Consider the following 248194-nt stretch of genomic DNA (forward strand, 5'->3'; position numbering starts at 1 on the left):
ACAGCGAGTGGTAACGGATGGAAAGTATTCCACCTGGCGCTCGGTGACCAGTGGTGTGCCGCAGGTATCTGTTCTGGGACCTCTGCTCTTTGTGGTTTTTATAAATGACTTGGATGAGGAAGTGGAAGGGTGGGTGAGTAAGTTTGCTGATGACACGAAGGTTGGTGGAGTTGTAGATAGTGTAGAGGGCTGTTGCAGGTTACAACAAGACATTGACAGGATCGGAGCTGGGCTGAGAAGTGGCAGATGGAGTTCAACCTAGATAAATGTGAAGTGATTCATTTTGGAAGGTCAAATTTGAATGCTGAATACAGGGTTAAAGGCAGGATTCTTGGAAGTGTAGAGGAACAGAGGGATCTTGGGGTCCATGTACATAGATCCCTCAAAGTTGCCACCCAGGTTGATAGGGTTGTTAAGGTGCATGGTGTGTTGGCTTTCGTTAACAGGGGGATTGAGTTTAAGAGCCGCGAGGTTTTGTTGCAGCTTTATAAAACCCTGGTTAGACCACACTTGGAATATTGTGTCCAGTTCTGGTCGCCTCATTATAGGATGTGGCTGCTTTGGAGAGTGTGCAGAGTGATGCACTATCAATTATGACAAGAGAGAGTAGAGTGTAATCGAGGCTTTATTACGCAGAGATATGTAGCCTCCCGCAGCTGCTGCTGAAATGGCTGCAGCTCGGAGAGCCCACACATTTATACTCCGCCTACTGGGCGGAGCCAGCAGGCAGGGATCAACCCCCATACCTGTAGTACAGGGGCCTTACCGTAATACACCTCACATGCGGTACATACAATACAACAGTAGTGACTACCACATTCACCCCCTGTTAAAAAAGAGTCCGGCGGGGGTGGTGGAAGGCTATTTACATATAGGCGTTTAGCATTTTAGGAAAAGTTTATAAATTCAGACGATCGGGCGCCTTGATCCGTCGTTGCGAGCGTCGCAGTCTCGGTGGTGATTCGGTTCGGTCGCCGGTGACTCCGGGAGTGTGTCGACCTCATCTTAATCCCCGGGTGAGACCAAAGGGAGGACGGATCTTCCTGGAGCAGGGGCTGTGGTGCGGTGCACAGAGGGAAGGGAGGGTGGTGCCGGGGCAGCAGGGGGGTGGGGGGTGGGGGTGGAGACCCTGCTGGCACCAGGTCCCTTAGGGAGACTGTGTCTTGGCGGCCGTCGGGGTACGCTACGTAGGCGTACTGCGGGTTCACGTGAAGTAGCTGTACCCTCTCAACCAACGGGTCGGCCTTGTGGAGCCGCACGTGCTTGCGGAGGAGAACTGGTCCTGGAGCTGCCAGCCACGTTGGGAGCGAAACCCCGGAGGTGGACCTCCTGGAGAAGGCAAAGAGACGTTCATGGGGAGTTTCGTTAGTCGCAGTGCAAAGGAGCGACCGAATGGTGTGGAAGGCATCAGACAGGACCTCCTGCCAGCGGGAGGCTGGGAGGTTTCTGGACTGTAGGGCCAGCTGGACGGCCTTCTTGACCATCCCATTCTCCCGCTCCACCTGCCCGTTTCCCCGGGGGTTGTAGCTGGTCGTCCTGCTCGAGGCAATGCCCTTGCTGAGCAGGTACTGACGCAGCTCCTCGCTCATAAATGTCGCTGTGGACGTAGGCGGGGAAACTGAACAGAGCGAAGATGGTGTTGAGGGCTTTGACGACGGTGGCAGACGTCATATCGGGGCATGGGACAGCGAAGGGGAATCTGGAATATTCGTCGACAACGCTAAGAAAGTACGTGTTTCGGTCGGTGGAGGGGAGGGGCCCTTTGAAATCCACGCTGAGGCATTCAAAAGGCAGGAGGCCTTCACTAGGTGCGCTCGGTCTGGCCGGCAGAAGTGTGGTTTGCACTCCGCGCAGACCTGGCAGTCTCTGGTGATAGCCCTGACTTCCTCGATGCAGTAGGGCAGATTGCGGGCCTTTATGTGGTGACTACCACACAGAGCAGATTTACCAGGATGCTGCCTAGACTGGTGGGCATGTCTTATGAAGAAAGGTTGAGTGAGCTAGGGTTTTTCTCAGTGGAGTGATGAAAGAAGAGAGGTGACTTGATAGAGGTGTACAAGGTGATGAGAGGTATGGATTAGAGTGGATAGCCAGAGACTTTTGCCCAGGCGGAAATGGCTGTCACGAGGGGACATAATTTTAAGGTGATTGGAGGAAGGTATAGGGGAGATGTCAGAGGTAGGTTCTTTACACAGAGAGTGGTGGGTGTGTGGAATGCACTGCCAGCAGAGGTGGTGGAGTCAGAGTCATTAGGGGCATTTAAGTAACTCTTGGACAGGCACATGGACAGCAGTAAATTGAAGGGGTGTAGGTTAGGTTGACCTTAGATTAGGATAAACGTGGTGCCATGGTAGCTCATGCTGCATTCTTGAGAAATCACCTCAACAACGGTTTCCAAAGTGGGAAACCTGTTCGAGGGAGATGGAACCAGGGGACTCCTGCATTACCTGCCTAGTGGTTTTGCTGTCTGGTGGATACCATTCCCTTTCTGCCTGTGCACTTTACCTGCTGTGTGACATCACTGTACTTTCCATCCACGAAGATCTCATCCTTGTGGACGCTCCACAATGACTCAGTAGCAGTTCCAGCTCTGAAATGCAGATTTTGAGTTGAGAAAATGTTAGAAGCTATTAATAAATATATTACAGAAAAAAATCAAGGCGAGCAGGCAGAGTTTTGCAAGAGGGAAATGAGGTCTAACCAAATTATTGGAGTTCTTCAAAGAAGTAACATGTGCTGTGGATAATAGAAGTACTGTACTTAGATTTCCAGAGGACATTTGATAAGGTGCCACATAAAAGGTTATGGCAGAAAATAGGGGGTAACATATTGGCAGTGATAAAATATTGGCTAGCTAACAGAAAATATAGAATACTAATGTAACAAGGGGTGTATCTCAGGAATCACTGCTGGGACTTCAATCTTTTACAATTTATACAAATGACTTGAATGAAGGGACCAAAGGTATAGTTGCTAAATATGTGATGATGCAAAGATAGTTACGAAAGTAAGATGTGAAAAGGAAATAAGGATGCTACAAAATAGATATTGACAGGTTAAGTGAGTGGGCAAAGATCTGGCAAATGGAGTATAATGTGGGAAAATGCAAAATTGTCCATTCCAGCAGAAAAAATAAGCATATTATCTAAATGGTGAGATATTGCTTAAAAATAAGAGGTTGCCCATTTAAGATAGAGTCTTTGGACCTCTCTTCCTCAGGAGATAGTGGAAGCAGAGTCTTTGAACATTTTTAAAGCAGAGGTAGATGGATTCTTGATAAGCAAGGGGGTGAAAAGTCATCATAGGTAGTCAAGAATGTGGAGTTGAGGTTACGATCAGATCAGCCATAATCTTAATGAATGGTGGAGCAGGCTCAAAGGGAGATTTTATTGAACTTACAGGATACTGCGAGGCCTGGATAGAGTGGACGTGGAGAGGATGTTTCCACTTGTAGGAAAAACTAGAACCAGAGGACACCATCTCAGACTAAAACTGAGATGGTAAGGAATTTCTTCAGCCAGATGGCGATGAATCTGTGGAACTCTTTACCGCAGAATGTTGGGGAGGCCAAATCACTGAGTTTCTTTAAGACAGAGATAGATAGGTTCTTGATTAATAAGGGGATCAGGGGTTATGGGGAGAAGGCAGGAGAATGGGGATGAGAAAATATCAGCCATGATTGAATGGCGGAGCAGACTCGATGGTCCGAGTGGCCTAATTCTGCTCCAATGTCTTATGGTCTTTTGAATAGCCGACTCCTGCTTCTAATTCATATGTTCATATGGATAAACTTGCTGAATCTTTAGCAACAGTGGAGAAATCAGGGAGGTAGTAATGTGATAGAACTGGATGTTATCAGCACACGTGAAAACTAATGTTGTGCCTTTTGACGATATTGCCGAAGGGAAGTGTATAGATGCGTGATGGGGTGGAGTGAGTGAGGATAGATCCTTGGAGTACACCAATGGTAACAATGTGAGAGCAGAAAGAGAAGTCAAATAATTCCGGGATACAATTAATTAGATAAGAATGGAATCAGGCAAGAACATGCCATCCACCTGAATGACATTAGATAGATAGGTAGATCATCTGATCCTCTGAAGGGTAGGTCCTCTGATCATCTTGTATGCCTCAATTAAGTCACCTCTTAACCTTCTTCTCTCTAGCAAAAACAGCCTCAAGTCCCTCAGCCTTTCCTCATAAGATCTTCCCTCCATACCAGGCAACATTCTGGTAAATCTCCTCTGCACCCTTCCCAATGCTTCCACATCCTTCCTATAATGCGGCGACCAGAATTGCACGCAATACTCCAAATACGGCCGCACCAGAGTTTTGTACAGCTGTAGCATGACCTCATGGCTCCGAAACTCAATCCCTCTACCAATAAAAGCTAACACACCGTAAGCCTTCTTAACAACCCTTTCAACCTGGTGGCAACTTTCAGGGATCTATGTACATGGACACCAAGATCTCTCTGCTCATCCACACTGCCAGAATCTTACCATTAACCCAGTACTCTGTCTTCCTGTTATTCCTTCCAAAATGAATCACCTCACACTTTTCTGCATTAAACTCCATTTGCCACCTCTCAGCCCAGCGCTGCAGCTTATCTATGTCCCTCTGTAACTTGTAACATCCTTCCGCACTGTCCACAACTCCACCGACTTTAGTGTCATCTGCAAATTTACTCACCCACCCTTCTACTCCCTCCTCCAGGTCATTTATAAAAATGACAAACAGCAGTAGCCCCAAAACAGATCCTTGTGGTACACCACTAGTAACTGGACTCCAGTCTGAATATTTCCCATCAACCACCACCCTTTGACTTCTTCCAGCTAGCCAATTTCTGATCCAAACTGCTAAATCACCCTGAATCCCATGCCTCCGTATTTTCTGCAGTAGCCTACCGTGGGAAACCTTATCAAATGCTTTACTGAAATCCATATACACACATCAACTGCTTTACCCTCATCCACGTGTTTGGTCACCTTCTCAAAGAACTCAATAAGGTTTGTGAGGCACGACCTACCCTTCACAAAACCGTGTTGACTATCTCTAATAAAATTATTCCTTTCCAGATGATTATACATCCTAACTCTTATAAACCTTTCCAAGACTTTCCTCACAACAGAAGTAAGGCTCACTGGTCTACAGTTACCGGGGTTGTCTCTACTCCCCTTCTTGAACAAGGTGACAACATTTGCTATCCTCCAGTCTTCTGGCACTATTCCTGTAGACAAAGATGACTTAAAGATCAAAGCCAAAGGCTCAGCAATCTCCTCCCTAGCTTCCCAGAGAATCCTAGGATAAATCCCATCCGGCCCAGGGGACTTATCTATTTTCACACTTTCCAGAATTGCTAACACCTCCTCCTTATGAACCTCAAGCCCTTCTAGTCTAGTAGTCTGAATCTCAGTATTCTCCTCGACAAAATTGTCTTTTTCCTGTGTGAATACCGATGAAAAATATTCATTTAACACCTCTCCCATCTCCTCGGACTCCACGCACAACTTCCCACTACTGTCCTTGACTGGCCCTACTCTTACCCTAGTCATTCTTTTATTCCTGACATATCTATAGAAAGCTTTAGGGTTATCCTTGATCCTACCTGCCAAAGACTTCTCATGTCCCCTCCTGGCTCTTCTTAGCTCTCTCTTTAAGTCCTTCCTAGCTAACTTGTAACTCTCGAGCACCCTAACTGAACCTTCATGTCTCATCTTTACATAAGCCTCCTTCTTCCTCTTGACAAGTGTTTCGACTGCTTTAGTAAACCACGGTTCCCTCGCTCAACCACTTCCTCCCTGCCTGACAGGTACATACTTATCAAGGACACACAGTAGCTGTTCCTTGACAAGCTCCACATTTCCATTGTGCCAATCCCCTGCAGTTTTCCTCTCCATCCGATGCATCCCAAGTCTTGCCTCATCGCATCATAATTGCCTTTCCCCCAGATATAACTCTTGCCCTGCGGTATATACCTATCCCTTCCATCACTAAAGTAAATGTAATAAAATTGTGGTCACCATCACCAAAGTGCTCACCTACCTCCAAATCTAACATAACACCTGTCCTGGTTCATTACCCAGTACCCAAGCCAATATGGCCTCGCCTCTCGTTGGCCTATCTTCATACTGTGTCAGGAAACCCTCCTGTACACATTGGACAAAAACGGACCGATCTAAAGTACTCGAACTATAGTGTTTCCAGTCAATATTTGGAAAATTAAAGTCCCCCATAACAACTGCCCTGTTGCTTTCGCTCCTATCCAGAATCATCTTTGCAATCCTTTCCTCTACATCTCTGGAACTTTTCAGAGGCCTATAGAAAACCCTCTCCTTTCCTGTTTCTAACCTCAGCCCATACTACCTCAATAGACGAGTCCTCATCAAACGTCCTTTCTGCCACTGTAATACTGTCCTTGACGAACAATGCCACCCATCCCACTCTTTTACCACCTTCCCTGAGCTTACTGAAATATCTAAACCCCAGCAGTTCAAGAAGACAGCACATCAAAACTTTCTCAAGGGCAATTTAGGAATGAATAATAACTGCTGGCCTAGCTAGGGATGCCCACGCTCCATGAACATGCATTGAACAAATTCCGTCGGATAGCGCAACAGCATTAACTTTTTAATGGAATTGTGTTGATCAAGAAAAACTCAAAAGAGGTATTAGCACTGGGACATATTCTATTTTTAATGCCTAGCAGCAACAGTGGGATTAGATCTATCAAAAAATATCTCCTCAAAAAATATCTCAGCTCAATTTCAGAAAAGCACCAATAAGAGACATTTTTACATCAGTTATTCCATGTCACATTGGGTAAGAGTGCCAAGTGAGAGAAAGTTTAGCTATACAGCCATGTCAACTTAAAAACAGCATTGAAGCCACCTGAACTCATTTAACAAAGGGCCCTTCAGGGTTTTATAAATTTTAACCATGTTCAGACAGCAGTACCTGGAATTTCCTGTAGGGGTGTTCCAATGAAAAACTGAAGAAACCTCCATTTACACTATTCCTCAATTTCCATCATATGTAAGGAAGGACATGGAGTTAACACTGACAGAATTTCTGTGCCCCAATGTCCAACCCAATGTATCAAAGTCCCCTCTCAAAGACACTTGGATTGGATTGGATTTGTTTATTGTCACGTGTACCGAAGTACAGTGAAAAGTATTTTCCTGCATGCAGCTCAAATAGATCATTTAGTAGATGAAAAGAAAATACGTAATAGGGCAACACAAGGTACAAAATGTAAATACATTGACACAGGCATCGGGTGAAGCAAACAGGAGTGCAGTATTAATCAGATCAGTCCATAAGAAGGTCGTTTAGGAGTTTGGTAACAGCGGGGAAGAAGCTGTTTTTGAATCTGTTGGTGCGTGTTCTCAAACTTTTTTTATCTCCTGCCGATGGAAGAAATTGGAAGAGTGAGTAAGCCGGGTGGGAGGGGTCTTTGATTATGCTGCCTGCTTTCCCAAGGCAGCGGGAGGCGTAGACAGAGTCAATGGATGGGAGGCGGGTTTGTGTGATGGACTGGGCTGTGTTCACAACTCTCTGTAGGTTTTTATGGTCTTGGACCGAGCAGTTGCCATACCAGGCTGTGATGCAGCCAGATAGGATGCTTTCTATGGTGCACCTGTAAAAGTTGGTAAGAGTCAATGTGGACATGCCAAATTCCCTTAGTTTCCTGAGGAAGTATAGGCGATGTTGTGCTTTTTTGGTCGTAGCGTTGACGTGGGTGGACCAGGACAGATTGTTGGTGATGTGCTGTCAACCATCTCCACCTCGGCCCCGTTGATGCAGACAGGGGTGTGAATGATATTTTGCTTCCTGAAGTTACTGACCTGTTTTGCTGGCATTGAAGAATTGTTGTCTCCACTAGGTTCTCTATATCCCTCCTGTATTCTGACTCATGACACGTGAGTCTCACTCTTGACACGCGATTGAACACGTGCTCTAAAAAATGAAAATATTGTTGTGGAACGTTTCTAACTGTCGCTTGTCCAATCCATTGCAATAACAAAAATTGGCTTTATTGTGTGAACACAGTAAGAAGTCTTACAACACCAGGTTTAAGTTCAACAGGTTTGTTTCGATATAACTAGCTTTCAGAGCGCTGCTCACCTGAGGAAGGAGCAGCGCTCCAAAAGCTTTATATTGAAACAAACCTGTTGGACTTTAACCTGGTGTTGTAAGACTTCTTACTGTGCTCACCCCAGTCCAACGCCGGCATCTCCATATCATGGCTTTTATTGTGTGAAGTTCTGCCTCTGGTTGGGAAAAGTTAATTGAGGTGGTATTTGCAGCGCAACTGCTCCACCTTGTGCCAATTCACAGCAGATACAGGCAGCAAAACTGACACATCTGAGCATGCAAAACTTCCCCAAAGTTCCCTTTCCAATCTTCTCCCGACAGATAATACTTTCATCCAATATCAATACATTTTCCAACTGGGGACATGAGTATCAATCAGAGTATAAACCGATTCATTCTCTCCCTGGGGATTTTGAAGCAATTGTAGAGTTCTGAAATAGTCTTGCCTCAAATAACATTAGCTAACTGAACACAGAGATTGAATTTAGCGAATCAGTCCAAGAAGATTCCAAGTTCTACACGAGTAAAAGCATCTCCAAATGTACCACAAAATATAAAGATATTCTACGTCTCTGATTATGAAAACTCCAAATGCTCCTGGCTTATCATAAATCACAAGAAACTTAGCCAGGGTTACTGACATTTTGTCAAGAGTTACAATCACAGGCAGAACCAGAGGTGGGGAGGAGAAATTATGTGATATGTTTCTCACCATTTTTTTTATCATTTCACTTCAGTACAGAATGATCTCCCACTCTCAAATCACTCCTCCCAGCAACTCCTTCCATGTGTTTACACCTTTGGGTCACAATCCGAGCTCTAACCAAATTTGGGAATGAATTGACAGGACAGACTTTCTTATGATTGACTGGAATAAAAGTGCAAACACAGCATAGGATCCTTGTCCTGTTAATATTTTAGAGTGAGACTGACCACGGTTAGAGACCAAGAAGAAAGAAGTGAAGTTGAGTAGTGCCAGGAAGTGAACTACAAACTGACCCTAAAGTATGATGCCTACAGTTAAGCTTGGGAGCAGCAAATTCATAAGTCAGATTGAAGGAACTGTGCTCCTTCAATCGGGTCTATTACATTCGCTGCTCCCAATACTGTCTACTCTACATTCATAGAATCACTACAGTGCATAAGTTGGCCATGCAGCCCATCAAATCTACACCAACCCTCTGAAAGAGCAACCTACCTAGGCCCACTCTCCACCTCTTCCGGACTTAACATTGAGTTCAACAACTTCAGACTGTGAACTCTCTCCTCCACCTTCACTTCATTTTTACTTCTATCAATTTATTTTCATTTCTTCCATCGATTCGTTTCTCCCTCACCATTGTCCCGCTCCCCCATCCCTATTGAGCCATCTTTTCATTGTTCCTAGTTGTCTGTTGATGCACTGTTTACCTTTGTTCTGCCATTAAACATTCTGATCTCTTAATGGGCAACTATCAGCACCCTTCCTAGCCTTGATCGCCACTATTTACATTCCCATTGTCTTTCTTTGTCCATGTCATCTTTGTCAATCTCCACCCATCATGGCCCTCGATCCAGCCCTCTGCTCCACAACACACCTCTTCCCCCCTCCCTCCCAACACACAACAGTATAAATCTGATCCTATTTCCAGTTCTCTCTAGCTTCTTTAGCTTTGACAAAGAATCATCCCTACTGGAAATATTAGCTCACTTCTCTCTCCATAGATGCTGTCAGATCTGCTGAGATTGCCCAGTATTTTCTGTTTTTATTTGGTCCTTACCACTTTAATCCCAGATAACCGCCTGTCCACTTTTCACATCTATTCCTTAGTACTGTAGGTCCCAGGTGAAAAGACCAGTATCTCACCCCTGTCCTCCGTCTCATGAATATTTCAGAGATCCAATCGCCCTTTGGCCACAGACCTATATCTCCCACTTCTGAACACTTCGATTTTGCAATTCTTATTTTTGTTTTCAAATCTCCCAATTGCCTCGACCCTATCTCTGTCAACGTTGCAAGCCCCACAATCCTCCAAAAATATCTGCACACCTCTAATTCCAGGATATGAACCATATCTGATTTCAATCGCATCACCATTGATGGCCATGTCTTCAGCTGTCTAGGTGTGAAGCACTTCCTAAACCTCTCCACCTCTTTCATCCTTTAAGATGCTACTTAAGTTGAGCTGGTTTAGCTCAGTGGACTAGACAGCTGGTTTGTAATGCAGAACATAAGACCTGCAGCGCGGGTTCAATTCCTGTACCGGCTTACCCGAACAGGTGCCGGAATGTGGTGACTGGGGGCTTTTCACAGTAACTTCATACTTGTGACAATAAAAGATTATTATTATTAAAACTTAACTCTTTGCCCAAACATTTAGTCATCTGCCCTAATAGAAATATAGAAGATAGGAGCAGGGGAAGGCCATTTGGCCCTTCGAGCCTGCTCCGCCATTCGTCACAATCACTGATCGTCCAAATCAATAGGCTAATCCTGTTTTCTCCCCATAACCCTTGATATGTGGCTTGGTGCCAAATTGTGTTTGATTATGGTCCTGTGATGTGTCTTGGGTCATTTGTACAACATTAAAGGTGCTAAATAAATACAAGTGAGGCAGCGGATAGCACCTGTCAAGTGGAGCTACTTTAGGGAGTGTCAACCCTGCCTTCGCAAGACCCAGGCTCAGCTGGTTCTAGCTGACAGCAACCAGTCAGTGTGCCTGCTGAGGGATACAAGCCTCACTAATTTGTGGGCGTATCAGGAAGGGCTAAAACTAAAGGAGTACAGCTGAACTGAAAACAGGACTGGAGCCCCTTAAGGCAGTCATGTGTTATTTTTGGCATGTTCCGGCAGCTCCTGCAGCCAAACTGATGATAAACATTGGGCTGGATTCGCCACAGTCCTGCGCCGAAATCGCGTTTAGCGCATGGACAGAGAATCCACTTTCCCGACAGAATCGGGCTCGGCGCCACTCCTGCGATTCTCCGGTCCCTGGAGAATCACTCGCGCGCTAATTACGTGGAGCGGCTGGGGGGCCATTGCCAGAGGCCCTCCCAGCGATGCTCCGGTCCTGACTGGCCAAATTCCCGACAGCGTGGTTCTAACCACATTTGTCGGGACCCTCATGCGGCAGCTGCGGACGCCCTGGTGGGGGGCGGTGGGATCAAGTTCCAGGGTGGACCTTATGGGCGGCCGGGTGGCGATCGGGCAGGTTAGATCCGCCGGCTGAGTCCGCCATCGTGTTTGGCGCGGCCGCTGCAGGCCGTCGCCGTGAGCATGCGCGGACTCACAACCGGAAGTGCGGGGGCCCATATCCGCAGCTGAAGCTGCGAGAAGCAATCCGGGTCCCTGCCAGCCCCTTCAAGGTAGGTGAATAGCTGTAAATTGTTTTAAGGAAAGTACAGTAGGCAATAGTAGTGAGCGGCACGGGAGCACAGTGGCTAGCACTGTTGCTTCACAGCTCCAGGGTCCCAGGTCTGATTCCCGGTTTAGGTCACTGTCTGTGTGGAGTCTGCACGTTCTCCCCATGTCTGCGTGGGTTCCTTCTAGGTGCTTTGGTTTCCTCCCACGGTCCAAAGATGTGCAGGTTTGGTGGATTGGCAATGCTAAATTGCCTTTAGTGTTCAAAAAGGTTAGTTGAGGTTATTGGGTTACAGGGACAGGAGGGAGGTGTGGGTTTAAGTGGGGTGCTCTTTCCAAAGGTTTGTGCAGACCCGATGGGCTGAATGGCCTCCATTTGCACTGTAAATTCTATGATTCTGTGATTCTATGAGATGAGAAGAGATCAGGAGCTGGCAAGGCATGAGACAAAGTTAGCAGTTTATTAGAAGCAAAGAGAGCCTGTCGCTGCCAAACCAATCAGTGATCTATTGGCGCATACCTATTGTCTCTCGAGGCACGGAGGCCAAGAAGAAGATAAATAAGTTGTGCATCTAACAGCAGTTAAGATAATACTGTAACTTATTGAATCAATTAAATACACTGCAAAAATGTTCTCTTTTCTGGTTGTAACATTCATAAATTTATTTATTATTTTAAAAAGTCATCCTAGACTATTTCCGAGTTGGTTTATGTAGTGAAGGTGCACCACCTTGTGTCTGTCTGTAGGAGGTGAAGGGAACGCAAGATTTTCTGGACAATTCAAGATGTTTAATTTCCCTTGCAGTTCTTCACATCACCTCTCACTTCCTTCTCCTGAAGAGCACTCTGGTTCTGCAAACCCTCAGCCCCAATCCAAATAACTCATCCTATGACAAATTTTGATATGCAAAGCTAGGTGATGAATAGTTTTTTATCACTTGGGGTGTCACAGACAAGCCTAATTGTGTCTTTACTTAAAGATCTTCAAGATAGATTGCAGCTACTGGGCAGCTGGCCAGCACAGTCAGATAGGAACTCAAATCCAAGGTGAGACAAGACCAGTCCAACTGTGGCCCATGGTATAAACATGAAACCATAGGAGCACTCTGAATATTAGACTCACAATTGATTTTTAAAAATTTAAACATTTGAAGCACGCACTCACAAATGTAAAAAAACCTATTACGTAAATATACCACATGTGAAAATGTTCCATGGAACTAACAGAGAATTAGAAATAGAGCTGAAAGATCTATTGGAAATTAGCTGGATAATTAATGTTAAGTTATCAGTTTATAAGAAGCAGTTTCAGATGACTTGAGTGTGGCTCCTGCTTCTTATCTACATGCTGTCATTCAGGGACACACCAGGTTCCACTTGATGACACTAAGCTCTACCTCATCACCACCTCGCTTGATCAGTCTGCCAACCATTTTGTCACTCTGCTTGTCTAACATCAGCATTGCGGAAGCAGAACTATTCTCCAAATAAATATTCGGGAAGCGGAAGTCTTTCTCCCCACCACAAACTGTTTCTGACCATCATCCCTCTTCCTGGAAACTGTGGTGCATTTGATCCCTCTGCAGGTTCCCTCCACACAACAGTTTCATCATCAAAACTTCAACCTCTACAGCATTGCCCAATTCCAGCTAATCTGCTGCTAAAATTCTCAGCTCGGTCTTTGTTCCCTCTAAACTTGACTATTCAAATGTTGTCCTGGTCAGCCTTCCATATTCCACCCGGCATAAACTTTTGCTCATCCAAATTCTGCTGCCATACCTTAAGTTGCATCAAGACTCATTCACTCATCACTTCTGACCTTACTGAGCTAAACTGGCTCCTAATCTGACAGGGTCTCAGTTATAAAATCCTCATCCCTTGTTTTCTCCATGAGCTCACTCCTCCTCTGTAATCTTCTCCAGCTCTACAAGCCTTCAAGATAGCTATGAATTTCCATCTTGCAAGTCTCCTATTTTAACCATTCCATCATTAGCATCCATGCTTCCAGTTGCGTTGGCCCCAAACTCTGGAATGATCTCCATAAACCTTTCAATCTCTCTACCGTTCTCCCAATAAGAAGTTATTTAACCTACCTCTGTTGTCAAGCTTTTGGTCATCTGTTTTGATACCTCCTGTGGCTCAGTATTTTATTATTCTGAACAATCTTGCTGAGCATCCAAGGACATAATTCTATGTTAAAGGCACTATAAAAATAAGAGTTGTTGACGTTGTCATAATATCTATCCATGTATATACTGAAGTGCAGACAGGCAGTGATTGACATACAGGACAACCAATAAGCACACAACACAGTGCAGCCAATCACCAGGCAGGACACTACCACTATAAAGCCAGAGGGCACTAGGTTTCCCGCTCTCTCTGGACCCAGCCACTGAGACAGTCAGAGTCCACGAGCTAGCCAGTACAAACACCCTGCGGTAGCTAGTAAGCCTGGTCAGGCTAATACAAGGTCTCCAGTCAGTTCAGTATAGTGTCGACCCACAGCTGAACATGTATATCAGTTTGATCGTTAAATAAAACAGTGTTGGATTTTCTCCAGTGTTAGACGTCTGCTTCTAGCTTCCCTGCATCAAGTGCAGTCCACATCGAACCTACCTGCCTAACACATCAGACGTTTGATCAAAATCCAAAAACTCAAGTAGTCAGGCAACCGGATCATTCAATTTGTAGCCTTATGAGCACTCAAATCAGATACCATGTACTGTTAGAAGAACACACAATTCAGAGAGACTTTGTATCAGAAGCATTTGCTGACACATGTGGGCAGCGAACAGATGAGGAAGTAATGACATTTCCTGCCCTCCCACCGCTGATTTTCTGGCGTAATTTGAAAGAGCAATGACAGAAAATGCCTCTGGCTCCAGTGTTTACACCCATTGTCCTTTGATTTTCCATTATGCATGTTTACCCATTTTCGATGTAAATATTAATATATGAAAACGACAAAAGGAAAGGGCTATTAAGTCTGTCCCATACAGTCAAGAACACTATCCACATGAGATATTCATGTCAAAGGCACACCAGTAAGAACTGTTCAGACATTAACTTGCAATTGAACTAGTAATTTATTCCTGTGCTTCGTTAGTTCTTTTATTCGTTTAAGGAGTGTGGGTGCCACTGGCTGGGCCAGCATTTATTGCCCATCTCTAACTGCCCTCCATTTCAGAGAGTATTTGAAAGTCAACCACATTTCTGGGGATCATGTAGGACAGACCAGCCATGAATGGCAGATGTTCTTCCCTGAGGACATTAGTTTACAACAATGGTTTCATGGTCATCATTGGACTTTTGATTCCAGGGCTGCGATTCTCCGCTCCGGCGACAGAGTGCGAGCGGCAGCTGGAAAATGGGCGCTCGTTCCAAGACGGCATTCTCCGGCCAACAAGGGAGCTAGTAGGGGCGTGGCGGGAAGCACGGGGGCGCTGCCTCAGAGATCCGGCGCCGCGAACAGGTGATGCGAGCGCACAGGCCGCCGACGGGGGACCATGGCGTCACGCCGAGCAGTGCCCAGGTTCACACACCATGACCTGGAGACGCTGCTAGGTGCCCTCGAGGAGAGGAGGGGGTGCCTGTATCCCGGACCCTGCCAGAGGGTGCCAGCCAACGTGGCCCAGCATCTGTGGAGAGGTGGGCACGGCCGTGAATGCCACCGCAGTGACACCCAGGACTGGCGAGCAGTGCCGCAAAAATCTCCATGACCTACTGAGGGCAGCCAGGGTGAGTACCCAGCAGTGTGCCCACGGCACCAACGCCCCTACCCCCCACATGTGTGACACCCATCCCCTCCCCAGGGGGATGGTACAACCACAGCCGTGAGGCACATGGCTGCAGCCACCCATACAAGCCGCGTTGGCCCTGTGCCCCATGCCAACATAGACCCAACTGCATGCAGTGGACCACCTAACAATGCTGCTATTCCTCCCCCCCCCAGGAAAAGAGCGCCCATAACCAACGGGAGGGAGCCCGAACCGGAGGGGGTGAACCTGACCTGCGCCAGCTCATAGTGCACGAGCAGAGGGCACTGGACATAGCCAGTGCACCCAAGGACCGGGAGATTGCCCATGCCGAGGACGGGGGCGCGCCACCAAGTGAGATCCCTCCCCTGCCTGGCCCCCTTCCCCTCAGCCCTCCCCCTCAGCCGTCTCCCCTCAGCCCTCTACCCTCAGCCCTCTACCCTCAGCTCACCCCCCTCAGCCCTCTCCCCTCAGCCCTCTCCCCTTTGGACTTTCCCCTCAGCCCTCCCCCTCAGCCCTTCCCTCCTCAGCCTTCCCTCCTCAGCCCTCTCCCCTCAGCCCTCTCCCCTCACCCCGTACCGCAAACCACACCCCCCTGCACCCGCCTAACCATGATGGTATACTGTGTGTTGCAGGGCCACGCGGTGACCGACCTGGAGCACCCGGCGGACACCGCCCACATCCAGCACCTGAACGGCCAGCCGACGCAGACCAACCGGGCACACCTGGCAGACACCGCCCGCATCCAGCGCCTGAACGGCCAGCCGTTGCAGACCAACCGGGCACATCAGGCTTACACCGCCCCCGGCCAGTGCCTAGGCAGCCAGCCCACAGGGTCTCTAGCAGTGACGGGGAGGGCAGCTCCAACAACAGCCCCACGGCCCAGTCCAGTGGCGACACGACGACACAGGACACCAGCATGCAGGGGACAGACAGACACGACACAACGACACAAGCACACAGGGGATAGACGGACACGACACGACCACACAGGACACCAGCAGAGGACAGACGGACACAACACGACCACACAGGATACCAGCACACAGGGGATAGATGGACATGAAAGGACACGAAAGGACACAACACGACACCAACACGGAGGGGACGGACAGACACGGCACCCAGGGGACCTCCGACCGCACGTCCGATGAAGACACTGAGGTTGCGTCACAGCTATCTCCTCCACCCCCCGCCATCGCAGAGACACTCACCTCAGTTGGCCATGTTAGTAGTGAGGCTTCTGGGACACTAACTGGTGCGCACCACACTGTTGCTCCGGTACAGCAGGTGGAGATAGGAGCAGCCGGAGGGCAGCCCAGCCCCGGCAAACACCTGTCGCCGGGACGGGTCCTGGGTCCCTGGGGTTCCCTCACCCAACCATAGACCCAATGCAGTTGGGGACCCAAGGGCATGAGAAGGTGACGGCCAGCTTCAAGCACCTGCAGACACAAGTGCAGGAGTGCATCCGCATTTAGGAGCAGGAAATGGTGCTGGTCATGAGTGCCACACAGGCCAACATCGCCCGGGTGGCGTCCGCGGTGGAGACAATGGTGGCGATGGTGTCGGGCATATGTCTGAGCCGGCAAGGCCTGGGGCTATCCAGTCACGCGGCCTCCGTGTGAGGCTTTATTGCTCCAAGATGTATGGCCTCCCACAGCAGCTGGCAAAATGGCTGCTCAATGGAGGACACGCATATTTATACTCTGCCTCTTTGGCATAGCCAGCAGGCAGGGACTACCGGCGAACCTGTAGTACAGGTCCTACCTTACATCACCTAATACAGGTGCAACAGTGGTTTACCACATTCACCCCATTAAAATTGAGTCCGGCGGGGGTGGTGGAGAACTATATACAACAATGAATTTATATTTACAGTATTTGATCAGAAGAAAAAATGTCTTTCGAAGTCCGGTGCCAGTTAGAGATTTAACCGGTCTGGTGCCTTGATGTTCCGCTGGGAGCGACGTAGCGGTGGAGGCAACGTCGATGCTGGCCTGATATTCGGTGACTCCGGGAGCCTGCCAAAATCCTCTTCATCCTCGGGCGTGGGCAGGGGAAGGACGGATGGTCCTGGATGCTGGGAGCGCCGGTGGAGGGAGGCTGGCGCCGGGCCGGAGAGGTGTGTGTGTGGGGAACCTGCTGGTGCCAGGTCCCTGAGGGAGACAGTATTGTGGTGCCCATCTGGGTACGAAGGCATATTGGGGGTTGGCATGGAGCAATTGCACCCTTTCCACCAACGGGTCCATCTTGTGGAGGCAGACGTGCCTACGGAGCAGGACTGGTCCTGGAGCTGCGAGCCAAGTCGGGAGTGACACCCCGGATGTGGACATCTTGGGGAAGGCAAAAAGACATTCATGGGGTGTGTTGTTAGTAGCGGTGCACAGCAGTGACCGAATGGAGTGGAGTGCATCAGGCAGGACCTCCTGCCAGCGAGAGGCTGGGATTCCTGGACCGTAGGGCCAGTTGGACGGCCCTCCATACCGTCCCGTTCTCCCTCTCTACCTGCCCGTTTCCTCGGGGGTTATAGCTGGTCGTCCTGCTGGAGGCGATACCCCTGCTGAGCAGGAACTGGCGCAGCTCATCGCTCATGAATGAAGGATCCCCTGTTACTGTGGATATAGGCGGGGAAACAGAACAGAGCGAAGCTAGTGTTTAGGCCTTTGATGGCGGTGGTGGACGTCATGTCGGGGCATGGGATGGCAAAGGCGAACCTGGAGTACTCATCGACCACACTGAGAATATACGTGTTTCGGTCGGTGGAGGGGAGGGGTCCTTTGAAATCCACGCTGAGGCGTTCAAAAGGGCGGGAGGCCTTCACCGAGCATGCGCGGTCCGGCCGGTAGAAGTGCGGCTTGCACTCCGCACAGACCTGGCAGTCCCTGGTGATTGTCCGTACTTCCTCGACGGAGCAGAGCAGGTTGAGGGCCTTTATGAAATGGTACAACCGTGTGACTCCCGGGTGACAAAGGCTGTTGTGCAGGGTTCGGAGTTGGTCTACTTGTGCGCTGGCACATGTACCTCGGGATAGGGCGTCTGGGGGCTTGTTGAGTTTGCCGGGACAATACAAAATCTTGTAATTATAGGTGGAGAGCACGATCCTCCACCGCAAGATTTTATCGTTTTTGATCTTGCCCCGCTGTGTGTTATTGAACATGAAGGCTACCGACCGTTGGTCAGTGAGGAGAGTGAATCTCCTGCTGGCCAGGTAATGCCTCCAATGCCGCACAGCTTCAACGATAGCTTGGACCTCTTTTTCGACGGATGAGTGCCGAATTTCTGAGGCGTGAAGGGTGCGGGAAAAGAATGCCACGGGTCTGCCTGCCTGATTGAGGGTGGCGGCTCGGGCGACGTCCGATGCGTCGCTCTCCACTTGAAAGGGCAGTGTCTCGTCTACTGCGTGCATCCTGGCCTTGGCGATATCGGCTCTGATATGGGCGAAGGCCTGCTGTGCCTCGGCCGTCAGGGGAAAATGGGTGGACTGAATGAGTGGGCGGGCCTTGACCGCATAGTTTGGGACCCACAGGGCGTAGTACGAGAAGAACCCCAGGAAGCGTTTGAGGGCCTTGGGGCAGTGGGGAAGGGGAAGCTCCACGAGAGGGTGCATGCGGTCGGGCTCAGGCCCCAGAACTCCATTCTGGACCACATAGCCAAGTGTGGCTAAGCGGGTTGTTCTAAACACGCACTTCTCCTTGTTGTAGGTGAGGTTGAGGTGAGTGGTGGTGTGGAGAAATTTGGCACGGTTGGCATCGTGGTCCTGCTGGTCATGGCCGCAGATGGTGACGTTGTCTAAGTACGGGAAGGTGGCCGCAAACCGTACCGGTCAACCATTCGGTCCATCTCCCTTTGGAACACCGAGACCCCGTTAGTGACGCCGAAGGGAACCCTGAGGAAGTGATAGAGATGATCGTCTGCCTCGAAAGCCGTGTATGAACGGTCTGATTTACGAATGGGGAGCTGGTTTTGAGGTCTACAGTTGAGAAGACCCGGTACTGTGCAATCTGATGGACCATATCAGATATGCGTGGGAGGGTGTACGTATCGAGCTGCGTGTACCGATTGATGGTCTGGCTGTAGTCCACGACCATCCTGTGTTTCTCCCCAGTTTTAACTACTACCACTTGGGCTCTCCCGGGGCTGTTGCTGGCCTCGATAATGCCCTCCCGAAGCAGCCGCTGGACCTCGGACCTGATTAAGGTACTGTCCTCGGTGCTGTACCATCTGCTTCTGGTGGCAATGGGTTTGCAATTCGGGGTTAGATTGGCAAAGAGGGAAGGCGGATCGACCTTTAGGGTCGCAAGGCCGCACACATCGAGGGGTGGTAGGTTCCCGCCGAATGAGGGTTAGGCTCTGGAGGTTACACTGGAAGTCCAGGCCGAGTAGTAGGGCAGCGCAGAGGTTAGGGAGGACGTAGAGGCGGAAGCCGCTGAATTCTATCCCTGGACCGTGAGTGTGACCGTGCAGAACCCCCGGATCGTGACGGAATGGGATCCGGAGGCCAGCGAAATTCTTTGGTTGGCGGGGTGTACCGCGAGGGAGCAGCGCCTTACCGTATCCGGGTGTATGAAGCTTTCGGTGCTCCCGGAGTCCAGCAGGCAAGAGATCACGTGGCCGTTGATTTTCACACTGGTCGATGCGGTGGCCAGGTTGTGCGGACGAGACTGGTCAATCATCACTGAGGCGAGTCGTGATCGATCGTTGCTGACATCGGATGAAGGGGAGCCTGGGGGGCCCAGGTCCTGGAATGCTGTCGGTGTCCATGTCCCATGGGGGAAGACAAGTTGGCGGCACTTGAAGATCCTGCGGGTGACAAAATGGCGGCGCCCATGGGCCGCACGTGGACTGAGGGGGAGAAGATGGCGGCGCACACTGGCCGCCTGTGGCCCCGGGAGGTGAAGATGGCGAAGCCCATTGGCCGCGCGTGGTCTGGGGAGGTGAAGGTGGCGGCGCCCACTGGCCACACGTGGTCCGGGGAGATGAAGATGGCAGCACCCATGTGTGTAGGCTAGGGGGCTGGGGGCGATAGCGGCGACTGTGCGGGCCTGTTACACCGCGGCGAAGTGCCCCTTTTGCCGCAAGTCTTGCAAAGGGCAGCGCGGGCCGGGCAGCGTTAGCGAGGGTGCTTCTGCTGGCCGCAGAAGTAACATCGGGGACCCCCGGGGTGCGCGGGCTGGCGTGTGGCGCAGGCGGACTGGCTGGGTAAGGCCCCCGCTGGGGCGGCCGTCTGTGGGGTCCACGAGGGGTAGGAGGGGTGGGGCGCGCGGCTGGTGGGGTAGGCGTGAATGTTACGTCAGGCAACCATCATGGAGAACGCTAGCTTCTTTGTTTCAGCTAGGTCGAACGTGGCCCCTTCTAACAGTCTTTGGCGTATGAGACCCGGCCCAATCCCCGTTACGAACGCGTCCTGCATAAGAAGGTTGGAATGTTCGGTGGCCTGACAGTCACAGTCCCGGACGAGTGGGATTAGGGCCTGCCAGAAGTCTTCTATGGACTCACCAGGGAGTTGAGAGCGAGTGGCGAGAATGTGCCTGGCGAGGAGCGTGTTCGTTTTCTGTGCGTAGTTTTCTTTGAGATGCGCCAATGCGTCGGCGTAATTCGGGGCGTCCTGGATCAGCGGAAACACGTTGGAGCTCAACCTTGAGTACAGGATCTGTATCTTCTGAGACTCCGGAACAGGGACGGTCACTGAGTTGATGTACGCCTCGAAGCAAGCTAGCCAGTGATTAAAGTCCTTTTTGGCGTCGTTGATTGAGGATCCAGCTGCAGGCGATCTGATTTGATTCGGAGGTGCATCTTTAAGAAAATCTTAGAGCAAGCAGGCAGGGACTACCGGCGAACCTGTAGTACAGGTCCTACCTTACATCACCTAATACAGGTGCAACAGTGGTTTACCACAACGGCCCAGTGCAAGCTGGCCACGGCCCAGTCCCAGCAGGCCATGGCTGACAGCATCAGTACCATTGGCCGGGCGATGGACGGCGTTGTACAGAGCCAGACACAGATGGCGCACTCCCTGAGCTCCATGGCAGTGAACGTCCAGACCCTGGTCGATACCAGCGCGGGCCTCCAGGTGCTGGAAACGCCTGCATCCCCATCCCATGGAGAGCCCCGGGGGCCGCTGGGCATCCGGGGGGGTGGGGGGGGGGGGGGGTTGCTGGGACCCATCCCAGGACTCCCTGCAGGGATGGGCTAGAGCAGGACGTCTGTTATTAAACACATTCCACACCTTTGCGAACTGCCTCTGTACTCTGTCTGATGCGTGCTGGGGTAAGGTGGGGACTGTGTGCCAGTGTGTGTGAGGGGCGCTGCGATAGAGGTTGGGCTCCAGTGCGTGTGCTCATCCGCAGTCTCCTCCTCCACGCCCTGTCCGGGAGGTCCTCAAAGGACATGCGGGGCCGGTACACACAGTGTTGCATCGGACGCCTCCGTGACCAATGCACACCCTCCTCCCTCTCGGCATCCCCGTGCTGTGGTTCTCACATGGCGTGGTGCCCTTCCCGCGCCACTCGGGCATGCGGCACTGCGGCCTGGGTGCCTTGCACATGCCCCACTGCGGCCCGCTGTACTACTGGCTCCACCACCTCCCTCTCCCGTGCCTGTGCTCCAGCTCCCACTGGGCCTCATGCAGGGCAGCAGCCCCCGCCACAGCGGCCAACAATGCTGGAAGATGGCTGAACATTGTACGGTCTGTGGGGGGTGGGAGTAGACAGGGTTTCATCATTGGTATACCCCCCTCAATGACCAGGTGCCACAGGCAGCATGGCAGGCCCGGTTGCCAGCAGGCGCCCCATCCCCTGGCACCTGTCGGCCGTCCCCCCTGCCAGGACCACTGTCCACTGGCACTGCCCTCATGGGGGGGGGGGGGGGGGAGGCTGCCATGTGTACCAACGATCGGTGCCCCGGGCTGGTGGGGGTGGAGGTCTGGCACACGTCAGGACGGCCGGGCCCCGTGGGTCGCGACGGCGGACGGGCTGGGGGGACGACTGCGTGTCCGCCGTCATGGTGGGCCATGGTCCCCACTGCCCCCACCCCCACATCCCCCACCCCACCCCAACCCCCACCAGCGGATGTGTGGTGCCTCCCCTCACCCCCACCCCCGGCAACAGATGTGTGGGGACACCCCCCAGCAGCGGATGTGTGGGGCCACCACCACCCCCACGCCCACACCCAACAGCGGATGGGGCCACCCCCACTCCCACCAGCGGATGTGTGGGTGACGGCGTGGGGGGGCCTTTCCACGCCGTCACCCACTTCCTCCTGCAGGGTCAGCCAGCACGACTGGCTGACGCTGTTTTATAGCATGTTGGAACAGCGGGAATTCGGCCCATCCGGCCCGGAGAATCGCCACTACGGCTGTTTGCGGTGATTCTCCGTGCGGCCCGGCGCCATTCGCGCGTGGCCGTTTTCTCAGGGGTGGGGGAATCGCGTCCCGGCGTGGCACGATTCGCGTGGCGATTCTCCCACCCGGCGGGGGGTTGGAGAATCCAGCCCCAGATTTTTATTGAATTCTAATTTCACCATCTGCCCTGGTGGGATTTGAACCAGATTTCCAGATCTGGATTACTAGTTCAGTGACATTACCACTACATCACTGCCTCCTTTATTGGAACTGTTTATTCTCTTGATATAATGTAATATTCTATTCGTTCTTCCTAACCTTTGGAAATGTGATCCAAATAATTGAAGGCAAGGTGCCAGATCTCTGTTGTTGGAGAGTTTCAAATTAGAGCCTTAGTATAATGGTGGGCTTCATGGCAAATTGTCTATATCATGAGGCACAGTGGTTAGCACGGCTGCCTCACAGCTCCAGGGACCAGGGTTCAATTCCGGCCTCGGGTGACTGGCTGTGTAGAGTTTGCACTTTCTCCCCATGCCTGCGTAGGTTTCCTCCGGATGCTCTGGTTTCCTCCCACAGTCCAAAGATGTGCAGGTTAGGTGGATTGGCCATGAAAAATTGCTCCTTGGTGTCCAAAGGTTTAGGTAGGATTACTGAGTTACAGGGGTGGGGTAGAGCCGTGGGTTTGGGTATGGTATGGACTTGATAGGCCAAATGGCCTCCTTCTGCACTGTAGGGATTCTATGATTTTATGAGAACCAGCTGCAGCCGACCCTTAAAGTCATGTTGCCAGCTTTAGCAGACCAACTTTCTTCACAACCTATTCATATGGATCCGCTGGGTTCATTTGATTTAGGAGACAACAATATAATTTAAACACTGTCCTGTCAGTTTTCAGAGCATAAAAGCATGGCAACAATTGTTGCGAAAGCTGTGGCATAACAGATAACACACCTGAAGGTGGAGTATGCAGACAAAATTGAGGGAAGATCCATTTTCAATGCTGGGTAGGAGGCCAACGGTACTTTGCTTATACTGGTATATATATGGCTGGGACTACAAAAACCATGACTGATGGAAGCAGCACATTGTGCTGTATAGCAAGGTTGGAAACTGAAGTTAAATGTGAATGTTTTCTTTTCCTTTTGTCTTAGTCTCAAAACCATTAAACTGTTTCCAGTATTGGATAGTTATCTAGGGAGCTGTAGAATCAGCAATAGACGTTAATATCATCTCCCTTCAAAGGGATGCAGCCACCAACTTCATAATAATAATAATCGCTTATTGTCACAAGTAGGCTTCAATGAAGTTACTGTGAAAAGCCCCTAGTCGTCCCATTCCAGCATCTGTTCGGGAGGCCGGTACAGGAATTGAACCCACGCTGCTGCCTTGTTTTGCATTACAAGCCAGATGTTTAGCCCACTGTGCTAAACCAGCCCAATGGATTCTGTTGTATGCAAAGTACCATGCCTCCTTTGCCCAGTATCCTTGCAACAGCATCTCCATACCAACAGCATGGATAGAATTAGCAATGGAGGACCTGTGCACCTGAAATGATGGTGCTGGGCAAAAAGAGCTGATTATACGTAAACAGTGCAACATTATAGAACATGAAGAATGCACACAAGATGTGCACAAAAATACAAGGTAGAAGGCTATGTAAATAGGAAGCAGTGCATTAGTAATAATAAGTAGAATGCAAAAAAGTATTATCTGACGTAGCAGTACCTAATTTTGCCCATTGAGACAAATCATAGAGTTTATTACTATATGCACATCTGCCTCTTTTGGCAGAGTACGTACGAAGTAGGTGGGGTAGGCTACTTGGCCACTCGCGCCTGTTCCACCATTCAATACGATTATGGCTGATCTGAACTTCAAAGAACAAAGAAAAGTACAGCACAGGAATAGGCCCTTTGGCCCTCCAAGCCTGTGCCGACCATGCTGCCCGTCGAAACTAAAATCTTCTACACTTCCTGGGTCCGTATCCCTCTATTCCCATCGTATTCATGTATTTGTCAAGATGCCCCCTAAATGTCACTATCGTCCCTGCTTCCACCACCTCCTCCGGCAGCGAGTTCCAGGCACCCACTACCCTCTGTGTTAAAAACTTGCCTCGTAATTCTCCTCTCAACCTTGCCCCTCGCACCTTAAACCTCTGCCCCCAAGTAATTGACTCCTCTACCCTGGGAAAAAGCCTCTGACTATCCACTCTGTCTATGCCCCTCATAATTTTGTAGACCTCTATCAGGTCGCCCCTCAACTTCCGTCGTTCCAGTGAGAACAAACCGAGTTTATTCAACCGCTCCTCATAGCTAATGCCCTCCAAACCAGGCAACATCCTGGTAAATCTCTTCTGCACCCTCTCTAAAGCCTCCACGTCCTTCTGGTAGTGCGGTGACCAGAATTGAACACTATACTCCAAGTGTGGCCTAACTTAGGTTCTAGACAGCTGCACCATGGCTTGCCAATTCTGATACTCAATGCCCCGGCCAATGAAGGCAATCATGCCGTATGCCTTCTTGACTACCTTCTCCACCTGTGTTGCCCCTTTCAGTGACCAGTGGACCTGTACATCTAGATCTCTCTGTCAATATTCTTGAGGGTTCTACCATTCACTGTATATTCCCTACCTGTATTAGACCTTCCAAAAAGCATTACCTCACATTTGTTCGGATTAAACTCCATCTGCCATCTCTCCGCCCAAGTCTCCAAACAATCTAAATCCTGCTGTATCCTCTGACAGTCCTCATCACTATCCGCAATTCCACCAACCTTTGTGTCATCTGCAAACTTACTAATCAGACCAATTACATTTTCCTCCAAATCATTTATATATACCACGAACAGCAAAGGTCCCAGCACTGATCCCTGCGGAACACCACTAGTCAATGCCCTCCAACCAGAAAAGCTGTCCCTCTGGATGGAGTATACGAGAAATGGGTGGAGAAGCTAGGCTCTGTGCTTACTGAGGTTTAGAGAAAAGCCCGCTACAGGGTGAATGCTACTTCACCTGGTGCCAGATTGAGTTTGGTTCAGTTCAAAGTGTGACACAGAATGCACTGGACAAAGGCAAGAATGAGTGGATTACATAGGACATAGAACATACGGTGCAGAAGGAGGACATTCGGCCCATCGAGTCTGCACCGATCCACTTAAGCCCTCACTTCCACCCTATCCCCGTAACCCAATAACCCCTCTTAACCTTTTTTTGGTCACTAAGGGCAATTTATCATGGCCAATCCACCTAACCTGCACGTCTTTGGACTGTGGGAGGAAACCGGAGCACCCGGAGAAAACCCACGCAGACACGGGGAGAACGTGCAGACTCCGCACAGACACTAACCCAGTGGGGAATCAAACCTGGGACTCTGGCACTGTGAAGCCACAGTGCTATCCACTTGTGCTACCATGATGCCCATGGGAAGTGGAGGACAAGTGTGACCGCTGTTCACTTACACCGGCTAACCACACACATGCACTTTGGTTTGGTCCTAGCTTACTGGATACTGTGCCTCCTTTTTCAACGCAATATTCAAGATCTTGCAGTTAACCCTAGCCTGCTAGTTGCAATATATGGGGTTCCAGCGGGATTCTCCATTTCTGGGACTAAGGGCTGGATTCTCTGATTCTGCGGCTTTGTCCGGAGAATGCAACTGGACTTAGGACCAAAAAGTCGGCACCGCCCCCGCACGATGCTCCATCTGGTGGGGGGCTAGCAGCCACACCATGCAAAGTCACCGGCTTTACCTGCCGATATGAACGCAGAATGGCCGGATCCGTGGCCGCACATGTGCACGGCGGCGGCCTGCATCGTCCGCAGTGTACAACATGGCGCCAACCACGCACAGACACGGCCTGCCAAAACCTGCCCTCCTGTAACCCATCCTCACCACCCGCCACCAGTTCCCTGCCGGAGCCCCCCCAGCCAGCGGAATGCCCCCCCGCCCCCCGACTGGCGCTGCTGGACACAGTCCGCAGCCGGCACGCAAGGTTACGAAAATTGAGAGGACACGCAACCGATGCTGTCGGGAAGTCGGCCCATTGGGGGTGGGCCTCAGGTGACATCCTGAGGCCATCCGAATGGCACATGGCCCGGGAAGGAGGCTGCTAGCCTCCACCGTTCTTCGTGAATGGGCACAGGTGGCAGGGTCGGTCAGTGCCTTGGGCAATGTCTGGACCGGCCAGCAGTGCCGAAAAGAACTGCACGACCTCCTAAGGGCAGCCAGGGTGAGCAGGCAGCATGAGCAATTAGCCCATGGCACCAACCGCCGTCTCAAACACCCATAACACTACCCCCCTCAAACCAGAGGGTGGGCAGCACGGTCACACAATGGGTTAGCACTGTGGCTTCACAGTGCCAGGGTCCCACGTTCGATTCCCCGCTGGGTCACTGGCTGTGCGGAGTCTGCACATTCTCCCCGTGTCTGCGTGGGTTTCCTCCGGGTGCTCCGTTTTCCTCCCACAGTCCAAAGACGTGCAGGTAGGTGGATTGACAATGACAAATTGCCCTTCGTGACGAAAAAGGTTAGGAAGGGTTATTGGGTTATAGGGATAGGGTGGAAGTGAGGGCTTAAGTGGGTCGGTGCAGACTCGATGTGCCGAATGGCCTCCTCCTGCACTGTATGTTCTGTGTGTCCAAACCCCAACCAGATCCACATGCCGATACTCATACTGGCTGCCATGGCCGGGAGCCTTGGTCACCGAGGCCACCAGCTACCCACCCAGAGCTGCATGCGTCGGACTGTCTAACACTGTGCCCAAAGGAGAAGGCCGTGCACAACCACCAGGAGTGGGAGAAGATGGGGGTGGGGTGGGGGGGGCTGGACCTGCAGCCCCTCACTGTGGTAGAGCAGAGGGTCTTGGAAGAAGTCGGCGGCCCGGAGGAAAGAGAGGTCGCCGAGGTGGAGTTCGGCCCCGGGCGAAGAAGTGAGACCCCACGTAGTTGTGGCTCCCCATGACACCCTCATCTCCACGCCCACATGACCCCCACAGCACCCTCACACGACCAAACCCACCCCCACATCCCGCAGCTTAATCATGCGTCTTGTCTTGTCTTACAGGATCTGCAGGGGATTGGGCGGGTGAAACCATCGTTGGATCACTCGCCATTCTTGGAGTAAGAGACTTCCACTTCATCAGCATCAAGAAAGCAGCCAATCACATCATTCTCACCAAACTTTTTGCAGCCGGCTTTTAACAATGCTGTTAAAAATTAAATTGAATTGGGTACTCTAAATTTATATAAAAAAACAATCAGGCTGCGAACGGCCTTCCAAAAGGCTGCGACCAGATGTTTTAAAATGTGGCCGCACTGCGCATGCATGCCCGCTCATCGGTGCGCATGCACAAAACGCATCGATGAGCGGGCACACATGCTCAGTGCGGACGCATTTTGTTTATATATTCATGGCCATTTTGAAGGCCGCTTGCCTTCATTATTAAAAGCCGGCATTATTAAAAGCCGGCTGTTGCACGCGGATTTGCACAATCGGGAGTGCCATGACGGATGGCTCCGCAACCCTCCTCACACCCGTCCGCGACCCACCCGCGGGTCGTGCCCCCGACTTTGACAATGCCAGGTGAAGATGTCCAGGGCAACCGTCATCTCGATGGCCACCTGGAGCGTGCGTCTTCCCCCATATTCCCATGGTACTAGGTGTCCCATCATCTGGCAGGTATGTCGCACTGTCTCTCTGCTCAGCCGGAGTCTTCGATGGCATGCCCGGTCCGAAAGGTCCTCGAATGACAGGCGGTGCCAGTGTACAGGAGGCCTCATGCGGCACCACCTTGGCACCTCCTCCTCCCTGGCCTTCTGGGCGGCTCCCTCCCCATCCTGGGCAGCCACCACCTGACTCTCTGCAGCACGCTCCACTGCGGCACACTCCATTCCTGCAGTTTCCTTCTCCTCCTTGAGCAGCGCCAGCTCGTATAGCCGTAGGGCAACCCCCAGGGCTGTGGCAACTAGCAGAAAGGCCATCATTGCTAGTTTAATTCCAATATCCATTGTCTGCAGGGGTTGAAATGTTGACATTTTAGCATGGTGTGTACCCCGTGCCCAACCAGGTCGAACGGGCTACATGGTGGCCCCTTTGGCACCACAGGCTCTGTCCCCGCAAGTCCCTCCCTGTACGTCTTGTCCCATTGGTGGCCGGCACCATGGGGACCTTTAGCCCTGGCACCCATCCCTGATGCAGGGGTACCGTCAGTTGCCACTGCCCCACCAGGGTTATGCACCACGGCCCCTGTAGGTGCTACTGTGGGTGTTGCCCTGATTGGGCTGCCAGTTGGGTGACGGCCTATTGGGTGCATGTGGTGGAGGGTGGGGTGCGGGAGTTGAGGAGCAGGGGCACCATTACGGCCAGTGTCACTCTGCAGAACCAGGGGGTAATGTGGATGGTCATGGGTGCGCAGCAAGATGTCACCAGTCCGGTCACCCCGGCCACTCGGCCTGTTTCCCCCGTCACCCCATCCTTCCCCTGGCCCTGGCAAAGCAATCAGTCCCACCTCAGCCAGTATTATCGGGCCCACCCGCGATGCTTCACATGAGATCCCGGCGGCGTGGGCCACGTGTGGTCTCAACGGTCGTGAGGCTGGCAATGTAGCTGCGGAGAGAGAGAGAGGGCATGCGGACAGTGTCCAGCACCACCATCCTCCGGCGAGAGCCGTGCCGCTGGCCGGGGGGCTTCTATCAGGGCTGGGGGGAGTCGTGGGTCATGGACAGGTGGGCTGTGGGGTCGGGGTGGACGGGTATGAGATCCAGCACATGGGTCGCGTGTGGTGGGTGGAGTACAAGGTGGCGTCAAAGATGGCGTCCCCCATGGGTCACGCATGCCGGGCGAAAACGAAGATGGTCCAGCTCCAGGCGATCAGGCTTGAGCGATGAATTCATCTTAGAAGTTTAGTTTATTAAATTGATGTGCCATAATGAACACGAGACGAGTAGTGAACGTAACTGAGGCTTTAATAAACAAAACCGAAAGCCTCCTGGCCTCTGATCCCGAACTGAGACAGAGGTGGAGACCAGCCACCTTCATACGAGCCCGAGGGGAGGCGGAGCCATCAGGCAGTGGTTTACCACATTCCATGTAATACAGTGGCAGTTTACCACAATACACATATAATATATATATATACACAGTGGTTCGGAGCCAGCAGGACAAGCCCAGGCATGTAACAATAAAACAGTACAATACAATACAGTGGTTTACCACAATACCCGTCCAACCCATTCCTTCCTCAACCTAACCTGGTCCTTCACTCAGGTGTGCGTCCTCTGTAAGAACATCACCTCCACCTTCAAACTCCTCAGGTGTGCAAAAAGCCCCAAACCTGTTAAGAGGCCCATGTAACCTCCGGATGTCTCATGTTACAATTCTTCTCCAGTCTACCATCTGCCATCACCCCCCTTCCCCTCACCATCACCCCCCCCTCCGGCTCTGCCTCTTCTAATACCACCCTAAATTGGGCCTTTCCAAGATAGTACTCGCTTCGTCCATGACCATGCTCAGTCTCCAACTGTGCCACGTTAGAATCCCCCCCCCCCCCCCACTCCCTCTCCTCTCCCGGCCTCCTCCCCCACCTCACGTCTGTTCACCAGCATTACCTGCCAGCAAGGCAGCTCCCGCTCAAAGACCTCCCCCTGCACACTCCCCAACCCCACCCCTCACCCATAGATGAAAAACAACCAAAGTCACAAACCACCCCCTTCAAAGGAAAAACACCACGGGGGGAGGGGGGTGGTTGGGAGGGGGGGGGGGGGGGGGGGGGCAACTCCCCAAAGTACAATAACATAAACAAACAAAAGGAAAAAAAACCTCCGGCAATATACAACCATAACGTCCAACCTTTTCAGATGCAGCTCCTCCATCTCACACCAACTCTCAGTTCTCCCCCAGTTATGATCCTTTAAAAAGTCATTAGCCTCTTTTGCCTTTTCAATATAGTACCCCCAGCATTCAAAAGTTACCCACAGTTTCGCCGGGTACAACACTCTGGATCTGCCTTCGGCACAATGCTGCCTTGGCCCTGTTGAAGCCTGCACCAATATCCTGATATATTCTGACACGGCTTCCCTCCCAGTCACAGTCTTGCTTCTGCCTGGCCCATGGTAGGATCTTTTCCTTCTCCATGAATTTGTGCATCCGTACAATCACCACCCATGGCAGCGCCTCCGCTCTTGGCCTCTGCCTTAAAGACCTGTGGGCCCTGTCCAGCTCTGGGGCCTTGTCCAGCACTCCCTGCTCCACTAGCCCGGCCAGCATCCTTGACATATTTTGTGGCGCTTGTTCCTTCCACACCTACTAGCAACCCCACAATCCATAGGTTCCGCTGCCTGGACCTGTTTTCTTGCTCCTCCACCGTCATCCTCAGCGACTTGCATAAGTCCCCCAGGGTCCCCACCTCCTCTTCCCACGACACGATCCGGTCGCTCTGGTTAGACTCCACCATCACCACCTCTCATATCTTCGGCCCTTGTGCGTCAACGTACTTCTCTACTCGATCCATCGAACCTCGCAGAGATGCAACTGCTCCCTTGATGGCCTTCGACCAGTCCCCATGCATCTCCTTCCTTTGCTATCAAAATCCATCTTTGATGAAGACCATCAACTGTTCCATCTGGATCTTTCCCATTGGTGTCGACCCTTCTTCCGCCACCATTTTTCAATTGTTGCTGTGCCACAGGTCCCCTCCAGTTCCTTAGCCAGGTCTTTGACTGTTTTTTTTGTTACGTATAGACAAAAATATACATGTAATATAAATTTCATAAACAAAACAAAATAAATTTAAAAAAAAACAAATCCAAAGTAGGAAGATAGTTAACTAATGCAATAGAACAAGGAACCCCTATTACTAAACTACCCGACTAACTCAACCCCCCAAACTACCCCTGACTAACTCAACCCCCCCCCCCATCCCTCTAACATGTCCAGATCCTTAAATAAAGAAATGAATGACCGCCATCTCTGGTAGAACCTCCCCACTGATCGTATACTTAACCTTTTTCCAGATGCAAGACTGAGATCATGGGCTGGATTCTCCGTTCCTGCGGCTAAGTGCTGATGCCAACGGAGGATTCGTGGTGTCCCATGACGAAAGTATCAGCGCCACACCCGCACCAATACTGCTACCAGGAAGGGGCTAGCACCGGCCCTAAATAGAACAACCACGGAACCCGTGAAAAATGGTGGGAGAAACGCCAGGTTCATGCTGGACATGCACAGGGCTGACAAGCTGCAGCCACGTGTACGCCTACAACCCCCACACAAGCACTGAAGACTTCACCGACCTCCAAAAGCAGCATATCCTCAACGCACGGGTGAGCCCGCAAGTTTTCCTTCTCATCAGGAACGCCACCTCGAATACGGAGGCGATAATGCTGCTGAAGGGACAATATGTAAAGTCTGTAAACGAGGTGTATGCTCGGCACCTTCTTGCCACGAGGCGACAACACCCTGGGGAATCACTAGCCAAATTCCTGCGTGCCTTGCGGGTGCTCGGCCGGAACGGTGCTTGCCAGGCGGTATCGGCTACCCAACACGCGGAGCTGTTGATCAGGGACGCCTATGTCGCAGGCATGAAAGCAAACTACATCCGCCAGCGATTGCTAGAAGGGGGTACACTCGGCCTCCCAGAGAGAATGCAACTCTCAAACTCGCTGGAGGTGGCCTTCCAGTACATGGAGGCCTACACCTCCGACCACGCGGCATCATCGTGGAGCTCATGGGCGCCATCATCCAACTCGAGTGTGGCGCAACCAGCCCACCAACGCCGGAAGCCCGAAGTGCTACTTTTGAGGCCAGGGTAAGCATCCCAGATAACGCTGCCCTGCACGCAACGCAACTTGCAACAGGTGTGAGAGGAAGGGTCACTTTGCGAAAGCCTGCCAGGCCCGATCTCTCCCTAAAAGTTTTTGGGATGTGTAAAGGAACAGTTTGCAGGATTGGGTAGTGTTGTATTATTTTCGGGGTTATCTTTGAAGTAAGGGGTGTTAAGAGATCCAATGTTTATTTAAAACGTTATTTTGAGTTCATGGAATAAACATTGTTTTGTTTTAAAAAACGTGTGCATAATTGTAATACTACACCTGGGGAACAAGCCGTGTGCTTGAAAAGCAACAATCCATTAAAGGGGGGGGTTGGTTGAACTCCATGATACATTTTGGGGTTCAGAAAACACCTCTACCATAACAATTGGGGGCTCAAGGGGGATAAAAGTCTATCTATTGGATTGGCTTTTGTGAACTTAAAGACAGTGAAAGATTATTGCTTTTCCAGTGTGGTATTTTAGTTTAAGTGGGGAGTGTGTTGTGAACAATAGCTCTTTCGGAGGCTCAGAAGTTTTTGGGGGTGGACACGGTAACACGTGATACCTTACTGACAGAGACTAAAAACAGACTGTTAAGTTTGGCAAAAGCATTGCAGTTAACACTGCCTAGCAAAATACGAAAAGGTGAGGTACTTAACGCGGTATCTGCGCATTTACGTTTGCCTGTGGTGCATTCTGACTCATTAGATATGGCAAAGCTCCAGTTACAGATTAAGCAATTTGAACATGAAAAAGAATTAAAGCAACTTGAACATGAAAAAGAATTAAAGCAGCTTGCATATGCAATGAAAGAAAAAAAAAGAGATAGAGATAGAGAGGAAAAAGAAAAGGAGAGAGAAGAAACAAAGAAAGAGATAGAGAGGAAAGGGAAAAAGAGAGAGATTGAACTTCGGAAAGTGGCTCTGAAACATGAAAATCAGTTAAAATTGGTAGACGCAAAGGGACACATACAGTTGGAGAAGATGGATGAGGATAATGTGACAGAGCGTCATAGTCGAAGACATGGTGGGGATCTATTTAAATAAGTCCAAGCATTGCCAAGGTTTGACAAGGAGGTAGAAGCCTTTTTCATTTCATTTGAGTAGGTAGCTAAACAAATGCAATGGCCACAGAACATGTGGGTGTTACTGATTCAAACAAAGTTGGTAGGTAGAGCGAGTGAAGTGTTACATCACTACCGGAGTAGGTATCTGGAACGTATGAGGAGGTGAAGAAATCCATCTTGAGTGCATATGAGCTAGTGCCTGAAGCTTACAAAGGTTTAGAAATTTAAGGAAAGAATTTGGTCAAACATACATGGAGTTTGAAAGGCACAGAGTAATTTTGATAGGTGGATAAGGGCTTTGAAAATAGACCAAACATATGAAGCTCTCAGAGAAATTATACTTTTGGAGGAGTTTAAAAATTCAATTCCTGATGTAGTGAGAACTCATGGGGAAGAACAGATGGTTAAAACTGCGAGATTAGCAGCAGAAATGGCGGATGATTATGAATTAGTTCATAAATCAAAGATTGGTTTCCGACATCAGTTTCAGCCGGTGAGGGATAGAAACTGGGGACTGTGGTAAAGGTAAAGATGATCTGATGGGAGACAATAAAGAGAGTGTACCTCAGATTAAAAAAGAAATCCAGGAGGGTGTAAAAGAGATGAAAAGTTTCAAATGTTTTCACTGTAATAAACTAGGCCATGTAAAGTCACAGTGTTGGTGGTTGAAGAAAAGCACTGGAAAGGCTGATGTGGTAAAACTGGATAAGACAGTGGGATTTGTTAAGAGTGGTAAAGGAAAGCCCAGGGGAAGCGAAGGAGGTGCAAACGATTGTACAGCCTGTTCAAGAAGTAATTGTTAAGAGGGTGCCAGATGTCTTTAAAGAATTTACTTGTGTGGGTAAAGTTTACTCATGTGTATCAGGAGGAGCAGGTAAAGAAGTCACAATTTTAAGAGATACAGCGGCTAGTCAATCTTTAATGGTAAGATATGAGGAATTATGTAGTTTGGGAAGAATGTTGCCAGAAAAGGTGGTGATATGTGGAATTCAGGGTGAGAGGAGTAGCGTTCCATTATATAAGGTAAGGTTGGAAAGTCCAGTGAAGAGTGGTGAAGTGGTAGTAGGATTAATAGATAAACTATCTTGTCCAGGAATAGTTTATCTTGGGTAATGATGTAGCTGGATCGCAAGTGGGAGTGATGCCTACTGTGGTTGATAAGCCAGTGGAAAATCAGACACCTGAAGGGTTGAAGGACGAATATACTGGGATTTTTCCGGATTGTGTAGTAACAAGGTCGCAAAGTCACAGGTTAAGACAAGAGGAGAAATCAAAGAGTGAAGATGAAGTTAAAGTGCAATTATCAGAAACGATTTTTGATCAGATGGTTGAAAAAGAACAAGAACAGGTGGAGGATGAGGCGGATATTTTTAGTTCAGGAAAATTGGCGGAGTTACAACAGAAAGATGTAGAAATAAAACGGATATATCAGAAAGCATATACGGGGGACTTCCGGGTGCGGCGATGACCAGCTGAGTCGCACGTTTCGGCAGCTCCCTGTGAAACGGACTTTTGGGCTCTTGATAGGAGCCCCAACGGCAATTTTAACGGCTGAAAACACCGTGCGGTAAACCAGAAGGGTGTTCCCCCTGGACACGGATGGAAAAAGGAGAGGAAAGTGGCCGGATTGCAGCGGATCCTTTGGAACAACGGCAAGGAAGGCAAGCAAAAACCAAGATGGCGTCGGAAGGTGGCAGTTTCATATGGGGCCCTGAACAACAAGAGTTTTTGAAACGCTGCGTGGAGGAGATAAAAAAGGAAATGAAGAAAGAGTTGTTGGCCCCGATATTACAGGCGATTGAAGGGCTGAAAGAGGAACAAAAGACCCAGGAGCAGGAGCTTCGGGTCGTGAAGGCGAAAGCAGCAGAGAATGAAAACGACATACAGGGCCTGGTGGTGAAGTCAGAGATACAGGAGGCACACCAGAAACGATCTGTGGAGAGGTTGGAGGCACTGGAAAATAACGCAAGGAGGAACAACTTGAGGATTCTTGGCCTTCCTGAAGGTGTGGAGGGGGCGGACGTCGGGGCATATGTGAGCACGATGCTGCACTCGTTAATGGGAGTGGAGGCCCCGACGGGTCCGTTGGAGGTGGAGGGAGCATACCGAGTTATGGTGCGAGGACCGAGAGCAGGAGAAGCTCCCAGAGCCATAGTGGTGAGATTTCTCCGTTTTAAGGATAGAGAAATGGTCCTTAGATGGGCGAAGAAAACTCGGTGTAGTAAATGGGAGAACGCGGTGATCCGCGTCTATCAAGATTGGAGTGCGGAGGTGGCGAGAAGGAGGGCGAGCTTTAATCGGGCCAAAGCGGTACTTCACAAAAAAAAGATAAAGTTTGGAATGCTGCAACCGGCAAGACTGTGGGTCACATATCAAGGGAGGCACCACTACTTTGAGACGGCGGATGAAGCGTGGACTTTTATTGTAGAAGAAAAATTGGAATGATTGGACTACGAAAATGAACGTTTGGACAAAGTGGTGGGACGAGTGGGGGGGGGGGGGGGGGGGGCGAAGAGGGATTGTATGATTAATCCTGCGGTATGGTAACTTTTCTTTCTCCCACGGGTGGTGATGGGGGGAGGTGGGGAGAGGAGATGGGGCGTTGGCCATGGGAGGCGGGGCCGAGGGAGAGGCGCGGGCTTGGTTCCCGCGCTATGATAATTATGGCGGGAATAGAGAAGCAGGAAGGAGGGGGCGCCGCACGGGGCGAGCCGTGATCACGGGGGGAAGCCGAGGTCAGCCAGAGTTTGCTGACTTCTGGGAGCAACATGGGGGGAGTAATTACGCTAGCGGGGGGTCTAGCGGGGGGGGGGGGGGGGGGAATTACTGGGTTGCTGCTGCTGGGGAAAGGGGGGAGTGGGTGCGGGAAAGGATGGGCGGGGGGGCACCGTCTGGGAGAAATACAGCCGCGAGGGAACTGGGCGAGAAGCTGGAAAAAGATGATGGCTAACCGGCAAGGGGGGGGGGTGGGAAGCCCCCCAACTCGGCTGATCACGTGGAACGTGAGGGGGCTTAACGGGCCGATAAAGAGGGCACGAGTACTCGCACACCTTAAGAAACTTAAAGCAGATGTGGTCATGTTACAGGAAACGCACCTGAAACTGATAGATCAGGTTAGGTTGCGCAAAGGATGGGTAGGGCAGGTGTTCCATTCGGGGCTGGATGCGAAAAACAGGGGGGTGGCTATATTAGTGGGGAAGCGGGTAATGTTCGAGGCAAAGACTATAGTGGCGGATAACGGGGGCAGATACGTGATGGTGAGTGGCAAATTACAGGGAGAGATGGTGGTGTTGGTAAACGTGTATGCCCCGAATTGGGACGATGCCAATTTTATGAGGCGAATGCTAGGACGCATCCCAGACCTGGAGACCGGAAAGCTGATAATGGGGGGAGACTTTAACACGGTGTTGGAACCAAGGCTGGATAGGTCGAAGTCCAGGACTGGTAGGAGGCCGGCAGCAGCCAAGGTGCTTAAGGATTTTATGGAGCAGATGGGAGGGGTGGACCCGTGGAGATTCAGTAGACCTAGGAGTAAGGAGTTCTCGTTTTTCTCCTATGTCCATAAAGTCTATTCACGCATAGACTTTTTTGTGTTGGGTAGGGCATTGATCCCGAGGGTGAGGGGAACGGAATATACGGCTATAGCCATTTCGGATCATGCCCCACACTGGGTAGACTTGGAGATAGGGGAGGAAACAAGAGGGCGTCCACCCTGGAGAATGGATATGGGACTAATGGCGGATGAGGGGGTGTGCTTAAGGGTGAGGGGATGCATTGAAAAGTACTTGGAACTCAATGACAATGGGGAGGTTCAGGTGGGAGTGGTCTGGGAGGCGTTGAAGGCGGTGGTTAGGGGGGAGCTGATATCAATAAGGACACATAAAGGGAAGCAGGAGAGTAAGGAACGGGAGCGGTTGTTGCAAGAACTTTTGAGGGTGGACAGACAGTATGCGGAAGCACCGGAGGAGGGACTGTATAGGGAAAGGCAAAGGCTGCATGTGGAATTTGACTTGCTGACCACAGGCACTGCAGAGACACAATGGAGGAAGGCGCAGGGTGTACAGTATGAATATGGAGAGAAGGCGAGCAGATTGCTGGCACACCAATTGAGGAAAAGGGGAGCAGCGAGGGAAATAGGGGGGGTGAGAGACGAAGATGGAGAGACGGAGCGGGGAGCGGAGAGAGTGAATGAAGTGTTTAAGACATTTTATAAAAAATTGTATGAAGCTCAACCCCCGGATGGGAGGGAGGGAATGATGGAGTTTTTGGATCGGCTGGAAATTCCCAAGGTGGAAGAGCAGGAAAGGATGGGATTGGGAGCACAGATCACGGTAGAAGGAGTGGTGAAAGGAATTAGGAACATGCAGACGGGAAAGGCCCCGGGACCGGACGGATTCCCAGTTGAATTTTACAGAAAATATTTGGACTTGCTCGCCCCGCTACTGACGAGGACCTTCAACGAGGCAAAGGAAAGGGGACAACTGCCCCCGACTATGTCAGAAGCAACGATATCGCTTCTTTTAAAGAAGGAAAAGGATCCGCTACAATGCGGGTCCTACAGACCAATCTCCCTCCTCAATGTAGATGCCAAGGTCTTGGCCAAGGTAATGGCAATGAGAATAGAGGAATGTGTCCCGGGGGTGGTTCATGAGGACCAAACTGGGTTTGTGAAGGGGAGACAGCTGAACACGAACATACGGAGGTTGTTAGGGGTGAAACGGAGATAGTAGTGGCGATGGATGCCGAGAAAGCATTTGATAGAGTGGAGTGGGATTATCTGTGGGAGGTGTTGAGGAGATTTGGGCTCGGAGAGGGGTATGTTAGATGGGTGCAGCTGTTGTATAGGGCCCCAGTGGCGAGTGTGGTCACGAATGGACGGGGATCGGCATATTTTCGGCTCCATAGAGGGACAAGGCAGGGATGTCCTCTGTCCCCATTACTGTTTGCACTGGCGATTGAGCCCCTGGCGATAGCGCTGAGAGGTTCCAAGGGATGGAGGGGAATACTTAGGGGAGGAGAAGAACACCGGGTATCTTTATATGCGGATGATCTGCTACTATATGTGGCGGATCCAGCGGAGGGGATGCCAGAAATAATGCGGATACTTGGGGAGTTTGGGGATTTTTCAGGGTATAAATTGAACATGGGAAAGAGTGAGCTGTTTGTGGTGCATCCAGGGGAGCAGAGTAGAGAAATAGAAGACCTACCGTTGAGGAAGGTAACAAGAGACTTTCGTTACCTGGGGATCCAGATAGCTAAGAATTGGGGCACATTGCACAGGCTAAATTTGACGCGGTTGGTGGAACAGATGGAGGAAGATTTCAAGAGATGGGATATGGTAGCATTGTCAATGGCAGGGAGGGTGCAGGCAGTTAAGATGGTGGTCCTCCCGAGATTCCTTTTTGTGTTTCAGTGTCTCCCGGTGGTGATCACGAAGGCTTTTTTCAAAAGGATAGAAAAGAGTATCATGGGTTTTGTTTGGGCCGGGAAGACTCCGAGAGTGAGGAAGGGATTCTTACAGCGTAGTAGGGATAGGGGGGGGCTGGCACTACCGAGCCTAAGTGAGTATTATTGGGCCGCTAATATTTCAATGGTGAGTAAGTGGATGGGAGAGGAGGAAGGAGCGGCGTGGAAGAGATTAGAGAGGGCGTCCTGTAGGGGGACCAGCCTGCAGGCTATGGTGACAGCCCCATTGCCGTTCTCACCAAGGAACTATACCACGAGTCCGGTGGTGGTAGCTACACTGAAGATTTGGGGACAGTGGAGACGACATAGGGGAAAGACCGGAGCACTGGGGGGGTCCCCGATAAGAAACAACCATAGGTTTGCCCCGGGGGGAATGGATGGGGGATATGGAATGTGGCAAAGAGCAGGTATAACGCAATTGAAAGATCTATTTGTGGACGGGAAGTTTGCGAGTCTGGGAGCGCTGACCGAGAAATATGGGTTGCCCCAAGGGAATGCATTCAGGTACATGCAATTGAGGGCTTTTGCGAGGCAGCAGGTCAGGGAATTCCCGCAGCTCCCGACACAAGAGGTGCAGGACAGAGTCATCTCAAAGAAATGGGTGGGGGACGGTAAGGTGTCGGATATATATAGGGAAATGAGAGACGAAGGGGAGACTATGATGGACGAACTAAAAGGGAAATGGGAAGAAGAGCTAGGGGAGGAGATTGAGGAGGGGATGTGGGCAGATGCCCTAAACAGGGTAAACTCGTCGTCCTCGTGCGCCAGGCTAAGCCTGATTCAGTTTAAGGTATTACACAGGGCACATATGACTGGAACACGGCTCAGTAAATTTTTTGGGGTGGAGGATAGGTGTGCGAGGTGCTCGAGAAGCCCAGCGAATCATACCCATATGTTTTGGTCATGCCCGGCACTACAGGGGTTTTGGATGGGGGTGACAAAGGTGCTTTCGAAAGTAGTAGGAGTCCGGGTCGAACCAAGCTGGGGGTTGGCTATATTTGGAGTTGCACAAGAGCCGGGAGTGCAGGAGGCGAAAGAGGCCGATGTTTTGGCCTTTGCGTCCCTAGTAGCCCGGCGCAGAATATTGCTAATGTGGAAAGAAGCCAAGCCCCCGGGGGTGGAGACCTGGATAAATGATATGGCGGGGTTCATAAAGTTAGAGCGGATTAAGTTCGTCCTAAGGGGGTCGGCTCAAGGGTTTACTAGGCGGTGGCAACCGTTCGTCGAATATCTTGCGGAAAGATAGATAGGGGAGAACAAAGAAGGCAGCAGCAGCGGCCCAGGACTTGGGGGGGGGGGGGGGGGGGGGAGGGATGGGGGGGGTGTGGCCTGAGACAAGGCAGTTGCCAATTAGGGCTAGTTTTTATTTTTTGTTATTTAATATTTATTTATTTGTTGTTGTTTTTGTTTAAATTTAAAAAAGGTCATTACTATCTGTATTGTTACAATGTTGTGTAAAGGATGCACAATGTACTGTGTTGGTTGACCAAAAATTTTCAATAAAATATTATTTTAAAAAAAAGAAAGCATATACGGAAGAGGAATCTAAGAGTATACCAGAGTGTTATTACCGTAAAAGTGATGTCTTGATGAGAAAATGGAGACCTGTACATATGCAGGCGGATGAAAAGTGGTCAGAAGTTCATCAAGTAGGGTATAGAAAGGAGGTGTTGCGAATTGCACATGAGGCACCAGTGGGAGGTCATTTGGGAATAAGGAAAACTCAAGCTAAAATGCAGAAACATTTTTATTGGCCTGGACTACATATAGATGTAGTAAAATTTTGGCACTCATGTCACACATGTCAAGTGATAGGGAAACATCAAGCAGTGATAAAACCAGAACCCTTACTACCCATTCCAGCATTTGAGGAACCTTTTACGAGGGTCTTAATTGATTGTGTAGGACCGCTTCCTAAAACAAAAAGTGGGAATCAATTTCTTTTGACTATAATGGATGTGTCCATTAGGTTTCCAGAGGTCATTCCAGTACGTAATATTACAGCTAAAAGGATTGTGGAGGAGTTACTTAAATTCTTTACTAGATATGGACTACCCATAGAAATTCAATCGGATCAAGGATCAACTTTTACTTCAAAGTTATTCAAAGAAGTTATGGATAGCTTAGGAATAAAACAATTTAAATCAACTGCGTACCATCCAGAATCGCAGGGAGCATTAGAAAGGTGGCATCAGACATTAAAGACAATGTTGAGGGCGTATTGTCAAGATTATCCAGAGGATTGGGATAAAGGAATCCCATTCGTATTGTTTGCAATTAGGGATGCACCTAATGAGTCTATCAAATTTAGCCCTTTTGAACTAATTTTTGGTCATGAGGTAAGAGGACCAAACTTCAATTGATTAAGGAAAAATTGGTGGGTGAGAAATCAGAAATTACACTGTTGGATTACGTGTCAAATTTTAGGGAACAATTAAATAGAGGTGAATTGGCTAGACAACATTTGAAAGTTGCACAAAATGTGATGAAACGGGTCATGGACAAGAAATCCAAAGTTTGTCGTTTTGCCAGTGGAGATAAAGTTTTAGTGTTGTTACCACTGGTAGGTGAGCCTTTAAAAGCTAGGTTTTGTGGAATGTATCAGATTGAAAGGAAATTAAGTGAGGTGAATTATGTGGTAAAAACACCAGATCGAAGGAAGTCTCACCGAGTGTGTCATGTGACTATGCTTAAAAGGTACTTTGAAAGGGAAGGAGAGAAAAAGGAGGTTTTAATGATTCTAACTCAAAGTGACAAACCAAATCCAGATGACTGTGAATTTGACATACCTCAAATTAAATTGGAAAATGAGGATGTTCTTAAAAATTGGGATGAATTGTTAAGTTACCTTCCAGAGGAAAAACAAACTGACCTGAAAGAGTTATTGATATCACATGGGCAAGTTTGTAGAGATAAATTGGGAAGTACTAAAATGGCTATACATTATGTAGATGTGGGAAATGCTGTTCCTATCAAACAACATCCATATAGACTTAATCCTTTAAAATTGGCACAGGTTAACAGAGATTGAGAGTATGCTTAACAAAGAACAAAGAACAAAGAAATGTACAGCACAGGAACAGGCCCTTCGGCCCTCCAAGCCCGTGCCGACCATACTGCCCGACTAAACTACAATCTTCTACACTTCCTGGGTCCGTATCCTTCTATTCCCATCCTATTCATATATTTGTCAAGATGCCCCTTAAATGTCCCTATCGTCCCTGCCTCCACTACCTCCTCCGGTAGTGAGTTCCAGGCACCCACTACCCTCTGCGTAAAAAACTTGCCTCGTACATCTACTCTAAACTTTGCCCCTCTCACCTTAAACCTATGCCCCCTAGTAATTGACCCCTCTACCCTGGGGAAAAGCCTCTGACTATCCACTCTGTCTATGCCCCTCATAATTTTGTATACCTCTATCAGGTCGCCCCTCAACCTCCTTCGTTCCAGTGAGAACAAACCGAGTTTATTCAATCGCTCCTCATAGCTTATGCCCTCCATACCAGGCAACATTCTGGTAAATCTCTTCTGCACCCTCTCTAAAGCCTCCACATCCTTCTGGTAGTGTGGCGACCAGAATTGAACACTATACTCCAAGTGTGGCCTAACTAAGGTTCTATACAGCTGCAACATGACTTGCCAATTCTTATACTCAATGCCCCGGCCAATGAAGGCAAGCATGCCGTATGCCTTCTTGACTACCTTCTCCACCTGTGTAGCCCCTTTCAGTGATCTGTGGACCTGTACTCCTAGATCTCTTTGACTTTCAATACTCTTGAGGGTTCTACCATTCACTGTATATTCCCTACCTGCATTAGCCCTTCCAAAATGCATTACCTCACATTTGTCCAGGTTAAACTCCATCTGCCATCTCTCCGCCCAAGTCTCCAGACAATCTAAATCCTGCTGTATCCTCAGACAGTCCTCATCGCTATCCGCAATTCCACCAACCTTTGTGTCGTCTGCAAACTTACTAATCAGACCAGTTACATTTTCCTCCAAATCATTTATATATACTACAAAGAGCAAAGGTCCCAGCACTGATCCCTGTGGAACACCACTGGTCACAGCCCTCCAATTAGAAAAGCATCCCTCCATTGCTACCCTCTGCCTTCTATGGCCTAGCCAGTTCTGTATCCACCTTGCCAGTTCACCCCTGATCCCGTGTGACTTCACCTTTTGTACTAGTCTACCATGAGGGACCTTGTCAAAGGCCTTACTGAAGTCCATATAGACAACATCTACTGCCCTACCTGCATCAATCATCTTAGTGACCTCCTCGAAAAACTCTATCAAGTTAGTGAGACACGACCTCCCCTTCACAAAACCGTGCTGCCTCTCACTAATACGTCCATTTGCTTCCAAATGGGAGTAGATCCTGTCTCGAAGAATTCTCTCCAGTAATTTCCCTACCACTGAAGTAAGGCTCACCGGCCTGTAGTTCCCGGGATTATCCCTGCCACCCTTCTTAAACAGAGGAACAACATTGGCTATTCTCCAGTCCTCCGGGACATCCCCTGAAGACAGCGAGGATCCAAAGATTTCTGTCAAGGCCTCAGCAATTTCCTCTCCAGCCTCCTTCAGTATTCTGGGGTAGATCCCATCCGGCCCTGGGGACTTATCTACCTTAATATTTTTTAAGACACCCAACACCTCGTCTTTTTGGATCACAATGTGACCCAGGCTATCTACACCCCCTTCTCCAGACTCAACATCTACCAATTCCTTCTCTTTGGTGAATACTGATGCAAAGTATTCATTTAGTACCTCGCCCATTTCCTCTGGCTCCACACATAGATTCCCTTGCCTATCCTTCAGTGGGCCAACCCTTTCCCTGGCTACCCTCTTGCTTTTTATGTAAGTGTAAAAAGCCTTGGGATTTTCCTTAACCCTATTTGCCAATGACTTTTCATGACCCCTTCTAGCCCTCCTGACTCCTTGCTTAAGTTCCTTCCTACTTTCCTTATATGCCACACAGGCTTCGTCTGTTCCCAGCCTTTTAGCCCTGACAAATGCCTCCTTTTTCTTTTTGACGAGGCCTACAATATCACTCGTCATCCAAGGTTCCCGAAAATTGCCGTATTTATCTTTCTTCCTCACAGGAACATGCCTGTCCTGTATTCCTTTCAACTGACACTTGAAAGCCTCCCACATGTCAGATGTTGATTTGCCCTCAAACATCCGCCCCCAATCTATGTTCTTCAGTTCCCGCCTAATATTGTTATAATTAGCCTTCCCCCAGTTTAGCACATTCATCCTCGGACCACTCTTATCCTTGTCCACCAGTACTTTAAAACTTACTGAATTGTGGTCACTGTTACCGAAATGCTCCCCTACTGAAACATCTACCACCTGGCCGGGCTCATTCCCCAATACCAGGTCCAGTACCGCCCCTTCCCTAGTTGGACTGTTTACATATTGTTTTAAGAAGCCCTCCTGGATGCTCCTTACAAACTCTGCCCCGTCTAAGCCCCTGGCACTAAGTGGCATAATTGACTGGGTTGCAGCCAATGGAGCTCACCCATAGTGATGGTACCTAAACCAACATTTGTGTGTGGACTATAGAAAGGTGAATGTAGTTACAAGAACGGACTCTTACCCTATCCCACATTTGAAGGATTGCATTGAGAAAGTGGAACAATCTGTTTTTATTTCCAACTTCCAGACATGGAAAGAATATTTAAAACATCGTATGGAGTTCTTCGATCGACTTCAGGCAGCAGGTTTGGTGATGAACCTAGCCGAAAGTGAATTTGGAGAAGCCCGAATTACTTTCCTTGAGGAGTTTCCGATACCCTCAAGACGAAGGGAAATAATGCGATCTCTTAGCATGAATGAATTTGATCGAACCTTTGTGCAAGAGATGTGTAGCCTGGTTGCTCCACTGGTGGAATTGCTGAAGAAACGTTAAAAATTTCAATGGACAGGGGACTTTCAACAGGCATTTGACTGCCTGAAAGCTGTGATCACCAGTGCTCCTGTATTGGAGATTTGCAAGGGGCTCTGTGGTCAGATTGAACTAAAGCATCTGATTCTAAAGGGAAATGCCGAGTAGAGGAATGGATGGATCGAGCAGAGACTTTCTTGTTCAAAGAGACTGTCAATCGAGAAGGTTTTCGGTTGGAGGAAGAAGAACGGGAAAAATGGACTATATTATTATGCCTGTTTGCGTGTTTTTTTAAAATGAAAAAGTATTTTTACTGTGTGCATTTCTTAATTGATGGTGCAAGGGTAAAAATGAAATCATCTTGAAGTTGATGGTTTATTTTTATTTTTCTTGGGGGGAGGTGTCATGTGAGAGTACCTTTAAGAAATGGATGTTTAAGCAATGTACCTTTAAGAAACTAGTGATGTCAGAGTGGGTGGAGCTGAGCTCAGTTCGGCCATTTTGAGGTTAGTTCTGGGTTTTTCGTTTCAGTTTGAGACAGAGCTTGGGTGTGACTGTGTTTTTGGTGGTGAGCTGCATGAAGAAAAAGCAAGGTGCTGGAGCTGAAGTCAACCAAGCTGATATCTCTCTGCCATCCAACAGATAATATTTATTAACTGTAACCTGGTGTTACTGTTTTTGTGAAGGTGAAGTCTTTTGGATGTGTAAAGGAACAGTTTGCAGGATTGGGTAGTGCTGTATTATTTTCGGGGTTATCTTTGAACTAAGGGGTGTTAAGAGATCCAATGTTTATTTAAATGGTTAATTTGAGTTCATGGAATAAACATTGTTTTGTTTTTTAAAAAACTACGTGTCCATAATTGTAATACTACACCTGGGGAACAAGCCGTGTGCTTCAAAAGCAACAATCCATTAAAGGTGGGGGTTGGTTGAACTCCATGATACATTTTGGGGTTCTGAAAACACCTCTCCCATAACAGACGCCATTGCCGATGCCACCTGCCACACACAACCCATGTGGGCCGCCATCTTGGGACCACTCCGCAGCCTCCTGGGAGCCCTGCTCACCCGGTCGTACGCTGGCCGCCACTACCTCTGACCGGCCTACCCATCACCTTCCGAAGCTCGCCTCCATCACGCTCGACCAGTCCCGGCCTCATCACCTCGCAAAATCTACAATGACCGGGCGGATCAACGAGCACGAGACAGCCTGCCTTTTCGACTCCAGGAGCACAGACAGCTTCATACACCCAGATACGAATATGCAAGGCGCTGCTCCCTCCCAATTTTACCCGCGACCCAGAAAATCTCCCTGGCTTCCGGATCACATTCAGTAAAAATCCGTGGGTACTGTGTCGCGACCCTTACTGTACAAGGCGTAGAGTACACTAACTTTAAGCTCTACGTCCTTCCCCATCTCTGCGCTGCCCTATTACTGGGGCTTGACTTCCAGTGCCACCTCCAAAGCCTTACTTTAAAGTTCGGTGGACTCCTGTCCCCACTCACCGTCTGTAGCCTCGCGACACTTAAGGTCGCCCCACCCCCACTCTTCGCTAACCTCACCCCGGACTGCAAGCCTGTCGCCACTAGGAGCAGACGATACAGTGCCCGGGACAGGGCCTTTATCAGGTCGGAGGTCCAGCGACTCCAAAGAGAGGGGATCATTGAGGCAAGTACCAGTCACTGGAGAGCCCAAGTGGTGGTCGTCAAGACTGGGGAGAAGCACCGGATGGTCATCGACGACAGTCAGACCATCAACCAGTACACACAGCTCTCCCGCATACCCCCTCTCCCGCATATCTGACATGGTCAACCAGATTGCGCAGTATCGAGTCTTCTCCACAGTTGACTTGAAGTCCGCGTACCACCAACTCCCTATCCGCCCGGAGGACGGCCAATACACTGCCTTCAAGGCAGATGGCCGCCTCTACCATTCCTCAGGGTTCCCTTCGGTGTCACCAATGTCCAACAAAAAATGGACCGAATGGTTGACCAGTACGGGCTGCGGGCCACGTTCCCGTAATTAGATAATGTCACCATCTGCTGCCATGACCAGCGGGACCATGACGAAAACCTCCGGCACTTCCTCCACACCGCTAAACTCCTGAACCTCACCTACAATAAGGAAAAATGCGTTTTTCGCACAACCCGCCTAGCCATCCTTGGCTACGTTGTGGAAAATAGAGTCCTAGGGCCCAACCCCGATCGCATGCGCCCCCCTCCTGGAACTCCCCCTCCCTCACTGCCCCAAGGCCCTGAAGCGATGCCTGGGGCTCTTCTCTTACTATGCCCAGTGGGTTCCCAATTTTGCAGACAAGGCCCGTCCATTTATTAAATCCACCATTTTTCCCCTAATGGCTGAGGCCCGCCTAGCCTTCAACCGCATCAAGGCAGATATTGCCAAAGCCGCGATGCACGCTGTGGACGAGTCCATTCTGTTCCAGGTGGAAAGCGATGCGTCGGACTTTGCTCTGGCCGCTACCCTCAACCAGGCGGGCAGGCCCGTGGCTTTCTTCTCCCGTACTCTCCATGCCTCCGAAATTCGACACTCCTGCATCGAAAAGGAAGCCCAAGCCATTGTAGAAGCTGTGCGACATTGGAGGCATTACCTGGCCGGCAGGCGATTCACTCTCTTCAATGACCAACGGTCGGTTGCCTTCATGTTTAACACACAGCGGGGCAAAATCAAAAACGACAGGATTCTGAGGTGGAGGATCAAGGTCTCCACCTACAACTAAGATATTTTGCACCGACCGGGGAAGCTCAATGAGCCCCCAGATGCCCTATCCCGCGGTACCTGTGCCAGCGCACAAGTAGACCGACTTCAGGCCCTCCACAATGACCTCTGTCATCCGTTTTTTTCATTTTGTCAAGGCTCGTAACCTGCCTTACTCCATCGAGGTCAGGACCGTGACCAGGGACTGCCAGGTCTGCGCGGAGTGCAAACCGCACTTCCATCAGCCAGACAGAGCGCACCTGGTAAAGGCCTCTCTCCCCTTTAGCGCCTCAGCATCGACTTCAAAGGGTCCCACCCCTCCACTGACCGTAACGTGTACTTCCTCAACGTTGTTGACGAGTACTCAAGATTCCCCTTTGCCATCCCATGCCCTGACATGACCTCTGCCACCGTCATCAAGGCCCTGCAGTCTCTTCACCTTGTTCGAGTTCCCCGACTACATCCAAAGCGATCGGGGTTCCTCCTTCATGAGCGACGAGTTGCATCAGTTCCTGCTTAGCAAGGGCATCGCCTCCAGCAGGACGACCAGCTACAACCCCCGGGGCAACGGACAGGTGGTGGGAGAACGCGACGGTCTGGAAAGCCGTACTCCTGGCCCTACGGTCTAGAGGTCTCCCAGTCTCTCGCTGGCAGGAGGTCCTCCCCAATGCGCTCCACTCCATCCGGTCGCTCCTGTGCACTGCCACTAACGAGACCCCTCAGGAACGTATGTTTGCCTTCCCCAGGAAGTCCACCTCCGGAGTCTCGCTCCCGTCCTGGCTGACAGTCCCAGGGCCCGTCCTCCTCCGGAAAAATGCGAGGAGTCATAAATCAGATCTCCTCGTGGAGAAGGTCCTGCTCCTCCATGCCAATCCACAATATGCCTACGTGGCACATCATGACGGGCGACAGGACACAGTCTCCCTCCGGGATTTGGCACCTGCAGGTTCCCCAGCAACCATCACCACCTCCACCACCCCCGATCCTACACCGTCCCTCCACAACTACCCAGCTACTTCAAGATCTGGCACCCGCAGGCCCACCGGCGACGATCACCACCACCCCCGCCCACACACCGCGACCCCCCCCCCCCCCCCCCTCCCCCCCTCCACCGACTCAACTACTGGGTGAAAAAGAGGCCAACAGCATAACAACCAGACAGACAAGTTCCAGACCAACGATCGCTACCAGACAGATGAGCCCTGCAGAAACAGAGATACCCAGCCACGCAAGATCCGGACAAAGGTCTTGCCCATCTGCATAGAGCCGGTTGCCCTGAAGTTAAGTATAGGTTATTGTAGTTGTTAGGTGTAGTTTAACTTATAGTGTTTTGTGTTGCATGTCGAAGTAATCCTAGTGTGCAAATAAACCATCTTTGAACTTGAACTGACTAACTGGTTGTGTGGTCCTTTGATCAATATCCGGTAAAGCCTTGTGGTGGTATCATTTGATACCTGGCGACTCTAAAGAACATCATTAATTATTGGCGACATTACTCCTGTGCCAATTCGCAACATTATTGGTGACGCTGGTGGGATAGTATTCCATTAAATTGGCAACAAATGTAACATCACCAAATTTGCAGATGACACAAAGTTGGGTGGGAAGGTGAGCTGTGAGGATGCGGAGATCCCTCAGTGTGATTTGGACAAGTTGAGTGAATGGGCAAATGAGTGGCAGATGCAGTCTAACCTGGATAAATCTGAAGTTATCCACTTTGGTAGCAAAAACGGGAAGGCAGACTATTATCTGAATAGCCATAAATTAGGAGAGGGGAATGTGCAACGAGACCTGGGTGTCCTTATAACCAGTCCTGAAGATAAGCATCCAAAACGTTTTCACGTATGGAACGATCTGTCTGGACTGTACACAGAACAATACTTACCTGAGGAAAGATGTTCTTCATATAAAGTGCAGAGGTTTTCCAAACTGATTCCTAGGGTGAGCACACCCCAGTCCAACGCCGGCATCTCCACATCATGATTCCTAGGGTGGCAGGACTTAGGTACAAGGAGGGATTGAGTCTGGTGGATTGTATTAGGTGAAGTTCAGAAAGGAGGAGGGGGCGGTGGAAATTCATAGTAACCAATACAATTCAAACAGGGCTAGACAGAGTAGATGCAAGGATGTTACTGATGGTGGCGGTGTTCAGAACCAGGGGTCACAGTCTGAGGATATTGGGTAGACCAGTATTTTTCAAACCTTTTTTCCGGGGACCCATTTTTTACCAACCGGCCGACCTTCGGGACCCACGCCGGCCGACCTTCGCGACCTCCGCCAGCCGACGTTCGCGACCCCGGTCCTACCATTGTCTCTTACCTTGTTTGCTGCTGACAAAATATAGGAAACACAATCACGTCCAAAACACGTGACGTCAACTTTGGGGGCGTGACCTGCTCTCTGCCTCCTTTCAGATTTTTTTTTTAATCGTCTGCTGCGTCTCCAACTGTGCAAATTTGCGTGCAACAGCCGGCTTTTAACAATGCCGCCTGCGAGCGGCCTTCAAAATGACGACCCGACCATATTTTAAAAATGGTGCCGCACTGCGCACGCGTGCCCGCTCATTGGTGCACGTGCACAGTGCGGTCGCATTATTTTATGTGGTCGGGGTCATCATTTTGAAGAGCGCTCGCAGCCGGCAATGTAAAAAGCTGGCGGCAGCAGCTGTTGGGCACGAATTTGCGCAATCGGGAGCACCACGGCAGACGGCTCCCCGACCCTCCCGACACCCACGCGTGATCCGACCCCAACTTTGTAAATGCCTAGGGTAGACCATTTAGGACACAGATGAGGAGAAATTTCTTCACCCAGAGTGGTTGGCCTGTGGAATTCTCCACCACAGAAAACAGTTGAAGTCGAAACAAGTAACTATAGCACTTGAGGGAAAGACTATCAAAGGATATGGGGGAGGGAAAGCGAGATTTGACTACTGGGTTGGATGATCAGCCATGACCATTATGAGTGGTGGAGCGGGCTCGAAGGGCCCAGTGGCCTCCTCCTATTTTCTGTTTTTTATGTAAAAGGTAGAAGGCAAACAGAGGCGAGGATAAACTTTTTCATCCAGGTAATGGTGGGAGTCTGGAGGTGGGCCAAGCGGTGTAAAATTCGTGTGGTAAGATCTCTGTTGACCAACAGACGTGGACAGGATGGCCCAAACGGCCTCTTTCGGTGCTGTAAACGTTAACGAATCCCCGTTGTTAGATTTGGTGGTGGCGGGGTTGACCCAAACAGAAAAAGAAATCCCGCTGAATACTGTAAAGCCTCACCGACGGAGCCGGCTCCAAACAGGGTAGAATGATGGCAGGGTTGTTAAACAACAAAACGCCCCGCTCCTAAATGGGCGCGGCACGGACACGATATCCCTCCGTCTGAGGCGCGGCTTCCAGAATGTTCCAGGCACCCGCGCGGGGGGCCAGCCAATCAGATTCGAAAGGGCAGCCCAACGGCTCAACATCCGGGCGCCTGGCAGGCTGCCGGCATCGCCCCCCCCCCCCGCGGCCTGCCTCCAGGGTATGATTGGTAGACGTCGGTCGGCAACAGAGATCTGATTGGTCTGCTCTGGAGCTCCGCCCCTCCTTCCCTGTCCGAGCGCGTTGAGGGGGTGGAGGTTTGTTGGGTTCGTTGTGAAGTGGAGCCATGGGGGTGTATGTGGAGACGATCGTTCCTGGGGACGGTATGGGTTTGCCAAGGGTCTTCCAGGCAAGGGGGGGTGGCGGCCGGTTGGCCGCTCGGTACTCGGACTTGACGTTTGGGAGGCCTCGGGTCTGTGTGCCGAATCTAACCCGTGTCCGCTTGTGTCTTTACAGGGCGAACCTTCCCCAAGGCCGGGCAGCTCTGCGTGGTTCACTATACGGGTGAGTAAAGGGACCCGAGCGGGGCAGGCTCAAATGGATCCCCCGTGGCTATGATTGCCTGCCCTGGGGTACATGGAGGCTGAGCCCAAGTGTGCACGCATACACTCTAGTGTCGGGGAATGGACTGGCCGGCCGGCGCCTGTCGCTGTTTGGATCCTTGGGTTTTACTGTGCAGAAAGTGGGGAGGCTGAACATTTGCCCTGACCAAGTTTTCAGGTGGGATTCAGTCTTCGGCAAATAGGGTCACTTTGAAGGAGAATGGATTTTTGAAGGGTCCCTTGCAGAGTCCCAGCCTCTGTCCGCAGTTGCTAGCAACCACTAATAGATTTGATGTAAGAACATAAAGTCGCAGGAGTGAACTCCTTGGGCTTGCTCTGCCATTCAGAGACATAGAATTTACAGTGCAGAAGGAGGCCGTCGAGTCTGCAGGGCCCTTGGAAATAGCACTCCATGTAAGCCCTGGATAAAAGCAAATTACTGGAATCTGAAACCAAAATGGATATGCAGGAAAATCTCAGGTCTGGCAGCATCTGTAAGGAGAAAAAAGAGCAGATGTTTCGAGTCTAGATGACCCTTTGTCAAAGCCCTGACAAACCCCACTTAAGCCCATGCCTCCACCCCATCCCTGTAACCCCACTTGTCCTTTTTGGACACTAAGGGCAATTTAGCATGGTCAACCCACCTAACCTGCACATCTTTAGACAGTGGGAGTAAACGGGAGCACCCGGAGGAATCCCACACTGACACTGAGAGAATGTGCAGACTCCACACAGACAGTGACCCAAGCTGGGAATCGACCCTGGAGCTATGAAGCAACTGTGCCAAACACCATACTACCATGCATATCAAACAATCTGACTCAACTCTACTTTCTCATCTGCTTCCCATATCCCATGATTTCCAGAGAGACCAAAATGTTTATTTCAATTTTGAATATACTCTACGCTGGGGCATCCACAACGCTCTGCATTAGAGAATTACCAAGATTCACAGCCCGGTTCAAAGAAATTGCTCATCTCAATGCTAAATAATTAGACCCTTATTCTGAGACTCTTCTGGTTTTCCTGGGTTGGAGAATCAACTTCTCAAAAGTCTACCCTGTCCAGCGTGTTTGTTACAATGAGATAGCCTCTGATACTTTGCAGAGGATATAGGCCCAATTTACTCAACCGCATCATCGGACAATCCTTTCAGTCCAGAATCTAATCTGGTGAGCCTTTGCTGTGCCTCCAATATAAGTTAGATATGGAGACTGAAATTTGCACAGTACTCCAATTCTGCTCTCACCAATTGTAGCTTTAAAAATTCTTCAGACTATCTAACTTGGGTTCTGAGGGAACACCATATTTTGTGAAATTATTTTTTTGTTGAACTTAAACCTAAAAGCTGAAATGTTCTAGCCAACCGACAACTTGGTTCCCAGGATATGCGTGGAAGAGAAACAATGATTAGTTAAAAAATATGTGACAAGTTTATTTCACAATGGATGGGGAAGGTTGGAGCAATTGGTAGCAGGTTATATGAGAGAAAATCACTGCAAGATGAGGGTTTGGCCCAACAAACCTGTTAGCTTGGCATTCTTCCAACTCTGGTCTAGTACATCTCCAATCTTTGGTAGCTATGCCTTCAACTGCCTAGTTCTGGGATTCCCTCCCTAAACCTCTTTGTTCTACCACCTCTCTTCGCATAAGATGTTTTTGGTCACCCATCGTAATACATTCATCTTTGGTGGTAAGTTGTCTGATTATACGATCATGTTAAAGGTACTGTAGTTCTTGTCGAAGGGCATACATTTAATATAATTATCAAGAGATTAAAGGGAAAGGTTCGAGATTATTTTGTATAGTGCTGTGACTTGTACCTGGTCTACTAGAATCCATAATATCTCTGAAGGCAATTAAGTGGAAAATTTGAATAGATATAGGAAACCAGACCGAGTGGCTATCTTTTGAGATCCAGCACAAACACGCTAGACTGAACGACCACCACTATAGTTTATATACTAATTGTAAATTCTCACTAACAAAAAGAATCTGAGTGCAGTAAGTTAGCATGTGAAAGGCAAAAGACAGATCAATAAGTGAAACCTTTCATCAGAACTTAATCAATTGTGAGGCTTGGGTTTGCTTAAAACTGTTCCATTCAAGCAGATTTGTGAATTGACAGCTGACCTTGGTGTCAACTGGGGCGAGTACTAGAAACTGACCAGCTTGGAGATGGGCAGGATATCTACGGATCCTGATTACGCACAAATTAAATGTTGGTGTGTTTCCTGCACTTGAGGTGTCAACTGTTTGAATGCTGGCATTGTTTCAGTTATTGATTAAAGCAGCTTACTACTTGTTTCTCCTTTGAGTAGTGTTAGTAGATTGCCTTTTTGTTGGAATAGACTTTGAACAAAAGTTCCCCCAGATCAAAATGCCATTTCACATGCGTTTTAAACATTACCGTTGAAAAATAACACTGACATTTAATATGTTTGATATGTTTTGCAATAAGTTAATTGGTCAGTTTATGATCCTGCAAAACCAAATGTTACTTAAACTGTTCTAAATTTGACTGCCATTTTACAGTCAGAAGACCAAGTGACATGATTCAATCTCTGATCATGTGGTATTATGAGAGGGCCATATTGTTTTTTCCTGAAACCAGGGCTTGATTTCCTTTCTACCACAGGATTAGTATTAGCTTTGTTGTGTCCTGAAGGAGTGGATGGCAAAAGCTGCTTATTTTGTACTTTGTTCCCGTGAAACTTAACTCTTCCTTCTGTATCGACTGTTTTCGGCTCTCGCTATGTAGTTTGTCTCTTTATTTTCTAATTAATTCCACTACATCATAGAAAATGGTTCACACACCATGAATCCTTTTGAACTGAACCACCTCACACTTTTGCAATGTGTATGGAGGTGATTTGTGTTTGGCTCAAATAAACTTGGAATCCACAACAAATTGGTTGTAAACTGAATGATGCTCAACAGTGAATAACTAACAATTTGTGTAAAATATTTAACGTTGAAAAATTACCTGGGCACTTCACAAGTTACATAATCAGACAAAAAGCCAAAGGAAATGTTAGGAAGAGCCCTAAAAAAACAAGCATCCCAAAACCAGAAGTTGCATGCAGCAATTGCCTGAAAGAAATTGGGGATTTCAGCATTAATTTGAAAAATAACAAGCAAAAAACAGTTTATTCGCAATCTCTCTTTGAAAAAGCTGAGCATTTTCCGATTCCTGCAGTTTGCATTATTTTGCTTTAGGAACGGCCCAGGACCTACCTATGCAATTGGGAGTGATGGGAATTGGAACCTGTTTTATTTCAGATGTTGGGAGTTTTTTTTATTTCAACGTTGTTCCCTATTGCTTTTTCCATTTAAAACATGGAACTTCAACATGTTTTTGGGCCCTGCAACTTTGTTCTAGACAATATTTCTGTTGCAAGATTATTATAATTTCTTTTTATTGTAGTTTGCTGTTTATTTTCTTGTGCACGATATGATGGTTCTGTTAGAAGCAAATGTATCCTCCAATTTATTTTCAGCAGTGTCATACGGATTTGTTATCTCTCCCACTGAAGTGGGGTTGGGGAAATGGTTTCACCCGTTTGTTAATCTGTTTGCCTGTAAACAATACCTCAAACTAATGGATGGATTTCAACGAAACCTGGGTACAGATGGCCCAAGGAAGAAAAGATCAGTTTTTGGTGGAATTATGGCTCTGAATCCTAGAATTATTTTAAGGGATCTATCTGTTAATGTGTGGAGATGTGGTGAATTGACTTTTTCTTTTAGAATTTGTGGGTTCTATGTAAAATGTTGTGGATTGCCTCAGCTGCTGTGGTGCAGTTTGTCACCGCTGTCAAAGTGTGAACAGAGTTTTCAGAATAGATTGTTGGATGCAGATTGGCTTGAAGCCTCTTCAGTCAGATGGAAGCTCATAATAAAAATATTTTTTCTGCTTAGTCACAGAGCATCAACCAGGCAGGGAAAAGCCTCATGGAAGAGCTGAATAATTAAAATAACATTGAATTAACACAGCGCCCTATTATGTCCTCTCCACTTGTTAGTTTTGCCATATTAAAGTGTTTTTTCAAATTGGCCCCTAAAGTTGGAACTGCTTTGTAAAACTGAAATGTTCTTTGAACAGAATTTTTGACAATTTTGCGAAGGCACCATTTGTGCGTTCCTTGTGTATGCAGTTGATTAAGAAATTGCTCAGTCGTATATCCCTAAATATGCAGCATAAGGGTTGGTTTCTCATTTCCTCCCCTACGATCCTTATGCTCTTTCCTTTCCGTCCTGATTTAATTATTTCTGCTCCTGCATCCTCTTCCCTCCCCCCAATCCTCAAAGGACATAAAGTTGCCAGAGACGGAAAACATGGCAGGTTTTAGATGGATCAAGGCCCCTTCTGGGTAACTGGCCATTACAAGAACTCAGTCTGGAATTGCTTGTGTGACATTGATTTAGCAGTTGAGATTGGATGTGGGGAAGGGCTGGTTAGAAAAAGGAGTGACTTCATGTACTAGCTGAGTACAGAGACTGATGAATTGGTTCAGGTAGCAGTAAGAAGGGATGAATTCCAAGATACAATTGAAAGTAGAAATTTCTTTTTTTTTTTAAAGTATTTTACATAGAATTTTTTTTCATTTCATGTCCCCATTTTTGTGTAACTATGCTACTATTACTGCACTTTAGACGATTAGTTATTGTCGTGCAGGGTGTGGTGGGAGGTTTGTCTCTCGTAGCTAAGATAGTGGCCACTGTTGGCAGCTGTTCCCTTTATACTTCATGAGGTAATTTCCTCCTTGTTTTTCCACCATTCTCAGCCCCTCCTCTTCCCATCCCGCAGAAGAAAATAACCTGGGATTATATGGTTATTTCCTGAACTGGTTTCTAAAACTGTCTTAGCCAGATCACACCAGTAATGTTCCTTGTTACTGGAGGGCGGAGAGTTTACATTTAATGTCTTGAATCAAGTGTAAAAACCCAAAAATTCAGATATTCAATGTGGCAATATTACCTAGATGTACTGTCGTCTTAACCTTAACTGAGAAGGGAAAGGACTATCAGTCCATCTATCAGCTTCTGAAAACTGCCAAAATCTGACTGGCAAGTTACCCTGTTAAACTATTTTCCCGATGGAATAGAGTGGACCTTCATCCAGCAATTTACACATTTCCAGCAGCATTTCCCATTTCATTAAAGAACTTGCTCCAGGTGGGTACTGAGTTACAGCCTGCATAGTGTTTGGGAAATCCGTTGTTCGCTTTCAAAGACGCTTTTATAAATCGAGTCTCATCGTAACATTACTGGATGTTATTCATGGGAGATGGTCATTTGAGATCTACTCGCAAATAACCAGATACTTGGTGATTGGAAATCATATCCTGAGAAGAACCATACCAGTTCTCCTTCAGAGATAACCATAGTCATTTGTCTAAAATGCAGCTTCCTTGTACATAATTATACACTTGGTCAAAATCTTATGTGAGCTCAATACTTCAGTGCTCTAGGGTGTAAATCGAGCAGAGTTTGCTATTACCTCATTCTGGATTCAGTCAGACAGATTAGAAATTTAATTATAAAGTCTAATTTTGACTTGTATCTTTTTGACCTCATCTGTGACAGCATTCACCAGCTAATTGTGTGAATAGCAATGATGCGTTCTACTTCAGCAACAAAACTAGAGCTATAGCTGAACTAAAGGAGAAATGTGAAATAGGGCAGTCTTCTGAACTGAACCAGTTTGTATTCAATTACTGTGATGTTTTGATTGACCAATTTACTGACGGGCCTCACATTTTGCTGGTTACCATTCCCAACAGGGTCACTGAAGGATGGAACGAAGTTTGATTCTTCCCGGGACCGAGCTCAGCCATTTAAGTTTAAAATCGGTGAAAATCAGGTCATCAAGGGCTGGGAAGAAGGATTAGCTCAGGTAAAAATAAACTTGAATTTTGTCTTTTCTCCACCGTACCTTGAAGAGCTGACTTACTGGGTTATAATCCCAGAGTTGTTAGCCGCCTTCCCATGGATTGCGCAAATGACAATTCATGTGAGAATATACACACTGATTGCCACAGCAAGGTCTCTTGAGGTCTTCACTGAATACGCGCATGTACTCTTTTCCAGCAGTAGTTACTGGTTAATTATGGGTTTCCTCCGGGTGCTCCTGTTTCCTCCCACAAGTCCCGAAAGACGTGCTTGTTAGGTGAATTGTACATTCCGAATTCTCTCTCCTGTGTACCCGAACTGGCGCCGGAGTGTGGCAACTAGGGGATTTTCACAGTAACTTCATTGCATCATTAATGCGAGCCTACTTGTGTCACTAATAAAGATATTTTTCAACTCACGCCAAGCCCCATTTCCCCTAGGTGCTTACTGACTCATGTCAGCTCCCTGTCAAAGCAACATCTTTATTTTAAAATTCTCATCCTTGTTTTCAAATCCCTTCTTGGGTCTTAGCCCCACTCTATTTTTGTCAACTTCAAGCTCTCAACCAACTGAGGTTGCTGCATTCATAATTCTGATCTCTTGTGCATTCCCAATCATAATTGCTCCACCATTGGTGTCTATGCCTTTCGTTTTCTAGGCTTCAAGCGACATAATTCCCTCCTTGAACCTCTCTGTCTCTCCACTTCGCTTTCACCTTTAAGACACTAAAAAACATATAACTTTGACCAAAGTTTTGGTCCCCTGACCTTGTATCTCAATATCATGTATTGTTTTGTAATTCTCCTGTGAAGTGTCTTGGTATGTTTAATCACGTTAAAGGTGCTATATAAATGTAAGTTGACGTGGGGGAAAAAGTTGATGCTGTTATCTTTCTTCCTGTTGAACTCCCAAGCTAAGTTTCTAACTTCTCCAGTTTATAGAGGAAGCTTAATGTAGCCAAATTGGGCTTGACTTGTATATATAAGTTTTTCACATTTTAGTCATCCTATAGCTCTTAATTATCTTTTGAAAGTCTTTATTGCGTAGGCAAATAGAATACACAAGATGCGAAAGGTTGTTTTTTGAGGTGCTTTTACTCTCCTGGGAAGCACTTTATGCAGTTATGTGGCATAAATTCTTGAATAGCAAAATTGGAACATGACCCAACGCTCCATTACATTGTCAAATTGGGGCACTTAAAATGTCTGCCTCCATGCTGTGTCTAACTGAAATTTTAAAGCATACAGGAGATGATTAGCAGTACAATCCACTTACCCCTTTAACTCTAACTGCATTTGCAGTTTTTGAAGAAGCTGAGAGAAGATGCTGATGTTCTATGTGTTGCCTGTTTAACCAAAGTACAATGTGGGCATTGAATGAGGTCAGAATCTGGTTGTACAATGGTTTGCCTACCGTTCTCCCACCCACAATAACCTTCTGATACCAATGCCTTTGCTGGAGCTATAGTCTGGTTACTTGAATGAGGTGCTGGAGAGCTGCTTTTTGTCTGTGGAACTGTTAGCATGGTACATAATCTGTCCCCAGGATTTGATCTTGGGAACTTGAACAACATTGGGGGCTAGGATATGCATGAATTCTTGATTTCCCTGCATATGGAGAGTGCTGACATCGTCTTCAAAATACCCTGCATTTGGGGGGGTGTTCTCATGACTATTGTACATAAGAGGGATAAACTAATTAACCTTTAGCACCAGAACCTTTTTGATGTATTAATGCACTTGGCTTCAACTGTCCCCGAAGACATACTTTTCAATAACGTGTATTTTTGCACTTTGTCCCTGTACAAGGGCAGCACGGTAGCACAAGTGGATAGCACTGTGGCTTCACAGTGCCAGGGTCCCAGGTTCGAGTCCCTGCTGGGTCACTGTCTGTGCGGAGTCTGCACGTTCTCCCCGTGTCTGAGTGGGTTTTCTCCGGGTGCTCTGGTTTCCTCCCAGTCCAAAGACGTGCAGGTTAGGTGGATTGGCCATGATAAATTGCCCTTAATAACCAAAAAGGTTAGGAGAGGGTTATTGAGTTATGGGGATAGGATGGAAGTGAGGGCTTAAGTGGGTCTGTGCAGACTCGATGGGCCGAATGGCCTCCTTCTGCACCGTATGTTCTATATTTTAATTAAATTCTCTTAAGTTGGGACATGATTGGCTATCAGTCTGAATTTACAATATTGACTTTCTTAACACAATGTACAATTAATTTCCCCCACCATTTCCTATTTAAACAGACAATGTCTATAAAATGGCCCATGCAATCTCAGATCTGTTTTGTAGAGGTGGCATAGCCTGGGTCTGATAATTAGACTTCATCTTTTGTGTGAAATTCTCTTAGATTCCTGAAGCGCTGAATACAAAACAAGTTTCCTGCAAGCTAAAATGGTTCATGAAAGTTATTCTTTAATATTTACAGCAACAAAGTTTTAGGCTGTACACTTTATTAATATTCATATAGGCATGTTTGAATACAAGATACATCCCAAACCCTGTTTTGAAACCATGTAAAGGAACTAACTTACACTCAACTTCAGGTTTCTCCACACCTCAATTTTGAGGCATGTCAGAATTAGAACTTCGCCATTTTAGAAGTGAAATCAGGAAATGCTTTTCACACGGGAGTGGATATCTAGAATGTTCTCCCCAAAAGGCTGTGAATCTTGGGTTATTTGAAATGTTCTTGATTGTGTGATATATTTGTAATCAGGTATAAAGGGATCTGGAACAAAGACGGGTAAATGGAGTTAAAGTACAGATCAGCCATCCATCTAGAACATAGAACATACAGAGCAGAAAGAGGCCATTCAGCCCATCGAGTCTGCACCAACCGACTTAATCCCTCACTTCCACCCTATCCCCGTAACCCAATAACCCCTCCTAACCTTTTTGGACCCGAAGGGCAATTTATCATGGCCAATCCACTAACCTGCACGTCTTTGGACTGTGGGAGGAAACCGGAGCACCTGGAGGAAACCCACGCACACACGGGGAGAACGTGCAAACTCCGCACAGACAGTGGCACAGCGGGGAATCGAACCTGGGACCCTGGCGCTGTGAAGCCACTGCTATCCACTTGTGCTACCGTGCTAATTGAATTCTGATAAGTAATGCCAGTCAGTGATTACAAAATCGCTCGTTCAGAACCATCTCGGAAGTTGAGAATGTGCAAACTCCACACTGAAGCACTGTTGCTTCACAACGCCAGGGTCCCAGGTTCAATTCCCGGCTTGGGTCATTGTGTGGAGTCTGCACGTTTTCCCTGTGTCTACGTGTGTTTCCTCCAGGTGCTCTGTTTTCATCCAACAAGTCCCGAAAGACGTGCTGTTGGGTGAATTGGACATTCTGAATTGTCACTCTGTGTACCCAAACAGGTGCTGGAGTGTGGTGACTAGGGGCTTTTCATAGTAACTTCATTGCAATGTTAATGTAAGCCTACTTCTGACAATCAAGATTATTATTATTATTAGACCGTGACCCGGGGCTGGGACCGAACCCGGGTCCTCTGCGCCATGCTATGAGGCAACAATGCGAACCACTGCGTCACCGCGCTGCCTCATTTTTGACATTGTTCTATGTTTTCTTTTAAATAGTGTCGCTTCTTTGTTTTTGAACTTGATTCGAATGCTAGTCTGATTAATTAGATCTTATATTTGGGAAAGAAATTCCAAATTGACCAGGTGGTGGCATTTTGCTTTGTCGTATTCCCATTGTTCACTATTATATTGTAGGGGCCACACATTATTCAGAAATTCTTCCTGGATTTGTTGTTTAAATGTTTTTTTTTAAAAAGCTGTGTCACTTTATGCTCAAATGTGTTAATCTTGTATTTTAGATGAGTATTGGGCAGAGAGCAAGACTAACCTGCACCCCTGACTATGCTTATGGAGCTGCTGGCCACCCTGGTGTCATTCCACCTAATGCTACTTTGATTTTTGATGTAGAGCTCTTGAAACTCGAGTGAAAGCATTATTCGGTAGGTGGCATTGCAATCAAGTTGAAAGGACACAAAGAAAATCAGTTTCTCAGGTCTGATGTTGCTATCTTTAAAACAGAAAATTGGAGTTCAGAGTAATCAGTTTGTCTTTTTTTTGACAGGTTTGTCTCCTGCTTTTGGCACATAAACATGAGCGAGCTTGAAGATTGTGTATTGAATAAGCAGGGCTTGACTATAGTCACACTACATTTCCTTCTCCATCTACTGTACAACCTGCTGTGTCAGCAACAAACCTGCTTCTCTCATGTTCATTTTGGGCTGTAACTTAAAAACCTGATCTTAATCCTGAACGTTATTTTTTTAATTTTAAATAAAATCATGCTTTGCTTTCAGATAACTTTAAGTTGCGCATGATCAAGTATTAACATCAAGGTGCCTGTCAAGTAAAAAGGAAAGTTGATCATTTATGACATACTACTTAACATTAAATTGTTAAACATAAGATAATCATTTTGAATTGACTTTATGCCATTAACTGAATGAAACCCAATGACAATGTGGTATACAGATTGCAGTCTTTTTAAACATGTCCATCTTTATAGAGTAATTATTCACTATTGTGGCCTGCTTGTGTTGTCTAAACGTACACTCATCCCAGATAGTATCAACACAAATTTATTGGCGATTATCCAAAACTGGGGGGGTTCAATTGATCCATGGTCAAATACAAGGTTTATTTTGGAGGTGGGATCAGTTTATTTTCTGCCAATACTTGCTTGAAATTTTACATAGTACTTTTTTAAAAATCTGCTAGTGCAAAGAGCAAATCATCAAGTAATTTTTAACTTTGCATGTAGTGATTTCACCAACACCTCGTTCATACTTTCTGATTCCACGTGTGCTGGTACCTCAGAATATGTTTTTTTATTCTGTTTAACTTGGGACAAAGTGGTGCATTCTGAAGTTTAAAATTCGGCACTGGGTAGAAATCAGGATTTTTTTTTTATTGGGGAGAGGGCACTAATACCTTGTACATTTCCAAAAAGTCGTCATTCCCTAATACAAATGGATGATTCATACATTGTTGAAGACATCCAGTGATAGCATAGGTTATGAATCATAGGAAAGGCATCAAAATCATGGGGGCTGGGCTGGCAAACTTTAACAGTACTGATTTAATGATGATGGGACTGTGGAAGTGTAAATTTTCCAGTTATGAAGCTAGACCTCTCAGTGCTGTCAATGGGAAATAAATACTGCACCTGTTCCAAAGTTATTACAGATTTCACATTAGGCTAGTGGCTTCTCTCTCTGAAATTGCCCTTGCCTCAATCCTTTTCCTTTCGTGAAATGGCCAGTGTTACTTTGTATCTAGTTAAGTAGGTGCTGGCAACATATTTGTAAGCAAGAGATGCTGGTCATCACCGCTGCCATCCCACCTCCGTTCCTCCATTGTGGCTTATGATCTTTTCATTGCACCCTGTGATCAGTAATTCACTTTGGAATTCATTGCTTTTACAATAAAACGCTTTCTTCCAGTATTTGGTGTGATATTTGTGTGTTTGAAAATTGATTTGGGTCTGTTATCAGACACTAGAGGAACAGAATCCCCTCCAACTGGACTTTAAATATAAAAACCCCAAAACCTCATGGACATAAACACTGGAAACAAATGGGCCAAACCTTAATCTTCAAAACATGTTGATACTGAAACCAAGATCCTGGAAAATTACCATCTCAAAGACAAAACTGGGAGACCATCAGAGCTGATGGACTGAGACAACAGCCATTATACAAACATGAACAGCGAAGAAGAAATGGACTTTGTCACATACATATCAACTTGAATGCCAGAGACATCACATCTGAATGGGGTCCATTGTTTTGGTTGTGGAAACATGATGAATGGTTAGTCTGGATCAAGGCTAAGACCATAAGACAGGAGCAGAATTATTTCACTCGGCCCATCAAGTCTGCTTTGCCATTCAATCATGGCGGATATTTTTCTCATCCCCATTCTCCTGCCTTCTCCCCATAACCCCTGATTCCCTTATTGATCAAAAACCTATCTGTCCCTGTCTTAAAGACACTTTGTGATTTGGCCTTCTGCAGCAGAGTTCCATAGATTCACCCCCCCCCTCTGGCTGAAGAAATTCCTCCTCTGTTTTAAAGGATCTTCCGTTTAGTCTGAGATTGTGTCCTCTGCTTCTAGTTTTTCCGACAAGTGGAAACAACCTCTCCACGTCCACTCTATCCAGGCCACGCAGTATCCTGTAAGTTTCAAGACCCCTCATCCTCCTAAACTCCCCAACGAGTACAGACCCAGAGATTTAAAGTGACTATCCAAACAGGATGTCTTTATTAAAAATATCAGTGCATATTTCCTAAAGTTTTGTAATAAAAAGGCCATGACAATTGAGTCTTGCAATGCAGGCACCGAGGAGGGTCAGGAATATCACCATGACCTACAGGTTGCACCAGAATGACTAACCATGTGAAAGTTGTAGACTTCAGCCAGATCCAACAGATATTGGAGCTGGGGTTTAAAGATAGTTATGAGGTAATAACTAAATCCTTGGGGGTGGGTAGGTTTGGGCAGAAATGTGGGCTTTGCCTGTGGCTTTTCGTGGAGGCTATTAAGTCGTTTTGAGTTGTGCGTGTCATACAGCAGTTTAGAGATGTTAGAAATTAGAAAGTTTTTTTCACTAATAAAAATGTTTGTGGTTGAGCCTAAAAGCCTGTGTCTGTAAGTTTGTTCTTTATAAAATTTTAAAGTTGAGAGAATTAAAAGAGTAAATGGGACCAATCACCTCTCATATCGGAATGTTCCCATAACTGGTTGGGCCTTAAGCTTTTGTTAGTACCCCTGTACAAGAATCCCAACAATTGGTAAGACTGAGGGAAGACTACTGAACCACAGAAGTGATAACACTGACCAGTATATATCTTTTATGTTAAAACTTTAAACACAGAATCAATCACAACAGCAACACAGTAACAATTTTCCAATTAACAATTCTAAAATAAAAGAAAAATCCTTTAACTCCCTATCTACACCTACCATATATATTCCAATTAAGCAACCCAAACAGTTCAAATGTCACTTTAAAGTTAATAATCGGGTTTCCTTGCGTCTCTGCAGAACTTTGGAGGGAGACACATTCAAGAATAACCTAAAAGTCCTGTCTTCATTTATTTTTATAAATTTAGAGTACCCAAGTATTTTTTTCAAATTGAGGGTCAATTTAGTAAGGCAAATCTACCTAACCTGCACACCTTTGGGGTTGTGAGAATGGAATCCATGCAGCCACGGGGAGAACATGCAAACTCCACACAGACCAGGGGCTGGGATTGAACCCGGGTCCTCAGCGCCATAGGCAGCAGTGCTAATCACTGTGCCGCCACGCTTCTGTCTTTTCAGACTAAAATCCTATGCAAAACTGCAGACCGACCTGAATCCTCCCATTAATTACATAATCTATTGCAAGTATAAGGCATTCTCCAGTCTCCTCCCACTAAGATGTTTCATGACCTGCTTAATTACACCTCAGGGGACCTCCTAAATCAAACAATGTTCCATTAGCCATCTCTCTGTAAACAAGTAAATGGTTAAAATCAATTATTACCTCACCTTTATAATATCTTTTATTGTCACAAGTATGAAGTTACTGTGAAAAGCCCCTAGTCGCCACATTCCGGCACCTGTTCGGGTAAGTTGGTACAGGAATTGAGCCCGCGCTGCTGGCCTTGTTCTGCATTACAAACCAGCTGTCTAGCCCACTGAACTAAACCAGCCCATATGGTCCCTTAATTGTAGCTTTAGAAGACATTCTGCCTGTATGTATTTGAACCCAGAGTCTTTAATAACATTATTACATTAAAATTTTAACTTTATAACAATTTCCTACATTCATCACACTTTAGAACATTCAGGTGACTAGCAGCTTCTGTATTTCACATAGAGTAATAACCTGCTTCTTGCCAGCAGGGCTTCTCGGGTTCCAGAAGGGAGTAGAGCATGAGCTGAATGGATGTATAGTAATGCTGGGAGAACATTCCTGGTATGACTCCACAGCCTATACAATTATTTAGATCACAGTGACCACTGAAGATTCCTGAGCAGCTGCTCTGCTAGTTGGAATCCAATATTTGTGAGGTGGTCCTTTGTTTCCATGTGTAAAAGGACTGTTTTCTACCAGTGTTCTTCAAACCTTTTTTATGGGGACCCATTTTTACCAATCGGCCAACCTTCAGGACCCATCCCAGCGGACCTTTGCGACCCACCATTTTCACTTACCTTGTTTGCTGCTGACAAAAATAGAGGAAATGGTTTGGGGTCCCTTTGGCCCTCATACACGCTCCACCAATGGAACCTGTTGGATGAATGTGAAGCCTTCCGGTGTCAAAGTATGGAGTTTCCATCTGTCCAAAGTTCTGCATTTTTTTCCTGTAAAATTTGATCAATTAAAACTCCCCCGAACTTGTAAAATAGAAATAAAATAAATGAAAAAAAAATTAAATGAATAAAAAAACCCCGAACTTGCAAAACAAAAAGCTGCAACCGTTTAAAAAAAAAAAAGCGGCCGCACTGCGCATGCGCGCCGATGATCTGGCACACATGTGCAGTGCGGCTGCATTTGTTTTACATGTTCGCGGCCATTTTTAAGGCCGCTTGCAGCCGTCGTTATTAACAGCCAGCTGTTGCGCACAGATTTGCGTGATCGGGATCGCCGCAACGGATGGCTCCGTGACCCACCGCGGGTCGCGCCCCCGAGTTTGACAATGCCTGTTTTAGACAATCACCAGGGCTAGCTGAGAAATAGCCCACTAAATATCCTTACAGCATAGACTGTGAGGAAGGAAAATACAGACCAATAATTCCGAGACTTACTGATCCTGTTCTAACACTGCTAACTGCAAAGAAACTTCATTGATGCACATTTTGTTCAGTGATAGTACATTTACCTTTTAGGTTTCAAGGTTGTAGATCCAAGCCTTATTTTCGGAGTTGAGCGCATAATCTAGGCTAACATTTCATTGCAGTACTGAGGGCATGCTGTGTTGTTGGAGGTACGAGACGGGAAACCCCTGGGTGCATTGGTATAAAATATACCTTCCCCATTTTTAAAAGAACTGGAAATAATGGTACCCTGGTCAATATTCACCCTATATCCACTTTACAGAGATATGTTCTGGGTCCTCTGTTTGTCATTTATGTAAACAAAATAGATGACTGTGTGGGAGGTAGGATCAGTAAGTTTGCGGATAACACAAAGATTGGCCGGGTGATTAACAGTGCGGTTGAGAGTCTTGGGTTACAGGAAGATATAGACGGGATGGTCAAATGGGCAGAAAAGTGGTAGATGGAATTTAACCCTGAAAAGTGTGAGGTGATACACTGGAAGGAGTAATGTGACAAGGAAATATTCAATGGATGGTCTGACACTGGGAAGTTCCAAGGAACAAAGGGACCTCGGCATGTTTTTCCATAGATCTCGGAAGGCGGAAGTGCAGATTAGTAGTAGCGTGGTGAAAAAGGCATATGGGACACTTGCCTTTATCAATCAAGGCATAGATTACAAAAGCAGGGAGGTCATGTTGGAGTTGTATAGAACTTTGGTGAGGCCACAGCTGGAGTACTGTTGCAATGCTGGTCGCCACATTATAGGAAGGATGTGATTGCACTGGAGGGGGTGCAGAGGAGATTCACCAGGACATTGCCTGGAATGGAATATGTAAGTTATAAAAAGATAGGCTTGGGCTGTTTTCGTTGGAGCAGAGAAGACTGGGGTGACCTGATCGAGGTGTACAAGGTTATAAGGGGTGTGGATAGGGAGCAGCTGTTTCTCTTAGTTGAAAGATCAATAACGAGGGACACAAGGTTGTGAGGGGCAGGAGACTTAAGGGAGGATATGAGGGAAAATGTTTTTACCCAGAGGGTGGTGACAGTCTGGAACGCACTGCCTGGGAGGGTGGTAGACGCAGGTTGCCTCACATCCTTTAAAACGTACCTGGATGAGCGCTTGGCATGACTTGTCATTCAAGGCTATGGACGAAGTGCTCGCAAATGGGATTAGGTAGGCAGGTCAGGTGTTTTTCATGCGTCGGTACAGACTCGATGGGCCGAAGGGCCTCTTCTGCGCTATAATTTTGGTGATCTGTGATCTCAAACATGTGCTGTGTACAACAGTGTGTGCATGTCCAGAGTAATTCATTGGTTGCAAAGCTTTTACAATGCCTTGTCATGAAAGGTAGACACTCTAAGCGTTCATTTTATATGTTGAAAATCATGACTCTTCCAACTTTATATAGAATAAATGAATTAGTGTAACACCAGATAAACCAACCTTTTTATTGTGGGTTGCACATAAAGAGTTCACTTGGACCATCCCCAGCTCCCAACTCTACCAGGATAAGCCTTGACTCAATGGTTGCAGATTTCATGTGCCACTCCAGAAGCTTGAGTACTTAATCTAGGCTGACACTCCCAGTGCAGTACTGTGAACCAGCGACAATGTTAGAGGTACCATCACAGGTGGATGTTAAAGATCCCACAGCACTAAGAAGAGCAGGCTAGTTCTCTCTGCTGTCCTGGCCAGTCTAATTCCCTCAAACAGCTAAAGACAGATATGGGGCCATTTAACTTACTGATCTTTGGGGGAACTTGCTTTGCACAAATTGGCTACTGCACTTCCTACATTACAACAGTGATCCCTTTGTTAAGTACTGTATAAAAGAGTAAGTGTAAAACTCCACCAGCTGTGATGCACTTTATAGCATCCTAACCTGAAGATATATAAATTTTAAATCTAAATCTTTATTAGTTTCACAAGTAGGCTTACATTAACACTGCGATGAAAATCCCCTAGTCGCCCCACGCCTGTTCGGGTACACAGAGGGAGAATTCAGAATGTCCAATTCACCTAACAAGCTCGTCTTTCCGGACTTGTGGGAGGAAATTGGAGCACCCCGGAGGAAACCCACGCAGACACAGGGAGAACGTGCAGACTCCGCGCTTACAGTGACCCATGTGGGAATTGAACCCGGGACCCTGCCGCTGTGAAGCAACAGTGCTAACCACTGTAATGCAAGTTCTGCCACCACTGGCATCAATGGTGTATGCCTGTCGGCCAGAGCCAGTACCGGTTTGTGTTTACAAGTGGTGGTGTCACTCGCTCAGATGCTCTCTCTGGTGTATCCTGTCCGTCATTGGTTCGTTCCCTCCGCCATGCCACGTTCTCACCTATTTTCTCCCAAGTTCATGTGTGCATGGTTCCTGTATTCAGCCATTGTGAACCATAGTCTAATCTGGCAGTAGTAATGGTCACAGTGGTTACCACTGCTGCCTCACAACCCCAGGAACCCTGGTTCAATTCCGGCCTCGGATAACTGTCTGTGTGGAGGTTGTACGTTCTCCTTGTGTCTGCGTGGGTTTCCTCCGGGTGCTCCGGTTTCCTCTCACAGTCCAAAGTGGTGCAGGTTAGGTGGATTGACCATGTTAAATTGCCCCTTAGTTTCCAAAAGGTTAGGTAGTGTTACTGGGTTACGGGGATAGGGTGGAGGTACGGGCTTGGGTAGGATGCTCTTTTCAAGGGCTGAAGCAGACTCGATGGGCTGAATGGCCTGCTCTGCACTGTAAAATCTATGATTTCAGGGTGCCATGGCAATCTTTATCTTTCACATTACAATCGCTTTTGCAAAATTCTAATGCAGAAAATTATAGAGCATAGGCCCACGTGTAAGATGTTTGTAGTCTGAAAGAATATGCAAAGTGTAACCTTGTTGGAGATTTACCGACTGCCATTTGGGTTGTTTCTACTTAAGCTCACATGGCACTTTAATCCAGACAGAATTTCACAAAAATGCTTCAGCTTTTCTACAGATTTACTGTATTTTAATAATCAGAGCTCTTTAGTTGCTTCCTTTGAATCATAGGCAGTGCAAATACATTTGTGGGAAATGTGTGGCGTCACCAAACTCAGCCTTCTTTCTTTAACTCCTTAAAGGTACAGAAAATCTCAACCTACAATGAGTGCAAAAGAAAACAACTACCTGAGTTTATATAGCGCAGATAAAAGATTTTGAAAAAACCTGACAGTGCTAAACATTATTCCTACTCCGGGCCAACCAACCTAACCAACAATTAATTGATTGTGAAACTCAGGAGGAAAAACTGAATCTCAGATCTCAAGTTATATGTGTACACTTCTTCAGTTGACTATAGTTTAAGAATCAATGATTGTACCAGTAAGAACATACGCTATAAAGTTGTTGACACATGCAAGCACAAATAAATCACATTGTGTTCAGAAGTGTCTGCATGGCTAAATGTTCTCAGCAAGGAGCAGTTTCTGGATCTTGCGTTTAATTTGCTAAATTCATCATCTGTTTCAAATTGTCACAGATAAGTTTTCAAATGTAAGATTAGTCATGTATAAACCACTGAATAATAACTATGGGATTTAGCAGTTAATTATGAAGTCTATTAAAAATAATTACAGTACATTGAATTTAGAATGACAATTATTTCATGAAAAATCACTGTGCCTGAAAAGAAAAATAGTTTATATAATAAAATAATCTTTATTGTCACAAGTAGGCTTACATTAACACTGCAATGAAGTAAATGTGAAAAGCCCCTAGTCACCACACTCCGGCGCCTGTTCGGATACATAGTGGGAGAATTCAGAATGTTCAAACTACTTAACAGCATGTATTTTGGGATTTGTGGGAGGAAACCGGAGCACCCGGAGGAAATCCACACAGACATGGGGAGAATGTGCAGACTCCACTCAGACAGTGACCCAAGCTGGGAATCAAACCTGGGGCCCTGGAGCTGTGAAGCAACAATGCTAACCACTGTGCGCCTGTAAGATATAGCAACTTTCACATCCACAGGACATCCAAAAATATTTTTTTCCACGCTAATTAAGTACTTTAGAAATGGAGATACTTATTTTATAGGTGAACATAATAGTCATTCTATGCACAGCAGGGTGCTGAGGTAAATGTGCAGATAATTTGTTGTAGTGGGTGTTAGTTCATCCAGCTTCCATCACCTCACTATCGGTGGCTCAGGCTTAAGCTAGTTTATATAGGTAGCACAGTGGTTAGCACTGTTGCTTCACAGCTTGGGCAAATGCAATGTTTTTCTTGACTAGGGGGCATCTCTAGGCAGTTTATGTGCTTTAAGCCTGGGGGTTAATTTGTTTACAGCTTGGGGAAATTATGTCGTTGCTGGGTGGAGCTAAGATATTCAGTCATTTTTGTGAAAGCTTTTGATTTGAGGTCTGATCTGGCTAATGCCAAGTCCACAAGTAAGGGAGTTGTCTCTCACAGTAGGATAGTTTATAAAAAATAGTACTTAAAGCAGTGCAGACTTGTCTGAGGCCAAGTGGAAGCTGAAACAAACCAGTTGAAAAGCTTTTTCATGATTTTCCAGCCAGAGCCTGCAGGGGTTCTAACAGAAGCCAAATCTGTTCTGGAAAGCAAGGATTAATCTGTCCCATTGGGATGTGGGTTGGATTGTGAGCTGTATGTTTTTCATTTCTTGTTGTTTAATTGGGAATAGAGATAGTAATTAAGGGATATTATTTACCGTATTGATTAGTATTAATTAAGGGATAATTGGAAGTTATTTTCAGGTGTAAGGTTAAAGAGGTTGATATTGTATTAATAACAACATTTTGATTTAAAATACCAAATCCCAATTTCTTCCTGCAAACACTCCTGAGCAAAATAGTCCTTCCACACAGTTTCACAAAATAAAGTAAAATATTGCAGTTTTGATCCAGTATCCCAGCCACTGTTAGGATCTGGTATTGGATCACTGTCTGTACGGAGTCTCCGTGTCTGCGTGGGTTTCCTCCGGGTGCTCCGATTTCATAGATTATCATAGAATTTACGGTGCAGAAGGAGGCCATTCGGCCCATCGAGTCTGCACCGGCTCTTGGAAAGAGCACCCTACCCAAGGTCAACAACTCCACCCAACACTAAGGGCAATTATGGACACTAAGGGCAATTTATTATGGCCAATCCACCTAACCTGCACATCTTTGGACTGTGGGAGGAAACCGGAACACCCAGAGGAAACCCACGCACAGACAGTGACCCAAGCCGGAATCGAACCTGGGACCCTGGAGCTGTGAAGCAATTGTGCTATCCACAATGCTACTGTGCTGCCCACGTTCCTCCCACAAGTCCCGAAAGATGTGCTGTTAGGTGAAATAGACATTCTGAATTCTCCCTCAGTGTACCCGAACAGGCTCCGGAGTGTGGCAACTAGGGGGTTTTCACAGTAACTTAATTGCAGTGTTATTGTGATTATTATTATTATGAAATTGGAGCTCTTTACCGGGATTTTAAGAATAATTCCTTGTTTGGCTTGGGTTATTGAGCTAAAAGGCAATGAGTGTGTGTGGAACGATTGCTTTTTTCTGGTTTTGAAAATAGGGAAGACTGGAGATGACTCTCAGTTGCAAAGGTTTTGCAGGGTGTGGAAGTGATTATTCGGAATGGTTTACAATGGCAGACTAAAACAAAGCCTTTGGGCTTGGTGGAGAAGCTGCTGTTAACCTTATCTAAAGGGGTGAGGAAGAGATAATACAAGCAATAGCTCAACATTTAAATTTGCTAGAGGCACAGTCTGAATCATTGGAATTAGCTGGAATTCAATTGCAAATGAAACAATTAGAAATGCAGGAAATAAGTAAACAGAAAAAAATAGAACTGTTTAAAATTGGAAATGAAAGAAAAGGGGAGATTGGTAATGGCAGAAGAAAAGGAAAAGGTGAGGGCTTCTCAAAAGAAAATGGAAAGAAGGAAGATTGAGGTAGAAATGGAATGACTAGCAGAGGAAGACAGGGATAAGGAAAAAGAGAGCATTTTACCTTCGGAAACTGGATCTGCAAGAAGAACTTCAACCTAAAAGGTTGGAGTTAAAGGCAGAAGCTGAGAAAGTTCTAAAAGAAGAAGAAATACCACCTAGTCAAAAGATTAGTAGGGACATGTTTAAATATATTCAAGCATTGCCAAGATTTGATGAGAAAGATCTGGAAGTCTTTTTCATCTCATTTGAGCAAGTGGCTAAACAATTGAATTGGCCCCATGAGGGTAGTGTTTGTTCAAACAAAGTTGGTAGGTAGAGCTGGTGAAACTGGATAAGCCAGTGGGGTTTATTAAAGTGGGAGACTTTAATAAACTGAAGCAAAAATACAAAAATATTTTTATTGGCCTGGACTGCATAAGGATGTAGTTGAATTTTGCCGTACAGGGCACACATGTCACGTGGTAGGGAAACCTGAGGTGATAATTAAACCAGCATCTTTAATACCCATTCCAGCACTTGAGGAATGTTTAACTAGGGCCCTAATTGATTGTGTGGGACCCCTGTCTGAAAGAAAAAGTGGAAATCAATATCTGTTGACCATAATGTATGTGTCTACTAGATTTCCAGAGGCCATTTCATTAAGAAACATTACATCTAAGAGGGTTGTAGTGGAGTTAACCACATTTTTGACTAGATATGGACTAGAACAAATAACAAAGAAAAGTACAGCACAAGAACAGGCCCTTCGGCCCTCCAAGCCTGCGCCGACCATGCTGCCCTTCTAAACTAAAAGCTTCTACACTTCTGGGATCCGTATCCCTCTATTCCCATCCTATTCATGTATTTGTCAAGATGCTAGCATCCCTGTTTCCATATCTCTTCTTGCAGCGAGTTCCAGGCACCCACTACCCTCTGTGTAAGAAACTTGCCTCGTACATCTCCTCTAAACCTTGCCTCTCGCACCTTAAACCTATGCTCCCTAGTAATTGACCCCTCTACCCTGGGAAAATGTCTCTGACTATTCACCCTGTCTATGCCCCTCATAATTTTGAAGACCTCTATCAGGTTGCCCCTCAACCTCCGTCGTTCCAGTGAGAACAAACCGAGTTTATTCAACCTCTCCTCATAGCTAATGCCCTCCATACCAGGCAACATCCTGGTAAATCTCTTCTGCACCCTCTCTAAAGCCTCCACATCCTTCTAGTAGTGTGGCGACCAGAATTGAAAACTATACTCCAAGTGTGGCCTAACTAAGGTTCGATGCAGCTGCAATATGACTTGCCAATTCTTATACTCAATGCCCCGGCCAATGAAGGCAAGCATGCCGTATGGCTTCTTGACTACCTTCTCCACCTGTGTTGCCCTTTTCAGTGACCTGTGGACCTGTACACCTAGATCGCTCTGAATGTCAATACTCGTGAACGTTCTACCATTCACTGCCTACCAAAAGAAATTCAGTCAGATCAAGGATCCAATTTTATGTCGGAGTTATTCAAGGAAGTTATGGATAGTTTAAGACTAAAGCAATTTAACTGAACTGCATATCACTCTGAATCACATGGGGCATTAGAAAGATAGCATCAAACTTTAAAGACCATGTTGACGGCCCATAGTCAGGATTATCCAGAGGTTTGGGATAAAGGAATCCTATTTATACTATTTGCAATTAAAGATGCACCGAATGAATCAACTGAATTCAGCCCATTCAAATTGATTTTTGATCATGAGATGAGAGGACCACTTAAATTGATCAAAGAGAAATTGGTTAGTCAGTGTTCGGAGATTATGTTGTTGGACTGTGTGTCAAACTTTAAGGAGAGATTAACTAGGGCTGGTAAATTGGCTAGGAAATATCTAAAATTGTCACAACATGTGATGGAAAAGAGAGGTGGATAAGAAATCAAAATTCATAGTTTTATTAGTGGGGAGAAAGTGCCAGTATTGTTGCCAGTGGGAGGTGAACCATTAAAAGCATGATTTGTGGGCCTTATCAAATTAAAAAGAAATTGAGTGACGTGAATTATTTGATAAGAATGCCAGATAGAACAAAAACTTTCAGTGTATCATGTTAATATGTTCAAAAGGTATTTTGACAGAAAAGGAAGGAAGGAGGAGGTATTAGCCATTGTACTCAGGGAGAAGAGATAAATCCAGATGATTCTGAATTTGACATTCCTCAAATTAAATTGGATAATGAGGAAGTATTAAGAAATTGGGATAAATTATTGAGTTACCTTATGGAGAAAAATCAAAATGACCTGAAAGTGTTATTACAGTCACATACAGCTATATGTGGGAATAAATTGGGAAGTACGAAAATAATCATGCATGATAAGACCATAAGACATGGGAGCAGAATTAGGCCATTCGGCCCATTGAGTCTGCTCTGCCATTCAATCATCGCTGACATGTTTCTCATTCCCATTTTCCTGCCTTCTCCCCATAACCCCTGATCCCCTTATTAATCAAGAACCTATCTATCTCTATCTTAAAGACACTCAGTGATTTGGCCTCCACAGCCTCCTGCGGCAAAGAGTTCCACAGATTCACCATCCTTTGGCTGAAGAAATTCCTCCTCATCTCAATTTTAACAGATCGGCCCTTCAGTCTGAGGCTGTGACCTCGGAGTTTCCTACTAATGGAAACATCCTCGCCACATCCACTCGAAAAGGGGCTTTTCACAGTAACCTCATTTGAAGCCTACTTGTGATAATAAGCAATTTTTTCTTTCTTTCTATCTAGGCCTCTCAATATCCTGTAAGTTTTAATAAGATCCCCACTCATCCTTCTAAACTCCAATGAGTACAGACCCAGAGTCCTCAACGATTCCTCATATGGCAAGCCCTTCATTCCAGGGATCATTCTTGTGAACCTCCTCTGGACCCTTTCCAAGGCCAGCACATCATTACTTAGATACGGGGCCCAAAACTGCTCACGTCTTTGCGCTTCTGATTTCCTAAGCCTTTTCCCATTTAGAAACTAATCTATGCCTCCATTCTTCCTACCATGATGTAGATGTAGGAAATACTGTTTCAATTAATCAACATCCATACAGACTCAATCCACTAAGAATAGCATTGGTACAACAGAGAGCTGCAGTGATTGGAGCTCATCAATTGTGATGGTACCAAAACCGGATGGAACACAAAAATAGTGTGCGGACCATGGAAAGGTCAATGCAGTTACAGAATCAGATTTGTATCCTATTCCTTGTTTGCAAGACCGTGGTGAAAAGGTTGACAAGAAAATTTTATTACCAAACTTGACTTACATAAAGCATATTGGCAAGTACCTTGATCAGACAGGGCGAAGGAAGTTTCGGCTTTTGTGGCGCCAAATGGTCCATATCAATTTAAAGTCATGCCATTTGGAATGAAGAATGCGGCAGCAACATTTCAAAAATTAACCAACAAGGTCATTTCTGGACTAAACAATTGTGCCGTGTACACTGACGGTTTGATAGTGTTCAGTCAAACGTGGAAGGAGTGTTTGGTACAGTTTAAAAAATTATTTGATTGACTCCAGGAAGCTGGATTAGTAGTGAATTTTACTAAATATGAATTTGCAATAGCTCAAGTCACATTCTTAGGCCATATAATTGGACGTGGTGAGATGGCCCCATGGAATGTGAAAACAAAAGCTTTTGGAGAGTTTCCAATACCACCAACGAGGAGAGAACTTCTGAGATTTCTGGTTCCTACCGGACATTTGTGCCAAATTTCAGCAGCGTGGTTACTTTTGAAAAAGCACAAGAAATTTCAGTGGGCATCGGAATGTCAAGAAGCATTCGATAATCTGAAGACTGTGTGAACCACTGCACCAGATGATGACACCTAATTATGCCAAGCCATTTAAGGTGGCAATTGATGTGAGTGATGTGGGGGTTGGTGTTGTACTGATGCAGGAAGACGACGAGTGAATCAAAAGGCCTCAGAAACTAAATATTCATCAAAAGGTTATTCGACCATCGAGAAGGAGACATTGAAAACGATCTTCTAGCCACGCTGCGCCGGAAAAGCAGCTCGCCACGGCACTGGTTGGCGGGTGAAAGCGGGCAGCCCCCGCTCCCAGGATCCACCCAGCTCGCAACGCCTGGCGAGATTCTACGCAATCTCGCGAGACGTTGCAAGGGGAATCCCGCCCACAATGGGCGGGGTCAGTTTTTGGCAAATCTGCATATTAGAACAAGGCCTTACTCTAATATCTAGATTCCCAAGCTGCATGAGGTTTTGGGATTCAATCCCTTCGTCTTGGGGATCTCGGGCGAGCGCCATTTGGTACTGATCCCGACAAACGGGGACCAGATGGAGCGGCAATGTAGGGGTCTCCAAGGGGATCGGAGGCCCACAGCAGCATGTCCTTTGGGCAGAGTGGTGCCCTGGCACTGCTGGTGCCACCTGAGTACCCTGGCAATGCCGGCCTGGCACCTTGGCAGTGCCACCTGGGTGCCAGCCTGACACTGCCAAAGTGCCCTCTGACACAGCCAGCTGTCAGGGGCACTGCCAGGGTGCCATGTTGGCACTGCCAAGGTGTGAAGCTGGCATTTTTTGTGCGCATGCGATTGGGCCGGGGCTGCCCACCGTGGGTGTTGGGGGATGTGGGGGACCGTCCCATGTTGCGCTCGGGCTGGGAACCGGTTAGGGTGTTTTGGGGGGCCTCGGCATCGGAAAACTGGCATCTCGATCTCTTGCTGCAACGGGGAGTTCCAGTGAACAGAGCTTTCCGTTGTAGAAAACGGGGCTATGTGCAACAGCGGCCGCGCAAATCCCAAAACCTCATGTAGCTTGGGAGTCTAGACATTAGAGTAAGGCCTTGCTCTAATATGCAGATTGAGGTACCTTATTCAACGCAAGTGCCGTTGAATAGCCATGTGTTTCTCGGCACTGCGTGTGCTGGGGAAACACGCGGCTAAACGCACTCGCTAGGGCACTTTGTTCTCTTGTGGGAAGATCACGCCCATTGAGTTTGGTTTTGGCATTACAGCATTTTGACATTTATGTTGGTAACAATTCATCGGAGACAATTGTAGATACATACCATAATCCATTAAAGATTTTGGATAAGCTTAAAAATCAAAATGCAAGACTGTTCAGATGGAGTTCATTGTTACAACTGTTTAAATAAAAAATTCTACATATGGCACGAAGAAAATTGTGATTGCAAATGCTTTATCACAACTTTAAAGTATGAGAAGACTGAAATGGACTATACTCATGTTTACGTTTGCATATTTGAATGCAAAATTATCTATAAAAATATCGTACAGAGTGTAAGTTGCATTTAATTATGAGAATGTTTACAGTTAAAAGGCTTTGTAAAAATGAAGCCATCTGTTTAAACTGAGTTCATACTGACTGTCCACTAGTATCCATTACAAACCCACTGTCTCCCACAGCTACCTTGACTACAACTCTTCACACCCCACATCCTGGAAGGACTCCATCCCATTCTCCCAGTTCCTTCTCCTCCGTTGTATGTGTTCCGATGATGCCACTTTCCAAAACAGTGCTGATGACATGTCTTCATTGTTCCTTAATCGTTGCTCCACCCACTCTGGCCGACAGGACTCTTAACCGAGTCCGACCCATCTCCTGCACCTCTGTCCTCACCCCCTCCCCTCCCTCCCAGAACCAGGAGAGAGTCTCCCTGTCCTCAGTTTTCACCCCTAACAACCCCTGCATTCAAAGAATCATCCTCTGGCAGTTCCACCAATTCCAGCATTATTCCACCACCAAACACATCTTCCCCTCACTCACCCATCAGCATTTCGCAGGGACCGTTCCAAACGGGATATCCTGGTCCACTCCCCAACACACCCTACACCTCACCCTCTTCCCACAGCACCTTCCCATGCAATCGCAGAAGGTGTAACACCTGCCCCATTACCTCCTCCTTGCTCACCATCTCAGGCCCGAAACACTCTTTCCAAGTGAGGCAGAGCTTCACGTGCACATCCTTCAATCTGGTCTATTGCGTTCGCTGCTTTCAGTGCGATCTACTCTAAATTGGAGAGACTAAATGCAGACTGGGTGACTGCTTTGCAGAACACCTCTGGTCCGTCCACAAGCAGGACCCAGACCTTGTCGCTGCCATTACAACTCACCGTCCTGTTCTCTTGTCCACATGTCCGTCCTTGGCCTGCTGCAATGTTCCAGTGAAGCCCGGCGCAAACTGGAGGAACAGCACCTCATCCTCCAATTAGGCAGATTACAGTCTTCCAGACTTAACATTGAGTTCAACAACTTCAGACTGTGAACTCTCTCCTCCACCTTCACCCAATTTTTATTTCCATCCATTTATTTTTATTTTCATTTTTTCCATTGATCTGTTTTCCCCTCACCATCGTTCCCTTCTCCTCCCCCCACTGTATTTGGGCCAACTGTTCCTAGTTCCCCTTTACACACTGCTCACCTATGTTCTGCCATTCACACATTCAAATCTCTTTACATGCCACAATCAATATTATTCTTAGCCTTAAACACCCCCATTTACGTTCCTTTTATCTTCTGTCCTTTACATCTTTGTCTATCTCCACCTATCCCTGGCCTCCGATCCAGCCCCACTGCTCCTCCCCCACTACTCTGTAAATCTGATCCCATTTCCATTTCTCTTCAAGTAATACTCTATGTTCTGTGAATTTTAAGCGCAGGGCATGGAGATTAAGAGCTGTATGTTTCTTTTGTTGTTTAATGGGAAATTGTATCGCTGTGTTAAGGGGTAAGCTGTTCTTTTCAGATGTGAAGTTAAAAGTTTAATATTATATTCATAATAAAGTTTTGTTTTAGAAATACAAAATCCCTAATTCCCGCCTGGAGAGAATCATTCTTTCCGCACAGTCTTAAAATAAACTAAAATATTGGGGTTTTGGCCCAGTATCCTAGCCACTGTTGGGATCTGAGTTGAGGTCGTAACACTGGTCTGGGATCGTAACACAAACAGCATTGTGGATGTACCAACACCACATGTACTGCAGCGGTTTAAGAAGGCAACTCACCATCACTTTCCAGCTGGATTCTGGAAAAGTACCAGCGGATTGGAAAACCTCAAATGTAACACCTCCTCCATTCCAGAAAGGAGGGAGAAAGAAAGCAAGAAATTAATGGCCAGATCGCCTTACATCTACCTTTGGAAAAATGCTGGAATGCATTATTAAGTATTTATTAGCAGGACTTTAGAAAATCATTATATAAATTAAGCAGAGTCAGCATAGTTTTATGAAAGGGAAATTATGTTTGAAAATTCTATTTGAGTTGTTTGATGGTTTAACAAGCAAGATGGATAAATGGGCACGAGTAGATGTAGTGTATTTGGATTTTTGAAATGCATTCAATAAAGTGCCACATGAAAGGTTACTGGAGAGTGGCTTGCCTCACTTAGAGAAAACAGAGAGTTGGGATAATGGGAGCATTTAGGTGGGCAAATTGTAACTAGCGGTGTGCCACTGGGATCAGTGCTGGGGCCCTATATTAATAACTTGGATCAAGGGATCGAGTGTCGTGTAGTCAAATTTGCTGAGACAAAGACAGGGAGCAAAACAGGCTGTGAGGAGGATACAGAGTCTGCAAACGGGAAAAGATAGGTTAAGTGAGTGGAGAGAAATTTGAGAGATGGAGTATAATGTGGGAAATTGGGAGTTTGTCCGTGTTGGCAGGGAGAATAGAAATACAGAATAGCATTTAAATTGAGAGAGACTGCAGAATGCTGGGATTCAGAGAGTTTGGGGTGTTCCTCTACCTAAATCAGAAAAGATTAGCAATAATTAGGAAAGCAAATGCTTGCCTTCATTTCAGAGGAATGGAGTATAAAAGTAGAGAGGTTTTTGCTTTTGCTGTAAAAAGTACTGGGGATACTGTGCTGAGAATACTGCACACAGTTTGTTTGCTGATTTACGGAGGGACATTTTGTAGCCACCTAAAATGGCTGATTCCCGATTAATTTGGCCAAAACCCGATATAAAATGGCTAACCGGAAAGGCTGATGGGAAAAGCAGCCAACAGGACACAAACGGACAACTGCAGACAGAATAGCGTATTCGGCTCTGGGGAAGTCGGCCCAGATCGATACCTGCGACTATTAGCAGCACACCAACACAGACATTTGCAGTCAGTTTAATCGGCTATCCCCGGGAACAATTGCAACATATTAGCAATTGAATGCCGGGCCAGACCTCTCGGCGCCTGCAGTGGCCGAAACAAAGACAGGTGAACGATCACCCCCTGATCGAGGAATCGCCCCATCATTGGAGCATATCGAACCCAGTGATTGGGAACAAGTCCAATCACTTGGGACTCAGGGTCAAGGGCCGCCCCGAGAGGCGGGAAGCCCCTGGGCCCTATAAATTGAGGGGCCAAGTTCAGATCTCGCTCTCTCTCCCTTCTTCTCCTGCTCGCAACCTTCGCAAGAACATCGACCAGAAACTGTAAGTTTGACTCCAGCGATTGCTACCCGATAGAGACTCCTAGCCATCGACCCGGATCAGCCTTTTGAATCCCGCAGGCCAGACCCAATTCGATAAACCATTCGTTTCCCTGACCTGGTGGGCCATCCCCAAAAGTTAAGTATTGGCCAGTAGTGGTAGGTTTCGATATAGATAGTAGGATTATTGTGCAAGTATTGATTGCTGTACATAATAAATGAACGTTGATTTCAATCTTACTAAGCGGTGTGCTGACTTATTAATCATAACTCGAGCTTGAACCATGTGGCGGTATCCAAAAGATACCTGGTGACTCATGAGCAAAGGTGACATAATCAGAGCTAATAAAACCAAGGCTAAAAAGAGCAACAATTTATATCAGAGGAAGCTCAGAGAAGGTTCACTTAATGATTCATTTGGGGGAAGGCGTTGACTTAGGAGGGAAAATGAGCAGGTTGGTCCTGTGCTCATTGGAGTTTGTAGTAATGAGAAGTGACCTTATTGAGACATGGGATTCTGAGGGTGCTCAACAAGGTGGATACTGAGAGAATGTTTCCCCCCATGCAGGAATCCAGAACGAGCGATAAAGTTTCAGAATAAAGGCTCTCCCATTTAAGATGAAGATGAGGAGCAATTTATTCTCCCAGAGGGTCATTAACCCTTGTAATTCCCCCTGTAGACTGCGGAAGTTGATTCATTGAATATATTCAAATTGGATTTTTGCTATCCCAGGGTTATGGGGGTTTGCACAGGAAAGTGGAGTTAAGTATCAGGTCAGCCCTGATCTTATTGAATGATGCTCAGCTCCAGGGGCCGAATAGCCTCCTCCTGTTCCCTTTCCCCATGCAATTTGGAGAACAGATGCTGGCTTTGTCAAAAACGCTCACGTCCTGGGAAAGAGTAAAAGAAACAGCAGCAAATATCACAAGCATTTAAATGCTTATTTTTCATTTTCTTACACTTTTTAGTTTAAAAAACACACCGTGGGAATTGTGGGGGCAGACATGATCAAAGCTCCAGGTGTACAGGTAAACTCAGATGGAGTTTAATCCGGACAAATGTGAGGTAATGCATTTTGGAGGGTCTAATGCAGGTAGGGAATATACAGTGAATGGTAGAACCCTCAAGAGTATTGACCGTCAGAGAGATCTAGCTGTACAGGTCCACAGGTCACTGAAAGGGGCAACACAGGTGGAGAAGGTAGTCAAGAAGGCATACGTCATGCTTGCCTTCATTGGCCGGGGCATTGAGTATAAGAATTGGCAAGTCATGTTGCAGCTGTATAGAACCTTAGTTAGGCCACACTTGGAGTATAGTGTTCAATTCTTGTCACCACACGACCAGAAGGATGTGGAGGCTTTAGAGAGGGTGCAGAAGAGATTTACCAGAATGTTGCCTGGTATGGAGGGCATTAGCTATGAGGAGCGGTTGAATAAACTCGGTTTGTTCTCACTGGAACGACGGAGGTTGAGGGGCGACCTGATAGAGGTCTACAAAATTATGAGGGGCATAGACAGAGTGGATAGTCAGAGGCTTTTCCCCAGGATAGAGGGGCCAATTACTAGGGGGCATAGGTTTAAGGTGAGAGGGGCAAAGTTTAGAGTAGATGTACGAGGCAAGTTTTTTACGCAGAGGGTAGTGGGTGCCTGGAACTCGCTGCCGGAGGAGGTGGTGGAAAAAGGGACGATAGTGACATTTAAGGGGCATCTTGACAAATACATGAATAGGATGATGTGGAGATGCCGGCGTTGGACTGGGGTGAGCACAGTACGAAGTCTTACGACACCAGGTTAAAGTCCAACAGGTTTGTTTCGATGTCTCTAGCTTTCAGAGCGCTGCTCCTTCCTCAGGTGAATGAAGAGGTATGTCCCAGAAACACATATATAGACAAATTCAAAGATGCCAAACAATGCTTGGAATGCGACCATTAGCAGGTGATTAAATCTTTACAGATCCAGAGATGGGGTAACCCCAGGTTAAAGAGGTGTGAATTACATCAAGCCAGGACAGTTGGTAGGATTTCGCAGGCCAGATGGTGGGGGATGAATGTAATGTGACATGAATCCCAGGTCCCGGTTGAGGCCGCACTCATGTGTGCGGAACTTGGCTATAAGTTTCTGCTCGGCGATTCTGCGTTGTCGCGCGTCCTGAAGGCCGCCTTGGAGAACGCTTACCCGGAGATCAGAGGCTGAATGCCCTTGACTGCTGAAGTGTTCCCCGACTGGAAGGGAACATTCCTGCCTGGTGATTGTTGCGCGATGTCCATTCATTCGTTGTCGCAGCGTCTGCATGGTCTCGCCAATGTACCACGCTTCGGGACATCCTTTCCTGCAGCGTATGAGGTAGACAACGTTGGCCGAGTCGCACGAGTACGTACCGCGTACCTGGTGGGTGGTGTTCTCACGTGTAATAGTGGTATCCATGTCAATGATCGGGCACATCTTGCAGAGATTGCCATGGCAGGGTTGTGTGGTGTCGTGGTCACTGTTCTGAAGACTGGGTAGTTTGCTGCAAACAATGGTTCGTTTGAGGTTGCGCGGTTGTTTGAAGACAAGTAGTGGGGGTGTGGGGATGACCTTGGCAAGATGTTCATCGTCATCAATGACGTGTTGAAGGCTGTGAAGAAGATGACGCAGTTTCTCCGCTCCGGGGAAGTACTGGACGACGAAGGGTACTCTGACGGCTGTGTCCCGTGTTTGTCTTCTGAGGAGGTCGGTCCGGTTTTTCGCTGTGGCGCGTTGGAACTGTCGATCGATGAGTCGAGTGCCATATCCCGTTCGTACGAGGGCATCTTTCAACGTCTGTAGATATCTGTTACGCTCCTCCTCGTCTGAGCAGATCCTGTGTATACGGAGCGCTTGTCCATAGGGGATGGCTTCTTTAATGTGTTTAGGGTGGAAGCTGGAGAAGTGGAGCATCATGAGGTTGTCCGTGGGTTTGCGGTAAAGCGAAGTGCTGAGGTGACCATCCTTGATGGAGACGAGTGTGTCCAAGAATGCAACTGATTTTGGAGAGTAGTCCATGGTGAGTGATGGTGGGATGGAACTTATTAATGTCATTGTGTAGTCGTTTCAGTGATTCTTCGCCGTGGGTCCAAAGGAAAAAAATGTCATCAATGTATCTGGTGTATAACGTCGGTTGAAGGTCCTGTGCGGTGACAGAAAGGCAGTGACATCGAAACAAACCTGTTGGACTTTAACCTGGTGTTGTAAGACTTCGTACTATGAATAGGATGGGAATAGAGGGATACGGACCCAGGAAGTGTAGAAGATTGTAGTTTAGTCGGGCAGCATGGTCGGCACGGGCTTGGAGGGCCGAAGGGCCTGTTCCTGTGCTGTACATTTCTTTGTTCTTTTGTTCTTTGTGTACCTCCAAAGTGAGTTGGCTCTCCTAGTTTGCAACTGCCAGGTAAAACACACCCAATTGCAGCGTAAAATGCTTGTTTTTTACCCCTGAGGGAATGTGGCTCACTCACCCAGAGCTGGTACAGGGTGAGAATGGTTTCTGTAATTCACACTGGGGGTTTAAATGGACACCCCTCGCCCTGTTTGACTGAGGATTGGAGCTTCCTGGGCTCTCACACACACATTCCGAACGCATGAGTGGCCGGGGATCCACCCCAACCAATCCCAGGATCTGTTTCTCGGTCGATCTCTTCCTGCTTCCTCCTTCAGGGGATCCGCCTGCCCCTTTCCAAGTGCTGGCTTCGCTGCCTCAGTCAGGAAGGAGCTGGTGGGTGAGTTGCAGTTTTTCCATCTCTTTGATCAAAGTTTTAAATCAATTTGTTTCGTTCTGGCTGAGATTTTCGTTTCCTTCTCGTCACGAATTCCTTTCTGGATCTCCATTTCCTCCCTGTTTTTCTTTAAATATAGAGTAATATTCAAACCAATAAGAGCATTGAACAACAAGTTTGTTTTCCCGTCATAATACAAGGGACCTGGCTGTAAAATTCTCCCAAAGTTCGAACTCGGAAACGCAGTGAATTAAATTGACATTTACGAAGGGTGTGTGCTGTCTGTCAGAGCCTCACGTCACTCGCTTTACAGGTAGTATTGTCGATGCTCCACTTCTGGCTTAACAAACTGTTCCCTCCTTAAACAACACCAACCTTGAAACTTGACCCCCTTTAACATCCTTTCAGGCCTGTGAAAATCTAACGAACTCATCGAAATTAAGAGCAGCAGCAAATCTGAATTCTTACCCTGGTCCCATCAAAGGTGTCTAACACACGCAAGCAGAGGCATTTCAAAGATGGCATCAGGAAGCCAGTCTGAGCTATTTCTCTTCAGAGAGTCACAGAGGTCTGCAGTAGTGTTTTTCAAACTGTTTTTCCAGGGACCCACTTTTACCAACCCCTCCGGGACCCACTTTTACCAACCCCTCCGGGACCCACTTTTACCAACGTCTCCGGGACCCACTTTTACCGACCCCTCCGAGACCCACTTTTACCAACGTCTCCGAGACCCACCCACGGGTCACGATGAGTTTGATAATGATTGGTCTACAGCATGGAAAAGGCCGTTCGGCCCATCCGTCTGTGCCAGTCCAAAACCACCACCAGAATATTTTAATCCCATTTTCCAGCACTTGCCCATATCCTTGCCTGCCTTGGCATCGCAAATGTATACCTAAATACTTCTTAAATGTTATGAGGATTTCTGTCACCCTTTCAGGCAGTGAGTTCCAGACTCGCTGTGGGTGGTGAGGCCAATCCTCTTTGCTATCATGAGGGCAGTTAGTCCGCTCAGCACGATGGTCAAACATGGATACTCCTGGTTTGAAATGCAATGAAAATCGTTTATTGTCACAAATAGGCTTCAAATGAAGTTACTGTGAAAAGCCCCTAGTCGCCACATTCCGGCACCTGTTCGGGGAGGCTGGTACGGGAATTGAACCGTGCTGCTGGCCTGCCTTGGTCAAGCCTGTACATAGAACATACAGTGCTGAAGGAGGCCATTCGGCCCATCGACCCACTTAAGCCCTCACTTCCACCCTATCCCCATAACCCAATAACCCTTCCTAACCTTTTTTTGACACTAAGGGCTATTTATCACGGCCAATCCACCTAACCTGCATGTCTTTGGACTGTGGGAGGAAACTGGAGCACCCGGAGGAAACCCACGTGGACACACGGGGAGAACGTGCAGACTCCGCACAGACAGTGACCCAGCGGGGAATCGAACCTGGGACCCTGGCACTGTGAAGCCACAGTGCTAGCCATGTGTGCTACCGTGCTGCCGTGCCTGCTTTAAAAGCCAGTGATTTAGCCCTGTGCTAAACCAGCCCCTTGGGCATGGAAATCACAAGCAAGCTATTGTGTGGGAGGTTATAAATTCTATTATTTCTAATAGAAATATAGGAACAGAAGTAGCATGTGCCTCCCCCAGTGACATCCTGGCTACCTGTATCATAAGTCTAGAAAACTATAGCCCGGGCAGTATGACTTCGATGGTGGGCAAATTATTGGAGGGAAATATCTTGGAGAATTGATGAGGGTGGTGCAGTGGATGTTGGTCAGTATGGTGGAAGCTCATAGGATACACGGGAAGGAGGTGTGCTGGATTAGCAACAGGAAACAAAGGGTAATGGTCGGTGGATGTTTCTGTGAATAGAAAATGAGTTCCAGCGGTGTTCCATAGGGCTCAGTGTTGGGGCCCTGGCTTTTTTGTATATCTTAATGATTTGGACTTAAATGTGGGAGGCATGATCAGTAAATTTGCAGTTGACAAAGTATTGGCACAGTAATTGATAGTGATAAGGATCGCTGTTGTCTCCAGAACGATACCAATGGTTTGGATGAGTGGGCGGAGAAGTGGCAAATGGAATTTAATCCAGGAAATTGAGGTAATGCATTTGGGGACTGCAAATAGAGCAAGGGAATATTCAATAAATGGGAGAATAGTCCGAAGGGTTGAAAAAGGGAGCAACCTCATAGAATCATACACCACAGGAAGGACAGGCGGACAAGGTGCTAAAGAAAGCATAAGAAATGCTTCCCTTTATTGGGCGAGGTACTGAACACTACAGCAGGGATGGAATGCTGGAACTGTATAAAATGCTGGTCAGGCAACAGCTGGGGTTTTGTGAACAGTTCTGGTCACCACATTACAGCAAGGACAGAATTGCTCTGGAGAAAGTGCAGAGGAGATTTACAAGAATGTTGCCAGGACTTGAACATTGCAGTTATGAGGAGCGAGTAGATAGGCTAGGGTTGTCTTCCTTAGAACAGTGAAGGCTAAGGAGTGACCTAATTGAGGTGAACAAAATTATGTGGGCCTGGAGAGAGTAGACAGGAAAGATTTGTTTCCCTCTCGCTGACGAGTCAATTACCGGGGGGGGGGGGGGGGGCAAAGATTTAAGGTGATTGGTTAACGGGGATACCGGGGACATGAAGGAAAACCTATTAACCCAGAGGGTCGGTGGGTGTTTGGGATTCACTGCCCGAGTTGGTGGTTGAGGCTGAAAGGCAAAACCCGTTTAAAAGGTACCAGGATCTGCATCTGAAGTGCTGGAACCTGCAAGACTCTGGACCTGATGCTGGAAAGTAGGATTGAAATGAATGGCTATTTTTCTTTCTCTTTTATTTTGGCTGGCACATACATGATGGGCTGAATGGCCTCGTTCTGCATCGTAACTTTTCTATGGTTCTATAACACCATTCACCCATCTGGCTCCATGTCCTGTTTTTCCCCTTGCCCAGCACAAATCTATTCATCTCAAATTTAAAATGATTAATTGAGCTAGAGTGTGCGCATTTTATGAGCGAGAGTGCCACCCTCTACCACTGAACGTCCTTCCTGAATAGCCTGAGCCTGATTTTAAAGCTATGTCCCCAAGCAGCAGAAAATGTTTCTTTCTATTTACTCTTTAAAATCCCAAAGCTCCCTATCAAATCATTCTTTAATGTTCTATATTGCAGAGAATATTCAAGCCTAGTTGATGCAAGCTCTATTCATAATCTCAAATTCTGGGGACTCTGCAGCGCTCCAAATATAAAGTTCTAATTCCCTGAAGAACAATCTTGTGACCATTATTTGTAATTATTTTTAAATTGAGTTTTAAAGTCATAGAATCATACAGCGCAGGAGACCACCTGGCCCTTTTATTGGACAATGTTGGCTCTTTGATGGAACTCTCTGTAATCCGGCTCTCCGGCTGTTTCCCCACGGCCCTGCAAATGTTGCCTTTTCAAAGCATATGGAAACTCCCCCTCGGAAGTTGCTTTTGAAACTCACTTTAATTCACACTTTGAGGCAGTGAGTCCCTGATTAAAGTTACTGTGTGATGCATTTTCTCCTTGTCATTAATGTTTACCCAGGTAGAGAAGGGCAATTGGATTCTTTCTCTGTCTCTAGGTACCATGTCCGAAGAGGGAAGTGGTAACCATTGACTTGGTCCATGATTAAGCTTGGAAAGGTACAGCAATGTTTGTCATTGCCTTCTGCAGTGTGACTAACCAGGAGACTCTCCCACTCTTTTCACCGACCATCAGGCATATTGGAAGGATTCACCAGTTGATAATTGACCTGATTGGCCACATTATGAACCCAGCTATCTTGGTCATCGCCTCCTGGATTGGGACCGAAACGTGGAGTTTCTGGCTCCGAGGCAGGGACCTGACCCACTGCGCCACAGGACCTGCTTTGCAAGTGTCTCCTTTCTCGAAATCTAATATTGAGTTTCATGCAGAGAAAAGAATGCCCAAATTTGATTTTCAATAGTAAATCTTTTCGCAGTCGATGAATTATTTAAGTGTAAATGCTACTGTTATACAGGCAGACTGATCCAGAAGCAAATTACACACACAAGGGTAATGTAGACTGCACATGTGGCTTTAGTATTATTTACTGAGGGATGAATGGGATCACCTTCAGGAGGCAGACAAAGCTTCAAGTCATTGCAAAATAGCACTTCCAACAGACAATCGTCAAGTGCTCTAACCTCTTGTTCACCCCTCCCCAACTTCCTTTTTCCAACCATTACGGCTATTATTGTCTAAGCCCTGATCTCTGAAATGTCCTCCTTACCTTTCTCTCCCTCCCTCTCTCCCCCTTTAAGCTGCTCCTTAAACCTACCCCCCTGGTCAAGTCTTTAGTCACCTGTCCCAACATCTCCTTCTTTGGTTTTGTTAATTTTAGTCAGACCGCACTTTTGTGAAGTGCCTTGGGATGTTTTCCCGCTTGAAAGTGCTGGAAAATGGGAATATATAGGTGCTTGATGACCAGCATAGACACGTTTTGCCAAAGGGCTTCTTGCTGTGCAGTTAAACTCAATGACTCTCCATAAATATAAGTTGTTGATAGTGAAAATAGAGATGAGGAGGGAAAGAGAAGTTAATTTTAAAAGTTTAATTGAATTGGGTATTTGATGATCCAGCATTAAAGTGACTTTATCTGGCTTTTATCAGGAAAGAATCTGAAGTTTCATGTTTCCTGAATCTTGTGAAGTTCAGAGAATTTAATCCTGAATTAGCTGTTTTAAAAAAAAAAAGAGTTTTTTGTGTAGTTAGTGAGGTGCTGTAGCCCTGGGCATTAAGCGGAGGATGTTTGTATCTCAAGAGACAGCATTGACGCAATGCAGAATGTGTCAATCCCCACCCCCCTAGGAATAAACCTTGTCTTTGTTGTTGCAAGAGGTTTTGGAAGGTGGAGTTTAAATGGAATGAAAGTCCCCAAAGTCCCTGAAGACCATTGACTGCTCTCCCCTTTTGAGAGAGAGCTGATTGGTGGTGGTTTAACCTGAGGATCACTATACCTCAGGCAAGGGCAAGGTTGAGAAGGCGGGTTGAGAATAACCTCAGCCGGTATGGGGATTGAACCCAGGTTGTGGCATCACTCCGTATTCAGAACCAGCCGTCCAGCCAACTGACCTAACCGACCCCATGTTGCATTATGAAGATGTGGTTTAGTTTGTGGGATGGGCGGCATGGTAGCACAGTGGTTAGCACTGCTGCTTCACAGTGCCAGGGTCCCAGGTTCGATTCCCGGCTTGGGTCATTGTCCGTGTGGAGTCTGCACGTTCTCCCCATGCCTGCGTGGGTTTCCTCCGGGTGCTCCGGTTTCCTCCCACAAGTCCCAAAAGACGTGCTGTTAGGTGAATTGGACACTCTGAATTCTCCCTCCGTGTACCTGAACAGGTGCTGGAGTGTGGCGACTAGGGGCTTTTCACAGTAACTTCATTGCAGTGTTAATGTAAGCCTACTTGTGACAATAATAAAGATTATAGAATATTCTTTGAGTTATCTGACAGGAGCTCCTCATGGATTAGACCCCAGAGGCAGAGGCAGGAGGAGATGGTGGTGATGGAGTTGAATTCTAACCTGTTCTGTTGTTCTGCAGACCATCTGGAAAGATCAGCTGTACCATCTAGCTCACCACATACTCCTGATCACTAAAGCAGCCTAACCATATCCAGCCATCCTCTTTTACCCCTCGCCCTCCCCAAGGATTATGTCATCCTCTGGGAAAGGCAAACATCCAAGAAAAACCCCAGGGCCAAGAAGGGAAAGTTTGGAAAATTCCTGTGTAATATTATCACCTGATGAAGCTGAGGCAGGAGTGGAACCAATTGGAAAAATGTTGTGTAACTTGTCTTAAGTGACTACAACCACTGCCCACAAGGATGGTGGAAGGCATCAATGATTTTGAAACAAAATTGATGAGCACTTGAGAGAAATAAACCTGAGACAAGGGGTATAGGGGGGGGAGTGGGACTGACTGGATTTCTCTAATGGACCCCATTGGCTGACTGGCCTCCTTCTGGAAACGACTCGATGGTGACTCAGGCGAGCAGAACCAGTCAGGCAATCACATGGGCCAAGTGTTACCCGTAACGATACTCATCTTCTATAATACCATCCCTGTCCCAGTCAAGGGGATGCCAAGCTTCCAAATGACTGCATCCAAAGTCAGCACCCACCGTGGCAACCAATAATTCATACCATTGGTTAGGTGGATTGGCCATGGTAAATTGCCCTTAGTGTCCAAAATTGCCCTGAGTGGGGTTACTGGGTTATGGGGATAGGGTGGAGGTGTGGACTTGGGTAGGGTGCTCTTTCCAAGAGCCGGTGCAGACTCGATGGGCCGAATGGCCTCCTTCTGCGCTGTACATTCTGTGATTCTGTGATACCAGAGAACATGCTCCCCACCCTCACCAGCAACCATGGCCTTACCACTGTGTCCTGAGTCCCAGATGCCATACATGAATAAACTGGGGAGGGAGTTGACGGAGAGAGACTGCCATCACAGGCTGTGATGGACCCGCACCAGAAACAGGAAGCCAATTAAAACGCACGTCAGATTGGATGATCATGATGTATCATTTGCATTAATAAAACATTATTTGAATACATACCAGCGCTTCACAGGGTAAAAATAGAATCAAATTCAAATTGCTTTATTATTTTCCGAGAGAAGAATTGGCTGGTATTGTTCTCCGTTGGAAACACAGGAACTTTAGGAACAGGAGGAGACCAGTCAGCTATTCATTCTGCCCTTCAGTTACATCACAATTAATCTTTGATTCAAATGATTTACCTTTCCCTTGCTACCCTTACCTAACAGCAGTGCTAACCACTGAGCCACTGTGGGCGGCACGGTAGCACAGTGCTTAGCACTGCTGCCTCACAGCACCAGGAACCCGGGATCAATTCCAGCTTGGGTCGCTGAGGACATACCAGAGGACATAATTTCTCTCCACCTAACCTATCAAACCCTCCTAGCATTTTAAACAGCTCGATCAGATCATCCCTCAATACTCTGTTCCCAAACTACCAAATCTTTCCCCATCTAACTGTCTGATGCTGAACCAAGCAATTTGCAGCTTTGGCATCATATTTGGCCATGAGAAGAGTTTCGACTACATTCCTGCATCATTACTAAGATGGCCAATTTTCACCTCCCTAACATTGCTCAGCTCTCACCTTGGGGTGGTTCATTATTTGTTAAAGATGCTGTAATAATCAGCTCATAATCTTTATTGTCACAAGTAGGCTTACATTAAAATTGCAATGAAGTTACTTTTAAAAGCCCCTAGTTGCCACACTCTGGCGCCTGTTCGGGTACACACAGAGAGAATTCAGAATGTCCAATTCACCTAACAATCACGTCTTTCGGGACTTGTGGGAGGAAACTGGAGCACCTGGACATGGGGAGAACGTGTAGACTGCACAGACAGCGACCCAAGCAGGGAATCGAACCCGGGACCCTGGAGCTGTGAAGCAACAGTGCTAACCACTGTGCTACCGTGCCGCCTAGCATAAGTATGAATTGTTGTTGTTGTTGAAATACAAACCAGGTTTATGGAACCTGTTCGCCTAATTTATCCCACAGTGCCCCGCTATTTAGTTATTTTCCACCAGTTTCATCCCCATCGTCTCCTGAAGGCATTGACTCCTGCAGGGCAGCTGTACATTTCCGTGAGCACAGGCAAGACCTCACCGCTCAATGTTAGCCAGACCAGAGGGCCAATTTTCTTTCTATCACCGAGAGAAACCTTTTGTGGAGGGATTATGTACCTGTAGGGTGACCAAACTGATTCTCCTTCCGTTGAGTTGGACATGACTATCTCTGAGTTGTCTCTCTGAACTTGATACCGCACATGCATTCTGGAGAATCCACCACACAAGTTCTCAACCTGAAGCGTGTCCCGCGTTGGGCCACAAGGGAGATTAGGAGTTTGTTTTTCCAAATCACTTAAAAACAAGCTGGAGCAGGACCAGAACCACCTTTTAAAGCAAGGTTTGGCAAGAAAAGTATTTTCAAGGAATTTTGTTTCCGGGACAACAGTCAAGTCAGAGAGAGGGGATGATTTCAAGATGTGCTTTTTATTTGTACTGTGAATTCATATTGTTCCCTTAAATATTTATTAGATAAGACTTATTTCTTTATTATTAGTATCTCACCTTGATCAATTCAAAACACAATACCAAAGGGGCCTCAAATATTCCTCAAATAGGTCACTGGACGTGAACCCGCTTTATCCTCAGACTGACTGACCCACCAAATCTTTTCATTTAGGATGCCCGGAGGATGGGTTTTCATGGGTCAAATGGCCTTTTCTCATTGCTGATGCCATACGGGGCTGGGCAATGCCTTCCTGGAATGCTTCAAGTGTAGTAATCCATGATTGAAATTAAATAAATAATTTCTATATGTGTAATTGGTAACTGTCCATTTCAGTGCAAAGATTGGACTAAAGAATGTCTCTGTATCCATCACTGGAGGATCTGAAGGTCTCCAAAGAAATTCAGGTCAGTTCTGATGGTTTTTAATGCGGTTTCTATATTGGTTCAGCGGTCGATGATTGATTGAGGAAAGTCTTTTAAATTTTGGCGAATTCAGACCAGTCTGATAGAATAGAAGCATTTTTTCCTCAACTGGTTGCATATAAAATAATCTTTGGCCAGTTGCAACCTGATTCTTAAGGGGACACAGCGCAGGATGTTTTAAAACTAAGCCATCAGTCTCAATCTTAAAGTCCACCAGAAGGCTATCTATCACATTGGCCCACCAGAGCAGAGAGTTTTATTCTTTATCCAACCCGTGGAATGTTTGAGCAGTAACACACTGAAGAGTTATGTATGTAAGTTGTAACTTTTAAAGTAACAAAGAGGAGGGGTGGCACTTGAGGAGGTGCAATGACAACTTGCCAAATGCAAACACAGGGAACCACTCGAGTATCTGAAGCTAAAGGCAAAGGTTAAAAAACTGGAACATGTGAAGAAATATCATGAATTACTGACAGATTTGAGTTAACAGTTAAATTCCAGTTAAATTGATGAGCAAATCATCCAGAGTTAACAAAGAATCATTTTTGGCATTGGAATCTTGTGTTAATGATAGAGGGGTAGTATCAATTTGGATTATGTTAGTCACTGTCTGAAATGAAGGGATTGCGAATGATAAATAGATAGGTTCAGACTAGGAAAGCCATGGAGAAAGGTAGAATGTAGTTATTTTTGTTTTCTCCAATTAAGGGGCAATTTAGCGTGGACAATCCACCTAACCTGCACATCTTTGGATTGTGGGGGTGAAACCCACGCAGAGAATATGCAAACTCCACACGGACAGTGACCCAGGGCTGGGATTCGAACCCGGGTCCTCGGCGCCGCAATCCCAGTGCTAACCACTGCGTCACATGCCGCCCGAGAATGTAGTTATGATAAGTAATTCAATAGGGAAATTTGTAGACAATGGTTTATACAAAGGGAATAATATAAATAGATTTAACTATTCCTGGATAAGAATAGATATGGAAATGAGGGCTTACGAAGGGAGGGGTTGGACTACCTGTTGGGACGATATTAAGAATAGAAGATTGAACGAACTAAAGGAATACAAACTAATGGCTAAAGAAACATAGCAAAGCCGAGTGAATAATTTCAAAACAAAATTGAGACAGGAACCAGTTGATGAATGGGGTGATTCCAATATTCCCTAATCAGAATAATTTATTCTAAGTGCATGAGTTGATTTTAATGTTTGTTTTTAGGCTCAGGCCACCCTTGTAGCCAACCAGGCCGCGCCAGCAATTGAAGCCATTGCCGCGCCAGCAATTGAAGGCGATGCCTCAGATGGCGGAAGTGGTGAGTTATTGCAGTTTACCCACATACTTTATCATTATTTTAATGTCTACATCCCAACTAATCTCAAAATCACAAACTTAGACCCCCTCCTTGGTATTGGTGTCTTCACTTTCATCCATGCCCTCTCCTCCCTACCTTCCGGCTACCTCCTCGGACCTCTCAACCCCCAGAAGGCACAGTCCCAGTACAATGTTACGTCCCAAGCCTGGTGCGAAGGAGACACCGACACTAGGAGACCATTTATTGCAGAGCTTACTTCACCACTTTATAGTCATAGAATTTACAGTGCAGAAGGAAGCCATTCAGCCCATCGAGTCTACACCGGCCCCTGAAAGAGCACCCTACCTAAACCCACATCTCTACCCTATCCCCATAACCCAGCAACCCCACCTAAATTTTGGACATTATGGAGCAATGTAGCGCGAACAATTCATCTAACTTGCACATCTTTGGACTGTGGGAGGAAACCGGAGCACCCAGAAAAAACCCACGCAGACACAGGAAGAATGTGCAGACTCCTCACAGACAGTGACCCAAACCGGGATTCGAACCTGGGTCCTGGGAGCTGTGAAGCAACAGTGCTAACCACTGTGTTACCGTGCTGCTCCACTTTAACACAATCTGCACAGTGCTTGCTGATTCTTTTTATATACACATGTACGTATAATTAACTAATCAATATGCAACAAATGTTAATCCCTTGTTACCTTAAACAATGAGGTATTTAACATCCGTCAACATAACCAATAGATACAACATGCAAGTGCCAAGGTCATAATCTGCAAAATATCTGACATTATGTTCTGAAAATATGTCAATCCCAAAGTTCCCTCATCTGTATATTTTGATTTCAAGTAGAAGTGAGCTGGGAAAGAGGCAGTATCCTTCTTCAAATTGTTGTGTGTGTTGGGTCTCAGAGGAACAGGGAATATCTTTACAAATTGGGCATTATTCTAATTCTGGTCTCTTGTGCATCTCAACTACCTTCAGTCCATCATTGGGGCTGTGCCTTCAGCATCCAAGGCCCTAAACTCTGGAATTCCTTCCCTAAACCTCAGTTTCTACAGATCTCCTCTCTGACCCCTGTCACCATTCCCTGGCTCTAACATGTCGACCAGAAAACATGTAGAAACAGTGCGGTTTCAGCAGAATGATAAATGATTTACTTATGAGGGCAGCTTTCTGAACCAGGATTGTAGTCCCTTGTGTTCAGAAAGTTGAGGTGAGGTCTAATCAAGTTTAAAAACTAAATATATTTTTATTCTCTTCCTTTCTCATATTTTCTCCCAAATTTACACCCACCAACAATAATCAGTAACGAATATAATGTCAATCCCCATATCAATAACAACAATCTCATCCTCCCACCAAACCCCCAAACAGCAACCCGCATGTTAACATAAACAAATGACAAAAAGGAATCAGGAATCACCCATAGTCATCATTAACACACACAGCCCCCCTCCCCCCAACCCTCACAACCACTCCCCCGCCTAATGTTTGATGTTATCCAATTCTTGAAAGTGCAGAATGAAAAATACCCATGACTTGTAGAACCCCTCCATCCTTCCCCTCAGTTCAAACTTAACCTTCTCAAGAGACAAGAATTCCAACAGGTCCCCCCGCCACGCCAGGGCACAGGGTGGAGAGGTTGCTCTCCATCCCAACAGGATCCGCCTTCGGGCAATCAACGAGGCGAAGGCTACAACATCTGCCTCCGTACCTGTTTCCAGCCCCGGCCGGTCCGACACCCCGAATATGGCCTCCCGAGGGCCCGGGTCCAGTTTCACGTGCACCACTTTAGAGATTACCCTAAAAACCTCCTTCCAGTAATCCTCCAGCTTTGGACAGGACCAAAACATATGAACATGATTTGCCCCCTCCCCCCGGCAACGTTCACACACGTCTTCTACCCCCTAGATCTAATCAAGTTTAAGATGTTTAAAGGAGTGAGTTGCGCAGATGCAGAAAATTTATTTCCTCTGTGGATGAATCAAGGTAAAGGGACATATTCTTACAGCCGAGTATTCAGGAGAGAAATCAGTATAACCAACAATAAGGTGAATCAATCACAGAATTCGTAGCTACTTCGAAGAAATTAGCTGAATACTGCCAAATTGGAGATGTTCTGAATGACACCAGAAGAGACCGACTAGTGTGTGATTAAGAAGTGAAGCCATTCAGAAAAGGCTGTTAACAGAAAACAACATAAACCTAAAGAATGCCTTTGGATAAGCGAAGGTGGCATTACTAAAATCAGAAGTCCTGACACACTTTGATCCAAAATTATCATTGCAACTGGCTTGTGACGCATCATCATATGGAGTGGTTTCTCGCATTAAGCTCAAAAGTGAAGGGAAGCCATTGGAATTTGGATGAAGATCCTTGAGCAAAGCAGAAATGAATTATGCACAGATACAGAAGGAAACTCGAGGCATCATTTTCGAAATCAAACATTTTTACCAGTATCTATATGGATGGAAATTGACTTTGCTAACTGATCATCAACTACTGACAATGATACTGGGCCGCAGACCAGTATTCCATCTCTAACAGCGAGCTGGATGCAGAGATGGACCCTCCTGTTGTCCGCACATATATATGCGATAAAATATCGTAAATCAAATCTCCATGGAAACTCTAGATTACCTTTATCTCACGAGTCGTCAATGAATATTTCGAGTGGCAATATTTTCTACTTCGCAGTAGCCAATAACATCCTGTAACCAGGATAAGTTAAGAAAAGTACCTGAGACTTCTGGTTGCGGCGATGCGGAGCTAAGCCGCACGTTTCGGCAGCTCCCACGACAACGGACTTTCGGGCTCTCCAGAGGAGACCCAACGGAGCTTTTTCCGATTTAATCCCGGTGGGAAGGTGCAGTGAGGTCCCCCCTCATAATATATGGCAGAGATCAGCGGTGGAACGACGAGGAAAGAGGCCCTGGAGCAGAGACCAAAACGAGGGGCAAGATGGCGGAGGGCGGAGAGCGAGCAGCGTGGGGGCCAGACCAGCAGGAGTTCCTCAAACGATGTGTGGAGGAGCTGAAAAAGGAGGTGCTGGCGCCAATGCTGTTGGCAATCGAGGGGCTGAAGGAGACCCAGAAGACCCAGGCGGTGGAGCTTTGTGAGGTGAATGATAAAGTGAATACCAACGAGGACGAGATCCTGGGCCTGGCGGTAAAAATGGAGGCGCACGAGGCGGTGCACAGGAGGTGGGCCGAGAGAATTGAAGTCCCGGAGAACAGGTCGAGGAGGAAAAATCTCCGGATTCTGGGTCTTCCCGAAGGAGTGGAGGGAGCTGATGCCGGGACGTACGTGAGTACGATGTTCCATTCGCTGATGGGTGCGGAGGCCTCTCCGACCCCCCTGGAGCTGGAAGGGGCTCACCGGGTCCTGGCGAGGAGACCCAAGGCTGATGAGCCGCCAAGGGCGATAGTTGCAAGGTTCCATCGCTTCGCGGACAAAGAAAGTGTGCTGAGATGGGCCAAGAAGGTGCGGAGCAGTAGATGGGAGAACGCGGTGATCCGAGTATACCAGGATTGGAGCGCAGAGGTGGCAAAGAGGAGAGCTGGCTTCAACCGGGCCAAGGCGGTGCTGCATAAAAAAAGTCAGGTTCGGCATGCTGCAGCCTGCGCGACTGTGGGTCACTTATCAGGACCGACACCATTATTTTGAAACGCCAGAAGAGGCTTGGACCTTTATTCAGACGGGAAAAACTGGACTCGAACTGAGGGAATGTGGTTGTATATGGGGTTGTAAATATGGGTAAAGAATATTTCATGGGAGGGATGATGGATGGGGATGTGGGTAGAGTTCTGGTTAAAATTCCTAAAATTTCCTTTTTTCTTTTCTGTAGACAAAATGATGATGATGGGGAATGTGGGCGTCGGTGCTGGAGGGAGGTGAGACTCGGGGATGAGGGAGCTGGGATAATGGCCGCTACAGGAGCTGCACCATAGGGGGCGGGGCTGGTTCAGGAAAGCGCAGGCTTTTTCCCGCGCCAAAAGGGGGGGGGGGGGGGGTGGAGGAAGGTAAGGAGGAGGAGAGACTCCCACACGGGGGAGATCAACGGGAAGGCGGGGGAAGCCGGGGTCAGCAGAAGTCAGCTGACTCACGGAAGTAATATGGGGGGAGCAAAAGAGCTAGATGTGGATCTAGCGAGTGGGGGGGGGGGGGGGATTCTAGGGTTGCTGCTGCACTGTCCGAGGGGGAACTGAAAATGGAAGAGGTGGTCGGGGCGGGGGTTCCCCGCCTGGGGGACTGGAGGGTGCGGGAGGCGCGAGCACGGGACTGGCCTAAGATAGGAGATGAGATGGCTAGTCGGCGGTGGGGTGGGGTGGGGTGGGGGGGGGGGGGGGGGGGTAGGTAACCCCACAATCCAGCTGATTACGTGGAATGTGAGAGGCCTAAATGGGCCGGTTAAGAGGGCCCGAGTGTTCGCGCACCTAAAGGGACTGAAGGCAGACGTGGTCATGCTTCAGGAGACACATCTGAAGGTGGCAGATCAGGTCAGGTTAAGGAAGGGATGGGTGGGACAGGTGTTCCATTCGGGACTGGATGCGAAGAATAGAGGGGTGGCAATACTGGTGGGAAAGGGGGTGTCGTTTGAGGCCAAGAAGATAGTAGCGGACAAGGGAGGCCGATACGTGATGGTGAGCGGTAGGTTGCAGGGGACGGAGGTGGTACTGGTGAATGTATATGCCCCAAACTGGGACGATGCTGGATTCATGAAACGGATGTTGGGGCGTATCCCGGACCTGGAGGTAGGGAGTTTGATAATGGGTGGGGATTTTAACACGGTGCTGGACCCAGCATTAGATCGTTCCAGATCTAGGACGGGGAAGAGGCCGGCTGCGGCCAAGGTGCTTAGGGGGTTTATGGATCAGATAGGGGAGTAGATCCGTGGAGATTTGCCAGGCCTTTGGCCAGAGAATTTTCTTCTTTCTCACACGTACATAAGTCCTACTCCCGGATAGATTTTCTTGTTCTGGGCAGGGCATTGATCCCGAAAGTGGGATCAATTTCAGACCATGCCCCGCACTGGGTGGAGTTGGAGCTGGGGGAGGAGAGGGACCAACGGCCGTTGTGGAGGTTGGATGTGGGACTGCTGGCAGACGAGGAAGTGTGCGGGAGGGTGCGGGGATATATTGAAAGGTATCTGGAGGCTAACTACAACAGGGAGGTGCAGGTGGGAGTAGTATGGGAGGCGCTGAAGGCGGTGGTCAGGGGAGAGTTCATCTCCATCAGGGCTCACAGGGTGAAGAGAGAGGGCAGGGAAAGGGAGAGGTTAGTGGGGGAGATTTTAAGGGTGGACAGGAGCTATGCAGAGGCTCCGGATGAGGGACTACTCAGGGAGAGACGAAGTCTCCAGACGGAGTTCGACCTGTTGACCACAGGGAAGGCAGAGGCACAGTGGAGGAAGGCACAGGGGGCGATATATGAATATGGGGAGAAGGCGAGCCGGATGTTGGCACACTAGCTCCGTAAGAGGATGGCAGTGAGGGAAATAGGTGGAGTCAAAGATGGCAGGGGAACTACTGTGCGGAGTGCAGGGAAAGTGAATGAGGCTTTTAAGGCCTTTTACGAGGAACTGTATAGGTCCCAGCCCCCAGGGGGAAAAGAGGGATGTGGCGATTCTTGGATCAGTTGAGGTTCCCAAGGGTGGAGATACAGGAGGTGGCTGGTTTGGGGGTGCCAATTGGGGTGGAGGAGCTGGTTAAAGGACTGGGGAGCATGCAGGCAGGGAAGGCCCCGGGGCCGGATGGGTTCCCGGTGGAGTTCTACAGGAAGTATGTAGTCCTGTTAGCCCCGTTGCTGGTAAGGATCTTCAATGAATCAAGGGAGGGGAGGGAACCTGCCCCTGACAATGTCGGAGGCGAGGATCTCTTTGATCTTGAAGCGGGATAAGGACCCACTGCAATGTGGGTTGTATAGACCAATCTCGCTCCTTAATGTAGATGCTAAGTTGCTGGCAAAAATGTTGGCCATGAGGATTGAGGACTGTGTCCCGGGGATGATTCACGAGGACCAGACGGGATTCGTAAAGGGTAGGCAGTTAAATACTAATGTGCGAAGGCTCCTAAATGTGATAATGATGCCATCGGTGGAGGGAGAAGCGGAGATAGTGACAGCCATTGACGCAGAGAAGGCCTTCAATCGGGTAGAGTGGGAGTATCTCTGGGAAGTGTTGAGGAGGTTTGGGTTCGGGGGAGGGTTTATCAGTTGGGTTAAGCTCCTGTATAAAGCCCCGGTGGCGAGTGTGGTCACGAACCGGCGGAGGTCGGAGTATTTCCGGCTGTCGAGACTCTCAGAAGATGATAGTGATTTTTACTCATTTTTACTTTTATTACCTTTTCAAATTGTGTGTGTGTGGGGGGGGGGGGGAAACTGAAGTGACATCACAGAAAAGCTGTGACCTGAGTGGCTGGTTGGGAATCTACACTAAATTAAAAAAATTAAGCATTGGTAATTAATTAAACATAATTATTTAATTATAATTTAGAGGGGTATCTAAGCCAGAGATCAGAGAGTACTATATTTAGCTTTCACATTTATAGTAGAAATCTAGTGCTAGGAAACAGATAGTTAACAGTAACTTAAAATTTTAAAAAAAAAAACTTTTAATTTTAATTTACTAATTAATTGACGCAATTTCAGTTAGAGGGGTGCAGTGCTCTGACTGTGAGATGTGGCAGGTCCGGGAGGCTTCCAGCGTCCCGGATGGCTTCATCTGCAGAAAGTGCACCCAACTGGAGCTCCTCACAGACCGCATGGTTCGGTTGGAGCAGCAATTGGATGCACTTAAAGCATGCAGGTGGCGGAAAACGTCATAGATCGCAGTTATATAAATGTGACCACCAGAAAGGGCAGGCAGTCAGTGCAGGAATCCCCTGTGGTTGTCGCCCTCTCGAACTGGTATACCCCTTTGGATACTGTCAGGGGGGATAGCCTATCAGGGGAAAACAGCAGCAGCCAGAGCAGTGGCACCACGGCTGGCTCTGATGTTCAGAAGGGAGGGTCAAAGCGCAGAAGAGCAATAGTAATAGGGGACTCTATAGTCAGGGGCACAGATAGGCGCTTCTGTGGACGTGAAAGAGACTCCAGGATGGTATGTTGCCTCCCTGGTGCCAGGGTCCAGGATGTCTCCGAACGGGTAGAGGGCATCCTGAAGGGAGAGGGCAAATAGGCAGAGGTCGTTGTACATATTGGTACTAACGATATAGGCAGGAAGGGGCATGAGGTCCTGCAGCAGGAGTTCAGGGAGCTAGGCAGAAAGTTAAAAGACAGGACCTCTGGGGTTGTAATCTCAGGATTACTCCCTGTGCCACGTGCCAGTGAGGCTAGAAATAGGAAGATAGAGCAACTAAACACATGGCTAAACAGCTGGTGTAGGAGGAAGGGTTTCCGTTATCTGGACCACTGGGAACTCTTCCGGGGCAGGTGTGACCTATATAAGAAGGACGGGTTGCATCTAAACTGGAGAGGCATAAATATCCTGGATGCGAGGTTTGCTAGTGTCACACGGGAGGGTTTAAACTAGTATGGCAGGGGGGTGGGCACGGGAGCAATAGGTCAGAAGGTGAGAGCATTGAGGGAGAACTAGGGAATAGGGACAGTGGGGCTCTGAGGCACAGCAGCCAGGGAGAAGTTGCTGAACACAGCGGGTCTGGTGGCCTGAAGTGCATATGTTTTAATGCAAGAAGTATTACGGGTAAGGCAGATGAACTTAGAGCTTGGATTAGTACTTGGAACTATGATGTTGTTGCCATTACAGAGACCTGGTTGAGGGAAGGGCAGGATTGGCAGCTAAACGTTCCAGGATTTAGATGTTTCAGGCGGGATAGAGGGGGATGTAAAAGGGGTGGCGGAGTTGCGCTACTGGTTAGGGAGGATATCACAGCTGTACTACGGGAGGACACCTCAGAGGGCAGTGTGGCTATATGGGTAGAGATCAGGAATAAGAAGGGTGCAGTCACAATGTTGGGGGTTTACTACAGGCCTCCCAACAGCCAGCGGGAGGTAGAGGAGCAGATAGGTAGACAGATTTTGGAAAAGAGTAAAAACAACAGGGTTGTGGTGATGGAAGACTTCAACTTCCCCAATATTGACTGGGACTCACTTAGTGCCAGGGGCTTAGACGGGGCAGAGTTTGTAAGGAGCATCCAGGAGGGCTTCTTAAAACAATATGTAGACAGTCCAACTAGGGAAGGGGCGGTACTGGACCTGGTATTGGGGAATGATCCCGGCCAGGTGGTAGAATTTCAGTAGGAGAGCATTTCGGGAACAGTGACCACAATTCAGTAAGTTTTAAAGTGCTGGTGGACAAGGATAAGAGTGGTCCTAGGTGGAATATGCTAAATTGGGGGAAGGCTAATTATAACAATATTAGGTGAGAACTGAAGAACATAGATTGGGGGCGGATGTTTGAGGGCAAATCAACATCTGACATGTGGGAGCCTTTCAAGTGTCAGTTGAAAGGAATTCAGGATCGGCATGTTCCTGTGAGGAAGAAGGATAAATACGGCAATTTTCGGGAACCTTGGATAACGAGAGATATTGTAGGCCTCGTCAAAAAAAAAAAGGAGGCATTTACAGGGCTAAAAGGCTGGGAACAGACGAAGCCTGTGTGGAATATAAGGAAAGTAGGAAGGAACTTAAGCAAGGAGTCAGGAGGGCTAAAAGGGGTCACGAAAAGCCATTGGCAAATAGGGTTAGGGAAAATCCCAAGGCTTTTTACACGTACGTAAAAAGCAAGAGGGTAGCCAGGGAAAGGGTTGGCCCACTGAAGGATAGGCAAGGGAATCTATGTGTGGAGCCAGAGGAAATGGGCGAGGTATTAAATGAATACTTTGCATCAGTATTTACCAAAGAGAAGGAATCGGTAGACGTTGAGTCTGGAGAAGGATGTGTAGATAGCCTGGGTCACATTGAGATCCAAAAAGACGAGGTGTTGGGCGTCTTAAAAAATATTAAGGTAGATAAGTCCCCAGGGCCTGATGGGATCTACCCCAGAATACTGAAGGAGGCTGGAGAGGAAATTGCTGAGGCCTTGACAGAAATCTTTGGATCCTCACTGTCTTCAGGTGATGTCCTGGAGCACTGGAGAATAGCCAATGTTGTTCCTCTGTTTAAGAAGGGTAGCAAGGATAATCCAGGGAACTACAGGCTGGTGGGCTTTACTTCAGTGGTAGGGAAATTACTGGAGAGAATTCTTCGAGACAGGATCTGCTCCCATTTGGAAGCAAATGGACGTATTAGTGAGAGGCAGCATGGTTTTGCGAAGGGGAGGTCGTGTCTCACTAACTTGATAGAGTTTTTCGAGGAAGTCACAAAGATGATTGATGCCGGTAGGGCAGTGGATGTTGTCTATATGGACTTCAGTAAGGCCTTTGACAAGGTCCCTCATGGTAGACTAGTACAAAAGGTGAAGTCCCACGGGATCAGGGGTGAGCTGGCAAGGTGGATACAGAACTGGCTAGGTCATTGCATGGCAGAGAGTAGCAATGGAAGGATGCTTTTCTAATTGGAGGGCTGTGACCAGTGGTGTTCCGCTGGGACCTTTGCTGTTTGTAGTATATATAAATGATTTGGAGGAAAATGTAACTGGTCTGATTAGTAAGTTTGCAGACGACACAAAGGTTGGTGGAATTGCGGATAGCGATGAGGACTGTCAGAGGATACAGCAGGATTTAGATTGTTTGGAGACTTGGGCGGAGAGATGGCAGATGGAGTTTAATCCGGACAAATGTGAGGTAATGCATTTTGGAAGGTCTAATGCAGGTAGGGAATATACAGTGAATGGTAGAACTCTCAAGAGTATTGAAAGTCAGAGAGATCTAGGAGCACAGGTCACTTAAATTTAGTGTACTGTTTTAGTGTACTGTGAGCAATTTAGAATACTGTGAGCAATTTTGGGCCCCACACCTCAGGAAGGACATACTGGCACTGGAGCGGGTCCAGCGGAGATTCACACGGATGATCCCAGGAATGGTAGGCCTAACATACGATGAACGTCTGAGGATCCTGGGATTATATTCATTGGAGTTTAGGAGGTTGAGGGGAGATCTAATAGAAACTTACAAGATAATGAATGGCTTAGATAGGGTGGATGTAGGGAAGTTGTTTCCATTAACAGGGGAGACTAGGACCCGGGGGCACAGCCTTAGAATAAAAGGGAGTCACTTTAGAACAGAGATGAGGAGAAATTTCTTCAGCCAGAGAGTGGTGGGTCTGTGGAATTCATTGCCACAGAGGGCGGTGGAGGCCGGGACGTTGAGTGTCTTTAAGACAGAAGTTGATAAATTCTTGATTTCTCGAGGAATTAAGGGCTATGGAGAGAGAGCGGGTAAATGGAGTTGAAATCAGCCATGATTGAATGGTGGAGTGGACTCGATGGGCCGAATGGCCTTACTTCCACTCCTATGTCTTATGGTCTTATGGAAAGGGGCAACACAGGTGGAGAAGGTAGTCAAGAAGGCATACCGCATGCTTGCCTTCCTTGGCCGGGGCATTGAGTTTAAGAATTGGCAAGTCATGTTGCAGCTGTATAGAACCTTAGTTAGGCCACACTTGGAGTATAGTGTTCAATTCTGGTCGCCACACTACCAGAAGGATGTGGAGGCTTTAGAGAGGGTGCAGAAGAGATTTACCAGAATGTTGCCTGGTATGGAGGGCATTAGCTATGAGGAGCGGTTGAATAAACTCTGTTTGTTCTCACTGGAACGACGGAGGTTGAGGGGCGACCTGATAGAGGTCTACAAAATTATGAGGGGCATAGACATAGTGGATAGTCAGAGGCTTTTCCCCAGGGTAGAGGAGTCAATTACTAGGGGGCATAGGTTTAAGGTGAGAGGGGCAAGGTTTAGAGTAGATGTACGAGGCATGTTTTTTTACACAGAGGGTAGTGGGTGCCTGGAACTCGTTACCAGAGGAGGTGGTGAAAGCAGGGACGATAGTGACATTTAAGGGGCATCTTGACAAATACATGAATAGGATGGGAATAGAGGGATACGGACCCAGGAAGTGTAGAAGATTGTAGTTTAGTCGGGCAACATGGTCGGCACGGGCTTGGAGGGCCGAAGGGCCTGTTCCTGTGCTGTACATTTCTTTGTGCTTTGTATCGAGGGATGAGGCAGGGGTGCCCCCTGTCCCCTCTGCTGTTCGCATTAGCAATTGAACCTTTGGCCATGGCGTTAAGGGAGTCGGGGAAATGGAAGGGGGTGGTTCGAGGGGGAGAGGAACATCGAGTGTCGCTGTACGCAGACGACCTGTTGTTGTATGTGACGGATCCAGTGGAGGGGATGGTTGAGGTAATGCAGATCCTACGCGAGTTTGGAGACTTTTCGGGCTATAAGCTCAATGTGGGAAAGAGTGAGCTCTTTGTGATCCACCCGGGGGACCAGGGAACAGGGATAGACGACCTACCGTTGAGGAGGGCGGAAAGGAACTTTTGATACTTGGGGATTCAGGTAGCTAGGAGCTGGGGGGCACTGCACAAACTTAATTTGTCGCGGTTGGTGGAACAGATGGAGGAGGATTTTAAAAGGCGGGACATGTTGCCACTCTCGTTGGCGGGTAGGGTACAGTCGGTTAAAATGGTGGTCCTCCCGAGATTTCTTTTTGTATTCCAATGCCTCCCAATTGTGATCACTAAGGTCTTTTTTAAGAGGGTAAGCAGGAGCATTACGGGATTTGTGTGGGCGAGTAAGACCCCGCGGGTAAGGAGGGGGTTCTTGGAGCGTAGCAGAGATAGAGAAGGGTTTGCATTGCCGAATTTGGGTGGTTATTATTGGGCAGCCAACGTGGCAATGATCCGTAAGTGGGTGATGGAGGGAGAGGGCGCAGCGTGGAAGAGGTTGGAGATGGCGTCCTTCAAAGGAACGAGCCTGAGGGCGCTGGTGACGGCACCGCTGCCGCTCTCGCCGACAAGGTATACCACGAGCTCGGTGGTGGTGGCAACGCTAAAGATCTGGGGGCAGTGGAGACGGCACAGGGGTGCGACGGGAGCCTCGGTGTGGTCCCCGATCAGAGACAACCATCGGTTTGTCCCAGGAAGGATGGACGGGGGATTTCAGAGCTGGCATCGGGTAGGGATTAGAAGAATGGGGGACCTGTTCATTGACGGGACGTTTGCGAGCTTAGGGGCGCTGGAGGAGAAGTTTGGGCTACCCCCGGGATACGCTTTCAGGTACATGCAAGTGAGGGCGTTTGTGAGGCGGCAGGTGAGGGAATTTCCGCTACTCCCGGCACAGGGGATTCAAGACAAGGTGATTTTGGGCGTATGGGTCGGGGAGGGCAAGGTGCCGGCGATATACCAGGAGATGAAAGAAGAGGTGGAGGCTTTGGTAGAGGAGCTGAAGGGTAAATGGGAGGAGGAGTTGGGGGAGGAGATTGAGGAGGGGCTATGGGCTGACACCCTAAGTAGGGTTAATTCCTCTTCCTCGTGTGCCAGGCTTAGCCTGATACAATTTAAGGTGGTTCATAGAGCGCATATGACGGGGGCGAGGCTGAGCAGGTTCTTTGGGTGGAGGACAGGTGTGGAAGGTGCTCAGGAAGTCCGGCGAACCATGTCCATATGTTTTGGTCATGCCCGGCACTGGAGGGGTTATGGAGGGGAGTTGCGGGAACAGTATCTAAGGTGGTGAAAGTCCGGGTCAAGCCAAGCTGGGGGCTAACACTATTTGGAGTAGTGGATGAGCCGGGAGTGCAGGAGGCGAAAGAGGCCGGCATTCTGGCCTTTGTGCCCCTAGTAGCCCGGCAAAGGAACTTGCTAATGTGGAAGGAGGCGAAGCCCCCCAGCGTGGAGGCCTGGATAAATGATATGGCAGGGTTTATCAAGTTGGAGAGGATTAAGTTTGCTTTGAGAGGGTCTGCGCAGGAGTTCTACAGACGGTGGCAACCGTTCCTAGACCATCTCGCAGAGCGTTAGATGAAGGTCGCACAGCAGCAACAGCAACACAGGAGCGGGGGGAGAGAGGGGGGGACATCGTTCGTGGGGGTGGGGGGGGAGGGGCGGAGGAGAGGGGAGGGAGGGGGGGAAGGGGGGTTTCTCTGGGGAGCATTTGAGCAAGAAAACACATGAATGATCCGGAAACTGACATGTACGGGAAGAATCCAATGTACAAAGTTTTGTATCTTATTAACTTGCCATGTTCATGTCTTGCCGCGCAAGTTCTTTTTATTTTCTTTGTTACCGGGGGGGGCGGGGGGGTGGTTTGTTTGTAAGGTGGGAAATATTGTTATTAAAAAATTCTTAATAAAAACATATTTTTTTTTAAAAAAAGAAAAGTACCTGAAATTATCTAGTACTGTCCCACATTATGGACATGGTTCTTTGTGGCAAGGCCGTGGGAAGCCACTCAAACTATCCGAACAGACTGGTTCCCCTGGGGAATGAGGGCCATCATTCCAACATTGTTAAGTGAACGTGTCCTAACCCAACTTCATGAAGGTCACTGTGGGATAGTGAGGATGAAGGAAATAGCCAGAAGCTATTTTTGGTGGCCAGGGCTCAATAGCAAAATCGAGGAAACGGCAAGAATGTGTTTGACTTGTGCAAGGGTTTGAAAGCTGCCACCACGAGCGCTATTACATCCATGGGAATGGTCAGAAGGGCCATGACAAAAAAGCTCATATTGATTATGCCAGACTATTCGAAGGATGAATGTTTCTCATTGTGGTAGATGCACACTAGAAATAGCCTGAAGTCACCATTATGAAGACCATGTCCTCGGAGAGAACAATGGAAAGGTTGCGTGAAATTCTTGCAAGACTCGGTTACCCTGAACAACTTGTTAGTGACAATGGGCCACAGTTCATTTCGCAAGAGGTCACACGTTATCTAGAGGAGAACCGAATCCAAAACATCTGATCCGCTCCTTATCTTCCTGCCACAAATAGGCCAGCTGAAGGGTATATTCAGACAATGAGGTATTCATTGAAGGTAACGCATGAGCAAGGATCATTGGGAAAATGACAAAGCCAATTCCTGCTGACAGACAGGAATCCAATAACAAAGTCCTTTCGAAACCGGAGGTTTTCTGCCATCAAAGGCATTAGATGCTGTGGGACAACCGGGGCTTTCATGCCCAAGGCCGGTAGACTTTTTATAGGTAAGGGTATTAAGGAATATGAAATAGAATTGAACTTGAAGCTCATTTCAACCAAGATCTTAACTGAAAGTCAGAACAGGTCCAATAGTTGAGTGGTGTTTTCATCATCCTATGTTCCTAACCAGGTCTCCGCTGATTTACACCTCCCCCTTTCAATTTACACATTCCTTGCCATTTTCCCCTTCTGCCTAATTTAAACTTGTGCTCCAGCCAATGGGTTTATATCCACCTACCCAGTGCCCAGTTGAAAAGAATTGAGGGTAAAATCAGGTGGGATTTGTTATGGGCCAGGGTTTAGAAAACTCCAAAGTATATTATGGGGTGCACCTGGCCTACAACCGTTTATTGATTTTGGTTACGATGAGGACAAGAGCCTGCCTTTCAGGTGTTATTCAACAAAGTTCTTAAGCACTTTTAATCAAAAAACAATGTTTATTCTAAGAATTTAGTTAACATTTTTATAAACACAGTCAGAATTATTATCAACTACAAACATGAAGATCCTACACAGCTGCAGTAATCTATCTATCAACCTTAATAAATTCCCCATTAACTGTTCCAATTCAATAACAAAATCCAAGTCAAACCAGAAACCCCTTTTCAAGGGCGTGGCCCAGCACACTGCATTCTCACTGGTATGAGACTTGTTATTGATACTCTGTTCCCCTTTTCAAACTGCAGGTTTGAATTCCTTCCAGCAAGTAATTATCTATTTTAAGTTATCAAGCAGTCTGGAAACAGATTTAAAATGAAGATAAACACTTCTTTCAACCTGTGCAGTTCAAACCAGTCCACACTCGAAACAAAAGTAAAACTCACAGAGCCACAGCCACCCACACAATGACATCACTGAAGCCATGTGATAAAACAAAAACATTTCTTAAAGGGACACTCACATGACAGGTTGTAAATCAGGGTTCCAGACCGAACTTTTGTTGTTTGTGTCGGTTCAGTTTGGTTGAGATTTTACAATGTGTCTGTTAAGTTATTTGTGAGCGGGTGGGTCCATGCAGATGTTGAGACCTTCTTAAAATAACTGACTGAAGTGTTTTTCTTTAGCTCCAGGTTTATATCCGGACCTGCAGGAACTGGGGGACTATATGGGCCTGGACCTGAACAGTGAGGATGTTAAACAAAACATGGCCCTGGTGCCTGTCTCAGAATCTGGAGTAAGCATCCAATGGAATTGCGTGAATGCAATGAGCTCAGAAAATCCCTCCCACCCTCTCTGTTATCCACAAGCTCTGGTCTTTTTCCAGTGATGTTAAGAGAAAAGATTCATTCAAGCCTTCAGAAATGTACAATTAGAATCTGTCTTTAATCTGTTGTCAACCATGGCTCAATAAGTAGCACTCTCACTGCTGTCAGGTAGTTAAGGAACTCTAAATCCAGACACTTGAGCACTTAACCCGGGCTTACTGAGGGAATGTTGCATAGTTGGAGGTTGTCTTTAGCTTTAAACCGAGGCATCATTTGACCTCTCGGGGACATGAAAGATCCCGTGGCACTATTTCAAAGATGGCCACAGGAGCTCTCCCTAGTGTCATTGCTCAACCAACATCACTGAAGCATTTTCTCTAGTATTGTCACAGTGCTTTCTATAGGAGCTTGCTGTGCACACGTTGGCTTCTGCTGCATGATTGGCCCTGAGCCGGTCACATGGTCAGTGGAGCCCGCCGCCTTAAAAGGGCTACGCTACCAAAGCTTCTACCTTGCAACAATGAATACACTTCAAATGGTTAAGATGCCAGACAGCAGTACAACGATTCTGAGAGTATAGCTGTTAAATTAACCATGCTTGATTATTCAAAAAAAACCTCCACCAACGCACTGGTGGATTTAAGGGAAGGGAACCTGCAAATCCTTAACCCACATTGTCCAACATGTGGCTCTAGTCTCAAGCAATGTAGTTAATTTTTGAGTAGAACTTGCTTCGCAATAACCTGCTCACTGGCACTCCGTTTGAGTGCTGCCGGGGTCACTCAGCTGCTGACCTCATTACCGCCTTGGCTGTCCTTGACATCAAGGCAGCATTTGATCGAGAATGGCAACAAGTTGTTCTAGCAAAACTGGAGTCAATGTGAATCATGAGGAAAGCCCTCTGCTGGTCAGGCTCATATCTGGCACAAAGGAAGCTGGTTGACCTCCAACAACCAGTCATCTTCCTTTGTGCCAGGTATGACTCCAATCAGCAGAGAATTTTCCCCCTGATTTCTATTGACTCCAGTTTTGTTCGGGCTCCTTGATGCTGATCACTGATGGAATGGCTCCCGTAATTAGTAACCATAACAAATATTACCGTGATGCTTGCATTGAAAATCGCTACTCTTGATGATGTGTCATTAATTCAGTGTCACCAGCTTTGAACCTTTCAGTTCAAGGTTCAGGGACAGTTGGTAGACATTTGCTAACCTCGGTCTCCTATTCAGTTTGTTTTTGTGTCTCACTCCATAGCAAGCCGCCAGCATTCAGTCAGCCATGAATACCATGCTGGCCCCAGTGACTGGAAACAATCTGGGACTTCACCGAGCAGAGATCAAAGCTGGCATACGTGAAGTGATTCTCTGCAAGGACCAAGATGGAAAGGTTGGACTTCGCCTGCGTGCAATCGACAAAGTAAGTAAATGAGACACAAATGTGTCCCAAGGTCATGTTGTCGAACTGACAGCACTGAAGGAGGTCCTTCAATCCATTGAACCTGGGTCAGCTCTATGAAAGAGCTATCCAATTAATTCCACTGCTGTATCCTTTCTCACAGCCCTGCAAATATCACCTTTTCAATATGAAATTATCTACTCGTTCCCAATTTTGAATAAATTAATTCATAGAATCATAGAATTTACAGTGCAGAAGGAGCCATTCGGCCCATCGAGTCTGCACCGGCTCTTGGAACGAACACCCTACTTAAGCCCACACCCCCACCTTATCCCCGTAACCCAACAAACCCTAACCTTTTGGACACTAAAGGACAATTTAGCATGGCCAATCCACCTAACCTGCACATCTTTGGAGCGTGGGAGGAAACCGGAGCACCCGGAGGAAACCCACACAGACACGGGGAGAACGTGCAGACTCCACAGTCACCCGAGGTCGGAATCGAACCGGGTCCCTGACACTGTGAGGCAGCAGTGCTAACTATTGTGCCACCCAGAATATTCCTAAAGATCACCCTGTGCGGTGATACATTGGATGGGTTATAGACCATAAGGTCATAAGATGTAGGAGCCATTCGGCCCATCGCATCTTCTCTGCCATTCAATGAGTTCATGGCTGATCTGATCTGATAATCCTCAACTCCACTTTCCCACGTTACCCCCATAACCCTCGATTCCCTGACTGATTAAAAATCTGTCTGTCTCAGCCTTGAACATTCTTAACGACCCAGCCTTCTCTGGGATATAGAATATTCCAGATGTGCCTTGTATAGTTTTAGTTGGAATTAATTCAGCCACTCGCCTCATTACAACATCCGAGATTTCCCTCTGTTTTGGTTTTCCAATTTGTTTGCCGAATCTCTGTACGTGGGATTGCAGGTTAGCCTGTTCTGTTTACTCTCCGTTCCAGTCCGGAGAGGTTGTATGGTCTGCTTTTATTAACCCGTGTTAATTGCAGCTTGCTTTTGACTGAGGAGTTGGTCAATCGTAAAGCTATATGTTCAAATCACACCCCAGATATTTAAACATATAATCTCCGAAACACAGGCCGGGATTCTCCATCTCGTGAAGCAGAAATCGCAAATCACAATCAGACGAAGAATCAGGGGCAAAATTCTCCCCAAACGGCGCGATGTCACCCGACTAGCGCCCAAAACGGCGCCAATCAGACGGGCATCGCGCCGCCCCAAAGGTGCGGAATGCTCCGCATCTTTGGGGGCTGAGCCCCAACATTGAGGGGCTAGGCCGACGCCGGAGAAATTTCCGCCCCGCCAGCTGGCGGAAACGGTCTTTGTTGCCCCGCCAGCTGGCGCGGAAATGACATCTCGGGGCGGCGCATGCGCGGGAGCGTCAGCGGCCGCTGACAGTTTCCCACGCATGAGCAATGGAGGGAGTCTCTTCCGCCTCCGCCATGGTGGAGACCGTGGCGGAGGCGGAAGGGAAAGAGTGCCCCCACGGCACAGGCCCGCCCGCGGATCGGTGGGCCCCGATCGCGGGCCAGGCCTCCGTGGGGGCACCCCCCCGGGGCCAGATCGCCCCGCGTCCCCCCCAGGACCCCGGAGCCGGCCCACGCCGCCTTGTCCCGCCGGTCAAAAGGTGGTTTAATCCACGCCGGCGGGGCAGGCAATTTATTGGCGGGACTTCGGCCCATCCGGGCCGGAGAATCGAGCGGGGGGGCCCGCCTACCGGCGCGGCCCGATTCCCACCCCCGCCCAATCTCCGGTACCGGAGACTTCGGCAACCGGCGGGGGTGGGATTCACGGCAGCCCCCGGCGATTCTCCAACCCGGCGGGGGGTCGGAGAATGACGCCCCAGGTGTCTGGCCGGAATTGGGGTGAATTTCCCCCGCCCTTCTGATTCTCTTGGCCGGGAATGATGGGGACAAGGATTACTACAGGTATCACCAAACGTATACCTGACATAGTGGACCTTGCGATGGGCCAAAGTCCATCCGAGAGCCACCCCCCCCCCACCCACAATGCACAGCCTGTCCACTCCTCCCCGACCAGATCTCCCTCCACCCCCTCCACAGAGGCCCTCCCAAAACAGGAGACCCCCTCCGCATGGGCTCTCTCTAAACAGTGACAACCCTCTAACTAGAGAACCCTCCCCCCCCCCCTCCGAGACTCTCTAACTAGGACCCCCCCCAAGGACACTCTAACTAGGGAACTCCCCCCTCCCACCAAGGGACCCTAACTAGGGAACTCCCTAAATAGGGAGACCCCCAGGGTCCCTCTAAATAGAAGGACCCTGAAACTAGAGGAAATTCCCCCATGGATCCCCTAACTAAAGGGACCCCCCTCCCCTGGGACACCCCCCCCCCCCTCACCCTCACAGAGCCCCGGTCTGGAAACTAGAGCAGTCCAGACAGGGGCAGTGAAAAAAGCTACTGTTGTAACACTCACCTGGAATTATCACATGCCCATTTCTGGAAAAAGAAAAGCAGTGACTTGTGTTGAAAATCCCTCAGACCCTTTAGCTGCAAGCCATTCATTAATTTCTCATGGTGGGCTGTGATTCACAGCTTCCACAAAACAATTGTGAGCCTTGCTTCATTTATCTTCCTTCATGGATGAGTAACTCCTTAAGTGCTGGAATGACAATGTTTACAAACATCAAAGAGTGTTAAGTGCACTCCAATCACTCCCTTCACACTTGAGTGATTTTTAAATGCTGAACTAGAAATTGACAGCACTTAACTCTCTTTGAAGTGGTTGATGTTTGTAAACATTGTGGTTACAGCACTTCAGAGTTATGCATGAATTTGCATGGCGAGAAATAATGAATTGTTCCAATTCGCCTCCAGCAGGAGAACATTGTCTCCCAAACGGAGACTCCCAGCCACTGTCTTTCGGAGGATACACTAAGCTGAGATCTTGTGTGGCCTCTCATGGATGTAAAAGATTCCTTGACACTGTCTGAAGAAGAGCAGTAGAGTCCTCCCTGCTGTCCTGGTGAATTTCTTTCTTTCAAGCAACATCACTAAAAAATTGATGAATAGATCTTGAAATAGAAAAATAGATTTATTATCACACTGTTGTCTGTGTATCTCTGCTGTGTGTTAATTGGCAGCTGCGTTTCCTACAATGCAACCCTTCAAAAGGTATATAATTGGCAGTATAGGGAAGGTCTGAAGTGATGAAAAGTGCTATATAAACGTAAGTTTGTTTGTTCTTTTTCTCTTTTATTTTTCCTTTTTTCCTTTTCTTCCTCACACATTACATTCTCGTTCTTTTTTAGGGGATATTTGTCCAGTTGGTCCAGGTCAACTCCCCCTCTTCTCTGGTTGGGCTGCGGTTTGGAGACCAGATCCTGCAGCTGGACGGCAAGACCTGTGCAGGCTGGAGCACCGACAAAGCACATAAGGCGCTGAAGCTTGCCCCACAGGACAATATCTCAGTCATTGTCCGTGACCGGTCAGTATCTCCGGGTCTGGTCGCGCTGTCAGGGAGGTGGCGCAGGGGGGTGGGGTGGGGGTAGGGTTTTCCTTCGTTAAGTACATATCCTCAATGACTATGATTTGTAAGCATTAATTTATTTTTAGATTCGATTTGGAGACTTTTCCCATTAGATAATTTTGAGGTTAAAATTTGCTCAATTTTAGGAATTGCTGAAACACTCGACTATATTGTTACTTTCCTGATGTATCTTTGTGACCGTGAGCTGAACCTCATAACCCATACCCTCTTCACCATAATGAAAAGACTACTTCCACCTCTGTAATATCCTCCATCTCCACCCCTTCCTCAGTTCATTTGCTGTTGAAATTCCTCATCTGTGTTTTCATTAGCTCCAGATTTAACCATTCTAATATTCTCCTGGCTGCCTTCCTATCCTCAGGGCTGTGTATCCTCACTCAAACCAAGTCCTGTTCATCCACCACCCCTGGACTCACTGATCGATACCAGCTCCCAGTCCAGCAGTTCCTCTGTGGTCTTGCTCCCTCCCCAATCTCTGTAACCTCCTCCAGCCCTACAACCCTCCCAGACATCTGTGCTCCTCATCCAGTCCATGGATTGCCTGACAGAGCTCTGCCACGCAATTGATGGGCTCAATGACTTTCTTCTGTTCTGCAATGACTCGCTGTGCTGTAGCAACTCTATTTCTCTATCCCCCACTTCCTTCGACCTGCCTCAGCTTGTTTTTGGCCTTTAGCTCCAGAGCACCCTCTCAAACCTCTTCAACTCTTTACCTCTCTGAGGCAGGGTTAGCTAAGAACATGGAGAATATGACTTTAAGGTACAAACCAGCCATGATCTAATTGTATAATAGAACTGGCTCAAGTGGCTGAATAGGATTGGTTAATTAATAGGAAGCAAAGAGTGGGAATTAATGGTTGTTTCTCTGGTTGACGATCAGTGGCTCGTGGTGTCCCTCAGGGATCAGTGTTGGGCCCACAATTGTCCACAATTTACATAGATGATTTGGAGTGGGGACCAAGGGCAATGTGTCCAAGTTTGCAGATGACACTAAGATGAGTGGTAAAGCAAAAAGTGCAGAGGATACTGGAAGTCTGCAGAAGGATTTGGATAGTTTAAGTGAATGGGCTAGGGTCTGGCAGATGGAATATAATGTTGACAAATGTGCGGTTATCCATTTTGGTAGGAATAACAGCAAAAGAGATTATTTTTTAAATGATAAAATATTAAAACATGCTGCTGTGCAGAGGGACCTGGGTGTCCTTGTGCATGAGTCACAAAAAGTTGGTTTACAGGTGATTAAGAAGGCAATAGAGTTTTGTCCTTCATTGCTAGAGGGATGGAGTTTAAGACTAGGGAGGTTATGCTGCAATTGTATAAGGTGTTAATGAGGCCACACCTGGAATATTGTGTTCAGTTTTGGTCTCCTTACTTGAGAAAGGACGTACTGGCGCTGGAGGGTGTGCAGAGGAGGTTCACTAGGTTAATCCCAGAGCTGAAGAGGTTGGATTACGAGGAGAGGTTGAGTAGACTGGGACTGTACTCGTTGGAATTTAGAAGGATGCGGGGGGATCTTATTGAAACATATAAAATTATGAAGGGAATAGATAGGATAGATCCGGGCAGGTTGTTTCCACTGGCATGTGAAAGCAGAACTAGGGGGCACAGCCTCAAAATAAGGGGAAGTAGATTTAGGACTAAGTTTAGGAGGAACTACTTTACCCAAAGGGTTGTAAATCTATGGAATTCCTTGCCCAGTGAAGCAGTTGAGGCTCCTTCATTAAATGTGTTCAAGGTAAAGATAGATAGTTTTTTGAGGAATAAAGGGTTATGGTGTTCGGGCGGGAAAGTGGAGACGAGTCCACAAAAGATCAGCAATGATCTCATTGAATGGTGGAGCAGGCTCGAAGGGCCAGGCGGCCTACTCCTGCTCCTAGTTCTTACGTTCCTGTTGCTAAGCCTCGTTAGCTTCAGGTTGTTTGAATTCAGTCCTAAGTTTTTTTGAGTTGCACTCCCATCTCATGTTGCCTCGAGTGCAATGTACTTGGGACAAATACTTTGGGTCTGCAGTTCCCATAGGTCACCACCAGTAGGGTTTTGCTCACCTCATGTCTGGGTCTGTTGTAGATAAATTGATTGAGACTTAATTGCTGTGATTCAATTCCTGTGATTCACAGAAGTAGTGATAATTGTAAATAATCCATGTTGGCATTGTTGGATATTAGAAATAAGGTTTATATTTAAATTAGTTTCATTTAGTGTTTCTGGGGAAGGAAGTATTCAAACTTTAGTTAGATTCATGTTAAACAAAGATGTTTGCATGTATGGGAAGTTTTGGATTAATTTCAAACTGTCTCTATTGTGCCGAGAGAGTTTATGACATGAAAAGTAAACAAGAGGTTGGAGAAAGAATGAGCTGTTTCTTAGCAACCAGGGGCACCTTAAAGAAGAAAGACCTTTTGAGGGAAGTTTAACTGAACGCAGAGCAGAAGGAGCCAAAAACAGAAAAGCCATACAATGGAATAATGTGCAAGAAGACAGCTAGTTATAAAATCCAGGGAATGAAAAGAAAAGTTCCAGGAAAACTGAAGTTAAGGGGACAAAGGAACTGGACACAGAACAAAATGACGCTGGTAATTTTGTGATGGGAGACCAGGAAATAGCTGAGGAACTGAATAAGTACTTTGCGTCAGTCTTCATAGTAGAAGACATGAGTAATATCCCAACAATTCCGGAGAGTCAGGGGGCAGAGTTGAATATGGTAGCCATCACAAAGGAGAAAGTGCTAGAGAAACAAAGAGGTCTAAAAATTGATAAATCCCCGGGCCCAGATGGGCTACATCCTAGAGTTCTAAAGGAGATAGCAGAAGAAATAGTGGCGGCGTTGGTTATGATCTTTCAAAAGTCACTGGAGTCAGGGAAAGTCCCAGAGGATTGGAAAATCGCTGTTGTAACCCCCCTGTTCAAGAAGGGAACAAGGAAAAAGATGGAAAATTATAGGCCAATTAGCCTAACCTCGGTTGTTGGCAAGATTCTAGAATCCATTGTTAAGGATGAGATTTCGAAATTCTTGGAAGTGCAGGGTCGGATTAGGACAAGTCAGCATGGATTTAGTAAGGGGAGGTCGTGCCTGACAAACCTGTTAGAGTCCTTTGAAGAGATAACAAATAGGTTAGACCAAGGAGAGCCAATGGATGTTATCTATCTTGACTTCCAAAAGGCCTTTGATAAGGTGCCTCACGGGAGACTGCTGAGTAAAATAAGGGCCCATGGTATTCGAGGCAAGGTACTAACATGGATTGACGATTGGCTGTCAGGCAGAAGGCAGAGAGTTGGGATAAAAGGTTCTTTTTCGGAATGGCAACCGGTGATGAGTGGTGTCCCGCAGGGTTCAGTGTTGGGGCCACAGCTGTTCTCTTTATATATTAACGATCTAGATGACGGGACTGGGGGCATTCTGGCTAAGTTTGCCGATGATACAAAGATAGGTGGAGGGGCAGGTAGTATGGAGGAGGTGGGGAGGCTGCAGAAAGATTTAGACAGTTTAGGAGAGTGGTCCAAGAAATGGCTGATGAAATTCAACGTGGGCAAGTGCGAAGTCTTGCACTTTGGAAAAAAGAATAGAGGCATGGACTATTTTCTAAACGGTGACAAAATTCATAATGCTGAAGTGCAAAGGGACTTGGGAGTCCTAGTCCAGGATTCTCTAAAGGTAAACTTGCAGTTTGTCCGTAATTAAGAAAGCAAATGCAATGTTGTCATTCATCTCAAGAAGCTTGGAATATAAAAGCAGGGATGTACTTCTGAAGCTTTATAAAGCATTAGTTAGGCCCCATTTAGAATACTGTGAGCAATTTTGGGCCCCACACCTCAGGAAGGACATACTGGCACTGGAGCGGGCCCAGTGGAGATTCTCACAGATGATCCCAGGAATGGTAGGCCTAACATACGATGAACGTCTGAGGATCCTGGGATTATATTCATTGGAGTTTAGCAGGTTGAGGGGAGATCTAATAGAAACTTACAAGATAATTAATGGCTTAGATAGGGTGGATGTAGGGAAGTTGTTTCCATTAGCAGGGGAGACTAGGACCCGGGGGCTCAGCCTTAGAATAAAAGGGAGTCACTTTCGAACAGAGATGAGGAGAAATTTCTTCAGCCAGAGAGTGGTGGGTCTGTGGAATTCATTGCCACAGAGGGCGGTGGAGGCCGGGACGTTGAGTGTCTTTAAGACAGAAATTGATAAATTCTTGATTTCTCAAGGAATTAAGGGCTATGGAGAGAGAGCGGGTAAATGGAGTTGAAATCAGCCATGATTGAATGGTGGAGTGGACTCGATGGGTCGAATGGCCTTACTTCCACTCCTATGGTCTTAATACTGTTAATTGAAGTTAAAGACGGAGCTGAAAAGTGCAGACCTGATTAAGTTGGCTTGAGAGAAGTCAGAGATCTGAAGTAATCCTAAGGTTGGTGACCAAGTCTATGAAACAATGGTAGTCTAATGGTGCTGAGTACCTGAGAGATTGTGTGGAAGCTTAAAGGCACATGGCAATTCAAGACAGAGGAATATTGAAAGGGGAGTTGGAAATCCTGGACGTGGATCCTTGCTGAAAACAGCTGAGAGAAAGCATTATGTGGAAGAAGATTCTAAAGCATGTATTTTCAAGAGGGTTTTTTGGAAACACTCTTGTAGGAACTGGAGTCCAGTGAGGCCAGTTGCCTCAAAGTGTATTAATCATCTGAGGAGATTTGTGGAGAAATCCACAGGCGTTCGACTGGGTGGCATCTGCCACTTGGTTTTAGAATGGGATATATCTGACCACAGTTAGCCTGTTGGCTTACAGCGACTGTATATTCACCGATAACATTACAGCATAAGTTATACTTAGTGACCTGTGTTATTGGATGTGAAGCAGTATTGTATTGTATTATAGTCAAACTTCTCATGTTTTAATAATTTATTTTGTTGTTAGAAACTAGTTGACATTTCTGTTCATCCACATTTTCTTTAAAAAAAAAGGGTAAAAATTAGTCTTTCGAGCCAGTGTTACATTCTGGAACCTTCCCATCCCCTCGTAACATCAACTGGGATCGCAACACAGGATGGTAGAAGATGAGTTAGATGGATACTGTCTTTTTATTTATTTATTTATTTTAAATTTAGAGTACCCAACTATTTATTTATTTTTTCTAATTAAGGTGCAATTTAGCGTGGCCAACGCATCTAACCAGCACACCTTTGGATTGTGGGGGTGAAACCCACAGAGACACGGGGAGAATGTGCAAACTCCGCACGGACAGTGACCCAGGGCCGGGATTCGAACCTGGGTCCTCAGCACCGTAATCTCAGTGCTAACCACTGCGCCAACGTGCTGCCCTGATACTGTCTTTTTATAACAAGTAATTTCTATGGCCAATGGGATTGTCATTCTTTCCACACTCTTTGTAAATCCAGATTTTTCTATTGTTTATTGGATTTTTTTCTTTCTCTCTCTCCTCCAAGGCCATTCCAGAGAACGATCACAATGCATAAGGACAGTGCTGGCCATGTCGGGTTCATATATAAACGTGGAAAAATCACCTCCATTGTGAAAGATAGTTCAGCAGCCAGGAATGGACTGCTAACTGACCATAATATCTGTGAAATCAATGGACAGAACATCATTGGACTGAAGGTGAGGGACAGTCTACAAAGGTCGAATAATTTCACTAATCCCTCTTTACCCACAACCTGTAACAATCTCCATAGTCGCAGTTTACCCAGAAACTACAAATACAGTTTACATATAATCTGCAATAATTAATATACCCAGAATCTCAATAGCATACCCAAATCTGTAATAATTCCAATAATACAACATTTTATTAACCAAACTCGCACACTGTTGCACATGAGAAGGCAAGTCCAACTGTAATGTTCTGGTAAAGTGCATTTGAAGGGCAGGGATAATCGAACCTTGGTTATAATTGAACCTTGGTTGTGAAGAATATTTGAGTCCTTATTTTAAAGGTGTGCCTTTCAGACAGTGTGTTCCAGATCTCAACAAGGGTTTTTGTACATCACTGCAGGAGTTCCTCAGGGTAGTGTCCTAGGCACAACCATCTTTAGCTGTTTAATCAATGACCTTCCCTCCATCATCAGGTCAGAAGTGGGGATGTTCATTAATGGCTGCAACAATGTTCAGAACCATTTGCTATTCCTCAGATACTGAGACAGTCCGTGTCCATATGATGCAAGACCAGGCTTGGGCTGACATCTGGCAAGTAACATTTGCGCCACATGAGAAAATCTTATTGTCCCCCTTGACCTTCAATGGTATTACCATTGCTGAATCTCTCACTTTCAATCTCCTGGGATTTACCTTTGACCAGAAACTGAACTGGACTAGCCATATAAATACTGTGGCTACAAGAGCAGGTCAGAGGCTAGGAATTCTGTGGCGAGTAACTCACTTCCTGACTCCCCAAAGCCTGTCCACTATCTACAAGTCATAAGTCAGAATTGTAATGGAATATTGCCTGGATGAGTGCATCTCCATCGTTTAAGAAGCCCAACACCATCCAGGACAAAGCGGCCCACTTGGTTGGCACCCAATCCACCACTTTCAAAATTCACTCCCTCCACCACTGATGCATCAAGGCAGCAATGTGTGCCATCGACAAAATGCACTGCAGCAACCAGCCAAAGCTCCTTTGACAGCACCTTCCAAACCCGTGACCTCTACCATCCAGAAGGGTAGCAAACACAAGGGAACACCACCATCTGCAAGTTCCCCTCCAAGCCACATGGCATCCTGATTTGGAAATATTTCTCCGTTCCTTCACCGTCAGAGTCAAAACCCTAGAACTCCCTCCCTAACATCACTTTGGGTTTTCCGACAACAAGGACTACAACAGTTCAAGAAGTTAGCTCACCACCACCTTCTGAGGGCCAATTAAGGTACGGACAATAAATGCTGGACTAGCCAGCTACACCTTCATCCCATGAAGAAATGAAAAAAACCAGGCCAAACTCTTGACAAAACTTGTATTTATACTCGTAGGCCTGTTACTGACATGGGCAGCTCTATGTAGCCTTTTCCGAGCGTAAGACATTTTGATTGTGTTAAATGGTTTGGGTGAAAGCCTGTATTTAAAGAAATGCTGTTGCAATCGAGGTACTAATTTGACCTAAAATATTTTGCGGCTTTTTGCTAGTTTGCAATAATCACCACAATCTTGGTTTATACAGAACCTGTGATGATTTTAGTTTGTCCGGAAACTTAAACAATTAGTTTTAATAGATCCTGTAATGATCTCAATAATGGTTATAATTCCAGAATCTGTAATCATTAATCGCAGTACCATAAATTGTACATTATATGTCGACTAGCTTATAAGACAACCCCTTCCTTCATCATTAAAAATCATGTTCTTGTCTAAACTCAGCATGTAAATTGACTCCACCCCGTTCTGCTTTTAAATCTTCTCCGTTTGCCCAGCATGTTTCAAAGGCAGCATTTCCCAATTGAAGCACAACATTGAGGCACAGCAGAAAATAAAAGCTGATTTTGCACAGCCATAAAGTAAAAACAGCTTTAAAAAATGGGCCTTGTCAACTTTCAGATCCGGTAATTGTTTTAGATTGGAGTTCCTTCTGGTTGCTGTCAACAAATTGCTGGCTGAAATTGGAAAAGACCTGGCTCTCCAGAGAGGGTGACTTGGGGCCCAGTTGCTCTGTCCGACCAGCTGCTGGCTGAAGCTAAGAAGCCATCCTTCTCAGGCCATGTCCATTCGTGCAGGGTGTCAGGTTGGGAGGGGCAGCCTCCCTTCCCATTCCATCCGGGGTCTTCCGCTCACTGTCTCCAAGATGACTTGCTGTAATGTTCAGTAGGCAGCAGAACAAACTCTTATTTGTCATATAAAATCTTGAAAATATTCCATATCCCCCAAAATAGTGGAGTTTGGCTTTTCCATCTTTCCAGGTAAATGATGTAGTTTTCAGTGGCTCTCAGTGAAGACGAGTCTGAGTATTCATATGTCTTTTGCTGCTTGACTTAACAATTTTTACACTTGGTGTGTAAGTCGACCCCTGTTATTAGAAGGGTTTTTCAAAGTTTCAAAGGTCGACTTCTACACTGACATCTATAAATATGCAAAAATTGCAATAATTTCAAAAAGCACAGGATGCCAAATCTGTAAGGGTTGCAATTTAAAAAGTATTGAATTAATTAATTTGTAATGACAGCATGTCACACAGCATTTCTATTAAGATCAATTTACACAGTTTGTGTAATTTGCTTCCAGCATTTTCTGTTTTTAGTTGAGATTTCCAACATCTACAGTATTTTGAGACTTTTTCTATAATCACTGCAGTTTACAGTCTGTAATCACTGCAGTTTTCCCTGGCAGCCCATTGTCTGCAGCACCAGATACAGGAAACCAGCATCAACATGTGGAACACTCTGATAAGTAATCCCACCCTTGTATTCCAGAGTGAAGTCATGTTGTTGTCATTGTACTCGCATTTTCTGCTTCTGCCACTAGGCGGTGCTATGATGACCCAACATGGCTGCCTCTTCCCCTTTGCTCTAAAATGTAGTCTGGCTGGGTTTTGTTCACTCCCCTTATACCAATGACTCATATATCCTACTCAGTTGCTCAATAACACTTCCTGTGGCACAGGAAAGATCAAATGTCCTCCTCGGCAGAGTCCTCAGAATGACTTATAACACAGTCATTGCACAAACAAAAGGCGTTGATCACTGTAGAATTCAGGAGTTGGACTAAAGGTGACATCTAGTGGTGGAAAGTTAGCGAGTCAACATCTGACTATCTTTACAAAGTCTATCATCAGTGTTTGGGAAGGAAAAGGATAGATTAGCAATGTCTTGGGCATAGAGATGGACATTTTAAAATTGTATTTAACATGGCAAAGATTTAAAAATGGTTGACAGTGGCAAAGAAAGTCAATAAGATACTTGGCTTTGTAAACAGGGGCATTGAATAAAAATCTAAACCCTTACATATTTCTGATTAGGCTTCAACTGGAGTATTGTGTACAATTCTAGGCTCTACTATTCAGGAAGGATGCCTATAGAATTGGCCTGAAGTCTGCAGGAATTGAAAATCTATCTCCAGGACACTGCTCTGGAGAAAAACCATCAGGACATTTTTTTATCATTTTCTTCGATATAATAAATAATGAAAATGGGAGAAAACAATGCTTTCGCTTATAGTCAAGCATCATTCAATCAAGCAATGAGTCTTTTTGCTTTCCAGTTGGTGTAGGAAGTCCACTGCGCCATAAGGATGGATCTGTTGGCCGACTAACGGTTGGAGCATGGGGGCAAGTCATGTGATAAAACCTCCAGGAATACATGAGATCACAGTTGGCAACCCTGGAGAGCGTACAGAAGCGGTTTACTAGGCTGGTGGCAGGGAGTTACGTGGAGAGATTGGAGAAACTGGGATTTTTCTCCTTGGAGTAGCCGAAGACAATGGAGGAACTAATAAAGGAATTCAAAATAATGAGCGGTTTGATAAAGAAAGTAGGAAGAAACTGTTTCTTCTGACAAATGGGTCAATAACCAGAGCTCATTGATTTAAAACAATTGATAAAAGGTAGAGGGAAGCTGAGAAATGTCTGCACACAAGTGGTTGCTGGGATCTGGAAGGCACTGCTAAAGGGTGGTGGATTCTGATTCGATAGGAACTTTCAAAAGTCAATCAAACATGTGCTTGATGATTTATTTTTATTATTTGTTCCTGGGATGTGGGCTCTCTGGCTGTGCCAGCATTTATTGCACAGGCATCTGCTGCACTTGTCCTTTATACAGGTTTATAGTGGTATAGGTCGCAGGTTTGGAAGGTGCTGCTGAAGGGGCCATGGTGAGTTGCTGCCGAGCGTCTTGTAGATGGTGCACATGGCTGCCACTGTGCATCAGTGGTGGAGGGAGTGGATTTGTAAGGTAACCAATCAGGTAGGCTGCTTTGTCCTGGATGGTGTTGAGCTTCTTGAGTGTTTTTGGAGCTGCACTCATCCAGGCAAGTGGTGAATATTCCATTAAACCCCTGACATGTGCCGTGTGGATGGTAGACCAACTTTGAGGAGTCAGGAGGTAAGTTACTTGCCACAGAATTCTCAGCCTCTGACCTATTCTTGTAGTGACAGTGTTTGTATGCCTAGTCCAGTTCAGTTTCTGGTCAATGGTAACCCCCAGGATGTTGATAGTGGGGGATTCAGTGATAGTAATGCTATTGAATTGCAGGGGGAGATGGTTAGATTATTGGAGGTGGTCATTATCAGGCATTTGTATGGTGCAAATATTACTTGCCACTTGTCAGTCCAAGCCTGGATATTGTCCAGGACTTTGTGCATATGAACATGGACTGCTTCAGTGTCTGCAGAGTCGCAAAAGAAGCTCAATGTTGTGTAATTATTAGTAAACTTCCCCACTTCTGACCTTATGATGGAGGGCAGGTCATTGAAACAGGTGAAGATGGTTGGGCCCAGGACTCTACCCTGACAAACCCCTGTAGTGATATCCAGGGACTGAGATGATTGACCCCCCAACAACTACAACCATCTTCCATTGTGCTCGGTGTGACTAACGGATACAATGGGCTGAATAGCCTATTCTGTGTTTCATGATTCTAATATGCCCAATTCTAATCATGTGCAGCCTGGGAAATGAGTATCGTTGAGGTATTTGACCATGACTGATTGCAATAACCTGTGATGAATGTAAGAAATTGGTATATATTGTATTTTATATTTGTTGCAGTAATGTTATTAAAGAACCTGGGCTAAGGTATCCGAACCGTGTGTCTGCTAAAGCTGTAATTAAGGAGCCATAAAACTGAGATAATCATTCATTCCAACCACTTACTTATTTTTATTCGTTCATGGGACATGGACGTCTCTGGCTGTGCCAGCATTTATTGCCTATCCCTAATTCCCCTTGAGGGGGCAGTGAAGAGTCAACCACATTGCTGTGGGTCTGGAGTCACATATAGGCCAGACCAGGTAAGGAAGTCAGATTTCCTTCCCTAACGGGCATTAGTGAACCAGATGTTTTCATGGTCATCATTATTCTTTTAATTCCAGATTTTTTTTGAACTGAAAGTTCACCATCAGCTGTGGTGGGATTTGAACCTGGGTCCCCAGAACATTACTCTGGGTCTCTGGCTTACTAATCTACGCCACCACCTCCCCTGACTTGGTTACAGAAAAAGGGGTAATGGAATAGTTTTTGCCCATCTGACCACCAATAATGTTTTCAGCAGAACCACAGGATCAGGACCCCTAACTGATTATTCTACAGAAAAATATAAACCCACATCATGGAGCTAGGAGTAGAAGGAGATTTGCCCAGACTCTGCAGGGTGATAATTGTGGACTCGCCTATCCTTTCCCAATCCCACCCTAACCTTCATCGCGTGCCCCTGGGATTTACATGAAGGCCTCTGCCAGTGAGGCAAAAAGCTCAACATTGATACTATCACTTGGGTGAGCTGCTTATGGCGCCAAATCCAGTGTCAGATATGTTAATGACACCCAGGGACTAATTATCTTCGATACTGGGGCCTCGTGGTTCAGATGGCGACTGGCGAACTAATTTCTAGGCCCATAGGTTAAAATAGTAATTTGCTTCTTCCAAACACATCACACCCTGTTCCAAAATGTTATTTTCTGAAAAAAAGCGATCTAATTTATATCTGAAAGTGTTAATCCTGTTTGTGCTTCTTCCCTCGGTAGCTTCCTCCATAGATTGATCACTCGCTCACTGATGTTGTTCTGGACTAGGTCTGATAGCTTGTCACCGCAATTATACAACACTTGTATCACCTCTCAATCTTCCCATTTCCAGTGAGAAGATCCCCAGTTTATATAATCGCTCCTTAAAATTGGATCCTTCCATCCCACAACCATTCTGATTGTTCTCTTATGTATCCTTTTAGTAACTGCAATTTTGGTGATGATGTATCTTGAGTATATATTACACTTATGACCATGATGTGTTTACACTTCTTCCTCCTTATTTTACAGGACTCGCAGGTCACTGACATCTTGGCTACTTCTGGCATCACAGTCACTATCACCATCATGCCGAGGATGATCTATGAGCACATGGTGAAGAGGTAAATAAGCAAATGAGACATATTTGATGCAGGAGTGAGTGTTAGTGTGGTTCAGTAGTAGTACACTCACCTCGGAGTCAGACAGAGCAGCAGTGTGGATTGCATGCAGACCATCACCACTGATCATCCCTAAGGTCACTGACCTAAATTTGGCCCTGGTTCACCCAGTCCTCAAAGTTAAACTTCTTTTCCTGGTGCTCAAATACCTCGATCCCTTCTCTTTATCTCTTTAAACATCCTAAACTGCTCCGAGGTCTCCAACTCCAGCGTCATATCAATCCTCCACCTCCAGCACCCAGCCTTGGTGGCTGTGAATATACGATCAAGGAGCAGGCAGGCTATTCAGCCCCTCATTTGCACCTCGCCCACCCCCTGATAACCTATCACCCTCTTGCTTACCAAGAATCTATCCGCCTCTGCCTTAAAAATATTCAAGGACTCAGTTTCCACTTCTTTTTCAGGACGAGAGTTCCAAAGACTCTGGACCCTCTGAGTGAAACAATTTTGCCTCATCTCCATTTTAAATGGGCAACCCTTTGTTTTTAAACTGTGACCTCTAGTTCTGGATTCTCCCACAAGAAGAAGCAGCCTTGCCACATACAGCCTGTGAAGACCAGGGTCTTGTATGCCTGGATTGAGAATTGGTTAGCAGACAAGAAACAGACAGTAGTAATAAATGTTTTTTTTAAGTGGTGGGCGGTGATTAGCAGGGTCCCACTATTCACAATATGCATCAATGATTTGGATGAGGGAACTAAATGTAATATATCCAAGGTTGCTGAAGGTATCTAACGCGATCTCGCAAGGCATAACGAGCATCGCGAATCTTGCGAGACACCTCTCGCGCGATCTAACTTCCTCGTTGCTTGTTGCATCACCGAGTCTGGCGCAACGAGGCCGTTCGATCGCACCCAAAATATCTGTTGGTCGCTTCTGCCATTTCCTTATTAATTCCCCAGACACTGAAGGATCAACGTTCATCTCTCCCTTTGACGAGGCTTTTGGTCACCTTTTTTAACATTTTCTTAAAGGGATAGAAACATAGAAAAATAGAGGATAGGAGCAGGAGGAGGCCATTCGGCCCTTCGAGCCTGCTCTGCCATTTATCACGATCATGGCTGATCGCCCAACTCAATAGCCTAATCCTGCTTTCTCCTCATAACCCTTGATCCCATTCTCCCCAAGTGCCATATCTAACCACCTCTTGAATGTAATCAATGTCTTAGCCTCAACTACTTCCTGTGGTAATGAATTCCACAGGCTCACCACTCTTTGGGTGAAGAAATGTCATCTCTGTCCTAAATATTCTGCAGTTCTATTCTTCCTGTCAAAAGTTGACAATTTCACATTTTCCCACATTGTGCTCCATCTGTCAATTTTTGCCCACACACGTAACCTATCAATATCCCTTTGCAGACTCTACCTGTCCTCCTCCATCTACTCTTGTATTATTAGCACATTTAGCTACAATACAGCCTGTCCCTTATTCCAACTAAATTGTAAAATAGTTGAGGCCCCGGTCCTGATCTCTGTGGCACTCCACTAGTTACAGTTTGCCAACCTGAAATTACCTATTTATCTTGATTCTTTGATTCCTGTTAGTTAGTCCATCCTCTATCCATGAGCTCTTATCTTGTGCAGTAACGATTTATGAGGCACTTTATCAAGTGCCGTTTGTAAATCTGAATACGCAACACCTACAGGTTTCCCTTGTCCACCCTGCTTGTTACATCCTCAATGAGCTCTAATAAATTTATCAAACCTAATTTCTCTTTCACTAAACCATATTTTTTCTGCCCGATTGTACAATGATTTTCTAAATGTTCGACAACTGCCTCCTAAATAATGGATTCCAGTGTTTTCCCAATGACAGATTGTTAGACTGACTGGCTTATACTTTCTTCATTTCTACCTCTCTCTCCTTTCTCAAAGAGTGGCTTTACAGTTGCGGCTTTCAAATCCACTGGGACCTTTCCTGAATCTAGGGAATTTTGGAATATTACAACCAATACATCTTTAAATCCCAAACAAATCTGCAGACTCGAGGATGGTTCAATATTTATCCCTCAATTAAAAAACAGAATTATCTAGTTAACTGTCACATTGATGATTGTGAGATCTTTCTGTGCACAACTCAATTGCCCATTTTTTCTACATTTTGGCCTGTCTTTGTAAGATAGCTGGGTTTCCCAGTCACTGGAGAACACATCCCCACTATTACTGCCTGCCCTGCAGCCATTTCACACTCCCAAGAAATGTTGGAGACAAGACTTATTCCCCAGAACTGCCGGTCAATCTGATTGGCCACAAGACCTTTAGCCTTTGCAGTGCCAGAAGCTGCAATGGACAGTGGTAAGGGCATAAAGAGTATGTTGCTTCACGTACAATGTCTTTATTAGAACTGAATGTAACATGGCTGCCCACAGTCTGTGCCTCATGGCAGAGGTCACTTGACTACGGCAAGCCAGGTAGAACCTTTAGTATGAATGTAATTCAATCCCAAACAGACAGGACTTGGGCTGCAATTGACTTGGTGTCAATTTTTGTCTGATTCACAGTCCTATGAAGTGTCTTGGAATGATATACGATCTTAAAGGTGCTATATAAATGCAAGTTGTTGTTTGTAGATGTTGCCCAGGTCTGATCCCATGCTTGTTCTTCCTACAGGATGTCCTCAGGCCTCGTATCCCTGATGGATCACTCCACCCCTGAGGTGTGAGGCAGTTCTGCAGGATTATCGCTAAATTGTTCACAATAGTGACCTAATGTGGAACTGTCCAGCCTGTAATCTCGCCATTATTAGGAAGTTGGATTTTACTCTGTTTTCACATGTATATTGTGCAGATGTGTTAATTCCTGCTGGGGTTTACACTAATCCATATTTTACTCTTTGTTTACTGTATAATTACCTCTGTTTGTGCACTATCCATTTTAAGATATTCTTGGAATTGAACTCTTGCTGAATGTGCAATAAGTTATTGTGTTTGTAAATTAACCTTCAAACTTCCAGAAAATATCAATATCATGGTCACTGATTTGCAAATGAAGTCACAGATTGAAATCCATTAAAGATTACACAGATTTTTTTGAAATATATGTAACAACAATGGAATGTGGCATATTGTAAACCAATGCCCTTAACTAATCAAAACACAGGAATTATATCCCAACCATTGATGCTGGGAATCCCAGCTATTGGTCAGAGTTACACCGGCCAGAGTCCAGCTATTGGTCAATCATACTGGCCAAAGTCTAGCTATTGGTCAGAGTCGAGCTACTGGTCAGTCATAGCGTCCGGAGCCCAGCTATTGGTCAGAGTCACACCGGCCGGAGCCCAGCTATTGGTCAGGTACATTGCTGAAATCCGAGTCCAGCAATTGGCTAATGTGCGAAGGGAATTGAAATTAATAAACCAGAGCCCATTTAAACACTTCTTGTAATTCCTCACCAATCAGCCATTGCGGGGAACGAACACAGAATGAAATAGACAAAAATCACATTACATAACAGAAAGAGCTATGGAAACATTCTGGGATTATTGTGTCTGTAATGTTGGTGAGTTTTTATGTTTTAACCTGGTAAGGACAAACCAGTGCCAGGGAACTGAACGCATTCCCCAGTTTACAGCTTGTCCGGTGGAGAGTGACAATGGGTGAAGTGTAAAACCAGAGTTTCAACCCAGTCCTGTGGGATTCCTACCCAGGGAGATAGCTTAAAATTACGCCCCCCCCCCCCAGTTCTCCTCTCCCCCACAGCATTGAATAGATCCAGGCAAGTACCATACATGCCTGAGGGGCAGCACGGTAGCATAGTGGTTAGCACAATTGCTTCACAGCTCCAGGATCCCAGGTTCGATTCCTGGCTTGGGTCACTGTCTGTGCGGAGTCTGCACGTTTTCCCCGTGTCTGCGTGGGTTTCCTCCGGGTGCTCCGGTTTCCTCCCACAGTCCAAAGATATGCAGGTTAGGTGGATTGGCCATGATAAATTGCCCTTAGTGTCCAAAATTGCCCTTAGTGTTGGTTGAGTGGGGTTACTGGGTTCTGGGGATAGGTTGGTGTGGGCTCGGGTAGGGTGCTCTTTCCAAGAGCCTGTAAATTCTATGAAATATGGGTTAGAGGCGAAACTCCTTTGGTGCCATTAATTTGGGACCGGTGGAAACATAACAGGACAACCACTCCCGCTGGGATTTCCCGATTGGAGAATCTGTTGGGACTGTGTATGGGTTTCATTTGCTCGGAGGGCCCTCTGGCAAGTTCAAGGTGCTCTTCAAAGCTTGTGGTTGGTAAAATCTCTTTGCTCCCTCCAATCAGTACCTAGATTTTGTACTGTTTAAATAAAATCCTCAGTTAGCACCAAGCCCTGCAGCAAGAGGGCGCTATCTACAACTCTTTACAGAAGACTGCTCTGCCAATTTTATTTGCTTATATTGTGGGTGCAGGGTAAGTCAAGACGCAGGTGTGCTGAGCGCAGACCTGGGTGTCAAAGTCCCTGATTGTGTGTTTCATAATATTTAATACTCTGCTTTCACTGGCGTTGAGTTCTAAACTCACCTTTTCTTCAGATGCAAGTGGGGGTTACATTAAACTTGGGCAGCAATGCAACAAGAGCAACAGCAAAACGACTATCCATTTATACCCCATCTAATTTGTATTTCCGTGGTTAGTTATTCTCTCCCTAACCCAATTTCATCTGCACGATCTTTGTGAAGGGTTTGCGACCTTGCCACTTTTTATAGTGAATTCATCTTCTAGGTCTATTTCAATTCCCTTGTGATCTTAAATGTAACTGATTAAAATTATATCTTTAATCATTAAAATTACTTCACGTTGTACAAACACTCAGGAGCTTGTGCTTTACTTTGTGTATGGCCAGGAGCACACCATGTAACCTAGAGTTAACTGAGGATGACGACAGGCGTCTTTAGTGTAAAATGTCCCACGGCGACATCACAGGAAGTTTTCAAACAGGATTTGACACTGAGCGACATGAGGAGATAATAGGCCAACTGATCAAATGCTTGGTCAAAGCGGTAGGTAGGTTTTAAAGAGGGAGAGAGGTTTAGGATGGGAATTCCAGAGGTTGGGGGCTGAAAGCTCAGGCGGCAATAATGTGGTGAAGTGGAGTCTTGCACAAAAGGCGAGTGGGAATAAGACAAAATGTATCGGTGAAGCGGGAAGCATTGCCCAACAACCGCCTGCTAGTGCCCAAACACTTAGAATAATTCCGGAGAGGGGGAGGAAAGATGTGTCTGGCTCATCCACTGTCCCCCTCCTCCCGCTAATTAACCACCAACGGGAACCACAATGTGAAGCTGAGGGAGGGAGGGCCATAATTTGTGAACAATGGCTTCAAAATACCACAGGCTGAAATTCCAGCGTTGGGACACTTCTTCCGTGTCATCCCCTATCTCCCTGGAGCATGCAGGGTGAGGGGTTCATCAGCTAGTCAGTGCCCACATCACAAGGGGTACACCTCAGGGGCCCACACTGCTCCAGTGCAAGATACTGTCCAATATTTGGGTGGAAAGTTTGCAGAAGGTGACCTTGCACCCCCCCCAAGGCAGTTGTCTGAATCCTCCTGCTTGAGGCGACTTATTGCTTCTTTGCACTCAGCGAAGTGGCCTCCAAGGTAACACCAAGTCCTTTAGGCTGAAGAGCTGGGAACCTAGGGTTTGATTCACTCACAAAGCTCTGCAAATACCAGGGGTGGAATTCTCCGGTATCGGCGCGATGTCCGCCGACTGGCGCCCAAAACGGCGCAAATCAGTCGGGCATCGCGCCGCCCCAAAGGTGCGGAATGCTCCGCATCTTGGGGGGCCGAGCCCCAACCTTAAGGGGCCCGTGGCGGACGAATTTCCGCCCCGCCAGCTGGCGGAAAAGGCCTTTGGTGCCCCGCCAGCTGGCGCGGAAATGACATCTCCGGGCGGCGCATGCGCGGGGGTGTTAGCGGCCGCTGACGGCATTCCCGCGCATGCGCAGTGGAGGGAGTCTCTTCCGCCTCCTCCATGGTGGAGACCGTGGCAAAGGCGGAAGGGAAAGAGTGCCCCCATGGCACAGGCCCGCCCGCGGATCGGTGGGCCCCGATCGCGGGCCAGGCCACCGTGGGGGCACCCCCCAGGGCCAGATCGCCCTGCCCCCCCCCCCAGGACCCCGGAGCCCGCCCGCGCCGCCCTGTCCCGCCGGTAAGGTAGGTGGTTTAATCTACGCCGGTGGGACAGGCATTTTAGCGGCGGGACTTCGGCCCATCCGGGCCGGAGAATCGCGGGGGGGGGGGGGCCGCCAACCGGCGTGGCGCGATTCTCGCCCCGCCGAATATCCGGTGCCGGAGAATTCGGCAACCGGCGGGGGCGGGATTCACGCCAGCCCCCGGCGATTCTCCAACCCGGCGGGGGGTTGGAGAATCTCGCTCCAGGAGTGGAGTTCAGCATCGTGTATGTCAGGATCCCATCCCATTGCCCAGCATTTTCAAAATTGGAGTTATGAGTTAGAGACATCAAACTCCAGAGCCACGTAAAGTAGCCAAATTCCAGGGCTGGTCTACGTGAGCATTTCACATTTCCAGATATATTTTTCCTGAATCATGGATCACAGACACAAGACAAGTGGACCAGCCTCTCAAACACGCGAAATAAAAACAAAGGGCTGGATTCTCTGTTCCTGAGACTAAGTTAAAGTCCAACAGGTTTGTTTCGATGTCACTAGCTTTCGGAGCGCTGCTCCTTCCTCAGGTGAAGGAGCAGCGCTCCGAAAGCTAGTGACATCGAAACAATCCTGTTGGACTTTAACCTGGTGTTGTAAGACTTCGTACTGTGCTCACCCCAGTCCAACGCCGGCATCTCCACATCCTGAGACTAAGTGTTGACATCGGGACAGGATTTGTGGACTTTCACGACAGCAAAGCTGGTGCCGCACCTGGGCTGATTCAGCGACTGTGGAGGGGCTAGCATAGGCGGCACGTGGAACACAATTGATTCCAATGAAAAACGATGTGGGATTGGCCGGGCCCAGTGATTGACACTTGGGAGTCTGACAAGCTGCAGCCGCACATACACATTACATTCCCCACACACACTCATCCCAGCCAACAAGACGATAGATACGACCCGTGGCTCGAGGTTCATAGGGTGCTGTCAGCGGCGTGCGCAGCTGAAAAAAAACGAAAATCGTTTATTGTCACAAGTAGGCTTCAAATGAAGTTACTGTGAAAAGCCCCTAGTCGCCACATTCCGGCGCCTGTTCGGGGAGGCTGGTACGGGAATTGAACCGTGCTGCTGGCCTGCCTTGGTCTGCTTTCAAAGCCAGCGATTTAGCCCTGTGCTAAACCAGCCCAGCAGCTGCATGGCTGCCTTGCCGACTGTGGCAATGGTGTTCTGTCCCATCCACCCCGACCCCACAGCCCACCGCCTGACCACCCCCCGCTACTCCCCAAGGCTCTGGCAGAAGACCCCCCCCCTCTCCGTCCCTCAGCAGCCATGACGCCGGTTTGACAATTTTTAAAAGCACAAGTGAACCACCCCGTCGAGAACTCGGCCCATCGGAGGCGGAGGCCCCGGAGAATACCGGGTCAGGCCCACTAATGTTATATGTGCGTTCTGGACCGCATTGACGCCACTATCGAGGTGACGGAGAATTTAAATTTGGCGTCAAATCGGTGCCCGCCTCAATTTTGGCGTCGGAACCTATTCTCCGCTCAATCGCATTTCCCGATTTCAGCGTCAGCCAATGGAGAATCCTGCCCAGAATATCTGGGAATACTCAGCAGGTCTGGCAGCAGGGAAACAGAGTTAACATTTCAGGTTGATGGCCTTTCATCATGTCCATGTACGCATACATGTACACGGAAATGCACATGTTCCCACACATACAAATAGATACAGACACACATAGCTACACAACTCTCCTTTTCCGTCCTGAAATAATACGCTGTCTTAGAAGGAAACAGACAAGAATTGGTTAAAATCATGACTAGATCCTGGATACAGGTGCCACAGCCTTTTCTGTTTTTAAAAATTGTTTTTTTTTTAATTGGGTTTCCTCCGGGTGCTCCAGTTTCCTCCCACAGTCCAACGATGTGCAGGTTAGATGGATTGGCCATGCTAAATTGCCCCTTAGTGAACAAAAGGTTAGGTGGGGTTACTGGGTTATGGGGACAGGGTGGAGGTATAAGTAGGGTGCTCTTTCCAAAGCCTGGTGCAGACTCGATGGGCCGAATGGCCTCCTTCTGCACTGTAAATTTTATGATTCTCAGATGATCCAATTTTTTTGGCCAATTACAGGGCAACTTAGCTTGGCATATCCACCTACCCTGCACACCTTTTGGGTTGTGTGAGACCCACGCAGATATGGGGAGAATGTGCAAACTCCACATGGACAGTGACCCGGGACTGGGAATCGAACCCGGGTCCTTGGCGCCGAGAGGCAGCAGTGCTAACCAGTGCGCCGCTGTGCCACCCCTAACAGTTTTTCCCAATTGCTCTGATAGCAGTAGAGAATGAAAGTGGACAAGGTTTGGAAATGAGCTATTAAACAGTAAAGCAGCACAATGATAGCATTGTCTGCGCTTGCAGTACAGAACTGACGGAGTGCTGCACTATCTGAGTCTTTCACAAGAAGCGTTAAACCAAGGCATCAGCAAGAGGAAGATGCCACAATGCCATTCATAGTGCAGAGGAGTTCGCCCTGGTGACCTGGCCATTAGTTATTCCTCAACCAACATCACTAGAACAGATTATCTGGTTATTATCACATTGCATTGGTGGGAGCTTGCCGGAAGTGAATTGGTTGCCAAGTTTCATGCAGCAGTGATTACACTTCAACAGGTGCTTCAAAATGCAAGTCTTTTTCTCGGCCAGTTGCCAGGGGAGATGACATGCTTGTCCTGTGTGCTGAGGCGTTGGTGGATAAACTCATCAAAGGTAAACAGCAAGAACTAGAGTCATTGGTTAATCTCCCTTCTCACTGCTGAAGGGAACATTGTGCAATGCTAGCATTTTGGAAATCAATATTTTGGGTAACCTGACTCTTTTTGCTGCAGAGATTACACAAGTTGCCCAGAGTTTTCAAGTCTTTTATTTCAAGTATAGTTCACCCTGATTGCTACAGTGTCAGTGGTGCATGAATTCAACAGAACACAGATTGAACTCTCTTCATTATCTCTCAGACACCAATGGGTTCAGTTGCAGTTTCGCAGCAAACGTCAACCCTCATAGTCAGTGCCACACACACAACAATTTGAACATGGTCACATATACAAAACAAAACAGTGGACAAGATAACCATTGACGTGTTTCTGGTGAGTCCGTTGGGTTTTCCTGCCTCGACTTGATACCAAGTGGGATCAGGTAAATGGTTACTATGGATACAGAGCAGCGATATGGCCACAAGTCAATGGTGTCACCATCACCGCCAAGTCATGCACCATGCCTGACCTGGACCCCTATCCTTCATGTTGAACTGGCCTGGTATCCCATCGCCAAGAACCCCAACCAGTCGGACTTCCAACGGATCAATAAGGCGGCCTGCCACCAACACCAGCTTTTCAGGGCAATTGGAAAATGAACAATAAACGCCGACCTTGTCAGCGATGCCCATGTCCCAAGAATGAATTAAGAAAAAGACATTAGAAATGAAATGTCGAAAACACAGTTATCTCGCACAACAATTGTTGGAGTAGCCAGTCCTCTGTGCTGATGTTTAAAAGGAACAATCCAAAACATTCTACACCCGATAAACACAACTCACTGCACAGACATATTCTATAGCTTTGCAAATTACAATGTAGCCTATTATGGCGGTACACAGAACCACGTCTGAATGCTTTTGAAATTGACCTGAATTTGTTAAGTGAATGGGTTCCACATGTTCATTCGCACTCTCTGAAGTCACTTCTTACTCTCAATGGATATCCTACTTAATAATTTTGATTAAAAAGCCGAATGACCCAGTGCTGTCCCCGCCCCTAACGGCAGTAATTCTCACTGAATTTCACTTCCACAGGCGCCTCAAACTCCTCATTATCTCAACCCAATCACCCATGGTCTGAGGGGCCATTCAACCATGTGAGTGGTTGAAGCAGAGCCTGAATATGTGGCACCAATAACCCCTCCCCCCCACCCCAATTATGAATGTCCATCAAGTGTCACTAGACACTGAAAAGGATCCATTCTCCCACTTCCCTATCCCCAGGAACTTGTGTCAATTCTAATCCTGTAACAGTTAATTTAGCACAGGGTTTTTAATAGCACACCTCCGTCTGTTAAGCTCTGCATGACAGTGAATGATGTTGGGTCACTGAATATTAGGATAGCTGGGCTCGTGAGCATTTATGTAAAAATAAATATTTAAGGTTAATACCAGTTTGAATGATGGCTAATTTGGCAGGCATTGAGAGTGCAACATCTCCGTGAAAGAATCCGGACAAAAATATTGGGAAATAAATCCTCACTTGTTAAAATCTGGCCCTGTGGAGGAGTTACTGAATGATAAAATGGGTTAACAGAGTCCAATCTCAGCCCATACTGACCCAATGACATCTTCCTTCCACTGGTTGCCTGGAACTTTGAAACAGAAAGAGGCCATTCAACCCCTCGAGCCTGCTCTTTCATTCAAGTCAACCATGCTTGCCGGTATTGCAACAGGGGGCAGAGTGGCACAGTGGTTAGCACAGTTGCTTCACAGCTCCAGGGCCCCAGGTTCAATTCCCGGCTTGGGTCACTGTCTGTGCGGAGTTTGCACGTTCTCCCTGTGTTTGCGTGGGTTTCCTCCGGGTGCTCCGGTTTCCTCCCACAGTCCAAAGATGTGCAGGTTAGGTGGATTGACCATGATAAATTGCCCTTAGTGTCCAAAAACGTTAGGTGGGGTTCCTGGGTTATGGGATAAGTTGGAAGTGTGGACCTAAATGGGGTGCTCTTTCCAAGAGCCAGTGCAGACTCGATGGGCTGAATGGCCTCCTTCTGCACTGTAAATTCTACGATTTACGCCCTATCATCCCGAACTGTTGCCCAACAGGAATGTCAATCTCAGTACTGAAAGCTCCACTACTTCCCAGAATCCACGTCTTTTGTGGAAAAGTTTCAGATTTCCACAGCTTTGAGTGGAACTTTCCCACAATTTGTCAGTGTCAGGCTCTGACTGAAACCTGGTACGTATCTTTCCAGTTGCACTGCCACGTTTTCAGACCAGATCTTCAGCCACTCTGACAAAAAAAGAATTTAACGGGCCTGGTTTACTGTGTCAATTTGGCAGCAGGGCAGAGCCTGACAGAGCCGGTAAGGCCGGCTCCAGAAGTGACTGGGGGGGGGGGGCATTCTTCAGAGGGCACCCTGATCAGGGCTGACGTTGAACTCCCCCAGCCCACCCCACCCCCACCACAAAGAGGCTTTCCCCCACAACAGCACAATTACCAGGGGCTCTCCCCCACCCAGCCCCACCGCATAAATATCGGCGGCTCTTTCTCCCAACACCACCACTCCCCCCCAACCACTGCGGCAGTGCCACCCCACCCCCTCAATAACTGCAAGGTCCCAGCCAATGTTCCCCCACCCCATGCAAGTTCCCCCTTCCAATGGCCTCTCACCCTGTCATTGCCAAGACCCCTCCTTCAATGGCCTCGGGATTCTAACCCCCCCCCCCCCCCCACATAGCAATAAACCACGCCCCCCCAAACAAATTTGACTCTCAAGACTGCCCCTGACACTGCCGTTGGCACAGGCTGGCAGTGCCAAACTGTGCAAGGAGGCAGTGCCCACGCATGCCCTTCTTCCCCCTGGGAGCTATATTGTCCTTGGTGGCCCCAGCGGAAACCCCTTGACTGTTTCTTGTCTTTGTAAAGCTGTTGTGAACTTCACCGACGTGAGGCCAGCGAGGTTTGAATGTTCACTGGGGGGGGGGGTCATGTGGCATGTAGGCCTTTCAATAATATGTAAATTCATTCAAATCTATTTAAATGAGGTCTGGCGAGGTACGGGAAAATCAGGAACAAGATCTCACCGTTGAGAATCACGTTTACCGACCCCCACGTCACCATTCTGGTTTGTGTGGAAGACTCCTTCCTGATGTCATTCCTCGCTGACCTATTTCTAATTTGAAGGTGGTACCTTCTTGTTTTTGATTCCTGCAATAGAGGGAATAGTTTCTCCCTGTTTAGACGATTAAATTCTTTAATTGTTTTAAACAGCTTGATCAGGTCGCCGCTCAATCTTCGAAACTCAAGGGAATGCGAGCCTAGTCGATGCAACCTACCCTTGGAATTTAACCTTCCATCTCTCAATAAGAGCACAATATGAAATGAGTTTAGCAAGCCTCAATCCAACTCCGAGAGCAGATGTCACTAATCCAACAGGAATGACAATCAGAGTCATAGAGGGAGTAGGGTGGCTGTCGTGGGTGTCGAGATCTGGGTCTGAGGCACATCAATGGGAGGGATCCAATCTTCCTTTGAACACAGGTTGGCGAATTTACCCCGATATTTACATCCCGAATTGTGTGTCGGAAACACAAAAATGATCCTTTTCCACTTCCGCAAAACAAAGGCACAAACGTAAAACTTTATAAATAAATAAATAGTTTGGTTGGTACATAAAGGGGGAAGGGTTGGACAAACAGATCAGTCTATTTACTGTAATTCTCCAGCAATTCTTAAAGACAGCCAGGTTAGGGCCACAGTTAGAAGCAATTGTTGAACATTGGCAACAGTTCAGGGTGAACGGGAACTGAACCCCCGCCAACTGAAAACTTATTAGGCCTAGTAAATTTTACATTACACCTGGTGAAGTGAAAGCAGCATTTCATAACTGTACAGCTGATGTAAATGTAAAACAATGGTCTCATATTTTGGCTTTAAGTAACGATAACACCAATTTGGAGTCTTTGAAGTGCAGTGGAGATGGTCCCAGGTGTCTCTGATACATGAAATGGTTCTCAGCCATGCAATACAGCATAAATACCCAGCCTTTAAACACTGGATCAACCATCTGGGTTACTTTTAAACTTTCTCTCTCTCTTGCTATATATATATATATATTTGTGTATCGATGATTTATTAATGGTAGTGCAAACAGCTGATTCTGTGAGGGGAATGGTACAACTTTAAGTCTCATTGTGAAGGACTATGAGAGAGGAAGGGTGTGTGTGATGGGAGATGGGGGTTTGTGAAAGAGTTCAGTGGGGTGTATGTCTCTGTGTGTGTTTGGGGGTGGGTGTGTGTGAGGGTGACTGTGTGGGTACGTGTGTATAGGTGTGTGGGGGGTACATGCAAATGTGTGGAAGGCGTCTATGTGTGGGGGGGCTGTGTATGAGGGTGTGGGGGGCCTGTGCGTGGGGGTGTACGGAAGGTGTGTGTGGGGGTGCGCGTGGGTGGGCACGTGTGGGCGTGTGTGTGTGGGGAGTGTTTGTGTGTGGGGGTGTGGGTTGGGGTGGATATGTGGGGCTGTGTGTTGGCAGTTGAGTGGGGTTTTGGAGATGTGGGGTGTGCACGCATGTGGGTGTAAAGGTGTGTGTTGGCGTGTAGGTTGGGTGAGGGCGTTGGAGTGCGTGTGTGTGTATGTGAGTGAGTATGTGTGAGGGTGTGTGTGTGTGAGGGTGTGTGTGTGAGGGTGTGTGTGTGAGGGTGTGTGTGCACGGGGGTGCTGGAGGGCGAAGGTGAGTGTTGGGAGTGAGGCATCTGTGTGTGCATGTGTGTACATGCAAACAAGAGGGGCTGTTTAGCACAGAGCTAAATCGCTGGCTTTGAAAGCAGACCAAGGCAGGCCAGCAGCCACCCCGAACAGGTGCCGGAATGTGGCGACTAGGGGCTTTTCACAGTAACTTCATTTGAAGCCTACTTGTGACAATAAGCGATTTTCATTTTTCATTCATATGTGGTGGAATGTGTTAGAGGTGTGTGTGTGTGGAGAGGTTGTGTATGTGCAAGTATGTGGAGGGGTGTGTGAGATGAATGTGTGGGGTTGCGTATTGGAGTGTAAATATCGGAGTTAGTATGTAGGGAGGGTGTGTGTGTGAGGTATGTGTGTTTTGTGGTGTGCATGTGGGGAGGTGGAGGTGAGTGTGGGGAATGTGTGTCGGGGCTGTGCATGGAGGCTGTGTGTGGGGGGGGTGGGATAGTGTGTGGGTGTGTGTGGGAGTGTTTGGGGGGTGTGAGGGGTATGTGGGTATGTGTGGGAGTGGGTGTGTGTGGGAGTGGGTGTGTATGTGGGTATGTGTGTGGGGTATGTGTGTGGGTGTGTGTGTGTGGGAGTGGTTGTGGGTGTGTGTGTTGGAGTGGGTATGTGTGTGGGTGTGTGTGTGGGTGTGTGTGTGTGGGGGTATGTGTGTGGATGTGTGTGTGTATGGGTGTGTGTGTGGGGGGGGTGTGGGTGTGTGTGTGGGGGATTGTCTGTGTGTGTGTGTGTGTGGGGGGTATGTGTGTGGGTGAGTGTGGGAGTGGGTATGGGTGAGTATGTGGGTATGTGTGTGGATGTGTGTGTGGGTGTGAGTGGGTGAGTGTGTGGGGTATGTGTGTGGGTGTGGGTGAGTGTGGGAGTGGGTGTGAGGTGTGGGTGTGTGTGTGGGTGTGTGTATGTGTGTGTGGGTGTGTGTGTGGGTGTGTGTGTGGGGTATGTGTGTGTGGAGTGTGTGTGTGGGTGTGTGTGAGGTATGTGTGTGGGTGAGTGTGGGAGTGGGTGAGGGTGAGTATGTGGGTATGTGTGTGGGTGTGTGTGGGAGTGGGTGTGGGTGAGTATGTGGGTATGTGTGTGGGTGTGTGTGGGAGTGGGTGCGGATGTGTGTTAGTATTGGGTGAGTGGGGTATGCGTGTGGGTGTGGGAGTGGGTGTGTGTGGGAGTGGGTGTGTATGTGGGTATGTGTGTGGGGTATGTGTGTGGGTGCATGTGTGGGTGTGTGTGGGGTGTGTGTGGGAGTGTGTGTGTGTGGGAGTGGTTGTGGGTGTGTGTGTTGGAGTGGGTATGTGTGTGGGTGTGTGTGTGGGGTGTGTGTGTGTGTGTGGGGGGGGTATGTGTGTGGGTGTGGGTGAGCGTGTGGGTATGTGTGTGTGTGTGTGTGGGGTGTGTGTGTGTGTGTGGTGGGGTATGTGTGTGGGTGTGGGTGAGCGTGTGGGTATGTGTGTGTGTGGGTGTGTGTGGGGATGTGTGTGGGTGAGCGTTGGAGTGGGTGGGGATGTGTGGAGAAAAGGGAGACAGTGGTTGGGGCTAGGATGGTGGATGATTCGGGGAAGATGCATTGGTGCTGAGTCGTCGCAGGGACTGCAGAGCAATAACGCAGCAGCTACGCAGCAACACGCCAATGTTATAGAAAGGCTGCGAGCTGCCTCTCTGCGTACTGACAATCCAGGCCACAGTGGGAACTGCTGGCACTGTCACTGCTAACAGGTCTACAATGTAATACCGGCTCCAGTGAGCCACCTGGGCGGGCTCCTCGTTTGGCTCTGGATGCCCGGGTGCCTGTGGCACTCCGTCCCCAGGGGCCTCGGCTACAGCTTCTGCAGGAGCTGAACGGGAGTCAACTGGCTGCAGACTGGGAGCTCCACCGAGGCTGGGAAGTGGCTGGCAGTCAGCGGGTGGTCTCAGGGTTTCTGCCCCCATGGCAAGGCCGTCAGGGTCGAAGGTGCTGGACTTCAGGACCTTCTCTGCTATCGCTTCCAAGTCAGGATCATGGGGAGAGAAGTCAGTTTGAATGCCCTGCTCCCGCAGAGTACCAAGTTGGATCCCAGCCAAGGGGCCACATCCCTCGTGCATGCCGCCCGCACGCAGTAAAGACCTTGCGGTGATGGCAGCTGCCTCAGCTGCACGATCAATCCCCGAGGCGAGGGAGCCACGATGTGGCAGGTCAGTGACATCAATGGCCTGGACATCACCCCCCTGCTCACTCAGCTTGGTGTAGGTGGAGCTGCGGGTCAGAGACCTGGCAGGGGAACCAGCAGCCGACTGAGACGCACCATCCTGAGCCAACTCCATACTGTGCAACAGGGTCTCCAGCTTCTTGTTCTGAATGTTGATGTCAATGAAATACTTCTGGATGCCTTTATCCTTCTCCACCAGGTTATTCTTCACTGTATCGATCACCTGCTTCAGCTGCTTGATCTCTTTCCTGGCCTCCTTCAGTGAGAGCTGAGCCTCCACACGGTGACATTCCTCCTCAATCCAGTCTTCTTGCATCCTGGATAGCTGCAACTTCAGGTCCTCTACCTCCCCACCTCTGTGAAAACCACAAGGACAACCCATTATCAATCATTACATTCCATAGGAAGAGGGCCTATTCTACACCATTCAATCACATCATTGCTGATCTATTCTTGATTGACCAATCTTTGCTCCATATCTCTCAGTGCCCTTAACGCATAAAAACCATCACAATCTTCAAAGCTCCAATTGTTCCCCCACAGCCGGAGCCAGACTCAGCCCACCCCGGACACAGCCGGAGCCAGACTCAGCCGGGGCCGGACTCTGCCGGGACCGGACTCAGCCGGGGCCGGACTCAGCCCACCCCGGACACAGCCGGGGCCGGACTCAGCCGGGGCCGGACTGAGCCGGGCCGGTTTCAGCCGGGGCCGGACTCAACCGGGGCCGGACTCAGCCGGGGGCCGGACTCTGCCGGGGCCGGACTCAGCCGGGGCCGGACTCAGCCGGGTCCGGACTCAGCCGGGTCCGGACTCAGCCGGGGCCGGACTCAGCCGGGGCCGGACTGAGCCAGGGCCGAACTCAGCCGGGGCCGGACTGAGCCGGGGCCGGACTGAGCCGGGGCCGGACTGAGCCGGGGCCGGACTGATCCGGGGCCGGACTGAGCCGGGGCCGGACTCTGCCGGGGCCGGACTCAGCCGGGGCCGGACTCAGCCGGGGCCGGACTCACCCCGGACACAGCCGGGGCTGGACTGAGCCAGGGCCGGACACAGCCGGGGCCGGACTGAGCCAGGGCCGGACTCAGTCGGGGCCGGACTAAGCCGGGGCCGGACTGAGCCGGGGCCGGACTGAGCCGGGGTCGGACTGAGCCGGGGCCGGACTCAGCCGGGGCCGGACTAAGCCGGGGCCGGACTCAGCCGGGGCCGGACTCAGCCGGGGCCGGACTCAGCCAGGGCCGGACTCAGCCGGGGCTGGACTCTGCCGGGGCCGGACTGAGCCGGGGCCGGACTCAGCCGGGGCCGGACTCTGCCGGGGCCGGACTCAGCCGGTGCCGGACTCAGCCGGGGCCGGACTCAGCCGGGGCCGGACTGAGCCGGGGCCGAACTCAGCCGGGGCCGGACTGAGCCGGGGCCGGACTGAGCCGGGGCCGGACTGAGCCGGGGCCGGACTCACCCCGGACACAGCCGGGGCCGGACTGAGCCGGGGCCGGACTGAGCCGGGGCTGGACTGAGCCGGGGCCGGACTGAGCCAGGGCCGGACTCAGCCGGGGCCGGACTGAGCCGGGGCCGGACTGAGCCGGGGTCGGACTGAGCCGGGGCCGGACTCAGCCGGGGCGGGACTCTGCCGGGGCCGGACTCAGCCGGTGCCGGACTCAGCCGGGGCCGGACTCAGCCGGGGCCGGACTCAGCCAGGGCCGGACTCAGCCGGGGCTGGACTCTGCCGGGGCCGGACTCAGCCGGGGCCGGACGCAGCCGGTGCCGGACTCAGCCGGGTCCGGACTCTGCCGGGGCCGGACTCAGCCGGTGCCGGACTCAGCCGGGGCCGGACTCTGCCGGGGCCGGACTGAGCCGGGGCCGGACTGAGCCGGGGCCGGACTCAGCCCACCCCGGACACAGCCAGGGCCGGACTCAGCCGGGGCTGGACTGAGCCGGGGCCGGACTGAGCCAGGGCCGGACTCAGTCGGGGCCGGACTCAGCCGGGTCCGGACTCTGCCGGGGCCGGACTCAGCCGGTGCCGGACTCAGCCGGGGCCGGACTCTGCCGGGGCCGGACTCTGCCGGGGCCGGACTGAGCCGGGGCCGGACTCAGCCCACCCCGGACACAGCCAGGGCCGGACTCAGCCGGGGCCGGACTGAGCCAGGGCCGGACTCAGTCGGGGCCGGACTGAGCCGGGGCGGGACTAAGCCGGGGCCGGACTGATTCGGGGCCGGACTGAGCTGGGGCTGGACTCAGCCGGGGCCGGACCCAGCCGGACTGAGCCGGGCCGGTTTCAGCCGGGGCCGGACTCAACCGGGGCCAGACTCAGCCGGGGGCCGGACTCTGTCGGGGCCGGACTCAGCCGGGTCCGGATTCAGCCGGGGCCGGACTGAGCCGGGGCCGGACTGAGCCGGGGCCGGACTGAGCCGGGGCCGGACTGAGCCGGGGCCGGACTCAGCCGGGGCCGGACTGAGCCGGGGCCGGACTGAGCCGGGGCCGGACTCAGCCGGGGCCGGACTCAGCCGGGGCCGGACTTACCCCGGACTCAGCCGGGGCCGGACTCTGCCGGGGCTGGTATCAGCCGGGGCCGGACTCAGCCGGGGCCGGACTAAGCCGGGGCCGGACTGGGCCGGGGCTGGACTCAGCCGGGGCCGGACCCAGCCGGGGCCGGACTCAGCCGGACTCAGCCGGGGCCGGACTCAGCCCACCCTGGACACAGCCGGGGCCGGACTCAGCCGGGGCTGGACTGAGCCGGGGCTGGACTGAGCCGGGGCTGGACACAGCCGGGGCCGGACTCAGCCGGGGCCGGACTCAGCCGGGGCTGGACTCAGCCGGGGCCGGACTCTGCCGGGGCCGGACTCAGCCGGTGCCGGACTCAGCCGGGTCCGGACTCAGCCGGGTCCGGACTCAGCCGGGTCCGGACTCTGCCGGGGCCGGACTCAGCCGGTGCCGGACTGAGCCGGGGCCGGACTCTGCCGGGGCCGGACTCAGCCGGGGCCGGACTGAGCCGGGGCCGGACTGAGCTGGGGCTGGACTCAGCCGGGGCCGGACTCAACCGGGGCCGGACTCTGCCGGGGCCGGACTCAGCCGGGGGCCGGACTCAGCCGGGTCCGGATTCAGCCGGGGCCGGACTGAGCCGGGGCCGGACTGAGCCGGGGCCGGACTGAGCCGGGGCCGGACTAAGCCGGGGCCGGACTGAGCCGGGGCCGGACTGAGCTGGGGCCAGACTGAGCCAGGGCCGGACTGAGCCGGTGCCCGACTCAGCCGGGTCCGGACTCTGCCGGGGCCGGACTGAGCCGGGGCCGGACTGAGCCGGGGCCGGACTCAGCCCACCCCGGACACAGCCAGGGCCGGACTCAGCCGGGGCTGGACTGAGCCGGGGCCGGACTCAGCCGGGGCTGGACTCTGCCGGGGCCGGACTGAGCCGGGGCCGGACTGAGCCGGGGCCGGACTCAGCCCACCCCGGACACAGCCAGGGCCGGACTCAGCCGGGGCTGGACTGAGCCGGGGCCGGACTCAGCCGGGGCTGGACTGAGCCGGGGCCGGACTGAGCCGGGGCCGGACTGAGCCGGGGCCGGACTGAGCCGGGGCCGGACTGAGCCGGGGCCGGACTGAGCTGGGGCTGGACTCAGCCGGGGCCGGACCCAGCCGGACTGAGCCGGGCCGGTTTCAGCCGGGGGCCGGACTCTGCCGGGGCCGGACTCACCCCGGACACAGCCGGGGCCGGACTCAGCCGGGGCCGGACTGAGCAAGGCCGGACTGAGCCAGGGCTGGACTCAGCCGGGGCTGGACTGAGCCGGGGCCGGACTCAGCCGGGGCTGGACTGAGCCGGGGCGGGACTAAGCCGGGGCCGGACTGAGCCGGGGCCGGACTGAGCCGGGGCCGGACTGAGCTGGGGCTGGACTCAGCCGGGGCCGGACCCAGCCGGACTGAGCCGGGCCGGTTTCAGCCGGGGGCCGGACTCTGCCGGGGCCGGACTCACCCCGGACACAGCCGGGGCCGGACTCAGCCGGGGCCGGACTGAGCAAGGCCGGACTGAGCCAGGGCTGGACTCAGCCGGGGGCCGGACTCTGCCGGGGGCCGGACTCTGCCGGGGCCGGACTCACCCCGGACACAGCCGGGGCCGGACTCAGCCGGGGCCGGACTGAGCAAGGCCGGACTGAGCCAGGGCTGGACTCAGTCGGGGCCGGACTAAGCCGGGGCCGGACTGAGCCGGGGCCGGACTGAGCTGGGGCCGGACTGAGCCAGGGCCGGACTGAGCCGGGGCCGGACTCTGCCGGGGCCGGACTCACCCCGGACACAGCCGGGGCCGGACTCACCCCGGACACAGCCGGGGCCGGACTCAGTCGGGGCCGGACTAAGCCGGGGCCGGACTGAGCCGGGGCCGGACTGAGCTGGGGCCGGACTGAGCCAGGGCCGGACTGAGCCGGGGCCGGACTGAGCCCACCCCGGTCACAGCCAGGGCCGGACTCAGCCGGGGCTGGTATCAGCCGGGGCCGGACTCAGCCGGGGCCGGACTCAGCCCACCCCGGTCACAGCCAGGGCCAGACTCAGCCGGGGCTGGACTGAGCCGGGGCCGGACTGAGCCGGGGCCGGACTCAGCCGGGGCTGGACTGAGCCGGGGCCGGACTGAGCCGCGTCCGGACTGAGCCGGGGCCGGACTCAGCCGGGGCCGGACTCAGCCGGACTCAGCCGGGGCCGGACTCAGCCCACCCTGGACACAGCCGGGGCCGGACTCAGCCGGGGCTGGACTGAGCCGGGGCCGGACTGAGCCAGGGCTGGACTCAGTCGGGGCCGGACTGAGCCGGGGCTGGACTGAGCCGGGGCTGGACACAGCCGGTGCCGGACTCAGCCGGGGCCGGACTCAGCCGGGGCCGGACTCAGCCGGGGCCGGACTCAGCCCGGTCCGGACACAGCTGCAGGCGAACTAAACCCAGCCCGGACTCAGCCCACCTTTCTGCACCGAGGAACTCCGCTCTGTACTGGGAGATCGGGAAACCATTTTTAAATGGCATCCGATCTCTGGAATCCCCAATGTGACCCCCGACCCCTCCCCAAGCCACAACATTTAAAAAATAGTATCTCTTTCCAAGCAACTCCAGAGATCGATTAAATGAAAACCATTTCTTTGTAGATTGGCAGCTTGTTAAGCCCCCTCTCCTCCATTATATCAGAGGATGTCAGAAAAAGACAGACTCTCGTATCAGTTTATGTGAGGCCCATGAAATGGGTCAACTCTGAACCACACAGCACCAGTTAGTGCTGAGCCAACAAGGGGTCAGTCAGTGTCCGGCCTGTGGTATCAGTCAGTGTCCGGCCTGTGGTATCAGTCAGTGTCCGGCCTGTGGTATCAGTCAGTGTCCGGCCTGTGGTGTCGGTCATTGTCGGGCCTGTGGTATCAGTCAGTGTCGGGCCTGTGGTATCAGTCAGTGTCCGGCCTGTGGTATCAGTCAGTGTCCGGCCTGTGGTATCAGTCAGTGTCCGGCCTGTGGTATCAGTCAGTGTCCGGCCTGTGGTATCAGTCAGTGTCCGGCCTGTGGTATCAGTCAGTGTCCGGCCTGTGGTATCAGTCAGTGTCCGGCCTGTGGTATCAGTCAGTGTCCGGCCTGTGGTATCAGTCAGTATCCGGCCTGTGGTATCAGTCAGTGTCCGGCCTGTGGTATCAGTCAGTGTCCGGCCTGTGGTATCAGTCAGTGTCCGGCCTGTGGTATCAGTCAGTGTCCGGCCTGTGGTATCAGTCAGTGTCCGGCCTGTGGTATCAGTCAGTGTCCGGCCTGTGGTATCAGTCAGTGTCCGGCCTGTGGTATCAGTCAGTGTCCGGCCTGTGGTATCAGTCAGTGTCCGGCCTGTGGTGTCAGTCAGTGTCCGGCCTGTGGTATCAGTCAGTGTCTGGCCTGTGGTATCAGTCAGTGTCCGGCCTGTGGTATCAGTCAGTGTCCGGCCTGTGGTATCAGTCAGTGACCGGCCTGTGGTATCAGTCAGTGTCCGGCCTGTGGTATCAGTCAGTGTCCGGCCTGTGGTGTCAGTCAGTGTCCGGCCTGTGGTATCAGTCAGTGTCCGGCCTGTGGTATCAGTCAGTGTCCGGCCTGTGGTATCAGTCAGTGTCCGGCCTGTGGTATCAGTCAGTGTCCGGCCTGTGGTATCAGTCAGTGTCCGGCCTGTGGTATCAGTCAGTGTCCGGCCTGTGGTATCAGTCAGTGTCCGGCCTGTGGTATCAGTCAGTGTCCGGCCTGTGGTGTCAGTCAGTGTCCGGCCTGTGGTATCAGTCAGTATCCGGCCTGTGGTATCAGTCAGTGTCCGGCCTGTGGTATCAGTCAGTGTCCGGCCTGTGGTATCAGTCAGTGTCGGGCCTGTGGTGTCAGTCAGTGTCCGGCCTGTGGTATCAGTCAGTATCCGGCCTGTGGTATCAGTCAGTATCCGGCCTGTGGTATCAGTCAGTGTCCGGCCTGTGGTATCAGTCAGTGTCCGGCCTGTGGTATCAGTCAGTGTCGGGCCTGTGGTATCAGTCAGTGTCCGGCCTGTGGTATCAGTCAGTGTCCGGCCTGTGGTATCAGTCAGTGTCCGGCCTGTGGTACCAGTCAGTGTCCGGCCGGTGGTACCAGTCAGTGTCCGGCCTGTGGTACCAGTCAGTGTCCGGCCTGTGGTACCAGTCAGTGTCCGGCCTGTGGTATCAGTCAGTGTCCGGCCTGTGGTATCAGTCAGTGTCGGGCCTGTGTAGTGATCTCTGTATGTGTATGTACATAAGGGGTCAATATGTAATCAGTAGCACCACATGATCACTAGAGGGCCGGACCAACAGGGGTATAAAAGGCAACCACATTGGGTCTCTCACTCTCTCTTGGGTGCACTGTGACCAGGATAATATCAGACTAGTTCAGATGGCTAGTGCAGTTACGTATAGTTACCGTATTTAGATCTTGTTAACCTTATCACTAGTATCAAAGTTAAAGTAAAGAACTCATGCAATTATTGTCATAGTTACTCAATAAGCCTTTTGTTACTACTGGACGACTTTGAGTCTTCTTCATCGAGATTCAGAAGACCTCATCATGAACCAAGGAGTAGCACGTGTTACCTAACACACAGGTAACAAAACAGCCTGTGGTATCAGTCATTGTCGGGCCTGTGGTATCACTCAGTGTCGGGCCTGTGGTAACAGTCAGTGTCGGGCCTGTGGTATCAGTCAGTGTCGGGCCTGTGGTATCAGTCAGTGTCGGGCCTGTGGTATCAGTCAGCATCGGGCCTGTGGTATCAGTCAGTGTCGGGCCTGTGGTATCACTCAGTGTCGGGCCTGTGGTATCAGTCAGTGTCCGGCCTGTGGTATCAGTCAGTGTCCAGCCTGTGGTATCAGTCAGTGTCCGGCCTGTGGTATCAGTTAATGTCTGGCCTGTGGTATCAGTCAATGTCCGGCCTGTGGTGTCAGTCATTGTCCGGCCTGTGGTATCAGTCAGTGTCCGGCCTGTGGTGTCAGTCATTGTCCGGCCTGTGGTATCAGTCAATGTCCGGCCTGTTAGCTATCGCATTTCTATTAGAAATCTAGTGCTAGGAAACAGATAGTTGACAGTAACTTTGAAATTTAAAAAAAAATATTTTTTAAAAAAGACAAATTTTAATTTTAATTAATTGACGCAATGTCAGTTAGAGGGGTGCTGTTCTCTGACTGTGAGATGTGGCAGGTCCGGGAGGCTTCCAGTGTCCCGGATGGCTTCATCTGCAGAAAGTGCACCCAACTGGAGCTCCTCACAGACCGCATGGTTCGGTTGGAGCAGCAATTGGATGCACTTAGGAGCATGCAGGTGGCAGAAAGCGTCATAGATCGCAGTTATGTAAATGTGGTCACACCCAAGGTGCTGGCAGAGAAATGGGTGACCACCAGAAAGGGCAGGCAGTCAGTGCAGGAATCCCCTGTGGTTGTCCCCCTCTCGAACAGATATACCCCTTTGGATACTGTCGGGGGGGATAGCCTATCAGGGGAAAACAGCAGCAGCCAGAGCAGTGGCACCACGGCTGGCTCTGATGTTCAGAAGGGAGGGTCAAAGCGCAGAAGAGTAATAGTAATAGGGGACTCTATAGTCAGGGGCACAGATAGGCGCTTCTGTGGACGTGAAAGAGACTCCAGGATGGTATGTTGCCTCCCTGGTGCCAGGGTCCAGGATGTCTCCGAACGGGTAGAGGGCATCCTGAAGGGGGAGGGCAAACAGGCAGAGGTCGTTGTACATATTGGTACTAGCGACATAGGCAGGAAGGGGCATGAGGTCCTGCAGCAGGAGTTCAGGGAGCTAGGCAGAAAGTTAAAAGACAGGACCTCGAGGGTTGTAATCTCGGGATTACTCCCTGTGCCACGTGCCAGTTAGGCTAGAAATAGGAAGATAGAGCAGCTAAACACGTGGCTAAACAGCTGGTGTAGGAGGGAGGGTTTCCATTATCTGGACCACTGGGAGCTCTTCCGGGGCAGGTGTGACCTGTATAAGAAGGACGGGTTGCATCTAAACCGGAGAGGCATAAATATCCTGGCCGCGAGGTTTGCTAGTGTCACACGGGAGGGTTTAAACTAGTATGGCAGGGGGGTGGGCACGGGAGCAATAGGCCAGAAGGTGAGAGCATTGAGGGAGAACTAGGGAATAGGGACAGTGTGGCTCTGAGGCAGAGCAGACAGGGAGAGGTTGCTGAACACAACGGGTCTGGTGGCCTGAAGTGCATATGTTTTAATGCAAGGAGCATTACGGGTAAGGCAGATGAACTTAGAGCTTGGATTAGTACTTGGAACTATGATGTTGTTGCCATTACAGAGACCTAGTTGAGGGAAGGGCAGGATTGGCAGCTAAACGTTCCAGGATTTAGATGTTTCAGGCGGGATAGAGGGGGATGTAAAAGGGGAGGCGGAGTTGCGCTACTTGTTCTGGAGAATATCACAGCTGTACTGCGAGAGGACACCTCAGAGGGCAGTGAGGCTATATGGGTAGAGATCAGGAATAAGAAGGGTGCAGTCACAATGTTGGGGGTATACTACAGGCCTCCCAACAGCCAGCGGGAGATAGAGGAGCAGATAGGTAGACAGATTTTGGAAAAGAGTAAAAACAACAGGGTTGTGGTGATGGGAGACTTCAACTTCCCCAATATTGACTGGGACTCACTTAGTGCCAGGGGCTTAGACGGGGCGGAGTTTGTAAGGAGCATCCAGGAGGGCTTCTTAAAACAATATGGAGACAGTCCAACTAGGGAAGGGTCGGTACTGGACCTGGTATTGGGGAATGAGCCCGGCCAGGTGGTAGATGTTTCAGTAGGGGAGCATTTCGGTAACAGTGACCACAATTCAGTAAGTTTTAAAGTACTGGTGGACAAGGATAAGAGTGGTCCGAGGATGAATGTGCTAAATTGGGGGAAGGCTAATTATAACAATATTAGGCGGGAACTGAAGAACATAGATTGGGGGCTGATATTTGAGGGCAAATCAACATCTGACATGTGGGAGGCTTTCAAGTGGCAGTTGAAAGGAATACAGGACCGGCATGTTCCTGTGAGGAAGAAAGATAAATACGGCAATTTTCGGGAACCTTGGATGACGAGTGATATTGTAGGCCTCGTCAAAAAGAAAAAGGAGGCATTTGTCAGGGCTAAAAGGCTGGGAACAGACGAAGCCTGCGTGGAATATAAGGAAAGTAGGAAGGAACTTAAGCAAGGAGTCAGGAGGGCTAGAAGGGGTCACGAAAAGTCATTGGCAAATAGGGTTAAGGAAAATCCCAAGGCTTTTTACACGTACATAAAAAGCAAGAGGGTAGCCAGGGAAAGGGTTGGCCCACTGAAGGATAGGCAAGGGAATCTATGTGTGGAGCCAGAGGAAATGGGCGAGGTACTAAATGAATACTTTGCATCAGTATTCACCAAAGAGAAGGAATTGGTAGATGTTGAGTCTGGAGAAGGGGGTGTAGATAGCCTGGGTCACATTGTGATCCAAAAAGACGAGGTGTTGGGTGTCTTAAAAAATATTAAGGTAGATAAGTCCCCAGGGCCTGATGGGATCTACCCCAGAATACTGAAGGAGGCTGGAGAGGAAATTGCTGAGGCCTTGACAGAAATCTTTGGATCCTCGCTGTCTTCAGGGGATGTCCCGGAGGACTGGAGAATAGCCAATGTTGTTCCTCTGTTTAAGAAGGGTAGCAAGGATAATCCCGGGAACTACAGGCCGGTGAGCCTTACTTCAGTGGTAGGGAAATTACTGGAGAGAATTCTTCGAGACAGGATCTACTCCCATTTGGAAGCAAATGGACGTATTAGTGAGAGGCAGCACGGTTTTGTGAAGGGGAGGTCGTGTCTCACTAACTTGATAGAGTTTTTCGAGGAGGTCACTAAGATGATTGATGCAGGTAGGACAGTAGATGTTGTCTATATGGACTTCAGTAAGGCCTTTGACAAGGTCCCTCATGGTAGACTAGTACAAAAGGTGAAGTCACACGGGATCAGGGGTGAGCTGGCAAGGTGGATACAGAACTGGCTAGGCCATAGAAGGCAGAGAGTAGCAATGGAGGGATGCTTTTCTAATTGGAGGGCTGTGACCAGTGGTGTTCCACAGGGATCAGTGCTGGGACCTTTGCTCTTTGTAGTATATATAAATGATTTGGAGGAAAATGTAACTGGTCTGATGAGTAAGTTTGCAGACGACACAAAGGTTGGTGGAATTGCGGATAGCGATGAGGACTGTCGGAGGATACAGCAGGATTTAGATTGTCTGGAGACTTGGGCGGAGAGATGGCAGATGGAGTTTAATCCGGACAAATGTGAGGTAATGCATTTTGGAAGGTCTAATGCAGGTAGGGAATATACAGTGAATGGTAGAACCCTCAAGAGTATTGAAAGTCAAAGAGATCTAGGAGTACAGGTCCACAGGTCATTGAAAGGGGCAACACAGGTGGAGAAGGTAGTCAAGAAGGCATACGGCATGCTTGCCTTCATTGGCCGGGGCATTGAGTATAAGAATTGGCAAGTCATGTTGCAGCTGTATAGAACCTTAGTTAGGCCACACTTGGAGTATAGTGTTCAATTCTGGTCGCCACACTACCAGAAGGATGTGGAGGCTTTAGAGAGGGTGCAGAAGAGATTTACCAGAATGTTGCCTGGTATGGGGGGCATTAGCTATGAGGAGCGGTTGAATAAACTCGGTTTGTTCTCACTGGAACGAAGGAGGTTGAGGGGAGACCTGATAGAGGTATACAAAATTATGAGGGGCATAGACAGAGTGGATAGTCAGAGGCTTTTCCCCAGGGTAGAGGGGTCAATTACTAGGGGGCATAGGTTTAAGGTGAGAGGGGCAAGGTTTAGAGTAGATGTACGAGGCAAGTTTTTTACGCAGAGGGTAGTGGGTGCCTGGAACTCGCTACCGGAGGAGGTAGTGGAAGCAGGGACGATAGGGACATTTAAGGGGCACCTTGACAAACATATGAATAGGATGGGAATAGAAGGATACGGACCCAGGAAGTGTAGAAGATTGTAGTTTAGTCGGGCAGCATGGTCGGCACGGGCTTGGAGGGCCGAAGGGCCTGTTCCTGTGCTGTACATTTCTTTGTTCTTTGTCTTTGTTCTGTGGTATCAGTCATTGTCGGGCCTGTGGTATCAGTCAGTGTCCGGACTGTGGTATCAGTCAGTGTCCGGCCTGTGGTATCAGTCAGTGTCCGGACTGTGGTATCAGTCAGTGTCCGGCCTGTGGTATCAGTCAGTGTCCGGACTGTGGTATCAGTCAGTGTCCGGCCTGTGGTATCAGTCAGTGTCCGGCCTGTGGTATCAGTCAGTGTCCGGCCTGTGGTATCAGTCAGTGTCCGGCCTGTGGTATCAGTCAGTGTCCGGCCTGTGGTATCAGTCAGTGTCCGGCCTGTGGTATCAGTCAGTGTCCGGCCTGTGGTATCAGTCTGTGTCCGGCCTGTGGTATCAGTCAGTGTCCGGCCTGTGGTATCAGTCACTGTCCGGCCTGTGGTATCAGTCAGTGTCCGGCCTGTGGTATCAGTCAGTGTCTGGCCTGTGGTATCAGTCAGTGTCTGGTCTGTGGTATCAGTCAGTGTCTGGCCTGTGGTATCAGTCAGTGTCTGGTCTGTGGTATCAGTCAGTGTCCGGCCTGTGGTATCAGTCAGTATCGGGCCTGTGGTATCAGTCAGTGTCGGGCTGTGGTATCAGTCAGTATCGGGCCTGTGGTATCAGTCAGTGTCGGGCTGTGGTATCAGTCAGTATCCGGCCTGTGGTATCAGTCAGTGTCCGGCCTGTGGTATCAGTCAGTGTCCGGACTGTGGTATCAGTCAGTGTCCGGCCTGTGGTATCAGTCAGTGTCCGACCTGTGGTATCAGTCAGTGTCCGGCCTGTGGTATCAGTCAGTGTCCGGCCTGTGGTATCAGTCAGTGTCCGGCCTGTGGTATCAGTCAGTGTCCGGCCTGTGGTATCAGTCAGTGTCCGGCCTGTGGTATCAGTCAGTGTCCGGCCTGTGGTATCAGTCAGTGTCCGGCCTGTGGTATCAGTCAGTGTCCGGCCTGTGGTATCAGTCAGTGTCCGGCCTGTGGTATCAGTCAGTGTCCGGCCTGTGGTATCAGTCAGTGTCCGGCCTGTGGTATCAGTCAGTGTCCGGCCTGTGGTATCAGTCAGTGTCCGGCCTGTGGTATCAGTCAGTGTCCGGCCTGTGGTATCAGTCAGTGTCCGGCCTGTGGTATCAGTCAGTGTCCGGCCTGTGGTATCAGTCAGTGTCCGGCCTGTGGTATCAGTCAGTGTCCGGCCTGTGGTGTCAGTCAGTGTCCGGCCTGTGGTATCAGTCAGTGTCCGGCCTGTGGTATCAGTCAGTGTCCGGCCTGTGGTATCAGTCAGTGTCCGGCCTGTGGTATCAGTCAGTGTCCGGCCTGTGGTATCAGTCAGTGTCCGGCCTGTGGTATCAGTCAGTATCCGGCCTGTGGTATCAGTCAGTGTCGGGCCTGTGGTATCAGTCAGTGTCCGGCCTGTGGTATCAGTCAGTATCCGGCCTGTGGTATCAGTCAGTGTCCGGTCTGTGGTATCAGTCAGTGTCCGGCCTGTGGTATCAGTCAGTGTCCGGCCTGTGGTATCAGTCAGTGTCCGGCCTGTGGTATCAGTCAGTGTCCGGCCTGTGGTATCAGTCAGTGTCCGGCCTGTGGTATCAGTCAGTGTCCGGCCTGTGGTATCAGTCAGTATCCGGCCTGTGGTATCAGTCAGTATCCGGCCTGTGGTATCAGTCAGTGTCCGGCCTGTGGTATCAGTCAGTGTCCGGCCTGTGGTATCAGTCAGTGTCCGGCCTGTGGTATCAGTCTGTGTCCGGCCTGTGGTATCAGTCAGTGTCCGGCCTGTGGTATCAGTCAGTGTCCGGCCTGTGGTATCAGTCTGTTTCTAGCCTGTGGTATCAGTCAGTGTCCGGCCCTGGCGCTGTGAGGCAGCAGTGCTAACCACTGTGCCACCCATAAGTTCTATGTTGATTCTGGGCAAACAGGGCTGCGCCGACACAAACCCGTACCAAAGCAGTCACTGTGGAGTAAGCTGAGAGTCGGAATGGGTCATTGTCACACTGTATGGGAATAGTGAACTGGACTTTGCTACACTGACCAGTGCTGGGCCATATTATACTGACCAGCATTAGGCCATATTATCCTGAACAGCATTAGGCCATATTATCCTGAACAGCATTAGGCCATGCTGTACTGGCACCCACCCTCTGCACAGTCAGCATTGGGCCACACTTGTAAAAGCAGCAATACCTCTCATCCAGTTTTTCCTCTGTCTCCTTTAGCCTTGCCCTCAGATGTCTGATGCAGACTTCTTTCTGTTGCAGGGGTGTCAAATACTGCTCTGGTGTTGGCGGTTTGATCCCATGGTTTTCGCTGCAGGATGAATATTTACTGGAACGTCTGCAAAACAAGTTGAGAAAGAGAAAGTATGAGAAGGGAAAGCAGACTCCCGATGGGGTCTATCTGAACTCTCGTAGGGTCAGACCTAGGGAAAAATATTTATGTAGGACCATCAATATGACGCAAGGCAGGTTGAGGTAACATCAATTAAAGGCTTTATTGAGCAGAACTTGTTCCCCAGCAGCTCGGTTACAGAATGCAGCTGCTGTTAGAAAACTGGGTTCTTATACCGGCATTTCTGGGTGGAGCCCAGTAGACGGCAGATTCTATCAGGACCCAGTATCCATCTACCAATAGTCTGTTGGCATCATGGTGTACCGTATTACCCCTAATACATACCACCACATTCTCCCCTTGTTAAAAAGGAACCCGGCGGGATGGTGGGTCGCATGGTGGTAGGGGTTTACAGGGTCGGTATTGTGCCGTAACTATTAACTATATACAAGAATGCCGCTTTAACTGGGCCAAACAGGGTCGGCATTGTGCCATAACTATAAACTATATACAATAATGCCGCTTTTACTGGGCTACTGAAACATTGACATGACTTAAAGCGATTCGATGAGCCGGGTGGGTGCCCTGGTCGTCTTTTCGATCGTCTCAGGGAGCATAGCCTTCAACACCATAATCCCAGCCAAGCTCATATCAAAGTGGTGATGGTGCTGGCTCGAGTCCGGTCGTCTCTGGGAGCATAGCGCTGTCCCCTGTTTCCTCACTCCTGGGCGGGCCTGGGAGGAGAACCGATCCCCCCGGGAAGGGATTGGCTGCGGGATGCGCCGACGGGAGTGAGGGGGTGATTGGTGTTGGGGGGGAGCACCGGCGGGCACCAGGTCCCACAGGGAGACCGTGTCCTGTCGGCCATCGGGGTACTCCATGTAGGCATATTGCGGGTTTGCATGGAGGAGATGCACCCTTTCCACCAACGGGTCTGATTTGTGCGCCCGCACATGTTTCCGGAGCAGGATGGGTCCCGGGGCTGCCAGCCAGATCGGAAGTGCCGTTCCAGAGGAGGACTTCCTAGGGAAAACAAGGAGGCGCTCGTGAGGCGTTTGGTTAGTCGTGGTGCACAGCAGGGACCAGATAGAGTGAAGGGCATCCGGGAGGACTTCCTGCCAACGGGAAATTGGGAGACTCCTAGACCGGAGGGCCAGTAGGACGGCCTTCCAGACCGTTCCATTCTCCCTTTCTACCTGCCCGTTCCCCCGGGTTGTAACTGGTCGTCCTGCTCGAGGCTATGCCCTTGCTGAGCAGGAATTGACGCAGTTCGTCGCTCATGAAGGAGGACCCCCTATCGCTATGGATGTAGGCGGGAAAACCGAACAGTGTAAAAATGGTGCAGAGGGCTTTAATGACCGTGGCCGCGGTCATGTCGGGGCAGGGGATGGCGAAGGGGAAACGGGAGTATTCGTCAACGATGTTCAAAAAGTACGTGTTGCGATCGGTGGAGGGGAGGGGGCCTTTGAAATCCAAACTGAGGCGTTCAAAGGGTCGGGAGGCCTTTATCAGGTGTGCTCTATCTGGCCTGAAAAAGTGCGGTTTGCACTCTGCGCAAATCTGGCAGTTCCTGGTGACTGTTCGGACCTCCTCGACGGAGTAAGGGAGGTTGCAGGCCTTGAGGAAGTGGTAGAAATGAGTGACCCCCGGGTGGCAGAAGTCCTCATGGAGGGCTTGTAGACAGTCCACTTGTGCATTGGCACATGTGCCGCGAGATAGGGCATCGGATGGCTCGTTCAGCTTTCCGGGACGGTACAAGATCTCATAATTGTAGGTGGAGAGTTCGATCCTCCACCGCAAGATCTTGTCGTTCTTGATCTTGCCCCGCTGTGCATTATCGAACATGAAGGCAACCGACCGCTGGTCAGTGAGGAGAGTGAATCTCCTACCGGCCAGGTAATGCTTCCAATTTAGCACAGCTTCCACTATGGCTTGTGCCTCCTTTTCCACTGAGGAGTGGCGAATTTCTGAAGTGTGGAGGGTTCGGGAGAAGAAGGCCACGGGTCTGCCTGCTTGGTTGAGGGTGGCCGCCAGAGCTACATCTGATGCGTCGCTCTCGACTTGGAAGGGGAGGGACTCGTCGATGGCGCGCATCGTGCCTCAATGACTACCGACCAGTGGCCCTGACGTCAGTCGTAATGAAGTGCTTCGAAAGGTTGATCATGAAGCGCATCACCTCCATACTCCCAGAATGCCTTGATCCACTGCAATTCGCATACTGCTGCAACCGGTCCACATCAGACACCATTTCCCTGGCCCTACACTCATCCCAAGAGCATCTCGAAAACAAGGACTCCTGCATTAGACTCCTATTTATTGATTACAGCTCCGCCTTCAACACCATAATCCCAGCCAAGCTCATATCAAAGCTCCAAAACCTAGGACTTGGCTCCCCACTCTGCAACTGGATCCTCGATTTTCTGACCAACAGACCACAATCAGTAAGAATGAACAACAACACCTCCTCCACAATAGTCCTCAACACCGGCGCCCCGCAAGGCTGCGTACTTAGCCCCCTACTCTACTCCCTGTACACACATGACTGCTTGGCAAAACTTGGTTCCAACTCCATCTACAAGTTTGCTGACGATACGACCATAGTGGGCCGGATCTCGAATAACGATGAGTCCGAATACAGGAGGGAGATAGAGAATCTAGTGGAGTGGTGTAGCGACCACAATCTCTCCCTCAATGCCAGCAAAACTAAAGAGCTGGTAATTGACTTCAGGAAGCAAAGTACTGTACACACCCCTGTCAGCATCAACGGGGCCGAGGTGGAGATGGTTAGCAGTTTCAAATTCCTCGGGGTGCACATCTCCAAAAATCTGTCCTGGTCCACCCACGTCGACGCTACCACCAAGAAAGCACAACAGCGCCTATACTTCCTCAGGAAACTAAGGAAATTCGTCATGTCCACATTGACTCTTACCAACTTTTACAGATGCACCATAGAAAGCATCCTATCAGGCTGCATCACAGCCTGGTATGGCAACTGCTCGGCCCAGGACCGCAAGAAACTTCAGAGAGTCGTGAACACCGTCCAGTCCATCACACGAACCTGCCTCCCATCCATTAACTCCATCTACACCTCCCGCTGCCTGGGGAAAGCGGGCAATATAATCAAAGATCCCTCCCACCCGGCTTACTCACTCTCCCAACTTCTTCCATCGGGCAGGAGATACAGAAGTCTGAGAACACGCACGAACAGACTCAAAAACAGCTTCTTCCCCACTGTCACCAGACTCCTAAATGACCCTCTTATGGACTGATTTCATGAACACTACACCCTGTATGCTTCATCCGATGCCAGTGCTTATGTAGTTACATTGTATATGTTGTGTTGCCCTATTATGTATTTTCTTTTATTCCCTTTTCTTCTCATGTACTTAATGATCTGTTGAGCTGCTCGCAGAAAAATACTTTTCACTGTACCTCGGTACACGTGACAATAAACAAATCCAATCCAATCCAATCGTGGCCTTTGCGATATCCGCCTTGATGCGGCTGAAGGCCTGGCATGCCTCTGTCGACAGGGGAAAAGTAGTGGACTGGATTAGTGAACGGGCCTTGTCGGCGTATTGGGGAACCCACTGGGCGTAGTAAGAAAAGAAGCCCAGGCAGCGTTTCAGGGCTTTGGCACAGTGGGGGAGAGGGAACTCCATGAGGGGGCGCATGCATTCAGGGTCGGGGCCTATCACTCCATTACGCACTACGTAGCCCAGGGTGGCTAGACGGTCGGTGCTGAACACGCATTTTTCCCTGTTGTAGGTGAGGTCGAGGGCGTTAGCAGTCTGGAGGAATTTGCGGAGGTTGGCGTCGTGGTCCTGCTGGTCGTGGCCGCAGATGGTGACGTTGTCGAGGTACGGGAACGTGGCCAGTAAACCATGCTGGTCAACCATTCGGTCCATCTCTCGTTGGAAGACCGTGACTCCGTTTGTGACACCGAATGGAACCCTTCAAAAGTGGTATAGCCGCCCATCTGCTTCGAAGGCAGTGTACTTGTGGTCACTGGGGCGGATGGGGAGCTGGAGGTATGCAGACTTGAGGTCCACGGTGGAAAAGACCTTGTACTGTGCAATCCGATTGACCATGTCGGATATGCGGGGGAGAGGGTATGCATCTAGCTGAGTGTACCTGTTGATGGTCTGACTATAGTCGATGACCATCCTCTGCTTCTCTCCGGTCTTTACAACTACCACCTGGGCTCTCCAGGGACTGGTGCTAGCCTGGATGATGCCTTCCTTCAGCAGCCTCTGGACTTCAGACCGGATGAATGCTCGGTCCTGGGCGCTGTACCGTCTGCTCCTAGTGGCGACGGGCTTGCAATCCGGGGTAAGGTTCGCAAACAAGGAAGGCGGTTCAACCTTGAGGGTCGTGAGGCCACAGACAGTCAGTGGGGGTATAGGGCCGCCAAATTTAAATGTTAAGCTCTGGAGGTTGCATTGGAAGTCCAACTCCAGGAGTGTGGGCGCACAGAGATGGGGGAGGACATACAGCCGGTAATTTTTGAACTCCCTCCCCTGCACCGTTAGGTTTGCGATGCAGAACCCTTTGATTTCAACGGAGTGGGACCCCGCCGCCAGGAATATTTTCTGGGTGCTTGGCCGAATTACAAGGGAACAGCGTCTTACCGTGTCCGGATGAATAAAACTCTCCGTGCTCCCAGAGTCGATTAAACACGGTGTCTCATACCCATTGACCAGGACTGTAGTCGTTGCTGTCTGGAGCGTCCGGGGCCGCGACTGGACGAGGGTCATCGATGCCAAACGTGGTTGCCGCAGCAGATCATCGTTGTCAGGCAGCATGGAGCCGTCCGTGTCGGGGTCCTTTCCTGTCAGCCAAGATGGCGGCGTCCACGGATCGCACGCGGTCTGGGGTGGACAAAATGGCGGCTCCCATCTCTCCCTCGTGGCATCCGGGGCCCAAAATGGCGGCGTCCGTTGGCCGCACGTGGTTCGCTGGGGGGGGGGGGGCTGAGTCGGTGGTCCCACTTCTTCCCTGGAGATCACGACGACCCCCCGGACTGGCACACCGCTGCGTAGTGGCCCTTTTTCCCGCAGCTTTTACAGGTAGCCGAGCGGGCCGGGCAGCGCTGCCGTGGGTGTTTCGGTTGGCCGCAAAAATAGCAGCGGGGTCCCCTAGGGTGGTCGGGGGTTCTGGCCGCGCAGGTTTGCGGGGGTGGGGGGGCTGCCGGAGAGTCGATCGCGGCGGGTGTCCACGGAGCCCAAGGGGCTGCAGTGCGGTTGGGGGCGTAGGCGCGGGCGTTTCGCGAGGCCACATCGAGGGTTGCCGCCAAGTCCCGAGCTTTTGTGAGACCCAGAGATTCTTTCTCCAAACGTTTCTGCCGGATCTGGGATGAAGCCAAACCTGCCACATACGCATCGCGAACCAGGAGCTCCGTGTGCTCGTTCGCCGTTACCGCCGGGCAGTTGCAGTTTCTTCCCAGGATCTGCAGAGCATTATAGAACTCGTCCAGCGATTCTCCGGGAAGTTGTCATCGTGTCGCGAGCTGGTAGCGTGCAAAAACCTGGTTGGCGGGCCGGATGTAGATGTCTTTCAGCGTGGCGATGGCCGATCGTCCTCGTCCTTGATGAGTGAGTAGACGTCGGGACTCACCCTGGAATAGAGGACTTGCATCTTCTGTTCGTCCGTTGGTTTGCCAGGGGCCGTTCGGAGGTAGCCCTCAAAACACGCCAGCCAATGTTTAAAAATAGAGGTAGAGTTAGCTGCTTGGGGCGCGATTCGCAGGCACTCCGGGGTGATGCAGAGCTTCATATTCCTACTTCGTTTAATTTTTTTTTTTTAAAGTCTGCTCAATAAATTGTAGGACCATCAATATGACGCAAGGCAGGTTAAGGTAACATCAATTAAAGGCTTTATTGAGCAGAACTTGTTCCCCAGCAGCTCGGTTACAGAATGCAGCTGCTGGGAGAAACCTGGGTTCTTATACCGGCATTTCTAGGTGGAGCCCAGTAGACGGCAGATCCCATCAGGACCCAGTATCCATCTACCAATAGCCTGTCGGCATCATGGTGTACCGTATTACCCCTAATACATACCACCACAATTTATTAAAGAAAAACGTGCACTTTTCACAAGCTCAGAATCTCCCAAAGCTCTTCCTAGTCAATGAAGTAATTTTGAAGTGTAGTCACTGTTAATGAAGGAAACATATCAGTCGCATTGCGCACAACAAAAATGTGAAAATGATTGGATAATCTGTTTTCAATGATTTTGATTGAAGGTTAACTGTTGACGAGGACACTGTGGAGAGAGAGGTCCTGGCTCTTCTGAATATTAGTGGCTATCAGATCCTAACATCCACCTGAGAGGTTTTCAATGTTGCATCTGAAAGATGCTGACTTCAGTGATGCAGGACTCCCTCTGTACCGGTACCAGGCCGCCTGGATTTTGAGATCTAGTCTTCAGACTGGATTCTGATTCCACCACCTTCAATGAAGAGGTGAAGACATTAACCGCTGAGAGTGAGGCTAACACAGACGTGTTTTTTGTCACTATCCGATTTGCCAAGCTGTAGGTACCGGTTATCATGATCAGCCACCTGCCATTTCTTGCATTTACCTGGGAGTGGGGCTGCTGTCGCTCCCCTTGTAGGAACCCGAGTTGCTGCTGCTGCTGAGGGAAGATGTGGCACAGCTGTCCCGTAGCCCAACTGGAGGCGAGGTGCGTCTGGACGGCTGGAGGAGGGGCTGGGTCTCCTGCTGTGCCGAGGTCGGGGTCAGCGCCGATTTGAACAGGGAGGAGAAACCACTTCTTCCGTGGAGACTCCGGCTGTGGGCAAGGAAAAGTTGACAATCAAAAGGTGAATCAGAATCCTTCATCTCGTTACAGTTATAAAACAGGCTGCAAACAATTAAACCCAGACCATTCAGCTCAAAGGGCTCTGAACTCAGTTTTGCAAAGTTCTAAGAACGAGAGCCTCTTCAACCAGCAAAATATCCCAACCCGATATTCAAATGGTCTGGAATTCTCCAGGCAAGCAGACAGACCCTTCCTCTCCGGACAATATTCTACAGGCATTTACCTCACACTCTTACTCATCAGAATTCACAAAACACTATCAGGATTTATTTGCAATGACTAAGAACTGGCTTGACAGAAAATAATCAATATTAATGGTGACATTAAAAAAAGTAAAGAAATCAACAATTTTTTAATATCACAAAATAAATGTGAACTTAGCGCCTTGGGATTGTTGTGTGGTACTGACTATCTTAAAGGTAGGATTTAATTTACAAACTTTCACACTGATGAGTATTGACTACATGCAAATGTATTGCAAGTATGAACCCGCCACATACTTGCTGCGGACTTTATGTCTTTGATCAGATCTGGAAAAATAGATATCTGGCCATTTTCTCAAACTGCTTCTGTTGATCCAATTCACTTACGGGATGTGGTGCCACAGGTTGGGCAGGCATTTATTGCCCATCCCTGGTTACCCTTCGGAAGGTGGTGAGGAGTTGTCTTCTTCAACCGCTGCAGTCCCTGAGTTGTAGGTACACCCACAGTGCTGTTAGGGAGGGATTTCCAGCATTTTGCCCCAGCGACAATGAAGGAACGGCATTAGAGTTCCAAGTCAGGATGGTGAGTGACTTGGAGGGGAACCTCCAGGTGGTGGGGTTCCTGGGTATCTGCTGCTCTTGTTCCTTCTAGATGGCAGTGATCGTGGTTTGGAAGGCGCTGCTAAAGGAACCTTGGTGAGTTCCTGCAGTGCATCTTGGAGCTGGTACACACGGCTGCCACTGTTCATTGGCGATGGAGGGTTTGAATGTTTGTGGAAGGGGGAGCAATCAAGCGGGCTGCTTTGCCCTGGATGGTGTTGAGCTTCTTGAGTGTTGAAGCTGAAGATGTACTTTGTAATTCATGTTAATTTTAAAATCAGTGCGTATTTGTTAAACTAAGGGGCGAGTAAATGAGTATTGTACAATAATCAAATTTTTCATGATTAATAAAAGTTTTTTCTTGGTGTTAAAACTAATTAGTGGTCCTGTGACTCTGTTCCTCCATGTTTTATTTTAAAAAGTGAACGTTACAAATTTTTGAGCCAGGGTTCCATTCTGGAATCTTCCTGCCCAGTTATCACATCAACCGGGATCATAACACTAAGTAATGGTGAAACTATCATCGATAGTAAAAAAAAAGTTCCATCTGGTTCATCAATGTCCTTTGTGGAAGTCTGCCATCCTTACCCGGTCTGGCCTACATGTGACTCCAGGCCCACAACAATGTGCTTGACTCTTAGCTGCCCGCTGAAATGGCCTAGTTTAGGGCATTGAGTTTAGGGCAATTAGGGATGGGCGACAAATGTTGGCCTTTCGAACAAACCCACTTCCCATCAAAGAATTGAAAAAAACATAAATCCAAAGATGCTAATTTTTTCAATTTCCCACTGAGGCATGTGGAAAGCAAGAAGATTTCTTCTGATTTCCTCAGTGGATTTAATAGTGACTATCCTATGTTTATGGGCTCTAGTTTTGGATTTTCTGTTGGTGGACAATCATCTCTGCATCTTCCTTTTGCAACCTTAACAAAGCTTTGTCAGGTGAGCTGTCTATTCTCCATTGCAGACGAATCTCTCGGATTTGTGTTAGCTGCTGTTGTGTGTACCTCCGTGGTCCTGGAGATCTTCTGCTTCCTGATCCTGACATGGGGGTCACTGTATTGAGCCAACAGGGGGCCTGAGAAAACAAAAGTAAAATCCACATTAGGGGGTAGTTCCCAGGCCCAGCTGGTGATCTTGAGGGTTGCCAACTCTGGTTGAATATCTTCCAGAAGTTTTCATCACATACTATTTACAGTGCAGAACGAGGCCATTCGGCCAATCGAGTCTGCACCTGCTCTTGGAAAGAGCACCTACTTAAGCCCACGCCTCCACCCTATCCCCGTAACCCAGTTGTCGTGTTGGGTGTTCCGATTTACAAACGAACCAACACGGTTGCAGATGGTACAACTCTGTTTTATTGTTCTGAATAATAACAACTGTTAACTTCAGGCTGTGGTTCGTACTTCACCAGTTAACCTGTGGACCCAGCCCTAACACTATCTTAGAGAGGCACTCAGCACATGGTGTATGTCTGAGTGGCACGCTGTGAGCTCTGTGCTCTGAGCTATCTCCTGCTGGAATGAGCAGGAACTGTGGTGTTCCCTGTTTTATAGTGCGTGTGCTCTCACTGGTGATTGGCTGTGATGTTGCATGTGTGTTGATTGGTCTGTCGACCTGTCCATCAGTGTGTGTGTGTGATTGCACCATGATATGTAAATATTGATATCATGACATCCCCCCTTTTCACAAGAATATGTGCCTACATGGTAATAAATATTGGTGTGTACTGAGTGCGACTGAGTATGTGTGTGCAATATTTACAACATGTACATGAGGCTAAACTATATACATAGGAAGGTGTCAGGTGCAACATAGCAACAAGGTTGTACCACAAACAAATCAAATGCAATCATCAAATATCAAAAGAGAACTCCTGGAATGACAAAAAAAAGAGAAACACGTTAACATTGTTGCACAACAATTCAGTGAGTCCAATGTGCAAACAGGCTCATAAGTCCAGCCTAGTAGGTGGGCGATGAATTTGGGTTGACCGCCTCAAGGGTGGGTCAGGATCCATCGGCTGAGGAATGGGCCTGGCCACGGGCGAGAGAGGAATAGGCAGAGTGGCAGGAAGCTCCACAAAGTCGACATCAGGAACAACAGGAGGGCGTGGCACCGGTGCATGATCACGTAGCGAGCGCGGAAGCAGCCGAAGGGCCTGCCGATTACGCCGGCGAATGGAGCCATCAGGCAGGCAAACCAGGAACGAGCAGGGAGCCACGCGGGGGAGAACCTCGGCAGTTGCCAACCAGCCACCCTCTGGTAGGTGTATGCGGACGTTGTCTCCAGGCACCAGGGCTGGAAGATCAGTTGCCCGAGTGTCCTGAGCCACCTTCTGCTGAGCACACTGCTGTCGCATCCTTTGCAGTACTGGAGCATGGTCGGGTTTAGGAACATGAATGGACGGCACAGTGGTCCTGAGGGTGCGACCCATCAACAGCTGGGCTGGTGAGAGGCCCGTGGACAGTGGGGCCGAGCGATAGGCCAACAGGGCTAAGCAGAAGTCAGATCCGGCATTAGCAGCCTTGCAGAGGAGCCGCTTCACGATATGGACGCCCTTTTCCGCCTTGCCATTCGACTGGGGATGCAGGGGGCTGGACGTCACGTGTGTGAAGCCATATGAAGCGGCAAAAGAAGACCATTCTTGGCTCGCAAAACAGGGCCCATTGTCCGACATGACGGTAAGCGGAATGCCATGGCGAGCGAAGGTTTCTTTACATGCTCTGATTACAGTTGATGATGTCAAGTCGTGCAGGCGTCTGACCTCCGGACAATTGGAAAAATAGTCAATTATGATGACATAGTCCCTGCCAAGCGCAATAAAAAGATCCACACCCACCTTTGCCCAGGGGGACGTTACCAACTCATGGGGCTGAAGCGTCTCAGGGGGTTGCGCCGGCTGAAACCTTTGGCAGGTGGGGCAGTTGAGCACCATGTTGGCGATGTCGTCGCTGATGCCCGGCCAATACACAGCTTCTTGAGCCCTCTGCCTGCACTTTTCAACCCCAAGATGGCCTTCGTGCAGTTGTTCGAGGACACGCCTGTGCATGCTGTGTGGGATCACAATCCGGTCCAACTTTAGGAGGACATCATCAATGACGGCCAAGTCATCCCGGACATTGTAGAATTGTGGGCACTGCCCCTTGAGCCACCCTTCCGTCATGTGGCGCATCACACGTTATAGAAGGGGGTCAGCCGCAGTCTCACGGCGAATGTGGGCCAGTCTTGCATCAGTAGCTGGTAGATTGGCCGATGTGAAGGCTACATGTGCGTCGACCTGACAGACGAACCCCCCCAATTCGGGCGGTGTGCTTACTGCTCTGGACAGGGCACCTGCGATGATGAGGTCCTTTCCCAGGGTGTAGACCAGTTGGAAGTCGTACCTCCGGAGCTTGAGCAGAATGCGCTGTAGGCGAGGGGTCATCTCATTGAGGTCCTTTTGTATGATGGCGACCAGGGGGCGATGGTCGGTCTCCACGGTAAACTGAGGAAGACCATACACATAGTCGTGGAATTTATCTATGCCGATTAACAAACCCAGGCACTCCTTCTCAATCTGCGCTTGGCGCTGTTCAGTGGGGGTCATGGCCCGCGAGGCATAGGCGACCGAGGCCCATAGAATCATAGAATTTACAGTGCAGAAGGAGGCCATTTGGCCCATCGAGTCTGCACCGGCTCTTGGAAAGAGCACCCTACCCAAGCCCATACCCCCACCCTATCCCCATAACCCAGTAACCCCACCCAACACTAAGGGCAATTTTGGACACGAAGGGCAATTTATCATGGCCAATCCACCTAACCCGCACATCTTTGGACTGTGGGAGGAAACCGGAGCACCCGGAGGAAACCCACGCACACACGGGGAGAACGTGCAGACTCCGCACAGACAGCGACCCAAGCCGGGAATCGAACCTGGGACCCTGGAGCTGTGAAGCAATTGTGCTAACCACTATGCTACCGTGCTGCCCATGATGCAGTGTCGTCCCGTTGCAGGAGTACCGCCCCAATGCCGGACTGGCTGGCATCAGTTGAGATCTTTGTATCTCAAGTAGTGTCGAAGAACGCCAATACCGGGGCGGTGGTGAGCTTGATCTTGAGCTCCTCCCATTCCTTCTGGTGTGCGGGAAGCCACTGGAACTCCGTAGTCTTCTTCACTAGGTGGCGAAGAGCCGTTGTGTGGGAGGCAAGGTTGGGAATAAAGTTCCCCAGGAAGTTGACCATCCCGAGAAAGCGTAGTACTGCCTTCTTGTCTGCCGGCTGTGGCATGGCTGCAATAGCTGTCACTTTGTCTGCATCTGGACGCACTCCTGATCGGGATATGTGGTCCCCCAGAAACATTAGCTCAGTTTGGCCAGGTTGAGGCGCAGGCCCTGACCTCGTATCCGAGCAAAGACGCGCTGGAGACGACTGATGTGCTCCCGTGGTGTGGTGGACCAGATGATGACATCGTCAACATAGACTCGTACCCCTTCGATGCCCTCCATCATCTGTTCCATGATTTGATGAAACACCTCGGATGCCGAGATGATGCCAAACGGCATCCTATTGTAGCAGTATCTGCCAAAGGGAGTGTTGAACGTGCACAGCTTCCTGCTGGACTGATCCAATTGAATCTGCCAAAAACCCTTTGAGGCACCAAGCTTGGTAAAAATTTTAGCCCGGGCCATTTCGCTCGTGATTTCTTCCCGTTTGGGAATGGGGTAGTGTTCCCTCATGATGTTATTGTTCAGGTCTTTCGGGTCGATGCACATCCGGAGTTCGCCAGAGGGCTTTTTTACGCACACCATGGAGCTGACCCATGGCGTAGGCTCCGTGACCCGGGAAAGCACTCCTTGGTCCTGCAGATCCTGCAGCTGCTGCATGAGGTGGTCCTTGAGTGGTGCTGGGATTCTACGAGGTGCGTGAATGACCGGGGTGGCGTCCGGTTTGAGCCGTATTCTGTAAGTGTAGGGCAGTGTGCCCATGCCCTTGAAAACCTGCTGGTTGTGGGCGAGGAGCGAGTGGTGCTGTGCCCTAAAGTCTGCATCCGGGAAATCGGACGTGCTTTCTGGAGACAGAGTGTGTACCCGCTGAACAAGGTGGAGGATCTTGCATGCCTGTGCGCCTAGCAGAGAGTCCTTCGAGGATCCAACTATCTCAAAAGATAGTGTGGCTGTGTATGAATTGTGTGCAACCTCGAGCTGGCAAGGTTATGGTCGGGATAACATTACCGTTGTAATCAACCAACTGACAGCAGGATGGCCGAATCGGTGGTTTGATCTTCAAGGTGTAGAAGGCTGACCATGCAATGAGATTGGCGGAGGCACCAGTGTCTAAACGGAATGTGATTGGTGATCGGTTGACCATTAGGGTGGCACACCATTCATCGCCCGGATACTGGGCGCTGGCACTGGCATCGGCTGGTGGGTCCTACTTGGGGACATCCGATTTCTGTCTATTACCGCAACGCGGAAAGCTTCCCGGTCATCGGTATCACCGGTCTGTACGTCGTCAGGGTATGACTCGGTGTATGGAGGCTGAATGGCCCGCACGTCCTTGCGAGGCTGGCAGAATTGCGGAGCATTGGCAGGTTGAGCTGCTCGACAGCAGGCAGCGTAGTGGCCCATCTTGCCACAGCGGAGGCATTGTTGAGTTTTGGCTGGAAATTGCTGCTTTAAATGTGCGGATCCACAGTTGCCGCACGTCGTGACATCATTGCGTTCGTTGCGCCATCGCGCATGCGCAGTTCGGTCCTGCATAGAGCGCGCCTGCGCGTCACACCCCTCTGTGCCAACATCCCCTCTTTTGGCGCGTACAAGCGCGTGAAATGGCTGCCCTCGTCCGGGCCGCGGGCCGGGAGGAACTCGATCGACTGGACCCGCTCGGCCTCGTAGGACCCCTGCCGTGCCGATTCGGCTGCCTGGAATTGGGAGTACCGGCTGGTCGCGTTCTCGTGGAGGACGCAGGTTTCGATGGCAGTGGCTAGGGTAAGGCTCTTTATTTTGAGGAGCTGCTGGCGTAGGGTGTCCGAGGTGACCCCAAAAACTATCTGGTCCTGAATCATGGAATCGGAGGTGGCCTCATAGCCGCAGGACTGCGCGAGGATACGGAGGTGTGCCAAAAAGGATTGAAAAAGCTCATCCTTACCCTGCAGGCGCTGCTGGAAGAGGTACCTCTCGAAGCTCTCATTCACTTCGACGCTGAAGTGATGCTCAAGTTTTAGAAGGACCGTCTTGTACTTCGTCTTGTTCTCGCCTTCCGCGAATGCCAGGGAGTTGTAGATGTGGATGGCGTGTTGCCCTGCCATGGAGAGGAGGAGGGCGATCTTCCTGGTGTCTGATGCATTCTCCCTGTCTGTGGCTTCTAGGAAGAGCTGGAAGCGCTGTTTAAACAGCTTCCAGTTGACGCCGAGATTTCCAGCGATTTGGAGCGGCTGCGGTGGGCTGATGGTGTCCATGGCGCAGGATGGCGGATCTCTGAAGATGTGCAGGTAGGTCTCACAGTTGCTGGGGAGTTTCCAATCCTGGTATCGTGTCGTGTTGGGTGTTCTGATTTACAAACGAACCAACACGGTTGCAGATGGTACAACTCTGTTTTATTGTTCTGAATAATAACAACTGTTAACTTCTGGCTGTGGTTCATACTTCACCAGTTAACCTGTGGACCCAGCCCTAACACTATCTTAGAGAGGCACTCAGCACATGGTGTATGTCTGAGTGGCACGCTGTGAGCTCTGTGCTCTGAGCTATCTCCTGCTGGAATGAGCGGGAACTGTGGTGTTCCCTTTTTTATAGTGCGTGTGCTCTCACTGGTGATTGGCTGTGATGTTGCATGTGTGTTGATTGGTTCGTCGACCTGTCCATCAGTGTGTGTGTGTGTGATTGCACCATGATATGTAAATATGGATATCATGACACCAGTAACCCCAACTAACCTTTTTTGGACACTAAGGGCAATTCACCATGGCCAATCCACCCAACCTGCACATCTTTTGGCCTGTGGGAGGAAACTGGAGCACCCGGAGAAAACCCATGCAGACACAGGGAGAACGTACAGAACTCCGCACAGACAGTGAGCCAAGCCGGGAATCTGGGACCTTGGGGCTGTGAAGTAACTATGCTAACCACTGTGCTACCGTGGTGCCCATGATCTCCTCCCTCTGACTGCCCCACCCCCTATTCCCTGCCATAGGTCATCTGTCCCACCTTCCTACAACCAATTGGAAAGTGAACAGGCTCTTCAATACCTAACTGAATAAATCTTGATTCTCGGTCAAACATTTATTTTTAGTACTGAAATGTTTGAAGAAAACAAGTAAAAATACACACAGTTTTTTTTACTGTTCAGATGATCTTTTCCCCCTTGGTGTTTCTCACTGCAGTGTCCTGAACATTAATCTTTCATTGCTGAAGACTCCAGGGCAATCCTGCAGAGTTGGCAACGATATTGAGGTCCTGCAGGAAATCTACAATCTTGCTTCATCGCTGTAACAATGTGATTCCTGCTGCTGTCCCCTAGCAACCCCAAACCCACACTAAATTCCCAGGTTACGGGGCATTTCCACAGAGGTGAGGAGGATGGGGGCGGTGGGGTTGCTCGAGATGTCTTTCTTTATCTAAAAAGTGCTATATATTAGCAAATTGTTGATGCTGTTCTGTGGTGTACTGAGTGCAATCCCTACTGTTTAAATAGAAGGGATTAGGAGTATAGTAGCATCTCCGTTAGATTACTAGTAATCCCAAAATTTGGAGTAATGATCTGGAGAGGTGAGTTCAAATCCCACTTTAGAAGTTGTAAAATTTAAATTCAATTCAATAAAATCTGGAATTTGATAAAAAGTCTGCTAGCCGTTAATGGTGACTGTTGAACGAGCAGATTGGTGGAAAAAAATCCATTTTGTTCCCATTAGGGAAGGAAATCTGCCTTCCTTACCCAATCTAGCCTCAAAGTGACTACAGATTCTCAGACATGCAATTGACTCTTAACTGCTCTCTAAATGGCCCAACCGAGACACTGGGAACTCAGTTTGAGAATCTGACTCACCACAACCTTCTCAATGACAATAGTTTCTGGCCTTGCCTTGGCATTCACATCACCTGAATTACTTTTTTTTAAATTGTCAGAAAGGAACAAAGTTTTCTCCTCATCAAAATTTAAATCCATCCCCTCCTCTGCAGTGTGGCTGGCAGATGATAAATTCAATGAAGTCAGGCAGCAAAAATGTAAAATAAAACCTGCAGTCGCATGCTAAAACTAACCCGCAATAACCCAGGCAGGTGACTCTATCCTCGAGCCTGCTCTTCTTTCACTGATTAATTTCTTGTACCATTTCTATCTGGTTTGGGAAACACTGAACTAAATTAATTTGTTTTGTGATTACAGAGTGTTTGTGTAACAGACAGGTGCAGGAGTATTTAACAAAATCGCTGCACACTCCTGTGTATAATCCACAATATTTGGGGCCAACAGGTGGAATTTAATTTACATCTTTTGCTGAATTCAGAAAAAAAATGTTCAACAAGAAAACTCAATTCACTTTACCAAGAATTATTTTAAACACCATCAAATATTTAGCTAATGTCCATTTTCCTCAATTATTGACCATGTTGACTATTACTTCAATCTATTTATGCAATAATTCCCTTTTTCTCTCCCTCCTTTCTCTGTTACACTCCCTACTTTTCCTATTCTACTTTCTTGTGTCTGTTGTTTCTTATTCTGTTCCTTTCCTCCGTTTTGTGTTTTAGTTCCCTCTCTCTTGAGGTTAATCATGACCTTGTCCCCGCCTAAGGTGTGGTGATCCTCAAGTTAAACCACCACCAGTCAACTCTCCCCTTCAAAGGGGAAAGCAGCTAATAGAAATTTACCTTACCTCACTCCCCCCCCCTTGAGGTTAACTGTTACTTTGTGCGATAGCATAAACCAGCTGGAATGAATGGAAGTAAACATCTATTTTTTAAAATCTGATAAGTGATGCAGGCAAGACCAGCATTTATTGCCCACCTCTAATTGCCTTGAGAAGGTGGTGGGGAGCTGCCTTTTTGAACTGCTACAGTCCATGTGATGTAGGTAGACCCACTGTGCAGTTAGGGAGGGAGTTACAGGATTTTGACCCAGTGACAATGAAGGAAGGGCACTCACCATCCAAGTCGGAATGGTAAGTGACTTAGAGTGAAACCTCCAGGTGGCAATGTTTCCATACATCTGTTGTCATTGTCCTTCTAAGTGGTGGAGGCCCAGGGCTTGGAAGGTGCTGTCAAAGGCGCCTTGGTGAATTGTTGCAGAGCATCTTGTAGATGGCACACACAGCTGCTACTGTGTATAGGTGGAGGATGTGAATGTTTAAGATGGTGGATAGGGTGTTATACGAGGACACCCAGGTCTCATTTCACATTCCCCTCACCTAATTTATGGCCATTAGATAAGAGTCTGCCCTTCCATTTTGCTACCAAAGTGTATAACCTGAATTTATCCAAGTTATTCTGTATCTACCATTCATTTGCCCACTCACTCAATTTTTCCAAATCACACTAAAGGATTTCTGCATCCTCTTCACAGCTCACCCTCCCACCCAACATTTTGTCATCTACAAATTTGGAGATATTACATTTTGTTTCCTCATCTAAAATCATTAATATATATTGAGACTAGCTGGGGTCCCAGCAACGATCCCTGCGGTAACCCACTACTCACTGCCTGCCAATTTGAAAAAGATCCATTAATTCCTACTCTTTGTTTCCTGTCTGCCAACCAGTTTTCTATCCATCTCAATACACTACCCCCAATCCCAGGTGTTATATTTTAACATGCTAATCTCTTATGCAGGACTTTGTCAAAAGAATTCTCAAAGTCCAAATAAACCACATCCATTAGCGCTCCCTCATCAACTCTACTAGCTACACCCTCGAAGAATTCCAGTAGATTTGTCAAGCATAATTTCCTTTCATAAAACTCTGTCTGGTCCTGCCGCTGTTTTCTAAGTGCTCATTTTAAAATCTTTGATAATGGATTCTAGAATTTTCCCCACCACTGATGCATATACTGGTCTGTAATAGCTACCCCCGAATCTGTAGGAACTGTTCCAGAGTCTATAAAATCCTGGAAGATGACCATCAGTCTTGCTTTTATTTACACTCCATGTTGAGTGGATAACACCAAGAGTGATAAGGGAAGGGAAACAGCCACAAACCGATGGTCTTGATGAAGTAGAGAGGGAGAAACTGTTTCCAATGACAGGATGGTTTGGTAAACAGAGGACACAAATCTCAGAAACATCACAAGGGAACCAAGAGGGGAGAAGAGAAGAGGTTATTTTACGCAGCGATTATTGTGAACTGGAATGGGCTGCCTGATAGGTGGAAGCAAATTCATTAGTAACTTTCCAAAAGGTATTTGGCTAAATAGTTGAAAAGGAAACATTTTTAATGGAAATGGAGAAAGAATAGGGAGAAAGTGGGACTCGTTGGATCGCTCTTTCTCGGAGCTGGCAAGAGATATGATTAATCAAATGGCTTCCTTCTGTGCACAATGATTCTAGAATAGCCCAACTGAACTCTTCCATGTAAGGAGAAATGGTCAAAACTGATGACTGATTCTGAAACAATAGAATATTCCAGCCTTAAATCACCTTACCGAGGCTCGAGTTTCTCTCCTGTTTTTATTCCCTCTTGTTGGGTTGCCAGTGAAGATCCATTGTTCTCAATTGGTTTATTTGTCCTGGAATTTCATCGGGTGACATCAGCGACACCTCCTGTGAAGAGTCAATAACAGTGGCACAGTGTTTCAGTAACCACGGTGAGTCACTGCTGGGAGCTACAATCACAGAGCTGATTCTGCAAAAACCACCAAATAGCTCGTGGGAACAGTCAGTTAAACAAATCATTGCTTTGCAGCCTGGTTGCAACTGTGGTAGGTGAGACCTGTGGAAAGAGGCCGCTGGTGCAATCTGTTCATGGAATGTGGTCACAGCTAGTTAATGCTGACATTCAGTCGCACATCAATGCTTTTGTTTGTGTCACGTATATTTTTCTCTCACAGATACAGAGATGCCCCTTTGTTGAGTACAGCCAGGCATCAGTGAAGCACCAGCCCTGTGGCCCATTCAGGAGACTGCTAGTCACACAGGCCACAGAACCCATGCAATATTCCCTCATTCATAGAATCATAGAATGCCGACAGTGCAGAAGGAGGCCATTTAACCCATTGAGGCTGCACCGACCCTCTGAAAGAGCCCCTACCTAGTCCCATTCCCCCGCCCTGTCCCCTTAACCCTGCTAACCTGCACATCTTTGGACTGTGGGAGGAAACCGGAGCACCCGGAGGGAACCTACGCAGATGCGCAGACTAACGAAGGATGTGCTGGCCTTGGAAAGGGTCCAGAGGAGGATCACAAGAATGATCCCTGGAATGAAGAACTTGTCGTATGAGGGACGGTTGAGGGCTCTGGGTCTGTACTCATTGGAGTTTAGAAGGATGAGGGGGGATCTTATTGAAACTTACAGGATACTGCGAGGCCTGGATAGAGTGGACGTGGATGTTTCCCCTTGTAGGAAAATCTAGAACCAGAGGACGCCATCTCAGGCTAAAGGGTCGATCCTTTAAAACAGAAATGAGGAGCAATTTCTTCAGCCAGAGGCTGGTGAATCTGTGGAATCTTTGCCGCAGAAGGCTGTGGAGGCCAAATCACTGAGTGTCTTTAAGACAGAGATAGATAGGGTCTTGATTAATAAGGGGATCAGGGGTTATGGGGAGAAGGCAGGAGAATGGGGATGAGAAAATATCAGCCATGATTGAATGATGGAGCAGACTCGATGGGCCGAGTGGCCTAATTCTGCTCCTATGTCTTATGGTCTTATGATCTTATGCCACGGGGAGAAAGTGCAAACTCCACACAGACGGTCACCCAAGGTGGGAATTGAACCCGGGTCCCTGGCGCTGTGAGGCAGCAGTGGTAACCACTGTGTCACCATGCCGCCCTGTTAACCTTCAAACAAAAAGACTTGGGCTGGAATATTCCAGCCATTCATTGGCGGCTGGGTTCTCTGGTCCTGCCTGCAATGCACCCCCCATCTGCGGAATTCCCATTGACAGCAGCGGGAAGAGAGAATCCTGGCACCAACGAATGGCTCGCCGCCTCCCGCCCATAATCTGTATGCCACTTTTCATGACCACTCAATATTACAATCCCGAACCAGATCCCAACAGTGGCGAGGATAAGGGACAGAAATCCCAAGATTTTATTTTAATTTCGAAATACTGTGGGGAAAGGACACCTCGCTCCAGGAGTGATTTCAGGAAGGCAGCACGGTAGCACAGTAGTTCGCACAGTTGCTTCACAGCTCCAGGGTCCCAGGTTCGATTCCTTGCTGGGTCACTGTCTCCCTGTGTGTGCGTGGGTTTCCTCCGGGTGCTCTGGTTTCCTCCCACAGTCCAAAGATGTGTAGGTTAGGTGGATTGGCCATGATAAATTGCCCTCAGTGTCCAAAAAGGTTAGGTGGGGTTACGGGGATAGGGTGGAGGTATGGGCTTAAGTAGGGTGCTCTCTCCAAGACTCGATGGGCCGAATGGTCTCCGTCTGCATTGTAAATACTATGATTCTATGATTCATGCAAAATAAAGATGGCATATCAAAACAAACTTTATTACGAACATAGTATTAAAATATCTTTAACATCACACAAGTAAATAGCTTACAATGACCCCTTAAACAATACTAAACAATACAGTGACACAATAACCCTTAGCTGCTATCTTTATTCCCACTCAAACAACCAAAACACCTCTGATCCCAATCCACTTTTAAATACAGTTAGCACTCAGGGATAATTGCTGTACAGAGATGTCTTGAATACTCCACATTGAGAAAGAGAGACCATTTGTGACTGTTTAAAGAAAGAGACCTGACCCCCTGTCAGAATAATGCAGAATCTCTGGCTGTATTTATTCAGAAACCCTCTCAGCTCAGCCAAAAACTAACCCTGACATCCCCGACAGCTGGCTGCTTCAACCTCTGGCCCCTCCCATGAACTTCATCACCTTGTCAAGCTGAACACAATAGGCCAGATTCTCCGATTCTAAGGCTAAGTGCGGAGGATGTGTGGCGTTTTACGTGGAAAGAATTGGCACCGGCCCAGCACCGTTGCTGCGACCGGTGAAGGGCTAGCAGCCATGCCACGTAAAACACCTGGCCTCCATGAAATAAATGGCTGGGTCTGTGGCCGTGCATGTGTATGGTGACAACCTGCAGCGGTCGGGCCATAAAACATGGCGCCGGCCTTGTGCAGACCCGACTGGCCAGATAGTGACCCCTGGCCACCTCCCACCAGTCCCCCCCTGCCGTCGCGGAAGCCCAACCCCTAGCCAACAGCATGGCTCCCGCCCGACATGGCAGCGCTGGACAGTTTGCAGCCGCCATGCCGGGTTCCCGCACGGCTGAGACCATAAATGAACCACGCCGTCATTAACTTGGCCCATCGGGGCCGGAGCATCGGGGGAGGGTCTTCAGGTGATGTGCTGAGGCTGTCCCAACGGCGTGCGGTGAGCACCGCGATGACTCTATTTTGGAGGGGGCGGAGCATCCGAAACCTGCGTGAAACAAGCGCCACCCCCTATTTTGGCGTAAAAAGGAATTCTCCGCCCGATCATCGATTATGAAATCGGCGTCGGTGAATGGAGAATCTCGCCCAGGGTCTCTGATTTACTACTCTGCAGGGAATCATCTTAATATCAATAAAAGTCCATTAACCCAAACTTTTACGATGCTTTAGTTGCACCTCTGGCTCCAAAAAGCATAACTGTCTTGCTAACCAGGATTTCTTTATTTTTAATAAACATTTTATTGAGGTTTTTTTTGGCGTTGTAACAGCAGCAATATAAACAATGTACATGAAAATATAAACAATGTACATGAAAATATAAACATGTGCAAATACCCTGTTTAGCACAGGGCTAAATCGCTGGCTTTGAAAGCAGACCAAGGCAGGCCAGCAGCACGGTTCAATTCCCGTAATAGCCTCCCCGAACAGGCGCCGGAATGTGGCGACTAGGGGCTTTTCACAGTAACTTCATTTGAAGCTTACTTGTGAACAATAAGCGATTTTCATTTTCATTTTTCATTCATTTTCATACCACCTCCCTCCCCCACAGATCCCACCATTAATTAACCCCCTAATCTACGCTAACCTAACCCCGCCCCCCCCCACCCCCACCTGCTGATGGTTAATTCTCCGCGAAGAAGTCGATGAATGGCTGCCACCTCCGGGCAAACCCCAACAGTAATCCTCTCAAGGCGAACTTAATTTTCTCCAGACAGAGAAAGCTAGCCATGTCCGATAGCCAGGTCTCCGACTTCGGGGGCCTTGAGTCCCTCCATGCCAGTAATATCCGCCTCTGGGCTACCAGGGAAGCAAAGGCCAGAACGTCTGCCTCCTAGATTCCCGGATCTTGCGACACCCCGAAAATTGCCACCTCTGGACTCAGCGCCACCCTTGTTTTTCATACCTTGGACATGATGTCAGCAAACACCTGCCAAAATCCTCTCAGCTTTGGACATGCCCAGAACATGTGGACATGGTTCGCTGGTCCTCCCGCACATTTTGCGCACCTATCTTCCACTCCAAAGAATCTGCCCATCCAGGCCACTGTCATGTGAGCCCGGTGAATGACCTTGAACTGTATCAGCCTGAGCCTGGCACATGTTGCGGTCGCGTTGACCCTACTCAACGCGTCCACCCATAGGCCATCCTCTATCTCACCTCCCAGCTCCTCCTCCCACTTGCGCTTCAGCTCCTCGGTCTGCGTCTCCTCTGATCCCATAAGTTCCTTATAAATGTCAGAAACCCTCCCCTCACCTATCCATCCCCTGGAAACTACCCTGTCTTGAATCCCCCTTAGCGGCAAGAGTGGGAAGGTTGGTACCTGTCTACGCAGAAAGTCCCGCACCTGCAGATATCGAAATTAGTTTCCCCCCGCCAATGCAAACTTCTCCTCCAGCGCCCTCATATTCGAAAAGCTCCCCTCTATAAACAAGTCCCACATCCTCTCAATCCCCGCTCTCTGCCACATTCTGAACCCCCGTCCATCCTCCCCAGGGCAATCCGGTGATTATCGCAGATTGGGGACCAGACCAATGGTCTCACTGCTCCCACATGTCTCCTCCATTGCCCCCAGACTCTCAGGGCCGCCACCACCAGTACCGCGCCAGCGGGAACGGCAGAGGCGCTGTTACCCGTGCCCCCAAACTTGTGCCCTTGCAAGAATCCGCCTCCATACGCACCCATGCCAACACCCCCCCCCCCCCCTCCCCCCCCAGCCACTTCCTAATCATGGCTATGTTAGCCGCCCAGTAATAATTGCTAAAGTTCGGCAGCGCCAGCCCTCCCTCTTCCCGACTCCGCTCCAGCATTACCCTCCTCACTCGCGGGGACTTGCACCCCCATACGAAGCCCGCTATAACTTTATTGACCCGCTTAAAAAAGGACCGCGGAATGAAGATGGGGAGACATTGAAATGCAAACAGGAATCTTGGGAGGACCGTCATTTTCACCGTTTGGACTCTACCAGCTAGAGACAACGGGAGCACATCCCATCTCCGGAAATCATCTTTCATCTGATCCACCAACTGGGCCAAGTTCAATTTATGTAGCCGGTCCCAATCCCGCGCCACTTGGATACCCAGGTACCTGAAACTGTCCCCTACCACTCTGAACGGCAGTTCCCCCAGCGCCTCTCCTGACCCCTCGCCTGGACCGCAAACATCTCGCTCTTCCCCATATTAAGCTTATACCCCGAAAACCGGCCGAATTCCCCTAAAATTCCCATGATTTCTTCCATCCCTTCCATTGGATCTGAAACATACAGAAGCAGGTCATCCGCGCACAGAAAGACTCTGTGCCCCCCCCCCACCCCGCCAGACCACCCCCTTCCAGCCCCTTGTGACCCTCAGAGCAATTGCCAGCGGCTCCATAGCCAGCGCAAACAGCAGTGGGCAGAGGGGTGCATCCCTGTCTCGTCCCCCGGTGCAGTCTAAAATAGTCCGAAGTTGTCCTGTTCGTCTGTACACTTGCCACAGGAGCCTGGTACAGCAACCTGACCCAGTCAATGAAGCCCCTCCCAAATCCGAACTGCCCCAGAACCTCCCATAAATAATCCCACCCAACCCGGTCAAAAGCTTTTTCCGCATCCATCACGACCACTACCTCCACCTCCCTACTTTCCGGGGACATCATGATCACGTTTAACAGCCTTCTTACATTGGCCACCAGCTGCCTGCCCTTAACGAACCCCGTCTGATCCTCCACAATGACGTTCAGTACACAATCCTCAATCCTGGAGGACAAAATTTTGGCCAACAGTTTGGCGTCCCTAACCAGGATTTCTAAAAGCACTACTGCAGCAGTCACACACACTAACCCAGGATTTTAACCCATACTGCACCAAATACGTGCACTGCAATATATCTGAAATTCCCACATTCATCACACTTTACAGCCATGAAAATACTTTTGAAGCGTGCTCAATATAGGAAACACGGCAGCCAATTTGTTCACAGCAAGCTCCCAAAAACAACAATGTGATCATCACCAGATAATCTGGGGCGGGATAATCTGATTTGGTTGGGGGGGGGGGGGGGGAAATCCCGTGACGCGGCTCCGACGCCGGTCTGCCGATTCTCCGTCTACTGGAGAATCTGCGCCAATGCCAGCATCGCGGTTGCCGCGGCGCTGGTCGGGGGCCGCTCAACATGGCCCCCCCCCGGCGATTCTCCGTGCTCAACGGGCCAAGTGCCCGCCGAGTTCGGCCAAGTACCGCCGGCGTTGTTAGTGTGTGTCCTGCGGGGACTGTCCTGGTGTGGGGGAGGGGGATCAGACTCTAGGGGGGGCCTCCACGGTGGCCTGGCCCGTGATCGGGGCCTACCGATCGGCGGGCGGACTAATCCCGGGGGCGGGGGGGCTATGTTCCTTCGCGCCAGGCCCCTGTAGGGCTCCACCATGTTGCTCGGGGGCCGGCGCGGAGAAGGCAACCCACGCACATGCGTGGACTTGAGCCGGCCGTGGCGCGCGTGCACGGACCCGCGCCGTCCGTGGGGCGCATGCGCGGACCCGCGCCGCCGTGCTGGCGCCCATATCGGCAGCTGGAGCTGCGTGAGGCGCTCCAGTGCCGTGCTGGTCCCCTGTGCTGCACGGGATCACTGCTCCTAGGGGCTCCGGCGTTTACGGCGGCGTCAACACTGAGCCCCAGGATCAGAGAATCCCGCCACTGTTTTGTTTATGTTGGCTGAGGGATAAATGTCACAGGGGTAACTCCTTTGCTCTTCTTCAACATGTGCAATGTAATCTTTGACAACCTCCTGAGCAGGTAGCTAGTCATCAAGACACTATCACTCTGCATTTTTATGCTCTCAGTGGGACTTAAACCTGGAACCTTTTCACTCTGAGATAATAGTGTTAGTAGCTGAGCCACAACTGATAGGACTGCAAACATCCACCTTCAGAAATTCCTGGGGGTGGCGGGGGGTAGGGGTTTGTGCTGTCGGGGTACAGACTGCCACTGTTGTTCTCCCTGACCAAAGTACTTTGAATATTTTGGTTGGACACTAAAGCCATTTCTGACAAGTGTGTGACACCAGGACCAGCGGCCTCGCAGAGCACTGATGGGGCACCTCATCACCCTGTCAGCCCCCGCTCAGTGGGTAGTGCTCTCCATTGTGAATAAGAAGGTTGTTGGTCCAAGCACTAGAGACCTAAGCTCAAAGAATCCTGAGCGACACTCTCAGTGGAGTACTAAAGGAGTGCTGCACTGTTGGAGGTGCAGTTCAGATAAGGTCACCCTCCTGCTCTCCCAAGATGTAACAGGTCCTGCAGCACCATTTTGAAGAAAAGCGGGTGAATTCTCCCTGGTGTGTTGGCCGAGCTTTATCCATCAATACATATCATAAAAAATGATTATCCAGTCATTGTTTTTTTTGTGGGAGCTTGCTGTGCACGAATTGGCTCTCAGTCTCCTGCATTACAAGTGACTGCGCTTGAAAGGTACTTCATTGGCTGGAAACTGTTATGATATCACTTCAAGAGAAACTCTGCAAATGAGCAAGTAGCTAGGATGTAAACCAGATGACCAGTAGACATTGTTCAGCTGAGCTTTTAGTTTAGCTAGCAGCATGTGGGATGAAAGAATTGCTGCTGAACTTTCCTGTTAACAATAGCTGTTGAATTTTTATAGTAAAACTGGCTGCTCAGCAATTCTGCAGTGCATCTTTAAATAAACTGAACCTACAACTGATTTACCAGTCCTGTGTGAGGTTAGTAAGTTAACAGAAAGTGCTTTGAGCATCCTACAGTTGTGAAAGGCATGTTAGAAATTCTTTCTTCACTCACAATGTTTTAAAAAAAAATCCTGGTGCCTTCTTCTGTGACCAGCCCTAGAAACAACTATCTTTGACAAAGAGTCGTCCAGAGACCTAAGCTAATGAAAACATTATCTCCCTTCTCTCTCCACAGATGCTGACAGACCTGCTGAGATTGTCCAGTATTTTCTGTTTTTGTATCTGATTAGTGGTGTTGCCATGGGCATAAGTGGAGCTCAGGAATTTTGATAGTGTCCTTTATAAACATTTCCAGGACGCGATTCAGCATGCCCAGGTGCCAGGCTGGCAGTGCCAGGGGTCAGATCCCAGGGAGGGTCTTGCCAATTAGAGGGGGGATTCCCAGGGGCCACCCCAAGGTTGGGTGGTGTGGGGGTAAATAGGCGATGGGCCCTGAAAAAGGGGGGGAAAGGGTGGGAAGATCGGGCTGCCGGACAAAATGGTGCCCCGACCTGCGAGGAGTCTTTTCAGCAGGACTCCCTCTAAGTGTGGCCTTGGCAGGGAGAAATGCCCCGAGGCTAAAAGGCCAGCAAAGTGCCGGTGGTTAGAGAGATAGTCTCTTGGCGCTGCGATCGCGGAGAAACACCCCGCTAAGTGTGCCGTTCAATGGACTTTAACTTCACCACGCTGAATTGCGCCCCCAGCATATGCAAAGAGCCCTGAAATGGAAAATTAGAGTCTTTACCCTGGAAAAGGTTGAGGGGTGACCTTTTAACATTAAAAGGTTTGACATAGTAGACAGAAGGAAAATGATTCCACTTGTGGGGAAATCTAAAACTCTGGGCCATAAATCAAAAACATAAAGTAGACAGTTATCAATAAATCCATTCGGGAATTCAGGCTGTTTCTGTGCTCTAACACCTATTATATCTCCATCATGAAGTCATTGTTTGTTCTGTCATTTTCTCTATGTTGGATTTGTCGTGTTATTCACCCTGGGTAACACGGACTGCAACTGGGTGCAGTTGTGCTGTAAAGCAGACACCAAACTTAGACGTTGGTTCAATACGATTTATTGAACTTCTGTAACAGTGCACACAGCTTGCTGTGGGTTGACACTCTACTATGCTAAGTGTATTAACTATAAATAACTGACCAGACTAGCTCTGAGCCACGTGATATATACTAACTGATATATACACCCTGACTGTCACCAGTGGAAAGAGGCAGAGTGCTGATGCCTCTTGTGTCTTATAGTGGGAAACCCCCCTCTAGTGTTCTGTCTGGTGTTTGGTTGTGCTCTGTCCTGTGTGTTGATTGGCTGTGCTGGGTGTCTGTCACTGCCTGTCTGTATCTCATTATGTGCATGAGTGCATATCATGACATCCCCCCTTTTTAAAAAAAAACTTTGTTGGTTGCTTAGAACATATACGACAGTATATACAGATATAACTATTTACAGTAAATGGCGAGTGAAGGAATATGTACATGGAAGGTGTCTAGCGTGCAGATACAGAACAATATGTACAAGATAAATGTCTACAAGTCCAATCTTTGGGGCTAGCGTTGGATCCTTGTCGACCGCCTGAGAGGTGGAGGTGGGGACGACGGCGCCTTGACAGGCGGGATTGCAGCCAGATTGGTGGCCCAGTGGAGCGAGGTGTCCGGAAGAGGCATAATAACAGCTGGAAAGGTGAAATTCGGTGGTGGACAGGCAAGTTTGCCCTTCTGATGCGCCTGACAATGGAGCCATCAGCCAAACAGACCACAAACGACCTGGGAGCAGCCTGCCGAACGACAACAGCTGGGGCTGACCAGCCGCCATCAGGTAACTTGATGCGAACAGCGTCTCCCGGAGAGAGCACAGGCAAATCAGTAGCATGAGCATCGTATGTCAGCTTCTGCCTGTTCCGGAGTTGCTGCACCTTTTGCAGCACTGGGAGGTGATCCAGGTCTGGTAAGTGAATGGCTGGAACAGTCGTCCGCAGGTCTCGATTCATAAGGAGTTGTGCTGGAGACATACCGGTGGACAGAGGGGTTGCCCTGTCCGCCAGCAGAGCAAGGTTGAAGTCAGAAGCAGAGTCCGCAGCCTTGCAGAGCAGTTGCTTCACTATATGGACCCCTTTCTCGACCTTCCCGTTAGATTGCAGGTAATGCGGGCTTGAGGTAATGTGTTTGAATTGGTACAGCTTCGCGAAATTGGACCACTCTTGGCTGTGGAAGCAGGGACCATTGTCACTCATGACAGTGAGCGGAATACCATGCCTGGCAAATGTCTCCTTGCAGGCCTTGATTGTCCTTGATGGGAGGTCTGACAGCTTCACAACTTCCGGGTAACTTGAGAAGTAATCTATGATGAGCACATAGTCACGCCCATTGGCGTGAAAAAGGTCGATTCCCACCTTAGACCACGGAGAGGTCACGATCTCGTGTTGCTGGAGTGTTCCTTTGGCCTGAGCAGGCTGGAACCGCTGGCAGGTCGCACAATTGAGGACCATGTTGGATATGTCCTGGTTGATTCCAGGCCAATAGACAGCCTGCCGGGCCCTGCACCTTCATTTCTCGACACCGAGGTGTCCCTCGTGGATTTGTTTGAGCACTAAGCTCTGCAGACTGCGAGGAATAACAATACGATCTAGCTTGAGGAGGATCCCCTCGACGACTGTCAGGTCGTCCTTGACATTAAAGAATTGAGGGTATTGCCCTTTCTGCCAACCATTTGCAAGGATGTATTACCCACTGCAGAAGAGGGTCCTTGGCAGTCTCTTCTCGAATGTTGACCACTCTTTCATCTGAGGCCGGGAGGTTGCTGGCACACAGTTGCACCTGTGCCTCAATTTGGCGGATGAAGTCGACCTGTTCACAAGGCGAGGTGATGGAGCGCGACAGGGCATCCGCAATTATTAGCTCCTTGCCTGGTGTGTATACTAACTAAAAATCGTACCTGCGGAGTCGAAGGAGAATGTGCTGAAGCATGGGCGTCATGTCATTCAAGTACTTATGAATGATGTGGACCAAGGGTCTGTGGTCAGTCTCCACTGTGAATGTTGGTAGACCGTAGACGTAGTCAAGGAACTTTACAATGCCGATTAGAAGGCCCAGGCACTCTTTTTCTATCTGAGCATACCTCTACTCAGTGGGAGTCATGGCCCTGGGCGCATAGGCCACTGGAGCCCAGGACGAGGAGTCAGCCTTCTGGAGGAGCACCACACCAATGCCGTCCTGGCTGCCGTCCGTGGAGATTTTTGTCTCCCTCTCCGGGTCAAAAAACGTTAGTACCAGAGCAGTGGTCAGCTTTGCCTTTAACTCGAGCCACTCTGCTTGATGTGTGGGTAGCCACTGGAATGCAGTGAACTTCTTCACCAGATGCCTGAGAGCCGTGGTGTGTGATGCGAGGTTGCGAATGAACTTTCCCAAGAAGTTAACCATACCAAGGAAGCGTAGTACCGCCTTCTTGTCTTCCGGGGTCTTCATGGTGTTGATGGCCTTGACTTTGTCCGAATCTGGTTGCACACCCTGCTGGGATATTTGATCGCCCAAAAACTTGATGGATGACATGCCAAAGGAGCACTTGGCCTTGTTCAACTTGGGGACGTTGGATGCGTCGAAAGACTTGTTTGAGACAAGATATGTGTTCCTCGGGGGTCATGGACCATATGATTACATCATCTACGTAGACATGCACACCCTCAATGCCCTCCAGCATCTGTTCCATGATCCTGTGAAAGATTTCAGAGGCTGAAACAATGCCAAACGGCATGTGGTTATAACAGTACCTTCCGAAAGGTGTATTAAATGTGCAGAGCTTTCTGCTGGACTCGTCCAGTTGTATCTACCAGAAACCACGCGATGCAGCTAGCTTCGTGAAGAATTTGCCGTGTTCCATCTCACTGGTTAGTTCCTCCCGCTTCGGGATCGAGTAGTGTTCCCTCATTATGTTCCGGTTAAGATCTCTGGGATCTATACATATGCGCAACTCTCCTGAGGGCTTCTTCACACAGATCACCGAGCTGACCCAGTCAGTTGGTTCTGTCACTTTGGAGATGATGGCCTGGTCTTGGAGCTCCAGTAGCTGTGCCTTTACACGTTCCTACAGAGGAGCCGGCACCCGGCGTGGTGCATGGATTACAGGCGTGGCATCAGACCTTGTAGCAGTATGGCAGAGTGCCCATTCCATCAAACACATCTGGGTATTGTGTCAGGATTTCATTAATGTCAGCCTGAAGATCCACATTGGCAGAGGACATGGCATAGACTCGCTGCACGAGATTGAGTAGCTTGCATGCATGGGCACCAAGCAGGGAAGCCTTGTCAGGCTTGACGATTTCGAATCACAGTATGGCATTGATGGTCTTGTTGGAGATATGCATGTGACAAGACCATAACACAGTGATGGCATTGCCATTATAATCAAGAATCTGGCAGGCCGGCGGAAGAATTTTGGGTTGCCTTTTGATGTGGTCAAGATCTGCCTGAGATATGAGATTGGCTGAAGCACCAGTGTCCAGCTTGAACTGGATGCTGCATTGGTTAACGTGTACGACAGCACGCCATTCGTCCGCAGAATCCACGTTGAGGATAGATAGGTGTCTTGCTGAATTTGAGGAGGCATGTTCACATGTCGTGATGATGCCAACACGATATGGGAACTCCAGGCAGTCGTCCTCTGGATCCGTGGTGCTACCAGGATCAGAATCCAGTAACCCTTGCTGCACACATCGAAAGCTTTTGCGTTGGAACTGGGATCGCTGGCCCACGACCGGTGGTGCAGACCTGCACAAGCTGCATAATGTCCAGGCTTCCCATAATTTAAACATCGCCTGCCTCTTGCAGGGCATTGCTGCTTTAAGTGGGCGGTGCCACAGTTCGGGCATGTCATGACGTTGACATCGTTACGCTCCGTGTGTCGTTGCGCATGCGCAGTGCGGTCAGCCGCCGTTCGCACCTGTGCAGTTTGGTCTTCTGCTGCTTCATTCTCCCGTTCATGGTGCGCATGCGTGGGACCCGGGGAAAAGCGGGCAAAATGTCCGCCTTCATTGATACTGAGGCGCCGCCTCCGGGTGATGGCCTGTACACTCTCTGCCTCGTGGGAGGTAAGTTGGTCTTGTTCCGCCGATTTAAGACGGGAGTACTGACTTTGCGCCTGTTCATGCACTCGATTGCGACTGGCAGGGTCATGTATTTTATTTTAAGGAGCTCCCACAAGGCGTCGGAGTGTACCCCAAACACGATCTGATCCCTGATGGAATCAGCGGTGTCACCATAGTTGCAGGACTGCGCTAATCTACGGGAGATGAGTTATAAAGGATTGGAAAGGTTCATCCTTACCCTGAAAGCGTTGCTGGAAGACATTTTTTTATTTTTTTCATTTTTTAATAAATTTAGAGTACCCAATTATTTTTTCCAATTAAGGGGCAATTTAGCGTGGCCAGTTCACCTTACCTGCACATCTTTAGGTTGTGGGGGTGAAACCCACGCAGACACGGGGAGAATGTGCAAACTCCACACGGAGGGTGACCCAGGGCCGGGATTCGAACCCGGGTCCTCAGCGCCGTAGGCAGCAATGCTAACCACTGTGCCACCGTGCTGCCCCTGCTGGAAGACATAGTGCTCAAAGCTCTCGTTCGTTTCGACTTCACAGCAACTGTCGAATTTAGCAAAAACGGTCTTGAATTTGGTCTTGTCCTCACCGTCGGCAAAAGTGAGCAAGTTGAAAATTTGGATGGCTTGGTCCCCCGCAGTCCATAGGACGCATCCGCGAGGCCCGAGGCCTCAATGTAGAGACTGAACTTCTGTTGAAGAACCGCCATTTGGCACCAAGATTGCTGGAGATCCGTAGCTGTGGAGGGGCCTGGATCTTCTCCATGCTGCTGGAAGGCACTTGCTGATCGTCACTGAATCACGCAAGGGAAATTATTTAGATGAAGTAGACCCCTGGTACCATGTCGTGTTATTCACCCTGGGGTAACACGGACTGCAACTGGGTGATTTATTGAACTTCTGTAACAGTGCACACAGCTTGCTGTGGGTTGACACTCTACTACTCGAAGTGTACTAACTATAACTAACTAGACCAGACTAGCTCTGAGCCATGTGTAGAAGGTGCTAACTGATATATACATCCTGACTGTCACTACAGTTATCACCAGTGGAAAGAGGCGGAGTGCTGATGCCTCGTATGTCTTATAGTGGGAAACCCCCCTCTAGTGTTCAGTCTGGTGATTGGTTGTGTTCTGTCCTGTGTGTTGATTGGCTGTACTGGGTATCTGTCACTGCCTGTCTGTATCTCATTACGTGCATGAGTGCATATCATGACAGGATTCACAGAAAATTGTGAGAAAATCCACATGTATTTGGTTAAAGATGGTGGGACAGTGGAGGGGGAGATGTTAAAATCTTTGTTGGGCGGTGTGTAAACATGGCAGCAGAGGCTATATCGCCTGGTTATTCCTGCTTAATTCAAGTTTCACTCCTACACCACTCACCCCCAGCCCCTGCATGTACCCCCGCCGCACTCTCTTTGTTTTGTGTTCATGAAGTGCTGACAAGCACTGTACAAACTGCAGTGTGTGGGGTCAGAGGGTGCAGGGTTTCAGAGAGCACAGCTTTCTAAAAGATAGACCGTCAAAATATAGGGATCGAGAACTTTATTTCTTCAAAGATGTTTGCTGATGTTTGCACGTGTCTGAGACCTTGATTAATTTGCACCCTGCAACATTCAACTCATATCTGGGCACACAGCATGTAGACTGCAGCCAATGTTACTGTGCGCCCAACTTATCAAAGGCACAGTCTCCATTTCTTCATTTTCCTCACAGGCAGTGATTTTAAAAAATAAATCCTACAGCGCAGATGCCATTTGGCCCATCGAGTCTGCACCCCCCACCCTTGCCCACTCCTCCACCCTATCCCCATAATCCTGTACATTGATCATGGCCAATCCACCTAACCTACACATCTTTGGACTGCGGGAGGAAACCGGAGCACCCGGAGGAAACCCACGCAGACATGGGGAGAAAGTGCAAACTCCACACAGACGGTCACCCAAGGCTGAAATTGAACACTGGTCCCTAGCACTGTGAGGCAGCAGTGCTAACCACCGTTCTGCCCCTTATTTATTCTGGGCTGATGTAGCATATTCTTCGCAAACTAACATAACACAAACTCCCAAGACGTGATCACACAGGGAAATTCAACCTTTGCCCCAAAGGAATGTGCTCAAACCCAGATATATCCATTCTTTACATTGTAGGTGTTATGTTTTTGGGGGGTTTTGCTTTTACTCACAGTAAAGTCAAAGGACAAACCAGGTTGCCACGCTATGTTACTTAGCCAGTTGTAAGAGTTTATTGCAGACATATTGCTTGCTCACAGTCTACAATGGAAGAGAGGGAAAATCCCCCATGTGCTTCTGATGATGTCACTGTGTAATTATGTGACATGCTATATAAAAGGGCACTGGTTACAATCCATAACAGTCGTGTTCAGTAGTTTTTTTATGATGTTACTTTGCTTTTTATGCCAAGGCTAAATTGCAAAGTATGACAGTTAACCTTGTCAAGATGTGAATGTCATAACATCCTAGTTCCCCAGTGTCGGATTTGTGGGTACCCAAATGTTGTGCTGGGGTCTCCCTCCAGGAAGCTTCCAAGTAAGAGTTACCCGGCAATTGTCCAGAAGGGCTAACTTCTCCTGTACAATTGTGCTGGGCTGGGAACCATCCAACAAACCAACTTAAATCGCCAACTTCTGATGGTTCTGTTAGTTTTACTCTCATAGTTACTCTGAAAGAGTTAGAAGGAAAAAAAACCACTTCTAACATCAGAGTAATTATTTTAAACACCCAGACTGAGCCCTGCACGGGAGACTGAGCCCTGCACGGGAGACTGAGCCCTGCACGGGAGACCGCGCCCTGCACAGGACACCCAACCTCCCCCCCCATCCACCCTCCCAAGAGGCCCCCCACACCACCTCACCCCTGTCTGACCACAGGCCAACTGGACATTCCTGCGAGTCTGACCCTGGCACAAATCTCCCCCCCCCCCCAATGGTCTGACTCCCTCCACCCAGCCCTACCCCCTCTGGGAACACTCCTCCCATACCCCCAGTCTGACTGCGTGCCCTCTGTGGCCCGGTCCAACTCTGGTCCCCGGTCTGATTCTGTCCCCTGTCCAGCTCCGCCCCCGACTTCACTCCGTCCTGGTCCGATTCCACCTCCACCATTCTGACACCTGAATCCCCGCTCCCACTTACTTTCCCCCTTTCAACAGTCTCTTCAAACACCTGTTTTATGGCAACTCGTAAAAAGGGGGCGTGCCCTCCCTTGCTATGCTCCATTTACACCACACTGCTGTGGTCGGGGGTATGCTCCGCTGATCCTGTCTCACCCGGCCTGAAGGTTGAGTGAGACAGGGGCTGTGCAATTGTAACTGAGCTAAGTCCCTCCGGAGTGGCAATCTGCCGGTGATTGCCAGTTTGAGGAAGTTGCCAGGATAACACAAAAGTAGTTAAACATTGGGCGTGAGTGGGTGTAAGTAGGGTGCTCTTTCAGAGGGTCTGTGCAGACTCGATAGGCCCAGTGGCCTCCTTCCGCACTGTAGGAATTCTATGATTTGACAAATTTAAACATGGTCTGTCTGACATTTTTTGCTAACATAATGATTACATGGTGTTTAAGTTTATGATGTGTCTTAACGTTTAAGGAAAAAGTCATTATATTGAGATGTCAATTAATGGCCTAAGTATATGTATCAATGCCTTGGAAAAACATACATGGTTACATATATTGTCAAATGTTTAGAATTTGTTGTACTAGGAAAGTCTTTGCAGAATTGTAACAATTGGAATCTTTTCCAAGAACCATTAAGAGGAACAGGGGAAATCGGTGAGGGTCTGTGGACTGAAATGGAAAGAGATTTTTTTTTTAAATTTAGAGTACCCAATTATTATTTTTTCCAATTATGGGGCAATTTAGCGTGGCCAATCCACAATCTTTGGGTCGTGGGGGTGAAACCCACGCAGACATGGGGAGAATGTGCAAACTCCACATGGACAGTGACCCAGGGCCGGGATTCGAACTCGGGTCTTCAGTGCCGCAGTCCCAGTGTTAACCACTGTGCCACATGCCGCCCTTGAAATGTAAGGAGATTATGACATCGGATTAAGCCAATCATGTAGGAAAGATTGGGATGTACCCTAATAGAGTAGGCTCCCAGAAAAGAGGATAAAAGGTGAGGCACTTTGAGATATCGGTACACACTGAGAGAAGGATCAAAGATAATCGGCCAACAGAACATTTGAAGAGACAATACCATGGTTATCCGAGAGTTAAATTGAGGAAGACTGTTGCTAACTTTTGGTTGGCTCTTAAATGTTGCTCGTTGTATCTTTACTTAATTTGCTCTGTTTCTACAACCTTTGCTCTAGAGTCGCCAGGTATTTTTATACCGCCACGAGGTTCAAGTACTGATCAATAACTCACTACACCAGTTAGTAAGTTTCAAATCAAAACACATTTATTATACACAGTCAATCACTACTCATGCATAAAACTCTACTTACTAGACTATCTCTAACACTAAAATGCCTATACTTAGCTTTGGAAGTGGCCCACCAGGTCAGGGGAACAAATGGCCTTTCGTTCGGGTTCTGAGTCTGCAGGCTTCAAAGCTGGTATGGACTGGTAGCTAGGAGCGCCTATCTCGTAGCGATCGTTGACTGGAGACTTACTTGGTTGGTGCGGCAGCTAGGCAGGTCACTGTCAAGGGTTGGTTCGCGCTGCTGAGTGACCCTGCGAAGAAGGACAAATTGAACTTGGGGACTGTACTTTATAGTTCCCAGGGGCTTCGCACCGTTCGGGGCGGACCCCGTATCTGGTTCCAAGTGATTGGACTATGTTCCGATCACTTGGATCGATTTCTCCAATACTGGAGCCGTTCCCTGATCGCTGGGAGTTCCCTGAGTATACGTTGGCTTTCCTTTGTCTTGGCTCCTGCTGGCGCCGAGGAGTCTGGCTTTACCTTGTTTTACTAAATGTTTCCAATTGTTCCTGGGGATCGCCCATTAGTATGCAGATGGTGGGTAGTTTCAGTGCTGTCTGGGTTTCCGCAAAGTCTAATACACAGGAAACTTTGCACCTGCTAGTTTTTGCCTGTGTTAGCTAAATTTCCCTGTAGTCTTTGCGGATCTCCATTTTAAGTCGGGAAGTGGCCAACCCAGGTGGCTACACTCCCTCCTTGTGATCCCTAACGCAAAGCGTTAAGGATCACATAACTGCGTTGTCTTCACTTCCTGACCCAGCGAGCACTCTTCCATGGCCTCTGCACTGACCATAACTATGTCTGAAAATTTTTAACTGACAATTCTAAGTGGTGCTATGTCACAACAGGGGCATGCATTACAACATAAAAAAATGGTACCTCTAACTATCTTTCATAAACTACACTCACTTAAACATCCAATCATACTAACTTCCTAACAATACAAAAATTATAGCAGCATTCACTTTTTCCTCTGGCTTGGAGGTCAAACACAAGAGTTGTACAATCTTTCTTTATTTACAAATCACGTAAACAAATGTTCTTTATTGTAGATCCAGGGGTTCAGGGGCCTGGTGAAAACCGAAAATAGGGGATCTCATCCTGTATACCGGGGTGCGAGAGCGGTAGGCTCTCCTTCGCCATTTTCTCATGCGGATAATCTGTACGATGCTGCAGAATATCGCCAATACTAAAAGGGATTCAATTATGTATGAAAAGGAGTACCATGTTATAAACCTATCACACCATGATGGTGTGTTGTTACTTGTCACTGGGCTCTTGGTGCTATGGGGAAGTGACTCATTGACGGCCGGAGGGGGGGGGGTTGGGGTCAGGGGGTTCGCATTCGCGCGGAACCGGATACAAATTACAATAACGACGAAAAACACGTATGACGTCTTCATTGTTCTCTTCTTTCTTCTCTTCTTTTTCTTCCTCTGGAGTTCCTGAGGTTCCGGAGTTCTATGCACACAAGCGTAATATCTGTTACTATCTTGTGTAATATCTTGAATGTTCGCATGTCTGTCTTTTAGTGCCAATTTCCCTTTATAATTTGTCACCATGTGTGACTCCCTCATTTTTTTTTTTTTAAATCGAAGATTTGGACTAGACATCGAAGAAAATACTGCCGTACTGTGAGCCGTCTCGCAGCCTGTGTGACTTACCATCCTAGTGTTTGAGGATGTAAATAGCAGAGGGAAGTTACCATAGGTTGCCAAAACCAAACAAAAGAATTTTGAACATAATGAGCCAAAAATGGGGTGCGTATGGGCCGCGGCGGGTAAGAATTGGATGGAATCCCTGGGTAGGACGGTGATCAATGCCGTATGTGCTCTACTCAAGTGTAGCTGACCCGGGGGGGGGGGGGGGGGGGGGGGGGGGTCCTCAGGTAGGGCAGGGATCAATGCCGTTTCTCCACTGCCTGAGCAACCGGCAAGAACGGGCAAAAATGTAGTCATTGTGGGGGGTTGCTGTAAAGGTTCTACCATCGAACCAGAAGAGCAGTTATGAACGGGGGTCTGGCATGCTCTCAGCGGTTTCTGCCGATAAGCGTGCTGGCAAGTTTTCACAGGTTTCTGCCGACAAATATGGCGTGCGGCCGTGGAAGTGGTTTAAACTGAAACAAAGAACATTAGCCAAACATAAACAAACAAACATGCAACGAATATCGTGCAGGTTCCATCAGAAAGGACACAGTTTCTCCCAAGCGGTTCCTTTTAAAACATCATCTGGACACCTCAGTTATCAGTTGCGAACAGGGTCGCAAAGGGGTTCTCGTTTTGGGAGTCAGACTCAATGTCATCGTCTTCTCTCGGATGCCATACTCGTGAATGGATGAGGGTTGCCAAAGCTGCATGGTGTGACTTAGGGTCCATCTCGTCGTTTCGGACGAGCCTGTATGAATTGTCACGGTGCCAAAAAGTGGTGTCTAATTCTGTGGGGACGGAATCGTCATCGTAGGGCAGTGGTGTTTGGTGGGGTTTGTTGAGGAATGTGATGAAGAAGGGATCACTCGAATCGTGTTCAGATTCGCTGGGTGTGGGGCCTGTTGCCTGGGGATAGTAGGGAGGCGTGCTGTGGCTATCGCCTGTGTCACAGTCGCTGTGGCTGCTGCTGCTGTCTGTGGGCGTTCCGGGGCAGAGTCTGAAGTTCGGGGGTGGAGTCGAGGGCGAGTCCGTGGGTGGGGTGGACGTGTTGGGGGAGGATAGGGATACGTTGGCTGTGGGCGGGGCTTGGTCTGCTGCGTCGAGCATGACGTGGTGTGCGTGGTTAGACTGCGAGCCATATGCCTTGAGCTGGTTGATATGGAACCACGCAGTCTTCCCGTTGGGGTACTTAATTTTATACATGGAGGGGCTGACTTTGTCCGCAATGGAGTACGGACCCGAATACTTCAGTGACAGGAATGTGCTGGGGTTACAGATGGAGAGCATGACCTGCTGTCCTACCTCAAACTCAGTCGCATGCACTGTCTTTTCGAAACAGGCCTTGCTCTGTTTCTTCCTGGTGCCTAATTTTACTGCGGCTGCTAGCTGAGCCGTTTTTACATTTTCAACCAATTGCTTGACTGCGTTCTTGTGTGTGAGGGCCGTCACTTTGGGGCTGGTCAAGTCAAGTCCTAATAAAAATTCTGTGCCTTTCATGGGGCGTCCGGTCATGAGAGTGTGTGGGGTGTATCCTGTGGATGTAGAAACAGTGTTACGTAAAAACATTAGTGCAAAAGGAAGGACTGAATCCCAAGTGGTGCTGTTCTGTTGGACCATTTTCCTGAGGGTTGCTTTTAGGGTTCGATTCATTCGCTCCACGATACCACTTGACTGGGGATGGTATGCGATGTGGAATTTTTGGGTAATGCCAAACATCGTGAGGACGTTCTTCATGACACGTCCCGTAAAATGGGAACCTTGGTCGGATTCAATGCTGCGGGAGAGTCCCCATCTCGTAAAGATGTGGTGGGTTAAAATCTTTGCGGTAGCCCTTGCCGTGTTCGTTCTAGATGGGAATGCTTCTACCCATTTTGTAAACATGTCTATAACAACTAAGACATACTTGTAACCATTCCTGGAAGGGGGCAGTGGTCCTATAAAATCAATCTGGAGGTTAGTCCAGGGGCCATATACGGGGCGGGTGTGGCTAAGCTGAGCTTTCTTTGCACATCTGTCCGGATTGTTTTGGGCACAGATAAGGCAATTTTCTATATAGTGCATGACGTCTTCTTTTAAATTCGGCCACCAACAGAGCTGCCTGAGGTGGACTGTATTGGGGTCAATTTGATGCCCATGACTATCATGGAACAAACAAATAAGCTGATTCCTGTCCTGCTCAGGAACCACATAAAGTGTGTCTTTTAGGACCACATCGTCATCTGCGGTCAGTGCATTTTTAAACCTATCGTATGGGGCTGGAAAGCTTCCTTTTAGAATCTCCCTGAGATTACTATCTTGCTTCTGGGCCTGCACTAAATCCTCGATATTAGTCTGTGAGACCTGAACTGCATTCACTGGGGCGCTTTCGGGGGGGCTCCAAAAATGTCCATGTCTGGAACCTGCTTTAGCCAGTGCGTCGGCTTTTACATTTCCAGGGGGGGAGGAACGGTGGTGACTTTGAACTTTAACGATGCCAAATATCCTGTCCTGTGCTTTGTCCAAAATGTGCCGGAGCAATGGGGCTGAAGGGAGGGGTTTTCCGTCCGCGGAAACAAATCCTCTTGCTTTCCACAGGGGTAGGAATTCTGTGAGGCTGTTACAGACATAGAGGCTGTCCGAGTATATGTCTGCTGGGCTGGGGAAGGAATCTGGGTGATCCACAATGTACGCAACGGCTGCTAGTTCTGCTGCCTGTGCACCTAAGTGTCCTGGTAGTTTTAAGGAGATTTCTTCTAGGGCGCGTCCCTGCGTGTCCTCAACATAGATGCCGCATCCTGTAATGTGCTTCCTGTTTAATACAGTGGAAGAACCTTCCACATATATTCTCAAAGGTGCGCACGTGTCTGTGTGCTGGGGGCTCTGGGGTGAACTACCTATCTTTTTGGGGGGTGTTTTTGCGATAAAGGGGCCTGTGTTGTGGTGCGGTGAGATGATTTCACATTCGTGGGGGGGTGCCTGGGTACTGAAGGTTGTCGGCTAGGAAAGTGTGGGTCTTGGTCCTTTTAACAGTGATGTCCCGTCCCTGCAAAATAAGGGTCCATTTGGCTGCTCTGATCTGGCTTACTGTACCGTCCTTAAGTCGTCCGTCGAGTAAAAGTTGGGTGGGGCTGTGTTCCATGAGGATTGTGATGGGGTTTAATCCGGTGATGTATGAAAAGTACTGAACTGCCCAGAAAACTGCGAGCAGGTGCCTTTCACAGGCTGAAAATCCCTGCTCCACAGGATCTAAAACTCTGGAGGCGTAAGCCATGGGTCTTAACTGTTCGTGCCTTTCCTGGAGGAGCACGGCCGAAAGGGTGCGGTCTGTGCTAGCTATCTCTATAGCATAGGGGGAAAGCGGGTCTGGAACCTGTAGTGCAGGGGATGCAATGAGTGCGCGCTTTAAAACATCTACAGCATCCGTGTGCTGCGGAAGCCATTCCCAAGGGGCTCCTTTCTTTAGGAGTTCCGAGAGGGGCGCTGCCTTGGTGGTGAAACCGTCAATGTGGTTTTGGCAGTAGCCAACCAGTCCTAAAAACGACCGGAGGGCTGAAACATTCTGGGGAAGGGGCAATTTGACAACCGAGTCAATTCTTATGCTCGATCTCACGTTTACCATGCGTGATAATCGTTCCAAAATATACCACTTTGTCTTCCAGAATTTGGGCCTTTTTGGGGTTTACGTTGCATCCAATTTGCTGTAGGAGTTCCAGGAGTTCGGCCAGAAGCTCGATGTGCTCTGCCTTGGTGTCTGTCTGCAGTAATAAGTTGTCCACATACTGGACCAGACATTCGGGGCGAGAAAATTTCGATAAACCATTTGCCAGCTGTCGGTGGAAAATGGAGGGGGAGTTGTGGAATCCTTGTGGAAGGCATGTCCACGTGTATTGCTGACCTTTAAAAGTGAAAGCAAATTTGTATTGGCACGCTTTTGCCAATGGAATGGACCAGAATCCGTTACTGACGTTCAAAACCGTAAAATATCGTGAGTTGAGTCCCTGTTTGAGCATGGTCTCAGGACTTGTGGCTACCGTGGGTGCTGCTGCGGGGATGACTTTGTTGAGTTCCCGGTAATCGATGGTCAGTCGCCATGATCCATCGGGCTTTCTCACTGGCCAAATCGGGGCATTATTGGTAGAGGCTACCGATCTAAGTACGCCTTGTTCTAATAAGCTGTCAATAACCTTTGAGATTTCTCCCTCTGCCTCTTGGGGAAATCCGTATTGCTTCTGGGGTCTAGGGTCAGGTCCTATTATTTGAACCGAATCAGCCATTCTGCCGCAGTCATGTTTATGACTTTCAAATGCGGTCCTGTTCCTCTGAAGAACTGCTCTAACCTGTTTGTCTGCACTAATCGTGGTCGGGTCAAACCAAAATTCGCCGACTGCGCTAATCTTGTTTGCATACTCACCTACTGTGAGCGTTGCGGGGGCTCTTGCTGACTTTGTCATTTTCCAGACACATTGATTTACTGGGTCAAATGAAAGGTTGTGGGAGTTCATGAAATCAATGCCCAAAATGTGTTCTGCTGTGTGGTCCAGATCGACCAAAACTATGGGGTGTTTTGTTGTAATGTTGCCAATTTGAATGGGTACAGAGGCTGTGATGTGTCCCTGTTGTGAATGGCCTGTGAAGCCGCTGAGGGTGATTGTGGCTGTAGTGGGCCACGTGTCTTTTTGGAACATGGTGGAGGAATTAATTGTGGTGCGGGAACCTCCCGTGTCCCAGAGAAATTCGATGGGCTGTCCCCGTATTTTCATTGCAATGACTGGTCGGCCGGACCTATCCCAAAGGGTGTCACAGACCCAGGCAGGGAAGCCCGAACGCCGTCAGTCAGTTCCGTTCATGTCTGTCTGGTCTGAATGGGGCGCTTACATTATGTATGGGCTTTGTCCTGTTCCTATCCCGAGTGCCTGCCTGCTGGGCTTTCTGTGGCTTTCGTATGGGCATTGCACTCTCGTGCAAAGTGACCCAATTGTCCACAGTTGTAACACTCCTGTGGTTTCTGTGGGGGGCTGTTCCTGCCTTCATTCACCCATGCAGGGTTCTGGTGTGCTTTAACTGCTTGGATATCTGCCTCTGCCTGCTGTTCTTCGGGTTTTCTAATTGCTGGTTTGTTTTGGACAGATTGCTCCCAGGTGCGGGACAACCTTTTTAAAACCCATTTTTCGTTGGGCGCTCCTTCCGAGGGGCCATAATTGGTACTGGCTCTTTGTCCTGCCTCTGTGGCATGGGAGATAAGGGTGCGGGTCCATTTGGCCATGTTGTCTGGGAACAAATGGGCGCGGTCTAAGTTTCCCAAAACGGCTGTAAAATGGAACCACAGGCATCCAGCAAACGCTGTGGGGTGTTCTGTCTTTTTCTGCCTGCACTTATTCAGGCCTTCTACTGGGTCACCTCTGTTGTAACCAATCGCGTTTAGGATCGCCGTATGCATCTCTGCAAGGGTGCCTCCTCTTCCATTCTGTGGGTCGGGAAGGGCTGCTACAACTGAAGGGTCTAAGCTTAAAACTGCGAGCTTCACTTGCTCACGCTCATTCAGGCCGTACATGGTCGCCTGCTGCTTCACTCTAGCAAAGAAATGGTGGGGGTCTGAGGTGGGGAGGAACGGTGTGATCTTTTCGCACGCGTCCCGTAATTGGGTCACGGTTAAAGGGGTGGTGTAAAGGAATTCTGCGTCTCCTTCCGATGTGACTGTGCGGTGGGTGGTTACTGGAATCATGGGTGCCTGATCTATCTGTTCTGTGGGGGGGGTTGGGGTGCTTTTCTCTTTTGGGGCTTTCCTTGCGCACATGTTCCCTGAACATACCTATGTGTGGTTTCATTTAATTCTTGCCAATCAGGGCCGTCTTCCTCATCTAATTGCGATCCAAAAGTGCTCTGAAACCCATTTTGCACTGAAAGCAAAAACTGCAGTTCCGCAATCTGCTTCCTGCATTTCGCATGATCTAATGAGCTTTGTCTGTGCTCCATGGTGGCAGCATGGAGTGCTCTTAACGCTGCCTTTAGATCGCTGCACTGCCTTTGCAATGCCTCTACCTGTTTCTCTGTCTCTTCTCTTACCAGGACTGCACGTTGCGTCCTTCTCATATTGGGTTTGGAAGCTGCTCAGATGCACTAGACAAGACTGGTGTGCCCACTTGGCATCATCCACCTCTCCGTCCTTTGCTGCCAACTTCCTTCTCAAATCTATATTCTCTCTCTCGATCTCACTAACATCCACCTTGCTCATTCGATGTCTCTCTTCTATCTCTTTGCAGAGTGTCCGAACGACCTCCTCTGTGCCTCGCAATTGTGCCAGACAGGACACGATTGCCATCGGCTTGCGATCTTTTCCCAAGCTTTTCTTATGGATCTCTGACAGGTTCTCCCACCAAGTATGTCCTATACTCCCGGGACCTGTGTCCTCATTATCACAGAATTCACTCCAAAGGGGCCATCCTTTCCCTTTGAGATATTTCCTGATCTCTTCTTCCCAAACGGGACACTGTCCTACTCTGCTGCTGGTCGCTGCGACCACAAATTCCTGAGGGTTCATGAGGCGTTCCATTGCCTTCAATGCCATTTTTCCTATCTGAATGCTCTTTTAAAATTTGGAACGAGGTGTACGAAGGCGGTGCTGTAAACACGGGTACGGCGTTCGCTAATTTCCGGAATACAAACTCCCGACAGTTTATCGCAACAAAATCTATCAGTTTTACCTTATAGCCCTGTTAGTTACGCATGCATTAACACGCTTCCGAATTATGAGGATTGATCAGAACTGCTTGAACACTTGTGGTTTTTCTGTTCCCAATTGGATTCTAATTCAAAATTGGGTTCTCCCGGAGTGGTTAGGCCACTTCTAAGTCGGGTCCCGTCAGAGTCAGCCAGTAAATGTTGCTAACTTTTGGTTGGCTCTTAAATGTTGCTCGTTGTATCTTTGCTTAATTTGCTCTGTTTCTATAACCTTTGCTCTAGTGTCGCCAGGTATCTTTATGATAACGCCACGAGGTTCAAGTTCAAGTACTGATCAATAACTCACTTCACCAGTTAGTAAGTTTCAAATCAAAACACATTTATTATACACAGTCAATCACTACTCATGCATAAAACTCTACTTACTAGACTATCTCTAACACTAAAAGGCCTATACTTAGCTTTGGAACTGGCCCACCAGGTCAGGGGAACAAATGGCCTTTCGTTCGGGTTCTGAGTCTGCAGGATTCAAAGCTGGTATGGACTGGTAGCTAGGAGCGCCTATCTCATAGCGTGCTTTGACTGGAGACTTACTTGGTTGGTGCGGCAGCTAGGCAGGTCACTGTCAAGGGTTGGTTCGCGCTGCTGAGTGACGCTGCCAAGAAGGACAAATTGAACTTGGGGACTGTACTTTTTAGTCCCCAGGGGCTTTGCGCCGTTCGGGGCGGACCCCGTATCTGGTTCCAAGTGATTGGACTATGTTCCGATCACTTGGATCGATTTCTCCAATACCGGAGCCGTTCCCTGATCGCTGGGCGGTTCCTGAGTGTCCGTTGGCTTTCCTTTGTCTTGGCTCCTGCTGGCGCCGAGGAGTCTGGCTTGACCTTGTTTTACTAAATGTTTCCAATTGTTCCTGGGGATCGCCCATTAGTGTGCAGGTGGTGGGTAGTTTCAGTGCTGTCTGGGTTTCTGCAAAGTCTAATACACAGGAAACTTTGCACCTGCTAGTTTTTGCCTGTGTTGGCTGAATTTCCCTGTAGTCTTTGCGGATCTCCATTTTAAGTTGGGAAGTGGCCAACCCAGGTGGCTACAAGACACAGCTGAGTGCTGCCTCCGTTAAGTATCAGCCTGATAATTTGTGTTGTATAATAAATCTACTGTAACTCATAATCAAGGTCTGTCGCTGGGCAGTCTTAAATAAGTCATTAATAAGTCTCACATCTACTAATCTAACAACACAAATAAAAAAGACAAAACTGCAAATGTTGCAAGTCTGAATTAAATCAGGAATTCTGTAAATAAAGAGATCAATCCCAAGGAATGGCCCAACGAACGTCACAAAATCACTTGCTCCTGCAGCCAATTCCATCACTGCAAGGACCTACAAATTGTAAATTATGTAGGCTTATGTAGGATATTCAGCACAGAAATAGGCCATTTGGCCCAATCGCCAATACCAGTGTTTATGCTCCAATTGAACCTCATCCCCTCTTTCCTCATCTAAAATTCTGATCGTAATCCTTGATTCCCTTCTCCCCCTATGTTTGTCTAGTTTCCCCTCCTTCATGAAGGCCCCGCAATCTCAACCTTGCCCCTCGCCTGAGGTGTGGTGATCCACAGGTTAAATCCCCACCAGTCAGCTCTCCCCCTGAAAGGGGAAAGCAACCTATGGCCATCTGGGACTATGTTGACTTCACTTTTATTTTGCTAGTTTTCCCTTAAATGTATCTATTCTATTTAACTTCAATCACTTCCTGTGGTAGAGAGTGTCACATTCCCACCACACTTTGGTAAAACAATTCCTTCTGAATTCCCTATTTTATTGCTTGGTGACTATATACTGACGATTTCCTGTTATGCTCCTTCCCACAAGAAGAAACATTCTCTCTGTGTCCGATCTACCAAACCTCTCACAATTTTAAATGGGTTTGTTTCGAATCACTGGCTTTCGGAGCACTGCTCCTTCCTCAGGTGAATGAAGAGGTGGGTTCCAGAAACATATATATAGACAAAGTCAAAGATGCAATACGATACTTTGAATGCGAGTCTTGCAGGTAATTAAGTCTTAATTACCTGCAGAGTCTTAATTAAGTCTTTATTACCTGCAAAGACTTGCATTCAAAGTATCGTCTTGCATCTTTGACTTTGTCTATATATAAGTTTCTGGAACCCACCTCTTCACTCACCTGAGGAAGGAGCAGTGCTCCGAAAGCTAGTGATTCAAAACAAACCTGTTGGACTTTAACCTGGTGTCGTAAGACTTCTTACTGTGCTCACCCCAGTCCAACGCCGGCATCGCCACATCATAATTTTAAAGACCTTGATTAGGTCACCCTTAAGCCTTCCTCCTTCAAGAGAAAAGACACGCAGTCCAAACAGCCTTTCCTGATATGTATACCTATGCTTTGTGAACCCTCTCTTCACCCTATCCAGTGCCTCTTCATCCTTTTTTATAATATGGCCACTAGAACTGCACACTGTACTAAGTGTGGTCTAACCAAGGTTCAAATTAGCTTAGTGTAACTTCCCTACTCTTCAATTTTATCCTTCTAGAATTAAAACAGTTTGAATGAAATTAAATGAGATAGATTACCAGGTAATTTATTTTGATAGCATCGGTTCGGGGCTGAATGTTAGCCAGAACACTGACCTCATTTAAAGAGCTCCATAGGATCTTTTGCATTCATCTGAACAGACAGATAGGGCAGCAGTTTTACATGTTATCCAAGACACAGAACCTCTGACAGTGCAGCACTCCCTCAGTGTCAGACTAAATGTTGTGCTCATGTTCTGGATGCAGTGTGAACCCAGGTACGTCTGACTGCGAGTGCCCACTGAGCTACTGGTCACACCTAAAAGAACTCAGCTCAAAATGTCAACTTGACTTTCTCTGCCGATGTTGAAGTTTTGCGATGCATTGTCCAATCATTTTGTGTTCATTATTTCTTTACAGGGTGGGTAATTGTTTTGGATTTGAGCGCTTAACACATTAGTGTATCATTGTTGCGTCTAGTTTAATAGAAGTGTTCAGAGGAAAGAAGCATTTCAAGAGAAACAGGTGTCTGACAAAGAAAAATCAAGTAGGCACCTCAGTCACCTCTTTAGCATCCAAGTCTGACCTGAGTGAATTTTCAAGCAGGGATTTAAATGAGGGAGGGGCAGGGGCAGCTTTCCCACCCAAAACAGACGGGTCGATGTTTCAATGTGAAAATCAGGATCCTATGGCGATTGTAGGCTTTCGGCCAATTAAAAATTAGCCCGCTCATTCTTCTCCCCCCCCCATACATTGTCCAATTCTGTTTTTTAAAGTTGTGAGTTACAATCTTAAACCTCATTTATTTTCTGATTACATTTGTTTGTGCTTCACACTCTGAGTCAGTATTGTCTTACAGTCATCTATGTGGGAGGGTGTACAAGTGGTGCTCTCATTATACTGCAAGGCTTCCGAAAGCTCACAAGTACCTCATAAATTTACGAAGCGCTAATTCTGTACTGCTTTGCAAATCAAGGTCACATGAACACACTGGATTCACCACCATAAGGGCCTGTTTCACATCAGTCACACAGCATTAACAATAGCATTAACTCCTTTAACTTGCTGAAATCAGAATAGAAAGTGTTGGAAATATTCTGCAGTAAGTCCGGTAGCATCTAAGGAAATAATCTTTTTATTGTCACAAGTAGGCTTGCAATAACACTGCAATGAAGTTACTGTGAAAAGCCTCTAGTCGCCACACTCCGGCACCTGTTCGGGTACACAGAGGGAGAATTCAGAATTCTCAGCTGGTACGGGAATTGAACCCTCGCTGCTGGCCTTGTTCTGCATCACAAACCAGCTGCCTAGCCCACTGAGCTAAACTAGCCACTCTCTGTGAAGACCAGCCACTTTCCTCTCTGTGGAGAGGAAAAGTGAACATATGAATGGATAAATTAGGAGCAAGGCTTAACGCCTTGAGCCTGTTCCGCTTTTCAATAAAATCTGATTGTAATCTCCGATCTACCTCCGATAGCCTTTCACCTCCTTGTTTATCAAGAATCTATCCAGCTGTGCCTTGAAAATATTCAGAGACTCTGCTTCCACTGCCTTTGAGAAAGAGACTTGCAAAGACTCATACCCCTCTCAGACAAAACATTTCTCTTCATCTCTGTCTTAAATGAACAACTCCTTATTTCTAAACAGTGATCCCTAGTTCCAGATTCTCTTTAACCTTTCAGGTCACTGACCTTCTATCAGAACTGCCTTTAACTTGCATCAGTTCTTCTTGTGAAAATCGCTTATTGTCACAAGTAGGCTTCAAATGAAGTTACTGTGAAAAGCCACATTCTGGCACCTGTTCGGGGAGGCTGTTACGGGAATTGAACCGCTGGCCTGCCTTGGTCTGCTTTTAAAGCCAGCGATTTAGCCCTGTGCTAAACAGCGCAGGCATGTTTAATGCTGAGCGCCAATGACACTTTCAGGGGACTGTGGATTACAAAACCTGATGGTACATGTGATGGATTGACATTGTCAGAGAAGATACCAGCCTCGGGCGGCACGGTGGCACAGTGGTTAGCAGTGCTGCCTCACAGCGCCAGGGACCCAGGTTCAATTCCAGGCTTGGGTCACTGTCTGTGTGGAGTTTGCATGCTCTCCCCGTGTCTGCGTGGCTTTTCTCCGGGTGCTCTGGTTTCCTCCCACTGTCCAAGATGTGCAGGTAGGTGGATTGGCCATGCTAAATTGGCCCTTAGTGTCAAATGATGTGCAGGTTAGGTGAATTGGCAATGATCAATGCGCCAGGTTACAGGGATAGGGAAGTAGGCCTCAAGAGAGTTGGTCCAGACTCAATGGCGTCCTCTGCACTGTCGTGATTTTATGGATTCTATGAAGCAGAATAATATATACAAAATTAAATCAGGAAATATTGGTAAAATTCAACAGGTCAGGCAGCATCTGTAGCAAGAGGAAGGTAGGCTTAATGCTTTGGATCCATGACATTTTAACCCTACATTACAATAGCGCCTATCGGTCATAAGTGTTTCATTGGCTATAAATTGTTTTGGGATGTCATGATATTATGAACATGATAGAAATGCAAGTCTTTCTCTGCCTTCCTTATTCCATGGACATTGCCTGACCTTCTGAGTGCTTCCAGCATATTTTGTCTCTAACCCACCACTTTTCATGATCTCAGGACATTCCAAAAGCACTTTAAAGACTATTAAAGCACTTTTAAGGTCTAGTCCCTGTTGTAATGTAGGAAATGCATTAGCAAATGTTCACACAGCCAGCTCTCACAAACAGCAATGTGATAAAGACCAGATAATCTGTTTTCAGAGTCACGAAGGGCACGATTTAATTAAATGGGGAAAAAGTGCCATTGTGAGTGCGTTTAGCCGCGTGCTTCCCGGTGCTCGCAGCACTGAGAAACACAAGGCTATAAAACACGACTTGCATTTGATAGGGGGCATCAGCGGGGAACATTGAGAAGCTCCGCTCATCAGAACTCCTTAGTAAAGCGAGCGATCGGGACGCCATTTTTAAATGTTTATTTGATCGTCATTTTAATTCGCACTCTCTCTGAAAGAACAGATATGAACAATTGAAAGAATATATTTTCTGAACTTACCTTGGAGAACACAGTGGAGTTTTTCTTCAATCTGTAAAACCCGGAGTGTAGCAAGCAGCCCGATGCATCAGTGAGTCATTCATTCTGTCATGTTGGCCGATCAACAGGAGTGTCAGCAGCTACAATTGACATCTTTCTGGACTGGCCGATAAAAAGGTGCGTTTAAAGCAAGAGAAGAATCTTCACCTTGGTGTGGCAGACCAGTATGTTTAACAATACAATATAAAAACCTCCTCACATGTAATTCTGTCCCTTTGGAATATCCTTAATCACCCAACAACGCACTTAAAAGAAAAAACTCAAACCAGGTCTTGCTGGAGAAACATAGTATGTTAACAACATGTGCCGCTTAAACGTGCAAATCATACAGGGATGTTATGAGTTGTGAATCTCCTGCAGTTTTAAAACATTTATTTTTTCATGGCCATAGGCATCACTGGCAAGGCCACCATTTGTTGCCCACCCTAATTGCCCTTGAACTAAGTTGACGTGCTACACCATTTCAGAGGGAAGTTAAGAGATAACTACATTGCTGTGGGTCTGAAGTCACATGGAGGCCTGACCAGATTACGACAATAGTTTCCTGGTCACCAGCACTGAGACTAGTTTTTCAATTCCAGATTATTGATTGAATCTGACATCCACCAGCTGCCCTGGGGGGATTTGAACTCTTGTCTCCAGCGACATTACCACTACTCGACTGTCTCCCTCATCTACTCCAGTTTCCTTTGCATAAACCATATCTCATTCCCAACCTCCCCGTTTTTTTAAGGATTTGTTATATTTACAAATTAACTGCCCTTTAAACTCACGGTTTATTTTCCATTCTATCTGTATTTTACCTTCTCACTTGATCCAATCTTTTTCTCTGTTTATTTCTCTTTCTCCACCTGGTCTGACTCTAATTCGCTCCTTTTCCTTCTTTACCTTTCCTTTGTTTCTTTCTCAATCCTTAAATCTTGTTGGTTATGGAGTTAGTCTGTTGGCCCCACATGTCACGGAGGTCCAAGAAGCTCCACCACCATTACTGCACCTTTATTACTTTATACTTCCAGCTAATAATAAAACTGAAGGGCAAGGTTAAAGTCTATGGTGTAGCCGTGAGATATCTCACTCAAAAAAGTTCCTTTTCCAGTAAAATAATGTCAGCAATTCTTTCAGCTGTTGGTCACAACTTCATTTTGGATTTCAAAAATTAAGAAGGAACTGGACTGGTTCCTGATTGGGTCAAGATTACATCATTTAGATAACACTTTGTCCATGTGATTCCCTGGATTATTTCAATATTCAGAGAGGAGTTTTCCACAGCATTTTCCCTTTGAGGCTCTGGGTTTTTCCTTGTTGTTTTTGCCTATCCCAGGAGATGACATGATGGCCAAGGCACAAAACTAACCAACAAGCCATTCCTGGGTTCACAATTCTCCAGGACAAGAAGAACTGCTGAACAACCTATTTCTGCTCTTACTATATATGTTATATAAAGCTGTGTTTGGACCTGATCTGGAACACTGCACCACACCTCAACCACCTCAACGTTATATTAATAAAGCACTTTTAATGTTGCAAAATATCCCATACTACACCAGAGTTATCAAACAAAATTTGACACTGTGTCATTAAAGAAATATTAAGGCAGGTGACTAAAAACTTCGGCAAAAAGCTAGCTTTTGAGCTCCATCAGAGGCTTTGTGAGAGATATTAACCTGAAGGGAGATATAGATTTATCAAAATAGTTACAAGATCTAAACTTACCTTAAAGTTGAGGCAAGGTTGAGAACTCCAAGTCCCGAAAAACCTTGGGGGTTTTGGCATGCACACACGTGGTGCGAGCGGCACATGCACAGTCTGGCATTTTAAAGTTCTTTGGGCTGAGGATGGGCCCAGTGAACCTGTACGAAGATAAAAAAGAAAATGGTGGGGAAACCAGATCATGTGACTGGGAGTGGAGCACCACCATCGAGAAGAGCCCCAGGGAGAGGTCCCAAAAGAGGAGTCCCAGACAGGGAACAGGGAGTTGACCCAGTTAAGAAGAAAGACAGGAGCAAGGAAAGAAGTTTGCAAAGTAGCAAAAGAGCTGTGATTGGCAGATTGTACTAATGAGGGCTCAGGAAAAGCCCTGGAGATTGAAGAAGATGTAGAAGATTGATGACTCCGTACTGTGGGCTGTTGGGGCAAAGGTACTCCTTTGGATCAGGAGTATTGTGCTCAGCATGACCAAAGAGCTGAAATTGTGCTTGTGAGTTAGTGCTGGAGTTCAGACTGAGAAATCCAGGGGAACGAAGTCTTGAGAGACAAGAGTGAAATGCTGTGAGGTAGGCTGTTCCGAGCAGGATAGACTTTTGGAGAGAATTCCATGGCGCAATCTTTGTAGATGAACACTGGAATCTCTCGTGAGAGAGACAGAGTTTCCACAAGATTGATTGACTCACTGTTTATTGATGTCTAAGTAGGTTGTAAAGAAATCCATGGAATGCCTTGGTCGCATTTGCCATTTACTGTACAGTGTGGTATGTTTACCTGTTAGTTCACATGTACCCCATATTAATCATGAATGTTAGAGCATAAGTTAGATAAGGGCGGCCCAGTGGTTTGCACTACTACCTCACTGCGCCAGTGACCCAGGTTCAAATCCAGCCTTGGGTAACCTTCTGCGTGGAGTTTGCACATTCTCCCCGTGTCTACATGGAGGTGTTCCAGTTTCCTCCCACTGTCCAAAGGTGTGCAGGTTAGGTGAATTCACCATGCTTTAAAAAAAAAATGAAAGTACCCAATTCTTTTTATTCCAATTAAGGGGGAATTTAGCGTGGCCAATCCACCTACCCTGCACATCTTTGGGTTGTGGGGGTGAGACCCGCGCGCACATGGGGAGAATGTGCAAACTCCACATGGACAGTGACCCGGGGCTGGGATCGAACCCGGGTCTTGGCGCTGTGAGGTAGCAGTGTTAACCACTGCCCCACCAGGGGAGAAAAAAAGAATTGGCCATGATAAATTGCCCCTTAGTGTCCAAAAGGTTAGGTGGGGTTACGGAGCTAGGGTGAGGAAATGGGCCTAGGTAGGGCACTCTTTTGGAGAGTCAGTGCAGACTCGATGGACCGAATGGCCTCCTTCTGCACTATAAGGATTCTATGATATTGTAAATTGGTTTATCTTTCTCAACTTGCATAGCAACATTTATTTTTGTTTGTTCAAAACCCATGGAATCTTGTGACTTTATTCTCTTGGCAAGCATCTTGAATCTCAAAGTTTCTTTAAATTGGATTGGATTGGATTGGATTTGTTTATCGGCAGCTGGAGCGGCGCGAACCGCTTCAGCGATATGCTGGCCCCTGTAGGGGCCAGAATTAGTCCTGGGAGCGGCCTGTTCACGCTGTCGTAAAACGCGACGGTGTTTACTACGGCGTGGACACTTTGCTGCAGGATTGGAGAAGCACGCCCCTAATCTCCCTCCCTAAAAGCACTGTGGGTGGATCTTCACCATATGCACTGTATTGGTTCAAAGCAACAGTTCACCAGCGTCTTCACAAGGACAATTAGGGTTTGGCAATAAATTTAAGCTTTGCCAACAACAGTCACACTCTGCGAATGTGAAGAATAGAAAAACAGGTAGGTAATGTTAGGCTGTAGTTGGAATATATGTACAGTTTTGGACATCTATTCTAGAAACTGGAGATGAACAATATACAAGGCGTAGCATAGAGTCACTGGGATGAGGTTACAATAATGAAAAGAAACTTGAGCAATTGGGGCCATTTTTAACATGGGCTGAGAAGGTTAAGAGATCTTTATTATAAAGGGTTATGTTGAGATTGCTTCCAGTAGTTGGTGAGGCAGTGCCAGAAGAGAACTTAAAAAAGTCAGAGAAAGAGTTAATGGGACGGTTTGAACAAAATATCCTTGCACAGCCACAACTGAATGTGAAATATCTCAGTCACAAATTGAAGCAGAGCCCATAAAGGAAAGAAATCAAAGAGCTGCTTGACAAAGAGGTACACTATAAATGATCAAGAAACTGCTATTTGTTTCAGCAGATGAGAGGGGAAATAGGATTGTGTAAAATCAGTTAAAAAAAATAGGCCTAAATTCAGCAGAAGCAAGAAAGGCTGAATGCCTTTGTAGCCTTGCTATAAATATCTTTGTTTCAATCTCATGGCCTAGTTTAGGGTTGATGTCGGCAACCAATCTTGCCTGAGTGATAGGAAATTGGTCTTCTGAACTTGGGAATCCAAGTGTTTGAACACTTCAAACACAGCAACACATTCAACCAAGAAAGAGACTCACGGTGTGTAAGGTGCAAGGATTACAAGTTCACTCAGTGACTCAATTACATAGGTGTCAAACCTGCGATAAATTAGCATTGTAAAAACAGACAATATTTAAACTCTATAAAATTCTGAGGGAAAAAATCTTTAAAATAATTGTAGAGCTAGAGGGGAAAGCGAAGGTCTTGCGGTGCAATATGTAGCATCGCTGCCTCTCACCCAGAAGTTTTGAGTTCAAGTCCAACAGCAGGACTTGATGACCACAGAAGGCGCATTCACAATGTGGCCAAGCACTTTGATTATCAACCTGTATATCCTTCCATTATGCCTATGGTAGATGGTAAGTGCAGGAGAATCTCCTAGTCAGCTAAGCTTGATGGGGAGTGGTGCCCCTCAAGCTGTAGCCTTTGACAATAGGCTAGTCACCTGTTCCGGTTAAAAATTAGCTATGTAACCAGGCTTTGAACTTTGTCTGCCTCATGTGTTATAAAACCAACTGGGACTGTACCGAGACCTCACAGAACAAGGCAGAAGTATGGGTTTCAGAATGTTTGTGAAAACAACAAAGGTGCTGGCAAGGCCAGGAACATTTAATGGAAGAATTCCAAAGGGCAATTGTGGAATGATTCAAATAACTGCCATCAATACTGGAATAGAGGAATCAGGGGACAAGTACTAATGTAGTGAAAAATCAGGGGTGTTCAGTGAAGTTATGGTGGGGGTCCCTCTGATGGGATGGAGGGTTACAGGTGAACCCTGAAAGATTTTGAAAATGAATCCTGAAGTCAACTTGCTGAAGCCAGTTTGTCTGAAAGCTTTGGTATGAAGGGCATTGCGCAATAAATGATACGGCCCATAAACAGTCCCTCCACCACCAACACCCAGAGGCAGCAATGTGTGCCACCTACAAAATGCACTGCACAAACTCGCCAAGGCTTCCTCAGCAGCACCTCCTAAACCAGCTAGCTCTATCACTGAGAAAATAAGGGCAGTAGGCACATGGAAACATCAACACATCTAAGTTCCCTCTAAGTCACACACCATGGGCGGGATTCTCCCCTACCCGGCGGGGCGGGGGGTTCCGGCGTAATGGAGTGGCAGGAACCACTCCGGCGTTGGGCCGCCCCAAAGGTGCGGATGTCTCCGCACCTTTAGGGGCCAAGCCCTCACCTTGACGGGCTAGGCCCGCGCCAGAGTGGTTTGCGCTCCGCCGGCTGGCGGGAAAGACCTTTGGCGCCACGCCAGCCGGGGCCGAAAGGTCTTTGCCGGGCGACGCATGCGCGGGAGCGTCAGCGGCTGCTAACATCATCCCCGCGCATGCGCAGGGGAGGGGGTCTCTTCCGCCTCTGCCATAGTGAAGACCATGGCGAAGGCGGAAGAAAAAGAGTGCCCCCACGGCACAGGCCCGCCCGCGGATCGGTGGGCCTTGATCACGGGCCAGGCCACCGTGGGGGCACCCCCCGGGGCCAGATCGCCCCGCGCCCCCCCCCCCCAGGACCCCGGAGCCTGCCCGCGCCACCTTGTCCCGCCGTTCAAAAGGTGGATTAATCCACGCTGGCGGGACAGGCATTCCAGCAGCGGGACTTCGGCCCATCGCGGGCCAGAGAATTGGCGGGGGTGGGCCCGCGACCCGGTGCGGCGTGATTCCTACCCCCGCCGACTGGCATGCCGCGATTCCCGCCCCCGCCGAATCTCTGGTGGCGGAGACTTCGGGACACGGCGGGGGCGGGATTCACGCCAGCCCCCGGCGATTCTCCGACCCGACGTGGGGTCGGAGAATCCCGCCCCATGGTTGGTATTGCATAGCCATCGTTTGTTACAACTGGGGTAAAATCCTGGATCGTGCTCCCCAACAGCACCTACGCCACATGTGGGTATATCTATATCACATTGACTGCAGCAGTTCAAGAAAACAGCTCATGACCACCTTACGGGCAATTAGAGATGGGCAATAAATGCTGGCCTTGCCAGTGGTGCATTTACATTAGTGAACTCATTTATAAAAACATTGTGAATAAGTTTGAGTTTATGGGGATATTCATGGTGAGACAAAAAGGGAGGGCTTCAGCAAAGTGAATTCTTGAGTTGATTTGAAAAATGGCTATTTCTTCCCCCTGCCCATTGATTCGAGGAAGAATCTCCTGATCTTCGCCCACCACCTGCCCCAGATGGGTTGTCAGAGTAGGTTGAAAAATGAATGTGGTGCATGCCCACTACAGCAGCTTAGGTGACACAGGATAAGAGTTCATGGCTTGTAGGAGCTATCCTTGGTGCTTTCCAATGAATCTGTGCCTACGTAAAATCCTAAGATCAGTATTTGTGAAAAAGATAGTGCAAACTCCACCTGCATCAATAGTTTATCTTTTACAGGTTCTGTCCCTTTGTGAATTTACTCTGCTCCACATTTCTTACCATAGAATAGGAAACAGGAATAGAAATATAACAGCCCCTTGTGCCCTCTGTACCATTCAATAAGATCACTGCTGACTGTCTATCTCAACTCTTCTTTCCTGCCCTATCTCCATATATGGTGATACTCTCAGCATAATATCAATCCTGAGAATAGTCATTATGGCAAAGAAGGAAGCCATTCTGCCCATCAGATCCACACCAACGCCCTTTCGAGCAACCAATGAGAAACGCCAGCCCCCCCACCCGGCTTTACCCCGGCAGCCCTGCAACGTTATTTTCCATAAGCGGCCATTCAATTTACTTTTGAAATCAATGATCATCTTTGCTTTCACCACCCTGGCACCAAGTTCCAGGTCATTACCACTGGCTGCATGAAGATGTTCTTCCTTCAATCCTTCTGTATCCCTTACCCAAAACCTTAAATCTGTCCCCATGTCATTGTAAAATCAGCTAATAGGAAGAGTTTTTCCTTTTATACCATACCTAAACATGTCAGAATCTTCTAGCCCTTTAACAAATCCCTGCCCCCAGTCCCCTTTGCTCCTGGGGGAACCTTGTAGTTAAATTCTCTCATCCCTGAATCATTCTGGTAAATCTGCTCTGGATCCGCTCAAGGACCCTTACATCCTTCTTAATGTGCTGTGACCAGAACTGGGCACATTATTCTAATGTGACTTGACAAGTGGTTTGGGATAACTTGTACTGAATGGGCGGGGTTCTCCGTTCCCCGACGGCGATTTCGTAATTGACGATTGGGTGGAGAATCCCTTTTGACGCCAAAATCGTCATCGTATTACACGCCGTTGAGACGGCGTTAGCGCGTCACCTGAAGGCCCTTTCTCGATGCTCCGCCCCGATGGGTCGAGTTGATGTGTAGTCTCAGCGGTCGGGGACCCGGCATGGCGGCTATGGACTGTGTCCAGCGGCACCACAGTCGGGCGGGAGCCGCGCTGCTGGCTGGGGGAGGGCTTCCGCCGGGACGGGGGGTCTGGTAGGGGTGGCCAGGGGGACGATAGTCACGGTTGACACCGCGCAGGAGCCAAATTGCACACAGCAAGATCCCACGAACAGCAATCTGATAAACCACCAGACAATTCCTCAGTGATGTTGCTGGCAATGGGAAGGAAGCTGGAGTTTTAAAGATAAAAATAAAATCAAACATATGCTGGAGCCTGAATAAGGGTTGCGAAGACTGACAGCGACAGGAGCTGTGTTTGAGATTCAGCAGGAGCTGTGTTTGGAATTCAGCAGGAGCTGTGTTCGGAATTCAGCAGGAGCTGTGGTTGGGATTCAGCAGCAGGAACTGTGTTTGAGATTCAGCAGCAGGAACTGTGTTTGAGATTCAGCAGCAGGAACTGTGTTTGAGATTCAGCAGCAGGAACTGTGTTTGAGATTCAGCAGCAGGAACTGTGTTTGAGATTCAGCAGCAGGAACTGTGTTTGAGATTCAGCAGCAGGAACTGTGTTTGAGATTCAGCAGCAGGAACTGTGTTTGAGATTCAGCAGCAGGAACTGTGTTTGAGATTCAGCAGCAGGAACTGTGTTTGAGATTCAGCAGCAGGAACTGTGTATGAGATTCAGCAGCAGGAACTGTGTTTGAGATTCAGCAGCAGGAACTGTGTTTGAGATTCAGCAGCAGGAACTGTGTTTGAGATTCAGCAGCAGGAACTGTGTTTGAGATTCAGCAGCAGGAACTGTGTTTGAGATTCAGCAGGAGCTGTGTTTGAGATTCAGCAGCAGGAACTGTGTTTGGGATTCATCAGTGCCTGTGCTTGGGATTCAGCAGCAGCTGTGTTTGGGATTGAGCAGGAGCTGTGTTTGGGATTCAGCAGGAGCTGTGTTTGGGATTGAGCAGGAGCTGTGTTTGGGATTCTGCAGGAGCTGTGTTTGGGATTCAGCAGGAGCAGTGTTTGGGATTGAGCAGGAGCTGTGTTTGGGATCCAGCAGGAGCTGTGTTTGGGATTCAACAGGAGCTGGGTTTGGGATTGAGCAGGAGCTGTGTTTGGGATCCAGCAGGAGCTGTGTTTGGGATTGAGCAGGAGCTGTGTTTGGGATTCTGCAGGAGCTGTGTTTGGGATTCAGCAGGAGCTGTGTTTGGGATTCAGAAGTGCCTGAGTTTGGATTCAGCAGCAGCTGTGTTTGGAATTCAGCAGTGCCTGTGTTTGGGATTCAGCAGGAGCTGTGTTTGGGATTCAGCAGGAGCTGTATTTGGGATTTAGCAGTGCCTGTGTTTTGGATTCACCAAGAGCTGTGTTTGGAATTCAGCAGTACCTGTGTTAGGATAGAGCAGTGCCTGTGTTTGGGATTCACCAGGAGCTGTATTTGGGATTCAGCAGTGCCTGTGTTTGGGATTCCGCAGGAGCTGTATTTTGGATTGAGCAGGAGCTGTGTTTGGGATTCAGCAGGAGCTGTGTTTGGGATTGAGCAGGAGTTGTGTTTGGGATTGAGCTGGAGCTGTGTTTTGGACTCAGCAGGAGCTGTGTTTGGGATTCAGCAGGAGCTGTGTTTGGGATTCAGCAGTGCCTGTGTTTTGGACTCAGCAGGAGCTGTGTTTGGGATTCATCAGCAGCTGTGTTGGGTATTCGGCAGTGCCTGTGTTTGGGATTCAGCAGTAGCTTTATTTGGGATTCAGCAGGAGCTGTGTTTGGGATTCAGCAGGAGCTGTGTTTGGGATTCAGCAGGAGCTGTGTTTGAGATTCAGCAGTGCCTGTGTTTTGGACTCAGCAGGAGCTGTGTTTGGGATTCATCAGCAGCTGTGTTGGGGATTCGGCAGTGCCTGTGTTTGAGATTCAGCAGTAGCTTTATTTGGGATTCACCAGGAGCTGTGTTTGGGATTCACCAGGAGCTGCGTTTGGGATTAAGCAGTGCCTGTGTTTAGGAGTCAGCAGGAGCTGTGTTTGGGATAGAGCAGTGCCTGTGTTTTGGACTCAGCAGGAGCTGTGTTTGGGATTCAGCAGCAGCTGTGTTTGGAATTCAGCAAGAGCTGTGTTTGGGATTCAGCAGGAGCTGATTTGGGATTCAGCAGGAGCTGTATTTGGGATTCAGCAGTGCCTGTGTCTGGGATTCAGCAGGACCTGTGTTTAGGATTCAGCAGCAGCTGTGTTTGGAATTCAGCAGTGCCTGTGTTTGGGTTTCAGCAGGAGCTGTGATTCGGATTCGGCAGGGGCTGTGTTTGGGATTCAGCAGAGCTGTGTTTGGGATTCAGCAGTGCCTGTGTTTGGAATTCAGCAGGAGCTGTGCTTGGGGTTCAGCAGAAGCTGTGTTTGGGATTCTGCAGGAGCTGTGTTTGGGATTCAGCAGGAGCTGTGTTTGGGATTCAGCAGGAGCTCTGTTTGGGATTCAGCAGTGCCTGTGTTTGGGATTCAGCAGTGCCTGTGTTTGGAATTCATCGGTGCCTGTGTTTGAGATTCAGCAGCAGCTGTGTTTGGGATTGAGCTGGAGCTGTGTTTAGGATTCAGCAGGATCTGTGTTTGGGATTTAGCAGGAGCTGCGTTTGGGATTCAGCAGGAGCTGTATTTGGGATTCAGCAGGAGCATTATTTGGGGTTCAGCAGGAACTGTATTTGGAATTCAGCAGGAGCTGTATTTGGGATTTAGCAGTGCTTGTGTTTGGGATTCGCCAGGAGCTGTGTTTGGGATTCAGCAGCAGCTGTGTTTGGGATTCAGTGCTGCCTGTGTTTGGAATTCAGCAGGAGCTGTGTTTGGATTCAGCAGGAGCTGTGCTTGGGGTTCAGCAGAAGCTGTGTTTGGGATTCTGCAGGAGCTGTGTTTGGGATTCAGCAGGAGCTATGTTTGGGATTCAGCAGTGCCTGTGTTTGGGATTCAGCAGTGCCTGTGTTTGGAATTCATCGGTGCCTGTGTTTGAGATTCAGCAGGAGCTGTGTTTGGGATTTAGCAGGAACTGTGTTTGGGATTCAGAAGTGCCTGAGTTTTGGACTCAGCAGGAGCTGTGTTTGGGATTCAGCAGCAGCTGTGTTTGGGATTCAGCAGTGCCTGTGTTTGGGATTCAGCAGGAGCAGTGTTTGGGATTCAGCAGGAGCTGTATTTGGGATTTAGCAGTGCCTGTGTTTGGGATTCAGCAGGAGCTGTGTTTGGGATTCAGCAGTAGCTTTATTTGGGATTCACCAGGAGCTGTGTTTGGGATTCACCAGGATCTGCGTTTGGGATTAAGCAGTGCCTGTGTTTAGGAGTCAGCAGGAGCTGTGTTTGGGATAGAGCAGTGCCTGTGTTTTGGACTCAGCAGCAGCTGTGTTTGGGATTCAGCAGCAGCTGTGTTTGGAATTCAGCAGGAGCTGTGTTTGGGATTCAGCAGGAGCTCATTTGGGATTCAGCAGGAGCTGTATTTGGGATTCAGCAGTGCCTGTGTCTGGGATTCAGCAGGACCTGTGTTTAGGATTCAGCTGGAGCTGTGTTTTGGATTCAGCAGAGCCTGTGTTTGGGATTCAGTGGGAGGTGTGTTTGGGATTCAGCAGCAGCTGTGTTTGGAATTCAGCAGTGCCTGTGTTTGGGTTTCAGCAGGAGCTGTGATTCGGATTCGGCAGGGGCTGTGTTTGGGATTCAGCAGGAGCTGTGCTTGGGGTTCAGCAGAAGCTGTGTTTGGGATTCTGCAGGAGCTGTGTTTGGGATTCAGCAGTGCCTGTGTTTGGGATTCAGCAGTGCCTGTGTTTGGAATTCATCGGTGCCTGTGTTTGAGATTCAGCAGGAGCTGTGTTTGGGATTTAGCAGGAACTGTGTTTGGGATTCAGAAGTGCCTGAGTTTGGGATTTGGCAGTGCCTGAGTTTGGATTCAGCAGCAGCTGTGTTTGGAATTCAGCAGTGCCTGTGTTTGGGATTCAGCAGGAGCAGTGTTTGGGATTCAGCAGGAGCTGTGTTTGGGATTCAGCAGTGCCTGTGTTTGGGATTCAGCAGTGCCTGTGTTTGGAATTCATCGGTGGCTGTGTTTGAGATTCAGCAGCAGTTGTGTTTGGGATTGAGCTGGAGCTGTGTTTAGGATTCAGCAGGAGCTGTGTTTGGGATTTAGCAGGAGCTGCGTTTGGGATTCAGCAGTGCCTGAGTTTGGGATTTAGCAGTGCCTGTGTTTGGAATTCAGCAGGAGCTGTATTTGGGATTCAGCAGGAGCATTATTTGGGGTTCAGCAGGAACTGTATTTGGAATTCAGCAGGAGCTGTATTTGGGATTTAGCAGTGCTTGTGTTTGGGATTCGCCAGGAGCTGTGTTTGGGATTCAGCAGCAGGAGCTGTGTTTGGGATTCAGCAGGAGCTGTGTTTGGGATTCAGCAGTGCTTGTGTTTGAGATTCGGCAGGAGATATGTTTGGGATTCAGCAGCAGGAGCTGTGTTTGGGATTCAGCAGGAGCTGTGTTTGGGATTCAGCAGTGCCTGTGTTTGGAATTCAGCAGCAGGAGCTGTGTTTGGGATACAGCAGCAGCTGTGTTTGGGATTCAGCAAGAGCTGTGTTTGGGATTCAGCAGCAGCTGTGTTTGGGATTCAGCAGCAGAAGCTGTGTTTGGAATTCAGCAGAAGCTGTGTTTGGGATTCAGCAGGAGCTGTGTTTGGGATTCACCAGGAGCTGTGTTTGGGATTCAGCAGGAGCTCTGTTTGGAATTCAGCAGGAGCTGTGTTTGGGATTCTGCAGGAGCTGTGTTTGGGATTCAGCAGGAGCTGTGTTCGGAATTCAGCAGCAGGAACTGTGTTTGGGATTCAGCAGCAGCTGTGTTTGGGATTCAGCAGCAGGAGCTGTGTTTGGGATTCAGCAGGAGCTATGTTTGGGATTCAGCAGCAGCTGTGTTTGAGATTCAGTAGTGCCTGTGTTTGGAATTCAGCAGTGCCTGTGTTTGGGTTTCAGCAGGAGCTGTGTTTGGGAATCAGCAGGAGCTGCGTTTCGGATTCAGCAGGAGCTGTGTTTGGATTCAGCAGGAGCTGTGTTTGGGATTCAGCAGATGCTGTGTTTGGGATTCAGCAGGAGCTGTGTTTGGGGTTCAGCAGGAGCTGTGTTTGGGATTCAGCAGTGCCTGTGTTTGGGTTTCAGCAGGAGCTGTGTTTGGGAATCAGCAGGAGCTGCGTTTCGGATTCAGCAGGAGCTGTGTTTGGATTCAGCAGGAGCTGTGTTTGGGATTCAGCAGAGCTGTGTTTGGAATTCAGCAGTGCCTGTGTTTGGAATTCAGCAGCAGGAGCTGTGTTTGGATTCAGCAGGAGCTGTGTTTGGGAATCAGCAGGAGCTGCGTTTCGGATTCAGCAGGAGCTGTGTTTGGATTCAGCAGGAGCTGTGTTTGGGATTCAGCAGAGCTGTGTTTGGAATTCAGCAGTGCCTGTGTTTGGAATTCAGCAGCAGGAGCTGTGTTTGGATTCAGCAGGAGCTGTGTTTGGGATTCAACAGGAGCTGTGTTTGGGGTTCAGCAGGAGCTGTGTTTGGGATTCAGCAGAGCTGTGTTTGGAATTCAGCAGTGCCTGTGTTTGGAATTCAGCAGCAGGAGCTGTGTTTGGATTCAGCAGGAGCTGTGTTTGGGATTCAGCAGGAGCTGTGTTTGGGGTTCAGCAGGAGCTGTGTTTGGGATTCAGCAGGAGCAGTGTTTGGGATTCAGCAGGAGCAGTGTTTGGGATTCAGCAGTGCCTGTGTTTGGAATTCAGCAGCAGGAGCTGTGTTTGGGGTTCAGCAGCAGCTGTGTTTGGAATTCAGCAGGAGCTGTGTTTGGAATTCAGCAGGAGCTGTGTTTGGATTGAGCAGGAGCTGTGCTTGGGGTTCAGCACAAGCTGTGTTTGGGATTCTGCAGGAGCTGTGTTTGGGATTCAGCAGGAGCTCTGTTTGGGATTCAGCAGTGTCTGTGTTTGGGATTCAGCAGTGCCTGTGTTTGGGATTCAGCAGTGCCTGTGTTTGAGATTCAGCAGCAGCTGTGTTTGGGATTGAGCAGGAGCTGTGTTTGGGATTCAGCAGGAGCTGTGTTTGGGATTCAGCAGTGCTTGTGTTTGGGATTCGCCAGGAGTTGTGTTTGGGATTCAACAAGAGCTGTATTTGGGATTCAGCAGGAGCTGTATTTGGGATTCAGCAGTGCCTGTGTTTGGGATTCCGCAGGAGCTGTATTTTGGATTCAGCAGGAGCTATGTTTGGGATTCAGCAGCAGGAGCTGTGTTTGGGATTTAGCAGGAGTTGTGTTTCAGACTCAGCAGTGCATGTATTTGGGTTTCAGCAGGAGCTGTATTTGGGGTTCAGCAGAAGCTGTGTTTGGGATCAGCAGTGCCTGTGTTTGGAATTGAGCAGCAGGAGCTGTGATTGGGATTCAGCAGCAGCTGTGTTTGGGATTCAGCAAGAGCTGTGTTTGGGATTCAGCAGCAGCTGTGTTTGGGATTCAGCAGGAGCTGTGTTTGGGATTCAGCAGCAGCTGAGTTTGGGATTCAGCAGTGCCTGTGTTTGGGATTCAGCAGGAGATGTGTTTGGAATTCAGCAAGAGCTGTGTTTGGATTCAGCCAGAGCTGTGTTTGGGATTCTGCAGGAACTGTGTTTGGGATTCAGCAGGAGCTGTGTTTGGGATTCAGCAGGAGCTGTGTTTGGAATTCAGCAGTGCCTGTGTTTGGGATTTAGCAGGAGCTGCGTTTGGGATTCAGCATGCCTGAGTTTGGGATTTAGCGGTGCCTGTATTTGGGATTCAGCAGCAGCTGTGTTTGGAATTCAGCAGTGCCTGTGTTTGGGATTCAGCAGGAGCATTATTTGGGATTTAGCAGGGGCTGTATTTGGGATTCAGTAGGAGCTGTATTTGGGATTTAGCAGTGCTTGTGTTTGGGATTCGCCAGGAGTTGTGTTTGGGATTCAACAGGAGCTGTATTTGGGATTCAGCAGGAGCTGTATTTGGGATTCAGCAGTGCCTGTGTTTGGGATTCCGCATGAGCTGTATTTTGGATTCAGCAGGAGCTGTGTTTGAGATTCGGCAGGAGCTATGTTTGGGATTCAGCAGCAGGAGCTGTGTTTGGGATTCACCAGGAGCTGTGTTTCAGACTCAGCAGTGCATGTATTTGGGTTTCAGCAGGAGCTGTATTTGGGGTTCAGCAGAAGCTGTGTTTGGGATCAGCAGTGCCTGTGTTTGGAATTGAGCAGCAGGAGCTGTGATTGGGATTCAGCAGCAGCTGTGTTTGGGATTCAGCAGGAGATGTGTTTGGGATTCAGCAGCAGCTGAGTTTGGGATTCAGCAGTGCCTGTGTTTGGGATTCAGCAGGAGATGTGTTTGGAATTCAGCAGGAGCTGTGTTTGGATTCAGCAGGAGCTGTGTTTGGGATTCTGCAGGAACTGTGTTTGGGATTCAGCAGGAGCTGTGTTTGGGATTCAGCAGGAGCTGTGTTTGGGATTCAGCAGCAGCTGGGTTTGGGATTCAGTAGTGCCTGTGTTTGGAATTCAGCAGTGCCTGTGTTTGGGATTCAGCAGGAGCTCTGTTTGGGCTTCAGCAGTGCCTGTGTTTGAGATTCAGCAGCAGCTGTGTTTGGGATTGAGCAGGAGCTGTGTTTGGGAATCAGCATCACCTGCGTTTCGGATTCAGCAGGAGCTGTATTTGGGATTCAGCAGGAGCTGTATTTGGGATTCAGCAGTGCCTGTGTTTGGGATTCCGCATGAGCTGTATTTTGGATTCAGCAGGAGCTGTGTTTGAGATTCGGCAGGAGCTATGTTTGGGATTCAGCAGCAGGAGCTGTGTTTGGGATTCACCAGGAGCTGTGTTTCAGACTCAGCAGTGCATGTATTTGGGTTTCAGCAGGAGCTGTATTTGGGGTTCAGCAGAAGCTGTGTTTGGGATCAGCAGTGCCTGTGTTTGGAATTGAGCAGCAGGAGCTGTGATTGGGATTCAGCAGCAGCTGTGTTTGGGATTCAGCAGGAGCTGTGTTTGGGATTCAGCAGCAGCTGAGTTTGGGATTCAGCAGTGCCTGTGTTTGGGATTCAGCAGGAGATGTGTTTGGAATTCAGCAGGAGCTGTGTTTGGATTCAGCAGGAGCTGTGTTTGGGATTCTGCAGGAACTGTGTTTGGGATTCAGCAGGAGCTGTGTTTGGGATTCAGCAGGAGCTGTGTTTGGGATTCAGCAGCAGCTGGGTTTGGGATTCAGTAGTGCCTGTGTTTGGAATTCAGCAGTGCCTGTGTTTGGGATTCAGCAGGAGCTCTGTTTGGGCTTCAGCAGTGCCTGTGTTTGAGATTCAGCAGCAGCTGTGTTTGGGATTGAGCAGGAGCTGTATTTGGGAATCAGCATCACCTGCGTTTCGGATTCAGCAGGAGCTGTGTTTGGGATACAGCAAAGCTGTGTTTGGAATTCAGCACTGCCTGTGTTTGAGATTCAGCAGGAGCTGTGTTTGGAATTCAGCAGGAGCTGTGTTTGGATTCAGCAGGACTGCGTTTGAGATTCTGCAGGAACTGTGGGATTCAGCAGGAGCTGTGCTTGGGGTTCAGCAGGGGCTCTGTTTGGGATTCAACAGTGCCTGTGTTTGGGATTCAGCAGTGTCTTTTTTTTTAATTCAGCAGTACCTGTGTTTGAGATTCAGCAGCTGCTGTGTTTGGGATTGAGCAGGAGCTGTGTTTAGGATTCAGCAGGAGCTGTGTTTGGGATTCAGCAGTGCCTGAGTTTGGGATTTAGCAGTGCCTGAGTTTGGGATTCAGAAGCAGCTGTGTTTGGGATTCAGCAAGAGCTGTATTTGGGATTCAGCAGGAGCTGTGTTTGGAATTCAGCAGGAGCTGTGTTTGGATTCAGCAGGACTGCGTTTGGGATTCTGCAGGAACTGTGGGATTCAGCAGGAGCTGTGCTTGGGGTTCAGCAGGGGCTCTGTTTGGGATTCAACAGTGCCTGTGTTTGGGATTCAGCAGTGTCTTTTTTTTAAATTCAGCAGTACCTGCGTTTGAGATTCAGCAGCTGCTGTGTTTGGGATTGAGCAGGAGCTGTGTTTAGGATTCAGCAGGAGCTGTGTTTGGGATTCAGCAGTGCCTGAGTTTGGGATTTAGCAGTGCCTGAGTTTGGGATTCAGAAGCAGCTGTGTTTGGGATTCAGCAAGAGCTGTATTTGGGATTCAGCAGAAGCTGTGTTTGTGATTCAGCAGGAGCTGTGTTTGGGATTCAGCAAGAGCTGTGTTTGGGATTCAGCAGTGCCTGTGTTTGGAATTCAGCAAGAGCTGTGTTTGGGATTCAGCAGTGCCTGTGTTTGGAATTCAGCAGGAGCTGTATTTGGGATTCAGCAGAAGCTGTGTTTGGGATTCAGCAGGAGCTGTGTTTGGGATTCAGCAAGAGATGTGTTTGGGATTCAGCAGTGCCTGTGTTTGGAATTCAGCAAGAGCTGTGTTTGGGATTCAGCAGTGCCTGTGTTTGTAATTCAGCAGGAGCTGTGTTTGGGATTCAGCAGAAGCTGTGTTTGGGATTCAGCAGGAGCTGTGTTTGGGATTCAGCAAGAGCTGTGTTTGGGATTCAGCAGTGCCTGTGTTTGTAATTCAGCAGGAGCTGTGTTTGGGATTCAGCAGGAGCTGTGTTTGGGATTCAGCAGGAGCTGTGTTTGGGATTCAGCAAGAGCTGTGTTTGGGATTCAGCAGAAGCTGTGTTTGGGATTCAGCAGGAGCTGTGTTTGGGATTCAGCAAGAGCTGTGTTTGGGATTCAGCACTGCGAGGTGAGAGCTCTGGGCCTCTGTCTACACGGCTGAGGGCCGGGAGAATGCTGCAGAACCAGAATTTCAGCTCTGAATGCACCGGCACTGCGGTATCATCACTGACTGCCCCCCACAACCAGCGTTTAAACCCCTACCCTGCCTCAACACCACCCCTCCTCCCTCAACACCGCACCCCCTCGCCAGCTCTCGCCAGTTATTAACATGCAGTATTTATCTACATTGAATCTGTATTTACCATGTGGTGCGTGTCCTCCTCAAATAATCTCTCCTGCGCTGTCAATCACTCCAAACTCTGGCCATCTCCACACTGAGAGCCTGTGTGTGTAACAGAAGGTCACTTACCCGCTCGCTCAGGGCTGTGTGCGGACGGTCTGACCCCCAATCTCCAGCTGATTGGGTTTTGCTTTGGGAGGGTCGCAGAGGAGAGATTCCCTCCCACCCCTGGATCTGCGTCTCCTCCGTCTCTGCGTCGCTGTCCGGATGGCAGGAGGGAGAGAGACAGAGAGGGAGAGATAGAGAGAGAGAGTCAGAGAGAGGGAGGGAGATAGAGAGTGAGAGATAGAGAGTGAGAAACAGAGAGAGGGAGAGGGAGTCAGAGAGAGGGAGAGAGATAGAGATAGAGAGAGAGAGGGAGGGAGAGAGAGAGCGACAGTCAGAGAGAGAGTGAGACAGATAGAGAAAGACAAAGAGAGAGCCCGAGGGATAGAGAGGGAGAGACAAAGAGAGGGACAGACAGCGAGAGAGGGAGAGACAGAGGGAGGGAGAGGACAGAGAGAGGGAGGGAGAGAGCGAGAGTCAGAGAGAGAGGGAGAGAGTGAGACAGAGAAAGACAAAGAGAGAGAGCACGAGAGATAGAGAGGGAGAGACAAGGAGAGGCAGAGAGAGGGAAAGACAGAGGGAGGGAGAGAGGAAAAGAGGGAGAGAGACAGAGAGGGAGGGAGTCAGAGAGAGGGAGAGAAATGAAATGAAATGAAAATTGCTTATTGTCACAAGTAGGCTTCAAATGAAGTTACTATGAAAAGCCCCTAGTCACCACATTCCGCCGCCTGTTCGGGGAGGCTGTTACGGGAATCGAACCGTGCTGCTGGCCTGCCTTGGTCTGCTTTCAAAGCCAGCGATTTAGCCCTGTGCTAAACAGAGGGAGAGGCAAAGAGAGGGAGGGACAGAGAGAGAGAGTTTTGTGAGGGGCACGAAGAATCCAGCACGAGTTTTAAGGATACAAAGTAATAACATTTATTTACAATAACATATATATATAACAGCAGCAGCAACTAAGGGCAGCACGGTAGCATTGTGGATAGCACAATTGCTTCACAGCTCCAGGGTCCCAGGTTCGATTCCGGCTTGGGTCACTGTCTGTGCGGAGTCTGCACGTCCCCCCCGTGTGTGCGTGGGTTTCCTCCGGGTGCTCCGGTTTCCTCCCACAGTTCAAAGATGTGCAGGTTAGGTGGATTGGCCATGATAAATTGCCCTTAGTGTTGGGTGGGGTTGCTGGGTTGTGGGGATAGGGTGGAGGTGTTGGGTGGGGTGCTCTTTCCAAGAGCCGGTGCAGACTCGATGGGCCGGGTGGTCTCCTTCTGCACTGTAAATTCTATGAACTTCCCTTGCTGCACACTCCTTCCTCTGGTTCCTAAACTGGCCAGTTTTATTTATACTAGGAGTTTACTAATGGTTTCTCCGCCCCCTTCATTGGGGAAGCTCATACTCCCACAGGATTGTGGGATTGTCATTAGTCCCCAGCCAATGGTAAGTAGGCAGGTTATAACATCCCTCCCCCCCAAAGTCCAAGGAATCCACCGAAGACCCTGGCGAAGGAGGGCGTCGGATTCGTTTTGCCGCAGGCCGGACACCATTTGCACGCGGCGCTGGATCAGGCGGCGTGTAACGAGACGGAGACCGGCGCTTCCGCGATGAACGGCGCAACGGTTGTACATCCACGGCCCGTGGACCCGAGGATTCCCCCTCTGATGCATCCTGTGTCTCCATCTCGGAGTCAGAGTCTGCTGCCTCCGTCATGTCAGCGTCTCTATCTCCATTCGGTTCTGTAACGACCTGCCTTCGAGTGAGGCACCAGTGGAAGATTGTGAGGACTACCTTCCCTTGTCTCTGGTCTCTGCGGCTGTAGAAATGAGCTCCGGGGGCGGGGAATCTTTTGAGGGGATAGTCTTCTGGACCGAACGTGGTCTACATGTTTGCGCTGGAGACGACCCTGGGCTTGCACCTGGTAAGATATAGGGCCCGTTTGGCGAAAGATTACACCAGGAACCCACTGCGCACCACCAGCAAAATTCCGAACGAACACTGGGTCACCGGGTGCAAACTGCCGAATCGGCCGATGCCGAGAAAATCCCTGTCCCTGCCGTTCTTGTGTGCGGCGTACTTTTGCGCCAATGTCCGGGAAAACCATACTAAGGCGGGTGCGAAGTCTCTGGCCCATTAGGAGTTCTGCGGGAGCTACCCCAGTCACCGCATGGGGGGTGGTCCTATACGTAAACAAAAAGCGAGCCAGTCTCGTGTCCATTGATCCGGAAGACTGCTTCTTTAGGCCTCTTTTGAATGTCTGCACTGCGCGCTCTGCCAACCCATTTGAAGCCGGGTGGTAAGGGGCAGTGCGGATATGGCGGATGCCGTTCATCTTCGTGAACCTCGCAAACTCCTCACTCGTGAATGGACTGCCGTTATCCGTGATCAGCAACTCGGGGAGGCCATGCGTACTAAATGACAAACGCATCTTTTCAATTGGTGCGCAGGACGTTGTCCCCTGCATCTTATGCACCTCTAGCCATTTAGACTGGGCGTCAATTAATAGAAGGAACATGGATCCTTGAAAAGGGCCTGCGAAATCTGCATGCAAGCGTGCCCAAGGCCGCCCTGGCCATTCCCAGTGATGTAGGGGCACGGCTGACGGAAGCTTCTGATGCTCCTGGCAAATGGAGCAGTTTTGGGCCACCTTCTCAATGTCGGTGTCGAGGCCTGGCCACCAGACATAACTCTGGGCCAACATTTTCATTTTGGTCACACCTGGATGCCCATTGTGCAAGTCTGTTCGTATCAGCTCCTGGCCTTTTTTCGGGACAATCACACGCGTCCCCCACAAAAGGATGCCGTCTTCCACGCTGAATTCTGACAGCTTGGAGGAAAATGCCCGCAACTCGCCTGGGAGCTGTCTATGCTGCCCACCATACAGGACTATGTGCCGAACCTTTGACAGGACTGGCTCCGTCTGGGTCCACTCACGGATCTGTGATGCCGTGACAGGCAAGGTGTCCATAAAATTTAGGGTTTCAACCACCTCACCGGTCGTGGGGGTCGACATGGGGCCGGTCGATAAAGGCAATCGGCTCAATGCGTCGGCATTTGCTATCTGCGTACCTGGTTTGTGCTCCAGAGAATACTCGTATGCAGCAACCAACAAAGCCCAGCGCTGGATCCGTGCGGAAGCAATGGGCGGTATTTGCTTATCCTCTCTGAAAAGTCCCAGCAGAGGCTTATGATCAGTCACGATAGTGAAATAGCGGCCATACACGTACTGGTGGAAGCGTTTCACTGCAAAAACCACTGCCAGGCCCTCCTTCTCGATCTGCGCGTACTTTTTCTCCGCTGCAGTCAATGTGCGGGAGGCGAAAGCTATCGGTCGCTCGGCCCCGTTCTCCATCTTGTGGGACAGGACGGCCCCAATACCATACGGGGATGCATCACATGTGACGAGCAAAGGCTTTCCAGGATCATAGTGGGTTAGTAACCCAGACGACGACAATTGTTGCTTTACCCGCCGGAAAGCGGTTTCTTGCGGCTGACCCCAAACCCAGGTGTGATTTTTCTTTAGCAGATGGTGCAAAGGGGCCAGCGTAGTTGCCAGATTGGGGAGGAACTTCCCGTAATAGTTTACGAGACCGAGAAAAGAACAAAGATGCGAAGTGTCAGTCGGGGCGGGGGCCTGTTGAATTGCACGCACCTTCTCTGCGACGGGGTGCAAACCTTCGCGGTCCACCTGATAACCTAGGTAGACTACTTCCTTTGCCTGAAATACGCACTTTGTGCGACGTAAACGGACTCCAGCCTCCGAAAGGCGTCTAAGGACAGCCTCCAGATTTTCCAAATGTTCCTGCTCCGACGTCCCTGGAATCAAAACGTCATCTAAGTAGACAGCAACACGTGGTAAACCTCTCAAAATGCCCTCCATAACACGTTGAAAAATTGCGCAGGCAGAGGATACATCAAAGGGCAACCGTGTATATTCATACAGGCCCCGGTGTGTATTAATCGTTTCATATGGTCGGGAGGCAGGGTCCAGCTCCAACTGCAGGTAGGCGTGGCTCATATCTAATTTTGTGAACGAGGGTCCACCTGCAAGCTTCGCGTAAAGATCCTCTATGCGAGGCATTGGATATCGGTCGAGTCGGGAAGCCGTATTCACTGTAAGTTTATAGTCGCCACACAAGCAAACTGTGGCATCTGGCTTCATTACAGGTACAATTGGTGCTGCCCAGTCAGCAAAACGGACGGGCCTGATAATACCCAAACTCTCCAAACGAGTGAGCTCCCCTTCTACCTTCTCGAGCAAGGCGTAAGGCACCGGGCGCGCCCGGAAATAGCGCGGCGTGGCTCCTGGTTCGACTTGGATACGGGCTACGGCCCCTTTTATTTTCCCCAAACCAGGCTGGAATACATCTGGGTATCGTCCTAGCACCTCAGTCAACCCTTCAGAAACTGTTTGGAGGATGTGGTGCCATTGCAACTGCAAATGGCGCAACCAGTCCCGACCCAACAGGCTGGGCCCATGGCCGCGCACCACGATAAGTGGGAAACGCCCCTCCTGGCGTCCATAAACAACAGGGGTCATTGTAGTTCCTGCAATGTCCAGTGGTTCCCCCGTGTAGGTGGCCAACCTGGCCTGTGAGTTGGTTAATGTAAGGGTCTGTATACCCTGCTTGATGCGGTTGAATGTCCTCTGGGTGATCACGGAGACCGCTGCGCCAGTGTCCAACTCCATCTCAAGCGGGTGGCCATTGACCCGTACTGTCACCTTAATGGGGGCCACACGGGGAGCTGCCACACAATGCAGCTGCAGGCAGTCGTCCTCCGTCTCCACGTCCTCAGGAGTAGTCGCCGCAGGTTCATCCACATGGAAGGTATGGCCCCTGGGCTGGTCCCAGTTACGGCCCCTGGGCTGGTCCCAGTTTCGGTTGGAACGACGGCACCTCTGGCGCCCCCAGGACCGCCGTCCACAACGGGGTCGGCACCTACAAGTCTGACACGGACATGGATCCTCATCCATTGGTTCTGGAGAAGACTCCCTTCGGGGAGGAATGTCCGACGGCCACTGGCGTCCGTCCGGACGTTGCCTCGCCCAAGGTACCGCAGGAGTGCGGGGGGACGTTTTCAGACGGAAGGGGTTGCGCCCCAAGGCATGCACTTCCATTCCCTGTAGCTCCTGCACTCCTCGTTCTGCGCTCTCTCAGGACAATACTATTTGAATGGCCTGTTGAAAAGTCAATGTTGGCTCAGCTAACAACTTTCTCTGGGTGGCTGCATTGTTAATAACGCAAACCAAACGGTCACGTAACATTTCTGACAAGGTCTCACCATAGTCACAGTACTCCGCAATCCTGCATAGCCTGGATAGAAAATCGGCAAGGGATTCTCCTGGGGTCCTCTCAGCGGTATTAAACCGGTAACGCTGGACTATCGTGGACGGGGTTGGGTTAAAATGTTGCCCCACTATGTTCATAAGTTCATCAAACGTTTTGGTGTCCGGCGCAGCTGGGTACGTAAGGCTCCTAATCACCCCAAACGTATGCGGGCCGCAGGCGGTGAGCAATATGACCACCTGGCGCTCGTTTTCGGTGATATTGTTTGCCCGGAAATAGTAACGCATCTGTTGTGTGTACTGGTTCCAGCTTTCCAGCGCAGCATCAAAAACATCCAAACGTTCGTACAGAGGCATGGTATCATAGAAAACAACTTCCAACCTGTATCCAACAAAAATCCAGGGAGGTGGCTTCAGCAGTGTCGACAGCCATTCACTTTAACCTTCGTCGCCAGTTTTGTGAGGGCCACGAAGAATCCAGCACGAGTTTTAAGGATACAAAGTAATAACATTTATTTACAATAATATATATATATAACAGCAGCAGCAGCAACTTCCCTTGCTGCACACTCCTTCCTCTGGTTCCTAAACTGGCCAGCTTTATTTATACTAGGAGTTTACTAATGGTTTCTCCGCCCCCCTCATTGGGGAAGCTCATACTCCCACAGGATTGTGGAATTGTCATTAGTCCCCAGCCAATGGTAAGTAGGCAGGTTATAACAGAGAGAGAAAGACTGAGCGAGAGAAAGTCAGATAGAGGAGAGGCAGGGAGACAAAGAGGGAGAGAGAGACAGAGAGAGGGAGAGAGACAGAGTGAGGGTGGGAAAGAGTCAGTGAGCGAAAGATAGAGAGACAGAGAGACAGAGTCAGTGAGAGAAAGACAGAGAGAGAGGAAAGGCAGATAGAACAGAGACAGGGAGACAGAGGGAGAGACAGAGAGAGAGAGACAGACAGAGAGAGGGAGAGAGACAGAGAGCGAGAGAGAAAGACAGATAGAGGACAGACAGAGGAGAGAGAGGGTGGGAAAGAGAGTTTGTGAGAGAAAGACAGAGAGACAGGGAGAGGGTGGGTGGGAAAGAGAGTCAATGAGAGAAAGACAGCGAGGAGAGAGTCAGTGAGAAAAAGACAGACAGACAGAGAGAAAGACAGATAGAGGAGAGACAGAGAGGCAGGGACTTGGTGGGAAAGAGAGTCCGTGAGAGAAAGACAGCGATTGAGAAAGACAGATGGAGAGACAGATCGAGGAGAGACAGTGAGAGGGAGAGAAAGAGAATCAGTGAGAGAAAGGCAGACAGAAAGACAGATAGTGAGACAGAGAAACAGCGAGAGGGAGAGAAAGAGAGTCAGTGAGAGAAAGACAGACAGAGGAGAGACGGAGAGACTCACAAAGACAGGCAGAGAGTCATGCTGAGAGTGAGTGAGACAAAAATAATCTTTATTATTGTCACAAGTAGGCTTACATTAACACTGCAATGAAGTTACTGTGAAAATCTCCTAGTCGCCACACTCCAGCGCCTGTCCAGGTACAGAGGGAAAATTCAGAATGTCCAATTCACCTAACAAGCTCGTCTTTCGGGACGAAACCTGAGCACCCGGAGGAAACCCATGCAGACACAGGGAGAACGTGCAGACTCCGCATTCAGTGACCCAAGCCAGGAATCAAACCTGGGTCCCTGGTGCTGTTAAGCAACAATGCTAACCACTGTGCTACCGCGCTGCCTAAGAGTCAGAGAAAGGCAGTTAGAGAGAGACACATAGATACACAAAAATAATGAGGGGTGGGGGTGGATACAGACAAGGAAGAGATAGAGAGACACACAGGCATTGGTAAGGCCTCATCTGGTGTACTGCATCCATTCTGTGCGCGTGATACTTGAGGAAGAATGTGAAGACATTGGAGAGAGTACCATTGTTCAAGAAGAGAAGTGAAACACCAGAAAATTATACGCTAATACCTTCAAAGGTAGTGAAACCAGTAAGTTGCAATGATGAGGATATAGATAGGTTAGATGAGTATGCCAAAATTTGGCAGATGGAGTTTAACATGGTTAAGTGTGAGGTCATCCATTTTGGTTGGAAAACTGGAAAGGCAACTTCTTATCTGAATGGAGAGAGACTTCAGAGTGCTTCGTAGCAGAGAGATCTGGGTGTCCTTGTGCATTAATCTCAGAAAACTAGTATGGTACAGCAGGGAATAAGAAAGGCAAATGGAAGTTTGGCCTTTATAGCTAAAAGAATAGAGTATAAAATAGGGAAGCTGCAACTGTACATCGCATTGGTGAGACCGTATCTGAAGTGTTGTGTACAGTTTTGGACAGGTTATTGGAGGAGGTATACTCTCTCGAGTTTAGAAGAATGAGAGGAGATCTATTTGAGGTATGCAAGATGATAAAAGGTATTGACAAAGTAGATGTAGAGTGGGGCAGTTTAGAACGAGAGTTCATAGTTTTAGGATAATGGGTTGTAGATTTAAAACAGAGATGAGGAGAAATTGCTTCTCTCCAAGGATTATGATTCTGTGGAATTCACTACCCCAGAGTGCAGTGGATGCCGGGACATTGGGTAAATAATGAAGAGATAAACATTTAAATTAGTAATGGGTTGACGGGTTATGGAGAACGGGCAGGAAAGTGGAGTTGAGGCCGAGTTAGATTAGCCATGATCATATTATCATAGATTATCATAGAATTTACAGTGCAGAAGGAGGCCATTCGGCCCATCAAGTCTGCACCGGCTCTTGGAAAGAGCACCCTACCCAAGGTCAACACCGCCACCCTATCCCCATAACCCAGTAACCCCACCCAACACTAAGGGCAATTTTGGACACTAAGGGCAATTTATCATGGCCAATCCACCGAACCTGCACATCTTTGGACTGTGGGAGGAAACCGGAGCATCCGGAGGAAACCCACGCACACACGGGGAGGATGTGCAGACTCCGCACAGACAGTGACCCAAGCTGGAATCGAACCTGGGACCCTGGAGCTGTGAAGCAATTGTGCTATCCACAAGGCTACCGTGCTGCCCCTGGTGCCTCCTCACAGGCCTTGGTGCCTTGCCCCAATATTGAATGGTGGAGCAGGCTTGAGAGGCTGAATTGCCCACTCCTGCTCCTCGGGTGGGATTTTCCGTCCCGGAACGCCCGCATTGCATTCCCTGATGGGAGGGAAAATCGGGTGTTGGGGCAAAAGAGAGATCGACGCTGGGTGTTGTTGCTCTTTTTAGCCTTAGTTTTATTACCTCTGATTATGTCACCTTTGCTCACGAGTCGCCAGGTATCTTTCTGATACCGCCACGTGGTTCAAGCTCGGGTTATGATTAATAAGTCAGCACACCGCTTAGTAAGATTGAAATCAACGGTCATTTATTATATACAATTAATGCTTACACAATAATCCTACTATCTATATCGAAACCTACCACTACTTGCCAATACTTAACTTTAGGAAGGGCCCACCAGGTCAGGGAAACGAATGGCTTATCGGACCGGATCTGGCCCGCGGGATTCAAAAGGCTGATACGGGTCGATGGCTAGGAGTCTTTATCGGGTAGCGATCGCTGGAGTCAAACTTACAGTTTCTGGTCGATGTTCTTGCGAAGGTCGGGAGCAGGAGAAGAAGGGAGAGAGAGAGAGATCTGAACTTGGCCCCTCACTTTATAGGGCCCAGGGGCTTCCCACCTCTCGGGGCGGCCCTTGACCCTGAGTCCCAAGTGATTGGACTTGTTCCCAATCACTGGGTTCGATATGCTCCAATAATGGGGCGATTCCTCGATCGGGGGGTGGTCGTTCACCTGTCCTTGTTTCGGCCACTGCAGGCGCCGACAGGTCTGGCCCGGCATTCAATTGCTAATATGTTGCAATTGTTCCCGGGGATAGCCGATTGAACTGCAGATGTCTGGGCTGATGCGCTGCTAATAGTCTTGAGTATCGATCTGGGCCGACTTCCCCAGAGCCGAATACGCTATTCTGTCTGCAGCTGTTTGTGTCCTGTTGGCTGCTTTTCCCATCAGCCTTTCGGTAGCCTTTTTAAATCGGGTTTTGGACAAATTAATAGGGAATCAGCCATTTTAGGTGGCTACAGTGTCGATTGTCTAGAAGAGTGCTGAGCGTGTGGCAGGGCTACGGAGGTCTGTGAGGAGGTCTCTGGACTGATTGACTTTTTGATCAACTTTCTTTCCCCTGTTGTCCCTGTGAATATTTGTAACTTAGAACATAGAACATTACAGCGCAGTACAGGCCCTTCGGCCCTCGATGTTGCGTTGACCTGTGAAACCACTCTAAAGTCCATCTACACTATTCCCTTATCGTCCATATGTCTATCCAATGACCATTTGAATACCCTTCGTGTTGGCGAGTCCACTACTGTTGCAGGCAGGGCATTCCACACCCTTACTACTCTCTGAGTAAAGAACCTAACTCTGACATCTGTCTTATATCTATCTCCCCTCAATTTAAAGCTATGTCCCCTCGTGCTAGACATCACCATCCAAGGAAAAAGGCTCTCACTGTCCACCCTATCCAATCCTCTGATCATCTTGTATGCCTCAATTAAGTCACCTCTTAACCTTCTCTCTAACGAAAACAGCCTCAAGTCCCTCAGCCTTTCCTCATAAGATCTTCCCTCCATACCAGGCAACATTCTGGTAAATCTCCTCTGCACCCTTTCCAATGCTTCCACATCCTTCCTATAATGCGGCGACCAGAATTGCACGCAATACTCCAAATGCGGCCGCACCAGCGTTTTGTACAGCTGCAACATGACCTCATGGCTCCGAAACTCAATCCCTCTACCAATAAAAGCTAACACACCGTACGCCTTCTTAACAACCCTCTCAACCTGAGTGGCAACTTTCAGGGATCTATGTACATGGACACCGAGATCTCTCTGCTCATCCACACTGCCAAGAATCTTACCATTAGCCCAGTACTCTGTCTTCCTGTTATTCCTTCCAAAATGAATCACCTCACACTTTTCTGCATTAAACTCCATTTGCCACCTCTCAGCCCAGCGCTGCAGCTTATCTATGTCCCTCTGTAACTTGTAACATCCTTCCGCACTGTCCACAACTCCACCAACTTTAGTGTCATCTGCAAATTTACTCACCCATCCTTCTACGCCCTCCTCCAGGTCATTTATAAAAATGACAAACAGCAGTGGCCCCAAAACAGATCCTTGCGGTACACCACTAGTAACTGGACTCCAGTCTGAACACTTCCCATCAACCACCACCCTTTGTCTTCTTCCAGCTAGCCAATGTTGATCCAAACTGCTAAATCTCCCTGAATCCCATGCTTCCGTATTTTCTGCAGTAGCCTACCGTGGGGAACCTTATCATGGATCACAATTCAACACTTGCAACTCAATCTGGACTAACCCACGCCCCAGACCAGACACAGAATTGGGATCTTTGGAGGAAAACATTTTTAGGATACAGCATCGCTTCTGGTTTAAGTGCGAAGTCAGAAGCAGAGCAACTGAACACACTTCTTTACTCTGTAGGGCCAATTATACACAACATAATTGCAAAACAGGATATTAAGAAGTCATTTGCCAAAATTGCAAACCAACAAAATATTGGAGACAGCTGAATTCAATAAGAGAGTCTAACTGCCTGGGATACCTGTCAATGCCTTCATGAATGATCTCCACAGGATAACAGAGGGCTTTGCAAATGGAGAATTAAAGTCTGAACTCATCAGAGACAGAATGGTGGTGGATGTCACAGATGATTCACACTTTGATCTCCTACAAGTTAAAGATGATCTAACCCCAGAGAAGGCAATCCAGATAGTTACGCTGTTACTGAGTGGGCAGCAAATTAAGGGGAGAGAATAAAACATGGAACAGAAGCCAGCCATCAATCCAGCTTCTCAGGTCATAAAGACACTGGGAAAATCCAAGTCAGGGAAAGCAATTCCTCAACTGCCCAGCAGAGTGACATTGTCAGCACTGCGATGCAAAACACCCTCACAGGAGAGATCAATATCCTGTGACTACAGTTCAATACTTCCATTGGAATAGGATTGGACACATCGGCAAACTGTGCAAGTCAAAACCTAGAAACGCACAGAAGGCCCAAGAAAAATCCACAAGCTTCAAACCGAAAACCCAGAAGACATAAGCCATGCTTCTTGGGTGAGGCCAAGGATTGTGGTTGATCATTTTGGAATGCTGGTCACCTAACAAACTTTAAATTAGATTCAGGTAACAGTCCTGTCAGATATAGAACCATGGCTCAAAGATCTCTGGCTTAGGACACCCCACTCTACAGGATAGAAGGAATCCAACTTCCATCATTGTCATGATCCTCAAACCACTGAGGTATGGAGGAAAACAGATCTCTGAGCTGATGTATTATCCATAACTAGCCTTTCTCTCTCCTGAGCAGGGATGTCTGCGTAGCCTTGGATCTCCTCCAAGCGGCTGAGGATAGCAAGACAACGACTGTGGTTAGCCAACCAGAACATGGTCCCACTAGAGACTACCAATTATTTGGACTCAAATTTAAGCTTTGAAATTTCTTCTCTCGGAAACCCCCCAGTGGTCAGACCAGCCTACTGTCCACAATATAGCCATGAAGCCCCCAGTGGAAGTGGTACAAGAGAGTGATCAGCAGTCTGAGAAGCCTCCACCTCCAACTACAACGATGGTCCAGCTGGTCAACAGAGCCACCAACATGTGATATGGTACGAATTAAGTAGTGGCATGATGGGAAAACTGATCAATGGGAAGACTGGTCAAAATGTTTGCTACAATGTAAGAAAGGCTGAACTACTCATTCCAGCTCACCAGGCCCATGTAAAGAATGCTCACAGTTCACCAGACCCCTGTAAGAAATGCTGACCTAACCATTTCAGACAGTAAGACTGATAAGGCCAACTCTGCATAACTTGAAGTCTGAAAAGATCAGCGAAGGTCGAGCCATTCCAAAACACCAGACCTCGGCAACTCCTGATAAAACTAACTCGTCATAACCCAGGGCCGTAGGAATTAAACAAGATAAGTTCAGGAAGAAATAATTCTATTCCGACCTTTCACTGTTCCCTCCAAGGACAAGATAATGGTATGAGTGATGTGACCAAAAAAGGTCTGTTCTATGCATCCATTTGTATTTCCGATCAAATTCCTGACCATACTGTTGTCACGCAATCTTGATAATGATAATGTATAAATATTGAGCTAATTCTCTGCTAAAGCACGGAACTAGCGAAAGACTCAGCAGTTTTGTTGACTGCTCTCTGACTTCAAGTTTCAGCCAGTACTGCATGCAGTCTTTTCGAAAATAAAGCTTTGTTATTTTGTCTTAACGAGTGTGTTGAATCTACTACAGAAGCGGGAAAATATTGACTTTAGCAAACATGCACACACTGCAGCTTCCAGCCAGCATGCCACAACCACATGGGAACTCTGTAGCAGTCTCCCACCGCAAGCGACAAAAAGCAGAGCTGAGCATATCGCTAAACCTCCTTCTCGCCGCATGACCACTCTTCCTCATCCACAGAGAGCACTGAGATGGCCTACACATAAAAAGAAGAGAAAGAAGCCCCGAGGAGACAATTTCAATCTTCTTTCACCCCGCAAGAAACGATTCAGAGTAGCAGAGGCCACTAATCAGCACATCCACTGAACCAACCAACTGTGGTTTAACTTGAAGCAATGTAAGAAAAGAATGAACGAGACCCAGCTGCCAGATCATGCCCCCAAACCAACAGCAAGAACCAGAATCAACAACACCTACCACTCCTCCAACAGAATGGTGAACGAGGTATTAGTGCAGATTGAGCAATCATAGGATGCACCATCTAATTAAGCTGGTAAAGGAGAAGTTGAGGATGTAACTTTAAATGAGAGATAAATAAAATGACTTGGATTTACTTTCATAAGACTATAAGACATAGGAGTAGAATTAGGCCACTCGCCCATCGAGTCTGCTCCGCCATTCAATCATGGCTGATATTTTTCTCATCCCCTTCTCCCATAACCCCTGATCCCCTTATTGATCAAGAACCTATCTATCTCTGTCTTAAAGACACTCAATGATTCATACCTTCAGGACATCCAAAAGCACATCATAGCAATTGATTACTTTGTTATAAATAACTATAGAGATGATCTTTGAAAATGATTGTTGGATTCAATTCTCCCCCTACCTACAAGCAGAAACCTGGAACTGGGCAGTTATTAGTGGTGGACTTACAAAGAAACACACCGTTCCTAGGCACAGGGTCCCGACGAATGCAGGGGAAGAGGTGAGGGTGGATGGGGTGCTGTGCTGATTGGTGTCCATCGGCACCAATCAGAGCCTGATAGCTCTGCATTTACTGATGGGTGAGCCTATCAGCAGGCAAAGCAGAGTGATATCAGACTCTGATTGGTCGAGCCCTCTTAGTGCGGGAAAACACTGGCCAATGTTGAGGTTATTGTAGGGAGAAAGGCAGCTGTCAAGGCAAAGATCTCCTGTGTTTACTGAACTAACTTTTTTGCTAATTGACAAAAAACGCCACGAGAGAGGTAATTGGTGAGCCTGTCAGCTGGTCAGGATTTGGAAGCAAAACCATTGTCTAAGGGAGAAAGGGCGGCTCGACCCCTGGCCAGGGCTGGGGAGGGCTGGGCAGACCATGTGGTGAGTGAGCCAGCCAGCCATGCGGGACTCAGGGTAGCCATCGCCGAGCAGCGAGGGACGCAGGGCGTCTCGACTCCCAGGGCTGAGGAGGGCAAAAAAAGACAGCTCCTTCAGAAAATTCATACTCATTAAAATCACGAAAGATCAGTTAATATGAAGCTTCACTATCATTCTGGCTGTCAAAAATGCAGAAAATTGAAGGCATGGCAAGAGGACAAAGTTAGGCAAAAGATAGTTTGTCATTCTTTTAAAAGTTTGAAGTATTGAACAGTGTACAAACTGCATTCATCCTCATCCACCAAATGTATGGGTGAATTATCTAATAACTTATAGTTATTTCCAGAGAAGTTGCCTGAAAATGTTGAAGAAGAAGTGGAATCTGAAATGGCAATGTAACCTCAAGATACTTCTTCTGTTTAATTGAGGAAGAAACCTATCCAGAAGACATTGCCTTATGGCCAAAATCTGTTCCACTGGGTATGATGGAATATTTTGTACTGAATAAACCGGAAAATCTGGGTGATCTGGAAAATTTGAGAAAATAATTTGAGGCTGGAGGCTGAAAGCAGGTTAGAAGTCTTCACAAGTCCCATTTTCTGAGGTGAAGAGAAATGGGTTGGTGGAAATTAGAAATTGGTAATATTTTTAGAAAACTGGAAGGCAGTCTGTTGTTAAGTTTTGCAAATTATTCCCTGCCCCCCGTAAAGGGAAACCAGCATTCATTGATGGGTATTAATGGAAAACTGGTGGAAGAGATATTGCCGATCATGAAACTTCCAAAGCTCATATTAAAGCTTTGAGTGCAAAGGTGTAAATTATCTGGAATAATTGATTCTGCATTATTAGCTCAGCTTGAAAAGGAATGTTCTTATTGGAGGTAAGTGCTGATACATGTTGTTGCCAAAGCCAAACTGCTGTCTTCTTTGGGATTACCTCTAAGACGACATGTTGGGTCATCATTATCAACTTGAAGAGGTAATTTTTTAGCCTGCCTTGAATACCTCAGTGAATTTGATGAGCTTCTCAAAGAACATTTGAAAAGTTATCAATATTGCTATGGCAAAGGGCTCAGATCACTCATGGAAAATACTATTTCATAATAGTTCATTCAACACCAGGTGTGAGTCATGTGGATCAATTAGCATTAATTTTAATAAATGTGACCAGCAAGGGTGAAGTTGTCGAGTGATTTCTTTGTTTTGTCCAGCTACACACCTGAGTATCTGGAGACAACTGTTTTGGAAATCATTGCAAATGTAGGTTTGGACATCAAAAGTTGTTGTGGCAGAGCTTTAATAATGCCACAAATATGGAAGGAAAATGTTCAGGTCTACAAGCAAGACAACAATGCAAGCCCCTGAGCATTATTCACCACATGTTCCAGTCACTCCTTGAATTTAATCCACAATGCTACAGCTGAATCCTGTGAGGGAGCTGTACATTCTTTTGTCTTTGTTCAAGATGTGTATCCTTTTTTTCAGTTTCCATGCCTCTGTGGAATATGTTGATCACACTTGGAGCAGGCAAATGGAAAAGATTTGACGGTCATGCAGATGCTGCTTTGGCTTTGAAGATGAGCTTTGTTGATATAAAGGAAACTTTATCAGACACAGTCATATCAAATTCAGAAAAAACATGTATGAAAGCTGAAGCAAAATCCTTAGCAGAGAGGTTTGGAAAGAAACATATTGCTGTTTTTACTGTTTTGTGGAACCGGTTACTGCAGGGAATTAATGCCATCAGCAAATCACTGCAAAATGTTGATACAACTTAATTGAATGCTGCACAATTGTTAGCCTCTGTTAAAGGTTGTCATGGACGTGGGAACTATAACTCGATGGAAGCAGAGGCACTAACATTAGGAAAAATATAGGTCTCTCTGATGATGAGAAGTGTAATTGACGCAGGAAGTTATTTTTCACTGAAATTAGAGACAATAAAATCACTTTAAAAGGGAAAGAGAAGATCAATGTTGAGAATGTCAATGTTATTTGTGACACAATAATGGTGCAAATCCAGAATAGAAGTGAATCTCTGAAGAAAACTTGATTTATTTTGAATGCTTTTCGACAAAAGTTTGGATGAGAATGCTGAAAGCCACTGCAGTAAGAAATTAAATGGGTTCTACCGGGAGGACATAAATCATTTTGAAGATGAAGTGAAACAATTTATGCATTTCACCGATAATGATAAGCTCTGTGCTTTGAGATCACCAGCTGATTTGTACAAACATGTACGTGATGGTCAGCAGGCAACCTTTCCAAATGTGGATACGATTTTGAAAATATTTTTAACAATATCAAATGCTTCCGGTGAATGTTCATTTTCTTTATTGAAGAGTTAAAAATTATTTGCGAAGTTCGATGAGTCAAGAGCATTTGACAAGTTTAGTAATAATGATAATTGGAAGTGCATCTGTACAAGATTTTACCCACAATGACGCAATTGGTGATTCTGTGAAGAGAATGTATAATAAAAAGCTACCTAAATTGCCAAGCCGACAAGGGATGAAGCAAGAAAATCTTTAAAATCTGTCGGTCTTCCATATTCTCTTGTTAAATTCTGTTTTATTAAATGAACCATTGCTGGTCTGATACAATGGCTACAGTTAGTCACATGCTGATAGTTCTAACCACCATCGCTCTCAAGACTGACCTTCAGAAAGTCTCTTCAGGACAAAGAATGAAATCCTGCAGACAGAGCCACAGGTCCTTAGAATCCCGAGAGTGCAGGAGGAAGCCATACGGCCCATCATGTCTGCACCGACCTTCTGAAAGAGTACCCTACATAGGCCCAATTCCCACACCCTATACCCACAACCCCACTTAACCTGCACATCTTTGAACATTAAGAGACAATTTTATTTTAGCATGGCCAATTCACCTAACCTGCACATCTTTGGGCTGTAGGAGGAAACTCGAGCACCCAGAGGAAACCCATGCAGACACTGGGAGAACATGCAAATTCCACACAGTCACCCAAGGCTGGAAATGAACCTCGGTTCCTGGCGTTGTGAGGCAGCAGTGCTAACCACTATGCCACCGTGGACTTGGACTCACTGGACACTCCACTCACATACATTTACAGCAAAAACCTCTTTGATTTTGTGAGAGCAAGTAAAGAATTTAACTTTTGAAACTGAATGAGACCCTGAAATATACTGAATGGTAGCACAAACATCTTGTTGATTGGACTGGACTGGCTCATTCTGTCTTGCACTGGCCTGTGCTGCAGTGATGGCATCGGCTGATTTTTCCATCTCGTTGCTCATCAGCAAGTTCCATGTTTGCTCGCCTCACGACTCACACATCACAATATTTGATCATCTTTACCGTTATTCTGACAAGAGATAAGCTTGGATTTCAATTAATCAATTATTTATACCGGCATGTTTTTACAAACTAAAAAGCACTAAAGTAGTTAAGCAGTGATAAAATTGTGAATATTTGTGGCTAGCGCCTTTGTGTTCCATGGGGCAAGGTGAGAAGTGATGTGACGTCACTGGGGGAGAAGTGACATCAGTGGGGTCATGATGTCATGGGGTGGGGCCCAAAAATGAAGATGAGCCCCACAAAGTGTAAGTCCGCCACTGGCTGTTCTAAAAGGGACAGCTTACTTGATTACTTAGATCCTGACCTTCTGTGGTATTAAACCTGCAAGGTTTTGCCCATGGATTTTCATTCTTCTCGCACGTTCATAAGGCCTATTCCCGGATCGACTTTTTTGTTATGAGCAGGGCGCTGATTGCGAGAGTAGAGGATACCGAGTACTCGGCAATAGCCATTTCAGATCACGCCCCGCATTGGGTAGGCCTAGAGCTGGGGGAGGAGAGGGACCAGCGCTGTTGTGGCGCTTGGAGGTGGGGCTGTTGGCGGACGAGGAGGTGAGCGAGCTGTCCGAAGAAGCATAGAGAGATACCTGGAGGCCAACGATAACGGGGAGGTCCAAGTGTGGATGGTCTGGGAGGCGCTGAAGGCGGTGGTTAGGGGAGAGCTGATCTCCATTAGGGCCCACAAGGAGAAATGAAAATGAAAATCGCTTATTGTCACAAGTATGCTTCAATGAAGTTACTGTGAAAAGCCCCTAGTCGCCACATTCCGGCGCCTGTTCGGGGAGGCTGGTATGGGAGTTGAACCGTGCTGCTGGCCTGCCTTGGTCTGCTTTAAAAGCCAGCGATTTAGCCTAGTATGCTAAACCAGCCCCTGAGAGGAGAGAGCAGAGGAAGAGGGAGAGGCTGGTGGGGGAGATGGTGAGGGTAGACAGGAGGTATGCGGAGGTGCTGGAGGAGGGACTGTTGAGGGAGAGGCGTGGCCTCCAGGCCGAATTCGACCTGTTGACCACCAGGAAGGCGGAGGCGCAGTGGAGGAAGGCCCAGGGGGCGATTTATGAATATGGGGAAAAGGCAAGTCGGATGCTGTGCATCAGCTTCGGAAGCGGGATGCAGCTAGGAAGATTGGGGGAGTTAAGGATAGGGGGTGGGGGGAAGGGAGTGTGGTGCAGAGTGAGGTTGGCATCAATGGGGTCTTCAGGGACTTTTATGAGGAACTGTATCGGTCCGAGCCCCCACTGTAGGAGGGAGGGATAGGCCGCTTTCTGGACCAACTGAAGTTCCTGAAGGTGGTTGAGGGACTGGTGGCGGGATTAGGGGCCCCGATTGGGTTGGAGGAGCTGGCCAAAGGGATAGGGAGCATGCAGGCGGGGAAGGCACCAGGACCGGACGGTTTCCCGGTCGAATTTTACAAAAAATATGTGGACCTGCTGGGCCCGTTGCTGGATAGGACCTTCAATGAGGCAAGGGAGGGGAGCTTTGCCCCCGACGATGTCCGATGCACTGATCTCCTTGATCCTGAAGCGGGACAAGGATCCCCTGCAGTGTGGGCCTTACAGGCCGATTTCATTGTTAAATGTAGATGCCAAGGTGCTGGCGAAGGTCTTAGCCACGAGAATTGAGGATTTTGTGCCACAGGTCATCCACGAAGACCAGACGGGGTTCGTGAAGGGGAGGCAGTTGAACGCGAATGTGCGGAGGCTCCTGAACGTTATTATGATGCCGGCGAGGGAGGGGGAGGTGGAGATAGTGGCGGCGATGGACGCTGAGAAGGCCTTCGATAGGGTAGAGTGGGGGTACTTGTGGGAGGTGCTGAAGAGGTTTGGGTTTGGGGAGGGGTTCGTCAGGTGGGTTAGGCTGTTGTACGAGGTCCCGATGGCGAATGTGGCCACGAACAAGAGGTCTGAGTACTTTCGGTTGCATCGAGGGACCGAGGCAGGGGTGTCCCTTGTCCCCCCTGCTCTTCGCGCTGGCGATTGAACCCCTGGCTATGGCACTGAGGGAGTCGAGGAACTGGAGGGGGCTGGTGCGGGGTGGGGAGGAGCTTAAGGTGTCGCTCTATGCGGACGACTTGCTGCTATATGTGGCGGACCCGGTGGGGGGAATGCCGGAGGTAATGAGGATCTTCAGGGAGTTTGGGGATTTCTCAGGGTACAAGCTCAACATGGGGAAGAGCGTGTTGTTCGTGGTTCACCCAGGGGACCAGGAGAGGGGAATTGGCGAGCTCCCACTAAAAAGGGCGGAGAGGAGCTTCAGGTATTTGGGGGTCCAGGTGGCCAGGAGCTGGGGGGCCCTGCATCGACTTAATTTCACGAGGCTGGTGGAGCAAATGGAGGAGTTTAAGAGGTGGGACGCGTTGCCGCTGTCCCTGGCGGGTAGGGTGCAGTCAGTCAAGATGACGGTGCTCCCAAGGCTTTTGTTCCTGTTTCAGTGCCTCCCCATTCTCATCCCGAAGGCCTTCTTTAGGCGGGTCAACAGGAGCATAACGGGGTTTGTGTGGGCGCGAGGGACTCCGAGGGCGAGAAGGGTGTTCCTGGAGCGGAGTAGGGATGGGGGGGCTGGAGCTGCCCAACCTCTGTGGGTACTACTGGGCCACCAATGCGGCGATGGTGCGCAAGTGGGTGATGGATGGGGAAGGTGCGGCGTGGAAGAGGCTGGAGACAGCGTCTTGTGAGGGTACGAGTCTGGAGGCGCTGGCAACGGCGCCGCTGCTGCTCTCTCCAATGAGGTATACCATGAGCCCGGTGGTGGCGGCTGCCCTCAAAATTTGGAGGCAATGGAGGCAGCACAGGGGGGAAATGGGGGCCTCGGTGTGGACCCCGATACGGGGGAACTATCAGTTTGTCCCAGGGAGAATAGATGGAGGGTTTTGGTGTGATACAGGGCAGGGATAAGAAGGTTTGGGGGCCTGTTTGTAGATGGGAAGTTCCCGAGCCTGGATGAGCTTGGGTGAGCTGGAGGAGAAATACAGGCTTCCCCCGGGAAACGCCTTTAGGTATCTATAGGTAAGGGCATTTGCCATGCGGCAAGTGGTGGAATTCCCACTGCTGCCGCCACGCACGGTACAGGACAGGGTGCTCTCGGGGGCATAGGTTGGAGAGGGGTCGGATCTCGGCAACATACCAGATGATGCAGGAGGAGGAGGCGGCCTCGGTGGAGGTGCTGAAAGGTAAGTGGGAGGAGGAGTTGGGGGAGGAGATCGAGGAGGGGACGTGGGCAGATGCCCTAGGGAGGGTGAACTCGTCCTCTTCATGCGCGAGGCTCAGCCTCATATAGAACATAGAACATAGAACATAGAAAATACAGCACAGAACAGGCCCTTCGGCCCACGATGTTGTGCCGAACCTTTGTCCTAGATTAATCATAGATTATCATTGAATTTACAGTGCAGAAGGAGGCCATTCGGCCCTTTGAGTTTGCACCGGCTCTTGGAAAGAGCACCCTACCCAAACTCAACACCTCCACCCAACACCAAGGGCAATTTGGACATTAAGGGCAATTTATCATTGGCCAATTCACCTAACCCGCACATCTTTGGACTGTGGGAGGAAACCGGAGCACCCGGAGGAAACCCACGCAGACACGGGGAGGACGTGCAGACTCCGCACAGACAATGACCCAATCCGGAATCGAACCTGGGACCATGGAGCTGTGAAGCAATTGTGCTATGCACAATGCTACCGTGCTGCCCTTAAGAACAAATAAATCTACACTATATCATTTTACCGTAATCCATGTACCTATCCAATAGCTGCTTGAAGGTCCCTAATGTTTCCGACTCAACTACTTCCACAGGCAGTGCATTCCATGCCCCCACTACTCTCTGGGTAAAGAACCTACCTCTGATATCCCTCCTATATCTTCCACCTTTCACCTTAAATTTATGTCCCCTTGTAATGGTGTGTTCCACCCGGGGAAAAAGTCTCTGACTGTCTACTCTATCTATTCCCCTGATTATCTTATAAACCTCTATCAAGTCGCCCCTCATCCTTCTCCGCTCTAATGAGAAAAGGCCTAGCACCCTCAACCTTTCCTCGTAAGACCTACTCTCCATTCCAGGCAACATCCTGGTAAATCTTCTTTGCACCTTTTCCAGAGCTTCCACATCCTTCCTAAAATGAGGCGACCAGAACTGTACACAGTACTCCAAATGTGGCCTTACCAAAGTTTTGTACAGCTGCATCATCACCTCACGGCTCTTAAATTCAATCCCTCTGTTAATGAACGCGAGCACACCATAGGCCTTCTTCACAGCTCTATCCACTTGAGTGGCAACTTTCAAAGATGTATGAACATAGACCCCAAGATCTCTCTGCTCCTCCACATTGCCAAGAACTCTACCGTTAACCCTGTATTCCGCATTCATATTTGTCCTTCCAAAATGGACAACCTCACACTTTTCAGGGTTAAACTCCATCTGCCACTTCTCAGCCCAGCTCTGCATCCTATCTATGTCTCTTTGCAGCCGACAACAGCCCTCCTTACTATCCACAACTCCACCAATCTTTGTATCGTCTGCAAATTTACTGACCCACCCTTCAACTCCCTCATCCAAGTCATTAATGAAAATCACAAACAGCAGAGGACCCAGAACTGATCCCTGCGGTACGCCACTGGTAACTGGGATCCAGGCTGAATATTTGCCATCCACCACCACTCTCTGACTTCTATCGGTTAGCCAGTTTGTTATCCAACTGGCCAAATTTCCCACTATCCCATGCCTCCTTACTTTCTGCATAAGCCTACCATGGGGAACTTTATCAAATGCCTTACTAAAATCCATGTACACTACATCCACTGCTTTACCTTCATCCACATGCTTGGTCACCTCCTCAAAGAATTCAATAAGATTTGTTAGGCAAGACCTACCCCTCACAAATCCGTGCTGACTATCCCTAATCAAGCAGTGTCTTTCCAGATGCTCAGAAATCCTATCCTTCAGTACCCTTTCCATTACTTTGCCTACCACCGAAGTAAGACTAACTGGCCTGTAATTCCCAGGGTTATCCCTAGTTCCTTTTTTGAACAGGGGCACGACATTCGCCACTCTCCAATCCCCTGGTACCACCCCTGTTGACAGTGAGAATGAAAAGATAATTGCCAACGGCTCTGCAATTTCATCTCTTGCTTCCCATAGAATCCTTGGATATATCCCGTCAGGCCCGGGGGACTTGTCTATCCTCAAGTTTTTCAAAATGCCCAACACATCTTCCTTCCTAACAAGTATTTCCTCGAGCTTACCAATCAATAGTTTAAGGTGTTGCACAGGGCACACATGACTGGGACAAGGATGAGCCAGTTTTTTGGGGGTGAGGACAGGTGTGTTAGGTGCTCAGGGAGCCCAGCAAACCACACCCATATGTTCTGGGCATGCCCAGCGATGGAGGAATTTTGGAAGGGCGTAGCGAGGACACTGTCGTGGGTGGTAGGATCCAGGGTCAAACCGGGCTGGGGGCTCGCAATATTTGGGGTTGCAGAGGAGCCGGGAGTGCAGGAGGCGAAAGAGGCCGGTTTTCTGGCCTTTGCGTCCCTGGTAGCCCGGCAAACGATTCTTCTTCAGTGGAAGGATGCGTGGCCCCCAAGCGTGGAATTGTAGATCAACGATATGGCGGGGTTTATTAAATTGGAGAGGGTGAAATTTGCCTTAAGGGGATCGGTGCAAGGGTTCTTCAGGCGGTGGCAACCGTTCTTGGACTTCCTGGCAGAACGGTAGACAATCGTCAGCAGCAGCAGCAACCCGGGCGGGGGGGGGGGGTTCTATTTTATTTTATTTTAATTTATTTTTGTTTGTCTATACTGGGGGATCTGAGGGGGTGTATATATTTGCTATGTGTTTCGGCGGGTGTTAATATATTATTTATGTATAGGGGGAGGGGGGCACTGGGTTGTTTTGTTTTGTATTTAATTCTATTGGGTTCCTTTTACATTTTGTTGTTGATATTTTGTGAAAACTTTAATAAAAATTATTTAAATAAAAAAAATATTACACTCCAGTTGTAACTGGAACCTATACCTCTGTGCATTAGGAATACTCTCCTGTTTCCTGCAATAAAAATAATGGTCTCCACTTGTGACGATTGGAAGACTTTAAGAAGATTGGATTCGAAGCTTTGGACAATTTAAGGGTTAAAAGCCTGGGGTATAGTGTGTTTTTAAAAAAGATTTTGTTTTGCTTCTAGAAACCAGAAGGTGAAATTGCTGAAAGAATGGGCGGGATTCTCTGATCCTGAGGCTAAGTGTTGATGCCGTCGTAAACGCCGTCGTGTTTTACGACGGTGTCAACGGGCTCCCAGGACCAGCTATTTCGAGCCCGACAGGAGGCCAGCACGGCACTGGAGCGACCCACGCCGCTCCAGCTGCCGATACCGGCCACAAATGGGCGCTGCAGGTCTGCGCATGTGCGCTGCGAACAGCATGATTGCACGTGGGCTTCCTTCTCCGCGTTGGCCCCGACGCAACATGGCATAGGGCTACAGGGCCGATTGCGGGCCAGGCCACAGCGGAGGCCCCCCCCCCCCCAGTGTTGAACCCCCCCTTCCCCCCCACCAGGCCGCCCCTGAAAGGATGCACGCTGAGGTCCCGTTGGGTAAGACCACATGTGGACGGCACCCTTGCGGCCACTTGGCCCATTGAGGGCGGAGAATTGCCGAGGGGGGGAGAGAATCGGTGGACCGGCGTCGTCGTGCGATTCGTGCCCGGCCCGGCGGTTCTCCGACCTGGCGTGGGCTGAGAGAATCCCACCCAATGTGTTTTTCAGTCTAGGCTAATGGACTGTGGTTTTACTGGGGGAGGTCCCTGGGGAGTTAATGTGCTTTTGCCGCCTTCAGTCTTTTCCTGCTTGGGGAGATAACAATAATAATAATCTTTATTATCACAAGTCGGCTCACGTTAACACTGTAATGAAGCCACTGTGAAAAGCCCCCAGTCGCCACATTACGGTGCCTGTTCGGGTACACAGAGGGAGAATTCAGAACGTCCAAATTACCTAACAGCACATCTTTCGGGACTTGTGGGGGGAAACCGGAGCACCCGGAGGAAAACCACGCAGACACGGGGAGAACATGCAGACTCCAGACAGACAATGACCTAAGCCGGGAATCGAACCTGGGACTGTGAAGCAACAGTGCTAACCACTGTGCTACCATGCTGCCCAATGATGTCATTGCTGTGTGGAGCTCAGAAAGACAGAGGCAGTGAGTCTTGAGAAGCTTTGAGAGGGAGAGGAGCTGACCAGCCTGACTCTGAGTCCACAATTCTTTTCAAGTAGGATAAGTAAAAATAAAGAGCAATAATATTTTAAAGCAGAGAAGTCTTATAAGACAAGGCAGAGGCTGGAACAACCTAATTAAAGCAGCTATTTGAAGATATTCAGCCAGAGTCTGAAGGGGTTCCAACCTGAACCCCCCCCCCAGAGATCCCTGTAATTGGGGGACCTCCTAATGTCCATAGAGGTAAGTGCAGTGAAATCACCGCTTGGGTGATTAGAATGCACTTAGTGCACTTACATCTCTTCGATATGGTCAAATGTTTACAAACATTGGGGTTTCACTACTTAGGCCACTGAAGTATGAAGAGTTGTGAATAGATAAAAGCTGCAGATGGTTTTTACCAGCTGTCAATCACAGATCACTATTTGAAAGCTATGAATGGCCTACAGATAGTGGATCTGTGGGAACCAGATGCAGGCAGAACTGCTCTCCTTTGAATAATGGACATGTGTAGCTTCAAGTTAAGTATTACAGCTATCATGCATCCCATTGCTCCTGTATTGGCAGTGGCCCCTTTTCTGGAGGGGAGGGGTCTGTGTGTGGGGTCGGTCTGTGGAGGGGGTTCCTTTAGGCAAGGGGTTTCTGTGTGTGTGTGGGGGGGGATTCCCCCTGGAGGTCCCCCTATTATATCAGCCCTGTTGGGGGGGGGGGGAGGGTACCCCAATACATCATTCCCTGTGGGGAGTTCCTTGTTACAGGGGTCCCTGCGGGGATCTCCCTATCACAG

The 248194-nt window shown here is 48.6% G+C and overlaps 3 protein-coding genes and 2 long non-coding RNA genes across 8 annotated transcripts; 3 read left to right on the forward strand and 2 right to left on the reverse strand.

Annotated features, from left to right (window-relative positions):
• Window positions 1-607: 607 nt before the first annotated feature.
• On the reverse strand, window positions 608-50896 carry LOC140428629 (uncharacterized). Its single transcript, XR_011948823.1, has 4 exons — window positions 50737-50896; window positions 7848-7959; window positions 2506-2590; window positions 608-1329 (listed from the first exon to the last, which is right to left on the reverse strand). It is a non-coding gene; the product is annotated as an uncharacterized lncRNA (long non-coding RNA).
• On the forward strand, window positions 11376-32590 carry LOC140428628 (uncharacterized). The gene is made up of 3 exons (XR_011948822.1): window positions 11376-11442; window positions 27592-27647; window positions 31539-32590. It is a non-coding gene; the product is annotated as an uncharacterized lncRNA (long non-coding RNA).
• Window positions 50897-51000: 104 nt separating the features above from the next.
• On the forward strand, window positions 51001-61986 carry LOC140428630 (peptidyl-prolyl cis-trans isomerase FKBP1A-like). The gene is made up of 5 exons (XM_072515294.1): window positions 51001-51143; window positions 51277-51324; window positions 57149-57261; window positions 61098-61238; window positions 61361-61986. The coding sequence occupies exons 1-4, from the start codon at window positions 51107-51109 to the stop codon at window positions 61224-61226; spliced, it is 327 nt and encodes a 108-aa protein (XP_072371395.1). The 5' UTR covers window positions 51001-51106; the 3' UTR covers window positions 61227-61238; window positions 61361-61986.
• A 22087-nt stretch (window positions 61987-84073) lies between these two features.
• On the forward strand, window positions 84074-131172 carry LOC140428631 (syntenin-1-like). Its single transcript, XM_072515295.1, has 9 exons — window positions 84074-84179; window positions 92623-92693; window positions 93935-94028; window positions 109199-109308; window positions 110594-110755; window positions 114034-114209; window positions 119716-119887; window positions 126244-126335; window positions 129003-131172. Exons 2-9 carry the CDS (start codon window positions 92643-92645, stop codon window positions 129052-129054), a joined length of 909 nt encoding a protein of 302 aa, XP_072371396.1. The 5' UTR covers window positions 84074-84179; window positions 92623-92642; the 3' UTR covers window positions 129055-131172.
• Window positions 131173-139962: 8790 nt separating this feature from the next.
• LOC140428632 (syntaphilin-like) lies at window positions 139963-223092 on the reverse strand. 4 transcript variants are annotated; one of them, XM_072515296.1, is made up of 8 exons: window positions 222892-223002; window positions 207124-207260; window positions 205372-205512; window positions 174255-174372; window positions 164648-164718; window positions 162599-162808; window positions 155873-156022; window positions 139963-142522 (listed from the first exon to the last, which is right to left on the reverse strand). In XM_072515296.1, the coding sequence occupies exons 5-8, from the start codon at window positions 164686-164688 to the stop codon at window positions 141517-141519; spliced, it is 1407 nt and encodes a 468-aa protein (XP_072371397.1). In that variant the 5' UTR covers window positions 164689-164718; window positions 174255-174372; window positions 205372-205512; window positions 207124-207260; window positions 222892-223002; the 3' UTR covers window positions 139963-141516. The 4 variants fall into 4 exon arrangements, with proteins under 4 accessions (XP_072371397.1, XP_072371398.1, XP_072371399.1 ...); XM_072515297.1 differs by lacking the exon at window positions 207124-207260 and having other exon boundaries at window positions 222999-223092; XM_072515298.1 differs by lacking the exon at window positions 222892-223002 and having other exon boundaries at window positions 207124-207615.
• Window positions 223093-248194: the final 25102 nt, after the last annotated feature.

This window comes from Scyliorhinus torazame, chromosome 8 (genome assembly GCF_047496885.1).
Source record: "Scyliorhinus torazame isolate Kashiwa2021f chromosome 8, sScyTor2.1, whole genome shotgun sequence".
NCBI lineage: Eukaryota > Metazoa > Chordata > Chondrichthyes > Carcharhiniformes > Scyliorhinidae > Scyliorhinus > Scyliorhinus torazame.

What these genes read in the sequence shown, in the direction of transcription:
- LOC140428630 (XM_072515294.1), top strand. Translation starts at nt 51,107, where the DNA reads ATGGGGGTGTATGTGGAGACGATCGTTCCTGGGGACG. An exon ending in GACGATCGTTCCTGGGGACG is followed by an intron (nt 51,144 to 51,276) that starts GTATGGGTTTGC and finishes GTGTCTTTACAG; the next exon opens with GGCGAACCTTCCCCAAGGCC. An exon ending in CTGCGTGGTTCACTATACGG is followed by an intron (nt 51,325 to 57,148) that starts GTGAGTAAAGGG and finishes CATTCCCAACAG; the next exon opens with GGTCACTGAAGGATGGAACG.
- LOC140428631 (XM_072515295.1), top strand. Translation starts at nt 92,643, where the DNA reads ATGTCTCTGTATCCATCACTGGAGGATCTGAAGGTCTCCAAAGAAATT. An exon ending in AGAACATCATTGGACTGAAG is followed by an intron (nt 119,888 to 126,243) that starts GTGAGGGACAGT and finishes CTTATTTTACAG; the next exon opens with GACTCGCAGGTCACTGACAT. An exon ending in TATGAGCACATGGTGAAGAG is followed by an intron (nt 126,336 to 129,002) that starts GTAAATAAGCAA and finishes TTCTTCCTACAG; the next exon opens with GATGTCCTCAGGCCTCGTAT.
- LOC140428632 (XM_072515299.1), bottom strand. Translation starts at nt 164,688, where the DNA reads ATGTCAGGATCAGGAAGCAGAAGATCTCCAGGACCACGGAG. An exon ending in AGATCTCCAGGACCACGGAG is followed by an intron (nt 162,809 to 164,647) that starts GTACACACAACA and finishes CCTTGCCCACAG; the next exon opens with CCGGAGTCTCCACGGAAGAA. An exon ending in GAGGAAAAACTGGATGAGAG is followed by an intron (nt 142,523 to 155,872) that starts GTATTGCTGCTT and finishes TGGTTTTCACAG; the next exon opens with AGGTGGGGAGGTAGAGGACC.